Below are 288,358 nucleotides of genomic sequence, written 5' to 3' on the forward strand. Positions count from 1 at the left end.
AAATTATGTCTTTTATTTCCAAATTCCACTGTCAAACACAATGTAGAGAGAATATAGCAGACATTCAGTACTGAACTAATCCTAAAATCTTTTTGTCACAGTTTCCTTTGTATTCTCTTGGATACATATTCTATTTTTCAATGTCCTTTCATGAGGACAAAGATAGTAGCTATGAAGCCACATTGAAAAGTCAAGATAATTTGTTATTATGCAATTTTCTTTTAAAAAAATTAGCTTTTGAAAGTAGTATATTCGTCTTCTAAAACTCAATATTTGACTCCTCATTTTTTTGGTAATATGTAAGAAAGTAATTTGGTTCAAAATCCTGTGATTTACCTTGGCATAATAAAATTATCTTGATTGTTTCAATAGAGTTAAGTGAAAAATTAAGAAAAAATAACTTTTCAGTTATGGAAAAGTCACACACAGGGGATTCGGGGAGAAGCCTATATGCAGGGGAGATTCTTGCAGAACCCAGGGGATTATTATGTTGGAAGGTTGACTTTTATGTCTCTATTTGTTTTTTTTCTCTATAAGCCTCATTCTTTCATCTTCAATCCTGAAAAGCCTTTAAGCCTTTTTGTTGTAATGGACTCTTTGTCAATCTGAAGACGTTTATAAGTCCTTTCTTAGAACAACATATTTAAATATTTAAATGAATAACATATAATAACATAGAATACATAAAATTACAAAGAAAATCAATTTAGAGAAACAGGCAACTAAACATTAAAAAACAAATTTGCAAATATATACATAATACATATATTTATATTTAAAATACATTTAATTTTTAAATAGGTAAAAAGTTGATATGTTCAATTACTGTCATAATGTCAAGATGAGTGTAAACTACATTTCAAGATACCCACAACTCTACTGTAATGGGAAACTTCCTGTCACTTCTCTTCATGCTAAAGTTACAGATATCACTAATACTACAATTGTTTGCCACCCACATTTACTATAAAAGAAAACACTAAATTTGAACTACAAGTCAGTGAAACAGAGATACGTTTTATTTGTCTGTTTGTTTTGTTTGTTTCCCCGTGTTTGGTCCCTATAAAACCAGAGACCTTAGGATTACATTTTACCACACACTGTACCTGTAACTGGTCACTATTATGTGCAAATGGACTATCCATGATTTTATATACAAAGTGCCTATGTTTCATCTATAGTGTTTTTGTTTAATGCTTAAGTATCATTTTTGACTTGAAAAACATGATACTATCAGTAGATACAGACATATTTAAAATGCTGACAGATTCAGCATTGCTAAAGCAGATAGTTTGCCAGTTAATTCTGATAACTTGACTTGTTGATGAGTAAAATCTCACATTCTGTGAAAATAGAGTCCATGCGTTTAGTTAACTGGAAGAACTTAAGAAAAAATATTTTTTTTAACAATGTTTGCTAAAGTTTCAGGGGAAATCTGAGTTTGACCCCCCCGCTCCCACACACACACATCCCTGAAAACACAAAAAGGCAGAAGTGAATGCCAGGTGAGGGGCCCAGGTGTGTGGGGAAGGGGGTTAGCCCAAGTGCCACTAGTTTATAAATTGATGAGTGAAGCTGATTAGAAAACTAGCAATTTCTTTAGAAGTAGAAAATGAAGTGCGATCCTACAAATGAACCATAAGCCAAATACCATGGGTTTCAGTCAACTAGCCTCTGACCTGAGAAATCATGATTATGAGGAGGAGACCTGACTTAAAGAGGAGTTGGAATCAACTGGGTATAGCTTCTCATTGGTATTGTTTTCGTGGGACAGATGGATGTAGATCCACAGGGCTGACATGGAAGCAATAGTCAAAAGTTGTCAAGTGGCGCTCGACTGTAATCCCAGTGGCTCTGGAGGCTGAGGCAGGAGGATTTCGAGTTCAAAGCCAGCCTTAACAAAAGTGAGCCACTAAGCAACTCAGTGAGACCCTCCTATCTCTAAATAAAAATACAAAATATAGCTGGGGATGCGGCACAGTGGTCAAGTGCCCCTGAGTTCAATCCTTGGCACTGCCCCCTCAAAAACAAAACAAAACAAGAAAACAAAAAAGGTAGCAACCCTCTTTGAAAAAAAGCATCTTGAAGTTCTTGTGCTGCATTTACCAAAAATAAAGCAATGGAATCTTAGATGTAAAATGGTCATTTCTGAAGTTGGCTACCTTGATGGGATTTGGCAAAAGAATCTGGTAGGAGCTCTTTTTATTCATTTATTTTTGTCGTATGGGGATCCTGAGTCATCAGTTTTCTTTTATTCAGCAGACAGAGGATTAAATAGGCAACTCTGAATTAAGTCTAAGGACTGTGCAATGAGCTGAGCATAGTAACAGACCCATAACCACCTGACATGGAATGGCTGAGTTGAGTGGAACCCTTACAAAAGTGGTACTTGCTGTCAGTTTTCCAAAGACAGCCTAAACTACAGACTCCTCACTAGAGGAATAAGGTCAGGGTGTCCTAGTGCCCTTCTTGGAGAGGCTGGATTACCTTTGTCAATTACCACCCACACAGTTGCTCCCAACATACCAGCCTTACCTTTGTAGCAGTGACTGATATTCTTCTCTCTTACTTCCATGTCAACCTGTCTAGCTGGTCATGCTTTTAAACTTTGCATACGAGAGGCACATTTGTCAAACTTGTGTCCTTTCTTATCCTTCTCCACCAGAATTACTAAAGGTGTTCAGTTTAGACCCCACAGAGTAGCAAACTACTCTTGTTTCACAGACTCTTTTAAAAATGTAATAAAAGATGTGGACACACCCTTGTCCAAACAGGAGTCTGTATGTGTGCACATAATTACACACTAAATACGAAATATACATTTGCAGGAGTTCATGAACCCATTCCCTAAAGCCCATTTAAGGAAACACATTTTTTTTTTTTTTTTTGAAAAGCCCTTACCTTGAAGGATTGTTTCACCCTGTTTTGGGGTTGCCAAGAACTTTAAAAAGAGAGAGAGTGCAATGATGCATATGTTTTATTCTGTCAAAGATAGCTTGGATCTCTGTGAGCTGTTGACTAGTCAAAAAGCAAATAAATGTCAACAGTTCTGAATCCCAACATTGTTTAATGACAACCTTCCATGTTTGCCAACTTGCTGCTTAACAACAATCCTGTTGACACTGTGTAAAAAGCTTTCCAGGTCCTCCCAGGTAAATAACCCACTTCTCCTGATCACCTGGCCACCCAGCTGAACTATTTCATGAATACACCCAGAATTCATGAAGATGAGTCATTCTTTTTGCCAAATGTCCCTTGACATATTAAGACTTCACTTCTTCATGTTATCTTTTCATATACTAGTCTCAACAAAGACAGTTACAAGAAAGTTACACAAATTTTAAATGAAAGTCTAGGACTACAATGAAATAAAGAATTAAATTTCCATATTTCTGAAAATCATAAATGCTTTACTGAATCATCGTGGTTTGTGTATCTTTAATACATTTAGCACATGCACATGGTTTTTTATTTAGATGAAAAAAGATCTTTTCAGGGTTGGGGGAGCATTTCCTTCACTTGGTCCTGAAGTTAAATCACATCACATAATGTGAAATTCAGTAATGTGTGCCCAGGAACAAGAAGGTAAAGTAGTTTTATTTCATTAAAAATTACTACAAAATCATGAATTCATCATGAGCAAATTGGAGAAGTGACAGGTTTCCTTAGGGAGAAAAGAATGACTCAGGGTTAAACGAAGCAGAACTTTTGATGAAGAAAAAGACAATTGTCGGGTGGAAGGTAGATAAACAGCATTGTACTGGTGGCTGGCTGGGCTGGACAGGTAATTTGATCCCTTGCTGAGCAGCCTGGCAGGAAGCCTTGCAGGAGCTGAAAGCTAACCCTTGGAAGGCAGGGGTGGGGAGTGGAATTTGTTGGATTGGCTAATTAGGCCCTTCCCTAACAGCCAAGAAGGAAATGGATTACCTGTGGCTGTGACTAAGAGACCTATGGCCAACAAGCCAAGTTGCCTGCACAAAATCCTGCCAAGTAGTATAAAAATAATTCCAGCTTTCATGGTGGTTTTTACTCAAGTTTGGAAACTGGTAGGAATATCTGCAAAAAGTCAAGCAAGAGTTTTAATTTCGAAGGGCAAATGAAAATAACAGAAAAGATTTTCCAAAGTCAAAAGTGACTTAAGCTGCTAGAATAAACTTTAAACTCCAGAAGACAGACTGGAGGTAGGCAGATCCACTAGAAGAGGGTCCTGCTATGAGAGGAACCTGAGTTGGGATTGTGGCATAATGATGTTTCAGAGGACACAGGCATACAGGATGTAATTTCAGTCCCCTCATTCTTACAAGTTATGGATGAGGAAACTCAGGTTCACATAAATGTCACTATAGGACATTCCTGAGATCCTGTAGTTAATGAAACATCTACTAAGCTCTGGAGTCTCTGAGGTCTAGTTGGAGAAGCCTGAAAGTAGAGAAATAAATACATGAGGTACCGCATTGGAAAACCACTTGTACACTAACAACAACTGAAGAAGTTCAAATTAGCAGAAAAGGCACCAAATTTTGATTAAGTTTCTACCTGACGATTTGCATGATTGAGGACTAAGTGCTTTTCCCCCCAAGATTCTTTTCAGTTTTCACTTGGAGAAAATGCTTATTTTTTTAAGTACATCCTAATCACTCCTTCTGTAGCCATGCATTCAGAAAGCCTGAAACAGACGCTGGAGAGGGCTTTACCACTACACAGTCAAGAAAATAGCAATCTAGACTGTTCCTCTTATTTAAATAGAAAGTTCTTAGAAATGTTATTCAATATATTCAATGATTTAAAATGAAGGTTTCTGATATTGCTAGTTACAAAATTAGAGCAAATTATAAACTAGACAGTATTACTAGATTCTAATAGTCTCACAAGTTTATTTAAGGGGCTGAAGGTCTAAAGACCTGGAGTAAAAGAAAAGAACATCTTGACTTTGCCTTTCAGAATGAATCCTTCCCAAATGTTTTTAATGTACCACACAAAAGCAGGGGAAATAGTTCTGGGAAGTTTACTGCTGTTTAATAAGTAATATTATCTACTGGACTTTGTCATTAATTATCATTGAATAAGGAAAAATTGGCCTTTTTTGGGATAGATAAAAGGTCTCTCTGTTCTGTATATTTAAAATTCACTTTAAATCATTATCTCAGATTTACTTTCACGAAATCTGCAGTAATAAAAGTACTTCATGGCTATTATTATTAGGGTTTCATTCTTAAGGATACAGAAAGAATGCTTAAGATAAACTTTTTAAAAATATGGATCCTAATCCAAGGAAGAGCTAAAAAGAAGCTTAAAATTAGTTTTAAATTATGCTAATATATGATTATAATTTGTGGGTTTTTCCACTAATTTGTGATTTCTTTAATTATTTATCTAGCATTGATTTTTCATAGTACTGGATTAAAATACAATATTTATTTGGTCATCCAATATAATACTGCAAGACCATGACAAAATTTACTGCAATCCATAATTTAAACATTGTGCTAAATTAATCTGAAGACTATGTAAAAGTTAGCCTTATTTTTCTTAATCTTCATAATTTCTTTTTAAAAGAAATTTATTCTGTGAGTATATAGGTATTTCAGAAATGAAAACAAATCGGTTGAAAATAAGCCAGTGGTGGTACTAAAAGCATTTGGACATAAAAAAGGAAATGTCAATGTACTTTGAACTCTGAAGGGGAATGTGATAAATATTAAGTGTTTCAACAATAGACTTTGTTTAGCTCTTAATCACCAAAGCCCACAGGATGAGATCTCATCGAAACATTGACTTCTAAAGAGATGGGACATATAGAAATGAAATCTTTATATCCTATTTTTAAAAATCTTTATATCCTATTAAAAGAATATATTTCAAAGAAAAGTACATTCTATCACTTATCTTCTTGAAACATCATAACTGGAACATTCTGTGGAGTTTGAAATGGGAAGCACTAAGGAAGAAGGAGTGTTGTGTTGTGGTGTGAAAGATGTTGACAGTGGGTATTTAAGGACGAGGACTTGTTTCTGAAATACAAAAAGGCCGGAGCAATGACCAAGCAAGCCTTGAATTAATTCTGCCAGGATTGAGGAATAAACTGATGACGATCCAAGCAGAGTGACTGTGCATATCACTCCCATTTCCAAGAAACTGCAGCAGCAAAGTTTCTAAGTTATGTTTCCAGCTGAATTATCAGAAAGTAAGTGTTAATCAGAGCACAGACGTAGCCTTCAGAGAACTTCCATGTTACTCACGGTATTTACAATTCTAATCCCAAACAATGCAGAGAAGCCAGGAAAGAATCTGTTCATGCCATTGGCACTTGGAACTTACCCAGGTCAACCTGCAAATGCCCAAATCTATTTTTTGTTATTGTTGTCATTCTCCTTTTTTTTTTTTAATTTTATATTAACTTGCACTAATCATTTGATCAGACACAGACTGAATCTTTTAAAGCAAAAATCACACAAAAAAATCTAGAATTTTTGTTAAATTCAGTTAATGAAATCATCAATTTCCAACCTATCTATCTATATTTGTACACATTATAATGCTACTTCTTTGCATCTTCGTGTTTGTGTGTGCAGGCCAGCTGCAGCTCTACACTTCTCTGCTGTTACATACCTAAATCGTAAATAACCTAATTGCAGGTATTTCCATTATACCAGTAGTGAAAGAAAATGGCAAAGTCACTTAGGGATGATAGTATGCACCTTAGAAATCTTAGTAATTTAGGTATTAATAAACTATGCTTTTATTCAGGTAATGCAATGAATATTGTCTGTTATAATTCCATTAGTGTTATACATAGGATTTTCCTATTTATTAAAAAAAGAAATCTTACAAATTCATAGCAAAATGTGAATTCCACATTTGGATGTAGCGATGTCATTGTTTAATCACAAACATACATACCCATGAAGAAAGTTTGCTGAAAGAGAAGGAAGGAGAAAGGAAGAGGGAATCTCTACTTGATCTTAAATTGTTGCATAAATAAAATATCAGTTCTGTGAAAACACAATGTAGTTAAACATATGCCTTTTTCAAAATAAATCTCTATTTTATGTCATTTGTAAAATCCTCAGGGTAATTAAGAGGACTCAAATGAAAGTATTAATGGTCTGAATTGAGACCAGAAGGCACTTGAGAGAGAGTTCCTTTCCCTTCCCTAGACTTTAACCTTCTGCCTAGACCTTCAAAAGTCTCGTGTGTCCACTTCCCTAGCCTGGTATTTCTATAAGCACACCGGTGCCACTGTGTGTGCCGTTGCTAGGGATGTTGACAGGCAGGTGGTACAAAGCATAAGCAGAAAGTAGAACTCTTCCTTTCATAAGCTGAGGGCATTTGGCAATTTCCTTTGCAATGTGGTCAACTCTTGTTAGTTTGTTCATTCATTGATGTCTATAATCTTTATTTTCGAAGCATTTACTGAGAACCTCCAATATTGCAAGCACTGCCCTTCATGCAGCTATTCTTTCAGAGTTAACTAGCAAGTTGAGTTTCCATAATTCAACAGAGGAAATAATTCAAATACACCTGAGTTTGCTTCACTGGCATCAAAATGATTGTAACGGAAAAAAAACACTGAGGAGCAAAACAAAAATACTATTCTAACTACAGATATCCATCTGTGGGTCTATTAGTTTTAACAATGCTAAAATCGTAGCATAGAAACAAGCTTCTAGGCCTTAAAAAAAAAAAAAAGCAAACGGAATACAATGAATAAGGGTAACTTATCTACATGTACATGTAAGCTGTATCTAAAAGCAAGCCTGTCTCTTTGTACACCTTTTCTCTGTCATCGAGAAATAAGTCAGGGCCTTTAATGAAGTTATGAATCTGTTTCTATTCAAAGTAAAACCTGAGTATGAGATACACATTTTAGCAGCTGACAAGCTCTCTGAAAGGAAATTTTGATGAATTTTCTCTTGTGAAGTCAGATCCCTTTAAGAAACTAGAAGACTGTTTTATGTGTAAATACATAAAAAAAAAATTAATAAAAACAGAAGAAAATAAATCTTTTCTCCAGAAATGACTAGAGTCTTCCTTCATAAGAAATATATTGTGGAGCATATCCCTGCTTTGCTGCCCTGAGTTGAGCTCAGGGCAGTACAGCAGTAGCAGAGCAGAGTTGCTAGGGCTTGGCTGAGGTGCCCTGTATTTTTCTATTCAATGGGATGGATTTGAACCTTAGCCCACAGATGGCAGGAACCCTGCATGCTTTAGTCTTTCCACAAACTTCGGCAGTGAAGAGGGAGGTGGGGTGGGTGTCTGTCTCCTGGTCAACTCTGGCTCTGAATTGCTTCTCCTTCGTTGCGGATTATGATGCTTCCCCACAAGAGCTGTCACATCACTCTTAAAGCTGGGCACAATGGCTCCTGCCTGCAATCCCAGCAGCTCAGGAGACTGAGGCAGGAGGATTGCAAGTTCAAAACCAGCCTCAGCAATTTAGCAAGACCCTGAGAAACTTAGGGAGACCCTGTCTCAAAGTAAAACATAAAAAGTCTGGGGATGTGGCTTAGTGGTAAAATGCCCCTGGGTTCAATCCCTAGTACCAAAAAAAAAAAAAAATCGTTTACACTAGTAATGCTAGCATGTAGCGCCTTTTATTAAAGACTTGGAGATAACAAGGGAATTTGCATAGTTAACTTGACTATATAAATATATAGTGCACTTGTTCAAAGTTTTCCTCAATCTCTATTCTCCTCATCTTATAAATAGAGAAAGTAATTGCTCTCCACCCTCCCAAAATCAATGGCATGTATCTGGTAGCCTAGGCAGTGGACTATCTATTTCTGCTTTTTTCCGCTTTGCAGTACCAAAGAGATCCATTGAAATTAAGGTTTTTGCTTGACTCTGCCCCCCACCCCCCCATTACTTTAGACTCTTCAGGGAAGGGAACAGTCTGCTACTGATCTGAGGAGTTTGTCACTCCTCATGCAAGTTGAAGAGTTCCTTTGGGTTTTAAACCATTTGACTTCTCCCCATTTTACTAGATGGTTCTCAATGTCATATTTTACCCTTTTCTCTCATGGGATCACAGGCAAAGTCCTTTACATCTATATGGAGACCAGTTTTGTGTGGCCAACACTTAAAAATCCCTAAGTCTAAACTCTTATTGGTCATATCAGGATACCTAAATTAGGGAAATAAAAGAAATCCTCAACTTCTTGATTTTCTACTTTGTGCTAAGCATGGTAGATCTATATTTACAACTGAGCAAAATCTGTATAAGATTAGTATCTTATTAGTACCTAAGGAGAAAGATCTGAAAATTACCTTGCATAAGATCACATGGAAAATGGAAGCAGGGCCAGGGACTGAACTAAGAACTGCCAGTCAGCAAAGGTATGTGAATTTTCTATCATATCCTAGTTTTTTTTTTTTTTGGGCAAAGGAAATGGATAGACACTTTATTTTATTTTATTTTTTTTTTACATTTACATAGGGTAATGATGTTTATTTTATTTTTCCCCTCCCCCCCACCCCTCCCACCCCTCCCACCCCTCTTTTCCCTCTACACAGTCCTTCTTTCCTTCATTCTTACCGCTCTCCTTAGCCTAACTCTAAACCTAACCCTAAACCTAATGCTAGCCCGTCCCACCCCCCATTATATGTCCTCATCCGCTTATCAGCGAGATCATTCGTCCTTTAGTTTTTTGAGATTGGCTTATCTCACTTAGCATGATATTCTCCAATTTCGACCATTTGCCTACAAATGCCATAATTTTATCATTCTTCATTGCGGAGTAATATTCCATTGTATAAATATGCCACAGTTTCTTTATCCATTCATCAACTGAAGGGCATCTAGGTTGGTTCCACAATCTGGCTATGGTGAATTGAGCAGCAATGAACATTGATGTGGCTGTATCTCTGTAGTATGCTGATTGTAAGTCCTTTGGGTATAGGCCAAGGAGTGGGATAGCTGGGTCAAATGGTGTTTCCATTCCAAGCTTTCTGAGGAATCTCCACACTGCTTTCCAGAGTGGCTGCACTAATTTGCAACCCCACCAGCAATGTATGAGTGTTCCTTTTTCACCACATCCTCGCCAACACCTATTGTTGCTTGTATTCTTGATAATCGCCATTCTAATTGGGGTGAGATGAAATCTTAGGGTAGTTTTGATTTGCATTTCCCTTATTACTAGGGATGTTGAACATTTTTTCATATATCTGGTGATTACTTGTACATCTTCTTCTGTGAAGTGTCTGTTCATTTCCTTAGCCCATTTGTTGATTGGATTATTTGTATTCTTCGTGTAGAGTTTTTTGAGTTCTTTATAGATTCTGGAAATTAGCGCTCTATCTGAGGTATGGTTGGCAAAGATATTCTCCCACTCTGTAGGCTCTCTCTTCACATTTCTGATAGTTTCCTTTGCTGAGAGAAAGCTTTTTAGTTTGAATCTATCCCAGTTGTTGATTCTTGCTTTTATTTCTTGTGCTATGGGAGTCCTGTTAAGGAAATCTGATCCTAAGCCAACAAGTTGAAGATTTGGACCTACTTTTTCTTCTATAAGATGCAGGGTCTCTGGTCTGATTCCGAGGTCCTTGATCCATTTTGAGTTGAGTTTTGTGTAGGGTGAGAGATAGGGGTTTAATTTCATTCTATTGCATATAGTTTTCCAGTTTTCCCAGCACCATTTGTTGAAGAGGCTATCTTTTCTCCATTGCATATTGTTGGAACCTTTGTCTAGTATGAGAAAATTGTATTTATTTGGGTTTGTGTCCATGTCCTCTATTCTGTACCATTGATCTACCTGTCTATTTTGGTACCAATACCATGCCGTTTTTGTTACTATTGCTTTGTAGTAGAGTTGAAGATCTGGTATTGCAATACCCCCTGCTTCGCTCTTGCTACTGAGGATTGCTTTAGCTATTCTAGGTTTTTTATTCTTCCAGATGAATTTCATAATTGCTTGCTCTATTTCTGCAAGGTACATCATTGGGATTTTAATTGGAATTGCATTGAATCTGTATAGCACTTTAGGTAGTATAGCCATTTTGACGATATTAATTCTGCCTATCCAGGAACATGGGAGATCTTTCCATCTTCTAAGGTTTTCTTGAATTTCTTTCTTTAGTGTTCTGTAGTTCTCATTGTAGAGGTCTTTCACCTCTTTTGTGAGATTGATTCCCAAGTATTTTATTTTTTTCGATGCTATTGTGAATGGGGTAGTTTTCCTAATTTCTCTTTCTGAAGATTCATCACTTATGTATAAAAATGCATTGGATTTATGAGCATTGATCTTGTAACCTGCTACTTTACTGAATTCACTTATGAGTTCTAAAAGTTTTCTGGTGGAATTTCCAGGTTCCTCTAAATATATAATCATGTCGTCAGCGAACAGGGATAGTTTGAGTTCTTCTTTTCCTATTCGTATCCCTTTAATTTCTTTGGTTTGTCTGATTGCTCTGGCTAGAGTCTCAAGGACGATGTTGAATAGAAGCGGTGAAAGAGGGCATCCCTGCCTTGTTCCCGTTTTTAGGGGGAACGCTTTCAGTTTTTCACCATTTAGAATGATATTAGCCATGGGCTTAGCGTAGATGGCCTTTATAATGTTTAGGAATGTTCCCACTACCCCAATTTTTTCTAGTGTTTTGAGCATGAAGGGATGCTGTATTTTATCAAGTGCTTTTTCTGCATCTATTGAAATAATCATGTGATTCTTAACTTTAAGTCTGTTGATATGGTGAATGACATTTATTGACTTCCGAATGTTGAACCAACCTTGCATCCCTGGGATAAAACCCACTTGATCGTGGTGCACTATCTTTTTAATATATATTTGTATGCGATTTGCTAAAATTTTCTTGAGAATTTTTGCATCGATGTTCATTAAGGATATTGGTCTGAAATTTTCTTTCCTTGATGTGTCTCTGTCTGGTTTAGGTATCAGGGTGATATTGGCTTCATAGAACAAGTTTGGTAGGGTTCCCTCCTCTTCTATTTCATGGAATAGTTTGAGGAGTATTGGAATGAGCTCTTCTTTAAAGGTTTTGTAGAACTCGGCTGAGAACCCATCTGGTCCTGGACTTTTCTTTGTTGGTAGGCTTTTGATGACCTCTTCTATTTCATTGCTTGAAATTGGTTTATTTAAGTTGTGTATGTCCTCCTCGTTCAGTTTAGGTAGTTCATATGTCTCTAGAAATTTGTTGATGTCTTCGAGGTTTTCTGTTTTGTTGGAGTATAGATTTTCGAAATAGCTTCTAATTATGTTTTGTATTTCAGTCGTGTCTGTTGTGATGTTTCCTTGTTCATTCCGAATTTTAGTAATTTGAGTTTTCTCCCTCTTTCTCTTTGTTAGTGTGGCTAAGGGTTTATCAATTTTAATTATTTTTTCAAAGAACCAACTATTTATTTTGTTAATTTTTCCGATTGTTTCTTTTGTTTCGATTTCGTTGATTTCGGCTCTGATTTTAACTATTTCCTGTCTTCTACTACTTTTGGTATTGGTCTGCTCTTCTTTTTCTAGCGCTTTGAGCTGTAGTGTTAAGTCGTTTATTTGTTGATTTCTACTTCTTTTTTTGAATGCACCCCATGAAATAAATCTTCCTCTAAGTACTGCTTTCATACTGTCCCAGAGATTTTGATATGATGTGTCTTTGTTCTCGTTTACTTCTAAGAATTTTTTTATTTCCCTCCTGATGTCTTCTGTTATCCATTCATCATATAATAGTGTATTATTTAGTCTCCAGGTATTGGAGAAGTTTCTGTTTTTTATTCTGTCATTTATTTCTAATTTCAATCCATTATGATCTGATAGAGTACAAGGTAGTAACTCTATCTTCTTGTATTTACTAACAGTAGCTTTGTGGCATAAAATATGGTCTATTTTAGAGAAGGATCCATGTGCTGCTGAGAAGAAAGTGTATTCATTCTTTGTTGGATGGTATATTCTATATATGTCCGTTAAGTCTAAATTGCTGATTGTGTTGTTGAGATCTATAGTTTCTTTATTCAATTTTTGTTTGGACGATCTATCCAGTGGTGAGAGAGGTGTGTTAAAATCGCCTAGTATTATTGTGTTGTGGTCTATTTGATTTCTGGAATTGAGAAGGATTTGTTTGACGTACGTGGATGAGCCAATGTTCGGGGCATAGATATTTATGATTGTTATGTCTTGCTGATTTATGCTTCCCTTAAGCAGCATGTAATGTCCTTCTTTATCCCTTCTGACTAGTTTTGGTTTGAAGTCCACATTATCTGAGATGAGGATGGATACTCCAGCTTTTTTGCTGTGTCCGTGTGCATGGTATGTTTTTCCCCATCCTTTCACCTTTAGTCTATGGGTGTCTCTTTCTATGAGATGAGTCTCTTGCAGGCAGCATATTGTTGGATTTTTCTTTTTAATCCAATCTGCCAGTCTGTGTCTTTTGATTGATGAATTCAGGCCATTAACATTCAGGGTTATTATTGTGATATGATTTGTATTCCCAGTCAATTGACTCATATTTGTTTTTGACATGATTTGGTTTCTCCTTTATTTGGCTATTCCTTTAGGCTAGCGCCTCCTGTTGCTGATTTGCATCGTTGTTTTTCATCTCTTCCTCATGGAATATTTTGCTGAGAATGATCTGTAATGCTGGCTTTCTTTTTGTAAATTCCTTTAGCTTTTGTTTATCATGGAAGGATCTTATTTCATCGTCAAATTTGAAGGTAAGTTTTGCTGGGTATAAGATTCTTGGTTGGCATCCATTTTCTTTCAGGGCTTGGTATATGTTGTTCCAGGCCCTTCTAGCTTTTAGGGTCTGGATTGAAAAATCTGCTGATATTCTTATTGGTTTCCCTCTGAATGTAATTTGATTCTTTTCTCTCGCGGCCTTTAAAATTCTGTCTTTATTTGGTATGTTAGGTATTTTCATAATAATGTGCCTTGGTGTGGGTCTGTTGTAATTTTGTATGTTTGGAGTTCTATAAGCCTCTTGTACTTGGTTTTCCATTTCATTCTTCAGATTTGGGAAATTTTCTGTTATTATTTCATTGAATAGATTGTTCATTCCTTTGGTTTGTTTCTCTAAGCCTTCCTCAATCCCAATAATTCTCAAATTTGGCCTTTTCATGATATCCCATAGTTCTTGGAGATTCTGTTCATGATTTCTTACCATCTTCTCTGTTTGTTCCACTTTGTTTTCAAGGTTAAATATTTTGTCTTCAATGTCTGAGGTTCTGTCTTCCAGGTGTTCTATCCTATTGGTTATGCTTTCTATGGAGTTTTTAACTTGGTTTATTGTTTCCTTCATTTCAAGGATTTCAGTTTGGTTTTTTTTCAGTATTTCTAACTCTTTATTGAAATGATCTCTTGCTTCCCGTATTTGGTCTTTTAACTGTTGATTGGTGCGATCATTTAATGCCTGCATTTGCTCTTTCATCTCCTCCTTCAATGCCTGCATTTGCTCTTTCATCTCCTCATTAGCTTCCCTGATCGTTTTAATTACGTACATTCTGAACTCCCTTTCTGACATTTCTTCTGCTGTGCTGTCATTGGGTTTTATTGATGTAGTATCTAGGTTTGTTTGGGACATTTTCTTCCCTTGTTTTCTCATAATGGTCAGTTGTCAGTGGGACCCTGAGATATTGCAGTTTTCCACTATTGGCTTATAGTGTCCCAGTAGATTTCCAGTGTATCATCTCCCAGCCTTCAGTAGCCTGATGTCTTGGAGGAATCTGATAAAGCAGCTCATTCGAAGAATACTGCCCCTAGCCCCCTACTGGTTCCACGTTTTGGAACTGGCTCTGTGCGGAAATGCTCTCACTATGGGCCTGCACCGTGCAGCTGGCCGTGTGGGAAGAGCCCACTGCCGGAGTGTGGAAAACTACCTTGGGAAGACTCAAGCTGCCCTGCCCGGCTCCGCTAAGCCACCTCTATCTGGGCCTGCCACCCGGGCTGAGCTTTACCCAGTGGGCAGACTCACCCGTGGCTCTATTTCAGTCCGAGTCTCTCTATGCCTCCCCCTCTTAGCTCCTGGGTTCTGGAGCGACCGGGGGTGCAGTCTCCCTCTAGGCCGCCATCTTGGATCTCCCCGTGAAGAGAGCCCGCAGCCGGAGTGGGCAGAGCCGCCTGAAGAGGTCTCCGGCTGCCCTGCCCTTATCCCTGAGGCTGCTTGCAGATCGAGGCTCTCCGCTGGTTCTTTGCAGGAGTACACTGCGCTGCAGCGGCTCTGGGACTCGGAGCCTGCTCTGTTCAGAAAGGCTCTCACTAGCGGGCCAGTTCCATTCCGAGAACCTGGAGAAGCTGGCTGTGTGGGCGGGGCCCACCGCCGGAGTGCGCAGGACTGCCTGTGGATGACTCTAGCTGCCCTGCCTGGCTCCGATAAGCCACCTCTATCTGGGCCTGCCACCCGGGCCGAGCTTTACCCAGTGGGCAGACTCACCCGTGGCTCCACTTCAGTCCGAGTCTCTCAATGCCTCCCCTTCTTAACTCCTGGGTTCTGGAGCGAATGGGGGTGCAGTCTCCCTCTAGGCCGCCATCTTGGATCTCCTCATATCCTAGTTCTAAGTAGGGAAAGAGAGAGAGAGAATGAGAGAGAGAGAGAGAGAGAATGAGAGAGAGAGAAAATGAGAGAGAGAAAGAAGATGAGAGAGAAAGAGAGAATGAGAGAGAGAGAGAGAGAGAAGATGAGAGAGAGAGAGAGAGAATGAGAGAGAGAGAAAATGAGAGTGAGAGAGAGAGAAGATGAGAAAGAGAATGAGAGAGAAAGAGAGAGAGAGAGAGAGAGAGAAGAAGATGAGAGAGAGAGAGAGAGAGAGAGAGAGAGAGAGAGAGATATTTTGATTGATTGATTTAGCTGTGTTTTCCAAAGTATGTGACTTCCCAAACCTGGAGGACTCTGTTGCTAAACCTTCTTAAATATCATCTCAGACTCTTCCAGCATCTGAAGGGGTCACTATAAGTTATCCTTGGACACATGGTTAATGAATCCAAACAAACCCTTCTTTATCCCAGCCTAGGGAAACTTCAGGCCTTCATTTTAGGGGTCTATAAGTTTCCAGCTAAGAAGTACCCTAAACTCAATTGGTAAAGTGCATACTTGAAATAAACTGAAAACTGGATTTCTGAATTGAAGACAGGTTGGGTAAAGGTGGAGATCCATTTGATTGAAGATAAGGCATGAGCTACAGGTAGATGTATGTGCACAGGTTTCTATCTAGAAGTGAGTACAGACATCTGGCTTTGCTGTAACATCTTTAAAAAGCCACTGAAATAAGCATGGAGAAATGAGAGATGTAGCACTGTGACTGACCTACTGTGTGTGCCTATTTTGTTTATTATGGTAATATATCATAAAATTAACCAATTTCATGTATTCACATTGTTGTACAAGCATCTCTCCAGAACCTTCTCATTATCCCAAATTCTCTAGTCATTAAACAACAACTTCCCATTCCTCTGTCCCTCTAGCCCCTGGTAACCACTAGTCTCCTGTCTCTCCTCTGAGTGTGTGTTCTGTGTGTGTAATCATACCACATTTGTCCCTTTGTGTCAACTTATTTCACTTAGCAGAACTTTCTTAAGGCTTGCCCTACCGTCTTGATGAAGCATTCACCTCTTTGCCGCTCTTCACCACCACTGGGTAATGACCACAACTTCTCTAGAGTGGCATGCTCAGTGTGGTCCTATCCAGACCTACCTGAGATGGAGAAACTTGAGAAATATGCAGATTAACCAAGCTAGTATACAATGATTATTTTCATAAATATTAGCACTTGAGCACATCAGCAAAACTCAGAGTGACAGAAGGTGAGCATTTTATGTACATATATGGTGACATTTTCATGCCAGAAATGATGACTTTCAATGTCTTTCTATTTAGGAAAGATTTACTGAGCTCATGCTTTATTGGAGATCGCAAGGGAATGAGATAAAGTTTCTTCCCTCAAAAATGTGAGAATTATTTGTTGCTTATACCATCATCAACCACCGTAATGAGCATCACTCTAAACGAGCTATTGTGTATAGCAAAATAATGAAAGGGTTAAAATAAGGGTGTTATTGGTGCCCACAATGAATATTATTTCTAGAAAAGAAAGTCATTCTTATTATAGAGGCGGCATTGTGGTCTAGTATAATGGAGAGTATATTAAGAACAATACATTCCTGGTGAAATAATGCTTACAGACCAGTCAACAAAGCAAGCCAGGCTTTGGAAAAAAGTTAAAATATATTTCATCAATTCTAAGACATTTTCTCTGTCCTTTTAGATTTCTCAAATTGAAAGATATCTTGCAATCTATAGATGAGATCAGAAAAATAGAATAAGATAAAACGCATCATTGTTTCTTTCCTCGGGTTGCTTGGCTTTCTTTTAAGAAAAGGTTTGTTTGATTTTTGTGTTTTGTTTCAAACCACTTGTTTATGAACCTTCTCTCTCCTCCTGTTAATGATTGTTTGAACATAGAATTTAAATGGTGCAAAACTCTGACCTTCATTCTTATTCTTTTTGTTCCCTGACTCTTCATGGGGAGAACCGGGCATGGAAGCAGGAATAGTCTGAAAGTGGTGGTGAGGAGCCTGCATCTTCTCTGGATAGATCTGTGTAGAATCTGGCCTCTTCCACTTGTCTAGTTTTATGATCTGGAACAGATTACAATTACTTCTCTGTGCCTCAGTTTCCTCCAGTAATGAGTAAGGCTATCAATCCCATCACTATGAGGCTTGAGTTGAATAGAAGGGCTTAAGTAAAGCCTGTCACATACTAAACATTTTCTCAACTCTTAGCTGCTGGCATTGCACCTCACATCCACAGTGCTCTCTCTAGGCCCATATCCAAATTACTTCTTCATTATGATCTTTCCCCCAAACCCCAAGGGTCTATATCCAACTATTTCTCCACTTGACCATCTAAAGTTATCTCAAAATTAACAACTCTTGGTACTGAGTCCTCATTCAATTGTTTCTCCGCTAATCGCCCCAAACATTCTAAGTGACTCTGTATCATCCTGAAATACCCTTAGTCTTTCATACCCCATATCTAAGCAATCCACAGTCTGCTAGCTCTACCTTCAAAATCTATCCAGATCTGATCATTTCTCAGGATGAACACAACATTTACTTTGGGTCAAACTATCAAGTCTTTCCCAAACAACTGGAATAGCTCCCTACTGATTTCTCAGCTTCCATTTGCCATGTTCATGCTTCTATCCAGAGCAATCCCTTTAAATTATGAGCCCCCATTATGTTATCCCTTTTCTCAAGACTCTACAATCATTTTCAGCACATTGAAAGCTGAAATCCAAGTCCAGCCTACAAAGAGTTGCCTGCCCAGTCCCACACCAGCCCTGGCTCCCATCTTCCCTATCTTCATGCTGCTCCGGACACTGATTTCTTTATTGGTCCATGCACCATGTCGCTCTTGCAATTCTTTCTACCAATATCAGATGGCTTGTCCCTTTCTTCCTTCAGCTCTGTCATCAAATAGGCTTCCTTCCCTGACTGTGTGGAAATCGCATCCATCTCCCTCCTCACAGTACACCCTGTTCCCTCCTTCACCTTATTTTTCTCCCTTGCACTTATCATCAGCTGACATATTAGCGATTTGTCTTCCTCCTTGACATCAGGTTGTATCCTTGAGGCCTAGGACAGTATCTGGCACTAAAAGGGGATCAATAAATATCCAGTAAATGAATGAACAAAGTAACTGATATTTTACTAAAGATGATTTGGGACCCTCATTCATGTGTCTGAATTTCCTGCTGTAAATAAATTTGCATTTGTTTTATGGACTTGTGAAAATATTTAACACTGGGTTAAAAGGAGATTTTAAAAATCTGCAGAATGTCCCCCTCCCTCCAGAGATTTGGATACTGTTTCTCTTACTCACTTGTTCAGAGCCAATCATTGTCACCCTTTAGTCTGCCAAAGTGGTTGCTGAGTGATGAGGCTTTTCATCCCTCTGGGAGCTTAAAGTACCACCTGCACAGCATGTAGAGTTGCTGCTGGCTATGAGCAAAACTCTGGGATTGATCAAGCCAGAATCTCCCACTAGGAAGCACAGGCAAGGAGCTCTCCGACTCTGGGTCAGCTCACAGGGCCTTTCAAGTCTGCTTTCAATCCTTGTGTGGGTTTTTAGTGCTCATAAAAGTGAGGCACCCAGGAGAGTCTGCTGCAGCCTAATACACTGAGGGATTCCCGCAGAACTCCAACTGCTCTGCAGAGATGTCGGTCTCGCTGGAGATGGAGCTCATGAGATATTTACATGACTTAATTTCTAATAAAATATTATTTGAACCAGAACAAAAATCTCACTTGTGGGTTTTACTGTTACAGCTGGAGCAAGGGAAAAAAAAAAAAAAAACCCTCATCTTTCTTCCATTAAGGTGACTTACCTTTTCATGCTGTCAAACCAAGGAAATGATTGCCTACCTTTGAAGAGGAAAGAGCTTGGAAGTTAGTGATCTAGGTTCAAATTTTGACTGAGATGATTACTAGCAGAGTGAATTTAAGCACTTAACTTTTTTAAGCTCCAGTTTTTAAAAATCTGTCAAATGGACAATTTGCCACTGTACTGAAATTCTACTGGTTAAAGTACTTAGTAAATCACCTGGTTTAGATGGTAGCTGTCATTTCACTTTTTAAATGCCTTCCTTTATCTTATGTAACCACGACAAATATTCAGGGAAGTAGTCAACTTTTAATGAAATAGTGCATAATTTAATTCCCGATTTATAATGTATTAAATTTAAAATACATTGTATTACAATGGAAAATAGCTTTATAGGTTCCTAAATTTTCTTACTTTGAGAGGTCATAATCCACATTATTTTGACATTAAGTATCTTTTAAGCAAACAGGGAATAAATTATTTGTGGAAGTTCTATTTTATACTTTACGTAAGTATCAGTTTAAGCTCATCAATTTAATATAAAGATAGAACAAACATATTACAAAATACATTTTTTTACAATATGAACAGTCTATTTGAACTCCAGGCACATAATAAATATTTAGGAAATATTAACTTCTCCTCACCCAAATATCTATGTAAACTTTTAACATAAGCTAAACAATACAACAGTTAATGATGAGATGTTACCATTTTAATTTTTTAATATTATACTACTTTCTGTTTTTAACATTTTAAACATTTTGTTCATTCCCTAACCATACATAGCTCATAAGTGGCAGATGTGGGATTCAAATCAAAATTATCTCAATCCAGACTCTATTTTCTTAACTAGGACCTGATATTGCCTCTCTGATGTCAGTGGTGGTTTTTGATAATTTTTCTATCTACTTTAAAAATATGCACTGAGACACACAATAGCAGGAAGTACCCACTGAATTAATAATACAGAGGTTGGCAGTTGGTGACTTTGCTAATCATTTTTTCAATGAAGCATTGGTGATACAGTGAGGTATGTTTTTGGGGCTACTGGGAATCCACATACTACACAAGCACTCCCCACTGAGCTACAACCCCAGCCCTATCATGGGTAATATAACACAAGACAGACAGCTGGCAATTAGCAAGTGGGCGTGGAAAAGGAAGTGGAACTACAGCTCTCATTAGAAGTTTTATTGGAGAGCGGAAAAATAAATAGGGCCACAGCTAGAAAGAGATTTGGAATGCAAGGAAGGTAGGCTGTTAGGTCCTCTGGGAAGCAGTCCCCAAGATAGAGGCAGAAGTACAAAGATTTACTGGGGTGTTGCTTTTGAAAGATAATGGAGACAGAGGGCAGGAGTAGGCAGGGAAACCCTTTAGGTCGTGACGCAGGTCTGACACTAAGAAAGACAGTGAGGATTAGATAGGAAGAGATTTGGACTCTAGTGCAGCTCTGAGAAAGTCTCATCAGTCAAGACAGGAGCAGAATTCAGAAGTGGGGCCTGTCCACCAACTTAACTTTGTCACATCTCAAAAGAGTGGCCAAGCCAGCATTATTCATAACAGCCAAGATTTAAGACAACCTAAATGTCCATCAGCAAGTGGATAAAGAAACTGTGGTATGTATATACAGTGGAATATTATCCAGACTTAAAGAAGGAAATCCTGACATTTGCAACAATATAAATAAACTGTAAGGACATTGCGCTAAGCCAATCACAGAAGAAGATACACTGCATGACTCTTCTGGGGCACCGTATCTAACAGTGAAAACCACAGAAGCAGAATATAACAGTGGTTGCCAGGGACTGGGGGAGGAGGAAATGGGGAATTAATTTGTTCAACAGGTATAAAGTTTGCTAGTTAAGATGAAAACAACCTAGAGATCTGCTGTACAACTTTGTGCCTAGAGTTAGCATTTTAAAATTTGTAAAGAAGGAAAAATCTCATGATGGCCTATAATCAATTGTGAAAAAAAAATCTTTCAATCCTTTCAAATTTAAGCAAAGTGAAGGTTCCTAAATTGAGATTCTTCAGTCTGGAGTCACTTGAATTCACATGACCTAACATAGGCTATGAGGAATAAAATTCTAAAGAGGGATGTGCCCACCAACTTAACTCTGCCACATCTCAAAAGTTTGGCCACATCACATAACTAAATACTGGCTTGAAGTCATTGCTTGTAGGTATTTAATTTTATCTAAGGAGCTGAAAATACTTGGTAAAGAAGTAAATATCATTAAAGCTGTTTTTTTCTTCTTACAAGGTCCCAGAGATGGTGGTATAAAAAAGATATAACTAAAAAGCTTGAGTGATCAGACATCAAGGTAAATTGTATAAGATTACAGAACTAAACTATTTTTTAAAAAATAATCTGGAAACACCCTTTGAGTACTGAAATGACTGAAAAGCAACCAACAGACATAAGTCAAACTCTTGAGAAATACTATGTAAAACACTATGCTTGTTGGTGCCTAACTGGATATAAGATCAATTGTACAGGTTGCATAAAAGTTTAGGGATTCATGACGTGTATGTTTCACTTGGGTCAAAAGACTAACTAAATGCTTCAGGTTGGTTGTTATCCAGAAAAACCCATATAACTCACCCCTGCAAATTAAAGAACCCTCACAAATTATCATAATATCATAGACTGAATTTATCTATAGTAGATTAAAATGTTTGCACATTTTTGAGTCAATATACTGCTTGTGAAACAATAATATATTCCTCCTCCGAATTAATGGGCTTCCCATTATAAGTGGAATAATTCCTGAGATGTCAATTGCATGGGGGATTCTTGGCAAAATTACTCTAGTAATCTGAGGCATCATTAACACAGTAATATTGAGGCATACAAATATATTCACAGCTACTCTCTGTTCCCTGGGAATTTGGACGGGTAATCCCATATGGTTAATAGTACTTGTTATGTATGGTAGAGAATGATTCCAAAACAATAGAAATCACCAAGGGATAGTAAGAGGAGTGAAAAGGGAAAGGAACTTTGCTTTTCTGATGAAAATACAGCTGCTGGCAACTTTGGTCAGTAGTTGCCAATAACATGTCCTCTTCAAATCAACTTAGACGCTAGTTTTGTTCATGAAACTGACTATGGAAGAATTTTCCTTATTCACCCATTTGTTTCATAACAACACAATAATGATCTCAGTCCAAACTTACTAGGATGCTACCAAGAGTTCAACTACTACAAACTTATCTGCTTAGGAATTAAGAGTAGTTTTGGTGAGGAAAAGAGTGAAACTTCAAAACTCTTGAGAGTTATGGGTGTGGGCATAGAATTGCTGACTTGGCATCCCTCCGAGGAAAAGCAACATTATACATACCAGGAAGAGCAATCTGCCACACAACTACATATGTTTGAGGGGATTTTCTTCTGGGAAATGCAGGAGGCTGGGTGTTATGTCATGCTCTAAGTTAATACCATGGGTACATCATTTTCTCCAAGATCCAAGGAATCAGAGACAATAGTTCTCATACTTGCCAATTAGGAAAGATAACTCTGCAGAGCAAAACTGATTTTGTGCACTCAGGCAATGGGATTAAGTTAATGCCACAAGCTCTTTTCTTTGTGAAACGCAAATTTCTCCTGGCTGAAGAGAACTGCAATAATTATTCAAAATTCCTGAAGTAGGCTAACCATTTGTCCAGAGGGCAAAGAAATCCTGCTTGACTGGCTTCCTCCACTCGAAACCAGTGTCAAGTTCCTGACCTTATGAACTCTGCAGAACAATATTCAGAGGAAAAGGAGGAGCTGTTCTCTTTAGCTTCTTTTCTATTTCTTTTTTGAATTGAGGGCAGGTGATGTGGTTATGTTTGTGTTGGCATTCAACATTACCTCTGAGAAAGAATTGCTGTATTTGATCATGGATTTCCATCCTTTATAAGTTGGGTGATATTTTTCTTAGTTTCCCTTTCTTAAAAAGATAGTGTTCACTAAGTGCCTCCTTTCTTAGCGGGTGGTGCTAGCACATAAGACAACCATTAATTGTGCTTGCATTTTAAGGTCTTACTTTCATGAAATGTTATTCTAGACATCAAGTACATTATACACATGTCATTTCAAAAAGAGAGCGCAAGAGAGAAAACCCTCAAATTCAAATATTAAGAGCATATTTGGCAAATAAGGAAACAACCCAAATGAGAAAGGAATCAAGCTCTTGAAAGCGAGAAATCAAATGTTGTTCATCTACTGACCTTTACCTCTGTTTTCTGAATGGGATGGTTAACATCTTTGAGAACTTGGAGTGAGGAAAGAGACTTGACTACCTAAAGTGGTGGCTCTCAAACTGCAGGCTGTCACAGATCTTGGAAATTAGATAAAAGCTAGGAAGGCACACCTTGGGAGAGAGAAAAAAGTGAATAAGCTCACAACCAAATTCACACAGAATTTCAGACCCTCCCCCATGAAATGCATCAGGGAATTCCTGTTCCAAAGTGTCTAAATATTAGGTAAGGTAAGTCTTCTGTAAAAAGGGGGGCAGTTTTAGCTCTCTTCTGTTTTGAGGAACTTTGGCTGCCCACTATCCCCAACCTATCCCCATAGTCCAAGTTCCTTCTTGTCAGTCAACTGCTCTGAGCTTTGCTGTTACCAAGAACTAGAGGTGGATCAGCCTTAGCAATGACTGGTGCTACCTGAATTCTGGTTATGAAGCAAATGTTGTACCCCATCTTCCACAGAAGACTGAGTCCTTAAAACTTCAGCTGCACACAATGCACTACAAAACTCACTTGCAGAGCTTTGGAGGTTGCTTGTGGGAAGAGATGCTTGATTTCAAAACTGGGTCTAGCTGGGTGGCTCTGCACTTGCCTGTATAAAATGATCTGTCAATTTGAGCTTTGATCTGAGGGGAAACAGCCCCATCTTGAAATATTCTTCATAATCAGCTTGGAAAATATGCCTATTCCCAAATTCAAAGACTTAAAGTACTTGGAGAAAGAACTACTCACTCTCTTCTTGAGACATTCCCTCCAGGGCAGGCCAAAGGTATACTGGGAAAAACGGGGAGAGAAAGTCTATCATCCTTCTATCCATAGTATCCTCAGCTGTCAACTCAGCAGCTTTCACAAGAACTAAACCTACTTTTAAAAAAGGAGAGCTTGAAAGCGTTGTACCATTAGCTATTCTGATTCTAGTCCGTGGCAGGAAGCAAAGGTTCTTATTATACCATGTTCTATTTTTGATCTCATCTGTATCAACAGCCTGAAGTCTCAGCATAGTTATGGTGGGGAAATTCTTTGATGATAATTGGAAACTGCACTGCCTTGCCCCTTATGTGATACAATCTGACTGTCACTAGGAGTGTCACTTGGGCTGCAAAGAGCCATAGGTAAGAATAGTGGGTATCTGTCTAAGTGGAAGGTGCAGAAACAAGTCAGAGCCTCTTGTGAAAGTTCTGGTGGTGAGGTTGGGACACAGAAAGAAGAGGATGGCTGTCCCTACCCTGACGTTGTCAAGTCGCAAAACACTCAGTATGCCATCACTCAAATTCTTGGACAGCATTAGGTTTACTTTTATGTGCAGACAACACCGTGTGGGGAGAAAAATCATATCACAACCAGTTATTGAAAACAGTTAAATATAACACCAGGCGTTAAAACCTGGTGTACCCTCTTGTCACGATGAAGATTGTAACAAGAACAGGAAATGGCACAGCACAAATCCGTTTTAATGATAATGATCTCATGAATGTAAAGGGCATAGGAAATGGAACAAGTGTAACCATCCCATTGCCACCTTGAAACGGTAACCTTCCTGATCTGACACGTGCCCTACTTATGGTCCTGATTAAAGTGCAAAGGAAATCAGAAGGCTGGCTGCCACACCAGGGTGGGTGGGGGACAAAACAGCTCCCATGTATTTGCATGCCCGTGTGAGCACATGTCTCTCCTTCCTCGGACTCTGTTCACTTGAGGATTTCTCACTGCTGATTCTTCAGCTTTGACTTGAACAAAAGCAGGTCAGATATGGGAAGAACAAAGAACGGTAAAAACTAGAGTCATCTGGAAAAAGACAGTCTGTGCCATCCTTTCTTGGGATGAGGAAACCCCAACCTTCTCCCAGAAAGAAGCAGTAAAAAGAGAGAATGACTGAATGTTGTTCTTCTCTCTAGCCCTCAGAGCTCCTCAGCATATTGAGGGGAAACAAGATGGAGCGTCTATCTCATGTTTTCCCTCTCCTCTATCTAAAGGGGTTGCAACTGGATCTGGCTCATCTATGAGTGCAGAGGAAGATCTCAGGAACACAAGGAAGCCACAGATGCTTGAGGTCAGTTAGGCCAGGTCAGGAGTGGTGCAGCCACACACTGGATTCCTCTTTGACCTGGGACTCTTCTCTAGGAGGTCTGTTTCCCTTGGAAAGCTCTTTAAGTAACATTATGTGCAATTTATAATAAATCATCTCACCCCAAGATGACTGCTTCAGATATGAGGGGGAGTAGTGAGGAACGATGTCTGAGTTTGCCAAATAAATACTGGGGAAGATGAAAGCCAGATTGCCTGGAGTAGTGTGCCCACACCCCGCCTCAACCAAATGTCACTCACTCGGCCCAGCTGGCTAATAACTCCTCACATGGCATCCAAGTAGCTGCACTATACATTTTCTTCTGGGGATTTGTCCAGGCAAGCAAGCCTGAGCATACTTCATGTTTTAGGCATCTTGGATATCTGTTCCTCCAGATATATCCCAGTTTGATTGGATAATGAGGGATGCAAAGTGTTCCTTGCCCTGGTTATTTGTCTCTCATTAAGTGATCTTAGGAGATTTCCAGGTGATTTCACATCTCAAGACTGCAACTGGTGCTCTCCTTATCAGATGCCATGCAAAATGTCTTCAGTGAGGCACATCAGTTTCCCAAGCATCCCGTCTTGATTCCCAAGACAGATTACACCGGAATTATCTTTTCAAAAAGAGAAAGGAAGCCCTACATTTCAAATGGTCTAAAATGGAAGCAGGTTATAGGACTAAAAAATAATCATTTGGAGACAATCCTACATAAGAAAAAGAATACACTCAAAAGCTGGCTTAGTCATTTCTCATGTCTAAAATTTTTTAGAGGCTTTAACTGTTTATAATTATGATGAATCAGAACAACAAGTCTGTTTTACTTATTTCAAGACATTCCATAATGCTATTTTAAAAAAAAATATTATTGGGATAATTAGAATAGGTCTGATTATTAAATAAATCTCCATCTTCTATTATTATTATTACTATTGTTTTACTCTCTTTAGCCTTTGTTTTCATTCCCAAATGACTTGCTTATATGTGTACATACCTTTGCAGTATGACTGTTTCCCTTCATTTCTTTCACTATTCTAGGGGAGACATGGTGGTAGATTAGAAAGGGAACTAAAACAAGAACAGGACAGGGTTGCAGATCTCACTGGCTGTGTGACCGGGGTTAGTCCTTTGGTATCTCTGATTCTAAATTTTCTCATTTTTAAAATGGAGAGAGTTATCTACTTGATGTTGAAGAACCTCCCAGCTCTGAAATATAAGACACTGGGTTTTTATGGAATCTAAACCTCCGACAAAAATACCACCCATATTTACTGTTGTAGATGTTGTTCTGTGGATTTTTGATGAATGAGATGCTGAAATGTCCAGGAGGGTTTTGTCTCTGTCTCTGGGGAGAATGAAGCTGTATGTCTCCTATTTCTTGCCTAAAGGTTTTACTTTTTACAATTAAGAGGTACTTTCCTTTCTCAATGTTTTCTTACTGTCTACTTTTAAGGAATAAAATTACTAGAATAGGAAAGTAAGTTATGGAGTTACGGAATGAGTTAGATGTAAAGGTTTTAAAGCAAAAAAAAAAAGAGGGGGGGGGTTAGAGTAAAGACCAGGAGGAAGGGGTGTTCCCTCTATAATGCTGCAAGTGTAAACTTCAAGGAAGGGAAATATATATTTTAAGAACAGATTTTGACTAAATGAGAGAATTAAAAGTTTGCATATACAAAGTTCTGAATGATATTTGGTGAGGAGACTTTAACTTCTAAGCTGTCAGATCCCATTTTTAAAAGAAATAAGCTATAAGACACAGAAGTTTGGAAATAGTTTTCAGAAACATGAGGCAGAAAAGGCAGAATCAGCATTCCTATTCTAAGTCAGTACCATCCATCCCTAATACTGAAATACCCCACCTAGACTGACCAACTGGCATGGCTGCCACTACCCTCTGCTATCTGCACTGCTCCAGCACTCTCTTGGGTAACACAAGTCTGTTTCAGAGGCTTAACCACTGTGGCACCACAGATAAGGAATGTCTCAGGCTTATGCAGACAATAAATACTGACCACAGTAAAGGGCCAATTCCCACCCTTGCAGTGGTGCAAACTGAAAAGGGAACTTTCTTTGATCTTATCCAGAGACTTCATTGCATTTTAAATTACTCCATTCTGGTACCTCGTTTCCCAATTCCATAGTTATCTTATTTGTTTATTCATTTGAGCACTTGAGTTCACCTTATTTGAAATTATTTCCCACCTAAAAACATAAAATAGAGATTCAAAGCACTCATCTGTGGTCTGTGGAGGATATAGAGACTTAATTGTGTGCAAAGACAAACTGGTAACAACAATGTTGTCATCCCTATTATCAGCTTGTGACTAGTATGCTTCTCTGTGAACCAAGTGATATCTTCTAAAAAGACTTCAGACTTGTGGTTTTATTCCAAGCTGGTCTCTGGTGCCAAGATACCTTTGGCTAAACTAATAAACTGGTGATCAAGGAGATGTGACTTTGTTATCAAAGATTAGGAGGACTATGGAAAAAAGTAAACCAAACTCTGCAAGCTATAACGCCACCATCTAGTATACAAATAATATCCAAAGGACACAAGATAACATAAAAAAGTCTTTTTCCAAACACTATTTTCACTGCCTCATTTGTGAATGTGGAGTATCAGATTTCTACACATGTGGTAATCCTTACAAGGCCTTTAGAAAGAACAGAATTTTTGTGATTCTTGGTGGTGATTAGAAAGTTATAGAAATAGGTGAAGGTTAACATTTGCCATCTCGGCTATATATCTCAGTACCTAGTCATAGATCAACATGTGTTTTATTGAGATTTAACTGTTCATGGGAAGACCAGGAGAAATAGAGCAAGAGGTAGATTCAGCAATAGGAATGGTGATTGATAACTCAGAACCCAATGCAGGCATGTGAGGGATTTTCAGAAAAGAATTATGCCATCTCAGAAATAGAAACCAGTTGGTATTTAGGTGAATTTCCTTGCAGAGAAGAGGGTCTTGAATAGGAATGGTGAATCAAGAAATAGTAGGTAGCTAAGACCAAAGATAATCAGAGCCCAGAGAAGGAGTGTAACTAAACAATTGGATGCACAAAACTCTGGCATTACTGGGGAGTAGAGTTTGCTGGAGCCTGACTATCTTAAATTTTCTGGGAACAGGAAAGAATGCTGCAAGGGAAGAAAAAGTCTGTCTTTGGTATATAGTAAACTAAATGATATGTTCTTCTCTTTTACTTCTCCTCCCTTACACTCCTGCAAATAGATGGACTTTTTAACTAACATACGAAATTAAATGGTATGGAACAAATATGATCCTCTCTTCTGACTAAAAAGGAACTTGTATTTCTTTCTTAAATATTATATATGTCCACAAGGATTGAGTGGGAAAGTATAGAAGAATAACATTTAAAAATTATTGGGTACCTTCCATGTGGGTATTACACTAGGAATTTTACTTTGTTTTTCTTACATATTAACTTATTAACATTCTCTATAGAATTCCAATTAATCTTTCATATTAAATAATGAACTTTACTGCATATTATATATAATATTTTTCATCAACCTAATTGTGTAAAATAAGGAAAAATTAGGATAAAAATCAGTGTGAATGACAGTCACATAAATATGGGGGTGTTAAGAAAATTTATTTATAGGGGTTTGACATGCTTAACATTAAGATATGTAGGTAGAGAACTAGATGGTGACTTTATTTAAAAGAAAAAGATTCAGCAAAGGTGAAGCCTCATATTGTTGAAGCTAGAAAGTTCTACAGATATACATGGCTGGGTTTCTGGAGAATATGAGGAGAGAAAAGTTATTATTTTAAGCCATTTGCTGAAGTTGTGAGGCATTGCAATGACTTTACTCCTGGTTTCATGGGGCTGATGAACAAATTTTGTGAAAGATTAGGAATCTTGAGCAATATTAGCATAGATGCAAGAGAATCTTAGGCAACACTCATATTTCTGAATATGACTGGCAAAGCTAGGCCTTTATCTCAAGATAGTCTGTTTGGAAGATTCATTAGTTATAAAGGGAATTTCATTTTGAGTCTACAAATACTTACAAGTATTTACAGTGTGTAGGTCACCGTGTACATTCCCAAAGGAGAAGAAAAATGGAAAGCCCTGAAAATGCATTCTCTTAATGCTTCACATTAAGTTTGAAGATGATTGTTCCAGAAAAGATGGACCAATGTATTAATTACTCCATGCATGATAGCCCTTTCTGTAGGTTCTCTCTATGTAATACACAGGATCAGATAAGACAGTAATTTCAAGTTAGGTTAAGGAAGAAATATTTGCTGTCTTTCAAATTAAATAATGGAACCACAGTTGCCAAGCACTGACAGGTGTTGTAGCTAAACAAAGTATAAAATATCTCAGTATCTGCCCCATATTATAATTTATTGTGCCTTAAGTAATAAGATAAATTAATTGGAATTCTAAAATTGGTAAGTATAATTATTTTAAAAAATCAAATTTAAATATGATATTCTAAAATTGCCATTTGTAGACCCAGTTGTGTATGCTGCCCATTCTATATAGCAGAATAAATAACATGGTACTTTGTGTTTAGGAAATTCCTTTAAGGGAAGCTATAGAAAGAAACATTTACCAAAGTATTCCACATTGTGTACTGAAATTAATGGAATCAAAATACAAGAAAATTTTGTAGTTGTTTCTTATTGTAACATCAAATGATATGTTAAGGACTATAGGGCACATTTATAATCAATATAATTCAGAAAAAATAAAACCCCAGCTCAGGATGCTCAAAACTGCACATGACATCCTCAACAGGAGTGACAGAAAAAACTTTTCCCGAAAAAGTTGATCTAGCACAGTGAAGGCTTAGTAGTTGGATGAAAATTCTTCTAAGTTTTTCTTTAATGCATCTCATTATATTTTCAATGATATTTCCTATAATGCCTTCAAGTTTAATGGAGCTTAATATACAATGTGCAAGAATTTAATTCATGACTTGGAAAAATGTGAACAAGCAGTAGATGATTGGAATTCTAAATAAATTGTGGAGAAAATATTTACTTGGCATTTGGATGAAATGTTTTACCTCAATGTTCTTTCAAGTCCATGTCCCTTTGTTTTGATTTAGTTCCTAGGATGTAGGTAAATTTGGCGTTCAGAATCATTCACATATTACTTAAGAAATGAGCTTATTACCAGCCCAAGAAAGTAGATATGGAATTTGCATTCAAGTTACACCTCTATTACCATGATATTCTTTTTGAGAAAGTTTTGTTGCTTTTCAGAAGCAGCAGGACAGACTTTGATAGCAAGTTGAAAAATAACCCTGGACAGGGTTTGGGGGAAGAAATTAAAAAGAAAGAGAAAAACAGGGAAAGAGGAACAGCGAGAGAGAGCTGGAGAGAGAGACAAGTGACTTGGCAGATGAAGATGATACATCAGTGTATTTGTCAATATTTGTAACTTTAAGTCTTATGTTTTGGAGAAATAATATTTTCTCTTACAATTATTTTTACACCCATTTTTTGTGCTTTCAAAAGTATTCTGTGACATATCTGAAAATATAAAAACATCTAAACTGTCATGATCCACCTTTAGATCACTTCCTACCTGGAAGCGTGTAGCATTTGACAAATGAAATGACTATATTTGCAACATGTTTTAGGTCCATATTAGAAATACTGTCCATAGATGATATGATTTCCCTGTGGCTGCACAATGAAATTTGTACCACCCTTTCTTAAAAATCGATGGTCCTTTGCTATGTTCATATACAATTATACCACAACAAATCCTGCTTTTATATATAATTATAATGTACAAATTAAAATATTAATAATAACAATAAAAGGGAGACCAGTACAGTAGATCAAGCAGATCATGGAGGGAAAGAAAAGGTTCTTTTGTGTTAGGTGCATGCACAAATACAGCACAATGAATTCACTACTATGTATAATTATAATGGACCAATAAAAAAATTGATGGTCTTTATGCCAGTGAAAACAGTTACTACACTGTTAAGTACTAGTAGGAATTTTGCTGAAGGTCTTACAAGTTTGTTTCTCTAGAGGAAAAAGAATGACCTTCACATTAAAGATGATGAGACAGTGGTATATCAGTAATTTCTAAGAGATGTGTTGTATTTTTTTGTACAGGTGCATAAGTTCCTCTAGAGAGAGGCAGAATAAAATTTCCATTGGCAACACCTATTTGTTTCAAAAATTTCAATTTAATGTTTGAAGTTCTAGCAATGATTGTTATTTTCATCACTGACAAAGACTTCTATCACCAGCTACTAACTTCCTGAATTTAACCCAAGTTTTAAAGTCATGTATAGTAAAACTCACCTAAGCCAAAAGCGAACTTTATAGTTTGCTCCTCTCAAAAGTGTTTCACATTACAAGATTGTAAGAACTTTTTGGGTCAGGAGTAATGATTGCTTTAATTTCTGTCACCCCTCCAACATTACCTATTGCAATTCTGGACAACTAATAAATAAGGTCTAATAATCTTAACACAAACAGCTCCTATCATCAACCTCTCCCTTGCCCTCTTAATGATTTAATTTTGCCAAGACACATTGATGGGAGGTTATTTCACTGTTTGTCAATTAGAACACTTAGCGGTTAAAGGTTAAGTTCAACAGGGAAGGAGGCGGCAAGGCCTGGCCAATGGGAGGGAGTGATTAATTCTGAAATAATGAAAGGAGCCTCGGCAGCAGCAAAAGACAGTTCAGGCCTGCAAAGGAAATGATGAGTGGGAAATTTGTGACACTTGACTTAAAATCAATGCTCCTGGAAGGTGATATAATAGCTCTAAGATGGAAAAAAAAAAAATAAGTACAGGGGGAAATCAAAGCTGACACAGTGAAACTGCATAGAGGGAAGTGGGCAGAATAATGACAAAGTCGAGCAACTAATGGAGCTAATGAGGCAGAACGTGCTGGCAGGACAGACTCGAATCTTCTAAAGCCACTAGTTAATTTAGCTGACTAATTTGCTTACTCACCTTTTCTTCCTAATCTCTTAGGGAGCCCCTGGTGGTCCCCTTCTAGCACACGTTATGGCATTTCTCAGAATCTTCAAAATAACACCTAATGGAAAAAGAACACATTTTGAGGAAGTCAATGGTAAAAATTTATTTCTTAACTCCTCTCATAAAAGGATGATCGTCTAACTCTAAAACAAACCCCAAGGTTATTTCTCTCAATGAGAAAATATGAAGGAAAGAAAAAAACTGGAAGTAAAATGTGTGCTACTATTTTTTTTTCTGGAAGCAAGAAAAAAAATCAAAATAATTTGCACTTTGTTAAGTCAAGAAAACTTAATACTTGAGATCTAAAATGATCTGTACCCATGCTATATTTTTGTTATGTTAAATTATTCCTGAACTCTCCTTTGGGTTGTAAAAAGACTTGTCAATGGTTTCCTTCACATTCTTCTGACTTAAAAATAGTTGGAGATGGGTGTATAAGTAGCTAAATGAGAACACAAATGAAAGGGCTTCCAAAAATGTGTGAACCATGCCAAGCAAACTCCTTAAAGTTGCAGCAGAGTTTATTTAGAAGGTAGCAATTGGCGTCCTACTCTGAAAGCTAGTTTATCGGTGGCTAGGTGATAGCTATCTCTGTTGGGGAGATGAAGGGTCACAAAGAATCAGAGATGTTTTATCTTGGTTAAGTTGATAATTTGTCCTACTTAAGTAATGCAAATTTCCTTGTAAAACTCTGAGCTCATTAACTCATAATTAGGGCAATAAATCTGTGAAAACTCAAAGTACTGTAAATGTAGGAGTGAGGTTATCTTATCCTGTAGGAACCAGTAGAGTTCGTAGCAATCTGTCCAAATTCTGAATGTGACTCTATATGGAATTATTATAAATTTAACAAGCAGGAAGAAGAGAAAAGAAAGGCTGAGGATCGTGAACATACTTTTAACAGTGTGGTGAAAACTGAAAGAAGACATTTTTGAAGGTTTTTCTTAATATGAAGAATATTGATAATAGAAAATACAAATATGTTTATGAATTAACTTTGGCTCTTTCAATACTAATTTTCATGCATGAATATTTTTGCAAGTTCTTCCTATGCTGCGGGGGGGGGGGAAATGGGGACCTGAATGTACTGAGCAATTAGTCAGAATTAACACAGTGAGTCAAAAAACCATGTCAGGAAGAAAACCCTGAAGTGGGCTTTACAAAGTACAAAACCTGCCCTTCTGCCTCAGTAGACCCTCAGCAGACAGAAGTCTGGTGTGGACAGATACCTTGAACTACACTGCAGACTCAGGCAAATCTTCAGTCTCGTGAGGAATCAAACAATTCTACTTTCTTTTACTTTTAACACAAACAAATTAATTATACTCAGCTTACTGGTATCCTTTACATCTTTCGTTCTGCTTGCAAATTGTTTACAAATATGCCCATTCCTCCCTTAAAATTCATATTAACTGATAGCAGTCTAAGCCATGCCCAGACATGCCACGTGTTTTCTGTTCATTTCTGAGCTCCACCCAACTTGCTCATTTCCCTCACCACTCAAGATGCAGAAAAGGTCGATTCACATCAGCACCATGCTTTGCACCTCAACTACCACTAACCTCAAGAGTAGGGTAGACGAGTCCTCACTATAGAAGAGTCTGGAATTGGCTTTAGACTCCATGTGTTCATCCTAATTCCTGTGATGCCTGAAGGAGATGGAAACTAACAACCCCCAAGACAGCCCCCAGGGAGAAAGGACAATGTGGCCTGGGAGGAGGGAGCGGGGAAGAAGCAAACATTCATCCCTTCCCAGTGAAGATGGGTCCTGGAGGCAGAAGGCGAATACCGAACACTGGGCCCTGGACTTTGACCCTTTTCCATTGCTGATGAGTCCTGGAAGGAGAAAAGCAAATAGTTAAGCTCTGCGTAACAGTGGGTCCAGGAGGAAAAAGATAAGCAATGAGCACCAGGCTCTGGGCTTTCATCCTATCCCAGTAACACTGAGTCCTGGAGGGCAAGGCAAACAAATGGGCTCAGGGCTCTAGATTTTTATCCCAGTAACAATGAGTTTCAAACTTTTATAGCTGTTTTCCTGAGTTAGATTTTTAACCTGCACAACTAGTTTTCCTGACCACCCAGCTGGCACGTACCAAGTCTCTAATGATTAAGTCACACTAAACATTCTATGATTAACTCTCATTAAGACCTATAAAAGGCAGACCCCTCTTGTATCCAGGGGCCCTTTTCTCCCCTGAAAATATGTCATGTGTCATTCTGCCGATGCTTAATAAAGACAGCTTGCTGATCCATTTGAGGGCTGCTCCCGTCTGGTTATTTGTGCTTACAATACCTAAGTAACAGACCTGGATTTCTTTGTAGTTTTTATCACTAGTGGGAATGTTCCTTCTTGCTCAAACAGTGATAGGTTGAGATCCTAAATCTTTATAGTCTAGGCAGAGGAGACAGTGGGCTCTCCAGTGATCCTATTCACTCCGATGATGTTGTTAACATTAAGTAGAAGTTTTTCTTCAATTATTAGTTTGGGGGTTTCATTTAGGTCTTAAAATGAAGATTTTTAGCTATGGTGGAACTCTTAGAAATTCAGAAAATTAGAACTGGAAGTGTCCTTTATGTGAAAAGCAAAGACAACAAAAAGGGTTAAATAAAAATCAAACATGACATCCATTCATTCACATTTAACCCACAGAAGGTAATCTTCTAGAGACAAGACCATGGTGTGATCTTAGTGTATAAATATCTTCAGTAATCAGTTGAAATTCAAACTATTTAGTATAAATACACACACACACAACACACACACACACACACACACACATAAAACAATCCAATAATTATTGATTCACCTAGGACTTGAATCTTAAAAAAATTGATTTAAATAGTTCTTTGCTTCTTTCCCCTTTTTTTAAATTTACTAAATAAATATGTCACAGCTACCTATCCATTCCCTTGTGGAGTATTGAGTACAAATTTACATTTTACTAACATATTTGTATTTTGTTTCTTGGCCTTTCAGTGAAGCCAAAAAGTCCCATAAAATGTAATAATTATGTTCATCCACAACCTAGAAGTCTCCTCAAAAAACTTCCTAATTTAATAACCACCAGTGTTTTCCAACTATGGCTGATGTATCCTGCCATATTCCAAAAAAAAAAAAAAAAAAAAAAAAAAAACAGTTGCAAGTAACCCTTTCTGGGAAGGGTCATAGGCACCATTCAGGGGAAGAGGACTCAAATATAGCTTTGACATTTCACTGAACTGGAATAGAGGGCAAAAGATGATAACCAACATGTTTTCTAGAGCTAATACAACCTAAGTCAGAAATTGCCTTCACATGGGTTGAAAAAACTGAAGGCTGTACCATAACACATGAGAGAAATCAAAGTATAAAGGTGATGGAAATGGTTAAGAAATTTTTATAGCTTGCTAGCAGAAAAGGAATTAAAATAGGAAGAAGAGGCAAATACAGAAAATATCAAGATATTCTTAAGCTTCTAACTTGAGGGGTTCATCACCGATTCATATTTATTGAGGAAAACACGGACAATGAAATAAAGAACAATCTATAGGCTTCTTACAGATTCAGTCCGTGGTTCAATTGGCTGCTTCTCTATTGCTGTTTATGACAGAAAATACTTAATGCATGGACACTTTTTAGTTTAGTAAAGAAATATCATTAAGTGTACAAAGTTTGTCTTTAGACCTCAACCCCAATTCAGTCCTCTGTCCTCCTTTTGGGATTTCAGCTAGAAAACTCCCTCTGCTGTCCTCTCATTCATACTTTTCTCTGAGTGTCCCATCAGGACGCTGCTTTCTTTGGTGGGACTTTGGTGGGACTTTTCATTTGGTGGGACCCTTGCATCTGATTCTGGAGCTAATACTTTGTCCCTGAGACAGATCTGTTGTTACACCATGTTTACTCATGAGACAGTTTCTGAAAGGAAGTGTCCTTCCTTCAGTTGGAGGAAGTAGTGGTGGTGGGTGACACTGACCTCTGCCCCATTTCCCATGCCCTCTTCTGTGCACCAGGCAGGGCAAGAGGTTGCACTAATAGCAGCTGACACACACTTGTGTCCAGAAGGTACCAATAATAATAGCGTTTGGAGCTTGTTTAAAAAATTCTATGAGTCAAAATTCTGAGACATGGAACTTGTGATGGGCAAGTGGGGTTTCTTCTGTCTCTAAACCAGGTCTCACCTCTCTCCTTTCCTTGTCATGGTACCTTTCTTCCCTCAGATCTTCAAGCAGCTGGGGAGGATCTGGAATATTCATGTGTCCTGTGAAGCTGGGCATGAGTTAGTGCAAGGGAGAGCAATTTTTGTTTTCATTTAGATCAGCTGGGGATAAAAAGCTTACAGATTTAAAAAAATTGACTCAAACTAGATTATCCATTTAATCTGCGTGAAAAAATTGGAGCCACTTTTTAGTCACTGACATAAGTGACTAAAAACCTTGTATTAAGGTTTGCCATAATACAAGATAATTTTCTAATTGCACCATGAAAATAGGTTCTCTATCACATGGAAGTAAATCTGAAACAGGAGTTGCTCATCACTGACCTGGAATCTTATGCTCTTTAAGTTATTCATAACACAGGACAGTTGGTGTCAGTTTCTGTGAAGAGAATATTCCACTGGGAGAACTGAGAGATCTAAAGAGGAGCCGTGTGAGTAGAGTAGGAATTGAGGATGTGAATCTAGCACTTAATTTTTAACATGAGGGTAAATGTCAAGGTGCATATATGAGAGAGATAAATACATCACAGAAGAGGGGATCTGAGGGCTGCATGGAATCCTTAGTAGTTAAACAGATTTTACAGACAAAGGAACAGAAAATTTATATAGATTCTCAAGGCATGTGGTAGCAAAAGCTTGGCAGTCAGACTACCTCAGTTTGACCACTGGTCCAGCATTTGCCAGTTTTGGGGCATTAAATTAGTTGCTTTATCTCTCTTTGCCAGTTTCCTCATCTATGAAGTTAGGATGATTTTGTAGTATTGCCTCATATGGTCATTGCAGGGAATAAATGAATCTACTCATGCATACAAACCACTCAAGTCAGTATTTGCAATTCATGCACTGAAAAAATAAGCTTCTTTCATAATTCTCTACTCTGGGGCATTTAAATTTTTCCTAATGATTTTTAGACCAATTTAAATAGTATGTACGTTCCACTTAATTACCACTCCTGGAAGAAAGAGCATCCCTACGAATTTTAGAATCAAAATTCATTAAAGTTTAGTTCTTGTGTAATATTTAAGTGGGTCCTTAGTGTGAACTTAGGCCAGACTTAAAAACATGCAGTACTTCAACATGTTGGACAAGCATTTCAGGTCCCACTAAACCTTGAGCTATGGGAAATAAAAGGAAGTGGGATGGCCTCCCCTAGCAGAGATAGCATCTCTCCACCCCACTCATAACTTAGATGGCTTTGCACCTTGAAGGGAAGAGAGGGACGTACAAGGAAAGGACAAAAAAACACAAGACTTTTCTGCAACGCTGCTTTCTTAGAATTTCTCTTACCATGAAGTTATCCTCTCTCTTTCTAGATGTCTGCCTGGCTATTAAGATCAAGCTTATCACAAAAGCTTCCCAAAGTTAGCAGCCCACAGCCACCTTGTAGTTTCATACACTGCTGGCACCTGTTGTCTCTACCATTCACTTGGGTATCAATCCCAGGTCACATTCTGACTCCTCAACTGCTTTGCTATTTTGCTGTTAATTTTCCTGTGTATGTATTTTGTTTACCAATTTGATTGCAACTAAACAAACATTTCTGTAAGTTGCTGCTGTTGTTGTTATTATTATTATTATTGTCATTATCATTATTATTATTTGGTAATTAATTGGTTGCCCCAGAAAAGAGACAGAAAAGGTAATGTAGAAAAAGAAAATAAACTCAGAAGAATTTGTCAGAACAACTCAAAAACTAGCTTTGCTCCAAAGTCTCACCCCCAAATTAAGCAGGACTTCAACAGTCAAAGCAAGACTTCAACAGTCAAAGCAACACTACAACAAAGCTCAGTAAATATTTAGTTTGTCTTGAACTGTGGCAATAGATTCCTAAGTAATCTCTGCCTCCAGTCACTCCTTTCCAATCCATTCTCTACACAACCCATCAAATGATCTTACTGATTGCTCAATAATCAGTCATTCAACTGAATTTATTAAACGTATATTTTCTACAAGGGAAAACAGTTACCATGGTGAATCAAACAATTCTATCAGGCTATGATGTGAATTAAAATGCAAAATGATGGCAATGTAAAGACTAAGAAACTCTAAAAATAAAGTTTTGGTCCAGTGTAGGCAGGTGGTTTCTAAATTCATACGGGTGACTTGCAAATTAGAGTGTGTTCTCTATTCATTGCTTTGTCAATAGCTTGGAATCATAATTCTTTATGCACAATTTATGATTTAATCATCAAGTGTCTCACTGGAATATACTGATGTTAGAAAATGTAACGCAGGGAATGTTAGACATTACACAGATTCATTCATTAACTCAAGCAGATATTCAGTGCCTACTACATTCCACAAACCAAGACAGAAAAAACAGCACAAGTAAAACAAGAAATACCAGGATGTTATGATAACCTTGCTTTTTGTTTATCATGAAAAGATACATAAATCATAAAAATACATGAAATCTTTACTTTTTAATTAGTCAGGGTCCAAGCAGGAATCTGGTGGCATATTCATATTTAGAAAGTATAAGAATTTAAAGGCCCCTTTAGGAAGTAGATAGAAGAAGACTTCAGGTCCCTGCAATGCACCCAGTGTGACAGCAGAGTCTGGCACAAGCCTTGGATCTGAAGGAGCAATGAGGAGGGATGGTTCCTGGAACCTGCAGACAGGAAATAGTACCAGAGAAGTTACCAGGAAAGAGCTGAAACCTCTGGAACCCCAGAGGATACAGCTTGAGAAATGCATACTCCCTATATTTTCTGTGCTCCCTTCTCTTCCTGCAAGTCAAAGAATGAGAAAGCTCAGTCACAGAAACTTCAGTCACCCATGCTGCAGGGCCATGCGGGGAGTGGAGCAGAAATTCAGATTTCTTAGTAACTTTATTCAGTATCTCTTTAAAACTGGGTGATAAGTATTGATGCCTGCATGGTTTAGTTAAACAGCACACACCCATGGTGGGGAAGGGATTTCAAGTACATTTCTAATTTATTTTTTAATTGACACATAAAATTATACCTGCTTCTGGAGGACCATACCACATTTTGATACATGTCTATACATTATAGTATTCAAATCAGGGTAAGCTTATCTCTTTCTTCAGACATCAAATACATTTTTAAAACAGTACAATAATTTTCTACTGAGTTTCTTAAGGCCAGGTGTCAGAAAGCTGTCAATGTTGATGCTGTTTATAGAAAATAGAAAATTAATGAAGCGAGTAGAAAAAAGATCAATTTGAATTGGTTTGGCTGTGTAAAACTTCTAATTTCAGCCATATATATTAATTGCTTGCCATTAATGCCTAATTACCATGTAGTACAATAATAATGTGTATCATTAAACATGTGCCAAATTAACTTTACAATACTAGCTTTGCCAAGTTAACTTTACATTATTAGCTTAGTTCAACTTTAAACAGTTTGTGTAGGTTTTGACCCATGGAGCATGCTCTTCCTTCTTTCAAAGCAAAGAAAATATTTGCTTCAATGATATTCTGCCTAATCCCATATTCTCCAAAAACCCAAGAAATGGAAAAAAAAAAAAAAAAAAGGGTTTTCCATCATCAAGAGTAATAATACTTAATTTAGTAGTGCTTGGAGCTAAACCTAAGCCCAGGATTGGGTTATCAACTAATTCCAGCCATGTTATAAAGCAGGGAAAAGCTCATGCCAGACCCTTTATAGCTCTGAAGTCATAGGACTCAGTATGCAGTCAACTGCCACCAGGAGGATCTAATGGGTGAGGGGTGTGCTATCTTTAGCAGATGTATCCTGATCACTAAGACCACATTCCATTTTGCACTTGAACAAATTCTTGATTGTAGTGTGAAACTTGAGGCAAGTTGATCTACCATCAAATTACCAATGATTATCAGGATGTGTTCAGACTGATATTTGAATTCCCAGTCTATGATAAAAGAGATCTAAATACTGAGTTTATGCCTTCATTCTGAGAATTAATCATAAAACTTTCTTTTGCCTTTATAAATGGGTAAGAGATGTAATCCACAAATTCTAGGACCTTTAAATTTCTGGGCAGCAAATGCCTGAAATATACAACAAGTTGTTCTGAAAAAAGTTCATTTCAATTGTGTCAAAAGCTATACTTCAACAGCAGGCTTGCTGGTAGAATTAAAGTAGGTTAAGGGTACTATGTGGCATGCATGTAAGGGATTAATTTACTTTATAGATATGTTCCATTTGATCCTAGAATGCTTTAGTCATTCTGTCTCAGTTTAGGATATGGATCTACACTCAGAAATTTTAAAGTATATGCATATATTGGAACATGGGCCAATATATACATATACACAAAACACCCAGCACTGAAGGGGTTTCATTGAGAATTCCCCCTTGGGGATTCATCTTCTAGTTATTGTTTCCTCATTGCAGGCCTCTACTGTGACAAGAAGGGAGAATGGAATTAGTCCCAGTATGAACCAAAAGAGAAAAGAACATTCAAACATGGAGAAAGGCCAGTTGTTTGCACTTTCAATTCATCCTTGCATGCAGATGTGTTCTCTGACCTTTGGTCAACTTTCCATTGTTTTACACAGAGGACCTCTTAATTAATCACTGAAATATTAACAGTGTTAATGGAATAGCTATGGTAAACAAATAATAGAATTAAGACACATTGAGGGTATTTTTTCATGAGTTAAAAACATCTACTGTACGACATGAATATAATAAGCATAGCTACCTATATTGCTTGCCCATGCGCAACTATCTACTTAAATCCATCAGGTTATTTAATTCTTCAAATGGCCAGGTAAGGTAAACAGTATACCCTCAACTTGGATGGAACAAGATGAATGAAATTCAGCTTAAGTAGGAAGAGGAGATTGAATTTGAGACCAAGTCCAATTCTAAGGCTCATATCTTTTTCAATATTTTGTGAACCTTAGCAATGCCTTCTGCCCTTGAGTTATATTTGCCCCCCACCATGGAGGTTTTTTTATCCCTTATACATATAAACCCACACTTATCCCTGACTCTCCTCCTGCCCTCTTGTCATCTTATTCAGGATAATCTTCCTGAAGCAGAAAGAAACTGAGATCAAGGAAACAGAAATACTATTATATATTAGGACTTAGGACATTAGATGACACCAGAGAAGAGTCACATTTGGGGGACTGGAGATGATGATTAATATGTCTTCTTTGATCAGAGATCAGTTATCCACCCCCTCTACAAAGGGTTAAAAATTACTGAACCCACCAACTAGTGCAGGCATAGAACCAAAAAGAAGAGCCAGATTCCCAATAAAACATGTCCTACTGTTCAACGGTGCTGACATTTTCAGCTTAATAAGGCAAGATGACAATGACCTTGATATAGCATAAACATATGAGCCATCTCATGGGCAGCTCCTATAGACCCACCTTGGTTCTTCTTCAGTGACTCCTCTTTGAGTTATACCTTCCATCGAAGTCACTGGGAATTGGAACATTTTGCTTTTGTTTTTTGGTTAGGAATCACTTAATCCCAATCGTGTCATGAGAAGACATGGTGAAAAGAATGGAGTCAAGGATGCACCCATGGAGGCAAAGAGTGAAAACAGACATCAGTGTTAAGAAATGTCAGAATGTCTGGTTAGCTAGGGTTTCCAAGAATTCTGTGGGCAAAAGAATTATAGTTTTTAGCTTGTTTGTTTGTTTGTTTTGTTTTCATTAGAGTTCAATCCACTTGTAACCCATCCTGTCTGGGGAAATGTGAGGAGTTAACAGTTAGGATTTCTCCTTGCCAGGCGCACACTGGCAGCTGTGCCTCAGGGTGCAACCCTTCCCGATTCCTCAAAAATCTTGGTCCCACACCTTTGATTTTCATCTTAGAACCTTCAGTTTCTTCTTCACCCCTCTTTAATTTTTTCTACCTCCAAACTTCAACAAAAACCTTTTCACTTTATCTCCTCTAGCTACCATCTCATCTCTCCTGTTTTCATTCTGCAGCTTTTTAAACTAGCGGTTTATGCTTGCAGCAGCAACTCTTTCCTTCTGCTTCCCTCGGCCTCTGACATTCTGGCTCATGCCTCACGGCTCTTAAAGGGATGTTTAGCAGCTTTCTTTTTACCAAGTACATGAGACTTAGTCCTTATTCTTGATATGTCTGTTATGTTTTTGTTGTTGGTTTGTTTTTGGTACTATGGATTGAACCTAGGGGTGCACTACCACTAAGCTATGCACCCAGTTCTTTTTAATTTTTATTTTGGGGTAGGGTCTCTTTAAGCCTCAACCTCCTGAGTAGCTGGGATTATAGGGGAGCACTACTACACCTGGCTTATGTCATGTTTTTTAAGTGCACATTCCTTGAAACAACTGGCTTTGTTCTTGGTTTCTTTATATCTCTTCTTACAGCATTTGGTAGGCTCTCTTCCTTTTTTGCTTTTTAATTTTCGTTTATCTTAGGGCCTTGTTTTAGCTAGCTTTTTTGTCACTGTATCCAAAAGCCCTGACAGAATTTAAAGGATGAGAAGGTTATATGGTTCATAGTTTTAGAGGTTCAATCCATAGTTGGCCAATGTCATATTTCTAGACCCAAAGTTGGGGAGAACATCATGGTGGAAAAGCAGGGCAGAGGAAAGTAGCTCAAGACAAAGCAATCAGGAAGCAGAGAAAGAGAACTCCGCTCATCAACGATAAAATATAAACCCCAAAGGCACACCCCCAGTGACCTACTTCTTCCAGCCACCCATCTACCTACAGTTACCACCCAGTTAATCCATATCAGTAGATTAGTCCATTAATTAGGTATACCTCTCATGGCCTAATCACTTCACCTTCATGAATTCTTGCATTATCTCACACATGAACTTTTAGGGCACACCTCATGTCCAAACCATGGCATTTCACCCCTGGTCCCCAAAAGCTCATGCCCATATCACAAGACAAAATAAATTTAGTCCACTTGCAAGAGTTCCCATATTGTTAGGAGTTCCAAAATTACCCAAAGTCCAAGTTTGAAATCTCATCTGAGACTCAATACAAACTCTTGGCTTATTATAAGAGTAAGGATCAAAAGCAAGTTATATATATTCAATATATAAAGGCACAGTGTAAACATTTCCATGCCAAAAAGGAGAAAGAGGGGCACAAAAAATAGAGAGAGAGAAAGAGAGAACCAAAGTAATACTGAATCAAAGTAATACTGAAATTGTGCTGGTCAATCAAGTCCTTTACATTCATGTCCACCATCTAGAGCAGATGGAATCCTGGTGTTCTCTCCAAAGAGCTTGTGTTGTGCCACCTGTATGGCCTTGCTAGTTGCACATGGCCTCCCTCTTAGCTTGTTTCTGCTCATTCCTTCAGCTTTCCTCAGTGGACATTCCACATTATTGGCATCTCTTGATCTTGGGAGCTCTCTACTATAGCTGCAGCCTCCTTCTCTCTTATTCAGGCATCACCTTCTCAGGGTAACCTGCAGGGAGTCCAAAACTGCTACATGTTGCCTGGCCTCCAAGAATTTTCTTTGTAACCTTGGTGGAAGCCTATATACCCCCTAACTCCAGCATCCTAATTTCCTGTAGAACTAGCACCATATAGTTGATGCCAAGGTCTATTATCATCTCAAGAGGGAGCCAAGTCACCTGAGACCACGGCTGCAGCAGCCTCTAAGTCTGGTCATCTAAGCTTGGTGAAACAACTTTCTAAGCTGTCCTGTGCAAGGTGGGCACCCCCATGGTCTCTTCTCAAAGGAAATTTTGCTTTCACACCCTTCAGCCTGAGATAAGTAAGGTCTTGCCAATTCGTGAGATGTCTTAAAGCCATCTTGCCTCTTGTTTCTGGGTAAAATACTTAGTATCTCTTTAATGGCTCTAATATTCTTTAACAATCACAACTTCTTTAGCCCTAGTTTTATTCACACATTTCTGGTCACATTGCAAGTTTTTCAAATCTTTCTGCTCTGACTTCTGCTCCTCATTATCACAGTAACCTTGGCTAAAAGTCATCAGAAATATTCATACCATCTCCTGAATGCTGCACTTCCTTCAAATTTCCTCCACCAGATTAATTAGTACATTACCTTTAAATTCAGCCTCATAAAAAGTCTCAGGACTTGTGTAAAATGTAGGAAACCTCTTTGCCAGAACATAACAGGAATGGCCTCTAGTCCGTTTTCCAATGAAGTCCTTCTCCTCTGAAACCTTATGAGCCCACTCTTTACTGTCCACAGTCCTTTTGGTATTTTGGTCTTCTGAACTCTTGCCAGAATTGCCCATTAAGCTCTGTTTACAACATTTAAAGCTTTTCCAGTTTGCATCTCTAAACCTTTCGAAGTTCTGTTCCCCAACCCCCTGCATCAAATCATCTCCAAAGGTTTCTGAACCACATGGTCAAGTTAGTCACAGCAATAACCTTCTTAGTATCAATAGCTGCTTTAGTCAGCTTTGCACTGCTGTGACCCAAAAATCTGAAGAGAAATTCAAAAGGGTGAAATTTTGTTTTGGCTCATAGTTTCAGAGGTTGAATCCATGGTTGGCTGACTCTATAACTATGAGCTCAAGGTGAAGGAGAGAACAACATGACAGAAGGGTGTGGCAGAGGAAAGCAGCTCAGGACATGGCAACCAAGAAGCATAGAGAGAGAGTTCTGCTCACCAAGAACGAAATATAAACCCAAGAGACACACCCCCCACTGACCTACTTCATCTAACTACACCCTATTTGCCTAAAGTTACCACCCAGTTAATTCCTATCAGAGGATTAATAATTTTATTCCTCATACTCTAATATTTTATCTCTGAAAATTCTTGCATTGCCTTACATGAGTTTTAGAGGGATACCACATATCTAAACCATAACAGGCTATGGGGGTAGTGACTAAATGAGCTTATTAATCCTTTTTTTTTTTTTTTTTTTGCAGTGCTGGGGATCGAACCCAGGGCTTTGCACTTGTAAGGCAAGCACTCTAACAACTGAGCTATCTCCCCAGCCCTATTATTCCTTTTTAATAGGATGCAATAAACAGAATATATTTAATGTGTACAATTTAAGGTTTTGATATATTTATACATCCATCCCTCCAATAATGAACATATATCACCTTCAAAAAATTTCACATGACCCTTTGTAATTACCCTGTCCTCTGTCTCAACCCCCAGTGTTTGTCCCTAAGCAATCACTAATATGGTTTCTGTTCCTATAGGTGAGTTATAATTTTCTAGAGTTTTATAAATGCAATGATATGGTAATCATTTTTTTTACTCAGCATATGATTTTGAGATCATCATGCTGTTTCATGTACAAATTGTTCATTCTTTTTATTACATACGATTTCTTTATAGAAATATAGTACACTTTGTCAACACTTTCGGTTTTATTCACTCTTTGGACACTGGGGTTATTTCAAGGTTTTGGCTATTGCATATAAAATTTCTCTGAACATTCATATGCAAGTTTTTCTATGAAGATATACTTTCATTTCTGTTGGGCAGAAAGCATAGATAACGTGATGATATATTTGCCTTTTAAAAACCAATAGACTAATTTCCAAAGTGTTTTATATTTTACATTCCTACCAGAAAATGTATGAGAGTTCCAGTTTCTCCAAAGTCTTGCTAACACTAGTTATAATCAGTACAATTTTAGCCACTTGAAAAGATAAGGAATAGTATTTCCCTGTGTTTTATTTTGCATTTCTCTAATGACTAATGATGTTGGCATTTAGACCTTCTTTGGTAAAGTATCTTCAAATATTTTGCTAGTTTTTTTTTTTATTTGGATTTTTTTCATAAATAATTTGAGACTTTTTCTCTGAATACAAATCCATTTTGTCAAAAATATGATTTTCCAAATATTTGCTCCCAGTCTGTTACTTTCTATTTAAAAATATCTTTGAAAGAGGAGTTTCTAATTTTGAGGAAATCTAATTTTTTTCTTTGATGGGTCATGTTTTTGGTGTTGGATCTAAAAAATCTCGATCTAATTCGTGATTTTAAAATGCTGCCATTTTAATTTTAGGCCTGTGATCCATTTTCATTTAATTTCTATGTATGATATGAGTTATAAATCATAATTCATTTCATGGCCTATGGCTATCCAATTGTTCTACCATAATGTTTAAAAGTTTATCTTTTATACATTGCATTGCCCTTGTAATTATTTCAAACATTCATTGTCTGTATGTGTATGTTTTCTCCCCTAATCTGCTCCATTATTTTATTTGTCTACCAATACACAATTCTCACACTATCTTGACCATAGCCTTTCTTTTTTTTTTTTTTTTTTCTTGAAATCGTCTAGTATAAGTCTTCTAACTTTGTTCTCCTGTCTCTTCCTTTATAAATCTCCCAGCTGGGGCTACTTTACCTGTGGATACTGCTGTTTACTTGAGATGTTCTCTCTAAATATGAGTGACTTCAGTGAACTCTGGAAACTTTTTTTTACAGTTTTCATAAAAGCATTCATGCAAATGGCTCTAAAAAGTCAGAACCATGAGCCCCAACTTCCCCTTCAAATTCCAGGCTGATAGCCCTGTTAATACACAGGAAGCTATACTGGAAATCTCATTTTTTTCAAGCTCTGAACTTTTCTGAATGTCTCTTGTGATGTGCTCCATCAGTTTTTCCTCCCAACCTCATCATACTAGCCCCACTACCATTCTTCTCTCCACTGCCCAGACTTGAATCAACTTTTTGATTTATCTCTGTCCTTCTCATGATCCAATAAATCACTATATCTTTGTCACTTTTTTTTCATTAAAAACATCTTTCATGAATGTTTTCTCCCATCTCCCATCCTCTCTGTTTCTAAATTTGTATTGTCATTTTATCATGCCTGAATGGTTGACTAAAAGCTCAACTGACCATTCATCCCATTTCTAGACTCTTCCCTCCCCCAAACCACTTGTCAGATTTATCCTCAAACTCTGACCCCAAAACTTTGTTTTCCCTTTGCTCTCCTCTTATAACTTGTTCCAGTTAAGCTGGCTTACATGTGCACTTGAATTTGGCCAATTGTGTGTGTGTGTGTGTGTGTGTGTGTGTGTGTGCTTGTGTGCATGCTGGGGATGAACCCAGGGCCTCTCTTAGACTAGGCAAACACTCTACCACTAATTTCTACCACCAGCCTAGACTAGTTTTTAAGAACATATTTTCCAAGCTCAGAAGAATTTTTAAGTAATACTTACTTAAAGATTTTGTAGAAAGACTGTGAACTGAATCCACGCACCATCATATAATTTGATTTCTAGTTCCATTTTTAAGTTGTACTTTCAGTTTTCAGTGGACTTGAAAGACATTCACACATTTGACAGTGAATAATTTTATTTTATTTAAACCTGTCCCTTTCTATATAAGTCGTATAGGTTTAAAAAATACACAAACAAAACAGGAAAACAATGTCTAATAATTCTTTTAATGTCACTAAGACATGAAATCTTGCCCACAGTAACATGCCTTTTAGTGGACTATAAAAAGGAAAAATTCTCATGACTCTCATGAACTAAAGGAGATTTTTTCAGCAATAACAGGTCACTAAAGATCCCTCTTCTTCAATCAGAAGTGCAAGAAGCTTAATTATCCTTAGACTTCCCATCTCTAATTGAGGGTCATGGAGAAAGTTATATTTATTATAAAAGAAATAAGCTTTAAAAGTTTACGGGCTGGTTAGTTTGTCTGGCATGCATGAGGTCCTGGGTTCAATCCCAGCAAACCTCCCCTTCCCCCACAAAATTAAGATATTTTGTAAAAGAGATGAGAAATAAAACAACATATTTGCTAGTATGAGTTTCCATTAAGGGAAATAATACTTGAAGAGCAAGTACTTTGATAATAATTTTTTAAAAACTTTAGAACCTTGCTTATGGTGCAGGGGGACATGAACTATGAAATGTGTTTTCTTCTAGTTTTCAAGAATGTGTTTATCCTGAACATAATAATAATTACTTCTGTGAGAATGCTATAGTTAGGGGAAAACAGCACAGTCATTATCCTGGAATAAAATTATTTCTTTAAAGACAGATTTTTATCTTTCTTTCCTTATTAGTAACAAAGGAAATACTTTATACATGATAAGCATATAATAGGTTTCTACAAACTGAATTTAGTGATACTATTGCTCCAATAGTGATAATACTGGCACAGTTAAACAACTGCCTTCAGAGTATCAACTGGACTCCTAATTTCCAAGAAAAAATGAGAAATGAAAATAAGCAGCATAATTCTAGGATTCATTTTTTTCTAAGCTAAAAAAACAAACTGGAAGACTTGAATCAGAACAGTGCACCTGTGATATAATTTTTTGATGTGTCATGTAGGCCTACCTTTAAGTGCTAAATGGTAGAATAAAAACAAAACATATCTTGCATTAGGAGAATAGTTTCCTTCCAAGGAGCTCAAGTTCTTTTGGAAAGACTCCCATATTTTCAAGGACATGCAGGTTCAGGTACATGAGTCTGTGTGGGGTAAAGGTGTCATAAAGTAGAACACAGTGTTTACAACATCAAGGTCCTGTGCAATCTCACACATTTCAACTTAATAGTTGTTTCAAAATATAGGAGAATTGAGTTTTCTAGGATCCTCGAAAACATGAGACTAGCTTACATTTTGTTTTCCACTTCAAGTGTAAGAATGAGGGTCAAAGAAGGATAGTGCCACAGTTAACCTCACACGGTTAGCGAGCCTGCACCTAGCACTATACGTGGCCTGACTGCTCAAGATCTATATTGCATTAACTTTCACCTGCTCAGGAAAGTGCAATGCTTTGTTTGTATGAAAACATAAGAATTCAGGTAAGCCAAACCAAACAGCCCAAATGAGAACATGATTCAGCTTATTAGGATCTAGGCCGACAATGGGGGAAAAATGGAGGAAAAAAAAAACCAAACCTAAAATCCACTATTACTCAGGCAACCAGACACACTTCCCCTGGTGTGTGTTGCGGGCAGGAGAACCAACATGAAAAGTTTAATATTTAAGAAATGATACATACAGTTAAATAGAGTAGGAAGAATAAAAATTGGAAAAGAGAAAATTAGAACTCTATCAAATCGCAAGTTGTGCATGCATGCAAGATGGTTTCTGATCATTTTAGAAAGACATTTTGAACATGGAGAGGTTTGAACAGACTTTAAAAGGAATGGAGAGGGACTTGAGAGAGTGAACTTGTCCACTGAAGCATGTTTTGCCCCCCGTCGTTGCTGCTCATCTGAAAACAAGAAGTAGAGCAGGTCAGGAAAGGGGTATGGTTAACACTGCAAGATGAAAGATAAGCAGCCAGGCAGTTAGAAGCCAAAGCACTTTATCTAGAAGAGCAGGTCTGGCCTTGTTTCCATCTTGATAAGAATTAGATTGGAGAGCTTGTTTGTCTATAGATGAGGATGGGGAGGAGGGATGGGCAGAAGAGAGGGGACGGGGAAGTCAGGGGCTTAGTTATGGAGTTGTGGCAAACCACTAATGTAGCTGTAATTCCCTCTTTTGTATTCTGCGTCGACTTGAACTTTGAAATTACAAGACTTGTCTATTTAGATAACGTGGCTATGCTTCTTTCAAATGTGGAAACTTCAACAACTAGAAAAGTTTAGATGACCCGAACAGGCTGATTATCCCTGTCTAATGTTTTAAGACAATGGCTGAGCGGTCAGGCTATTGACTCAGGGCTTGGAAATGGCATCTAAATTTAAAGTCCTCTTTAAAAGTTGTGCTGATCATTATTCTAAAGCATGTGCATGATAGACTCAGTTGTTCTCATTTTAAGTATTTTTTTTAATTATAGGAATTTCCACATTCATACTGCTCTGATTTAGTGTTATAACTTGTTCAGAAGGGTCTTTGATATGCTTATTAAACCATCAAAATTCTAAGGTCACCAAGTTTTGTTCTGATAAGAATTGTGGTTGTAACAATAACACGTTTTTCTGGGAATTTTTTTTTTCTTTTTGCTATTGCTTTTAGAATTTTAGTCAACAGAATAAAGAAATCCAGAGATCCAAAATGAAATGCCGTCTTATTTTAAAAAAACGATAGGCCTTTAAGATGACTCGTGTGGCTAGCTGAAATGACTTTTCTTTGTGGTGGGTTTATGCTGCTCATGCCATCAGTTGCTCAAGTAGAGTTTATTGAATATTTAACATGATTAGTACAGGCGGAAGCATTATAGGATGGATACAATCCACAAACTTGCTGGGATTTATAATCTATACTAAAGAAGAGAGAAACTAAGTGTGTTTTTAGATGAGATACTAAAACAAATTTGTATAAATGACAAGTGGGAAGGAAGCATCTTAAAATAATATATCCTTACCTATCTTGGTGGCTTTAGATTGTCTGGCACCTGAGTCTACTCCCTGGTCCAGAGGCAATCCCTATGGATAATTAGTTCTGGACACTGTCCTCACCAACAGGAGCAGTACCCAGAATGCTCTACTAGGACAGTTCTCCTTCTAGAATCCTCCTCATTTTAAAAGTTTTCCTTTCATGCCTCCTGCTCTTGCTACTGTGCTGGTGCTGAAAGTCTGTGAGGTGAAGAAATTTTAATGATAATGAGAGCAGACCTCATTTAATGGTAGCCTCCAGGTAGCCGATGCTTTCTATACCTGTTCCTCCATCAGCAAGGAAAGTATTCTAGCTCTCAGGCCTTCTCTCCATTTCTTTTCAGAAGTGTTGGGTTGTTTTGTTTTGGTACCAGAGATTGAACCCAGGGACATTTAACTACTGAGCCACATCTCCAGCCTGTTTTTCTGGTTTTTTTTTTTTTTTTTAATTTTTATTTTTTTTATTTTTATTTTTTTACTTTGAGACAGAGTCTTGTTTAGTTGCTTAAGGTCTCACTAAGTTGCTGAGACTGGCTTTGAACTTGTAATTCTCCTGCTTTAACCTTCCAAGTTGCTGGGATTACAGGCATGCACAACCATGTCCAGCTCATTTTAGAAGTTTTGCCAAAGAATAATTATCACTTGTTAGTCCTGATCTCCAGAATATTTTAAAAGTTCTTTCTTAACACAAAAATGTTATATATATATATATATATATATATATATACACACACACACACACACATATATGTTTTCATATATATATATATATACATATATATTTAACTTAGGATTTATAAATATTAAAAAGTAAAATAAAATACATTTCTTATCCAACCACCTAAATATAAGCACCATGGTATATGTGTCTAAAAGCATCATGTCTATCTAATACCTATAGACATACTGTTTATTCACCTGAGGAATCACTGTTTGGTCTATAAATTTTCAAATTCAACCCATTAATAGCTTTCCATATTATTTAACAGCTATATAATTTTTCACAGTTGCTTGGTATCATGATGCACAAATATATGTTTTTTTCTAATCAACAGTATTGATTTATTTGATTACTTTTTCTATTAATCTAACAAACATTCAGTTTGTTCTCAGGCACTGTTATGAACACTTTGCATTTAACTCTTGCAAAACTCAATTAGCCTGCAATAACTTATAATGGTAATTCTTTTCTGTCCCTGGTTTGCAGATAAAATGGAACACAGAGAAGTTAAGTAACTTGCCCGGATTCACACATCTAGGAAGTGGCAGAACTGAAACTAACTGCCGTGAGATGGTTGCTATCCTGACAGTGCGGCTAGGAATGTCCAGTTACCTTTCTGCTTCCTTACATCACGTAGAATGAATATGCTGGTCTTCTTAAAGCATCAGCCATCACCCTTCAAAAGGCTTATACTTGTTTTCCCCACACATTAAAAATTCCTGGATCTTAGAAAATCATGGGTGTTATAATTTTAAATTTCTCGTTCACAACTCTCGTAATCTCTTAGACTTTTTTTCAGTCCTCATCTTTCTTGACCATTCCAGAGCAGCTGATGATACCTTATCACTTGGTTCTCTTATAACTTTCTCCAGCTTGGGGGTGAGACTCTCCCCTCTACTGCTTCCCTCTAACTTATAGTAACATTCCTTCTATCTTCCTCACGGATTCTTCTCTCTGATCTCCTTTTCAATTTTCATGTTTCTTAGCTCTCCTCTTGATTCTTTTCTCATGGGTGCAGTCTCCCTGGGAAATTGCAGCCATTCCCGTGACTTTAACCACAATTTAAATTCTAATGCCTCATAAGTCTCTATCTCCTCCCAGACATCTGTCCTTAATTCTAGACTCATCTGTGTAACTATCTATTAGACATCTTTACCAGGGATATTCTCCAGGCTCTAAAACCAGAAGATGTTTAGAACTGAACTCAACACTTCTCCCCCAATCCTGATCTTTATTTTGTATTTACAATCTGAAATTGATGCTACAATCAATTCAAGGGCACAATATATGAGTCATTCTAGATTTGGGCAAAGATGAATAGTATTGTGCTGAATCTGATAAATCTGAATTTGGACCTTAGTTATGTGACTTAAAATCTTAAAATTGGGATGAACTTGGGAAATTTGCTTAACTCTTGTAACTCTAATGTTATTAAACTATAAACAGATAAAAATATCTATATTGAAGCCCGTTGAAAAGAGATTGAATGATATATGTTCCATTTGGCGAGCTCACCATAACAAAAGTATTCAATAGAGTATTGGGAGATGATGTCTCACTTGTCACATCTAATCAGTTATGAATCTAATTTGTTTCTAATCCTGAAATTCACACAACAGTCCTTCAAGTATCATTCCAGTTGATCGTACCTAATTAGGCGCCTGTCATCTCTGCTTCAAAGTCTGAGATATTCTCTAACTTAATGGTCCTCAAACTTTTTCCGGATACTGATATACAGGACGGATGATGGTCACATGTCTATCTCATACACACTCAGTGTTAAGCACAATTCTAGAAGTTCAGGCTATAACTCCACCTCTTTCTTTCCCATTCCACTAAAGGATAAACCACATTCAAAGGGCAAGAATGGGGGAAGGAAGGACTGTATAGAGGGAAAAGAGGGATGGGAGGGGTGGGGGGAAGGGGAAAAATAACAGAATGAATCAACCAACATCACCCTATGTAAATTTATGTGTAAATTACACAAATGGTATGCCTTTACTCTATGTACAAACAGAGAAACAACATGTATCCCATTTGTTTACAATAAAAAAAATAAAAAGAAAAAAAAACAAAAACAAAGTAAGGATGGCATTAGTAAAGAGGTAAAGTGAATCTCTTTCAGCTTTGTACATCCTGTGCAATTTGGGTACTGTTATTTTCTGTAGCAAACTACTTGCAACATACCTCTATGCCACTACACTAATGGGTAGGAAGCTGCTTTGTTACTAGTTACCTTTATTAATTTTCTCAGGTATGCTGATTTCATCCTCCACACTATTGTCCAAGTGAGCTAGTTTCTATTACAAACAGTAGTGTCCTGCATTTCCTCTGGGACAAAATTCTACCCCCTCTAGCTTGGATTACAAGGCCTTCCAGACCTGCCCTTTTCTCAGGCTTTTCTCTTTCTATTCCACCTTGCAAGTGACTCTTGAAAGAGAAAAATGATGGCATCTTCTTTCTCCATTTCCTCACCTCCTCTGCATTCATCTCCCTATAGTCTTTAGTGCCTAAACTCCAAGCACTCCTGACTAGGACCTCAGTTACAGGCACCTGGAACCTGTATACTGTAAAATCCACTGAGAATTTTCATTTAGGAGCAATGAATATTTTGAACATTCATTCTCCTTTTAATTTTTTGGCTGTTCCTTTATTAATCTCATTTTTAGTTTTGTTTCCTTTCAGTCCATACTCTAATCCTATCCTCTAGGACTATTTCTTCCTCCTCCTGTTACTAGGGATTGAGCCCAGGGATCCTTTACCACTGAGTGGTACTGCTGGCCCTTTTAATTTTTTTTTATTTTGAAATGGGGTCTCACTAAGTTGCTTAGGGCCTTGCTAAAAGGCTGAGGCTGGCTTTGAACTTGGGATCCTCCTGCCTCAGCTTCCTGAGTCACTGATCCTCCTCACCCAGCCTCCTACTCAGTTTTCTTGTATGGTTTTCTCTATATTCTACTGGCTTTCTTTGGGAGATCTGCTCTACTCTTTGTGGTTTCAATTACTATATAGGTACAGATGTCAAACACTCCTCTATCTCTGCAGCTTTCTTCTTTCCCAAAACCGATATGCATAGTTGCTCAGAGACTCTTCTACTTACTGGTCTTGTGGCATATGCACTGTGCTTCCAGATTCATTATTCTTCCCATACTTTCCAACAAATCCCTCTTTCATCAAAGTTGTGCACTTGTACAAATGACACCATCCACCAAATTTCTTAGCCAGAAATTAGAAGATATATTTGACCTCTCCCACTACTTGCTGACTATAGCCACATTTGATTATATTTCAACCACAGTCATATCTCATGATTACATCACACATGCCTTCCAAGTTCTCACAAATATAATCCATCATAAATTTCCAATTCTATTGCTCTCACATTAATCCAGGCTGCCAACTTCTCTTACCTAGATTAATTAATCTCCTGCTTTCAATTCTGCTCCTCAAAAGCCTGTCCTCCTCCGCACTCAATAGTTTTCTTACTTAAATCTGATAATATGACCCCTTAACTTAAACCCCTCAAGATAAAGTTCAAAGACCTATGATTCATCAGACTTTCCAAGATCTGCATCTGGCCCTATCTATAGCCCCCACAGCTCACTGTGAGCGCTCCCATACTGTCTGCTCCAGCCCTTGATTTGCTTATATTGAATGTTCTTCTCTCCCTACTCCTTGCCTTTGCCTGGTTCACGCCCACTTCAGAGTTCTTATTCTTTAGGATTGATCATTTCTTCCCCCTATCCATGGCTAACATCCCAATACTTTCTGTAAAATACACAGTCTTTCACCAATTTTTTGATGTAGGGCAATGAATCTTAATTTGGATACAGGTCCACTGACTGACAATCCTTGCACCATTTCTAATTTCTAGTCTCATATTCCTTAAACTGCAGTGAAAACTTGGAAAAAAATTCCACATTCAGACTGGTTTGCAAATGTTTGAGTCTTTTCACATTGTTTCTCTGGTACCTAATTTGATAGAGAAGTTTTTTGCAACTGTATTTTATTGAATCTTTCCAAAATAGTCATCTTAATTTTCAAAGAAACAACTCTTCCGTTTTACACTCTGTTTCATTGAATTATGTAAGCAATGTTTAATTATATTACATGGTTACAATAATAAGTCAACTGGCGTGAATAGTTTGGGAGTAAACACAGCTACTTCTTGGCAGGCTTGCAACTAAACCAATGAGAGAAGTGTGTAGGCTTACTGGAGCGTGGCCTACTGGCTATGAGCTTTCACTGAGCCCTGAATATTAATCAGCTTGTTTTGCAAAGGAAATTGATTAGTATTGGTTAATTTGCCAAGTCAGTTAAATGGGAGTTCTGTTAAGAGCACTTTGGTTAACGTAAGTTGTCTCATATCTGCGTTGACTGTAAGCATGGTGAAGACAGGGAAATATGAATGACTTAGGACAAAGAAATGAGTGAATCGAGACATTAATAAATATCTAGAATACCTACCTCTCATACCCTGTCCTATTTCCATGTTAGCTCAAGTATCCACAGCTTAAAACAACCTGGTTTTCCCAAATGATTTCCCCATTTTCCAAAGTAAAATAATTCTCCCTTTTCTGCCTCTACCTGGACCTTGTACTTACTTCCAACATACCACTTTCAAGTACTTTTACTGACATTTGATTTTGTTTCTATTTCCCCTTAACCTACTACACATTACTTAAAGGCAAGACATTTTTAAAAAATTTTTATTTGTTGTGTTTAATATATAAGTGGCACATGCTATTTCCTGCTTTCCCAAATTAACTGGTAAATAAGTAAATATACAAAATAGCTGACTCATAAGTATTCTTGTCACCACTTTAGATGAGGAAATTGAGGCTAGAAAGATTAAATACCATAACTAGTATTAACAAAGTGGACAACTCTTAGAGTATCTGTGGTCTGTGTAGTTCGAAGCTCAGACTCTTTCAACTATTATGTCTCTAGCTCAGCTGGTAAGAGAAGACCTGTTATAAGAATGGAAGTAAAGTACTTCCTGGTCCACATTAATTCTTTTTACTTTCCAGCTGCTCTGAATATTAATATTTTGTTTGCCTTTTCTCTCTTTCTCTCTCTCTCTCTCTCTCTCTCTTTCTTTTTTAAATAGACTTAGAGCAGAAAAGCAAGCAAGAGGGGCAGGGGAAGAATGCTTAGGGAAAAGGATATAAACCTAAGCAGTGAGGAAGATTGTGTGGTCTGAACCAGAGTTATATGGAGGTTGAGGTGGGAAAGAGGTTAGAAGGTAAACCAGACCCCAGTTTACAGATTCACCCCATGGCATTACTTAACCTGTATGATGAGAGCATTTGTATAAATTATCCATGGCATTGTTCCCCACCATAGAGGATGCTGTATTTCCCATATGTGGTTTGGGAAGACTTCCTGGAGTAGAATTGATTCCAAGTGGTATCTTGAATGGTGGAGAAAATATAGCTTGCCATGTGGAAAAAGAGATCTAATTTTCAGGCTGAAAGGATAGTAAGACTGAAGAAACATGCAAATAAAAAAATAAGCAAATTTCAATGTTGGAGAGAGGGAAGAAAGCACCATTACAAAGTTATGGTGAACAGTTGAGGAACTCCACAGAATCACTAGAAGGATGGGACACCATTTTTATTAATTATTTTCCTGGACCTCTGATTTTCCACTGATTTTCACATTCATTTTTTATTTCATCCAAATCAGATTTTCTTAATACTTATTTTAGGTCTTCAGACACCATATCTTGAGATAAATTTCTCAGTTCTAAAGCTAGTATGACTACATATTTTAGAAAATTTAGACCAAAATTAATTCTCCAATTTTCTGAATAATTCTTTCAGTATACTCAATAATATAGAAGTTCAGTGTTTTGTGATCCACCACAAATTAATTCTCTTTCATATCACTTCATTAAAACACATCCAGAATCTATTATCTTTCCTGCCTGTACTCATATTTTTGTTTTATTTAGCACAGACATAAGACCTGTGGCTACACTATCTCTACAATGTCATCTCTTTTGGGTTGTTTTGTTTTGTTTTACTACTTATTAATTCTCTTATCCCACAAGTGAGATGAGGGTGTGGTGTCTCAATTTTCCACTGTGAAATCACTTTAATCACTTTTCCACAAATTTACTTTCCTCTAAAATGAAATTGGCTATCCTTACTGGAAATTATAAATACAAAATCATATACATAAATACAAAATTCTTTTAAGTCTCTTTTTTACTCCCTGTAGAAAATTGGATTGACAACAGTATCTATGAATTGTTTTCAGGATGAAATATGAAAAATCAGTGATTGCCACATAAATAAGGATTCAACAGGAAGCCCGGTCATTATCATAACCCAGGAGTATTTACATTCTTGTGTTTAATTATTAGGAATAGATCATGCATCTGTTATTGAGCCCTTGAAGTATAACTAGTGCTGAGATGAGCTGTACATGTAAAGTACACACTGTATTTCAAGGACTCTGTATGAACAACAGAGAAAGTAAAGTATCTGGTTGATAGGCTTTTATATATTTATTGTTGAAATGATATTTTAAGTATAATGGAATAAAAAATACATTAAATTTAATTTGTTTTAAAATATTTTAGCATGGCTTCTAGAAAAAATTTCATTATAAGTGGCTTGTATTTGTGGCGCAGGTTACATTTCTACCGCACAGCTCTGCTCCAAAAATGACAATCATCAGCTTGTGAGTGGATTTAGTTTTACTTAGAAGTCTTACCAAAAACTATTTCTCATGTGAAATGTCACCTATAATAAACTTTTGTTAATTAGTATGTAGACATTTAAAATATTTTGAAAGCTTATTATAGGACTGAGGTTATAGTGCAGTGGTAGAGCACTTGTATGTGTGAGGAAGCACTGGGTTCAATCCGCAGCACCACATAAAAATAAATAAATAAAATAAAGGTATTGTGTCCCTCTACAAATAAAAAAAATTTTTTAAAAATCTTATTATGTGATATATAGAACATTTCTCTTAGGATTATAGAATATTTTTTAAATTGTTAGATCTTTAAAATGATCTATCACTATATTACAATTTGATATTAAAACACATGCTATTTTTATATATCCTTATGTAGGCTATGAAAATAATAAGATTTACCTGAGTATCATATATATATCTAGTTAATTTGAATGTGTATGGGTGACTGAAGATGTTTCTGATAATAAATAGAAAAAAAATTAGTTAACTTTACTACAAAGCATTTAGGTTACCAGAAGATCAGTATTATATTCTGGTTAAGAAGAGGTCCAAGAGAAGACTATGTAAATTAAAAAAAAAGTACAAAAAACTGTGTGAAAATATAGGGTCATTCTATATCCATATATTCTGCTGCTTCATGTGACCTTGAACATCATCTGACTATGACACAACCCAGTCTCCAGTCATGTGATTAACTAGTTGTGAAGAAAAAAAGTTTGTACAAGTAAGCTTACCAAAAGGCTCATGATGAGCACCTTGGTTTCTATCTTTGAAAATTGAAATTGTCTCTAATAACTTCTAGCTCAAAAGCAAATGATCAAGCATGACACAAAGAAGTTCAAACACATGTCTCCATTATATATTTACATGTGCCACACTTACAAAGAGAATAAACACTACCCACCTTTTACATCACAAAGGAAAACAAGAAACCACTCAAGCATTCATGACAGAAGAGACCTGTGTGACTAGTTCCCCAGCCTTGAGGTTTGTGGGACCCTCTGGACCAAGCAGTGCTCTGTTTGGACGCTTGAACTCTCTGGGTCTACTTTTTGTTTCCTTTTCATGCACACATTAAAGTTCAAAGGAACTGAAAATCAAGGTACATTTCACTTGAAATAACTTGGTAACCTAACTTTCTAGTTGTGTTTTTGAAAACTTTCCAATAAAACTTCAAACTCTCTCTTGAATAGCATCCCCTCCACACGGTTATTCATCACTTTAACCTTCTCACATTCTGAGTCCCCAGGTAATTTGTACCTCTCTTTTGACCCTGAACAAGGTTTTTCTTTATAGTCATTTTTTAATACAAATATTAATCCTTCTCTTGTATCTTATATTTTTAATAGAATTCTTATACTTTAACTGCATGAATTGGACTTTAACCTTTTCTCTCTTATGGTACAATCTTCCTAGATGACCTCATCAAATCTGTGGCTTTAATTACATGTTACACACATACACACACACACACACACACACACACACACACACATGCATACATCACTTAAGTCCAGATCTCTCTCCAGATATTAAACTGGTATCACTAATTTCCAACTATATATCCACATTTGGATGTCATACTGGCATTCTGCACACCTGTTCAACATGTTAATATCTTTGTGCCCCTTAAATCTGCAGCTCTCCCTGTGTTTTTGGTGCAGCAGCACCACGTACCTAGCCTTCCCAGCCAGAAACTAGGGTATTAGCCCTAATTAACCCCATTCCCTCACTACCTACAGGAGATCTAGCTCAAACCAGTCTGGCACATTCTACCTTTAAATATCTTTCCACACCACTCCCATAGCATAAGCCACCATTATCTTTTCCAGGTGGTATCCCAGCAGCTTTAACTTCCAGTCTGGCATTCCCTCCAATTCTGTCTCATGTGAAAACTCAAGCAATTATGCAAATCTAATAATGTCACTCCTAAAGAGACCTTTCATTGGTCCTTGTTTCCTCTGGTATAAATTCAAGTCTTAAACAAAACCCTGATATCTACTCGTCTCTTCCATTCCGTCTCTTGCTCCGTCATCCTTCTTCTCACTCTGTCCCCAAGCCACAGTGAACACACAACTCCCTAAATGTAATCATTCATATTTATTCTCCATTTCTGGGTTATCTTTCTCTGATTTTCCTTCATTCTCTTATTGGTTCACTGTCTCTCCTCCAGGACTTTGTAAATGTTTCTCCTCTGTTTTCCACTTCCCTCTTTCACCTTTCCCTCTTTGCCAAACTTATTTATCTTTTGTACTCAGCTTAGACATCATTCTACTAAATTATATTTTCTTACTACAAGGTCAAATTAGGTTTCCCTCTCATTTGCTTTCATAACACACTATTTTTACATTTTAAATAACAGCTATCATGTTTTGTTATGCGTAAGCATTTGTTTGCCTCCCCACCAAAAGTTTTCAATTTCCTTGAAGATAGGAATTGTGTCTTGTTCAACATTATGTCCTAAGTACCTAGACTGACACACATGAAGTACTAAATAAATGAATGAGCTCCCCATAGCGCTTAGACAAATGGCTTGCATATCATATGGTCCCTGGACCTTAAACTTCAGGTGATTTTTTTTTCTAGTGAACCTGGAACAGGAACCAATCATGTTGAAAGGAAGAGCTAGCATAGAAAAAAAAGAGAGTTTTACGATCTTCTTGGCTTTCCAAGTGGACTTAAATTTAATATTGGGGACTACCTGCACATTCTATCCTCTTAAAGTCTCGTTGTACAACCCAAAGAATTAGAAGAACTGAAGTAGCCATTTGCCTAAATTTCTCCAAGGACACAAAGTGACCTTGCCAAAAATCACAGAATAAATAATGTTCACAGGTCCAGAATCCCGGAATGAAAGTGTAAATATGTGTTGCTTTCTACTCATTTTTTATTCCCTTAGAACTATTTACCAAGTAACTTATTCAGGGCTCTCAAAAGAAAATGAGGAAAACCCTCACATCTTCAAAGGGTAAGATTTTATTCCCTTCATTCTGAATTTAGGTTTAAATTTAAGTTTGAAGACGAGTACATTCTTTTGTAACTTCTAGATACACTGTATTTAATAATCAATGATCAAGGATGTTTTTTACACTTAAACCCATTATGGGCTTACTTTACTTACAGTAAAATATCAAAAGGCCTTGCTTTGTCATGAATCAAGTGTTGCCATGGATTAATCAGGCCTGTTTGCACATAGTGATAAATGAGGTGGGGTAAGTCATTCAGTCTTACTGTCATTCACATGGCCAATGATGTAGCTGTCCTTGTTCTTACAAATTAGTTTTATTATGGAGTTCTGCCAAAACAGTTTAGCCCAATGAAATGAATTCAGATCTCACAGACCAAGGCAATTTTATGAGTAAAAGAAGTACTAAGACAGTTTTACCAAACTATTGCATTGGTGATTTACATAGTCCCTAAATAGTAAAAATAAGTCTTATTTACAAATAAGAAAAATAGTGGTAGAGCACTTACCTACCATGCATGAGGCCCTGGTAGACTTCGCTTCTGAAAAACGCAAGAGTTATTTATAATAGCATTCAGAGACCTAAAGAACAAAGAGCAAATAAAAAGAAATAAGTGAATGTACAGACTTAATGTCATAAAATGTAAATAAATTATACTAGTTGTACCTTAGCCCTGTGCTGTCTTACTATGGGTGATACTCGCTGTCCAGTAGCAGGTTGACAGGCTGCCATTGTTGATAATGTGATGCTCGAATATGCCAAATTACCATGGGGCATTAGAATTGCCCAAAGCAACTCATAAACTTCCTCCGTGGTAACTAATAATTGCACTTGTATTGGAAATGTGGCTGGCAAGGCCTATGGATATAAATATGAGCCACATGATCACAGAAAGGAAAACTTGCATCCCTTGTCATCTTGTTTATTTTCAGGGATTCATAAGAGCTTTTTTTTTTTTTCAAACTGGACTATGTCATGTTGTCTATGACTCAGATACAGGAATATAATATAACTAACACATGCATATACAGTATCCTAACATACTTATGACAGATGGCTTATTTAAAACAAAGAAAGAAAAACCACGTCATTAAGATAATCTACATTGGCAGAATGGTATGTTAGTAAATTTCTGTATAGTCCCCAAGTCATCACATCATATCAAGCTCTTTACTGTTTTCTATAAATTAGAATTATGAACCAAGATAAATTACTCTGAGAAGAGTTCAAAACATGTTAGCACAAATGAACATTCATTGAAGCTGAGAGACATTAAATAGAATGTAGTAACTGGTCTCTCAAGATAAGGGTTAATTTTTAAAAAGACAAAAAATAGCTATTTTATAATAAGGCAGAGAATGTATTCTTCAGCATATTATAGTTTAAATTGATGATATTATGTATGCATTTTAGAGTTACAAATAAAAATAAAGAAAAAAGCATAATGGATATATTTCTATGGAGTTCATCTCTATTTCAAACCAATTAGGAAATTATCTACTTTCTATCTTAAAGATCCAGGAAAGCTACTTGAATTCTTCTAGAGAAATAAAGTGCTCATTTGTCTTTACCCATGCCTGCAGCAGTTTTTTCCCATGCTTGTTATATGAACAAGTGATCACTTTCTTAGCTATAATCAGACTGATCAAAACACTGAAGAAGAAAGCAGAAGACTCTGGCCTTCTACTTATAGGTTGGAAGATGTATTGGTTTTATGGTGTAGCCAAACTGTCATTTGTTAGGATGATTAGAAAGTAATTTGGCTGAGAGTTTGGAAAAACATGAGTCATTTGCTGTCCCAGTTTTTCTTTTTCCCTTCCCTTCAGGTATTATCAAATGATACTAATATGTATGTATGCTATAATCTGATATAAATAAATAAATAAAGAGTAAAGGGAGGTGGGATTGGGTGGAGAGATGAAGAATAGATTGTTTGAAGACCAAAAAATGAAGTTACTTACTTATATTATAGAAGCAAGAGAAGGAGAACATGGTAACTGTAGCAACCATCCCTGAGGGCTGGATACAATTTTAGATGAAAGCCAAGGAATTCCAGGAGGAAGTACATGTCTCATTTCTAAGGGTAGACAACAGAAGGTCAGACTTCATGGTGAATACATCACTCACTTCACAGTGCATACAGTTGGAACTGGGGTGAGCCTTGTTTTTGCTTTATATTATGCAATTAAGAGTAAATAGATAAATTTGAGTTTTACTAACTGAGAGAAATAAGCACAATGCCCAGACTGCTCATTAAATTTGGAATATATAATGAAATTACAACTTGAACAGACACTTGGATATCATGACTACAGCTTCTAGTACTGATAAGTTCATATGTAAAGTTTTTAAATGGAGAGGAATCAGAAAATAAAGTATAAACACCGAAATTTATATTCTGCAACGAAAAAAGTTTTAAAAAAAGGAGTAAGGAGATATGGATAGAATGATTTGGAGAAGGATAGAGAATTCCATTAACCATGAAGGAAATGTAATAAACAATCAAAACCCCACACTTACTTAAAAGGCATTAAGAGATGTCTTTAAAAGATTGAACAAGAATAATTTACCCACTCTAAAAAAATTTCTGCAACAAAATTTTAATTTCAGGTTATTTTTGTCCTGCTACTTAATGCTGTCTTTCTCAGCTCTCCTCTCTATGCCAATGACTTCATTTAGAATCATTTTGTTTAAAAATTAGAATAAATAAAACTTTAAGGTATGTCTGATGAATTGTATTTTGTTAGCCACTACTTTGTAATATTTGCTCTTTCCCTTTAGTAATGTGGTCTATCAATCAAAATCTGAATAAACTGGTTTAGAAAATATTGGGCTAAGTTTATCTGGAATTAGAGTCCAGTTTTAGATTTTTCACTGATTTGGGGTGTTTATAAATAAAATCACAACCTGAACCTGTTTCCTTGACAATAAAATGAAGATAAAATACCAGATTCCCTACAGTTCCCATGAGTATTTTGAGAGGGAATCATATAAATTAGTAATGATTGTGCTTATTTTTAAAGTGTTTGTAAAAAAGAACATGGTTAAAACTCATATACATTCTGGTTGCATGAAAGCACTCATATCGCAAGAGTTTGTATTTTAGAGCAGTTAATGGGAGTTGTGACTGCATCAAGGAGAACGGGTTATGTAGAGAACACAGAACAAAGGTTGTTGCAGAGAAACAAAGATGAGAAAGAAGCAGAAAGGAAATAAAGAGGCCCTGGGTGACATAATGGAAAACCAGGGAAAGAAGGAAAAAAAAGAAAAAGAAAGAAAGAAAGAAAGAAAGAAAGAAAGAAAGAAAGAAAGAAAGAAAAAAAAACAGAATTATTAATTTCCTGGACTGGAATATTCCATTTTCAAAGTTTGCATCCACTTTTACTACTCTAATAGCCAAATTCCTGGGTCACCTCATCTGTACTTTATAATATAATAGGAAATGTTAAGAGTTGGAGACTCTGCCATCTTTTGCAAAGGCTTCATTGTCACAATCTTTCAAGCTTTTATGTCACCAAACCAGAATATTTGGACCCAGGGTATTGATATTAAAGGAACTCTGCCTTTGTTCCCTCTTCAATTCCCCTACTTCCAGATTAAGGGATTTCACTAGGCACTCTGGGTGGAGACAGCTGATTGTGATCCCAGCTCCACCTGTTACATTAAAATGGCAACCTAGAACGGTTCCTCCCTTTTAGTCATAGGCTTACCTAAGGCACAGTGGAACCTAACACAAACATCCTTACCTTATTTCCTTTTTACCTTTGGTTCTTCCTGAAGCACCTAAAAATTCTGCTTCTTCTCAGACATTCCAACTGGTCTGATGGCCAGGTTCATACACTCTTCTAAGGGTTTCTAGAACAAAACAACTCAACACCAATTTGGGCAGAATCTGTTTTTACTGTTTTGAGGGACTTGTCTCTTGCCTGACAAATTTGAAGTTAGAAGTGGCTTATCTAATGGAAAACATATCTGGGGTTAGAAAGCAGCAGGAAGGATATAGAAAGAAAAGGCTCACATGTGGATTTTTCTCAGACTAAGCGTATCTGGATTTCTCTCTACTTTGATCCATTTTTATGAGGAATTATGGATGTCCAAATCACTATATCTTCCTTGTCAGTTTCTCCCATTGGAGTAGTTGATGAAAACACCTCCCTTAGGTATCATGCCAAAGAGGAGAAAAGTGGCAAAATTTATATTTGCCAATTGGTATCCCAGTTGGAACTCTTATTGAGGTTTAAAAAAAATCACACTGGGTGCTTTCAGTAGGGTCAATAACAAAATCAACAACAAAAATGCAATTTAGTTAGAATTTCCTAATAAAAGGAGGTAGAGTTGCTAAAATGTAACTAAATGTTCAAAGCCAGACTCGGCAAAAGCAAGGTGCTAAGCAATTCAATGAGACCCTATCTCTAAATAAAATACAAAAAATAGGGCTGGGGATGGGTTGGAGTTGAGTGCTCCTGAGTTTAGTCCTTGGTACCAAACCAAACCAAACCAAACCATTGAAATTCCTTCACCATGTGGCCTGTACCTGAAGATCAGTCCTTGGGCTTGAGTACACCAATAAAATGTCTTACAATCATATCAAGATCTCTTTATTTCATTTTTGAATCTATTGCAATGGAGTCAAGAACAGATGGCATGGCTTTCAAAAGAATCTTTTTCATTTCGCTCTTGTTGATACCATAAAGCAGAATTTGATAATTTTTGCTGATTATGAAGGGGCCCTTCATATAGAATAATTTACAATGTTCATCCTCTTGGCTTGGGTAGGGCTAGTTCCCTCATCTGCAAACCCTCCTCCCCATCAGGTTAGTATTTATTATCAAGGAAGTATAATTTCATTTGAATTTGTAGTAGTTTTCATTCAGTGTGACATTTGGAAGTGAAATTATTGGGGATTGTGATAAATATCCATGAAACGCTAAAAATATTTATTGACAAAGAAAAATTGCTATCTCAAATGTGGTGGTAGACTTTAGAAAAGCAGATAGCTAAAACTAAAAAAAAAAATGAGTTTGCAATCATATGTCCATCTACATTTCTGGTTCTGAAGATGTTTGTTACAGAACAAGCCTCATGGCAAAAGATGAACTACATTTGTAAAATGTGAGAGATGTAGTTTGTATTCACATAGTGGTAGTATAATGTGAAACAGAACTAGCAACCAAATTTATGCCAAAGAGATTGAGTAATTCTGATAATTAATTTTTACTTTTATCTTGGTCTGACTCCTAAGAAGTACTCTTTCTAATTACTGGCCATTGTTTGGATCACTTGTGAAATTCACTGTGCATTTTGGAGCAGCCACTACTTTCTATCCTTAGGCCTTGCTCCTTCTAGAAAAAGGGGTTAGGGTATGACATAAACACCTCTTAGATTTGTTTTAAAGGTAAAACAAGATTTATATGAAAACTGTCAGAAGGGTAGAGATGTCTTCCTTCAAAATCCACAGAATATGTTGTTTGCTGCCCCGGTAGACTACATACAATGTTGGCGATCAACTAATGATTGAGATGAGGATCGCTGGAATCATATGTATCTGATTCTCTGGGACAGAATGTATGACCCATAATTTGGAAGATGCGTTTGTGTACACAGAATTTTCACCAGAAAGTTTTTGTGGCAAACTTTTTTTTATGTCAGAAGTTTATTTTATTGGTAAAATATTAAATAATATACAGAATTAAAAACTGCACTTACACTTCTGAGAAGAAATAAATCTTGGACAAATTATATGCTTGTTCCTGAGATTCCCTAAATTTTCCAGTAGCTGTGCACTCAGACAGTACAAACCTTTATAATATAATCCTTTTCACAAAGTATTACAAAGTTTCTGCAGCTTCTTTAGTTGTACACACATACAGACACACACTCACACATGCATATACAACACTCATACACATATACACAGTACCACATACATGCAAAAAGCATGTACGTGTGTGCATTAAAAACAAAGAAAATACAAGTCCCACATTTTAGTCTGCAGTGATAAACCTGTTTAGCAGAGGTCTCCGAATCATTATATAGCAGAGTGACCTGTCACACAGCTGCAAAGACTGTCTCAGTATTTCCATAGTAAACCCCATTTTCTGAGGTATGGTATTTGAGCCTTAAAAAAACTACATTACACTGAGCAAACCTGACATACAAGGTCTGGAATTTTAATTTTACATATATTTATATATATATTTCTTTTTTAAACAATAGTTTTTCTTTTCCCAAATTATTAGTTTGAAAAAAAAAATGAGGTTTACTGGTTTGACCTTTTTTTATTTTTTGCTTTTTTTTTTTTTTTTAGTTTTTTTTTTTTTGCTTCTAAAACTCAAAATATCCTAGAAACTGTCAAGCAATTAGTCTTTAAAATAGTCTAATTACCTTTGGTATTGTTAAAGAAAAAAATTTTAAATGGCCAAGACACATACTGTACAAATGCAGTAACTGCCTTTAAAAGAAATGCCAAAGAAATGTCATTTTTTAACAAAACATATATTTACATTACAGCAGTTTTACTACAGGAACACAGGTATTAAAAAAAAAAAAAGAAAACCAGCACACTACATATAAATATGAACAATATGAAAAATACTTCTTAAATTTTGTATGAAAACAGGGCTGCTCCATACATTTCTTAAAAATTTTCCCCAATAGGTAATGATGTTTAAAATTGACCTAAGTGCTTTCATAATTCATTTCCAAAAGATGAGAAATGAAATAAGAAACATTAAATATTAGTTTCTTAACCTAGAGCATTGGGCAGGGTCCAAGAAGAAAATTCAGTCTGTCAGAATTTTGACTTTAGGACACATTTCTCAGGCAGATAACTAAGTTCAGTGAAAATTTAGCCTAAATAAAGATACCATGTGATCGAACCAGGGGTTTCTATGTTATCTAACCTTCTGATTGTGGTGTTTTTCTCTTTGCCTGCTGTGTCCTTTAACATACTATGATTTCCACAGGTTTCTTTTTACCATTAGCTAAAGATAGAACAGTTAAGAAAAAAAAAAAAAAAATCACCATAGTTTTTAAGACTTCAAGAGGAGTATTGCACTTGTACAGAAGGAAAGTAGAGAATCTTTTTAAACCAAATAGCCGAAGCAATCATTCTAGGATTGCAAATAACACATGGTCTATAAGGTCCAACTGTTATGAACAAAAACGGGGCCTGAGGACCCCCCACACCTGGAATATTATTATAGTAATGTTAAAGCATTCTTCTCCCAAACTGGGAGAAAATTTAAGACTCTTTGCTTTACATTTTTAACATCTTTCTAAATACTTGCAAAAAACTGTCCAATCTCTCATGATTTACATTTCTAGAGGAAAGCCAAATCAGAAGGTAAAATCTAATGAAAAGGCAGGCATACGCACCATAATTGGATCACATAATCTCTGGCGTCATATTTTAGGTACCCAATATTTGAAAGTGAAAGTTAACAAAGGTCATAAAGCTTACTTTTTAAATCCAACCACTCTTCTTTTTTAATATAAAACTACACTTGAGTATAAAAATATGCCAGCAGATTATATAGCCAACAAAAATCACACACAAAAAATTAAGACTTAAGGGAACAATGAATTTGAAGTAAGAGTTGACCTAATCTTCAAACGTAGGAGGAAAGAGAGGCAAAGACATTCAGATACAGTGATGGGAGATGAACAGAAGAGAGAGAGGCCGGGAGAGTGGGAAGAATTTAAGAGAATTTAGTCACAAAAAGGGGAAGTGATTTATGTTCAAAATCTGAGAGTTCTTGACAGGCAATTCTTTTTTCTTTTTCTGTTTTTTTTTTTTTTTTTTTTTTGAAATCACAGTTTCAGAATTTGAACTACCTAAAAAAAAAAAAAAAAAAAAATGAAAACAGCAACAAAAAAAAATCCAGAGTCCTTCTCTTGTTACAGTGTATTCTTTTTTTTTTTTTTTTTAAATCCATTTCCAGTAAATTAAATTAAGTGAAATCCTGGCAAGTGCATAGTAGGGATTCAGTGACCTCTACCTGTTCAAGAAGCATTTCTTTCTGTATGTCACTTGAGGTAATCCGAAGGCCCAATTCACTGCAAACTGGCTTATTTGTACCTATATGAAGTTATACACTGCATTTTATGTGGTGTGGCAGAGGGCCTCTAAATTTTATGTTTTATTCACAATAAAAAGGACATCTTAGAAAACTAGCATTCATGTACCATTTTGTATGGAATAAAGGTTAATTCATAACAAATTTATACAGAAAATATACAAATATCATGTTATAGGGAAAAAACCCCATGAACAGAATTATGAACTTATTTCTGAGAGTGCATGTGAAAAATATCCACAAACTTACAGTACAGCGAGATTAAACAAAAAGCTAGAAAGAAGATGTTACAGGAAACCTTATGGGAATTCCAAAATTTTCAGTTTCTGAGATAAATGTAAAAATATTCAAGGTGTAATTATTTGGCCTAGCAATACACTATGATAAAAAGAAACACTAGCATATCACAGCTTCTTGGTCATATGACATTTGCTTTATATAACCAGCAGCTCATTTTTTAAAAAGCTGTCATATCCTAACACATCCACTGCAGGTAATAACACAACCATGGTTTGAAACCATTTGAGATTAGGCTTTGGAAAATAGCAATGTGATTTGACTGTTCAGTTTTGCTTTGTTCAAGGAGAATTAATTATCTGCTTTTTTACATTATTCCATAAAACATTAACAGATTAGAAGATAGAGAGGTTCCAAGACTAGAATAACACTAGTCTGGGGATAAAAATTCAAAACAACACTGTATTTTTTTGACTTGAAATTCTACTATTAAATCCTGGTGTGACACAGAACTTACTTTCTTAAAAACAAAAGCACATACCAATTCAATTCACAGTTAAAATGACACCCCACATTCCATTTTACCTACAAAATCTTGGGATGGGATTCAGAAACACTATCAAACTAAGAAATTAAATTTGGTTTCAAAGTTTCCGTTTGCTTTTAGCAGCTGAGCTTAAAATTTCTGTATTGAAAATTGCTTTAGCAGTTTTGCCCTAAGAACATAAAGATGAATTATATAGTATTCAATTTTAAGCAATTTTTAAAACTACACAATAAAAGTGTTGTAGGGCTAAAATAGCTAACTAACACTCTCAAAGCATTTTAAAAAGGCACCAATATAAAAATGTTTATAAGTATTTAATACATTAAATTCAGGATTTTCAGAAACCAGTTACTGTATATTTTAATTATTTTGCAGAAACTGGAGAATTAAAAAATATTTCTAAAATAACTTTTGTATATACAAACTTCAATTTCACCCCCACCTTTTTTTTTTTTTTTCTTTTGGATTTGGAGAATTTTCTGCTATAGAATAATCAAAACAGACAGTACTTACTAAAATAATATATAAAACAAAACTGCAGAGGACCACAAATGTAAAATTTTTTTTTTTTTTTAACAAAGTGATCAATCCAAAGTTTTTAAAAAAATGTAGCTAGCACCTCTCTTATAGTCTAAATTCTATCTGGAAATGAGGGGCATACAGTTTTTGTTTAGATTTCTGCAGCCTCTTCTGCTTTTTTTCTACCTGAACAAACCATTTGGAGATAGGATGAAACAAGATTTGGAAAATATTCAAAACATAAATTTTTAATCTGGATACCTTCTCTAAGTTTTAATAAAAGACTGTGGTTTGAGGAGGTGTGTAACTGGGACACAAAAACTATAAATAAGTTTTTAAAAGCTCATGAAAATATTCTTGTCTTTCTCTATTTACCAACAAGTAAAAGTTACTATTTTTTCTCTATTTTCTTCCTATTCAAAAATGAATTTATATTTCTTTAAATTTTTATCAATCACCATAAATTTATATTTTCATTGTTTCACTTTGTTCTGGAAGTAGATAATAAAGACCTGAAGATTTAAGTTTCATAATTTTCACTAGTCCTAAAGACACACCAGTAAGGTCTTATTATTTCTTAATACAATCAGGTATTAACTATAATTTTAAATGTCTATGTTCTTGTAACATCTGATAACTTTAATTGCTTCTTGAATTTTCTTTTAAAGAATGCGTGTGGTACACACACACACACACACACACACACACACACTGCCTGTATGCAGGACAGACGCTTCATACTTTGTCCCAAATCCGAACTCTAGGCTCTTATTCTTCCATTTTGTCCTTCCAGAAAATTCTTTTTTTTTTTTTTTTTTTTTTTTTGCAGTACTGGGGATCGAACTCAGGGCCTTGTGCTTGCAAGGCAAGCACTCTACCAGCTGAGCTATCTCCCCAGCCCCCAGAAAATTCTTAAAGGAATGTTTCAACATCTTCAAATCTCTTTCTTCCTATCTACCTACTGGTCACTTTCACTGTTTTAAAAAGCCTGCTTAGTATGGCTTTTAAAAAGTGATTATCACTATTCCAAAGAGGCAGCATGCTTCTCCAAAAAGAGCTGGAGATAAAAAAAATCTGGGCAAAATTAGGGCAAAGTGATGTGATGAATTTCTGAATTTTTGCCAAAATGGAAAATACAGAGGATAACCCATTTTCATGCCCCTCAAATACTTTCTGCACTGTGAAATCTCACCTAAATAAACTGGGCATACAATTGTTATGTAAAACTTTGATTTATTTTGTGTCTGACCCTCATATTTATTTTTAGGTGCTACCACATTGCATATTTCCCTTTTTGATGAAGGGGCACGCAAATACAGCCATTCAGAGTTTCTCAGAAAGCACTATGTTCACAAAAATTCTTTCCAACCTACAAATGTGAATTGACCTTGTCCTCATTTGTCCCTACCATACCTTGATCCATCACCTCTTTCTGTTCATCATACCAAGAAGCTAAGAAAATGCAAGTACACACTTGTAGCAAATATACATTCACAACTATTAGCTCCTTTCAGTAAATAGTTCTTCATAAAAAATGAAATCAGAAAAGGAGAGTGCATTAGTACTGTCTTCATAGGGGAACTACAGAATTCTTTAGGTTCACCTAAATTTAGTTTCATCCAAGGGCAGGTAGGTAGGTATATGATTATTCAAGAAAAAACAAAAACAAACAAACAAAAAAACCCAGAAAGAAAATTCATAGATGATACCAGCAGAAAATCACATACAAGCAAAATTGTGAACATAGTGACTGGCATCCAAATGTTTCCCTAAATTACAGTAAAACACGAAATCATGAGCCTTAAAATTACTTAAACCTCATCCAAAAGGAAAACAGAAATGTCATTTCAATTATGATTTGGGAGGAGTTAGGACAGGTGGAGGTGAGAAAGTCTCAAAGATATGCTTTCTCTTTGAATAAAGTTCAAAATGTACCAAGGCATGCAGGAAAAAAAAAAAAATATATATATATATATATAGTTGACATTTTATACATCTCTGTTTTGGTGCATTCTCTCAGATTTAAAGGAACAGTTTGGACATTTCTCCAAAAATAATTATGATAGGAGTTAGTAAAAGAGAGCCGAATTATAACCATTTTTATCCAGTTCTAGCTGTGTTAGTGCTTAGCAGTTGCTTAAATAAGCAAACGGTAAACTAGAAAATGAATTAAAAGCAGCAACTGGGGCTGGATTTGCTAATCTGACCACAGTTTTCTAGTCTCGATACCTCTCACATCACATTGTCGCATTCTATTCAATGATCTTTTAGAGTAGCGATTCGTTACTGCTTAATAGAAAGTTTGGTATTCAAAAATGTTTATCCAATAATCCAGTCATGGTCAGGCCTGTTTTCCCAAACACAAGCAGCAAGTTCTGCCTTCCCTTTGTGTCCCCCCAAATGACTCGAGAATCAACATCACTTGGTTCCTCCCCTCTAAAGCTGCTGAATGGAAAGAAAAAACAGAACACCCACATAAGTGAAATTAAAATCTTCACATGAAATATGGCAACATATGTTATGTATGAATTAAAAGATGAAAAATTCTCAACTAACGGATTTACAGAGCTGAATGTATATATAAAAAAAAGCAACAACAGAAAAGCATGCAGGACCTTTGCTCAAAGGTTCTGTCATATTCTACACTCTAAGGGTAAGAGAAAACTTCACTGCTTCTTTGTTTGATCTGTAGTTCAGTGAACAGATTACAAAAAAGTTCCCCTTTCTCTGCAGCAAAAGTAGTGAATATTGTTACTGAAGAATTAAATACTAGATTAGCCCTAGTTCAATAACCTTATAAGGTTCAAGTTACCACATTCAGGTCAAATTAGCAATTGCTCCAAGGAGATTTTGAAAGAAGTAGCCTATAGCATGAGTTTTCAGACCTTCTACTCCAAGAGTAAAAGAGGAATGGACTATGGACAGAACACTGAGTGGTCACAGCTTGAGAAAACCAGGAAGAGAGAAATACCAGAAAAGGGATTTCTAGTGGGTTTTCCTCCTACTGTTAGCCTAATTATATTTTTCTGCTGACTGGTTAACACTGATTAAATGTGATAAAGTGACAATCGTAAGCATACTTTTAGAAACAAATACATATACTATGCTGCCATCACATTACAACTTAAAAAAAAACAAACAAACAAATCCCAAATGAATTTATGGAAAGTGGAGTCCCACCTGGAAATTACTGACTGCCTCTTATCCATTCTTGTAGACCATATGTTATTCTGAAAACTACATAAAAATACTATTAAAGGTGTTAAAAGTAAGGCTGCCAGGGTGTCTATAAAATGCCAGTCATCAAAACTATGGAAAAACAGTGCTTAAGTTTAGAAAAATAAGATCAAAGGACCTCAGATGTATTATAGTGGTCCTTAACTACCTGTAGTTTAAAAGTTTTGCTATATGGTACAGTGTAAAACATACTGAATTATAAATTCCATAGGGGAAGTAAACATAGAACCCACGACGACTCAACTCATCCCAGGCGTTTTCACTGAAAATAACAATGTGTTTGTGTTCCATGATCTCTAAAGAACAAAAAACCAGTTTACATTTTGAAACAAGTTCTTTGAAGAGTAAAATTACTTATACCATTTTAAATCGCCAAAGTCTTACCCAGAAAACCCTAAACTTTCCTGCCTTCAATCATAATCCTGAACATCAATGGCAAATTAGAATATCTTAGGTGAATCTATATGAATCAAGTGATTTTTCAAAGCACAGTATGCCTTATATCTATATGTGGCAGAAATGAACTGCTTTAAGTTCCCACAAAATAAACAAGCCAAGTTATCAGGAAACAATATCCCCGTCCCTTCTCTCTTCTGCTTCTTCCTTATTGTAATTAGGCAGAGCAAATGACACTGCGTCCACAAAATAAGAATTATTGACAGTAATAATTTTTTTTTAAAAAAAGGTATGTCAACATCTGAGGGAAGGTGGGATTGTAAGTGCAGTATTTCTTCATGTGCAGTCCTTTACTTCATAGGGGTCCCCTTTGGAATGAAAAGGCCTAGTGGAATGTGTGCTCCCCTCGAACAATGTGTGATGAAAACTCGTAACGGTCCTGGCTTCGATAGCCACAGATGTTGCATTCCAGTGGGTCCCGGTAGCCATGGCAGCCCATGTGAATGGTATACATGACATGGTCTAGGAAAAGGACTCGGCAGTGCTCACACTTGAAGGCCCTTATCTGTTCTCCTTCTCCATTGAAAACCTTATAGATGTCCTTCAGGGAGCCCTTGGAAGCCTTGGTGGTATCCAAAGCCTTGACATCCTCCTTCATGTAAGCTGGGCTTTGTTTCCTCTTGGGATTTAAGGCAGGGTTTCCTTGGTAGGACTGGTGGTCATCATGGCTGCTTTCTGAGTCAGTTGAATCCAAGCAGCTATTGCTGGGAGAGGCCTCTCTTTCCTGGGGTCGACTCTTTGGTCTGATGAGAGAGATAGGGCCATCCATGTTGTTTTCATGACTATCAGAGGTTTCCCTGCTAATGGGTCTTTCTATCCTGTTTGGATGATAGACCTGAGAATAAGCTGAGCTTATAACTGGGGCCACCTCAGCGATTGTGCTTGGCGGGTGCTGCATCAGAGGGTGAAGGGCCTCAGCTCCAAGGTAGGTGATTGCATTGTTGATGGCTTGGTCCATCATGTGAGACTGCATCAGCTCAGCCTCCTTCTCATATGTTAAGTTCATATCAAAGTGAATATCTGGGTAGCTGAATCGCATGAGCTTTTCCCCTGGAAGGAGGAGAAAGAGAAAAGAAGGAAAAATGAGAAAAGAAAAAAAAAAAAAGAAATCAATTATCAGATTAAAAGCTATAAAAAGGAATAAAGTTAAGTAATCACTTCCATTTTCCATAAAATGGAATATATTTATTCTTTAGAGCAAGTGTTTGGGCTCCTTACTTATACTGAGACTGAGACACTCTTACCATGAAAAGAGAATCAGTCACAAAAAGTCATGTGAACTTGTTCTAATGCCATCACAGACTACATTTAGCCTGGAAGGTATGTTTGAGTTTATTCTATTTTCACTTTCTATTAAAATTCTCACTTGCATGAAGCTTAGGGACTAGGAAAAAGAATAAATGTCAGGTGAAAATAAGTCAGGTACTATATTTTTTGCATATTTCAAACTACTAAGCTATTAAGATCATGAAAGAAAGTTATTTGGTTATAATGTGTCACCATACTCTTGTGTAGGATCAATTTGGTTATTTTACTGCTATTTGAGAAAAACATCAGTCAGTCATTGTATGTCATTCTGGAGGATTCAAAAAAGTCTTTATTAGAGTACTTTTAAAAGTTGTATCAACTAATAAAATGAAGTTAAAGGCTACTTAAAAATAAGTTAGGGGTTATTTCCAAATATAGTTGCTCATAATCTTGGAAGATCTCATATTTTATTACTTTGTTTCTAGAAATCAATAGTTACTTACTTTTACATCATCACTTTCTTATTCAGATATGTGCAATGATCCTGTTATGTACATACATTGTTAGTTTTCTGTGCTTTTTCTTGACTAAAGTATGTTTGTGGTTTTTCTTTAATATTTACTTCAATGAGTATAATTTTACTCTAATATGCAACATAATATTTGAAAATATACAACAGTTTTGGTGTTTAAAACAGGAATGGCAACTTCAATTTTTCTCAAAATATTGCAGATGACAGAAGTTGTCTTGTAAAAATTCTATCATTAAAACAGTGTGGTATTTGCTTATTTTCATAGGTGAATCACAGATAAATATTTCTTAAAAATATATGCAGAATTCCTATATTTCTATGATAAATATAATTTATAATTCTGATAGCAGAAGTAGATTCAGAAAACTGAATTCTGGAAAAGGACATTCAGGTAGTTAGTATTATTTCAGATTTGAAGAAATAGTCCCAAAGATAGATCAGGGTAATGACTGGAGTAATAAAAAACTGAAGAAAAATGATGAGAAATTATCTCATGGCAACCAATTTAAGATATTGCAATGTCAAGAGTTTCAAAGTTACGTTAGACAAACCTGATCTATATTCTAAAAGAGCTTACACTTTTGAGGGAATGAGAGCAATTTAAGGATCATTTATAATACAGCTCAGTGTATGCTATAGGGTCAAATAAGATACATATTTAACTCGTTTACTCATAGGGGAGTAAAGAAATACTTCTTGAAGGAGGTGGTGTCAGGAATAAGAATGTGGTGGTCAACACTAGTCAAGCAAAGAAACGGGGTGGAGCCTTTGGTGGGAAGGCTCAGGCAAAAGTGTGTGACTTATAAATAAGGAAGTACTTACATTTTAACAGGCCCGAGAGGAAATAGATGAGAAAGATCAATCAGATAATATAAACAGGGTCCATTCAAAGCAAAGGAATTAGAATTTTATCCTGAGAGCAATAGGAACTGAAGGGGTTAAACAAAGAAGTAACCTGATTATTAACAAGAAGATTTAGGAAGTTGCTGTAGTGATCATGGTGGCTTGAATTAGTGTAATGTCAGTTCAAATGGAGAAGAATCAACAGAATGGATTTTAAAATTAAATTTAAAATTACAGTAGTCAGGGTTTGGCGATTATCTAGATGTAGACAATGAGAACGAGAAAGGAAGGATGACGCCCAGTTTTCTGGCTTGGGAAACTTAGTGGATGGCAGTGAGATAAAAAAGATGACAAATTCAGTTTGGGGGCACTATGAGTAATAGTCATGTCCAGTAAGTCCTTAGATAAAGTATCAAACTTGGGAGAGAGATCTGGGTTTAAGATGTAGAAAGAGAGTCATCAGTTGATAGAAGGCAACTTCTGAAGCAAGAGAACACACTATATCACTCAGCAACAGGTTAACTGTGAAGAGTCAGAAACAGAACCTGGGAAACAATTTTAAGTCAACTAGTAGACAAAGCCAAATGGTATTTACCATCATGTTTAGAAAGCCCTGGAATGAGGAGTTTCTAGGGCTACAAGAATGTTCCTACCAGGCTCACTGCCCAGACCATAGTCTGGGAACTTTCAGACCCCAAAATTCCTTTACCAAATGCTTCTGAGTGTGCTTCCAGTCTCTACAGTCTTGTTCATGGGTTCCAGTCCCCTGAATACCAACTGTGCCACTGAAGAGCATTCACCTAAGCTTGAGGCATAGCCATGATACTACTCTTTTTGTGCTATGTGTACAATAAAAAGAATTTGGAAAGGCAAGGCAGCAGTGTCTAAATGGGTGCTTGAAGCACCATTCTGATAACAGAACCAGGAATGGGTCTAAGGGAGGGGTCTGGCTGCAGGCCAGGAGGTGGTTCTGCTCATGCTGCCAAGGTCTGGCGTGGAGCACTAAGGAATCTGAGAATCCTATATTTATTTGAACTTAGTCTTCTAAGTTAGGAGGGTAGAACATCTGTTTTTCAGCTTTATTTAAAATAGTAAACTATTAGGCATATGAATGGGGGTCTCCACTTACTCTTTTTCTTCATAGTTGAAAAGGATAAGTCCATAAAGAGGAATGAGAAGCAGCAGTCAGGGAAGTTGGAGGAAATGCAGGAGAGATCAGTGTTATAGAACCAAGGAAAGTTTATGTTCAGAAGGAACTGACTATTCAAAAGTGGAAAATGTTTTCCAGGAGTTGGGTGAGAGATACAGTCTACAAGGGTCCACTGGGCTTGGCACTGAGAAAGAAAGCTGCAACATCCATGAGAATGATTTCAGTGGAGCATGGGGAAGAAAGCCAGGTTGCATGAACCCAAGTAAAAAGAAAGAAATCATGGAAAGTAGGCACATAATTCTTCCGACAATTACATCTTTGAAGAGAAATAAAAAGTAGGTGGTAGTAACTAGAAGGAGACTTGAGCTCGAAGACTTTTTTTTATAAATTATGATATCTTATCACATAAATGCTGACAGGCAAGTGAGAAAGAGGAAAAATAAAAGTGTGAGGTATCTGGGGGGCCATGACAGAAAAATTCCAGAGCACAAAAGGAGGAATCAGAGGGACAGTGCTTTTATGAAATAAGGAAATGAAGACTAAAGTATTAATGAAGACACACATGATCCTGTAGGATTGGTGACATATTGAAATCATTTCAACTCATTCTCTAGTCATCACCAAGATGTAAGACACCAAACAGAGGGCAAAAGGCTCAAAATGGCTACGATGGAGAGCAGGAGAGAAGTTTGGGGAGATATTAAAGGAACGCCCCTACATAGTGTGGATCCAGCTGATATCGAGATCAGAACATCATTTATCCATAGACTATGAGATTTTCTCCAAAAGTACTTGCAGCTGAGGTATAAACATGGAAAAGATGCTCAGTCAGTTTCATGAGAGAGAGTGAGGTTTTACCAGGAGAAAGTGGCAGGACAAGCCAGGAGGAGTCAAGCATGCCAGCAGGAGAGTGGCAAAACTGATGGAAGAGACAGAGACATCTGCATAAAGTTCAGAGATCACTGGCCTGGAGCTCTTGATGAGGTCAAGAACAAAATTTAACTGAAGAATATGGTGAAAAGAAATTTAAGGCAAGTGTGGAATGATGAAAAAATTCATTTCAAGAACAAGCACAGCAATAGTCACTGTAGCTATTCTTTGCTGTATCTTCTTAGGATAGAATCCAAATAAAGAAAAAAATTCTCATTCTTCATAAAAACATCTAATGTCATTACTTTAGAATCATACTGTAATTTTCTAAAAATCTGTCTCTTCTCTAAGGAATATAATTAAGAGTAGCATCTCTGTCATAAGAAACATGACAAAAATGTTACAAAGAATAGACTATAAATTCAGAAGTCAAAAAGAATACTAATAAATTTCCTATTTTTCCAACTATACTTAGTGTCTAGTTGGATATAAACAATTAATGTCCTTCAATAAATTAATTTTAAAAATAAATATAATGGTTTGTGACCCCCACTCCCTGCGTTTTTTTTTTTTTTTTTTTTTTTTTTCCTCCTCAAAGATACCTATTAAAAAGGATGACAGAGGAACAGAAAGAAATATTACCAAGCAGGGCTCTGGGTATAGTCTTGAACTGACCTAACAGAAATGATGAGCCCTAGAATCACTCATTAGGCTTCTTTCAGTGAGTTCTCTCTAAATCACTCCAGCTGATCACAAAGCAATATTTTGTTGATTTGTTAGTTCTTCGATTTAAATCACAAGGAAATCTTCTCAAAATGTTATTATGGGAACAGAATTTTAGTGCCCCTTTCTTTCTGAAATAACCAAAGAAAAGGTTTTCTCCCAATCACCCCTCAATCAGGATGTCCTACAATGCTGACTTTAGAATGTGAGAATGTTTTAGTATTTTTTATCTCTTCTTATTTTTACCTACACATGTCTTCAAAATATATATATTACATATACAGTGAATGACATTTCTTTAACAATTCTTCCCATTGAATATAATTTTTACATTCTAAACAAAAGATTTTTTTTTTTCCTTTAGAGACACCCTACGACTTACAACATACATTGAGAATGATGCCAATGCTGGGCGTATCAAAGAATATCTAAGGGTTTGGAAATGAAAAAGGCAAGTTTAAATATATGATACCTAATCTTTTCAGTTCAAAATCATAGGCTGGATGAAAAACAAGGATCAAAATATACAGTATAGAGCCACATATGAAATATCTTGAATGTAGGTTGCTACATTATTTTTCTATTATAGAATTCTGGAAAAAAATAAAATATCTCTTAATTCTAGATCAAATACTAAAAGAATTAATACCATGTTTTAAAAAGTAGTATAAAACCTGGTATTACTGCAAAATTAAAAAGTTATAAAACTGGTTAAAAGGCTAGACCACATAGCCCTTATAATGGATGATTATTATTATATGCTATTTTACTTTATATATCATTACATTTTGAGGTTGAGACTGATGACTAGCAGTCTTTATTTCTCTTTCTTATGCTCACATACCTAAGGTCGTGTGTGCGCGCGCGTGTGTGTGTGTGAGATGCAGATGGAGTACTATGGATAGAAAAGAATAATGGAGAAGAGATGAGTATTTTTTTCATGATCTGAAATGTACCATATATATTTCTAATACATGGGAACTTCCCTTTCCAACTGAAGCCACCTGGTAAAGAAACAAAAGCGTTTGTATTGCTTACCCACAAACTTTTGTGGAGTGGAGCTTTTACGTTTTCCCATATTCCCCGTGAGCTTCTCTATGACAGCAGGTCTCTCAAAAGGCACCAGAGAAATATTGTTGTCCATAATAGGCTCTTGTTCCTTACAATCTTCCATAGGAGGTACTATATAAAACCATACAAAAAGGCAATCTGATAATTTCTTCAACAATTTGAAATATACAGACATGAATTTGCCATCCCAATACGTTATAAAAAATATAAGCTAGTATGTTTGAATGAAAGCAAGTAGAAAGAATAACCTCTAGTATGAAAGATTACTCTTTAATTTTACACACACACACACACACACACACACACACACACACACACACACCAATCAGCGGAATTCATTTTTATTTGAGTTTCTCTCAAATCAGTGACATAAACTGTTGGCACTATTGGTGGCAAACATGTTCATTTGGTTTCTCGTCTTATGCTTAAAAGTCTTTTTAACATCGATTAAAATCAATACTAATTCAAGACTGCATTATTTTAAATGCTTTTGGAGATTATTTTTATAAAACAACTTAAGAAAGTCAGCTTGTTTCAGAGAAAACCTTAACTAGATACTCAGAATAACAGCAAAATATTTGACTACTTCTCTGCCACCCCCATCCCCGTGTATTTTCCTGCAGCAGATTTTCTGTTTGATGAGTTGTTAGCCTTATTGGCAGTAGCTTACATACCTGCACAAAGTAGCTTTCATAAAGGAGATCCAATTCTGAACATGTCTATGCATAGTAAACTGTGGCAGCTTTATGATTGTAATTTATTTTAAAAAGAGCTCTTTAGCAAGATAAAACAATCCATTTCCAAATTGGCACATTGGCTCACTAAACTACTGCTCTAATTCATTTGACATAAACTTTCCAATGCTGCTCTCTACTTATCCCATTTGACTAAGTTGCTATGGGCTATTATGTCAGCCCTTAGATATTGACATTAGATACTGATATTCACAGTATGGAAAATAAAGGTTGTTTTTAATAGAAATACTGGCCAAGGATTTTTAATTAAGGATAGGGTAACATTTCAGATCAGATTAGTTGATTAAAACTAATGTTCACAGGAAAGACCTAAGGTTCCATATCTTTAGCTATCTTTACTTGTTCAACATGTACTAAAAAATTATTTACTTTGATCCTTTAATTTGTACAGGACTGTCCCACTGTATGAAATATAATGCCTTCTTATTCATAAGGGGATCCTGGTGTTAGATACTAAAAGTAAGAAAGCAAAGACAAAAGGGAAGAAAAATGAGTATAGAATTCAGGTAACTCATTTGATAGTCACTACAGGTTGCTAATTTTGAAAGCATAAGAGATACCATCAAGAAAGGTTTCCTTAGTTTGGACAATTTAAGGAAATTAACGTTCATTCTAACCAAAACATAGATTGGATGGGCCAGAAAAAGTTAATCTTCAATCTGCACTAAAGATTAAAATTCTCTGGCTATGAATAGCAAGAAATTTTGCAACTATTAAATGTTAATACGGAAAAACAAATTCCAAGATGAGATTCAGTAAGAAGGAAACATAGGTAATTTTCTACACTGAAATTATTCATGATATTGTCAAGCAGAAAATGTATATCCCACGACATTACATAAAACTTCATTTATTTATTTACTTTGTGGTACGGAAGGTAGAACCCAGGGCCTCACACATGATAAGCAAGTGCTCTACCAGTGAGCTGTATCCCCAGCCTTTTAAAAAATTATGTGACAGCGTCTTGTTAGCCTCAGGCTTTGAGTAGCTGGGATTACAGGTGTGTACCACCATGTCTGGTATTTTGAAATCTTTCAACAACTACATGAAAAAAGATTACTTCAGAGAAAAATCAAGAGATTCTAAAAAGAAAGCAAAGAATTTTTAAAAACAATCAAGAATGACCACAGAATTCATATGAAAGGGTCAGAAGAATGGGATGGTGGTGGCGATGTGGTGAAGAGTCAGGTAATATGAAAGACAGATTATGGTCAAAATCTTAACCTTTTGGGGAAGGAGTAGCAGATTCACAGGTATTTACTGCATTATTAAAAATAACTCGAAAACTAAAGCAGTTCATGGGTGAAACAAAGATGAAAATATATCACAGACCTAGATCCAAAATGAAAAAAATTTGCAAGAAAAAAAAATGTTGTAAACTTTGCTAAAAAAACAGCAAAAGTGGTTAAAGGGGTTTGCCCCCAAATTAAATATGCTAAGTAGTTGTGAAATGAGTAGTTTAAAACTTGGCAGTTCTGGTCTAAGTCTTACCCCGAATTTTCATATTTGCACATATTTAACACTCAAAACGAAACCTGGGTGTGGGAACTGTCCCATACCACATCCACCTCAATTCAGATGATTTGTCCCAAGTTCAATGAAGCTCATGTGAACTGAACACAATGACTCTGGCAGAGCTCTGGTCTAATCTCTTCTTTATAACAGTCCTTAAAGTCCAAACTGATCTTCTTTTACCATACTGGGAATAATAATAACTGATATATACTAGGTGCTAAGTACTATTTTAAGGCTTCACACTTAATAATCCATTTAATTCTTTAAACAACCCCAAGAAAGTGGTGTTCTTACTATTTTATTTTACAGAAGAGGAAACAAAAATCTGGCTATCTTAAGTAATTTCTTCTGTGTATACTTCTAGTTAGGAGGGAATGTTACTACTAGGAGGTCTGAATCTGGAACTTGAGCTCTTAACCACTATGCTGTCCTGTTCTTCGTAGATGTGTCTTAAGCATCTTATAAACCAGTTGACATATTTGTAACATCTGTCAATGGAAAAGAACTCTTTTCCTCAATTATGCAATCATGTAATCTGATTTTTTTGCTTTCATGAATCTGGGAGCAAATCGATAGAATGTTTCTGTATATATACTGCTTAAAACACAAATTCTCTTAGGTTTCAGATATTTCAATTGCATCTATCACACTGTAAGACATTTAGCTAGGCTAAAAACATACCAATATCTTAACTTTACTTTTTGAGCAGACTTCATAATCAAATATCTTCTTTGACCTTGTTTATTGTTATGCTAGAATTGTATCATTATTTCATCACACTGATAAACCATAAAGGTAGAACCATAATAGTACTCCCAATATAGCTTTTACTTTCCCTTCTCCCTCCCACCCCCCTTCCTCCCTTCTGTATCCCTTCTGTACTGGGGATGGAAACCAGGAGCATGTGCATGCTAGACAGACACTCTATCACAGATCAACATTGCTGGCCCTTTTAAAAAGTTTATTTTGATATAGGGTTTTGTTAACTTGCCCTGGCTGGCCTCAAACTTGTGATCCTCCTACCTCAGCCTCCCAAGTAGCTGGGATTATAGGCATGCACCACCACAATGGCCCTAACACACATTTTTTTGTTTGTTTTGTTTTGTTTTAACTTAAAATTCAAATTCCAAGAAGAAACAGACTGAAGGACCTAGATTACGTCACAGGTCTACCCCTGGATAGGTGAGGGCTGCGAACTGCACCAACTGCCCCCACAGATGCATGCAATGGGAGAGAGTTCTCTAAAGGAACATGGAACTCTTAGCAAGAGAATGAGGGGATGTCAGGCAGGCAAAAAAAGATGTCTTGTATCTTGTCACAAACTTTCTCCATGTTGCTGAATCTAAAACCAAAACTTCTCATTTGTGTGTTATTTTCTTGACAGCATTCAACAGTGCTGATATTGATCCTGTCCTGTTTTTACTCACATTCATTGCTCTTTTATTCCTCCTGGTGTGTTCTTGGTCTTCTAGATGTCTCAATATATTTATCTGCATTCCCTTACACTATGGTTTGGATATGTACATGTGTTAGAAACTCGGTCTACAATGTAATAGTACTGAAAGGTGGTGGGACCTAGTGGAAGCTGATTAGGTCACTGGGGCACAGCCCTTGTGAAGGGATTAAAGCTGGTCTCACAGAGTGGCTTAGGTCTCCCAGGAGTGGATTAGTTCCCAGGAGACCAGGCTCTCTTGCTTCCTCCCTCACCATGAGACTTCTCTCTTATACATGACTCCAACATGTGATGTTTTATACCATGAGGCCCTCACTAGAAGCTGATGTCAGTGCTCTGCTCTTAAGCCTCCAAAACCATGACTCAGAATAAACATCTTTTCCTTATAAAATACCTAGCCGTAGGTGTTTTGTTATAGCAACTCAAAATAAATTAAAATACTTTATTAAAACCTATTAGTTCACACTACTACCTATATAATGATGGCTACCATATCTTCATTTCCTAGCCAGATCTCTCTCAAAAGCTCAAGATATATATGTATATATGTGTATGTATATATTTCTCCTAGGCAGTTTTACTTGACTATCAAAGATGTGTTCAAAAACTGAGATTTCCCTTTTGTGCCCAAACCTATTTTTCTAACTTCCATCCCAAAGAATGGCACTATGACCATCCTGTCCTCCATGCTATACACCTGTGGTAAATCCCAAATTTCTTCCTCTCATCCAGTTGTATGCCTCACCTTCTCCTCACCACATCTCATTACAAACATACACAGAGGTACATCTGTAGTTGCTCTCGATTACCTAATCTTTCTATATATTCCAGGCCACGGAGTCCACCTCAACCACAGCAACAATCTCCTGGTTGGTCTACGTGCTTCTTGACTCCTCTGATCTGTGTCCCACATTTTTAGCAATAAAATATAAATGCAATCCTATTTTTTAGGTTAAAGTAAAAAATTCTTTGTCTAGTACTACAGGCCCTTCAGGTTTGGTCCAGAACATATATCTTTACTCTCACTACCTTCTCTTGTCTTTACAAACTGGACTCCAAACATACAAAGTTCCTAGTAGGTCCCTAGACTTCTGTGGTCTTTTAGACTTCTGTTTCTTCACATATGCTGTTCACTCTGAATAAAATGCCCCTCTCCACTCATTAGCTTGTTATTTTTAACTTTCAAAACTAACTCAACATAACTTCCCCCTGGAAATTCCTCTTAGAAATCAGTCTGATTTAGGTACCTGTCTTCTATGCCCCATGACACTTGCCACACAGTGCTCTAACTGTTGGTTTACCGATTTGTTTCTTCCAATACCCGGGAAAAGCCTTAGAGATTGCATTTTATTTCACTTTCTTTGTGAGACAATATTCAATGAATCTTTACAATATGACTTACCAAAGGAAATGATGTCGCACAATGGAAATAAGAGAAAAAAGCTTACTAGAAAGTTTGTAGATTCTCAATTATACCTCCAGGGTTGGGAAAAAGAACCTCCCTTCCCAAAATAATTGAAAGCACAAATCTATGAATTCATAGCTTTCAAGCTGGCTGACTTTCTGGTTCACACTTTGATTTTTGTCTTCTGGCAAGAAGGCAATTAATTACACAGTTTGCTTTTTAAAGCTTTGTCTTCAAGCTGAACGGTCTTGAAAAATGAGCATAAAGATAACATAGAAATAAGATAAATAATCTGCCACAAAACCAATTCATTGTTATCTTTATTTCCTAAAGTAAAAGTCATGAAATTCTTCCCCTTTCCTCAAAATCAATCAACATTTATAAAAACTTTTTATTCAACTTCCTAAATATGTTTTCAATGTTCCTCTGGTTCTCTTGTCCTGCCACTGCCTCTTCATCTCTTCCTTGGCACTACCACTTTCAGTCTCTCCTCACTCCCACCCCCTACTACTCCAGGCAGATTTCAGTCTTATATTCTGCATTGGTGACATCTGTCTTTAAAAGACACACATTTGATTAGCCAGTGGTTTTCCATCACTATGAAATATAGATACTTGATTAGTACAAAAGGCTCTGCTTTTGTATCACGGCCTCCTACCTCAGTCTCATTTCCTACCACTCCTTTAGCTCCAATCATACCCAGTGTCAAGGAATCTGCTAATGATCTTGTATTCCTTCAAGCCTCTTGCCTCTTCTCTGCATGGAATGTACAGCCTGTGTCCTGTCAGACACATGCAATTCTAACCATCTCTCATTCTCAGATCAAACACTGTGTCATGTAAGAAGTTTTCCTGTATTCTCCATCAGGCTACCCCTACATCCATGTTCCCAAACTGTAAACACATCTTCATTAACAGTTTTGCTTCATGTCATTTTATTATTTTTAAAATGTATGTATTTCCTAGCAGAATGTAAGTATACAAAGGATATTGTGCTCATTTATCTTTAAATCCCCGAAATGTTTCACAGAACTTGGCAAACAGCAAGCAGACCCTCAATAAATGTTTTCTGAATGAAGTAGAAGAATGCCTCTTCATCTTCAGACACTTCCTTAATAGAAGAGCCAATATGGGGATGAACTTGTTTTAGAAGAGAGAGGTCAGATATGAACAAAAATTCCCTTTATAGACCTAATGGCAACCACACCAACTGGCAACCCTAACTCCTACCACTAAAAGGAAAAGAAAAGAGGTAGATACCCCCTGCTTCACTCTTTCTACTGAGGATTGCTTTAGATATTCTGGGTTTTTTATTCTTCCAGATGAATTTCATAATTTCTTGCTCTATTTCTGTAAGGTACATCATTGGGATTTTAATTGGAATTGCATTGAATCTGTATAGCACTTTTGGTAGTATGGCCATTTTGACAATATTAATTCTTCCTATCCAAGAACATGGGAGATCTTTCCATCTTCTGAGGTTTTCTTTAATTTCTTTCTTTAGTGTTCTGTAGTTCTCACTGTAGAGGTCTTTCACCTCTTTTGTGAGATTGATTCCCAAGTATTTTATTTTTTTCGATGCTTTTGTGAATGGGGTAGTTTTCCTAATTTCTCTTTCTGAAGATTCATCACTTATGTATAAAAATGCCTTAGATTTATGTGCATTGATCTTATATCCTTCTACTTTACTGAATTCACTTATGAGATCTAAAAGTTTTCTGGTGGAATTTCCTGGTTCCTCTAAGTATATAATCATATCATCAGCAAACAGGGATAGTTTGAGTTCTTCTTTTCCTATTGGTATCCCTTTAATTTCTTTGGTCTGTCTAATTGCTCTGGCTAGAGTTTCAAGGACGATATTGAAAAGAAGTGGTGAAAGAGGGCATCCCTGCCTTGTTCCAGTTTTACTACTAAGCAATAGTAACAAAAACGGCATGGTATTGGTACCAAAATAGAAAGGTGGATCAGTGGTACAGAATAGAGGACACGGACACAAACCCAAATAAATACAATTTTCTCATACTAGACAAAGGGGCCAAAAATATGCAATGGAGGAAAGATAGCCTCTTCAACAAATGGTGCTGGGAGAATTGGAAATCCATATGCAACAGAATGAAACTAAACCCATATCTCTCACCATGCACGAAACTAAACTCAAAATGGATTAAGGACCTCGGAATCAGACCAGAGACCGTGCATCTTATAGAAGAAAAAGTAGGTCCAGAGCTTCAACATGTTGGCTTAGGACCAGACTTCCTCAACAGGACTCCCATAGCACAAGAAATAAAAGCAAGAATCAATAATTGGGATAGATTCAAACTAAAAAGCTTTCTCTCAGCAAAGGAAACTACCAGTAATGCAAAGAAAGAGCCTACAGAGTGGGAGAAAATCTTTGCCAATCATACTTCAGATAGAGCACTAAACTCCAGAATCTATAAAGAACTCATAAAACTCTACACCAAGAATGCAAATAATCCAATCGACAAATGGGCTAAGGAAATGAATAGACACTTCACAGAAGAAGATCTACAAAGCAATCAACAAACATATGGAAAAATGTTCAACATCTCTAGTAGTAAGAGAAATGCAAATCAAAACTACCCTAAGATTCCATCTCACCCCAATTAGAATGGCGATTATCAAGAATACAAGCAACAACAGGTGTTGGCGAGGATGTGGGGAAAAAGGTACACTCTTATATTGCTGGTGGGGCTGCAAATTAGTGCAGCCACTCTGGAAAGCAGTGTGGAGACTCCTTAGAAAACTTGGAATGGAACCACCATTTGACCCAGCTATCCCACTCCTTGGCCTATACCCAAAGGACTTAAAATCAGCATATTACAGAGATACAGCCACATCAATGTTCATAGCTGCTCAGTTCACAATAGCCAGATTGTGGAACCAACCTAGATGTCCTTCAATGGATGAATGGATAAAGAAACTGTGGTATATATATACAATGGAATATTACTCAGTCATAAAGAATGATAAAATTATGGCATTTGCAGGCAAATGGATGAAATTGGAGAATATCATGCTAAGTGAGATAAGCCAATCTCAAAAAACCAAAGGATGAATGATATCACTAATAAGTGGATGATGACACATAATGGGGGGTGGGAGGGGTTAGTGTTAGGGTTAGAGTTAGGGTTAGGGAGGGGGGCAAGAATGGAGGAAGGAAGAACTGTATAGAGGGAAAAGAGGGGTGGGAGGGGTGGGGGGAAGGGAAAAAATAGCAAAATGAATCAAACAGCATTACCCTATGTAAATTTATGATTACACAAATGGTATGCCTTTACGCCATGTACAAACAGAGAAACAACATGTATACCATTTGTTTACAATAAAATAATAAAAAAAAATAAAAATAGAAAAATTTAAAAAATTTAAAAAAAGCTTTCTAAGAAAAACAAAAAAAAACAAACAAAAAACAAAAAAAAAGAAAAGAGGTAGATAATATATAGCAGGAAAGGAGGAGAGGGAAGAGGATAAATATGAATTTTATTGTGGCTGTTTAACAGAAGACCTTTGCCAAGCTATGTGTGTGAGTGTGACAAGATTAATGGGTAAACTCCTGTGGTATCTTACCTACAGTTTTCTCTCTTACAGATTTCTCAACTCCTGCCTCATAAAGTCAATTTTCTATTAAGCACAGTAATAAAAGAAAAAGGAGATAACGATGACTCCAAAGTACTGTTACAACAAACCTAGAAAAAGTATGGTATAAAATGGCATTAATACTATGGCTAATGTGGTTAAAATGGTATTTAGTATTTAAGAACAAATATTCAAGTTTATACATGACATCAAGAATTACCCTCCTCCTCTACTTCTCCTTTGGCTTTCCCTCCATCTCTGTCCCACTTGTCCCCCTCTGTTCCAGCTCCGGCAACACCTATAAAGGACCTGTGCCTGACAAGGATCGAGAAATCTGGGACATAAAGGGCAATACTGAAGCCCCAGCTGTTTATAAGTTGTCTTTTTTTCTTCCCAAAATATACTTATTTAACTTTTTGTCACTACTAATTCTATGACAGTTTAATGTGCTAAAATGTCGCTTATAATTATTTATTTATACCTTACTTTCCTCAATAATATAAAGTTTCTTAGGAGAAACTATGTTGATTATTTGGGTATGCGTGCCATGTGGAGTTTCATAAATAACTGAATGGAAAAAGTTAATTAATAGAATTTACATGTTATTCCAATCAAATGTTATAACTATAGTAGAAAACATAGAAAAAGTAGTAGTGATGCCATACGGGATTTCTGGGAAGCTCTGGAATGCTCCCAGTCTCCATCAGCTCCTTGACTTAAGCAACCCTAAAAACAAAAACAGTGTTCTAAGGAGGCCAAGGACACCTACACTACTTAACAGTGGTAAGTTAACAACTTTATAGGGGAGGACACATTTCTGTTTCTTAGTATTGAATGCCCTAAAATGTATGAATTATTTGGGGGATATTTACTGTACATCTGATCCCATTTAGTTCTTACACCAAGCCTATGAATCACACACTCAAGACACCACAACACCAGACCAGGCTGAGTGAATTTCAAGGCCTACCATTTTATAACCTCTGTGCTGTGGGCCCTATGTCATGTTCACACTCTCAGGCAATAAAGCTTGCAATACCAAATTTACTAAGCATTGAAATACAAACAAAAATGTTAGTTAATAATGATAATATAAAAATAAGTAGACTCAATCATAACAATGAATGGAATTAAATCAGATTCTTTAGATTATAAAACCTATTCTTAATATAAGGAAATAGTTAAATTATTTAAAATAACAACGAACATTTAAAGTTTTAATTCCCAATTCAACAACAAATAATTACTATCTAATAATTACAACCCCATAACACACATAAACACGTAAACCCAAAAAACCCCATAAATGATCCTCGAGGTACTATATATCAAAGTCAATAAATGAATATTTGTACTTTAAATGTGACTGAAGAAAACTATACCATTCAATATCAGTCAACCATTCTTAAATACAGGATATAAATACACCAAAAAGTTAAGATTTTTGAATTCATATGAATAATAAAATCAGTCAGCATAAAAATATAATTAGTAAGACAAGGCAGAAAATAGAAATCCAAAGAATAGAAATCCATTACTTCCCTTTGTAAAACTGACATTAAAATTGAATTTTTGGGAATTTAATTATGAATTGATCAGTCTTAGGAACTACTTTCCTGCCACTGTGTATTGTGGAGATAATTATGTTTTGCTTAGAGAATGTTTTTCAGGAGGTGAGGGTATCTAAGTTGAGTCTAAATAATTTTTCACACACATGAAAGCAAAATTAGTAATTTCTCAGATTAATTGTAAGATAGATCGGAGAAATTTCAAATTATATCACTAAACATTTACCCAACAGAAGAAGTAATGCAAATAACCAATTCATTCTTTCTGGAGACCTACAGACTTATATGGAATCATCACTAACATTTGGCTAGAGAAGTTCAAGAGAAAACCATAGCTTCCTTTGGTGTATTAAAGACTGGCTGCCATTGTTACATGAATTCAAACATTATCAGCCATAATTTGGGTGTAGTCTAAAAAGTAAGTATAGCTTGTTTGCACTGTATCAATGTATCCCAAAGCTCAGCTCATTTCAGGGGTTTAAAAAGATAATCCTATAAAAGGTAATATGATCTAAAATTGAAACAGAGCAAGAGTCTATCTTCATGTTCAAGGGTACACAAGGAGTAGAGGAGGGAATGAAATCGTGACCCTGTTCTACCCACCATGGTGACTCATGACCTGCCCAGCAGCCTCCATGCTGACATTCTGGAGATAGTTGTGGCAGCGTTCCTTGTGCTCCTCCAGTGAACTGCGTTGCTTGTAGCTCCGTCCACAGTAGTTGCACTTGTGAGGTTTACCCACTGCGAAGAGAACGAGGTTAGGGTGCTGTCAGTCTCATCCACATCCAAAGCGAAATTAACAGCTAACTTTTGACAGTTTGGAGGGAGCATTTATATGCTTTTCAGACATATCTCTTTCTCCTCCCACATTCCAATTTAGGCAAGAAAAGATAATAAATTTCTACTAAGACTAAAATACATTAAGAAGACAGGCGGCTGGTACCTTCAGCAATAGGGGAAATACTGAATCAAACTCACGTTCTGACTGTATTCCCGACTCTGTGGGACTGATGATCAATTTTCATGTTATCTGACTCTAAACACATTTATGCTTACACAATTATGTCAGCTTTGACTCATTCAAAATACAAATCAGGAGTATCCTAGACAGATTCTTTTTTTTTTTTGCAAGAGTAGGAAATTTTTCTGAAGAAAAACTAAAAGGCAACAACTTAAAATGTCATGGTTTATATAAAAAGATTATTCATGGGTACCAAGAAGATTAAAAAGATTCAAATGGTGAGAAAAAAGTACAGCTAAAAGTAGTTTCTTTTTTCTTTCCACCTTAGTAATGACAATTCACACATGTAAAACTTTAAAGTAGATAAGTATATTCTTCCCCATTAGCACTGCTTTTATAATACCAAGAATTACGCAGTAGGTGCTGGGGTCAGGATTATTAACAGTAACTATGGAAGACCTAAATATTTAATTACAATGACAGTGATATTTTCTAAAACATTTCACATTTGGGAAATGAATTCTCCCCTAATAGCCAGGGAGCCACTGTCTCAGTACAGCTATTAAAATATGTATGGTGACATTCCTGTACAAAACTTTATAAAATTGATTAAAAACAACCTCTATAGAAAGAGGCAAGCTATAATGTATGATTATTCATGAGGATTTCACAGAGCGCTCTGATTCCTAGTATTCTTAGTTTTAAATGAATACAGAGCAACAAAAACGCCAGGTGGTCTGTGCCAAAGCCCTCAGACATAAAACACAATGTTAATCAGGCCTCATCTCTCATTGGACTCCCATAGGAATCTGAGTTTTGCCAAGAGAATAGACAGGCAACTCTTTCATGACAGAAGATAGCATCCTTAACTCCAGTCACCTTACAAACCTGGGTGATGAAACTGGTCACAAGAGAAACTAAGATAGTGGAACAAGGCAAAGTACTCAAGACTACCTGAAGGTTTCACTGCACTGATTATTAAAAACCAAACCAAATCCTTGGGTTGTATCTGAGATATGCACAAAATAAGTTATTTCATAATCATATAATTTTTGGTAAATTGTCTTAAACAAAAGCTATTTAAGGCATGTTAGTCATTTTAAAAAATACGAGGCAAAGTATTTTTCAGAACCAATCATTTCTGTTAGGTAGGTGTGACTATTGTGCAGAATTTATAGCACTACATATGAGAATATTCAAAAACACAAGAAAATATTTTTGGTCAAAACAGTGTAATAATATAAATATATTTATGTGTAATTGTAGTCCAAGACATGAAACTATTAACAAAAAGCTCCTGTTTGCTAGTAGCATTATTCATTATTTTCTAGAAAGAGTGATGAATTTACACCTAATATGTCTATTAATCGATTAATAATAAGCACTTATATTGTGGCTAATAGTGGTTAGTCCTGTCACCTCATCTTAACTCTGCCTCTGTTGTGCTGTGAGCATGTCCTCCTATACTTTTCCTCCTCTTATTTCAGTCAGAACCTTTATGGCTTCTCAGTTGAATTAAAACATGGCTCCATTGTTTCTCTTGCTTCCTAACAGGGCAGACTCATGACTCACCTGACAAGGAGGAAAAGACACTACACTCTTCACTGCTCTCAACGCATTTTCTACCTACCCATCTACTTTACTACTTCTTCCATTTGGTCACGGATGTGTTTTGAAACAGCACTTCTTTCTCTTCATCCTCTCTAAGTTCTTAGTGAGTTCAATAGGGACCTGAGCAAATGTTCTAAAGATATGACCTCAATTTTCTCACCTCTTCATTTTTGTGTTACTCAAACAACTCAAATATGAGGTGACATGTTGAACTTTGACAAGCCTTATAATATTCAATCTCCAAGAAATCTGCTTTGGGAACATTCTACCTTTTCTTCCTACCTCTCGTTCATTCACTACATATTTGAATTGTAGTAACATTCTGGTGAGGCTTTAAAATGCAAGGTGGAGAACAAATTCTCAAGACGCCTAATCTTATGTAAATGACAATCTGGTGAGGAAGACAGACAATAAATACACAAACAATGTACTACAGATTACCATCGGTTCTCAGTTCTATGGAACAAATGAATGATGTGCTAGTGAGATATGGGGAACCTATTTAGTTTGAAAAGTTTGAACAGGAAACTGTCAGAGATAGGGGCATTTAGGGTAAAAAAATGAAGGAAAAGTAGTAGTCAGAAAATTGGCGTGGGGGTGGGTGGAGCAGCAGCATTTCAGAATTTCTAAGAACTTCTATCATCTATTTTCCCTTAAAGTCCACATTCTGCCTGACTACTCTTTTGAAATTTTCAAACGTCATCTACAATCCCTGCCAAATGCAATGGCGCAACTATCCTCACAAGATCATTTCCTATCAGTTCCTTGATATTATTTCTTAAAAATCATGTCCATGGAGATACTCTCTCTATATGATGGGTTTATCTGCAAATTAGGATTTCATCTGTAATTTGTAAGGAAATACATGTAAATTTTTCAACAAATATAACATTTATATTCATAGGGGAGGACTGTGCTGTAATTTGTTTTTTTTTTTTTTTAACTTCTGTTTTTATAATGGTTATTGTAAAACACTGTCATTCTGATATTATTGAAATGTTTTGGAAAAGTCAATAGCTTCTTAATTACTAAATCCAGTGGACTTTTAGCAATTCTAAACCTTCCTAATCTCTCAGTTGCTATCAAACCAACTTGTGCCTTGAATCTCCTCTTTGTTTCTAGGATTGAATTCTGTGCTGGCCTTCACGGGCTTCTCAACCTCTTCCCAACTTGTAGACAAACATGTTCTTCCAGATTTTGTTCTTGGTATAATATTCTTCCTCTTTGCTCTCTAGATTAAGTCTTCATTTCTATGAAATATCCACATCATACCTGGAATAATTTCCTGTGTCTGTGAACTCCTGCTAGCCATTTAAACTGTTCATGATCTTGAGAATCCCTTCCACATAACACAGACATCTGTTTTGATACACGGCATGACTGGTGCATTGTAATTATCCAGTTGATATCTATTTTTTTCGTAGTACAAATGAGGAGTTACATAAGAACAAAGATGATATTTTACTTAAGAACTGATAATGTTTATCATAGTTATTATTAATTGTAGGACACAATACTTATTTGCTGAATGACTAACTGAAGTTCAAATCTATATTACCAATTGCCTTTGAAGCATCACCTCATGGATATTCCCCTGAAATCAAATCTAACATACAGATATCTACAGTTATCTTTCTTTGAAAAACTCCCTCATTCTCATAGCCTTTCGTGTTAGCGTAATCACTGGTCAAATAATCCAGATTCATAATAATATGATCACTTTTGTTGCCTTCTATTTTCTCACTTCCAAATAATTGCTAATTCTTTGTACTCAACGCTTCTGTGTTTTTCAAGGTTATCCCTTCCTTTAATTTCTATTACCTAATCTGGCCTAGTATAGGATGTTTCACATAGGGTTTCCTCTTCCTGTGTGTATTATTTTAACCCCTCTTGAACAACATTGAGGTAAACTTCTATTGAACAGCTTTATATAGTTTTCAGCATCTTACACAATTTGGTCTTGCACTTAACACTTCTGAGTCTTGTGGTTTTTTTTGGTGTTGTTTGTTTTTGAATTTCTGCCTCTTCAAGTCTTATCCTTCCTTCCACAACAATCTCTTGAATACACTTCTATTCAAAACTGATCTTTCTTACTAGAACTGTGATTGTTTTGGCCCCTCACACTTAGGATACTTTTAATCTTCCTTATATTATTTGTGTCTTTTATGCATTGCATTTATATGGTCATTTTTATCTCCTATACAAAACTGTGAGCTTCTTGAGAAATTAAAAACTCTTGTATACCTTTGTAGCCTCCAAAGAGTTTAGTATGGTGCCTTGTTCATAGAAAGAACTAATAAATGGACTTTTCAAGGATGACATTATTTGGTAACTCTTTAGTTTTATCTCATCATTTTTTCTTACATCATTTTCCAATTTCAAAAGCAATACACTCATATAAAGTTTTAAAAAATTTATCAAGAAATCATTCATAATCATATCATTCAGAAATAACCATTTGGCATTTCTGGTTATCCTCTTGAATTTTTTTAAAAGACTTACTGGTTGATGACATTTATTTATTTATTGTGGTTCTAGGGATTGAAACCAAGGACTCACGCATACCAATCAAGTGCTTTACACTGAACTACATCCCTAGCCCTCTTGAATTTTTCTATACATGCAAAGATAAATTTTATTACAAAACTGGGTTATCTTATATACTCTATTTTATAATTTGCTTATTTTGTTGAACAATATATCTTGAACCTTTTCCTATTATGAAATGATATGTTTTTCTTGCTATGAGGTAACAATTTTCTTCCAGATTATAGAATTATGGTAATGTGGAATTACTTACTTTGGTTAGTATTCTCAGTCATTTTCTTTTTTAATCTAATGATTATTTTTCTTTTTTTTTTTTTAAATCACAGTTATATATGTCCATATTTGGAAAAAACCCAATGAAATGCATACTCTCCTTCCTGTATGGCTTCCAACAATCTAATTATCCCCCAAAGCAACCATTTCAACTCCTTGTAGTGATTATATTTCTAACTAATATATAAGTGTTTCTTTATTCATCAGGTTTTGAGATAATATATTGCCTTTCTGTCCTGGTAATTAAGGATTCAGCTCTCTTACAAACATCCTCTCAATTCTCCTTTTCCTTCAGCAGTTATATAACAATTTCTGATTAATAGGACAAAAATGGACATTTCCATTATTAATAGAAATATTAATCATAATATACTACTTGACTTAACAGTTATTACATTTCCTTTTTGGTGCAACTTTCAATTTTTCCTTGTTAATAATTGTCTCATTTTTTACTTTTGCTTGTGTTTCTGTACCTAGTGCTACTTTTCCCTCCCCAAAATGTTCTCGCATTTATTAATAACTGTTCTAAGCACTCAAAGGTCTCACTGCCTCAGGTCTGTGCCACCTCTACTCCCTTCTTGCCTTGTCACAGCCATCTGCTCTACCTGCTCCTATTGGAAGTGATGGTACTTATGATTTATTACACAATTTTTGTCCTGAGACTGCCCTTTACTCCCCCATGACTGGTTTCCTTGATTGCCTGAATCCCATATTTTAATCTCTTTCTTGGGCATAGAATTTCTTGGCTGGAAATCAATTTCTCTTAACATTCTGAAAGCTTTGTTCTGCTGAGCTACTAATGTACCATTTCTTTTATAAAATCTGATGCAAATGTAGCTTAATATGTGGGCTGCTCATCTGAAAGCTGTCAGCATCTTCTCTTTGTCCTTGATGTTCTTAAATTTCTGAAACATGTGTGCTGTGTGTTTAGTCTAGGGTCTGTAATTTAGATGCTTGTCCTTTACCTCTCAAGAAATGACAACATGTGTACATACATTTATATATTGACGGTATTGCAAAATATGTGGTACACAGAGAACATAAATATACACACAATGTACAAATTATTGTAGTCACAGTCTGTGACTATTTCAACTTACATGGTATATGGTATAGGAGCCTTAACATTATTCTTTTAAAAAGTTGGGATATTTAGTTTTTGCACTGTTTGTAGAATTTTAAATTGTTCATTCTTATCTAGAAATACACTCAATTTCTTCTCAATATGTAGAACAGATATCTGTACATCTGTTTTTGTATTTTCCTTGCATTTTGAAGCCTTAATGAAATGTTTTGGTAAACTCCTTGGTACTTCCATATAGTTGAACTTATCTAGAATTAAAGACTGCTTTACGTATTTCTTTCCATCTGTATGTCTTCCTCCTCTTGTGTTACTACATAGTACCTAAGACTCTCAGTATGATGCTAACAGAAGCGGAGACATTCTTGCCTTGTTCCTGGTCTTAAGGGTAAATTTTATCACTTTATTACTAGCATGATATCAGATAGAAGTTTTTCATACATCTTAACCTTAATCATGTTGAGGAAGCTCCTTTCTATTCTATCACTGAGAATTTTTATTGTACATAAATGCTGAATTAAGTCAAATGCTCTTTCTGCAACTATGAAGATGATTATACTTTTTTTGGTTTTTGTCTTTGTTAATACAAATAATTAATTACATTGAATGATTATTGTCAGTGTTAAACCAACTGGGATAAATTACTTGGTTATGATATATTTTCCTCTTTATATATTTATAGGCTCAATTTGTAAATGTTTATTAAGGATTTTTACATCTATGTCCAATAGGGTTACTGTGATACAGTTTTCATTTTTTGGTAATGTCTTCAATTTGTTATCAGGGTAACATCAAACTCATGAAACTCATTTGGAAGCACTCTTCCCTCTTCTATTCTCTGGAAGAATTTGTTTCTTAAGTGTTTTCCCTAAATTATGTTTTTCACTAAATGTTTGACAGAATTTACCAGTGTACTCATCTGGACTTTACTGTGTTGAAAGGTGTTAAATTTCAATTTCAATTCCTGGAATAAATATGTCTACTTAAATTATCTATTTCTTCATGAGTAAGCTTTGATAATTTCTATCTTTTAAGAAATTTACTCAGTGGATCTACATGAATGTAATGACATAAAATTGTTCATAATATTTCTGCAATATGCTTCCAATGCCCTTAGGATTTAAAATGATGTTCTATTTCCATCTTGGATTTTGGTAAATCATATATTCGTACATTCAGTTAGGTACTAGGGATTGAATCCAGTGGTGCTCTACTGCTGGGCTACATCCCCATCCCTTTTTATTTTGAGACAGGGTCTTGCTAACTTGCCAAAGCTAGGTCAAGAATTTCTGATCCACCTACCTCAGTCTCCAGAGTATCTGAGATTAGAGGCATGCACAGTGTGCTGGCTGTGTTCTCTCTTTTTATTGATCTTTTCTTAGAATCAATCTTTGTTTTCATTGACTTTTTACCATTATTTGCCTAATGATCTCTGTCTTTACCATTATTTCTTCCTTTAGACGCTTTGGCTTTCACTTGTTCCTCTTTTTGTAATTTTTTAAGAATGAAGTATAGGTCATTAGTTTCAGTTTTTTCTTCATTCCAAATACAGGCACTTAATGCTATACATTTGTCTCTCAACCCTACTTCTACTCTTACCATGTTGATATTTTCCTTATCTCTGTGAACACAGAGGCCATATTTATAATGGCTATTTTACCAAATTTGCTAATTCCATCGTTATGGTAATTTCTGGATCTATTTCTATTGAAGAATTATTCTCCTAATTATTTTCTGTCTTTTTACATGTCTTTAATTTTAATGAAATGTTGGATATTATGAATGCTGCATTAGTGGGTTTTAAATTTTGTTGTATTTCTTTAAAATGTGGTTGACCTGTTCCAGTATGCAGTTACATTGCTGCAATCAATTTGATCCTTTTGAAGTTTGCTTTTATGCTTTAACACAGGTCCAGAGCATACTCTAAAGAGCTACTTTAGCCCCTCTAAGGACTTTACTCAATGCCCTGAATATTATAAGGTCTTTCTACTTTGGTGAGAAATAACTATTCCTAAACTTGCATTATCTCCAGGAAGTGTATGATCTTCTGCTTCCTAGCTTTTCTCCTCCCCTGCTTTGGATAGTTACCTTATACACGTAAGTAGATCCCTCTTCAGCTAGAGTCAAGGGGAGCCATTAGAAAAACTGAAAGCTGTTTCTGTGCAGCTCAGTTCTATGTTATACTCTGCTTACTCTAAGCACGTTGGTCTCCCTGGACTCTGATCTCTGTCTGCTCAATTCAGCTAGACTATCTGACTTGGGTTTGTTCTCTCTGAGCTGTCACCTGAAAACTGCATCCATGAAGTGAGGTAAGGCAATCCTAGGACTCATCACCTTTGTTTTTTCTCTTGCAAGGATCAAAGCCTGCACTGCCTACTGTTATTATCTAAAGTTCACTTACTATATTTTGTTCAATATTCTAGTTGTTTAAAGTGGATGGGTATATTCTGGTCCCCAATATTTCATCACTGTTGGAAGCAAAAGTTGTTTTTAATTGATTTAAATACCAAGAAATCAAGCTGTGTCACTATTGCTCAGGTAACTGAAATAAGGTTTCTTATGAATATAATTCTAAGAAGCTATGTTATGATACCAAAGATTCTAAGACACGGAAAATGGCAAGGTCAGTGTTCTCCCTCTCTTAAAAATTAATGTGCAGTCTTTTCTTTGACATACTACCCCTAGCAAAAATCTTACATTAACAAAAATTGAAATGCAGTCTACAGTCAGGTATAACTAATTAGAACAAATCTAAAAAATGAAGATATGATCTGTCAGAAACGTAGATACAAACTATTGACCTGAGGAATAAGGTACACATTGACATTTTAGAAAACAAAACAAAACAAAAACACTTCATGATCCTGACAACTATTCAATTAGGAAAAAAAAAATGCTAGCATTTACTATTATTTTTCCTGTCTTTAGAAGGAATTAGAATTAGAAATAAGAAATAGCTATCCCTGTACTCCAAGAGTGCCCACATAACTACCCAGAAGAGAAAGTCAAATGACCATAAAGAATACTGAAACAGGAAGTGTTTACCATAAGTTCATAAGGTGTTATGAAGATATATAGCACAACCAAGTCATGTCAGCCTTGTTCACTTATATTTTCTTGAAATAGGTCACTTCAAGAGTTTTCCTAGTGAACCTATAAAACAAATTACAATAGTACTAATATATTTGGTAAATATTTTATTCTTTATATAGATGTATGTATGTTTACACACATATAGAAACATACAAAGAAACATCCATATACAGAAAATGTATTTACCATTTTTCATGACACAAAAAAATCAGTACCAGAGCACTATGCATATATTATATTTCTTTTCCTTTAATAAAATTAAGTGTACCTACTTTCTAAAAATGGGCTTTTAATATTTCATTTTACTTCATAATTGCTTATAGAATTATAAATTAATCTGAAGAAAGATGAGCATTAACATATGGCACAACCAACATTTAATTTTTTGTTTTTAACCATAAGTTATACTGTTTGAGTTAGTGATCTGTTTTATGGTATGGATTTTGTGGTAAGAAAAATATAAAGATACATTTTTTTTTTTTTGTGCCAGGGATTGAATGCAGGGGCACTTAACCACTGAGTCACATCCCCAGCCCTTCTTTTTGTTTCTTATTTTGAGACAGGGTCTCCCTAAGTTGCTGAGGGCCTCACCAAGTTGTCATCCTTCTGCTTCAGCCTCCTGAGCCACTGGGATTACACTCCCAGCAAATTTGAAGCTTTTAATCTCTATTGCTATACTGCTGACTCGAAAAGGTCTTGCAAATTAATATTCACACGAGAGGTATATGAGAGAACCATTTTACCATACTGTCATTAACAGAATACTCCCACTAAAATAGTAAATTCTCTGCTAACATGCTAAGTCTATGTCAAAACAAGGAACTTCGGGTGCTAAAACAAATTCCTAGGTAGAGAACATAAGATACTTTCCATACTTGAGGGAAATAATAATAATAAACACCTTTCAGATATCGAAAAGCTACTTGCTCAGTTTCAACACCACAGCATACTACATTCTTTATAATGATGTATTTTTGTGAAGATAGGTTTTAACTGTTGCTATAGTACAATGCAAGTACTATGTAAAAATCAACATGGAATAAGAAATAAGTGGCAATGTACAAACTATTTCCAAGGTTTGGGGCGTTGTACAGTGCCCAAGGAATATGGTCTCACTTTTAAGTAATCTTGGCTATTTAAGAATGAAATAAAAATATCATTTTGTTTTTCAATTTTTTTTTTTAAAAAATGGCAAAAGGCTGTTAGAATACAAATACCTAGTAAGTTGTTAGGACTTGACTACTTATTAAATGAAACTGTTAGGTATTTCTTTTAAGCCTAAAAAACACCTGAAAGATTATTAAGATATTAAGGTCACAGTGAACCAAGGAAGTCTGGGAACCTCAGTGCTAGGCAACCCAATATAATTTGTGTTTCTTTTTAATTTGCATTAGTGAAACTGAACAATAAACAAAAACTTTATTAGCCATTTGTATGCCATCCTTTCAAATTATCTATTCAATAACTTCATCTACTTATTAATTATGGTCTTAATGCTAATTGTCTTATTAATTTGTTCGATCACTAAAATGACTTTTTGACTTATTTTGAATAAATATTTTAACTCCAGCATTTTTTGAAGTTTAGAGATTTTTAATTTTCAAGTAGTAAAAAACTTGGTATTTTCCCCCATTGTAATTTATTTTACCATTGTAAGTTTTGATATTCTCCTGATAGAGAATTTTTTAGAGAATTTTTGAGAAACACTCACATAACTTTTTTTTTTTTTTTTCTAAATCTTTAGAAGTTTTAATGACTCTAAAAAAAATTTTTTTTGGAGGGGAACCAGGGATTGAACCCGAAGGATATGGAAAATGTCCTGGTTCCACAGGACAGGGAAATGACAATCCCCGCAAACTGACCCGGAGGAGAATGCGAAGGTGGGGAAGGAAGGCAATCATTAATCCTCTCCCAGTAAATCCTTTCCCAGTAACAATTGGTTCCCAGGGAAAGGGAAAAAAAGCAAACATCTCTTCCTGGGTTCCATCCCCAGCATCTCCACCAAAAGCAAACATTAATCCTTCCCAGTAACAATGAGTCCTGAAGGGACTGAGTTCTGGACTGTCGCCCTTTCCCATTGTGTATGAGTCTTGGAAAGAGAAACACAAATAGTGAAGGTCTGGGTAACAGTGGGTCCCAGAGGAAGAAGAAAAACAGTGAACTCCTAAGTTTTCATCTCTTCCCAGTAACAATGAATTTTGAACTTTTAACAACTTCTTTCCTGACTGCCCAAACCTACACGTCCTGCTTCAGTCTCCAATAATTAAGCCACCCTCATTGTAAACTATAAAACTCAGACTCCTATAACTGGGAGCCATTTTCCACCTCAAAAATGAGCCCCTCCAATGCCTGACTGATTCACTCTGCAGCTGAATAAAGGAAAGCTTGCTGATCTGTTTGAGATCCGCTCCTGTTTGTGGTTATCTGTGCTTACAGAATCCAAAGGCATTCAACAACTAACCAATGCCCAGCCCCACATCCCCTTTTTTAAAATTTTGAGACAGGGTCTCACAAGGTTGCTTATAGCCTTATAGACTCACTAAATTGCTGAGCCTGGCTTCAAACCTGCGATCCTCAGTCGCCAACCTGCTGGGGATTACAGGTGTGTGCCACCACACCTGACTCTAAATTTTTTTAAATAAAGCTGTTAAGTGGGAAGAGAACATTCTGGAAAGGAAACAGATCCATATAGTGAGCCATTTTTCAAAGACAATCCGTGTTATATTAAATCATATCAGTATAATTGTCAATCAAAAGTTATCATAATCAAATATCATCTAAGAGTTTATCAGTGCAGTTTGGGGTTACGGGAAGAACATTAAATGTTTAAGCAAGTCTGTGAAAGTTATATTTAATGGAAATTTCTTAAGAGATTCACAATGTACATGAACATATCAAAGGTTCTTCTGGAAGTTTAGAATCCTTGTAATAATACAAGGAGGCAGCAAACAAACTTATTGAACCCAATGTTTCCCAAAATTATTATAAATGAAGTATTTTTTCTATTTTAATAACTATTAATTTCCCAAGTAAGCAATTTTTCTGTGAACGTACTTTGAGAGACTGTGCTCTATGATGGTAAAACAGGCACATAGTGCCAACATTAATGCATTTTTTTTTAACAGTATTTGCCAAGTATTGAATAAGGACTAGAGTTCCTTCAGCACTCTTTTAAAGTGTGTTTACTGAATGTCTTCAGTGTGCCATAGGTACTATGGATTCAGGAGTAAACAAGGCAGGTGCTGCCTCTGTGTTCAAAAAGCTAACTTATCACCCATTCCAACATTTCCATTATACTATAATAAAATAACACTGATTTTTAAAATTAAATTAAAAACCTTATAAAGGTCATAAATACCATGGGAAATTGTATATAAAAGTATGAGCAATGCTTTTAAATTAAAAAAAAAAATCACAGATATTTTAAAGCTAAAGAACCTACTTTTTATTTTTAGCTCCCTATGGAAAAAATAGGCACAATTCAGAAACGAAAACCGTCCAGGTAAGATTGTTGGCATGTGATACTTTTCTATCACTTTAAGTAACAGGTTTCCTCAGATTTCTTGAACTGAATGCCTAAAGCAAGAAAGCAAATGGAATGAACAAAATATACACTGTAAGATAACTTAGCAGGGCAAGTTATGCTTCTCAGGCTCTTCTTAATCACATAAAATGTCATTTTATTCTTTATTTTTATATTTCCTAATAAAATAATTACTTAAAACAATTAATAGAGATATATGCTTAAATATCTCAAAAATTTTGCCTGTTTACAATGTATACATGCCAATTGTTTAGTCATACAATGGATATTTACTAGTTGCCTAAAATGTGGTCTATACAATCACAATGACTAAAATCACAAACTACTGAATTCAGAGGGATGCTCACTTCTTTCATGGTTACTATAATATTAATTATTTAACTGGTGAAAGTAGGAAAAAGAGCTAGAGAAATTATAAAGGTGCAAAAAGTTATAAAGGGGCAAGAATAAGGCAGGGTAAAATCTAAGACACAGACAAATATGTTTTTATGTGGCTTCATTATCACAAATATGCAAGATATTATAAATCAGGGTAATAAAAATATATTGAAAGGCTAGTAAGAACTTCCTAGGTATATAAAATAAAATAATCCAGCCACATAATCTCTTCCTTTTGACATAATTTCTATTTGTTAAACTATTTTTCCTCATATGACTTCACAATATTATGATAATCTAGCCTGTTAGTAAGCGAAAACAGTTGAGTAGCACATAATCTATTTGGAAGCAGAAAATTAATGGGGTATTCATACAGTGTAAAGAATATATATGTGTGTATACAGAATGTGCTTTCTTTCTTGGATTTCAAATTCTAGCCCTAATGCCAGCTGCAATTAAGTCCTAGGTTAAGTTGAATGAGGAAGTAATTGTACCTAACAGAGTATTTTTGTGAAAAAAGATTTAAAAATGCATGTGGGAGACTTAAGGCACAGAACATAGAATCAGTAAAAGAAAATTGTTTTTTCCCCTGTAATAGTCATCACCTTCTAATGTACAATATAGATTAATGATTTATTATATTTACTGACTATAGCCCATCTCCCTTCATTAGAATGTAAGTTTCACAAAAGCAAGACCTTTTTCTTCCCAGTTATATCTCAAGTGTCTAGAAAAATGTGTACTACTGAGATACTCGGGGAACATGTGTTCAATGAATAAATGTCATTTCCTAGTTAGAATTGTTTGGGGGATTTTCAACTGGGAGAGAGGCTCTTAACCATACCTGCTGTGTTTATTATGCTAGAGTGAGTAAAAAGAACAACATTGAGCTACATCTAATTTCACAAGATAAAATATCTGCAAATCTATTTGTTTTTGTGGTAAACAAACTTGAAAAAATATGCATTAGCTGACCCTAAAAAAAAAAAAAGTTAGAACAGTTTAATATTTCTGTTCTTTTTCCCTTTGGGGGAATTTGTTAGAATAAGTAGATTATACCTGAGAGTCCTCCCCATTCAATATTCAACTTTTTTTGGGGGGTGGGTACTGAAAATTTAACCTAGGGGCGCTTTACCATCCCCAGTCACTGCCTCCCTACCACTTCTTTTTTAAATGTTGAGACAGGATCTCACTAAGTTACTTAGGGCCTTGGCTAAGTTGCTGAAGATGGTCTTGAACTGGTGATCCTACTATCTCAGCTTCCTGAGTTGCTGGGACTACCAGTGTACACCACCATGCCCAGCAAGATTTTTTGATTATTATGTTACAAACACAATTTCCAGAGCTGAGGATACATTAATAGATAAGACAGAGGAGCTCCCTGATCTGATATAGCTTATGTTTGAGAAGGGGGAGAAAGAGATGACTGTATAAACAAAAACCCAAGATAACTGCAGGTGCTGATTCAAGTTTTCGAAGACACTGAGATATGGACAGCAAAAGGGAGGGTAACCAGGAAGATGCTTTAGGTGGAGAGTTTATGGGAGCCACTGTTTACAAGGATATAACACTGGAGCCAAGGACTGGGAAGAGACATCTAGGCTCATCTATCAGGGTAAAATCCCAAGGGTAGGAAAGAATAGAGGAATCTCCAGTGGCAAAGAACTCAAAGGTGAGGGACAGAGTGACATACAATCAGATAAGAAAGTTGGGTAGAACTTCCGATGGCCATGATAAGTAGTTTGATTTTTTGCAAGGACAATGAAAAGCCACTAAAAGATTTTAAGCAGAGAAGTGACATAATTTAAATTGGGTTTTAAAATAACATTCTGGTGGTTATGTAGAGAATAGATTGGAAAGCAGGCGTATAGCAGCTGAATGCATGTGCTTTGGAGTCAGGGAGAAAAGAGTTTATAACCCAACTTTTCATAAGTTCACTGGGTTTGTATAAAATATGCTCCTCTCATTAAAATGGCAAATTTTTAAAATAATATCAGAGCATAATTTGTTAAAAGTATTCTCATAAAGATAATTCATACTTTTACAGATTTATTTATTTTGTTCAAAACTTCTGTATGTCCTTGAACATAATGAATTGTTTTTTTCTATAAGGGCATGATCAATTATGAAGGTTTACTATGTTGTATGTGTGTATATGTGCCTAAAGTCCAATTGAATAACCACTGTTGGCAAGCAGGAAAGAAAAGAAAAAGAAGGTAAAAATGTATATTCTTAATAACATGGGGCAACTGGTGTATAATATGTAAGATTATAAGGATTATGGGCACATTAGATAATCTTTCTCTTGAAACTTGACTTCCTTATCTATAAAATAAGGTCCTTGAAAGGATGCTTGTTTGGGTTTGGGTGCAGCTCAGTGTCACAGCACTTGCCAAGCATGCGTGAGGCCCTGGGTTTGATCCCCAGAACTGACAAAAAAAAAAAAAAAAAAAAAAAAAAAAAAAGCTTGTTACAAAGCAAGAACCCATTAAATATTAGTTACAACTGAAAACTTTATAATGGACTAACATTTATTATCTATTAGAAAAAAACACCTAACTACTACTCATCTCCATCGATCTCAAACTTTCTAGTCAATGTAAGAATATTCAGCTGAAAGCATCTACCCAGCCATCCATTCAAATCATCCATCCATCAGTTAATACAGTATGTAAGGGACAGAGATAGAAAACAGAACATAATATCTCTTCATGTGAGATGCTGAATTAAGGATCCTTCATTTGTATCTACATGCTTATTATCAGCATACTTCTGTATATGGTTTAAAGGGATACCACTGACAGATGATTTATTACACCTTAAATAAAATGTTTATAATATTCTAATACATAGTACATGCTGATAAATGAACGATACTTTTTTTTTTTTTTAATTTGTCTGGTTTCCCACCATTTGAGTGTCTTACTAGATTTTGGCAAGGTAATACAGGTTACGGATGAATAGGTTTTAGACTCACATGCATGGATCAAATTAGAAAAATAAAGAGAAGGTGCAGGTTAGCTTACAAAACAAACAGAATGCTTTGTGATACAACAAAACCTTCCCCACAACAGTGGTTGTGTCCTTCTGGACACGAGAAGAGGAAATCAAGTTGGTGTGCAACCCCTTTAATTCTACCATGGAGTTCCAGACACACCAGATCTGCACTCAGTGTGAAAGAGAAAATATGAAGACTACCCACACCAACATCTCTGTAGGTGAAAAACTGCTGACAAACTCTGGAATCAGAACAATGTCTATAGAGCATTTAGAATAATGAGAAAGAGGCCCAAGAATCTTGCCCTCTTCTCTAGAACCAAAAATAGACACAGATAGAACTGATCTAATAAATGTCTTTATACTAAAGTGGCAAGAGCTACATGAAACATATATGCATTATAGAAAAAATTACGTAAAAAAATTCCTTTTAGAAAGAGGTATCTAAAAGTTAAAGAACCATGACTAATACTCTGTATATAAGAGGTTGTATATGCTATTAATTTTTATGTGTTTATAAAAAATATATGAGACTAGATATGCAATGATTATTTGTCTGGGGTAAACAAACAAACAAACAAACAAAAAACAGTATTCTACAGGGTGGAAATCACATGGATTGTCTTACTAGCTTGCCTGACTCAAAGTGGCTTTCATATTGTGGTCAAATTTTAAGGAGCAAGGCCTTAAGTGTATATTTTCAGAGTCATAAATAAAGATACTAGTCCCATCTCTTTTCTTCAGTGTTCACCACAAAGTATACAGAGAGGGCATCACTATCACAACTTGATGGATAAAATCAGCATAGGTCCGTTATGTAAATCACATGTGCAACTGACACTTTTGTGTAATTATCAATGTAACCCATTTCCATCAACCACCTCCAGGAAGGAAAGAACGGGCTGAGGGTGGGGAAAGTTCACACTTGGGAGATCACCCAGAAAGCTGGCCAGGTGCCAGGTCTAAAATCAGTTTAAAACAGTTCCTTCTCACAGTAAGCCTGCAAGACAAATTATACTATGCCTAGTGCACCATCACCGTTAGGACTGAGCAGTGCTAGCTTCAGTTTCTGAGCCAGCATAATTTGGTCCAATGTACCTATCGTTATATTGGTTCAGGGAATGGTATTTTTAAAAAGGTCTCCTTAACAACTCTGGTACAAAAGTCATGGCAGTCCAGTTTTAAAATAATGTTAATATGAAAATACCTGATTATAAGAATTTTTGACCAAATATATAATTTTCATTTTACAAAATAATAAATGCTATTAATAGCTAAATGTCTGTAACCTGCAGCAATCCATGTTACACAAACTATTTTGCCTATTTTATAAACTGATGGACACTATGTACTTTTGTGGTAGTCACCATAAAAAACAAAATGAAGGAATGCTGAAGCAAATGGTTAAAGGATTAAAGGACTTATGAAGAAGACAAAAGAGCAGCCCATGAAACCAAAGAGAAGTGGGGAAGATAATTTGAACAGAACAAGATGGAAACTTGGCCTATTAGAAAAGAGTGAGTGACTACAAATGCCACATGTACATTAGAAAGCACTTTAGTTTATGGAATTTCTGATCAGTCATACTTATGGAAATGACATGTTTGTGGTAATAATATCTTTAGTAAGAAATTACAAGGTTTATGTTTGAGAGCACATCACTCTCAGGATAAATTAACAGACTGTTTTGTGAAATTTAATACTATCAAAGTAAGAGATCTGCATGTAGAATATGCCACCATCCATTATTCTGTATAATTAAAATAAACTAATATTAAAAAACAAAACTAGAAAACAATTGACATTGTTTCATTAATAAGGTGGACAAAGGTTAGCTCCATCTCACTCTGAGTCACAGAGTGCTTTGTGAATTTTAAGAAATTTGAAGATGTGGAAAAAGCTGCCTTGTCTTATCAATTACTCTTTAAAAATATCTTACAGATGCCTCTTGGTTCATGTAACCTTATATTAACAGTAACTGTGCCAATATATAGAAAAGTAGAAGAGGTCATTGTATTTAGTTCTATAAGGATTGTCTCATGATAGGCAAAGGCATAAATGAACAAAAAATATAAACTAGGGATTAAAAAAGGCAAACAAAACAGATAATATCTGTACTGTTTCATAGGTGTGTTTTTAAAAATCAATATTAAGAATAAGCATTTACTAACTCTGAGCTATTTTTATTGATAAAATATAGGACTTGGAATAATAGGGACATGAAGAATCAAGACAGTACTTATTTTAAAAATTTTAAAAATGTATAATAGGGAGGAAGCTGTGTTGTTTTAACAGATTGGTATTTTTATGGTACATCTGGTCCAATTCCTTTTTATAGGACAAAATAGTTTTTAATTAACAATTAGAAACAATAAACATCTTAAGTTGCAAATTGTCAAACACTGAATAGGTTGCAAAGTACTGTTGTAGAAAAATTAACATTTCCTGAGTTAAGTGAAAACAAATTATTCTATTCAGAATAAATTAGGCTTATTGATGCTAAATCAAAAGAACTCTGACAGTGGAGGGTTCCTCAAAGTGTTCTTATTCCAGGGTTACATGATAAAAATATGTCACATAAAGTAACTGTACCAAGTATTTTCAAGCTCCACATATAAATTACTAAATATGATTTAATTGAAAGCTAAGGTAACAAGTATGTGAGGTATTAGTTTGATTAATAGGCATTCAGGGCTTAATTAAAATATGATTTCCTTTGAGTATTGAGTATAATAAAGACATATAAAAGGAGCAAAATATAATGTACAAAGCTCACTAATCAATTTCTAGGAATGAAAGGATTAATCACTTTTTAAAATGAAAATCTAAGAGGGAAAGCTAATCAAAATCATTTTTGTAGCAGAAGCACTGATTCACTCATTTGTTACTAATAAGTCACATAAACACTGTTATATACATATAAACCAAATTAGATGGTTATCTTAAGGGTAGTGAGTAGCAAGAGTATAAATATGGACCAGTACTTCTTGATTTTCCTAAAAGTTTATACAATATTTAAAAGAGCAGTTCATTTTGATGTTGGGATGAAAGCTTGACTGCGATCTTCAACTCATACACTGTTGACAATACATTTTGATTTTTCATTCTTTCTCCTTTTTTCTTTTTTCCCCTATTCTTTTTCATTTAATATTGACATAAATTTTTTTTATTTCTTAGACACATCACAGCTCTTAATGGAAATGCAGAGAGTAGCAAAGTAGAAATATTGGTGCTGTGAAGATTCCATGAAAACATTAAAATGATCCATGCAAATCTACTGGGAGGGAAGGGCAAGGAAGGGAAAGCCAGGAGCAGGGAGGAGGAGGGAGAAGGTAATAGTTTCTTCCTCCTTCTCCTTAATCTACTGTTTAAGTTTTGGCAGTAGTGGTTAATCAGTAGAAAAGTCCAGGCAGGGAAAGCAAACCACATTGTATTTGGCATCATATAAGCATCAGAGGGACATTTAAAGAGCAAATCAAATAACCTGACAGAGTCTCACAGTTGACTTGGCAATGAGCCCATTCTCAACCCAGACATTCTGAGCCTTTGCTTTTCAGACAGCACTGTTTTTCTTCCTTTCTTTTTTTTCTTTTTTTTTTTTCTTCTTTACCCTCAGGAGTTACTTTAAGACAAATTTTTATAGAATAAACATAGAGGGTTGTTTCACATATCCCTAACAGTGATAAAGGGCACAGAATCCGGACTTCAATAGCCTTGGTTTGAATCCAGGCTCTGTGCAACTTCTCTCTGCCTTAGTCTCCTCACCTGTACAAAAGGGATATTGACAGCAAGAACCTCTCCTAGCCAACCTCCCCTTGACTGACTGCTTCTCCATCCCCTTGATAAGACTCAGGAATGTATAACGTGGAACTGAATTCCTGGAACCTGCAGGACTCTCTGGTATGTCCAAATACTCTCCCAGGAGGTAGACTGTATATATATTCACTGTCAGATATGACAGGTGGTCAAACCTGTTGATGTCAGCTATTACTTGTTAATATAACTTTATAAAAGTACTTAAATATTCAATTCCAATGAAACAATCACAAAAGGTCTATTTCTATTAAAATGAATTTTACCAGTTTGGAACAATTCAATAAAGATGAATTGATAAAAACATTGCTAAAGAATTGATGGTGGGCAAAGACAATCATAAAATTACTGAAAAAAATCGTAAATACTTAAAAAAGTCTGGTTGCTTCACAAAGGTTTTTTATGTTTTAGACTGCAAATATAATTAGAGATGATACATTATGCATGATTTAGATTAATTTTACTTTCTGACTAATTTATTCCTTCAGTACTGGATATTCAACCTACAGGTGCTTTACTATGGAGCAACATCGCCAGTCCTTTTATTTTTTGAGTCATGATTTCATTTAGTCACTGAGGCTGGTCTTGAACTTGTGCTCATCATGCTTCAGCCTCCTAAGTAGCTGAGATTATAGGTATGTGCCACAGCACCAGGTTATGGTTTAGATATGATATTATGAATTCCTAGTGAAGGAATTTGCTTTATATCAAAATATAAATGATTAAATGTATGTATCGTATTTATATTTTTTAATGCAAGAACTTTCTACTGAAAGCATTTTCCTGGTTATGAGAGTTGCTATTAATCTATAAATTTCCTCCTTTTGCTTGTGTCAGACAAAGGGGTTCCAACTAACTAATCCATGTAAGGTGCTTAGTACAGTAAATATGGTCTACAGGGAGCAAAAATGCCAGCAATTGTCTGTCCCGTACTATTAATTTTAAATACTAGTTCTTAAATTTTAGTTAATCTGGCAATTCCGTTCAGCTACCATAGTTATTTTCTACCCTTCTTTGCTCTGCTTTGTTACGCAGAAAGCTAATTTCTATTGGCCTCTTCAGTAGGCTCCCCTGTCCTCTGGCTTCAGTTTGTTTAGTCAAGGTGAGTACCAGCAAGAGACTAGAGGGTGGAAAGACTGAAGTCAGTGTGTATGCCTCCCAAGGGTGGCAGGGGCTACATGCCTCCACTGAAGGTCAGGGCTTAAGCCCCTCTCCTATCTTTCTCTATTCCAGTGACCACTTACTCCTTTTCCTATTCAGGGCTAGTCATGGTTTCTTGCTATTATTAGCCTAAGAGTGCTTCAGTTCTTCTTTGATCATTTCCCTTGGGCCTGGAAATTCTCTTGGGAACGTCCGTCTTTTCATGGATGTTCCCAAATTTTCCCCATTTGAGTGTCTCATGGCTTTACTGTCAGATTCCTGACTAATAAGAGTCATAGGAAGTTCACATGGAAGGAGATCAGGATAGCCTTCTTACTAGGTAGTTAACGAAACTCTTAAGCCTTGACAAGTGCTGGCAAGAGAACTAATTACTCAAATTGTCCCTGCTGATGCATGGAATGATGTGTGACATATGGTAAGGTTTGGAAGGTGTGGCGTTTACATACTAAAGTAGCAACAGCAGTACGTAGAGTGAAGCTGGTAGAGTGACAAGGCAAGCTTTCATGACCCTAAGAGACATGCAAATGTGAAAGAACAAACTGAAGGCCTTGAATGCGTAAAACAGGTGAAATATCAAGAAGTTTCTCTTGATATTCAGCTTTAAAAAATTCCTTATTGACCTAAGCCTCAGAGTAAACGAAGTTGAAAACCAACTCCAAAATCTGATTTGAAGTGATATGGAACTGCACTGCTGAGTAAAATGGGCAATATCAAAACTACTATTTCTTGGCCCAATGACAGGGAAGAAAAAAAAAATGCATCTCTGGGTGAATTACAGATGTTAGTAAGACCATCAGAAAACTGAAAGATGTGGGGATGGTAATTCATATTATATACCCATTTAAACTGCTTGGCTAATGCACTAGCTAGATGGATCTGTGGATGAATGCAGACTTAATCACAATTTAATTCCCACTGCAAATGCAGTTCTAACTGGAGAATCTTTACTGGAGTATATTTTAACATTGCCCCTGATCTCAGGTATGAAACTATTAACCTGATTTCTTTTTAAAATAATTCCTATCAACAAAGATAATCAGAAGCAGTTTGCCTTCACAATGCAGGGACACCATGCTTTCATTATCTTATCTTAGGGCTAGGCCAGCTCTCCTCTCCTTGTTACAATACAGTCTAGAGAAATCTTGTTCATCTTAACATACCACAAAACATCAAGCTGGACTATTACATTCATGACATTATACTGATTGGACTTGATGAGCAGGAAGTAGTATTCTCAAGATGCCGCCAGAAGATAACCAATAGAGGATGGGATAAACTCAATGAAAGTTCAGGGATTTTGCAAATGTATGAAATGTTATGGATCCAGTGGTCTAGGAGTGTTGAAATAGATCTTCTATAGAAAGTGATAAATTGCTTTATCTTGAATCTTCAATTATGAAGATTGAGGAACAAGATATCATGGCCTTTTGGGATTTTGGAAGCAGCAGAGAGCACATGTTGGTATGCCATATGCATGCAATTCCAAGGCTGTCAGGTTTGAGAAAAGCCCAGGTGAGTATGTCTGGCCATATTGAAAATTACCTTATACCTTTGGCTGTAGGTCAATGTCAGTGGCAAGCAGAGAGGCTATATGACATCTCTGTCAACGGAAGCCTCAGAGTGCAGATCCCTAATAGTTTTAGAGTAAAGAAATGTGATCTTCTACCAATAACCATCCTCCACTTGAAAAGCAGCTCCTAACTTGTTTCTGGATGTCAGTTAAGACACAGAAATAGGATACAGAATTCCACATAACTAGGTGACCCAAACTACACATCGTGAACTCAGTGTTAATCTGATTCAACATATCATAAAATAAGAGGTATACAACATTCATCGTTAAAAGAAGCTAGGACCAAGCAGGTTTGGGAAGGTCAAACATACTGCTTGAGCAAGTGACTATGATAACTGCCACTTCTATTACTTAATCTGTCCCCTTCAGATCCTACCTGTCTATCAACTTATGAGGTATTCTCCATGACCAGTTAATGGAGAATGAAACAGTCGGAGTCTAGTTCAGAAATGAATTGCATGGTATTTGATACCAGTTGTGACTACTCTGTTTTCAGGTTCACTTTAGGGATAAGCCCCGAGATACAGTGAGGAAAGGAGATCCCCCAGCAGCGAGGATTTTCACAAGTACATTTGACTGTACACTGGGTGGAAGAAGAGAGGGCTGAGGCAATGATACATGGCATGGAAATATGCCCAAAGACTTCAAGGAACCAAAGTGGAAAATTGGTGATAGAGGTTGTAGGGGAGGGTTATGTGGGTATATCTTTCAGAATTGGTATAAAATGTGATAATATTGTGTTGTAGTTTGAATCTGAGATGTTCTCCAAAATGCTCATGTGTTGAAAGCATGGTTCCAATGAAGTAAGGTTCAGAGGTAGGGATTTTAGGCAATAATTGGAAAAGTCTGACCTCATCAGTGATTAATCCATTTGATGAATTAATGCACTGATAGAAGAATGGACTACTGGGTGGTAACTATATGAAGGTGGGGCATGACTGGAGGAAGTATGTTGCTAGGGGTGTGGCCTAGGGACCCAACCTCACTCTCTGCTTCCTGGTTGCCATGAACTGAATAGTATTCCTCTGGTATATCTTTCTGCCATGATGTTCTGTCTCACCTTGGTCCTGAGGCGTGCAGTCAGCCATGGACTGAGACCTCTAACTATGAGCCAAAATAAACTTTTCCTCCTCTCACATGGTCTTCTCCATAGCAAAGGAAAGCAGACTAACACACATGGTGTTCTATATTAACTCCCTCTTGAGTGCATCCACTGAAAAGGGCTTTAGTAATCTGGACCAAATAACTTAAGTATGTCAGTCCAACTGTTTACCTTACCACCCTAATCCTTGGTTAATGGGCCCATGCACAAAGTGATAATGGGAGGAGGGATGGAAATAGTGAACTGATTCAACTACATGGACTTTCCATTCTCTATAACTGATTAAACTAGTATCACTGCTGACCTCACAATATTCCAATACTGAGACTCTAAAATGGCACCATTCCCCAGGAAGATCAGGGACAGGAAGGTTAAATTTGATTCCTTCCAAAATGGAAGAAGCAGAAATTTATACTTATAGGAACTGACAGGTATTTAGGATATGGATTTTCATTTCCTTCCTCTTCATACTTTTGCAAGCTCCTCCATGTATGGATTTAAAAGAATGCCTTAACAATTACCACAGTACTCCTTGCAACATTGCCTAAAGTCAAGAAATTAATTTTAATGATAAGGAAAATACAGTGAACTCAAACTTATTGAATTCACCTCTCATGCCTCATGCTCCATCACCCAGAATTAACTGGCTAAATGGAGTGATGAAATGACCTACCAATGGAGTACTTCATGTATGGTTGCCAGGTAGGAGAAGTTTGGGTGTGTTCTACAGGATATATGTCCAAAGTAATTTCTTCCATAGCTAGAAATGAATGAGTCAGAACAAAGAGATTGAGGTAGAAGACGTCACATTAATACATAAAATATAAATTTTAAAGGATTTTTTGCTCTGTCCTGAAGCTTTGGAATTACGGCTTTTGAAGATGTTAGTTCCCAAGGGAAGCATGCTCTCACCAGGGTTCCAAGTTCTGGTACTGTTGCACTTGAAGCTGAGAATACTTGCTGGCTTTTGGGGCATTTCAAGTTGCTGAAGTAGATCCCTGGTTGGTACTTTTTTTTCCAGGTTACCTAGTTGATTTTAATTTCTTGATGCACAATGGGGTCAAGGTCTGGAACTCAAGGGATTCACTAGGGGGTTTTCTAAAAAGAACTTAGCTAATAATTCTGGTATTAAACAACCACAGTAAACCAATAAAGATGGAACCACCAAAGACTCAGGACTTACAGGAATGAAGGTTTGGTTATTAACCATATAATGAACCTTATCTACACAGATGTTCAAAAAAAGAATAAGGGGAAGACTGGAGTGAGTGGAAACAGAGAGCAATAATGATCAATCTTGAGCTTTCCCACTAATTAGAGAAGAATGAACTTCAGCAGCTATGCCTTACATTCTAGTTATTATGAAGGACACTGGTGAAGGCTGATATTTTAGGTTCTAGTTTAAGCAAGACTGAATTTCTAGCATCCCTAATGATGCAGTAGCTGGGTACCTTCTCCCAGTAGTCATTCCATTAAACTTCCTTTAATTTCCCAGTTTGAATATGCTGTGTATAAATCTGCAGAAATTATAACTTGGTATACTATGCTGAAAAATCAGTACAATAGCTGATATCAAGACCATGTCTTTACCTATCAAGACAGGAAAAGTAATATGTATACACTAAATGTTAAAAGCAACACAATTTTCTAAAGAATAAAACAGATGATTAAAATTATCTGTTGTGTAAAAACAGATACAAAAGCAAAAATTTATGCATGAAAATCTACCTGCTATATAATTCTTGAACAATTCAGTAAACTTAATAAGCCAGAATACATGGCTAACGAAAGGAAATACCTATCATGTCTTAAAAATATCTTTAAACATAGAATATTTTTCATAACAAAATGATATCACCTAAAGAGATAACTGTCATATCATAATGTTAAAATAAAACGGAAATAAGCAAATTACTTTTAAGTCAAGAAGAAAAGTAAAATATATAGTTAAAATATTTTGCTTGCAATAATTTCTTTTAGAGCTTTCCCAAATTTAAGAGTTAATGTTTAACAATAGTTTTACATAATTCATATTCATGTTAAAAAATTAAGTATAGCCTCAAGTGTAACTGGAAAATATAAAGAAAAATAATGCAAGCATTAACTCACAATCCTCACACTCTAATACAATCTGTCAACGTAGATAAAAATATAATTTCTCTTATGTCCATATTAAAATTAAAATTTAATGTCATTATAGACAGAAAAAGCATATAAAACTGGCTTGAGGGTATTTTATGTTAATTTTCCACCTTCAACTTCTTAGTTATGGCAATTCATGCTAAAAGTCAAATGAGATTCATTCAGATTTCTGATAATTCTCTTTTATGTACTTACATTCTGGCTCTATTTTTTTTAAATCAAACATTCTAGAGTTTTAAATCATTTATGAAAAGTTTCAGATAGAGTACAATGACTATAGTTTGGAAGTTAAAGAAATAATATTACTATAACAGTTCATTTTCTAATGAGTATAATGTTTTCCATTTCAAAAATAACAAGAAGCCTAAGCACTTTATCAGTCAAAGAAAAAAAAAAATCACAGCTTTTACCTACTGTACAGGAACTTCAGAATGTAGCTGATAATTTATCATATCTTTAATTATCTGGGACTAGCCATAATTTCTGCATTAATAATTATAAAATTAAAAATCAGAAAAATGATGACAGTTATTTATTAATATAATATTCTGAAATTAAGAAACTCTTCAGTTGACAGTGCTCCTTTCTACTAAGTCTGTTAAGCCTAAAGAAGAAGGGCCATATGTGTCCTGAAAGCTATTAGTTGTTAAATGTACACAGATACACTGTTTAGATGGACCGTTCCTAAATACACACTGAAGTTGAATGTTACTTTGGATTTATTCTGTAGTACGCTATTGAAATTTCATATTTTAGCATTCTTCTCAAACACTTGGAGACACTTACCAGAGTGGGTCCTGAGGTGTCCTGTGAGGGCGTCCCTTCTTCTACAAGCATAGCTACAGAAAGGACATTTGAACGGCTTCTCTCCAGAGTGTAACTTTATGTGTCTCAGAAGGTTGCCCTTCTGAGTAAAAGAAGCTCCACACTGGTTACAGTGGAAGGGACGTTCACCTGAAGAAAGAAGAGGGAAAAGTCAAGTAAGTAATGTGCAAGTTACTGATTTGCCATCCACTGTTAACACAGCCAATTCTCTCTGATCATGATATTCATCTTCCTCTTAAGCCTTCTAAACACTTATCTTCTAGAATTTGCTTTGCACATACCAAAGTCTCAGGCTTTAGGTCAAGTGGTCATTTCCCCTCTTCATATAAATCTGACTAGATTCTCTTATTGACTTCAAAAGAGTAACAAATAACAGTATTTACCAACAGTTGAACTAAGTGCCATCAATTTACTGCCTTACTGGTTGCTTTACATATAGTATTTCAATATTCACAATGACATTTATAATTAGGTATCATTAATTTCAATTTATAAATGAAGAAATTGAAATGCATGAATCAAATTATAGGAGTATACTCAGAGAGCGAATTAAGTATTCATGCTGAGAACAGAACCTGGTCAATTTGAATACAAAATCTTGTTCTCTTTATTTTACCCTGCTATCTCTTTAAAACTCACAGGAAGGTTGGGTTGGAAAGTACTGTGAGTCTCACTCCCTCATTCAGCAGATAAGGAAATGGGGGCAAAAAGCCATAATGAATGAAACAGATTATGAAATTCATTACTACAACATCTGCAAATACAGCTCAAGTCTCTTGATTCTGTTGGTAACAGTGAAATCATTCAATTTTCTGACATACCAGGGAAAATCCAAAAAAATGAAAATTATTCATCTAGACATTTCTGTGTATTCCCTTAATTTTATGAAAATTCTGTATTTGACAGGTATCTTCTCTCACTTTTTCTGTTATTGATATTGCTATAAAATTATTTAAGCCTAAATTATTAGTTTACTCTATTGTCATCAAATGACTGTCACCAGTGTCATCAAACATAAAAACATGAAGGTAATGGAGCAGTAAAATTGGCAAGTAGGATCAAACTAACATTATCAAATTACAAAAAAAAATACTATAATTTTGTATGCTTATCCCTAAAGATAGATAAATAAATTATAAATTAACACACAAGTAAATAGTAAAAAGTTATCTCCTAAAGCTTGAAGCTTTGAAAAACAATTAAAAACAATTCTCTTTTGGTTGAACTGAACTGACAATAATTTCAGCAGTTTTTTAAAAAAATTACATTGAATGGCATGTTTCATATATCTTTAACTGAAATATCCATAATAATAGTGATGTGAAGTGACTAACTCCTGCAATACCAGCTACTGCAGAGGCTGAGGCAGGAAGATCACAAGTTCAAGGACAACCTGGGCAACTTAGCGAGATCCTATATCAAGACTTTTAAAAAAGGACTGGGAATATTACTCAGTGGTAGACTATCTTGCCTAGCATGCACAAGCCCTGGGTTTAATTCCCAGTACAGGGCACATATATACAAAAAGGTAAAAATAATATGGAGTCATAAAACCTCAATCTATATTTTTGGTCCTTGAACATATATTGGTAAACTCAGTGATTTTTTTTTTTTTTTTTTTTTAAAGAAAACTAGGACATACGAAGAAGATAAATTGTGGTTATGTTCTGGCAGCAGCCTCTGCAAATTCTACAATATAGTTTTGTTAAAAAACCCAAAGAAATAAAAAATTGATAGGTGAAGCATATCTTATAATCCATCATACTTATTACTTGTGAATAATAATGAGGTACATGTGTGGTGGGGGTTAAAGTTTTCTCTTTAAAAATTAGGAGCTTTTGGAGCTAAGTTTCAAAAAAATTCCTGTTAAAATTACCTTAAATTTTATGGTATTTAACTAAATAAAATTTTGGTAAAATCTAAAACCTCTCATATGAAGTCTTATGAAACAGTTGAAATTTTTAAATCTCATTTTTTTGCAACTCTTTTTTATTTTTATACACATAATACAACTTAACTTGATTCTTTTATTATTTTTCCTCCAATGAAATAATGGGGCACAACTTTTAAAAACCATACTTATTTACTCCCCACCTCTGTCATGGAATTCATAAAAAGGATAGACTAAGGTCCTGCTTTCACAAATTAACTTTTTGAAAAAAGAAGAAAAATTATACTTTTCACTTCAAATGTTTGATGTTACTATTGGAATCTATCTACAGACGATTTCCCAAGAAAGTAACAAATTACTATGCAATAACTCTGAAAAGGAATTAAATTAGTAGGGACAGGGAACAAAAAAAAATTAAATCCTGTTTGTCCTTGGAAAATACTACAGTAGCCATGTTGACTTAGATCTTCCCTAAACCACCTATGTTATTTGAATTAAAATATTTAAAAGTCTTTAATTTAGTTAATTCACTATTCAAAGCAATGCTAATCTAAAAAAGAAACAGTAAGGATGACCCTTTTTTAAAACAATTTTTAAATTTACCTAATTTTTATGAGACTAATGACAGGAAAGCTTAGTTTTTACAGTTACAAATACTCCAGATGCCTTTGAAATTTTTAAAATTACAAAACTATTTCCGAATTTATATAACCACCCTCAGAAAGGGTAGGAGAAACATAAGTGGTTCTGGGTACTTCTCAGAATACTGCCATCTTGTCAAGTTGTGGAGACCTTTGGTAAATTCCATGGTCATGAGATGTAAAGAACAAGCACCATGAAGGTAACCAGTCAGGCCCTTTTTTTTTTTTGGATAGAAGATAAGGCACTGACAACAATGTACCAAAGTTTGATTCTACCAAAGTTGTCAACCAGTTATTTGAGAAATAATTGATTTGAATTATGAATAAGTCTTGATTGATCCTTTTTACTTTTGGATATCACTCATAGAGCTTTCCTTATTTTAGGATAAAATCTGCTTAACTACACTTAATGTCTTAATTATATGAAAAATATCAATTTACTGGTCCATTTTCAGTTATTCACTGAAATATGTAAAAACCAACAAAAGGGTGAATTTTTAACTTTGTTATGGAATAAATTATACTTTAATAGATTATATGCTTTCATAAATATATATTGTAAAATTACTGTTTACATATTTAGTCAAAATGCAAATATAATCCAAATACATTAATTTGCTTTGGCAAATCAGAGACAAAGGATATTCTTGTGTTGCAAAGAACCACCACCTGCAAATATGTGAAATCCTAAGCACCCTGTGAGAATGCCTTGGAGCAAGAAACTGGTTCCTCAGTGCTGCAGTGTATGATGTTGAGTGCTGAAAATATACTGACAATGATGGGAGGACTCTAACCCAAAAAGGGAAGAACAATCTTCTATATAACGTTCTCACTGATTCACATTCATGCATGAATTGATTACTACCCCTACTTGTTTTCTTCTTTCTATATTCCCAGTGAAGAGTGCCTGGAGTATCCGATGACAATATTACCTGATTAGATACTAAAGTAGCAATGCCAAAAAATTACACCGTAATTAATAAAACAATGGAATTGGCACTTTAGTAGAATATGAAGAGAAAGAAGAAGTGAATTAGATCTGATACTCCATGTCATTGTAATAAATTGGGAGGTTGCATACCTTCTTTCACTGTTGGTTTTATATTAGATATTCTATGACCTAAATGACACTCAAAAATTTGTTTAACAAGGGCTTTATAAGGGTTTAAGACAGTGCCTTTTATATTAATTACAAATAATTGTTAAGAGTGGTACATTCTAAAATGAAGACACTACTTCACAATATTACAGAGAAAAGAAGGTTAGCGACTAGATTCTTATTTTATGTTTCTCAATTTAAATTAAAAAAACAAAAACCACAAATAGACCTTCTGTCTTTAAACAGTACTAAAATGGAACTGAAATGTCAGGACCCACTCATAGAAGTAAACTGGGTCATTAGAAATAGGTATTAAAAGAGCTAATTTAAGATCCCACATCTAAAATTTCAAAGTCAACAAAGTATGGTTAAGTATCCCAAGCTCCTCCACGAATGGCTATTAATCTTCCAGATCTGAAGAAAGTGTCATAATTTGGACAATACTCAAATCTGCATTTGTTAATTAAAAAGTTCACAGTGTTGCAAGTATACTTTCCTTATGAAGTCATTCTTGTCTTTACTAGGTAAGGGAGTCTCACATTCCTAGAACTTGTGGAAGTGTGTAACTACAAACATGTTCCACGCCAATTAGATCATTTTCAGTATTGAAATAATCTGACCTGACTCCACTACAGGACTAAATAGCAAATGGATAGTAGAGTAGGAATGTAACAATTGTTATTTTAAAAACTTATGAATATTTCTACAAATATGGTGAAAAATGATCTAAAATTTCAAGAAAGTATATTCTGGTTCTTTGAATTTTCTTAATGAAGAACATAAAATGTTTATTCAAAATGTTACAAATATTGTTTTTAGTATGCACTTCGGCCTTAAAATTAATACTATATGCAATCCAACTGCAAGTCATTAGATTGATTTGTAGTTTGTATATTACTGGATAGGAGAAGGTAAACATTTGAATGAGTTGACTGTCGTCTTCTTCCATAATACTCGTTTTGATGTCATGAATATATTATAACATTGTGAGGCTCATTTTATGAACCACAGAATTACTTTATGTGAACTGACAAGAATTAGGTTCACTATTTTATAATTTTTTCTTTTTTTCTTATATACCAAGTTTGATCTCTTAATTTTTCCTAAGATATTTTAAACAATGGAAAAAATTATACTAGTGCTATATAAAAAAGAGAATGAAAAACAAAACATAAAGCAAAAATATAACTGGATGCATGGTTGTGAAAAGTGTAATGTTCTAAAGCTGGTGATTTTGATTATAATACTTATTTTAATGTATAATTTCTTACTGTTATTTAAAACACATCTGCTTTAGTTTATAGTCATACCTCATAATCAATTGTTGGTATATGAATATATCAAAGTATAGTAAATTCAAACAAAACTAGTCTGGGAATCTGGGAACCTTGGTTCTAGGCTCAGCAATGCCCTTACCTACCTAAGGGATAATGAACAAATCACTGGACTTCATGTGTGAGATGAGAGGTTTATTAAAAGCACTTGAGTAACTTATATACCTCATGATTTCAGAACCTAATTATAAAATTATTTAGAGATAATGTTTTTAATACATTTTATTGTGATTTATTACTCCCCCCAAACTACTGCATTTTATAACTGAGAATATTAGTTATTAATATTCTATTGTAGAATACCACTTTGCATTATAGTGAAAGCTATATTACTGTCAAACCAATTTTTATTTAAACCTGAAACTTCCTATCTTACCCCAATGTCATTCCTGTGTTTTGTTTGGTTGTTTGTTTTTAAATTTTGGCAAAGAATTTGAAGAGACTGAAATATGGCCTTCTCATTTGGTTGGTTCATGAAGACTTTCTCATATCTCAAAGTCCTAAACATATATATTAAATTAATCTGAGACCTTTTTCCTTACCCAATTCCAAGATTATGCATTTCTACTTCCATACCTGCCACCCTTTGTCACATCTGAATCTACGTATCTCCTTTAGGAGTTATAACCAAAAATTATGGGAAGATGGTAACATTCCTGAAGTAGGGAAAGTAATTGCTTACTACAGAGACCTGTGGTAGGAAAGGACTGACTGGAAATCATATTTAAAGGAGCTAAGTAGATAAAGTGAAAATGATTCACCCCTTTATAAATGCATGACTGCCATTTTGTAGTATAAAATCCTAGCTAGCAAACTATATTACCTGCCCATGGGTATGGTAAAATATGTATAGAAATACAAAAAGATTAAATTACACAATGAAATTCTCCTATACCTTTTGAACCCTTATCATATTATTGCTATATTAAGAACTGTGGAAACTGAATCCCAAACTTCTTTTCTGATATGCTATTCAGATTTGAAGGCTGGAAGTCAAGACCCAGGCTACTCTCTGCTTTTCAGCAATCCAATACTAGCAGAATTCTGAAAAGGTAGTTTCACCATTGCCACCCCTGAATAAAAAGGAAAGAGAATAGATGTCAGGTAATATCAACATCAGATGTCACAGGCAGTCATCAGGTTATTCTTTCAGCTGCTTACCAGTGTGACTCCTTTTATGTACCATAAGCACATTGGGCCCAATGCAAACCATGCCACAGACGTCACATTTCAGTTTACCATTCGGAAGCCGGATTCCTCCCTCGCCTTGAAGCTCCTGGACTTTCCTGTTGTCGGCCAGCTCGTTGCTCTCAATTAGGGGTTCTTCTAGGCTGCTACCCTCATCGTGGCCCCTGATCTCATCTTCACGGCTCAGGGGTTTCCTGTCACACTCTTCATCACTCTGCATTTCTAGTTTTACTGAATTTGCTGCAATTTAAAAAGAAGAAATTTTAAATAATGCTGTGTGCTTTCAGCAGTCTTCTTTCTAGCCATTGTCATTCTATTAAGTGGATACACATGCTATATTAAGTAGAATACTGCCCATCAGCAAAAACGCTCTGAATACATACTATATTCTATGATATTTTAATGAAACTGTGTCATAAAAGTAAAGATGGCTCAGGAAAGCTTTAAATAGAGACTATCCCTTTATTTTTGCACACATTCATTTAACTCAATTATTTACATTTTAAGCAAGTCATTACATAATTCTAACTCTGGTTTTGAGTTTGTCACTAAGGCTACTTAGAGTGAGATATATTTATGGAAGACACAAGATTAAATATTGCCAAACTCACTGAGCCATGCCTCCTCTTAATTTAACAATCATCATATTCATATGTTCTACTTCACCTCTGAAACTTGTATAAACCCGACTCTGAACAGAGCAAGAGAAACAACTTAAGATCTTAATCCAGCAAATGTCTTTCATATATGCAGGTACACCATCAAAGCCAATGGCCTAAAATCAGACTAAACACAGTCAGTTAAGAGCTGTGTAAATGTAGGTAAGGTTAAATGCACAGATCTCATATGCTCTGAAATTACTCTGCCTTTATTTCCTGTATGAAAAAAATTCTCTATGGAACATACTAGTCTGGAAATCAGCTGTTCTAACTCTAATGTATGCATGCAAAGAAACAGCTAGTGACAGGGGTGGCATAATGCACATGTACACACTTGTGACTGTTATGAAATTCAATGCCCTCTGTTTGCTGTTTTTGGATCATCCCACAGAAAAGTTGGAATTCTGTTGGCACAGCCCTCATTCTGGACTGCTGACAGAGTCTTTTCAAAAAGCAGAAGCAAGTTTTAAATTAATATTAGTTTTTTTTTTTTTTAAATCCAGTGATCTTGAAAATTTCTTAAGAAATCATATCAAAGTTACTCAATGAAATGAGTTATCTAGTACTACTTGAATGGAGGAAATATTTCCATAAAAAGAAAGGAAGTTCTTTTTACTCCAAGTGTTTTCTTGGAGAAACCACAATGTTTATTTATCATATTTGTCACTGCTCATTGGAACAGGGAGTGTGATCAACATGGCTCTTTTCCTGTTGTTCTCTTTAGAGTACCCCTATTAACAAGAGGCAATGTGGCACAAGAGTACGAGCGGAATATTTTGAACTAATTACTTAACCTCTGAATTAGACTTTAATTTCAAAGAGGAAATAAATTCAGATTACTAAAGTTTGACCAGAATATTTTATCTAGTGAGAGTGATGGTGAAAGACTTGGGGCACTAGAACAGAGAAACTGCAACTACTAGAAGAAAAAGTAGGCCCAAATCTTCACCATGTTGGCCTAGGACCTAACTTCCTTAACAAGACCCCTAAAGCACAAAAAGTTAAATCAAGAATCAATAAATGGGATGGACTCAAACTAAAAAGCTTCTTCTCAGCAAAAGCAACAATCAGTAATGTGAAAAGAGAGTCTACAGATTGGGAGAGAATCTTTACCACATGTGCCTCAGATACAACATTAATCTCTAGGATATACAAAGAACTAAAAAAACTTAGCACCAAAATAAAAAACAAATAACACAATCAATAATTGGACTAGGGAACTGAACAGACACTTCACAGAAGATATACAATTGATCAACAAATATATGAAAAACTGTTCAACATCTCTAGTGATTAGAGAAATGCAAATCAAAACTGCTGTAAGATTTCATCTCACTGCAATCGCAATGGCAATTATCAAGAATACAAGCAACAATAAGGTACACTCATACATTGCTGGTGGGACTGCAAATTGGTGCGACCATTATGGAAAGCAATACAGAGATTCCTCAGAAATGTTGGAATGGAACCACCATTTGACCCAGTCATTCCCCTCCTCGGTTTATACCCAAAGGACTTAGAAATCAACATACTACAATGACACAATCACATCAATGTTTATAGCAGCTTAATTCACAATAGCTAAACTATGAAACCAACCTAGACATCCTTCAACAGATGAATGGATAAAGAAAATGTGATATATATATATATATATATATATGACAATTATGATCATATCTGCTTTTGAGACAGGAACTGAGAAATTGTGAGAGCCTTGTGTAGTAAATTACTTAATTTTCATTTTTAATTCTTTATATTATTTCATTTTTCTTTATTACATCATGAATTCCTTAAACATATAAAACAAGTAAGCTTATTTTGTATCATATATATATGATATATATGATGGAATATTATTTGGTTTTAAAGAAGAATGAAATTCTGGCATCTCCTGGTAAAAGGATGGAGTTAGAGAATATCATGCTAAGTCAAATAAGTCAAATTCAAAAAACCAAAGGTCTAATGTTTTCTCTGATATGCGGAAGCTGCTTCATAACAACGTGGGGGGTGAGGGTGGATAGGGAAGAATAGAGTTACTTGACGTAAGGTAGAGGGGAGTGAATGGAGGGGGAGGGGGATGAGGGAAGGAAAGATAGTGAAACAGACATTATTACCTCATGTACATGCATGACTGCATAACTGATGTGATCCTGCAATATGTATAATCAGAAAAATGAGGGATTATACTCTTACACTCTATTTATGTATGATCTATCAAAATGTATAAATGCATTCTTGTCATGCACAACTAATTAGAACAAATAAAATAAAATAATTTAAAAAAGAGAGATGATGATCCTTAAATTCTTAAGGAACTCAAGTTCTCTGTACTCCATAAAATGGGAATGATAACTGTCTCACTTGCTTAGGTTGATATGAGAATTAAATGAGTAAATATAGCAAACATGCGTATCTATTATTTTTCTCTGGACATAAAACACTGTATTAATTTCATAAGATTTTTGTGAAGATTAATCAACTTCAAGTCTGTAAATTACAATCTCCAAAGGGATACACATCCTTACTAGACACATGTCTTTTTTGAGGAGGTGGGCACTGGGGATTGAACCCAGGGATGCTTAACCACTGAGCCATATCCCTAGTCCTTTTTATATTTTATTTTGAGACAGTGTCTCACTACGTTGCTTAGGGCCTCACTAAGTTGCTGGGGCTGGCTTTGAACTTGTGATCCTCCTGCCTCAGTTTCCCAAGCTGCTGTGATTACAAGTGTGTGCCACCACCCCTGGCCCTTTCTGGGTACATCTCTAATACAGTAGTTACTATGTTGAATTTTACTTTATTTGGAAATCAATATGACATTACTGTTTTTCTAGCATAGTAGGGACAATATTTCATCTACTTCATATCCCCACCATGCTTAAGAACTTTGTAGTAAATGGGAGATTTTCAAGCAGAATTCACTGACTTGTTTTACTAAATTTATGATGAATTTTATTGCTTTAAGCTTACTTGTTTTATGTTTATGGAATCCATGATGTAATAAAGAAAAATGAAATAATATAAAGAATTAAAAATGAAAATTAAGTAATTTATTATGCAAGGCTCACAATTTCTCAGTTCCTGTCTCAAAAGCAGATATGATCATAATTGTCACACTGAGAAGACTGTCCATTTTTAAATGTAATATAATTAATTCATCTAAGCTATCTTTAGAAATTTAAGAGTATTTGTTGTTATTACTGACATTATAATGCCTCAATGAACTGTCAATGTGAAAACTAGTATTTTACTTCTTTTTAAATTTTTTTTAAAGTTGAGTGAAGTTGGCCTTCTTTATGTACAATTTAACTGTTCTTTATTTTTCCCAAAAACTTTTTATGAAACATTCTGCCCATTTTTCTACCAGGTTATCAGTTTTTACTCACTGAATTTAAATATTCTTTATATTCAAGTTGAGCATCCCTTAATGTGAAAATCCAAAATCCAAAATACTCTAAAATCCAAAACTTTCTGAACACTGACATGATGCCACAAGTAGAAAATTCCACAACTGACCTCACGTGATGGGTCACTGTCAAAAGCAAACACACTAAAAAGAAATGGATAAAATTACCTTCAGGCTATGTGTAAAGTTGTATGTGAAACATAAATGAATTTCAGGTTTAGACTTGAGTTTCATCCCCCAAATATCTGATTATGCATACAAAAGTATTCTAAAATTTAAAGTTTTAATATCAAGAACATGTCTGGTCCCAAGCATTTTGGATAAGGATTATCAAATCTGTAGTAAAGATTTTATCCTCATGTTTATGATATGTTTTACAAATATTTTATCCTTTTACTCATGAGTATTTTTATGGCATATATGCTAATTTCACATGCTTAATTTTTAAAGTTTTCAATTATGGCATCTGGGTTCTATATCTTGCTACAGTAGGCTTTTCTACATTCAAAGAAATTTTTCTATATTTCTTCTGATCAGGAAGACTTTACTAATCAATGCAAAATGCTATTGGTTATACTTCGTCACTATATTTCATGCATAATTGTCATTTAAAAAAAGAACTGAGAAGAAATGAAAACATGACTTTATTCAGCATGACTTAATACCAAAAACTACCTTACACATTGTTTCAGGTGATATACTGAAGAGTAGAAGCTTCACAGCAATGCCATCAGTTTTATTCCTGAACTAGCCAGAGTTTGATAAGGTACAATTAATAAGCATAAAGTTTACCAGAATTCCCTTTCAGAACTGAAGAAATAAATACCTAAGGGTTTTTAAGTTTAAAACTACAGGCCTCTCAAATTTCAAAACAGCACAGAATTATGAGACTGTGACTTGACCTTATAACATTCTCTATTCCTATTGAGAATATTATAAGAACATGAAACATAGACATGGATTAAAATGTCCTTTAAAAAATTAACACATATAACAAATACAGTTAGAATCTGCTATTTCTAGAGGAATATACTGGATATAACCACTGGATTTAAAAGTGTATTTGTTTCTTGCTAGAACTTTTCTCTATACTTTAAGGAATTATATATTTATCTAATATTATATTTTATCTTGTTATTAAATATGTATCTTCTATGAATGTATTTCCTGTCCTGATATAGTAAATCAATGAAGTACCACACATTTCAATATACATGTCATAGATTACATTTTTCAAAAACTGGCAGTTGATGTACAAACAAAATCTCATAGTAATTAATTTTTAACCCAGCTCTCTGAAATTAGGTTGAAATGCTAGGATAAAAAACAACCAATTAAATAAATTAGTCTTTGAATCTTAACTATTAAAGTTTACTCAAAGAAACTCTCTTTAAGATTTTTTTCACTCTTGAGAAGCACCTAATTTAAAATCATTACTGTTTAAATTCAAGCATGTGGCATACTTAAGCATACCTTATATTATAATTTATATATTAATAAGAATGTATTGGGACTATTTTTAGCTATAATATGTGAAGCTATTACAGCTCTTAATCATCACACAATAATATTCATAGTACTCTAGTTTTCAAGTCTTTGAAATTATATTTTTGACCTTTATTATATGGAATTTTGTTTATAATTTGGTAGTAGGAAAACATTTTCATAAATGAGTGATTTCATTCTCTAATATGAGTGAAATAAAATCTTGACATTAGACATTCCAAAACAAAGAACAAGTTTACAAGCTGTTCCTCTAATATGAAATGAAGGACATAAAACTCAATCATATCTGTGGGGATTTATATACATTAATATATACTGACAAGCAATAATGCCTTGACAAAAATAGCATTTTGTCAGAACAAATTATTAGCAACAGTCAAGTGTATAAATAAGAAGCTCTGACTATATTTCATCATTAAGTTCCACATGTATTTTTGAAAAACAATAGCATCACAATGTAAAAATTTCAGTTAACTGATCCATTTGCTTTATTATTCAACACTGTAGTCATCAATAAGTAAACTTTAAAGATATCTGAATATTTTCAATGACGAAAACAAAGATTTTTCTTATAAAGGAGATGATGTGGTCTGCATTTAAAAACAGTTCAATTTTAAGTCATTATTAATCAAGAAAAATTATTTGGTACACAGGCAATCAGTAATTGATGGTAAAGATGTTTCTTACACTTTCATTGTAAAAGCACTACTGTTAAGAACTGATAACTAGCTGTTAAGGCAAATTTCTTAGCAGATTCTGAGTTTTGTGAATATATGAAATGGAAGATCATCATTAATAAGAAAGATTTTTATGATCAAGTTTGCACATAAAAAAAACTTTGTATATATTTCAGGATAAAAAGTTCCACATGTACATTTAGAAAAACAGCATCATAATAAAAAATGTAGTTATGCCTATAAATCTCCCCACTCTTCTTTATTACTTTCAAAATATTATTCATGAATATTAGAATTTAAACTTATAGCTCCCATATAAATACATAATAATTTCCATTTTAATTATCACAACAATGACAAGAAGACTTATATGGGAGTGCTTTTAACTTTCAGGCCAAACAATCTTTAGCTATGAAGTTTCTTCAGTAACTGCATTCCAAGGCTTCATAATTATCATTTCTAGATATATAATAGCAGGTGGATGGTTAAGCTAGACTTCCCTCTTATTCAGTGGCACAACATCAAATAAGGAAATAACAGAAGCACTTACACAGATAGACATTTATATATCATTGAAAAACTGGTACAACCCAAAACCAAATAGGGCGAAATTACATTATTTTGTGACACTGTTAAAAAAAATTCATTTCATTCAACCTGTGTTATAATGGCAATTTTATGTGCCACCACTATCAAACTAAAGAAAAAGTTGAAAACCTTATAAAGACCATATATGAATGAAATGGAAAGTAAAATGTACAATGTTGTTACATACACTTTTGGATCTCACACTTACAGAATTCATCCTCCCCAACCACTAAGAAACAAAGACAACATTGAATTCTCTTTAAAAATCAAAGACCCAGGACTGTGATACAACTCAGTGGTAGAGCACTTGCCTGGCATGCAGAAGGCCCTGGGTTTGATCCCCAGCACTCCCCAAAGTCATAAAACCAGCAAATATTTATTCAAATTCTCTTGCTTGCCTATGCTTTGCTTAAAATTTTAGGTTTAAGACTAAAAGAATATTACTAACTTAAATAAGAAAACCATATTAACAGTACAGTATGTACATAGAAATAGGTCATGAAAGAGTTCATGAGTAAGAGTACTAAACATTTCACTACGGTATACAATGTGGATACATAATAAACTTACCGAACTGAAATGTGAAGAAGCTTAAAAATTGGACATTTTACTTTACTATTTTTGACTAATTTTACCTAGAAAGATAGCATATGATTTTGGCAATATCTGGCAAGTGAATTTTTCAAATAATACAAAATAACTCGATTTAAATTTTTGACAAAAACATTTTATATGCATGGTAAAATATTAATTTTGAATTGTCAAATACAGAGAATAAACTTTATTTGCAATATTAGAACTGGGTTTTCAAAATAATCCTATTCATTTTTTGTCAGCACATTCTGGAAATATCATAGTAACCAGACTGAAAATATAATTACTAATATTTTTTGATTTTATATATTCATCTTACTACAATTTAAAACTCATGACCTGACTCTACTAACCCACACATTAGCCAAGTTTCCTAGCCAGGAAAACAGTGCAATGGGATTATGATTTACTTGTTCTATTTAAAAGGATATAAAATATATTTATCATATATAATATAAACGTTTTATATTACTTCAAATTAGTGATTTACTTCTGTTGTTTCCTAACTATATTTTTAAAAACTTAATTTTTAATTTTTAAAGGAAGTTAATATTAAGAGAGTTCAAGAAATATTTATTTCACAGTACTGCATAAAAGGCAGTTGAAAAAACATTCAGAGCAAATTGGGAAAAAAAGCTATTTAGGTGTGACGTGTAAGTGGAATTTTATATGCTTGGTTTCTGTTACATGAGAATTCAAGTGGGCACTTAAGGGATTTTATAACTTATAAGCATCACTTTCTCCCAGTCTGTCAGATACTTGAAATGGTGTTATACACACTAATTGAATCAATACATCCATCTAATAATCTGTTGAAGTTGTATGTGCACTAATGTTTATTAGTGCAGATTAGTGCTTATTTAAACTTTAAAAACGGAAACACCAAACATGATTAAATCTGTGTTAATAGCCCAGCAGCTGTTTAAATAATGTGTTAGAAAAACAAACTGCCTTCAAAACTCTGATGTAAAGTACAGTTATTTATTTAAAATCTACCAACAGTCTAAACAAACTCAGCACAGCCAAAAATATTTTAAGGTATATGCAAATAATTTTTTATATTTTCTTCAACAAAATTTCACGCAATATCAAACCTTTGTTCCTTTTAACTGTGGATAAATAAAAGCGTAAGTCTTGCAAAACAGCTCCCTCACAACACGCTAAAACCATTGGTTTCCTAAGGGCTGGACAAGCTCGGACACTGGTGTCAGGGAAGCGCACCTGGGCCGCTGGCAGCAGCACTCTTAAGCCCGCTCATGGCACCACCTCCTATTCTCTCCCCATTCCTTCTCCTCTCCCTCCATTGTGGCTAGACTGTGTGTTTTTCATACCCACTGGAGTGCTTCAGATTAGGCAGTACTAATTCTGAAATACTACTATTATTCCAAGAACAGCAGTAAAATTTACTCTGCACCTGAAGGCAGAAACCACAGTCTCTACCTCTCCCTCTACCATGTAACTAGTCAAGAGACTTTAGGAACTCTGTTTATCCTGACTCGGCCACCTGACCATCTAAAATATGGGGAAAAGTAACATTTGATGTCATGGACACAAGCAGGCTAGACAGGATGATTGCCTGTAGACTAAGGACTTAGGATCCTTCGACTAATAATGCTAATAATAACAGTAAGAGAAAAATAACAAGTTATAGCTTTTATGACTCATATAATATGTATTCTGCCTCATTTGACACTCTGAATGATTAAATCATAGGTAAAGCAGTCACAGGTAAACACATGGAAGCATGATTAAGTGACTTTCCAAAGAATAGAAAGTAAATGTCAGCTTGATATCAACTCAAGCTGCTCACCTCTTAGTCTACCAATCTCTCCATGAAACCATATGTTCCCCAATTAGGCTAGTAACTGACATTAATGTTATAGTTAGGACAAAAGTCAGTCATGAACTTATCTATCAGTTGAAGAGGATACCAGGAATTTAAGTCCAAAATGTTTAGACAAAAGAAAACTACTTTAAGTTTTTGTAAACTTAAACTTTCATAACTACCAAGTTAATATTTCTTATCAATGGATTGTATATCCCATCTTTAAAAATCAACCTACTAATTTTTAAATTTGCTTTGGTCTTAAGACAGAAGTAAGAACAAGTACTATACCTAGTTAGTGAAGAATCGATGTTCAATATTTTCCATCCTTCCTCCCTCCCATTTTCACATTAATTTTTGTATTCCTTGTTATTCTATGACTTATCATTGTACATAAAAACAGCATTTTAAGGACTAAGTCAATATTGTCAATTTTAATCTCTAAACCAACAGTTTACAGAGGATGGCATTTCAAGACTTCTTTTGTGGCCAGGTTTTGAGTCTAGTGTCAATTATTGGTATAGAAGTAAGTCACACATGTGAGCAGCTCACACAGCACTTCCTTTACGTTTAGATATACCTTAAAAACAAAAACAAAGTGTCTTCCCTCCTTCCTTGAAGAAAATGTAAAATTTAAAGAAATGTAAAACACCTAACTCCCTAATGCTATCCCATGAAGCATGAAACCTTACATGGCATGTCCATCATCAAAACACACACCTAGTTATACAGTACAGTAGAACCACTGTAGCCCAAGGATGAAGATCTGTTTTTTGGCAGACAACTAGTTCATGAGAATTATACAATGTGGTGAAAATAAGCCTAGTTAAATAGAAATACCACAGGCAAACAATAGCCTATTCCTTTATCCAGACTTTAAATGAATGTATGATTTCATTTGCCAAGTCTTAAAGATTCATTATCAGTATGCCTTGTACAACTCCATTTTTTCACCTATTTTTGCATGTTCTTGATTTCCCATCACCTCTCATCTGAAGCAATTTCAAGAGCCTTCTAATTGGTCTCTTCTATCTTTTGCCATACTCTACCCTCCCAATTCATTCTATATTCAGTTGTTAGAATAATGTTCTTAAAGCAGAGCTCACATTAGTATTCTTGACATTTTCAATGACTATCCACTGCCTACAAATTACATACTGCTGTGTTATACTGAGAAATACTGATGTGTGATTCAGGATGTCCACAGAATTGTCCCATCATATCTCTCAACCATAGGTCCTCTTAGTCCTTCAGTTATACATATTTTCTAGTCAAATTGCTTTTCTTACTCTTCCAGGAACATATACTACATATCTTTATTTTTCCTTGTTCCTCTTATTATTTTCTGAAATTCTTCCTGTATTTCTATCAAAATAAACATATCATTCAAGGTTTTCTTTTGTTACCCTTCTCAAAATGTTTTTAGACCAAAACCTTTTTTTCCTTGGAACTTACGTTACCTTATGTTACTGTGATTTCATTAGTGTATGCACTTAAGTTCCACTCTACCTATAAAGTAAGATCCTTGAAAGTCAATATGGTCTTTATTCAGTCATAAAATCATCCTATCCTTGCATATATTTACATACACTATGTACCAGTACACATTTGTTGAACTATTGCTGCTGATTGACATATTAGACATCTCTAAGTTACTGAGAACTTGCATCAATTAGCTAGTTGACAAATAAAACAAAGCAGTTATACTTTAAATACAAAACATCAATATCATGTTAATTAAAGGACCACTGTATGACAGGAAACACTATATACACTATGCATATTGACTGATTTAATCATGACAGGCCACTCTGAAGTATGTAATTTCATCTTCATTTTACAGATGAGTAAACTGAAGCTCAGAATGGATGAAGTAACATGTCTAAGTGACACAACTATTCAGTCAGCTGAGACTGAATCCAAAACTAACTGGTGATCAAATCTTGCTATGTCCCCTGTCATCAAAAGGAAAGTAGTTACTAGCTATCAATAAAGAAAAAAAACTCAATATATTAAAGAATGATAACTTTGCATTAATATATACTATCTATACCTCATATATAACGTAGGGGTAGTTAGTTTGGCAGTTTGGGTAAAGAGAAATGTGTCTAAGAGTCTGTTTTGGAAGAAGACCAGCTTACACTGCCAAATTTTCTGAGCATGGATTTTATTTCATATAAGAGCAATTGACTTTGAATTGGTGTTTGGCAACCATCTGCTTAACATAACTGTGGGAAGCTTGGGAAGCACACTGCATTGTGAAATTATCTATTTAATAAGAGGACTACAGTTCTTAAACCAACTTCTCTAAGAAGTAAAATCATTATACTAAATGTAGCTGAGTGGCATGTTCCCGAAAGGAACCACAACACAGGATTGCCAGAGGTCACTAAGGACAGTTAAACCAGGTCAGAAGGCAGTGCTGCACACTAAAGGGAAAGAGATAAGGAATGGAGCAGGGTTTCTATTACGAGGCAACAGCAACACAGGGAGGATCCAAAGCCCCGTGACTTACTTCAGTGACTCTATTGAGTCTCTGAAGTGAACTGACAGGGGAACCCAACAGCTCTTTGAACCCTGGGTTCAAATATCCACAGGTCATACATACTGAGATCAAGCCTACAGAGGTTCTTTTCCTAGTGTTCTTCCATAAACACTTTTCTAGTTGAGAATTAAAAAAAAAAAAAAAAAAAAAAAAGAATCCACACTTGGCCCTGAGATGCAGGATTGGTCAATTAGAAAAGTCTAACAATAAAACATACCAGGTAGCAACAAAGAGAAAACCTGTGGTGATTAAGGGAACCTAATTTGTACAATTGCCAAGACAATTTTAATAGATCTGTGCCAGAGAGTTTTATTACATAATGTAGCAGAACTTTTCTTTTTCTAACAATGTTCATAAATAGTTTCCTGTCCCTAAAGAATGAACACCTTATGTAGGCATATAGAACATATATATTAAAAGATAAAAAATAATTACAAAGTAACATATGAGATACTAAGTAATAATGGAAAAGTTGGATTAGAATACCTGTGTTTAAACTCTTAATGTGTGAATCTTAAGTCACTTAATATCTCCCATATCCTACTGTATGAAGTGGGAATAAGATACTCTATGTGAAAAATCATGCAGTCAGTTAAAGCAAGCAACACAGTCCTGTGGGCTAGGAACATGGGGTCTACATCCAGTTTATAGGGTTTGAAGCCACATTTTGTCACCTTAGTAGTCACAAAACCTTCAGAAACCTAATTCTCAAATTTTCTCATCTATAAAATCAAGATAATAAGTTCTTAGTATTAATACTTAAGACATAACAGTTCTTATTAAAAGATCAATATGAAGCTATTCCATAAGTGTAAAACATCAAACAAACCTAACTCTTCTGCTATAGGGAAGTACAGAGAAGAGAAGGCTTCCTGAAAGAAGTGGCATTTAAGACATTACTTTCAGACTGGTGTATAATAAAAGCCATATATAATAAGCCAATGGCTAACATAATACCTAATGGAGGAAAAGGTGAAAGGTTCTTCTCTAAGATCTAGAACTAGACAAGACTGCTAACTTTCACCATTTTTAGTCAACATAGTATGGAAGTGCCAGTCAGAGCACTCAGGCAAGAGAAGGAAAGGACTCCAAACTGGAAAAGAGAAAGTCAAACTGTCACTACTGGCAGATGACATATCTTATATCTTATCTATAGAAAACTCAAGGATTTCATCAAAAGAAATACTAGAACTAATAAATGAATTCAATGAGGATGCAGGACACAAAATCAACATGCAAAAATCTGTAGCACTGGCCATATGACTAAAGTCAATTGTTTGAAATGGAATTCAAGAACTCAATCCCACTTACAATAGCTAAAAAAATGCTTAAGAATAAATTTAAACAAAGAGGTAAAAGATTTCCACAATGAGAATATAAAACACTGATGAAAGAAACTGAAGAGGATGTGCAAAAAATGGAAAGATATTCTGTTTCAGGGATTGGAAGAATCAATATTGTTAAAATGTCCACACTACCCAAAGTGATCTACAGGTTTAATGCAACCTGTGGACAGTCGTCAAAACCTAGAAAAAAATATAACCCTAAAATTTGGGAACTACTAAAAAAACCCTGAATTATCAAAGCCATCTTGAGCAACAAAAGAAAGCAGGATGTATTATATTGCCTGACTTCAAAATATACTACAAAGCTGTAGAACTTAAAACAGAATGGTACTATCACAAAAAGACGCATAGACCAGTGAAACATAAAGAGAGCTTACAAATATAGTCAACTGATTTTCAACAAAAGTCTAAAGAAGACATAGTGTAAAAAGAACAGTCATTTATAAATGGTGCTGGGAAAACAGGATATTCACAAGCAGAATAACAAAACTAGACTCCCATCTCCTATCTATTACAAAAGAAAACTCAAAATGGATTAAAGAATTAAACGTAAGACATGAAACTATGAGACTGCTAGAAGAAAACATAAGGCAAGACCAGGAGTGGTGGCGCAGACCTGTAATTCCAGCAACTTGGGAGATTGAGGCAGGATAGCAAGTTCAAGGCCAGCCTCAGCAAAGCCCTGAGCAACTGATCAAGACCCTGTCTCAAAAGAAAAAATAAAATAAAATAAAATAAAAATGCCTGGGAATGTAGCTCAGTGGTAAAAAACCCCTGGGTTCAATCCCCAGTACAAAATAAAACAAAACGTAAGGGAAGTGCTTTAGGACACTGGAATGGGCAAGATCCCAAGCACAGGAAATAAAAGCAAAAACAGTTGAATAGCATATCAAACTAAAAAGCTGCTGCACAGTAAAGGAAACAATCAAAGTGAAGAGACAACTTAGAGAATGGAGGAAAATATTTGCAAACTACACATCTGATCGTGGGTTAATATTGAGACCATATAAGGAACTCAAAGAACGCAATAGCAAAGGCAAAAATAACACAATTAAAAAATGGACAATTGACCTAAAATAGACATTTTATCAAAAGAAAGTATTCGAATGGCCAACTAGTATGTTAAAAAATGTTCAATGTGACTAAACATCATATGATGCATAACAAAATCATGAGATATCACCTCATTCCAGTAAGAATGGCTTTTACCAAAGCAGAACAGGGAGTGGTTGATCACTGGGTATACCAAGTTATGATCAGATAGGAGTAAGAAGTTCTGTATGCTGTTGCACAGGAGGGTGACTATCGATAATAATAATGTACTATATATTTCAAAAAGCTATAAAAGAAAGGATTTTGAATGTTTTCACCAAGAAGAAAAGATACATGTTTGAGGCAATAGATGTGTTTACTCTGGCTTGAATATTATACAATATGTATGTGTACTGAAACATCAAATAGTTCTCCATAAATACATGTCATTTTCACGTTTTCATTTATCAGTGAAAAAAGTTTTAAAGATTGTACTTAAAGGTTGAATAATATTTATATAAAGGGAGAAGCCAGATGACACGTCAGACAAGAATCAAGCATGAAGAGGGGAAAAGGTGTGAATATATGCTGGAATTGAATGACACTTTTTGGGGGAATACATACACACAATGGATAACATACACGGAGAATATATGCCAACGTCAAAGAGGGTTTAAAATACAGTAAAAAAGAGTTAATGCTTCCATGGCAGTAATTTCAAAAGAGAAGTACTATCAGCTTATGGGAAGGCTTATGTTTCAACCATCAAAGTATGAAGGAGAAAACTGTTTAAAAATCATTCACTCAAAATTACTCACTGAGCACTCTATATCAGGCAAAGTGATACAGTGTGAACAAGACAGACACGGTCCCTGCTGTGGCACAGGTGAAATGTGTGCATATAGATAAATATATAGAGTATTTTTTCACTTTTACAAGGGCAACATGCACTACAAAATACCATGGTGAAAATATGACTCAGAACACGACCCCCACAGCCCGAAACCAGAATATGCAACTGCTATGAAGTCTTAGTGCAAAATGTAGGGCATAAATACTCAAGAAATGTTCTCATAAGGTCACTAATTCAAAAAGATAACTTGCTCTAAATTGTAATTGCCTGAAGCATGCCATCCTTCTATTTGTGAACTGAAGTTTTGATTATTCCATGTGTTGTCTATCTGCAGTTCTAAATCACCCCTTAACCTGCTTTCTAAAGCTCATAACTAAAGTACATGAAACATTAAAGTGATGACAGTTCTGTGAAACAGAGAAAGCAAAGTAGACCTGATAGAGTTAAAGCACATATAAAAGGCTTTTTTAAGCTTCTAAAGGTAAAACAGTACATTTTTCAGATATGAAGAGTACCTTATCCATTTAAAATAAACCCCTCTTAAAACGCTTGATGCTTTGGATATGAAAAATTTTATTATTTCTTCCATTAACTCGTGATATAACGCTGAGGCTCTCATCTATGCCACCTAAAATTGTACAGGTTGCCTTCCAAGAAGCTTGGCTTCCTTCTCTGTGAAATGGAGTGCTGCTATTTATTTATGCAAGCAAAATAATTAAAAGCTTACCTATGACAGGCCAAGGCCTTTGTCCCTTTGGTATACCACTCCAGGACACAACCAGAATATGCTTGAAATTTTATATAAGTAAAATTTGTGTAATTCCAGAATTCCTACTTCTTGATCTCTCTGTGTTCTCAAAGTCGTGAGTACCAGCACAGTTAAGTGTGAACGTACACCTATACACACGCATAGTATATAAACACACTGAAAACCTCGCTGGTACGTGTGCAGGACAGTCTCTGGGAAGCAGTTCATGTTCTCTACGTAAGCAGAAGACGGTGCAGTGTGATGAAGGTGCCATCCCCAGTGTTTCCTTCAACTGCCTGCTGGCCGGCATCCAGGAGAGGAAAAAGCAGCAAAACAGACGGAACAGACTCAAAACTTTAAAGCGTGCTACAACCTTCACAGAAAGCATAAAATCTTTGACTCGGATAATGTTATGAAGACTCTTGAATTTTTCCTTTCTTCTACTTTGTCCCTGTCAGGATGTGAACCCTGCCATTATGTATGGCTTGCAGCTGTTTGCGAGCTTCCTCCCCATCTGGGACTAAGAGGCAAATTGCAGGTTTCCAAGGCGGGGAATGCTGCTACAGTGGGGATCGCCGCCTCAGCACTTCACATGGACGGTGCCAGGCCCAGTCATGCTGGCTACCTTGCTCCCTGTGACGATCTGGCCACCAGGTTTGATATCTTTTAGTTACTGAAAATATACAGAGAGTTAGTTTCAGAAGTCTAGAGTCTTTCTTTGCTTAAAGACCATAAACACATGAACAACCGTTAAAAGTCATTTTATTTCATCTCCACTTTCAAAATGTATGCAATTATTTGAGGGATGCAAAACTGCCCAAACCTACATTTTTGTCACTCTCGTCTTACAAGGCCCACTGTTCTCTTTCATGTTCCTAATAGGTTGTCTTTTTTTCAAAGCAACACAAGCTTCCTAAAAGCACCTCTCATTCAATGGAAGCTGTCAGCAATTACTGCAATGAACTTTAAATCTTTTCCCTCTAAGTACTACAGTAGTCTAGAATAATGACACAACTTCTCACTGCTTCAAAATGTCAAGCTAACCACTCAGAAACTCAAGCTAGGTTTGCCCAAGAAGGTCCAAATGATAAGATATCTCATGAGCCTGTTCCATTACTGCACTTCTTACACCTTCACAGTATAGCAACACCTTCAGGGACAAGTTGAAACCTAAATAAACCACAAAAGCTGCCATCAGAACAAAGTTAACAATATGTGCCTGGCAAGAGGGAGCTACTTTGTCTTCTTTCCTTGACCTGACACTACCATTTGAACCAATTTTATTTTCTTCCTCATAGTATTATTTCTAAGTAGTTTAAACCTGTTACATGACTAATGTACCTCATGGCAATGTAGCCTTCCTTGAATTGAGCAATAGTATTTTAAAAATATAAACCAAAAAAAAAAAAAAAATATATATATATATATATAAACCAGTAAAATATTATTTTCATGCATTTCAGGACCGGATTTATTTTCAAGTGCCTGGTTCAATCTTTATACTAAGAGAAAGGAAAAACTTACCTCTCTAAAATTTAAACTAACTTCCTACTACTCATTTAACTTTACAGTTCCAGCTCACATCAGAATTATAGGTTTATACAGTTAACAAGAATACAGTGAAATACTATTAAGTTTTTCTCAAATAACATAGAAATCCCTAGATTTATATTTTTAACTATGTACAATAATGAGAGTTTTGAGTATGTTATTACAAAGACATCAGTAGGTTTAAACAGCATAGTTTTTGCCACAAGAAAACCAAACAAAACAAAACAATCTATGGCAGCATACACAATCCTGAAGGTAGTTTTTACAGACAGAAATTTAGCTTCTTTCTTCATTTGTTAACATCCTTACACCTGTTTACATTAAGTATATAGAAAAAAATGCCCTTGGGAAGATTGTACTCTGGATCAGAGAATTCACTGTCTCTCATCATGTCCCCTTCACATCATCTCTTTCCCAGAAAAACTACAAATAATCAAATCCATTCAACCATTCAATACATGTTCAAAGTGCAATCCATACACTAGACACTGCCAAATGCTGGAGACACAGGGGTGATATGTAAGGGGTGAGCAAGGCAGACAAGACTTAGAGTCTACCAACAAAGGAGGTAGTTCTCCGAAAGGAGCAATACAGGACACCAGGGGAACACAGATATCAATGACAAAAAGTCTGAAAGGAGGAAAAAGAATATTCGAGAGTCAAAGATAGTGTCTAGGTCTCTTGAAATAGTATTGCTGGAAAAGAAAGATTTAAGTTTCCTAAAGGTTAAATCCAGTATCATTGTGGCCATGGGAAATGACTAATTAGGTGAGACAGTTTTGTGAAATGGCTAGCAATGGAAGGTGAAAATGGACAGACAGGAAGAGTACTAACCTTGAGTAAAGGCCCATTTAGTTGAGAGTTCTTCAATGTTAGCCATTTTAAATTCCCAAACAAATCTTTCTGGTAGGGATTAGCTTCACTTGCTAGAAGAGGAAGCTGACGATCAGGACCACATCATAAAGCTGAATGATACTGTGCTTCTGAACCAGTCAAACAACCCCATAATGCCTATCTGGGCTCCAAGGGAACCATGTGGGGGGAAACTATACAAACATAGAAACTGAAAGTTCATTCCCCTTCATGCTGCCATTCACATCTTACCAGGAACTACACACATATTTATTAACAGATAGTGGAATATTATAAAATAAATGAAGACACACAACATTAAACAAAACACAACTAAATACTAAGCCACATGCAAATGACTGAAATGCAGCATAACAAATTCAAAAGTGCAAAGAATCTGCAGAGCGAAGGAACCAAATGCAATGAGTACATCTAAGAATTGGACTTTACACCTGGATTCAAGATGGTAAAGTGTGAGTGTTCATTCCCTCCACAAACACTCATGGCATACAACTTTTATACCAGACAAACCATTAAAGCACCAAAGATATAGTAACAACCAAACTAGACATAGTCCTGTCTTTAGGTTTGGTTTCTACCAGATGGAGACAAGGGGAAACCACTATTCTGCATGAGTCTGTATATTGAGAGGCAATTAGAATAAAGGCATGGAATTAAGAAGGGCTCAAAGAAATTCAGTTAGATTCCTGGAACTAAGAACTTGTATCTCTATCATGTGTCAGAAATACCTTCATTTCATTACTGTTTTACTGATATGGAGTTTTGCTTTTATTATACTGAAAAAAATAAAGCAGAATATTTACCGTTGAAAATACGTATGTCAGTATCAATTGACAGTTTTCAGTAATAATTCCTAGACTCTATCCATCACAAATAAATGAAATAATCTAATAACTACCCTTTTTCACTATAAAGGTAGGAGCACAGTGTGGGCAAAACCTTGAAGAAAAACTAAATGAAATACACACACACAAAGTTAGAACAGACACCTGAAGTGAAACCTCACCAACCTATTCTACTCACCATCATTAAATACAAGATGGCTATGACATGCAATAGAACTTTGGTCAAAAAGTAATAGCTTGGTTAAAATTTCTATGTGCTGATAAAAGTTGCAAGCTTTCACTGTGCTGCCATATTATCAGTCTTAATGAAATTCACTTGTCAGTTCCATTTTGAAACAGTGAATTCTTGCACTGCATGACAAGGGTAAAATTAAAATCTCTTTTCCTTTCCCAATCAAATCAGCTAATGATGAAAAATAAAAAAGCAGTAACTCAGAAATTTTTGTCACTAATTAGTCAAATAAAGATTCATTTTCAGATTCCTTTCCTTTGCTTTTTTCCTATTTCCACTGGTGATCTTCCCATGTATTACAGGTCAATTACGTCTTTTCTTTTAAACTCACTTTTTCACCAGCACTATATGAAGTAAAACTAGCCAAAATATATAGTATTATAAGATAGTAAGGAATTATGCAGTAGATAGTCTAAACTCTGCATATCTTATTATTATCTTCATTGGGTATTAAAGACATCCCATGGTTGAATATGTCATCAAGTAGTTCATTCTAAAACAGAGAAGGCAAAAGACCTCACAACTTTAATTATGGCTTCTATAAGCCTTAGTGAGTTTCAGTACTTTCGAAAATAAGCCTGACAAGAGAATCATGTTTATTTACGTTTGTTTCTCCACTGATAGGGTACCTTTTCAAGCCCAGGCATATCAGACTTTATTTATATTTACTAGTGCTCTTATTTTAAGCTTCCATAGAAACCTATTAAAAAATGACAACTTGATAAAAATTTAGTGGAAGAAATATGAAAATTAAATTCATATTTACATGAGTATGAGGTCTAATGTACTGAAACCCATTCATTTGAAGCCTCAAATTGAGCTCTATTCTATACATTTTATTCTGTTTAACCTTATTCTATTTCTCCAATTTTGCCCAACTAACTTTTCATTTTTTAAAATCTCTGAATAATGCCTAAATCAGTAAGTATCATACTAGAATACTTATCACCTAGTACAGACAGTGTTGTTCTGAATGTAACAAGGCAGAAAGTGTAAAGAAATAGATGCAAATGCTAAAAACATTCAATTCTTCCACTTGGGCATATTCTTCATTTTTGGGGGGTAGGGAGAAAATGAGAATTGTTTTCCATTGCTGGAGAAATACCATAAGTAAAAGTTAATAAAGGAAACTAACATAGTTCATAAACCAAACACAGAGCTAGGTATAAGATTCTTAAATTTGCTGGTTAGTGATGGTCAGTGATTAACAAAGGAGATAAAATAATAGTATCTCAATTTCCCACTGAGTAAATGGAAATGAACTAAATATATATTTATTACAGAAGAACTTACGAAAGTGGAAATGAACTAAATACATATTTATTACAGAAAAACTTACGAAAGCTTAACAGAAAATTCTTCCTGGGAAATATGATGTATATGGTCACTACCCATTACTGACATCATCCATTTTCTCAAAATCATGAAAACATTCTACAGCAAGACATAGAACTATTCAAATGTTTAATGGGCAATTGATCACATGTTACACTCTTGAAGGATATAACTTTTATACACAAGAAAAGTAGCAGAAAACCAATGTACACTTTATATTTCCAAAAAAGCTCACATTAAACATATAAAATACAAATCAGGAAAGTGAAAGCCTTATTAACATCCAAAGAACTATATGAATTTATTAAAAAAACTACAGATATTCAGAATGATATGAAAATTATCTCTTAAAATACAGAAACTAGGGGGGAAAAAGTGAAATTTAACAACCTGTGGAGTCAAGAAAATTGTACCTATCTGACCCCATTTCCATAATCATATTTCCCTGATCCCATGAATATATTCTAATATCCTCTCAAATTAAAAAAGTTATAATAGTCTTCATTATTTTGTTGTAAACATCCAGAGCATGGATCTAAAGATCATACCAATGAACAACAAAAAGTAAGAAATTTTAAAGAGACACATGCATTCTTTTTTTTTTTTTTTTTGGGGGGGGGGGTACTGGGGATCGAACCCAGGGCCTTGTGCTTCCAAGGCAAGCACTCTACCGACTGAGCTATCTCCCCAGCCCCGGACACATACATTCTTAATTGAAAGGGATGCAACACCAGGAAGTATTTATTCATCATTATGCTTTTCACTAGTAACACAATATAAAACTAAGTCAAAGAAGTTATTCTGACATGCTTGAAACTGTTACATACAAATATTTATATCAAAGATTAAAATGCAGACTGAACATTGGTTAGAATTTACAAAAGTTCAACAGAACTCTTTAATCAGATGTATTGGTTGTGCTTATATTACATGTATGTTAAGACTGACATAGCATTACTTATGACATAGAAGCTAGGATTTATTTTCTGTTATCTACTAATAACAGATATTATTTTAAACTAGAAGTAACCAATTCTGGTATAAAGAGGAATATTTTAAAAATTTCTAGTAACTTAATTTTCTGCTATCAGAATTCTAACAAAAGATGACTATCATAAGGGACAATAGGTGTACTCATTTGTCAGACATGCATATTAGTGGTTCTTATAATGTAACCCAGAGGGCTGGGGTTATGGCTCAGTGGTAGAGCACTTGCCTAGCATATGTGAGGCACTGATTCTAAGCACCACATAAAAAAATAAATAAATAAAATAAAGATGTGTCCATCTACAGCTTAAAAAAAAAATGCATCCCTGAAAAGCATGCATATACCATGAATTAAATTTTAGTATTCTGTAGCCCCAGATAAATTATTATTTAATATTTGAGACTTTTCTTATCACAGAAATATTAATTTCTTCAACTTCCTAAATTGAAATTTTTTCTACAAATTTATATTAAACTATGAAAAATATTTTATATATGTTTTCATATTAACTGCTCCAATCAAAATTCACATATCATTTCTCCTATTACCTGAAACCCGGCTGAAAGCTTTTCAAGAAACTCAACTGTGTGTGGTGATACATGCCTGTAATCCCAACTGCTTGGGAGGTTGAGGCAAGGAGAATTGTGAGTTCAAGGTCAGTCTGGGCAACTTAATGAGATCCTGTCACAAATTCAATTTTAACAAAGGGCTAGGTGGTTGGGAATGAGCTTGACAGTAGGATGCTTACCTAGCACGCATGAGGCCCTGAGGAGGTGGAGGGAGGGAGGGAGGGAAGGAAGGAGGGAAGGAGGGAAGGAAGGAAGGAAGGAAGGAAGGAAGGAAGGAAGGAAGGAAGGAAGGAAACCAATTCAAAACCAATTGATGAATTTGATAAGCTGATGGGGCAATTTCTAGCAAAGAATTTGGCTGACACTTTAAAACCATGTATTTTGAGCAGGGAATGCAGCATGATGGCACATACCTAATCTTATTCCCAGAACACAGTACCCATGTATATTCCAATGCTATCTCCTAAAATCTTCAACTAGAAAATTAGAACAGAAGAAATAAAAGCACTATCTTAAGAACAAAGATATAAGCACCCATTCTGAGCTTTCTATGTAGCATGAAGTAGCTATAAGGAGATATATAGATAGAAAAGAAAGATCTTGTAATGTTCTGTTCTGATATCAGGAGGAATTTATAAACATTTTATTGTGAAATTTCAAAGAAGTTGGGGATTTGCCTTAAATATAATGTTGTGTTTGGGGCGGCGGTAGTTGCTTTAAGATAAGAAAAAAAAAAAAAAAGAATTTGCCTATTAATTGATAACTCTGAAGCTAAGCAATAGATGAATATAGGAAGGTTTACTAAATGTCTACTTCTCTATATATTCAAATTTTCCACATTAAAAGAAAAATAAAAAGAACAAACAAACTGACCAGTCCAGGGCAATAGTTTTAAAGATATAATTATTATAATTTAGAAAGAACTTTGAAAATTGTTGAAATATAAAAAAGTAATCAGTAAGAAAAAAAAAAAAAAAAAGAAGAAGGTCCAAACAATGAAAATTAGCCAGGCACAATGGCACATGCCTGTAATCCCAGTAATTCTGGAGGCTGAGGCAGGAGGATGAAAAAATTCAAGATCACCCTCAGCAATTTAGTAAGACTATCTCAAAATAAAAATAAAAAGGACAAGGGATGTAGCTTAGTGGTAAAGCACCCGTGCATTTAATCCCCAATCAAAACAACAACAACAAAACAATGACAATAAGTGATGAAGACTGTGTAAAATAAATTAAAACTAAATGTTTAAAAAGCACCTTCAAATAATTTATTACATCTAGTAAATTTTCATATATTTGGTGAATATTTTAAACATTAATTTTCAAATTTATAACAAATTTAAGATAAAGTATACAGTTAGCCACAGCAAGAAATGCTTTAATTGTCATTAAACTATATAGTACCACTTATCATTGACTCAAAATCATAACTAATTCTAACAACTTTGACAACTACAACACACATGTCGGGTGAGAGGGAAAAGACAACTTATTAAATTCTCTCTATAAACCATTTAATAAAATATGGGCTGTTTAGCACAGTCTTAACCTATTCTTAAATTAGTCCTAATAATTAAATATCCCTTTATAGAGGTATGTGCGTGTGTGTGCGTGTTTGTGTGTGTGTGTGTTTGTTGAGTTCAGATTTTTTTTTTAGTGTAAATCTATTAAAACTGACAAAAAAAAAGTAATTAGAATTTTTATTCATATGTCCAAGATAGATTGAGTCAGGTAGAATCAAAAGCTTATAGGCTAGAATAATAATAATGAGCTCTCACCCAGGAAGCCCAGTAGAGGCATACCAGGCCCAGGAAGAGCAATTGACACAGGTCAAGAAGACTTAAGAGCATACAGAGATAGCCAGAGGTTATCAAAGCAATCAGCAACTGGAGCATGGCCCAAACATACAATGAAATCAGGATAACAGAGTAAGAAATAAAAGAGTAGGTATGAATGTCATTAGAAGATTCAGTTAAATGCCAGTATCTAACATCCTCAAAGTAGATGCATAACATGTGATTGGCAATGATCAAAGTAGCAGAAATTATTCACTCTTTTAAACATTTATTGAACTACAAGAAGTTCAGACAGTAGTCCACAGACAGAAAGTCAACAAATGATGAGAATATAGCATGGTGAGTACATTAATGGATGTGTGCACTTAGTATAGGAAGAGATAAACAAAGAAATGTGGGTGGTTAAGGGAGGCTTCTCCAAGAAGGTGACTAAATTCCATCTTGAAACTTGAAGAGACTTGCCAGTCAAACTGGGCAGAAGGATATGCGGACAGACAGAACAACAGTTTAAATGCAACAGAGTAAAAACAGTTGGTAGTCAGGAATTAGGCATGAGGAAAGTGGAATTTAAGGGCAAGAAACTCAAAAACCCTAGGAGCAAACCACAAACTCAGACCCTGAGGAAGTGAGGTACCAGGGTCAGGCCAGGACTAATATCAAATATCGTCTGTACCAAATCAGTGAGTCAATACACAGCTCCTACCATCCTCCCTGTTTAGGGCTCTGAATTTGAATCCATTAAGGATATTCAACAGTAAAAGTCACAGGTCAGGCTGTGAAGTCCGGCAGATTATTAAATACATTTTTTAAAAGACCCAGTAATATTTAAATAAGAACTCTATAACCTGATAGGTCTGTAAAAAACTAGAAGAATGCATGATTAAGTTAATAGCAAGTGAATCTGACTACAAGTATCTAACATAATTATTAAAAATCTAGAATTTTTGGAAACATGTCAAATGGGAATTTGTTTTCCTAGATTTTTGTTCTACTGAGTGTCATGTACTATAAGGTGAAACAACTGATCATGAAATACAATAGCAATGAATATATAGGGAAACTTCGATATATAAAATTGTGATTACGTTTGGAATAGAAGGAATGATCATTAATGAGCATTACCTCATTTACAGTCCAATTAAGGAAATAAAATAGCTATCTAAAAATATGAACATATATACAAGGTAAAGCAAATGTCATATAAGGGCTTTCTTTTATTTACCAATGTACCTGTCATAAGCTTATCCTATGGTAGTATATTCATACCAGTAGCAATGACACTTACAATAAGGGAGTATATATATATATATATATATATATATATATATATATATATGCCTATGGAATCTTTGCTAATAATGTAAATAAAGCAAATCCTCTGAGAAAGATTATTTTAAAACTATACTTGTATAAAGTCTGGATCTTAACACATATGTAGTCACTATCCTATGTCACTCAAGTGACTCCAAGTTCTAACTAAATGAGATATGAAGGAATATTTAGACCATCAGAATTTATCTATTATGAAGCAGTAGTTAAAAATATCCTTTTTCAAAGTTTGATGAATATGTGAATAAAAAACATCCACTCTTAACTCTCCATGAATACCAAAAAGACTCATAAATTTTAGTGACAATTGTTTTGATGGGTTTTCAACTAATTAACTTATCACACCCATTAAAAACCAGGGACATTTTTACCACCTTTGACAGTTCAAGTTTTTCTTTTTATTATGAAATGTACTTGCAAGGACAGATCTTACTTTATTTTACAGGTTATCAGCAATTCATTTAGATCCCCAGAAAAACATTTTATATTTATTTTATACCTCTGATAGAAAAACATGACTTCTTGAAATCTTCACTTGAATTAAACCATAGGGTGGGAAAAAAAAAAAAACTATAAAAATTATAACCAGAAAATAAGGCATTAAAACCAAACACCACCTTAAAGAAAAAAATGTTGCTTTTACAATATTTATTTGAAGTTTAAATAACCTATTTAACAGATTTTGGAGTAAATCAGGCCTTGTTTTAAATATCCAAACTGACACTTAGGGCTAAACAATTTTTTAAGCACACCTGTGTAAGCTACATAAAATGAGCACACTTGATGCAATCCAACCATCTTGATCTCAAATCCCAAAGCTGATGCTTGTCAGCTGTGAGTTGAAGGAATATGCTAGTAGCCTCGGTTTCCCAATCTTGGAAGTTTTCCCTTATTTTTAAAAACTGAGATAAGGGCAGGCCAAGATGGCGGACTAGAGGGCGGCTGCATTTCACGCTGCTCCAGGACGCAAGATTCAAAAGAGGAGATAGTGAGAGACTTGGGACCAACTCAAAGCTGCCGGGTGAGTCTCCCCTGTTGGGGAGGCGTCCCGGATGGGGCGGTAGCCCCGGAACGCAGGGAATTTGTGAAGTGGAGTTACTCGGCGAGACGCCCCTCCCCCCACTGGAGCGGTAAACACGGACAACTGGGATCATCGTAGAGGAGGCGGCTCAGCATAGCGCTTGGACTCGAGCAGCCGCTGGGGCTCCGGGCGGCTGCCTGGGGAGGAGCTGCGTGGTGAGCTGTTTGGACCCAGAGTGACCGCTTCCGAACACCGGGGGGGTTGCCCGGAGGAGGAGGAGAGGCCCGGCGGGTCGCTTGGGTCTAGGAGTGACTGCATCAGAGCCACGGGCGGTTGCCAGAGGAGGAGCTGCGTGGCGAGCTGTTTGAACTCAGAGTGGGCACTCCTGAGCGCCGGGGGACTGCCCGGAGGAAGAGGAGGAGCACGGCGGGACGCTTGGTCTGGGAATGACTGCATCAGAACCACAGGCGGTTGCCAGAGGAGGAGTTGTGTGGTGAACTGTGTGAACTCAGAGCTAGCGCTCCTGAGTGCCAGGAGGTTGCCCGGAGGAGGAGGAGGAGCGTGGCTTGTTGTTTGACCTGGGAGTGACTGCATCAGAGCTGCGGGCGGTTGCCGAAGGAGGAGCTGCGTGACGAGCTGTTTGAACTCGGAGCAGCTGCTCCAGAACACTGGTGGCCTGCCTGGAGGAGGAGAGCGGTGGGACGCTTAGTCTGGGAGTGACTGCATCAGAACCACAGGCGGTTGCCAGAGGAGGAGGCGAGTGGTGAGTTGATTGGACTAAAAGCAACCGCTCCTGAACACCGGTGGCCTGCCTGGAGAAGGAGCGTGGTGAGTCACCTGGTCTCGGAGCCACCGCTCCTGAACACCCGGGCGGCTACCCCAAGGAGGAGGAGGAGGAACAGGGCGGGTCACTTGGACTTGGAGTGACTGCCTAGGGCTACGGGTGGTTGGTGGGAGGAGGAGACCCAAAGTGAGTTGTTTGGATTCCTAGTGACTGCGTCGGAAACCGGGCGGCTGTCCGGAGGAGGAGGTGTGTGGCGGGTCTCTGTGTCTCGGAGCTATTGTACGGGGCTCCAGGTGGTGGCTCAGGGGAGGGGCTGCATAGCCAGGCGATTGGTGCAGAGCAGGGTCCCAGGAGCTAGGTGGCTTCTTGCTGGAAGAGCCGCGCAGACACACGCCTAGGGGCGGAGCGAAGTTTCCAGGGCGGCGGGCAGATTCTCTGGGAGAGGCAGCCTAAGGAGACTCGCCTGCGATGGGTGAGGCTCCCAGGCCCAGGACGTAGGTCCGGGCCCCTGGGATCGTTGCAGAAGAAGACAGCCCAGCCCAGGGGGTAGTTGTAGATTGAGGGGAACCTCTAGGAGGGCAACTGACTAGCGAGACGTCCCCACCGAGTGACTCTTCCTGGCCGGGGGAGGTTTTCCCACAGGGACAGTAAAGTCAGAGACATAGGCACAAACAGGCCTTGCCTCAGCCCGCAGCCTACTTCCCCGTTGGATGACCATTGGTCAACAAGTGGAGACACCTCTGCCCACTAGCAGGGAATATACGCCACCTGAGGGTCACCACCCTAGAGAGGCAGCTTCTTCGTGGAGCTCTGCATTATCAACCTCCTCCAAGACTTCAGGCTACTGAAGGATAAGAGGGGATATACTAACAATCTTCAGGGACATTATAAGTTGATAGAGGAAATCTGCAATATCTTAACGACCCACTGATCCCTGAACAATATGAGAAAACAAGGGAAGAAAATGCCCCAAACAAATCTAGATGTTACATCAATAAAATCCAACGACAGCATGGCAGAAGAAATGACAGAAAGGGAGTTCAGAATGTACATAATTAAAATGATTAGGGAGGCAAACGATGAGATGAAAGAGCAAATGCAGGCATTGAACGATCGCACCAATCGACAGTTAACAGAGCAAATTCAGGAAGCAAAAGATCATTTCAATAAAGAGTTAGAGATATTGAAAAAAAACCAAACAGAAATCCTTGAAATGAAGGAAACAATAAACCAAATTAAGAACTCCATAGAAAGCACAACCAATAGGATAGAACAGCTGGAAGACAGAACTTCAGATATTGAAGACAAAATATTTAACCTCGAAAACAAAGTTGAACAAACAGAGAAGATGGTGAGAAATCATGAACAGAATCTCCAAGAACTATGGGATATCATGAAAAGGCCAAATTTGAGAATTATTGGGATTGAGGAAGGCTTAGAGAAACAAACGAAAGGAATGAACAATCTATTTGAAGAAATAATATCAGAAAATTTCCCAAATCTGAAGAATGAAATGGAAAATCAAGTCCAAGAGGCTTATAGGACTCCAAATACACAAAATTACAACAGACCCACACCAAGGCACATTATAATGAAAATACCTAACATACAAAATAAAGACAGAATTTTAAAGGCTGTGAGAGAAAAGAACCAAATTACATTCAGGGGGAAGCCAATACGGATATCAGCAGATTTTTCAATCCAGACCCTAAAAGCTAGAAGGGCCTGGAACAACATTTTTCAAGCTCTGAAAGAAAATGGATGCCAACCAAGAATCTTATACCCAGTAAAACTTACCTTCAAATTTGACGATGAAATAAGATCATTCCATGATAAACAAAAGCTAAAAGAATTTACAAAAAGAAAGCCAGCATTACAGAACATTCTCAGCAAAATATTTCATGAGGAAGAGATAAAAAACAAAGAAGCAAATCAGCAAAGGGAGGAATTATCCTAAAGGAACTGTCAAATAAAGGAGGAACCAAGATGTGTCAAAAATTTTAAATATGAACCAAATGACTGGGAATACAAATCATATCTCAATAATAACCCTGAATGTTAATGGCCTGAATTCATCAATCAAAAGACATAGACTGGCAGATTGGATTAAAAAGAAAGATCCAACAATATGTTGCCTGCAAGAGACTCACCTCATAGAAAGAGATACCCATAGACTGAAGGTGAAAGGATGGGGAAAAACATACCATGCACATGGGCTCAGCAAAAAAGCTGGAGTATCCATCCTCATTTCAGATAAAGTGGACTTCAAGCCAATGTTAGTTAGAAGGGATAAAGAAGGACATTTCATACTGCTTAAGGGAAGCATAAATCAGCAAGATATAACAATCATAAACATCTATGCCCCAAACAGTGGCTCATCCATATATGTTAAACAAATCCTTCTCAATTTTAGAAACCAAATAGACCATAACACAATAATTCTAGGTGATTTTAACACGCCTCTCTCACCACTGGACAGATCTTCCAAACAAAAATTGAACAAAGAAACCATAGATCTCAATAACACAATCAATAATTTAGACTTAACAGACATTTATAGAATATACCATCCAACCAAGAGCGAATACACTTTCTTCTCAGCAGCACATGGATCCTTCTCTAAATAGACCATATATTATGCCACAAAGCTAATGTCAGCAAATACAAGAAGATAGAGACACTACCTTGTATTCTATCAGATCATAATGGATTGAAGTTACAAATTAATGAAAGAGTAAAAAACAGAAACTACTCCAACACCTGGAGATTAAACAATATGCTACTATATGATGAATGGATAACAGAAGATATTAGGAAGGAAATTAAAAAATTCTTAGAGGTAAACGAGAACAAAGAAACAACATATCAAAATCTCTGGGACACTATGAAAGCGGTACTTAGAGGAAGATTTATTTCATGGAGCGCATTTAATAAAAGAAGTAAAACTCAAAAAATAAATGACCTAACACTACAGCTCAAAGCCCTAGAAAAAGAAGAACAGACCAACACCAAAAGTAGTAGAAGACAGGAAATAGTTAAACTCAGAGCTGAAATCAACGAAATTGAAACGAAAGAAACAATACAAAAAATTGACAAAATAAATAGTTGGTTCTTCGAAAAAATAAACAAAATTGATAAACCTTTAGCCACACTAACAAAGAGAAGACGAGAGAAAACCCAAATCACTAAAATTCGGAATGAACAAGGAAATATCACAACAGACACGACCGAAATACAAAACATAATTAGAAGCTATTTTGAAAATCTATACTCCAACAAAATAGAAAATTTCGAAGACATCAACAGGTTTCTAGAGACATATGAATTGCCTAAACTGAACGAGGAGGACATACACAATTTAAATAGACCAATTTCAAGTAATGAAATAGAAGAAGTCATCAAAAGTCTTCCAACAAAGAAAAGTCCAGGACCAGATGGGTTCTCAGCCGAGTTCTACAAAACTTTTAAAGAAGAACTCATTCCAATACTTCTCAAAGTATTCCAGAAAATAGAAGAGGAGGGAACTCTCCCAAACTCGTTCTATGAAGCCAATATTACCCTGATTCCTAAACCAGACAGAGACACATCGAGGAAAGAAAATTTCAGACCAATATCCTTAATGAACATCGACGCAAAAATTCTCAACAAAATTTTAGCAAATCGCATACAAAAACATATTAAAAAGATAGTGCACCATGATCAAGTGGGTTTCATCCCAGGGATGCAAGGTTGGTTCAACATCAGGAAATCAATAAATGTCATTCACCATATCAATAGACTTAAAGTCAAGAATCACATGATTATCTCGATAGATGCAGAAAAAGCATTTGATAAAATACAGCACCCCTTCATGCTCAAAACACTAGAAAAAATAGGGATAGTGGGAACATTCCTTAACATTGTAAAGGCCATCTATGCTAAACCCATGGCTAATATCATTCTTAATGGTGAAAAACTGAAAGCATTCCCTCTAAAAACTGGAACAAGGCAGGGATGCCCTCTTTCACCACTTCTATTCAATATCGTCCTTGAAACTCTAGCCAGAGCAATTAGACAGACCAAAGAAATTAAAGGGATACGAATAGGAAAAGAAGAACTCAAACTATCCCTATTTGCTGATGATATGATTGTATACTTAGAGGAACCAGGAAATTCCACCAGAAAACTTTTAGATCTCATAAGTGAATTCAGTAAAGTAGCGGGATATAAGATCAATGCACATAAATCGAAGGCATTTTTATATATAAGCGATGAATCTTCAGAAAGAGAAATTAGGAAAACTACCCCATTCACAATAGCTTGGAAAAAAATAAAGTATTTGGGAATCAATCTCACAAAAGAGGTGAAAGACCTCTACAATGAGAACTACAGAACACTAAAGAAAGAAATTCAAGAAAACCTTAGAAGATGGAAAGATCTCCCATGTTCTTGGATAGGAAGAATTAATATTGTCAAAATGGCCATACTACCAAAAGTGCTATACAGATTCAATGCAATTCCAATTAAAATCCCAATGATGTACCTTACAGAAATAGAGCAAGCAATTATGAAATTCATCTGGAAGAATAAAAAACCCAGAATAGCTAAAGCAATCCTTGGCAGAAAGAGTGAAGCAGGGGGTATCGCAATACCAGATCTTCAACTCTACTACAAAGCAATAGTAACAAAAACGGCATGGTATTGGTACCAAATAGAAAGGTGGATCAATGGTACAGAATAGAGGACACGGACACAAACCCAAATAAATACAATTTTCTCATACTAGACAAAGGGGCCAAAAATATGCAATGGAGAAAAGATAGCCTCTTCAACAAATGGTGCTGGGAGAATTGGAAATCCATATGCAACAGAATGAAACTAAACCCATATCTCTCACCATGCACAAAACTAAACTCAAAATGGATTAAGGATCTCGGAATCAGACCAGAGACCTTGCATCTTATAGAAGAAAAAAGTAGGTCCAGAGCTTCAACATGTTGGCTTAGGACCAGACTTCCTCAACAGGACTCCCATAGCACAAGAAATAAAAGCAAGAATTAATAACTGGGATAGATTCAAACTAAAAAGCTTTCTCTCAGCAAAGGAAACTATCAGCAATGCAAAGAAAGAGCCTACAGAGTGGGAGAAAATCTTTGCCAATCATACTTCAGATAGAGCGCTAATCTCCAGAATCTATAAAGAACTCAAAAAACTCTACACCAAGAATGTAAATAATCCAATTGACAAATGGGCTAAGGAAATGAATAGACACTTCACAGAAGAAGATGTACAAGCAATCAACAAACATATGGAAAAATGTTCAACATCTCTAGTAATAAGAGAAATGCAAATCAAAACCACCCTAAGATTCCATCTCACCCCAATTAGAATGGCAATTATCAAGAATACAACCAACAACAGGTGTTGGCGAGGATGTGGGGAGAAAGGTACACTCTTATATTGCTGGTGGGGCTGCAAATTAGTGCAGCCACTCTGGAAAGCAGTGTGGAGATTCCTTAGAAAACTTGGAATGGAAACACCATTTGACCCAGCTATCCCACTCCTTGGCCTATACCCAAAGGACTTAAAATCAGCATATTACAGAGATACAGCCACATCAATGTTCATAGCTGCTCAGTTCACAATAGCCAGATTGTGGAACCAACCTAGATGTCCTTCAATTGATGAATGGATAAAGAAAATGTGGTATATATATACAATGGAATATTACTCAGCCATAAAGAATGATAAAATTATGGCATTTGCAGGCAAATGGATGAAACTGGAGAATATCATGCTAAGTGAGATAAGCCAATCTCAAAAAACCAAAGGAAGAATGATATCGCTAATAAGTGGATGATGACACATAATGGGGGTGGGAAAGGTTAGTGTTGGGGTTGGAGTTGGGTTTAGGGAGGGGGCAGGAATGGAGGAAGGAAGGACTGTATAGATGGAGGGGAAGGGTGGGAGGGGAGGGGGGGAAGGGAAAAAAATGGCAGAATGAATCAAACAACATTACCCTATGTAAATTTATGATTACACAAATGGTATGCCTTTACGCCATGTACAAATAGAGAAACAACATGTATCCCATTTGTTTACAATAAAAAGAAAAAAAAAATAAAATAAAATAAAAAAAAAAACTGAGATAATACCCAGAAACATTTTAAAGAATAAATGTATAAAATACATGAAATCTCTTCACACAGTGTCTACCACATAGAAGTAACAATAAATCCTAGTTCTATTCCTTGTTCTCTGTCCAAGGAATTCTCCCAAACTATTGTTTGTGCTCAGCAACATTAACTCAGTTCCTAAAGTCAGTGTTAGAAGACTGTTTAGTAATTATTTTATTATAGCATGGGACAAGGAAATGAAAATGTAAGAGATCTTAGAGACAGTCTACAAAACTATTTTTGAAACAATCATAAAATGATAAAACACATGGATTGAAGATGATCTATGTCACTCTAAAACAGGAATACACTTACAAAGAGAAAAAGCATGTCTTTGTCCTAATCTTAAAGTTCTTTGATGGCAGGCACCATGTCTACCTTGATCACCTGATGTCTTCCTAACACTAAGTGGAAGGTGGATAATTAATATTGTTTTATGTATAGATGAATATACCAGTGATAAAGCAATACATTTTCCCCATCAAAAACTAAGAAAATGCTCTGTGCTACTAATTTAAGCACATCTGGAGTTTATATCATTCAAAGAAAAAGGTTCCTGCTACTATATCTTCCTTCAGAATTTTCTAAGTTGCTACAAAGTACTAAAATCTTGAAGGCTTATTTGAAGGCTTTTATACACATGCAAAAAAATATTATTTGGTTTTCTCTGATCTAAAAAAAAAAAAAACAGAATAACAATAACCTTTGTTGAAGTCATACTCTGCAACCTTTGCAGCACTCTCCTGACTTCACACCACACACTTGCTTATTACACTCTTTGCTCATGAGGTATCCCTTTTCATTGGATGTCCTAGTTTGTCCTCATTTTCAGCTTTCATCATTCAACATCCAATCCCAATGTGATTTTCAGAGAGAATTTCCCTTTCTCACCTAATTTGCCAAAACTAATAGCCCCTAAGAGAACAGCGACTCTACATTCAAGTTGTAAGGGCAGTAATATGACTTAACTGTCTATTCTATTACACTGTACACCGTGACCCAGGAACAAACTTATTCATCTCTGCGTTCCAGACACAACACAGTGACTGGCTCAAAAATGCTCAGAAGTGCTCAGAAAATGTTTACTGAATCAAACCAAATCCTCCCCAAGTCATCTTTCTTTTGTGTCATAAAAACACTTGGATGACAGTAAAGGCAATTTTTAGTAAGCATTTTGAAAATCAAAAGGTAAACTCCTTCTTTTATTAAAAGGTGCTCCAGAGAGGAACTATATTCAGTTTACTTCTGTTATTAAATAGATTGGACAGTTTTTCCTGTTTGCCAATAAGATAATTGAGGCCAGTGACATGTCAAGCATATGAAGGGTATATATTATTAACATTAAGTATTAATATATTTCAATGTGATTCCATTTACATGAGGCTATGTTAAAAAACCTGATTTAGGATTTTATTTACCATATGTTTATTATAGAAACAATTTTAAAGTTTTATTTTCAAAAGCAGTAAAACTGGAGCTTATTTATCAACTCCTGAGAGTCAACAGTGCTGGTTACACTGGGGTGTAATAAAAGAATGAGAGAATGGATATCTATTCAGCGGAGGTGTTGCAGCATTAATGATAGGGAAACTGACCTGAGAAAAACACCTGAAACCCACAACATAATCTGTAGAATGCAGGAGGCTACATGATGGTGGGTCAGTCTGCCAGACAATACAATGCATTCTATTTAAGAGCGATCTTATCCTGGTGTATAACCTCTTTATGCTTTACTAAATATACAGAAGAACAGGTCTCCTTTCTCAATTATCTTTAAGGAGGTTGCAGCCTTGTTAATGATAGGTGTCAAGATCTCCAAAAGAGATGGACTTTACTCACTGGAAAATGTTGAGACTTTCCGGGATCACTCTGGCCAAGTTCTTAAACTTGAGAAGGTAGTGATTAAAAGTTAGCAAGTTGCTCTGTGGTGGTGAGATGTAGGTTAAAGAATAATTGCTAACCCAAACTGCAGGCAATACAAAATATTAACTTCAACAAATTACAAAACGAAAGACTACTTCGAGTATCAGAATCATTATCCCACTAAGAAGAAGAATTACTTGGACACAGGAAATACTTTTGAATTTTCACCTGATCACTATAGCAGTGAATCTTACATTCAACAATATTCAGTAATACTTCTTAGTATTTAAATATAACTCCAAATGTAAGCATGCAGAATCCAGGGAAAGAATCTCTGGAATGCTGTAACTATTTGAATAGCTCATATTCTGCAAATACCTGCATCCCCAAAAAAAGTTGGAAGAAAGTGGCAAATGTCACTAATTTACTGGTACTAAGTTCCCCAACAAATATTGTTTAATATAGTTTTAACAATGCAAAATAATATATGCCATGAGATATGAATCATAAAAGACCTACTAAAATCAACCTAAATTTCTGTCAACAAGAATGTCATATGTGGCTAAAGGAAAGCAGAAGTGATCCTAATTACTTGCTACTAAGTTTGTTCAGGTGAGTGACAGGAATTCAGCTATTTTTCCAATAAATACACTAGCAGGGAAAACTCATGTTTCTTCCACATCCCTAAAGTTATTTGGATACGACTGAGCTACCTCATCAGTAACTTCAGGGATTCACAACTCTTTCAGAGAGATCTCTCTACCTCCCTATGAATTGTTGGGCACAAGTCCAGCAGCCCCTGGCTGTGCTTAAGCAAAGAATTTTAGGAATGGGGAAAGGAATGGCATATTCCCTAGAGAGGTTAGCCTGGAATGGGAGTGGAGGGGGGGGAAGAAAAGAGGGTACTCTTCACATCCCTGTCAATCAACTATTATTAACTATTATGCTGATGGAATGGAATCTAACTTTACACCAGCTACATCTGGCTTTCCTCCAGGTTCAACACTATTGCCAAAGAAGAGACTGTGGTTTTCTTAAGTGATCTGGCCTTTGCTCCTTCAAGATCTCTCTGTTAATGGCATGTGTAGAGTCCCAATATAATATTCTCAAGTATACATTGAATGTGCAATACCAGTACACTTAAAATGGTAATGTTAAATGTTAAGACAAAGAGTAGAATAAAGTCAAATCAATGGAAAAACTGAGCAAATCAAAGGTATTGATATGAACCTTTGATTAAACCATGTAGAGCAGAGAAAAATGCTGATCTAAATAGTGTCTACTGCTGCATTTTGACTCCTTACTGCTGAGGGAACTTTGATTTGCACGAAGGTATAGACAGATCTTATGAGGCAGAAATATTAACTCACATTGCTAATCACACTTATAAGTCAGAAAGTCTCCCCACATGCTTATAAAATTCAAATTACTGGTTTTAATACTTTGTAGTTCTTTCTATAAGGTACAAAAATGTAACCCAAAAAAGAAAGTCATATACATAATATACATACTAAGTATGTATATTATGTATGCATGTATATGTAAAATAAATTTTCATTATTATTTATTGCATAAATCTTTCTCATTCCAAAATATTTAAAGTTAGCTTTAAAAATAGCATTCCTTTTGCCAAAAATAACAATAGCAACACTAATTTTGACATTTACTAGGTGTTAATTGCATGTTAGGCACTGTGTTTGTGTTTCACAAACATTATCTAATGTAATCTTCAAAACAATGTAGTGAAATAAGTAATAAATGCCCATGTACAGATGAGGACACCAAGTCTTAAAAAGGACCTGGCAGCTCTGGTCCTCTGCCGTGCTGTTCGGGGTTTCATAACTGCACTACACAGAAAGAATATTCTGGCTTTCTAATCCTTTGAGGAAGGCACCTTGAGAAGTCTCATTTATCTGTGTGTTTTTACAACACAGTTCTTCACTTCAGTCCCCAAGTCCACTGTTCCCCCCACCCCCACCATATGAGTAAATGCCATCACTTAGGCCAAAACTAGCAGTCATTTCTTACACTTCTTTTTTCCCTCATGTGCCACTTCCAGTCCATCAGCATGTCCAATAGGCTCTAGCCCATTTCTTACACTCCCCACTGCCCCCACTCTAGCTGAATCCTGGATATCATGTACACCAAGGCCTCCTCGACATCACCTTGCCTATCACTGCTTCCTCTGTCCATTCTCCAGAGTACACAGGGTGGCCTTTTGAAATACGTATCACCCTTTATTACTCTTCCCTTGGTTTATACCGCTATAATCACATAAGGGTCTTACCTGTTCCTCAAACACATTATACAAAGTTTTACAATTCCAAGGAATTATTCTAATTTGTAAATTTAACGCTTTATGTAATAAGACATTTTTGTCTGAGAGATCAGACAAAAATTAATCTCTACTCTACAGCCCTAATTCTATTTATGATCCTTTATGGACATGATAACCCTTATTCTGTAAAGGGGAGAAAGAAGAGGAAACTGAACCCAGGGTTAGTAACACGTAAGTATAGAGAAGAAAACACAGCCTAGGGAGTCCTTCCTTAAGAGTAAATACTTATAGCAGAGGAATGGGGGCCAAAACATGATGGAACTGAATTTCATAAGAAACAAAATTCTGGAGTATAGTCAGAAACCTGTTAAGGGGTACTTCCTGATATTCTGAGCACTAGCAAAATTTCTTTAAGGCCCAGATGACAAGATATAATAGCACCGAAGAGAGGGTTCCTACAAAGAAACCTAGAAGACACACGTGGCATCCTTGATGTGAACACCAGCTTTCTCTTGACAGGTAATGACAACAAAGGACCTTTGCCAATGAATTTCCTGGTCCATAGATGCAGATGAGAATGATTTCTGGACATGGGTGAAGTAACGGTGGGGTCCCACAGGTAACGAGGAACACTAAGGCTAACACCCATGAATCAGTGGAGCTGGTAGTGGGGAATAAAGGCTACCAAAACCTAATCACTAGAGTATATGTGTCTTAAATGGAAATCCCAGGCTGGTGGGGTTTCTATAGTCTGGGTTGAGCTTCTGGTGAAGTCCATTGTTTTTTTTTTTTTTTTTTTTTTTTTTCTTCTAAGCTTTCTAATTGAGATTAAACAAATAAGATCTTTGTGTCACTAGCCCTAAGCTGATTTACTTTGGCATTCACACTTTTATTTGATGCTCTGGTCATGCATGGAAACAAATTATACAATGAAATGATTTTGTATCATAATCTATTTTTGCCAAAAAAAAGGCAATTTAAAATGAGAGCTGTGAAAAAATTGCAGATGTAATTAATGAAGGTAAAATGAGGCACAATGGAGTAGGTGGGCATTTAACTTACAATGGCTAATGAATGTCCTTATAAAAAAAGGAACCTGGGGCAGAAAGAAGCATACAGAGTGAATGCTTCATGAATGTGAAGGCAAAAATCAGAGTAATGTGTCCACTAGCCAAGGAGCATCAGCGACTGTGAGCAGACATCAGAAGCTAGAGGAGAGACAGATCCCCCTCACATTCCACAAAAGCAACCAAAAATAGTGATGTCTTACTCTCAGATTTCTAGTTTCCAGAACTGTGAGATAATATATTTTTTCTGTGAGATAATATATTTTCCAATCTAGACTTTGTTACAGCAGCCTCAGGAAATTAATACAGGCCCAGATGAGATATATTTCAGAAACTTCGAAGAACATGCAGGAATTTTCAAGAAAATAAACCAGGAACTTTTGAAAAATGCTTTAGAAAAGAGGGAAGGCACCAGAACACCCAGAGATGGGCTAATTTTACAATTTTTAAAGACAATTATGTGAATTCCACAAACCGCAGATAAGTAAGCTGTCAATGAAGCCATTAAAATTGTTAGGCAAAAGATTATATCACTAATGTATGAACCAAAATGTATTCACTAAAATATTGTTGATGAAATAATTAAACTGGTAGTTTAAAAAACTGTGGGCTTTGTTCATCCTGAACTTAATTGTACATCTGGAGAAAACTCTTAAAATATTCTCAAGGTCAAATGACGGAATACGTAGAAAATAATATAGAGGTACATTCATAACAGACTGAACTACCACATCCAAAGAGTACTGATTAATGAAAAGATGTTAAATTGAAAAAACGTCTCCATGGTTGTATGCCACAGGGTTACTTTAACAAAACTGAAGAGACACATGCACAGCATGGTTAGTAAACCTGTGGGTGACTCCCAGCTGTGATCTTCTAAATGACTGAGTCTAAAATCCAGAAATCATCTATCTGAAGAATCATTGTAGGAATCAGAGGTGTTTATTCTAAGTATATTTTACTTAGCCAATGCTGGCCTCACATCCATTAACTTCCCCACTCCTTCTCTTAACGTTTTCCCTGTTCATTTTCTAAAATATAAAATATAATCCATCTGAAACAACTATAACCTTAATGATCTCCTTTATAATTTCACATACAATTATGGTCATACGTAAATTTTTACTTTATATAGAGCTAGCCTGCACTCTTACTAGACCCCAGAAGTGCAATCTGTATACCATACTGCAGGGAGAGAGATGGTAAATAGTGTTAAGTCTGCTACTCCCAAGGCTATTGATCCTTTATCACCCAACAATGCCATTCCCCTGAGATGGGTCACAGTGGTTTGATGACCCAGTTTCCCTTGGTACCCAGCTCAGTCAAAAGTTCTCTACCTCTGTGGTTTACACCAATATCAGTTACTACTACTTAGGGTACCATCTACACTGACAATGATAATATCTACACAACTTTCTGGTGTAGGCCCCAGGGGCTCAAAAGCTCTTCTCTTGAATATTGTTCCCAGTCTGGATTTTCCCTTTCAGTCCTAAAGATAATTTTATTTCAAGAATCTCGTTACCCTTTCACTGAGACTGGGATTTAGTCAGTGCTGCACTCTATGCTAACAGTGACCAGGTATTAGACCCTTCTCTCCCAGAAGGTCCTGAGCATCTTATGTAGACTGATCTCCTCCTGAGGAATGACTTTTTATAGTACACTATACAACTGCATTTCCAGGAATAGCACATTTTATTAATTAAGTCAGAAAACTTTCCGCCCTCAGAAAATGGCTATTTATCTGTTGTACTTTTGCTTTATCTAAGAAAGTTACTGAAGTGATATAGAAATAAGCCTTCCTATATTTAAAAACCTGCTCTCCCTTCCTATTCCACCCCCAAATAAATCAAATTCTACCAAAGCAGTGTTTGAAAATCTTTCAATAATTGTTCATTGCATTTATGATAAACATCCAAAGTTATTTCCATGATCTACAAGAAAATGTTTACTACAAGGTCTCTGTTCTACCTCTCCAGTCACTTATTGTGTAAGCCTTCATCTCCCTCATGTACTAGGTCCATTTTCCTTCTTTAGCTTCTTTAATGAACACAACGAAATTCGACTTTCTCCCTTAGGGCCTCCCACATATTATGCTTTGTCTTCCGTACTCTGGGTTGCCCCTCCTTGCCCACTCTTCAGCTTAAATTTCATCTCCTTTAAAGATTCAATAAAAACTAAGACCCTAATGTTCTGTATAATGTTCTATTCTTTTTCTTTATATTCCCTATTGCAAATTATTACATGTTTATATATTCCTACATTTTTAATGTCTTCTCCCACACAAGTCTGTAAACTCTGTAATGACAGCCATGTCTGCTTTGTACATTGCTACTGGGCAAGCTTAGTATCTAACACTTAATTATCCTCAAGATATATCTTATCAAATAACTGAAGGAATAAACCAGAAGTACCCAAAAACAAGAACCACCACCTTATTTTCTTGGAAGAAATTGTCATTGTACATCACATGTTTTGCAGAAAGAATTCCTAAGTTAGAAAGAAACATCAGGTACATGACCTTAAACTTTCTAGTTTTGAAACTAATACTTCATAAGACATAAATGTTATATGGATTCTAAGAAGAGAAGGCCATAATAATCTGGGAAGCTACTAAAAGTTCCAAGGAGGGCTTACCTGAAATAGAACTCAGTTAGAACTTAAAGAAAATGTTTGACTTGAAATAGCTCAAGATAGAGAGTTCAGAGATGTGAAAATGAACAAAGGGAAACAAAAAGATAAATGAGAACATCTTCCAGGGGAAGATCAAGCTGACTTCATATGACAGAAGGATGGCTTACTAGGTTAAGCAGTCATAGTAAGGTCAATTGCAAAAAGGTTTGATCTCTGTTGTAATTCCCATCTCTTAGAGGAGTAATAAAATTTGAGCAATTCATCTGGAAGTGCTGAATATATTAGAGTGAGAAGTAACTCGAGGTAAAGGGCCAATAAAGGGCTACAAACCTACTATAACAATTATGAAGCTGAAGTAAATAAAGGGGTGATAGTGTACATATTTAAAAATTATATAAATTGGCCCACTGCAGAGAAGCTACAGTTCCCAAAAGCAATAGCAGAAGAGAGCTGGTAAAGGACTACCATAGCTTCAGGGGCACAGATGGACATTCAGCAAATGCTGATGCTGAATGCTGGCACTGCCACCAGGGTACCAGAGCCCCCCACTAGCCTGAGAGTAAAGCTCCCTGGGAAAATGAGAGCTGAGATGCATGAGCTGAGACAAAGATGTTAGGATGGATGGAATACAGGTACAGTTTCAAGTATTAGTAACAATTATTTGTAAATAACCTAATGCAGCTAGAAATACAAATCTTGAGTTCAGAACTAAAGTCAAAGTTGTAGACTTTGGGAAAAACTAAGGAAATATCAGTATAAATGTTAAGAGCTCTCAGTAAGACCTTTCAATCATGAACATTAAAATGAATGCTGGATGGATGGATAAATAGCTTTTTTTTTTTTTTTTAGAAAAAGTAAGTTAAATTGACCAAAACATATCATTAAGTTGAAAATCAGGTTGATATATAATATAGCACTGGATAAATCATAAAAAAAAACCCAAAATACATTTTTAAGTTACCCTCAATCTCATGATGCATACTAGTCATTTGGGTAACTTTTTAAAATACACTTAAAATTCACCAATTAAGTAAGAATAACTGAATTAAAAGATATGATAAAATGATCATATGGGAAAACATACACAGTCAAATTTTGTAAGTTGAAAAAAATAAAACTTGAATAATCTTCAGTGAGAAGGTATATGATAATAAAGATTTATTTAGAAAATGAAAACAGTTTAAACTTAGAAGAATCAAAAATTGAAACTATTCACATATTATTTTGATTATAAATTAACTTTTTTTCCGTATTTGTTATTGGTGCATTGTACACCAGTTGTACATAATGATAGGATTTAGTGTTACATATCCTTATATATAACAATATAATTTGACTAATATCACTTCCCAGCACTTTCTCTTTCCCTCCTCACCTTCTACCCCTTGGTCCCTTTCCTCTACTGATATTCCTTTGATTTTCATAAATTAACTCTTTAATTGTTCCAGGGAATACTATAACTATTTTAAAGAATAACTTTTATATATGTTTCTAGAGAAAATAACCTATCTTTGAGTTTTTTTTATCTAATTTTACTGAAATTTCTTATGGTAAAAATATATGTTAATGAAAGATCAAAGGGCAAAGAGATATCTTGGTTTATACTAAAAGGCACACTGTACTACATTAAATCTAAAGAAAAATAAGTTATTGCATATATTTCAGCATAAGCAAAACACAGGAAAAATTCCTAATTTAATAATTCTACCTCATCTAAGAATATTGTTTTCATTTAACAAAGAGATAATTACAGATAACTGAAACAAAATTTTAATAATATGACTTAGAATTTAAAAAATGCACTTCGAATATCCTTAATAGTAGCTGATATTCATAAGTACCTCAACTCCTGGTTAGTTACCTATAAATACTGCACAGCCTATGAGAAGATAAACCCGGAAGAGTAGTAGAAAAGAAGGTATCACTGAAATCTCAAAAAGCAGCACAGATGTGCTGAGGACATGTTTCTTGATCATGAGAATACCATACTATAAATCTGATATAAATTTCATAATACAGACTTAATTGCCAAAGAACTGATATAAAAGATTGACTCAAAATGCCTTAGTTTGCTAAAAATTATCTAAAAACATGAAATCAAGCCTGCCCCCCCCAAATAAGGTGCTAATCATTAGTAAACTTTAGGTTTTTAAATTTTTCTGATTATCAGAGCAATAATATCTCACTATATAACATTGGTACAATCAGAGATACAAAAAAATAACACCAAACGTACCTCTAATTTTACGCTTTAGTGTGTCTCTCTGTTGCTTAATACATACAAGTTGAGACTATATGTATTAAGGGATACATATATCCATTATCCAAATTATGGATACATATATATTATATATATACAACTTACCCCTCTATGATAACCTAAAAAATAACCTAAATCATTTCCCATGTAATTAAGAAATGTTTCATCAACATAATTTTAATACTACATAAAACTTCCCTTTATGAAATAACCATAATTTATTTATGAATTGTTTCCCAAAATAATTTCTGCTAATAATGCCTTAGTTTACTGCATAAACCTCTGTCTGTGTTTCTGATTCATTTCTTAAGACCAGAGTTTTAAAAGAGGCATTATTAGGTCAAGCAGTATATACATTATAAGGTCCTGATACATGAAATTTTCTTCCAAATGAGTTCCAGGAGTACTATGTAAGAGCACCAAAGCTATGAATGTAATGTTATCAATAAACCCAATACAATGTTACACTGTAAAATAAACTCAGCAGTTTTACTTTTTTAAATATCATGGGTGAAACATGGTATTATGTTCTTAACTCACATTTGCCTGATCACAGAGATCAACATTCTTTTTTCTTATCTTTTAGCATTATAAAGATGAGGGTTTTGTGTAAGCTATTAACTCCTGATATTAAAAAGTTTTTTTTTAAATGCTTGTTTATAATGTCACTGGAGACTGAACTATTATTGTCTTTATATTTAAAAATTAAGGATAATGTCAAATATGCGTAAAATCAAAACTAAAGGCTGGCTACATCATACGAAAATTAACTTCTTGTGCTAATTCAATACCACTGAAGAATCTAGGTGTTCAACTACATAGGTTCTAAAAAGTATGCCCTAATTGGAAATAGTCAGATTTATCATACAAACTGATAGTACCCCTCCCCATCTGGGGTTTTACTTTCCGTGGTTTAGTTACCTGCGGTTAGTCAACCTCAGTCTGAAAATATTAAATGGAAAACTCCATAAGTAAACAATTCATACGTTTTAAATTGCACTCTGTTCTGAGTAATGTGATGAAATCTCATAACATCCTGCTCCATCCACCCAGGTTGCCAATCATTCCTTTTCCAGTGTATTCACACCACACATGCTACCTGCCCGACAGGTGTACAGGAGCCATCTTGGTCATCAAATCAACTGTTATACTGCAGTGCTTGTGTTCAAATAGTCTTTACTTAATAATCCCCACAGATCAAGGAAAGTAACACTGGCAAGTTGGATATGCCAAAGATAACTACAAAATTATTCCATTGAGTAAAACTGTAAAAGTGCAACAAGATTTTGAGAGAGACTGACAGATGACATTCATATAACTCTCATTACAGTTAATTGTTATAATTATTTGTTATCGTTAATATCTTACTCTGCCTAATTTAGAAATTAAACTTTATCATAGATATGTATATATAGGAAAAAGAAGTATGTGTATAGGGTTCAGTGTTACCTGTGGTTTCATACCACTGGGATTTAGAAACATATATCCCTTTGTATAATGGGGGCTACTGTTCAATATTTTAAATCATTTTATTAGTGGCCAATCATATCCAAAAATTTGGTAGTTGCCCCAGCTACCAAATAAATAAAATAAAAATGAAACTTAATTTTAAACCAAGAATTACTCCTGTATAACTTGTAAGATATATTAAAAAATGTATTCCTCCGGACTACTTTTTCTTATGTTCATATTTTGCCAACAGACATTTTAAATACAAAGATCCATTCCAACTTGACACTTCTAAAGCATTTAGAAACCTCCACACTTAGCCTTTATGTGCAGATGACTTTTTTATATGACTTAAGAGTATATACCCTTGCAATTCTGTAATTTAGTAAAATGCAACTACACTTAATTACTTAAATCTTTAGGTCCTGATTCCTTCAATTGTGTGGGGAGACCCATGACTCCTCTACTAGGGGGCACTGTGAGTTTATAGAATATTTCTGGGTAGCACCACAGTACACCATGCTGTTCAATAAATAGCATTTCCTGTCCCTTTATTTTCAATCCCTCCATTGGTATGTACTTGTTGACAAATCAAATATTTATTTGTAATCAAATCTTAATAAAATATGATATAATCACATATTTACAATATCTTCAAACATCTTAATACTATATTCATGGTTGAACGTAACTGAAGTACAGGATCATATCAAAGGACACTTTCCCATCTCAATACTGAGAAAGAAAAAATCTTACAGAGTATTTGTTTTGCAGGCAAGATTAAAATAGTGTGTATTAATAAACCTCTGAAAAGCACAGAAGTTAGTTCAGTTATATCATTACATTTCTGTGGTTGTTGACTTTCATTGTGCATCAGAATTATCTGAGGAAATTATAAAATCATTATAGATGCCCAAATATCACCCCCAAAGATATTGATTAAATCAGGATAGGTTGGAGCTGAAGTAGCAGTATTTTTAAACATCCCTAGATGATTCTAATATACATCTCTATATTAGAGAATCACTGATCTATATATTAAGGAGAAACAAGTTACAGAGAAGAATATTGACTTGTAACAATTTACAAAAGAAGCTGATAGTAGAATCCAAATCTCCAGTTTTAAGAATTTTATGAAATCTCACTCTAGCATAAAAAAGATTTGAGTATCTGATATTACATAACCTAGAAATAATTAAACACATCTTTGAGGCAGCTACTGCATTTCATTTGCATTTAACCTTATATAAAATGCTGATAGTCAAAACATTACTGCCCCTTAACTACTGCCATGATTGGTTCTTCTGTCACATTGCCTTAATTTCAAAACTACAATTTCCTTTCTTTCTTACTCTGAAGAAAACAAAACAAAAATCCCTTAAAGTATAACATCAAAATTAGCAATTATAGTTTGCCATACAGATAAATGTCTTCATAAACAATCTACCAAAAAAAAAAAAAAAAAAAAAGAACAGACAGCAGGAAAACAAATATGAACAGAATCACTGCCTTAGGTGATGGGCAAAGAGTTTCCAAAGCAAAGCACTCTCACTCTTGTCCTGGTTAAAACCTGTTTGTCTGGGGATTGGCTCAGCTGCTCTAGTTCCAGCTTCCCAGCCTTCCAAGGTGCTGACGTGACCTTGGTTGTCTCTTTGCTGGAGCTGGATCCAACTAACAAAATCCAACACATGCAGGCACTTGTTTCTCCATCATCCAGTGCCTTCAAGGGCAGCAGAGAACGGGAGTTAGTTACTTCTTCTACTTTTGCCCTTGATGATTTTTATCCTTGATCCTTAAACACTGACCAAAGATAATCAGGCACATGGACACAATGTTCAGCACATGAACCGACCAAATGAGGGTAAACAAAACATATATGTAATGAAATATTAGCTAGTTAAATTACAGAACTTTACAAAAGGAAGGGATCTAGCAAACCAACTGAGTTAGAGATTCTACATGAAAAAAGTCAGGTAGGCTGCCTGCCTGCCACCATCTGTCGGTCCCTCCTTCTTTCTGCTCCTACCCTCCGTCCTTTCATTGCTTCCCTTCTTTCCTCCCTTCACTGGCAAAGATAACTCAAGAGGTCAGAGGAAAATGTACCTTAAATATTACTACTAGAGGCAAGTATCAAATGCATATTTCCTGAAAATTAATTACCTACATCCACAGAAAGAATGGGAACACTATTCAAAACTTACATTTCTTCTCCTTTTTGGAAAAATGATTCCACTTTATAAGCTGTATCAACTATAACTTGAACATATTATCCTTAAAATTTTTTATTTATCAATCATTTGTAGTAACAGACATGACGAGATCAATATATGTGATGAAGATGACTCATCTTAATCTCTTGTACCAACTTAACACTGTGGATTTGCAAATACCTGAGCTTTCCTCTTCTACTTGTAACTAGTTACTGATTTAACTACATCATGATAAATATAAAAATATTAAAATGTACACAGACAATAAAACACTGCATAATTCCTTTCCTCTTATTACTGAAAAAAGTTAATAGATTTAAAAATACCATTTCCTATTCTAATATACAAAAGTTAACAACCACTATCATCCTTCACTAAAAAAAAAACCACAAAGAACACAAACCAGAGTGATATGCAAAATTCCATGAGACAACTAGTTCCTGACTTGTTCATTTACCTAAAACAAGTCACTTCATCTCTGAACTCTCCAGTTTTCCCATTTGAAAAAATAAAGATGCTATCTATCAGAATGGCTGTAAAAAAGTATTAAAACTAATCACAAATGTTCAGACAGTGTTGAAATATACTAGACACTCAACTGGCTTCTTTCTATAACCTGAAAAGGAAACAGGCTACCCTGTCATTCTCCCTTTCAAGAACATATTCTTATAAACTACAAACCACCATGGAACATTTTACATTTTAAAATCATAAAATTTCTAAGATCCTATATTGTGACTAAATAGAATAAAAATAACAATTAGTGTGAGTGTGGGAAAACAGGCAATCACTTACATATTCATGGTAAGACTATAAGTTGGTACAAATACTCTGAAGAACAATTTGGAAATACTTAGCAAAATCTTTAAAATTATTTAACAAAGAATTTTTACTATGTTGAACTTATCATGAGGAAGTAATCTGATTAAGACATTAAAAGGTAGAAGCAAAAATATTTAAAATGGTAAGTAATTGGAAATTCCCTAAATGCATATCGAAAGAAGATTAAATAAATAAAATACAGTATAAACATTGAACAGAATGTTATACACAATAGTTAAGAATGTAGACTCTAAAGTCAAACCACATAAGTTTATATTTTGGCTCCACCATTTAATAATTAAATAATTGTGACCATTAATCTGTTTGAACTTATGTCTCGCCCAAAACCATGGTGATGATAACAGTAATTACCTTCCAAACTATAATCAGAAAATGCAGGTAAAACAGAAGTTACTAAGAGCCTAATGTATAGTAAGCACATGGTATTGGTTAGGATTATGAATATATAAACATTATAATAAGGCTATAGATCATTATGTACCAGGAAGTTATGAATGAGAAACATAAAACACTATAAAAGGTATATTTCATCCCATTTTGGTAAAAATCTGCACACATGTTACTAAGTTTGGCTAGTGGCTGTTACTTCCAAGAGGTGGGGAATATGGATGCCTTGTACTCTTTTCTATATCTTTCCCAAATTAACTATTTTTTAATGGGTAGGTATTTCTTTATAACCAGCAAAAATTTATTTTAAAATGAAAAGGTCTGTAATACTCTACTTTGAAACTTCATTTTACCTTCTGAGAAAATTTAAATGACCAATTTACAGCTTTCGAGGTAATCTGTAAAATACCCACAAGGCTATGTTACTACTAACTGCATGATTAATTTGCTAATTTAGCCTTTAATACTAGTGTAACTGAACCTAGCTATGCTATGTTTTCTATCTAAAATAACTAATTAAGAATATATATCAGAATTTATACAGGGCAGTTCAATCACATTTTAAAAGTGAAATAAATATTTTTATTTTCTTTAAACAAGAAAAGCTTTACCTACAAGCACAAAACAACATTCTTCACCCAGTACATGTTACTACTTCCTCTTTGAAAAGAAAAAATGTTAAGAGGCCTAAGCATATTATGAACACAAGTACATGTTAATGTCAGTTTTGCTAGTAAGCTAAGTGACCATCAATGTACATTTTTTTAACTTCTCTGACCCTTAGTTCCATATTTTCAGTACAAAAAGAATATGGAGCCTACCCCATTGTGCTTTTACATAATTAACTGAGATTAAAACAAGTAAATCTTTTGTACATTATAAGCAGTGTAAATGATAACCACATTTTAGGAGTATGAGTAAAAGCTCTGCTGCTTTAGATTCAGTGAAGCACTGGCTTATATTACACTTCAGTTTTCTTTATAAAACTTATATTGTTATGTACACAAGATTAGTTACATAAACTGGCTTGGATATATTTATTTTTTAATGTGTAGCATTTAAGCTAATTGGTACTGAGCACATAATTACTCTTATATCTTCTAAAGCAGTGTACCTCAAATGATCTATGGGGGAAAGGCTTGGTTTTTTTTTGCTTTTTTAATTTCCAATTCCTCACAGACAAATACCTTTGTATAATATAAGTAAAATTTGACAAATACGAAGTATAGACCTCCAATTTTTATTACTCTGGCAACTTTCTATAAAAGTTTTATATTCACTCAATTTCTATATTTATCTCTAGGCAGGCTGGAAACACTTTATTTTGGCGGGGGTGCTGGGAACTGAACTTGGGGGCACTCAACCACCGAGCCACATCCCCAGCCCTATTTTGTATTTTATTTAGAGAAAGAGTCTCACTGAGTTCCTTAGCTTCCTGCTTTTGCTCAGGCTCTGGATCCTCCTGCCTCAGTCTCTGGAGCCACTGGGATTACAGGAGTGCTCCACCACACTCAGTTTGGGAACAAACACTTTCTAGTCTACAGACAGCACATTAAGTAGGACTGTTCTAGAGCATATCTGATTTTAGGAATAATGGACACCATGATAAACTATAAAAATATACTTATGATGTTTCACTTTCATAGATCTCCACCCAAACTAGATAGCAATAAACAACAAATAATTAGCAAAACAACCACCTTAAAAAGTTATTTTACAACACTACTAGATTGCAATTTAATACTGAATTAATACAGAGTAGTACCAAATGGCTTCCACATTTTAGTCACTAAATAAATTATAAAACACAACTCATAAAATAACCTCCCAGGTTCACATTTAAATTATTAGATGACGTTCCTTACACTAATCTAATTACAATAAATTTAGGAACACTTAGTAACTTTACTGCTAGTCCAGGTAGTACTAAAAGTGTATGTAGAGTAAGGGGAGTACCAATAGAGTTAAAGTCCCAGTAAAGTCAACAATATATTTAAAACATATTTAAATGTTTAGTTTCAAGTGATTCTTAACTAAAACAAAGTACTCATTAGGTATTTTCTCCTGCATGATGGTTTCAACACACCTCTTGCATTAATGCAAATTAATATAAAGACTCTACCTACACAACTGAACCCCATTAGTGCCAATTTTTCTATACATATATACATTGTATTATATATAATATATTCTATATTACAATAATATAGTGTGTATAATATAGTGTACATAATATATTCCACATAATATACAATATAAAATATATATTACATATAAAAATATATACAGTTACATGTAATATGACATATGTAATATATACATATGTGCAGCACACATCCCTCTAGTGATGAGACCAAATTTTGTGTATTTCTTATCGCTACGAGAAAAATAATACAACAAATAAAGATAAACAGAACATATTCTTCCTTCTATAATGACAGTTTAGTTTGTAAATGTCACTTCACATCTTCAAGCTTGCCTCAAAAGAAACTCAGAAATCATAAAAGTGTTTTGTTTGTTATTTAAAACACTATGAAGTAACTGGAATTGAAAAGAAAGGTAAGAGAGAGTCTCTAAACCAGCATTACTCATTATTTCTCCAACTTGGAAGAATCTTTCTTCTTTCTGATGTCAAACTAAAAGTATCTTTGCCTAAGGTAGTGCAGAAAATGCATCAGAATTTAAATGATACCTTAATTCCAATCTACCTTAACAATATACCAAGAAAAAGAATTATGGTATATAAATTAACTTTATATGGAGGTTTTTCTGGCCATTGACACTACCTACTATTAAATGATTCTGAGATTACAAAACAAAATAGTTCAGAGAAAATCCTTCCTTGGGCTCCAAATTAAATTTATATTGAATTTTAGAAGGCAATGATTTAAAATGTTTAACATCCACAAATGGAAATAACTTTACGTTCCCAAAGACATAGGCCATAATCAGTTATCAAATGAATAATCCAGCAACTTTCAGGGTATTTTTAATCAGTCTCTGTACTCCATCATACATGAAATACAGTACAGCTTGTTCCATTTTTGGTCCAAGATGCTAATGATAGTAGCTGTGGCAATCAAATCAGTAGCACAAATGATAGTACGTTCACACCTAAAGTGCAAAGGAACACTCCTTCTTACCACTTTATTCTTTGGTTCTGTCAAAAGGACAGGAAATAATGTGATTCCTCCCTTAACAAATAAGCCTGCCATTTCAGATAACTGATCCATGACGGGTTACTAGTATTCAAAACTGACACTTAAAACAGTGTCACCATGTAAGCCAACAGGAAGTTATCTGCAGGCTATAGACCTCAATTTGCAACAATACATTTTTTTTTTCACTTTTTTTGTAAAACCAGGAAGAAGCACATATGATACTTATTTTAACACATATTTTAAAGTTAAAGAATAAAAATTTCATTCTTTTCAACTGTAGTATAATTTAAGTAGAATCTGTGAGTGGTATCTTTCATATAGAACCCATATATATTCCCAGAAACACTAACTACTTTCTGCACCCAGGAAAGTCAAGGTGTGGTGCTATTGACAATTGTCAGGGTATCTGTTTGCTTAACTTTTATCCAGTTGGAGCAAAGGTAATAAGTTCTTAAAGCATAAAGAGAAAGTAGAAAAAGTAAAAAATTACAGAATAAATTTTCAATATTGAATTAAAATGCATAGCACAATACAGTCCATAATTATTAAATTCAGTACAAACAAAAAAAGACCAGAGTAGTTCACAATTCACCCAGACAAGTTTGGAGGGTATTTTTTTTTTTCAGTACTCCTCTTTGTTTGCTCACAATGTAAAAGTAATATAAAAACTGTCAAAGAAATAAGATATCCATTTCATAAGATTTTAGTAACTTATCATCAGAAACTTTAAAAATGCATTAAAATCCCCAGCACAGAACAAAGTGAGTAAAAATAAGACTAAATGTAATCCTTAAATGAAAAGGGGGTCAGGCTGGGGTTGTGGCTCAGTGGCAGAGTGCTTGCCTAGCACGTGTGAGGCACCGGGTTTAATTCTTAGCACCACATAAAAATAAACAAACAAAATAAAGGCATTCTGTCCATCTACGACTACAAAAAAATTTTTTAAATGAAAAGGGGTATTAATTGTATTGAATCTATAGAAAAATAAACTGTTGATTCCGCTAAAAATTAAATATTCCATTCTTCCTGTCACATTCCCAACTATACCAGAAAAAGGGAAAAAATAAAGGAGTGTTTCCTCAGCAGTATTCAGATGCTCTACAAGAGCAAGCAAATCAGCACGCACAAGGCATCAAGAAGGAAGCATGTGTGAAGAACAGGGCAGCCAAAACGTTCTTTTAAACTCTAGAATATAAGGTGTAAGTAGTAATGGAAAAATAAGAGGCAAGATTGCATGGAGTCAAGGAACTAACTGGAGACTCAAGTCCATATAGTAGTTGGGATTATGATAATATAAATAAGAAACAGAGGATTGGGATTGTGGCTCAGTGGTAGAGGCTTGCCTTGCATGTGTGGGGCACTGGGTTCAATCCTTAGCACCACATAAAATCAATAAGTAAAATAAAGGTATTTTTGTCCATCTATAACTGAAAAAAAATTTTTTTTAAAAAGAAAGCTCCTGTGATGTTCTAAATACTATATAGAAGTTTAAATAATAACTAAGCTAATAAAAAATCTTAGCAAATATAAGTATTCTCACTTTGTATAGGTAAGCCAACTATGGCTCAGACATTAATTTATTCATACAAGGTCACTCAGTAGCTAGTTATTACTTTTGGTAAACAAAGAGGACTGAAAAACGACAACAGACACACACACACACACCCCTACCTGTATGCCACAGTTAATGGCAATACTTTAAGCACATTTTCTAAAAGCCTGGACTGATAGCTTACTATTCATAAAAGGCTAATAAAAAATATTTATTAATGCTTGCAAAAATAACCTTCTGATTTATCAAATCAACAGACTGAAAAAAGAAAGAAATTTAGTGAGCACTTATAAATGCATGCTGAATTAAATGATGAGTGAATGAGAAAAGATGGTAAGTGATAAAGTAACAGGATTATTTTTAAAGGAAAGGATGAGAAATTTCTTTAACTTTTCTAATTTCTACTTCCACTTCCTGAAACAAAATACCTTCTTCATAATAAAACTACATACACGATCTTCAATAAATTTTTGTTTTATAAACTCTGGGTAATTAGGAGAAATAATAATGTAATACAACATTTGAAGGTACTTTACATTATAAGGTGCATATAAATATGCTAAAGATGTAAATTTTAAGAACTGTTATTAAAGACATACAAAGATTACATAATAATCTCACTATAAAATTCCTTCTTAGTTATAAATGCTGTGATAAGATTTATAAGGAAGTGTTAAAATTACTTTGATTTTGCTAATAATAGTGTATTCTGAAATGTACTAAGAATGATGCTAATTATATAAACAAAATATTCAGGAGAATTTTAGTATTCAAAGATCTAATTTTCTGGAGAAAATAGTGCTTCGTTTCCTTTATTTCAGTGCTCACACACCTCAGATCCTATTTACAACATGATAAAGTAGAAAGGGTTAAAGAGTTAACTATTCCATGCCAAGAGGTATTGCAAACCCTCAGAAACACATTACTACTGGAGCTGACACAGAACCTCTTAACCTTTCTTCTTAGGCTACCCAACATATGTTTTAAGAGTTTCATATTGCCATGGTTTTAAAGATTAGTATAATCTCTCTACCACTGCTTCCAAGAGACAAAAAACAAAGAGTTAAACTCAAATACAAACAGTAAACCACAGGGCAGAGACAAGGCGTTCTCAGCCCATTCCTTAACAAACTTGTTGCTAGTCCTGTCTGCACCATCCCAACTCTCCTGTTTCTCTGGCCTCCAGCCAAGAGTATCATTTTACTAAGTGAAGAAAAAGACTTTCATTCTTCCAATCTTGTACTACTTTCACTCCGACCTTGTATTCTTGTTTTTCCACATTTTCTAACTATGGAAACAAAAGCCTCCCCAAAAAAATATTCACAAAGGAAGAAAAAAAGAAGAGAATAAGGAGATGTTCTCTTATAGATAATACTCAAATTTTTAACTAGTCATATTTTATTTTTATTGATTGAGTTTTTAAGACAGGGTTTCACTTATGTTGCCAAGGTTCACAAACTGTGGATCCTCCTGCCTCAGCCTCCAGAGTAGCTGGAATGACAGGCATGTACCACAGCACCTTGCTCTGGGAACTATTAAACACCTACAAGGCATGCACAGAAGAGGGGCTCTGCTTGCACCCAGTGAATTCAGGTACTACATCCATTGTTCCACATTAGTATGGTCTGGTAACAGGAACCCCAACTAGAACAAGCTTGCCCTGCATTTTGCTTTGCATTGAGATGTCAACTTTGATAAGGTCACGCCTTAAAAGATCCACATAGCGTGCAACACACAGATAGTAAAAGCCTTCAGCCATTCCCATACTCAGATAAGACCATAAAAAGAAGAGGAAATCAGAACCACATTCACATACACAAACAGATTTACACAGCTAGCCCATTTATAACTATACCTATCTACACCTATCTAGATCCTTACATGCACTGGGACCTAAATGGAGTCAATGACAAAGGTAAAACACAGCCCCCTCTGTTTCTATCTCAAAATTTTCTCAAGGAACTCATTGCTTTCCTTCCCTGGTTTCCTTTGAGGAGCATCCAAAAGACTTCCTTCATCGCTCTGATTGCTTGTTTCAATTCTGGTGACTCCCTGAAATGTCCAATTCCTGAGCCTTTATTCCCCTGAACCTCCCAAAAGATTTGACTTCTACTGCAAAGTTCTCTCCCATGAGCTCCCCATAGAAACCAATTCCCTAGATTGCCTTCCCTCCCAAACATTTCCCCATGATCCAGTCTTCTCCCTGGATGTTTTCCTTTCACACTGCTCCCAAAGGAACTTAATCTGACATCACTATGAGTGAAAATATGTAAAGTTTGGGAGGGATAGAAGAATACTACTAGAGCAAGGGAAACCCCCATAACTACATATTTTCTCTTATGTTTTCCTACACACAATACATTGTATCTCCTCTGATACATCTGAACCTTCCCAAATAACTTGATCAAATGATTTTATCTGAAAAATTGAAAGAAGTATAGACTATCTATGGGTGTGAAGGTATATGCATGCATATGTACATATATGTGTATATACTTTTTCCTAACAAAAAACTACAAATTTATTAACTTACAAAATTGTCACCAAAATAAAAAACAAATACAAAGATTCTTTTAGACTTCTTGACTATCAAACACTGGAAATCATAACCCTGGAAGAAACAAAAACAAAACAAAACAGAACTTCCTCAACTAAAACTATTGATAGGCTGGCATCTTGTTGAAAATTTCTCTTTCAAGAATGTTATGCTCCAGAGCTCACTGTTTAACCAAGCTGCCTCAGAAAACTCTATTTCATTGTAATGTTTGCACCAAAATTTAAGAGTTTTCAAACAACTTCTATACTATTTTAATTGTTTGCCTACTTTTAGGTAACAATAAGATCTCTGGGGCAAAAGATGAACATATAATATGTTATAAAATATTTTCTTTAATCAATAAATTTTATAGCCAGAAATAAGGGAGATGATTTGACTCCCCCTTTTTTGCTTTTAAGATATATATTTAACTGTCTTTATATAAATTAAAAACTTCAAAATTGGCTGTTAAAAGAACAAAAAGGCCCTACCATAATGACTGACAATAATGAACTAAAAAATTAGCATTGAAATACTAAATAATAAATGAATTCTATGTGGTTAATACATAGAATACAAGAACTAAAAAGCAACTCTCTAGAGCTAAAAGACAAAAAAAAGTAATTTTTATTTAAATTATCATAATTTAAATTTTTATTTCAATTATGTATAATTTAAAGCAAGACATGGTAAAGAACAGATATATCATGATACTGATTAATTATAATTAAGAAAATTATTAATTTGGAAATTAACTACATCACACATAGGAGGCTGAGATGAAGAGAATGTGCCATTTCTCAACAGGTCTATTTATCTATTGTGGCCAAATTAGCCTGTTCTGAATCAGATATAACACTTTGGGTTCCCTCAGACATACACTCAAAGAGGACCATCAACAAAGTACTTGGACAGTTAATAAAGCATAATCCAATAATGGTCCTTAGAAGATAACAGAATTTCTCATCACTTGCTCATGACAACTTTAAGGCTTAGTAAGAAAAATGAATTATTTCTTACACGGGCAATTTATTACATTTATGAGCAAGAAAGATAATAATTCTAAGGTCTCATAGTTTGGCAATGTGGTTTTTGAAAGGTGGCATCTTTGCAATTTTAACCAACTATATGGCTCATTTTAAGTATGTGTATATACGTACATTTTTCCATTTTCCATCAGAATCTCAAAGTTCTAATTGCACAATTCTCTCTAAATGTTTCTCTCACTATGGAAAGAACAGATTTGCTCATCTATAGTGAGAACCTAAATGGAACTTAACAGGCAAGTTATGTAAATGATGGCTCAAGTTTACTCATTGCTAGAACTACTTACCTACCTTCATGTATCAGAGTTTGGGGTAATATTCTAGACAACTGGTCCCCCAAACAAACTAATACGCAACACATACACATACTTCTGAACTCCTCAGAAGATATTACAAAAATACTAGAGCCTTCTTGATAACATTTTAGAAAATCATCAAAAATAGCGGAATGTGACAGAGCAAAATATATGCTAAACTGAAAGTCAAAAGACCTGAAATGGGTTGGGGTTGGGGTTCAGTGGAAGAGTACTTTGCCTAGCATATGTGAGGCACTGGGTTCGATCCTCAGCACCACATAAAAATAAGTAAATAAAATAAATGTATTGTGTCCATCTACAACTTAAAAAAAAGGTGGTCTTGGACAGTTCATTACCTTTCCTGGTCTTAGTTTTCATGTCTCTAAAACAAAGACCACTGTGTTACATCTCAAAAGCTATGATTAAATGAAATATAAATAATCAGGGGTACGATGCTAAATTAGTCCAAAAGGTAACATTAAAATAACAGTGACACCATGCTGAATTATCAGGAGGACAGGGTAAATCGTGGAAAATTTACTGAAAATATTTCATAGCAACCAACAAGGTATTGTCCTGTTCAGTACTTAGTCAGATTCCCTAAAGTATTCAAAATGGGTGCTTTGTTCTAATGTCAACTAGGATAACACCAACAGCTAACAAATGGAATAATGAGAACTACAGAAGATGCAGAATTATTCATTGGGAAGTAGGTGAGTTTTATTGATCAGAACTACGGCAGAGTTTAATAAATTTTTGAACTTTTTTTTTTGCACTTACATAGTATAAAATTCTTGCACTTACGTAGTATAAAATAACTTTGCTTAATGTGGTACTTGTGTCACCCCAATGCCCTGTGGTTCTGATAAGCAGATTTATATGCATGAAAAGACATAGGGATCAACTTCGAAAAAACCTTCTTCATGTGGCCCACAATTTCAGAGCGCTGAGCTACAAGCTGAGCTACTGAACTGATGTGACCTGAGATCTGATTCCACTGCAATCGCCATCAGGCTATAGTGGTAGTGTTACTTTACCAAAATAAACCCCTCCTCAATAGGAAAACGTTCCAAGAGTGCTTCCAGGTGCCAACTTCTACTCTTCTGGAATAAGATTCCACTAAGTTAATATGGCTTTAACTGTTTTTTTTTTTTTTTAAAGAAGGAAGTACATATATTTAGATTTTACTCATCCTGAAATCCAATCTTGAAGAATATACACAAACACAATGCCTTTCTATTCTTGATATAAAAAGTAATACATGTTCGTTGAAAAAAAGTTAAGATCTAAAGAATACTACAGATAAAAAAATCACAAAGTTCCATAGTACTAAAAAATGACCACTATTAATACATAGAATATATTGACATATTCTTCCATTTTTTTCTATGAAATATATATATATATATATATGGCATGTTTTTATCTACAAATTTGATATCCTATAATGTAAACTTGTGCAAACTTTGTAATTTATGTATTTTGAAAAATTCCTATTCCATAATTATCTTTAAGGATATAGTTAATAGCTACATCTTACTCTACTCAACTTATATGCCATTTTTAAACAATCAGGTATTATTTAAAATATTCCAAAGCAACAGTTAATTCTCTATATGAAATGCACTGGGGAGGTTATTTTAAAGGATTTCTTTTTTGTTGTTGTTGTTGTGCTGGGGATTGAACCCAGGGTCTTGTGCTTGCAAGGCAAGCACTCTACCAACTGAGCTATATCCCCAACTCCTATTTTAAAGGATTTTTAACAGATGACTTTATCAGACTCTCAGTATGTGAAAAATGCAAGCAGAAACAAACTACAGCAGTGAAACTTTTATAATCAAATTATTTTATTCAAATAAATAAAATGTAGCTAGTGGAAAAGACTGCATATTTTCATGTTAATACCAATCTTGGAATTTTAGAGGTGTACATCCTGGTTAACGTAACTATCAAATTAATAAATGCTTGTATTGTTTCTAAAATGTCCATGATACTATGTGCGGTATTTTGAACACATTCACTCTGATCCTTATAAAAGGTGATATTATACCCTTTTTTACAGATTAAGAAACCCATTTTCTGAAAAGTTGAATAATTTGCACAACTATTAAATGAATCCTACCCAAATTTAAGATGTAGCTCTTGAATCCTATATCTCAACATATATTGTATTCTCATTTTTATTAGTAACTATATCATATAGTGAAAATCAACTCCTAAAACCACTGCTATTACCATCACGTTACAGCATGGCAACCGGATAATGTTATATTTCAAGGGGATAAACATAAGCAAAGTAAAATATATACAGAGAAGTTTACATAATTTCCAAAGTTGCATTTTATATAAAAAACATCAATAATTTCTAAAACGAATACAAGTCTTGACTTCACACAACTGGTGTCTTAAAACTGCCACTTATACACAAATGACAACTGTCTGATGCTACTAAAGCATAATAAACCAAGAAATAAAATGCAATTACAATTATTAAATGCACACAAGAAATAAAACTACCAATAAATGGTTCCAGTGAAAGGAATCAACATCTAAAATAGGGCATGGGGGAAGCAAATTAATACACTACCCTAGCTTCTCACAGTTCCACTGGCAAGGAATTTAGGGGTTGGCACATTTAGTTCCACTTTATAGAAATCTTATGTTCTCAACAAACTAACATTTAATGTGGTCTTTTTGTTATTTTTCTTGTCTTTCTTGACACTGTTATCAAATAGGTATATATTTGCATGGTTCAAAAATCAAAAAAGTTAAAAAGACATCTAATGAAGAGTTTTGCTTCCATACCAGTCCCTGAGTCACTGAGCTCTTATACCTCTGCCAAAAAACACATCCCCAAACAAGTATTCACTTTATTTCTTGTATAGCCTTCCACTTATTTTCCATAATTACCAGCAAGTTTCCTTTACTTTTTTACAAATATAACTGATTTTATTCTGTCCTTTCCTTTTTGTTTTGTTTTGTTTACTTAGCAATATATTTTGAAAATCTTTCCATGTTCCTAAGTTTCCTCATTTTATGTATATTAACACAGCACGTTGCACTGCATAATCACTGTCATAATATTAAAGTATATTCACAAGCATTCCAGGGATCCTAATCTTACACCAAAGATAGTTTAGTAACAAATAATTTTTAAGTATTAACAACACAAGTTTTTAAAAGCTTCTTATAATGGTCTCACCCCATTTTTTTTTTAAAAAAGGCATACAATGGGCAATGATTATGTGGAAATACAGTAATATTCCATTATTGAATTACCTAATTTATTTAACCAGTCCCCTTTTGATGAACATTTTTTGCAAAATGTTTGCCACCTTTTGACATTAAAAAAATGCTACAATGAATAAATTACATTCAACATTTTATGAACATATTTTAAAATAAATTTATATAAACAGGAGTAGTCAAAACTTGAACGTATTTGCTCCAGTTTACATCAACTTATACTCTCATTAACAATGTATGAAAACCTCTATCTCCTTGCAGTCTTGCCAATAGAGCATGCCATAAAATGTCTGGGTTTTACTAATAAAATGGATTAAAATGGTACTGTAGTTTTATATTTCTCCTATTTTGAATGAAGTTGAGTAACTTTACATATGTAAGGCAACTGCATTTTTCTTTGAACTATTGGGATAATTTGACCAAACTCCTATTACATAGTTACTCTTATTGTCAATTATTAGGAGCTGATATTTATTAGGGAAATTCATTTGTATTCATTAAATAAGTTGCAGGGTTTTTTAAAATATCTTTGTTCCAATTCACACTTATGCTGAGGTGCAGTATGAGATACGAATGATGTTACATTACCTGTCAAATAATATAGCATGCCCTCCCATTCTTAAGAATTCTTTAGCATATTCTTTAATATAGGTATCATACAATTACATGAAATTTGTACATTAATTTTGAATTTCCTATTCTTTAATTATTTTATGGTTTATACATTACTATTCAACTGATTCTCTGAAGTTTATGGATATAAAATCCTGTCATGGGTAAAAAGTGATTTTTTTTACACCTACCTTTCAAATTTTTATGCTTCCACTTTCATTCTTTTACCTAACCACATTAGCAATTTCTTCTAGCACAATATTAAAAAACAGTAAAGAAAATGAACAAAGCTGACTTGTTTTTGACATTAGGGAGCATATGAGTCTTCCAAAAAGTCATAATAGCTTTTGGACCAACATAAACATATTTTTATCACATGAAGAAGTCTCCCTTTATTTCTATTTGCTGAGTATAGAGGATGGCTGTTAACTTTTGTCGTGTCTTTTCAGTGCTCATAGACATAATGATATGACATATCAGTTTAGTGTGACAAACGTTAGCTAATTCCCTATAACAGAACCATCATCCTCACATTGCTGAAATAACCCTCACATCTTGATAACATATTATTATCTGCAGGAATCTGTATTGTCAATTTTTTTTGTTTTTGTTTTAGAAATTGCCACATTTTTAAACAATGATTATATGGTAACTATGATGTAAAAAAAAAAAAAAAAAAAAAAAAAAAAGCCACACCTTAAAGCAATAAAAATCATCAACCAGAAAGATTTAGGGAAGAAGCCTTGAACTGAGGTTGGGAAGTGGATAGAAATTAATTGATTATGTTTGCTTGTTACAATTCTACTGGTTAGGTACTATGTGAATAACATTTTAATATCCATCTCTCAGATTTTGAAGGTAATTAGGTGAATTAATACTTAAAAATACATGTTTAAAAAATAAATTTGATAGGCTTAGTAAAACATTTTTCTTGCCTCTACAGTTGCTAAAAGAAAAACAGCATGCTCAAAATTAAAAAGAAAAACTGAAGAAAAAATAATTAGACATATAGACTCCCTATCATGCAATAAAAATAAGTATAAGCATGCCAATATGATCTAAATGACTCTATTTTTAAAACTAGATCTATCACTTTCCTTCTAAGTCCTTAGCAAATAACCAATAAATACAATACATGCTGGAATAAACATTAAATCTTCCTTTTTCTCCCTTTTATACACAAATACACTTAACTCCTTTTAAGGTCTTCATGAAATCACTAATCATGCTAAGAAATTATAAGTTACCAGCATATTCTGAAGATGTTACCATATATAACAACACTAAAAGAGGTACTTGTTAGCAATTTCACAAAACATATTTATATGTTACTTTGGTATATGTAAATGTACATCCCAGATTTTCAAATCTATAAACTCAATGGGCACTGTTATGCTGTGCTTCTTTAAGATACCTTTGAAAACCCTGGAGTTCATTACCTATCTCCTACCCCTTACTGTTTCTGACTGAGTAGTGGAAGAGTTATGGAACCATTAATATAACTATAGGAAAGTCATAAGGAACTCGGTATCCAGTTCCTGGAATCCATAAGCTCAATGTCCCTTACTTAACCAGAACATCTACTAGAGAAACTGGCGACACTAAGCATGTTGGAATGAAGAAATATCCTTTTAGGGAATAGAAGCAACCTTTCCTTTTCCAGATTTCAGGCTAATATAGTACTTAAGGGGTTCAAAATGAAGGGGGTTAAAAGTACGTGGTGAAGATATGTACAAAAGAGTACCAACAGCCTATGGTCATTTCCACAATAGAAAACTGAGTTTTTCTATTATATACACCAACACTAATGCACACCCACACATGCTCCTGGTCAACCTATGACAAGATGCTCTCCAGATTAGTGATGGTTCACCTCTAATTCAGTCTGAAATGGTAGGCAGTATCCTAATCTTCATGGAATTCAGAGGTCCAAATTTTTTTTAACTTTTTTTTTTTTTTTTTGGTACCAGGAATTGAACCCAGTGGTGCTTGACCACTGAGTCTCACCCCAGTCCTTTTTATTTACTGATTGATTGATTTAGTTAGTTAGTTTTTGGTTTTTTGTTTGTCTTATTTTTTATAGCATCTTGATAAGTTGCTGAGGCTAGTCTTGAACTTGCAATTCTCTTGCCTCAGCCTCCTGAGTTGCTGGGATTATAGGCATATAACCATACCCAGCTAGGGGTCCAAACATTGTAAATCCAGCCTGAAAGAAAGAGTAATTGTATTTCCTCTTTAAGTCTAATATGAACTTGAGAGCCAACAGAGAATAGGATTTTATTACACATAATTTCACTATTACATCAATTTGCTGGGATTCATATATTGTGTATGGCAAATAGTATTAACATCTAGGCCATCTTTGGTAAATATACTGCCTGAATTTCAGGGACAACTCAAGAAAACCTTTATACACATCTCTCTAGACAATAAAGAGCCATGTTCAAAAATAAATTTATTTTGGAAATGATATGTTTTTAAAAATCTATTTTTTTCGATTGGACTTATTGATATTTGGCGCATTTTTTTCCCCTAATTGTGGTGTGGGTGGAGTGCAGGCGGGGGTTTGTTTTGTTTTGTTTTGTTTCAGTATGTTCCTAAACCTGACTGGAATTATATTCTTAAAGTTGGCATGTATTCAGCAAGGAGAGGCAAGGGTACACAAGTTTGACAGAAATAAAGGTAAATGGATATTTTTATGCTTATCACAAGAACAGCAAGTGGCAGCAAGCTGGCAGAACACCTATCTCCTACTGCAACTGGAATTCCACCCTCCTAATACACCTAGAACAATCAGCCCTGTCTGATACATCTGCTTTAGCCTTGTTCTCCGCCATTGAGTGTCTCCCTGAATTCCTCCAATACTGACAACCAACCCCAAATTTGAAGTTCAAGTAACAGCCAACTTCATATTTTCGGTGCTCCTATTTGTTAATAAAAACAATACGGTTCATTAAGGGAAATGTGTTTTCTTCCTCCGAGAAATTTAAATTTACTCTTCCCCTAAAATAAAAAAGGGGCAAAGGCTCTTTATTAAGTTTGTCAAGTACTCTGACAGCTTTATTTCAATAGATCCTAAATGTAAACATACCACAGAAAAATCTAAAAGGGCATTTTGAATTAAACAAAAAATTAAGATACACCAGTTTTGTTTTGTTTTGTTTTCCTATCATGTTTCACCCATCTATTTACTGTTGGGTGGACTTTAGAAAGGAAATTAATAGTGACCATATTAATTGACTACGTGATGTACGACATTGCATGAATCCAGTACCTTCCCAAAATAAAGTGTATAAAAGCCAATATGAAACTAAGGTAAGGGTGAGAGGTTCTTCTGAAAGTCCCCTGAACCAGGCACAGTGGCACAGGCCTGTCTGTAATCCCAGCAACTAGGAAGGATGAGGAGGATCACAAGTTCAAAGCCAGCCTTTGCAATTTAGTGAGGCCCTAATCAATTTAATGAGACCCTGTCTCAAAATTTTGAAAACTAAGTAAACAAAGGGCTCAGCAATAAAGCACCCTGGGGTTAACTCCCCAGTGCCCCCCCCAAAAAAAACCCTAAAAAATAGTGAAGATATGACCCTCCACAGCATCAGATTCAGTATGACTTTGATTAATGCATGAACCTCTTAAGAAACAAAAGCATACATCTATTCAGGGGAAGTTTTCTAGAATTTAGGCAAACGCACGTTAACCTTCAAAGTTGCAAAATAGCAGTTTTACTTCTGGTTCAAAGAAGGCAAAACCACAGCTAAATTAGTTGATGTTGGGGCATGATAGCTATGAAAAAGATGGATAATCATGCACATTGTGATAAGTCATTTTCATGTAGCTATATAAGCCTTAACCTAATTTCATTCATGTACTACTCAATAAATTTCTGAGCTTTTAGCCAACATGAGGCATTGGCCTAAGAAATAAAATGAATATTTTAATGCCTTAAATATGAAATGGTCCTAACTTCAGGTAGGTGGAAAGGGAATGGTGTCTGTCGAGGAAAAATGACTCCTAGTCTCCTTCTGAATAAATATAGTATACTCTTAGACAAAATTCTGCAGGTTTGAAACAACAGAAGAATTAAACCTCAACCTCCTACAGAATATTTTTTTATTTCTTTGCCACCCTGGGAAAAGACCTGTTTTCATAGTGAGGTCTCTCAAACCGATAGCAGACTAATCAGCACCAGTTCTTGAGATAATGGAGCTTGCCTGGCTAACCAGGCAGCTTGCCCATCAACTTCAGATCCACATATCTCCCAAATTATAATCAGACACTGGTTCACACCCTGAAACCAATCCATCACCATGATCTCCTGCCTTAGAAATAAGTTAAAGGAACAGGCAAAGGCGCTGCATGACTCAAACCACCTGGATCTTGACAAATTTGTCCCCTTTACTGTCATGAAATGGGATCAACCTTTTCAGTAAACCAAGAAAGTCAAATTATTTATACAGCCTAGATCTTATTTTATTTTAAAACATTTTAGCAAAGAAACCATTTTCTTACTACCACATTGTAAGAGCTTATGACAGAAAAAAAAGCAGCCACGCAAATCAGAGCTTTTCAAACATTGCATTAAAAACAGGGTAAAACTCTTAGAAATACCAATGCACTGCCTAAACCTTATTTAACATGAAGGAAAACAGATTATACTTTACTGACTTTCTAGTTAATGACACTATATATGGAGAAACAAAGCCATATTATCAACATCGTAAGTGTTAAACTCTTCCTTAGTTCCAGAAACAAAAATGATGTACCACAGAATGAAATACTCTACAGCTGTTAACATCACGTTTTGTACATGCTTAGTAATACAAAACAGTATTCTGGATGACTAATGTTAAGGGGAAATTAATCACATGGTAAACAATCTCTACTATGTATTTCCATCCATTCCAATGTCTACATGGGAATAAAAAATAAACTAAACAGAGTTTGAGTAGTTGAGTGAATTATACGTAAAGCACTTAGAACAGTGCCTAATACACAGTGAATGCGATATATGAGTTTCTGCTGTTATCATTTTGCATGGTGATTGACTGGGGGATTATGAGTCACTTATCCTTGACTTTTTAAATATATATTTTCTTGCCCCCTTAATTAACCTGCATTCATTCTAGTGAAAATGTTAGTAATATCTATACCACTAAAATATAATTCATTAAAAGCATCCCATATCTAATAATCACAATCCAGGAAAATTAACCCATATTATAAATCCCTCTTGTAACTGATATGCCTAATAATTTTTACTCAATGGTATTTAAAGTAAAATTCCAAAGGAAGATGTCTCAGAATTGAAGGTACACATGGGAGAGAAGAAATAAATACTAAAATTTTAAACATCTGGGTGTTCAGAGCTGTAATTTGAAAGAAATTAATTCATAAAAGTTCCTGACCTCAACAAACAAGGCAAGTGTAAACAAGCTGCTGCCACTCAATACTGCCTCCCAACGCAGTGAGCCACAGAAGATGCTGCCACCCAACCAGCACATACTGAATAAAATCACCCCTGACGTTTACAGCAACACTTCACTCTGTGAACTACTATGTGTCCCATACTCTGCTAACAGCTTTACATACTTAATCCTCCCAACAGCCTTATGAGAGAAGTGCTTTTCATACTCCGGAGGGCTGAGGAAAACCAGGCATAGAGAGGTTAAGCAACTTATCCAAGATCACAAAGCTGGTATATAGAGCCAGAATTTAAACAGAGGCAGAATCTAAGCCCCAGCTTCTAGTGGACAATTATTGAGCACCTACTAGGGATAGAATGCTAGACACCTCATAGAGTTTAAGGTTGCTATGGTTCGGTTGTGGTTCATCCCCAAGGATTCATGTGTGGAAAGCATGAGCCTAGATGTGGCAATATGGAAGGTGACAGAACTTCCCAGAGGTAGGGCCTAGTGGGAAGTAATTAGTCACTGAGGGTGATGCCCTTCAAAGAAATTAAGGTAGTCATCATGGGACAGTGGTTAGTCCTCATGAGAGGATTATTACAAAAGAACAAAAATGGGCTCTTCCTGGTCTTTGGCTTCCTATATCACCATGTGATCTCTCTCTGTGATCTCGTCCCCTCACACACACTCCCACCATGATATTATCCACCATGAGATTGTAGTAAAGAGGGCCATCATCAGAGCTGAGATGAGGCCAGTGCCATCTGCCAAAACCTCCAAAACTATGAGCTAAATAAACCTCTTTTCTTCATATACTACCTGGACTCAGGTATTTCACTACAGCAATGGAAAATGGACTAATACAAATACTCAACAGTGAAGACTTCTGCCTTGCTAAGACCAGAGTCTCCAACAATTTACTCTCCATCTATCCTCTTGTTTCATATTGTTATTATTATAGTATTATTATATTATTATTCATTTTAACTAGTAAATAAAAACATATTAATGAAGTAATGTGATGTTTTGATACATTTATATATTATGTAATGTTTAAGTCAGGTTAAACATACCTATCTCCTCAAACATTTATCATTTCTTTACAGTGAAAACTTTCAAAATCCTTTCTTCCAGCTTTTTGAAATGTACAATACAGTATATTGTTATCTAGTCACTCTACTGTGCAATAGCACACCAGAACTTCTCACTCCTACCTAACTTGGTACCTATCGATCAGCATTTCCCTATACCACCTTCCCTCCTACTCTAACCACCAATCTTCTTCCAATTCAGAATCTAAGCCCCTACATCAATCATTGCAGTCACTGTCAGTTGCATTATCACCACTATCATCAGAAACCTAGCTACCATATTGCTGGTTCACCACTTCTGAGAATGGGAAAAGCTATATCTCAAGTTCTGATTTGTGATTTGAAGCACAGGTCTATTAAGTGATTTGAGTTTGCATAACACTATGAATACTACCAATCAGATACACATCACATTGGTTATTCTGGGAATTTAACCACCATTTTTACACTATTTCAAATGAAAATGCATCCTTTTATTGTGTTGTTTTATTTTTCAAATTGAGTTTTTAATTCTTCCCTTTAGAATGTATTTTGTCTTAGTTCATTTTGTGTTGCTAAAACAGAATACCTGAGGCTGGGTAAACTTGAAAGAAAAGAATTTTATTTCTCCCACTTCTGGTGGTTGGGAAGTCTAATATAAAGAGGTCACAGCTGGGGAAAGCCTTCTTGTTGCATCACACGTGGAAGTCATTACAAGGCCAGAAAGTGGAGCAGAACTTGCAAACTCAGGTCTCTCTTCCTTTTTTTATATGGCCACTAATCCTATCATAGGGCCCATCCTCATGACCTTATGTAACCCTTACCTCTCAGAAGGCTTCACCTTCAAATAGCATCACATTTAAATTTAGGGATTAAATTTACAACACAAGAACTTTCGGGAGATGTGTTCAAACCATAGCACAGTTCTATAACATACAAAAATTTGTGTACCCACCACCATAATTAGGACCAAAACAAAAATGCATTCCCAATAAAATAGAAAAATGGCTTTTAAATGAGCTTAAAAGACAATCTCAGTTATATTAAGAACTTTGTACCCTATGTTTTCTAACCAACCAAGTTTTCCTTCCTTCCTAGGACAGGTATGCTAGACACGAACATAGAAAGGTTTGTGCAAGTATATTTTTTGCAAAATATACTTTTTATACTTGTGGCATTTTCATCTTTGGGATATTTAGAAGTTGTGGTTTTGGGGGTCTTTACCAAAATTGCTGAAATTCTTTTTCCTGGCAGTTTCAACTACTATGTCAATAATAAACGAGCACACATTAACATTACCCGTGTGAGTACTGCTTACCAAGAAGAGATGGCTGGGGAAGGTCTCCTAATTGAAATTTTCAAGTACACATATATGCAGTATTCAGAGACATATTTATGAAGTATTTAAAGAACTTTTTCTGTATTTATGAAACTATAACTAGAAGGTCCTTAAAAGTAAAAAACACTTAACTCTTAACAAACTAAGAAGGTAGTTGCTAACCTGACTTTTAGCTCAAAGCTCTTTTTTGGCCAGGATGCCAAACAGACGGCACCTAAAACTTTTCTTTCCACAAAATCATTTGGAACAGGGTCAATGAATGCCAAGGAGTCAACTTTAGATCCTAATATTCTTTAATACTTTTGTAATCATAAAGTTAAGTGATGAATGTGGATATTTTATACTCATGAAAAAAAGCTTCAATTCAGGTATGGAACTGTCTTTGAGTTGAGAAAACAGTAACTTTAATGCTATTATTCCACATAAAATAGAATAATGATCATTGCCACAAACTTCTTGAGTTTTCCAATGTGATCTAGTGTCTAAAATTTCACTACAGATTTATTATTATGACTTGAAACAAAGTTTCTAGAGATAACTCTATGGAAGCATATACACTACCCTAAGACAGCAGTACTCTAGTAAATTATGCCACTGTCTAAAAACCTCAACTTGGATTAATTTACTGAAATTGTTCCATGAGAAGATGGAAAGCTAAGAAAAAGGTTCTGAAGGCCTCCTGACAGGTTTTGGTTTGTATGAAGGACTGTGAAGACCTACCAGAATCATATACTCCTGAGAGGGAGGCAGGACTGAGGAGGACACTGGACATAAAAGCCACAGGGCAAGTAGGTCTATAAAGGAGAGTGAGGACAGACGCAAGCACAGCACAGGGACCCAAAGACAACACTGGAACCTGTACTAGCTACAGAGCCTTTGCTAGAGTATGGTGGCAGGCCCTTCCTGCTTTCGAAGTACTCAGCCCACCACAACCTCATTTTTAATGAAATAGGTCAGCCTGACAAAGGGTAAATGACTAAGCCCAAACAAATTTCCCTAAGTTTAGCTAGAGGAAGTTTCATTAGAAGTCTAAAGCCATGAGCCAGCACAAACAGGACAGATGAAAGTGTGGGAGAGAAGAAACATGAGAAGGACAAAGAAGAAAGGGTGTACCACTGTTATTATTCTGTTACAGATGACACATATAAGGAAGTTCATAGGAATTTTGCTTATTAATACTCTACCGTACTATGAAGCACAGCTACATACATATCCATCTTGGCTACCTCCAAATTACAAGAATAAGCAGGAAGCAAGGCTTAGTTGGATTTGAGCACCAAAGTGCAAAATATCTCTACAGATCTGGGTTCAGAGGTCACCATCTTATATAGATCCCTACTGTATCCAATTCCTACAGGGCAGGTGAAATCAGATCAGAAGTCACTTTCACTAGCAATCCTGAAGGAGAAAAAATAATAATGAATTAATCAATAACTACCATGCACTTAGAGGAAGGTACACATCAAAGGAAAGCACAGTCTCATTTGTGTGACCTTAGTGAGGTGCTAGATATTTGTTTAGAGAAAGGATTTGCTACTGAAAGCAGACTATGTATTAAATGAGCCTGGGTCTCTCCCTTGGTTATCCCTATTATAAGGAATCACATTCATCTCTCTTTCTTCAAGGGCAGTTCCTACTCCCATCCTATTCGTGAAAATTCACTCCCTTTCCCTTAGTCATTTGTTCAGACAGCGTTGAGTAGGGATACAGCTACTTTGTGCCAGGTACAAAGGTAAGAATAGTCCAGGGACAAAGATGAATAAGACATGGTCTCTGTTCTGGAGCATCTCAAAGTCTAATATGGGAGACAAAGTCATAAAACAACAAATATGCAGTAAATACTATCATAGAGCTATGTATATACTTAGTGCTACAGAACATGGGGAATGACTAAGGCTTCAAAGAAGCAATAACAATTGATCTTTAGGATTGGGAGTTTGCCTGATTGAGAAAATGGGCAGAAATCAGGAAAGGGGGGGATTTATGCAACAATAAGGAGATATGAAAGAACACATTACATGAAAGACATGGCTGAAAGCACAGTGTAAGGGAATTCAGGAGATAAAGACAAAAAGATGGATTGGGCTGTTTAATAAAGGGTATAGTATAAAATACTAAAGAGCTTATTAGACTTTATTTCATTGGTAAGGGAGTCATTAAGATTTTCAGGAAGAGGGATGGCAAACAGATTTTATTATAGAAAAAGGTGACAAAATTACAGAAAGAATACAATTAATTCTATGAATCTAACTAGAAGGCTGATGACCTACAATTCTTCCTAAGACAGCATTGTATACTGTGCTTTAATTACATGGATATAATTTGGAAAATATGTTTGCCTGACTGTCTCAAATTCACATTTAAAATACTTAGCTACCTAATTTTTTTAATCTTACGATTTCACTCTGCTAAATTTCCTTCTCTTTAAAGGAAGAATGCATTTTCTTCTCCACCCTATATACAATATCTTTCAAAACATATTCAAAAATACTTGCTAATTAGGTAAGATGCATAAAATTGTCCTACAGGATCTTTCTAAATATCTGTTGTATGCTTTCTATGTTAATATTATTCATCAAATTTATGCTGCTTGATGCTATTTCTAATCTATTTCTACAGCCTGTTGAAGAAATACAAGGTCAACCAGGTAAGTGTTGGTACATGTGCATTTAAAACGTGCAGCTCTTCTTTCCTTTTGGCTCCAGGTCATGGGGATATGGCTTCCTATCTTAGGCAAATCAGGACTTGGGTGCCATGCTGATACCATTAGCTATATTTCTTACATTCCTTAGTAATTCAATGTGGAAGCTGGAGTCCCTGAAACTGTTTAGCAGGTCATGTAGGATATTCCTGAAATTCTTTCAATATTCTTTTTAACATTTGTTCAGTTGCTAGAAATCAAGAGACCCTAACAAAATGTTTGTGATTACCAATGGAATTCATGACTGGCAGAATACAGGTCACTAAATGTTTTGACAGCATCTGTAAAGGACAACAAAGAACCTCAAATTTAGGCCTTTTATAAACACGGAATTGGTTTAAAATGTTTATTACCACATTCTTGTACAGAAAACATAGTGGAATACTATCTGTTAACATTCTTAAAAGTTCCTTCTCAGTTTGGTTACAACGGAGCACTAATCAGCTGTTGAAATCTAAACTGATTATTTCTGAAGTGTCAACAGATGCACAAGCTCTCTGGCTAAAACAGGAACATGTGTCTATTTTGCGTCAACAGGCTGAAGGAATACAACTGAGAGAGAAAAGGAGAGACAAAACACTCAGTCTTATAAAATGCAGTGGGAAAATATTATACATGATTTTATAAAATATCCCAAACAAAAAGACTTGGAGGCTAATAAAAAGAAAAAGAAGCTAAGGCATGTAGAAAAAAGAAAAGAGAGAAAAGTGAAGACCTGTTATATGCTACAAGTATGAAATATATCTTTGTAATTTTAGGTTTTTTTTTTTTTTTTTTTTGAGAAGAGCTGTAACCCCACACACAAACCCTAAAGATTCAGTTCAGTCTTTCCTTCTACTACCCATTACAAAAAGGGACATTTGAGTGATGGTGACATCTGTAATATCCAGCTCCGGGGGCAATCACTATCTGCAGTCCTTTCCCATTCCAGCACAGACACCATTTGATGTTTCTTAAACTGCCTGATCATCAGGATTAGAGAGTCACAGGCTTCCTGCTTTGAGGATTCTGATTCAGCATACCTGGGGTGAGTTCTGGGAATCTTTAGTTTTACAAGTGTCCTATACGATTCTTATGATCAAGCAGGTTTGGGAAACAGAGCTCTGTGATACGTCTATTTTAAAAATAGCTTGGTTGTAAGGATTATTCTTCCCCAAGAACTTCATAATTTCTTCATGATGGGAGACCTCTAGGGTACTACTATGAGACCTTGCTCAAGCACCTTAACCAAATCTACAGCGACATAATTAAATGGGCTAACATATCTCTTAAACTTACATCCAATCATTTCTCAGGCAGTGAGTCTCCTAATAAGATAATTCTCCAAACCAAAGCAAAGACATGCCTGACAAAATCTATCCTGGCTAATCAAGAGAGACTATAACCCTGTACATGGCTAGACTTGGACACGGGTGACCTGAAACACTGGTGATTTCCCTGCAGCCAGGGTCAACTCCTCCCCAAAGGTTCACAGAGACAAAGCCAGCTAATTTCCCTGTTAAATGTGAGTGAGTCACCATCCTAACGATTTAGATTGCTAAGGTACACATATTGAAATATATGCTTCCCGGCACAATTCCATATCCAATTACAACAGTAAACCCAATAAAGGCACAGTAAAACTGCCACTCACGTAAGAGAGAAATACGAAGTCATAAGCCAATTCAAATACTGCTAATATCCTCCGAGGGACAAATGTAAATGCCTAGAACTACTTTTAGAGACTCCAAATTATCTTTTTCACCTACGAATTTTTTTATAAGAAATGTCAGCTAGAAAATGGTAAATTTCCACATCCTAAGCTAAATAAAACCCTGAAGGATAATTCCATTTTCTCCTTAGGAGTTTTGTTACGTCTCTCTATATTTTCTCTCAGTTGGTTTTTAAGTTCCACTTTTAAGTATCAAAGTGTTGTTTTAGGGTAACATAGAAACTACTCAAACCCCTATGCATAAAGTCAAAATTTTGTATTGTTTTGAAATGGAAGTCTAATCAGTGGAATCTGTCTTCAAAATATGCATAGTTGCCAGTTAGGTGGTACATGCCTGTAATTCCAGAAATTTGGGAAGTTGAGGTAGGAGGATCACAAGTTTGAGTCCAGCCTGGGTATCTTAGCAAGACCTTGTCTGAAATTAAAAATTTTTAAGAAGTACGGAGGCTATACCTCAGTGGTACAGTGTCCCTAAGTTCAATCCCCAGTGTGGCAAGAAAAGAAAAGGGGGGGGGGGGGGAGTATGTAGCTTTCAATCAAAATATCATTTTAACTATAATTTAATCTGAATTTCCAACTAAAGATTGGAAGGTTTTAGGGGTAAAGTGACCAAGAGCAACATCAGTGAGAGGAAAACTTCAGAAAATAAATACAGGGTTTTCTTTTCTTTTCTTTTTACTTTTTATTATTTATTTACTTATTTACTTACTTACTATTTATCATATTTACATGGTTTACCTGCAGCTATGTGGGCAAAGATGAAAAGAGACAGAATATGTTCCCTAAGCTTTACACCTGTGTTATTATTCCTCAGAAGAAATTATGACAGTCTTTTAAACAGAAGAGCCAACACACAATCCTTTAAAAATCTACAGGAAAACCTAACCCACAAGTACTAACACAGAACGAAACATCTAAAACTATCCTTAGATATCTGGTTTTTGTCATAATAAAAAGGCAGTGACATTCTATAGGGGCAGATAAGGGCTCAATATAAGGAAGAACTTTCTAAGAATAAGAAACAACAGTGAGCTTCCTTCCTCTAGCACTAGAAGTCAAGGAAAATCCCAGAGACCACCTGTCACACATGCTGTCAAGGATATTCTTGTTTTGTTTAGGAAGTTGTTCAAAATGACCTTTGGGGTCACTTTCAAGTAAGTGTTTAATTCAAGGGTTATTTTCAGTGATGAGATGAATACTATGGGGACACACACACACACACACACACACACACACAATCTACCCCAGAACAGAACTTGGAAACTTGATGATGTAAAATGTGATTCTAGAGGCAAAAAACAAAGAAGGATCCATCAATACGTCTCCAAGCTGTCATTCTGGGGAAGGGAAAGGAGGGACAGGTTTTTCCTACTTGAGGATTTCCTACCTAAGGATTCACTTTGGGTCAAAGAACAAACCCAGGTCCTTGATGACCTCCAGCATATTCTTTAACAGTCTGCCAACAATCTGTTCTTGAGACACACCAGGAGCTACAAAACTACACAACACACTTGGATGCATAATTGCTCATGTAAAAACATGTCACGCAAAGAACTTTCTCTGCTCTCAACTATATATCAGTTTCCCACATGAGGAAAGCACAAGGCGAGTCCAAACCTGGTTTCCTTACGAACAAGTATATTTGAGAGAGACAGAGAATGAGAGAGACAGAACACCAGACTTCAGTTTTTCTCAGTAGCCTTAGCCTCTGAGTTTCTAGGCAATTTAACTTATAAATTAACTGACAGACTCAGAAATCTCCAGCATTCTTGAAATAGGAAAGAAAGAACCTGGGTCCTACTGTTCACACCCTATACAAGATATCAATTCCCTTACATCTCACCTAACAAATGTTAATTCATCAAATGTTTAAGTAAAGGGCTTATTTTTCTTTCTGAATTCTTTGCTGGTTACTTGGACTATTAGATACACATGTTTTTCTCCTAAAAGTATTATTATATGGATGACCAAATTTCTTAGAGTAACAATCTGAAATGTATTGAAGTGCTATGCTAAAAACCCTGAAAGGGTTTCTTATGTGTTTTACTAAGAAGAACCACTGAAATAAAAGCAGATATGGGATTAAGAGCTACAGCTTCTGTTCTAGCATGTGCAACAATTGGAAGATTTTAACTTAACATCAAATTAACATCAAACAACCAGTATCCTCCCATTATCCATAAAGATTGTCTCAAAACATGGATATCAAATAAAATCTGGTATTTTTCTCCTTCTACTTCTTCTTTTTTTTTTTTTTGTGAGTGGTGGGGAATACCAGGGATTGAACCTGAGGTACTTTACCACTGAGCTACACACACAGTATTTTTTTTTTTTTTTTTTTTTTAATTTTGAGACAGGGTCTTAAGTTGCTTGGGGCCTCATGCAATTTTACTCAGGCTGGTCTCAAATTTGCAATCCTCCTGCCTCAGCCTCCTGAGTCACTGGGATTACAGGTACACACCATCATGCACAGCCTTCTACTTCCTAACAGAGTTTTAAACTATAATTTCTCCTGGACAATGAAGCAGGGACAGAAATTAAATACAGACTCACCAGCCGACAGACATATGAAATGATATTTAAGTACCCATAAGAAATATCAAAAACACCCAGGTAACATTTTCCCCTACCAGATTAACCAAAATTAATAAAATGCACTGTAGTCAAGATATAAAAATAGGATCTCAAACACTATTGGTTTTATTGTAAAAATGGTAATCTTTTCAGAGGAAAATTTAGCCGTACTCTTGCCTACCAAAATGATCGCTGCATAGACTTTCTGACATAGCAAATCTACAGCTAACCTATACTATCCTAAGTATGCAAGCAAAGGTAAATAGACAAGGACATTCACTGTAACACTTTTTATATAAAAGTAAAAACCTAGAAACAACCTAAATGTTCATCAATGAAATACTAATTAAGTAACTAGTAAATTTACTAGTTAAGTAAGTCACTGTGTGTCCTCAGGATATAATGGAATTAACAAAGCCAACAACAAATTGTGGATATGAAAAACACCCTAAGTCAATATGCACAGTTTAATCCTGTTTTATTGTAAATAGAAAAGGGAAAAAAATATGTATACCTCTGAACGTGCTAGTATGTGCTGAAAAATATATGGAAGAATAATTAAGAAACTGCTAACACAAGAAACTAAGGGCCTTATTCCTAGATCATTTTTATTTACATTATCTATTTAGACTGCTCTTTACCCACACACCATGCAGAATTTTGTAATGCTGGCCACATCCCCTGTGGGATGAAGCTCACCACCCACACTCATCTTCCCCAACACTATCATGCTATAACACCAAAGTTCCAGTTCACAACTTTCGTAATGGATGGCTTTGTAGTTGCCATTTCCCCCATTTTCCCCTTTCTTCACATCCATGTGTTATTTGTGTTGAAGTCTGCCTCTCTCTCTTTTCTCTGTCTCTGTCTCTGTCTCTGTCTCTCTCTCTCAAATATAAAGTCTTTTAAGAGCAGGGTCAGTGTTGACCTTAAGCCTGGCTTCCACCAATGGTATATTGTATATTTCTCAACAGATACAGTTTAATAAATGTTTGGTTTATTTTTCAAGAAATTATGCCATTAAGGTTAAAATTTTATTTTAAAAAGGAAGACTCTTCTACTTTCCTACCTTGCAAATTTGGCAATAAATCACTTCCAGATTAGAGAAATGTTGAGGTAATTTAACTTATAAATAATTTTCCAATATTAAACAACTAAGTAAAAGATGAAGAAAAGAAGAAATATTAAAGCAGGTCTAAATAAATTTTCTAAAAGATTAGGAAAACATACAGACATTAAGTAGGTATGACATGTGAAAAAAGGAAACCAAGGCAAAGAAAAAGGAATTTAAGTGAAGGAAAAAAAAATGATATGAATTTCTTTATTTCTAGGAGTTAACTAATATTTCAAACTCAAAATCACACACACACACACACGCACACACACACACACACCAAACAAAACATTAGTTTCAGCTTCTGGTACACATTTATAAAAGTGAGTAAGAACTACACATCAGAATGGAATGATTATTGATTTCTTAATGGATTACTGCTGCACAAATTTACACTCACCAGAAAAACCATCAATCTTTGGGTAATAATTATAAACCTATCACAGTAATACAGGATTCTGACTGAATTGAAACTTACTGCTATCTGCCGGGAAATGACCAATTTTCTATTTCTCCAGTTCCAACCACAATACAGAATGGTAAGCAACGACTCACATCAAATGCTATTATAAGACATGGTTTGTAATAGCCACAGCATGCACCACTGTAAATTGCTATTAGAGAGGTAAACAATCAGGTCCTGGTGGACTTTTCCTTATTATTCATTAGCTATGAAAACTGTAAATAAATGGGTATAAGATAGTTACACTTATCAAAGACCTTTCATTACTGGCACATTGTGGAACAGGGGTCAACAGTACATTAGCTGAAGTCATTCTGCTCTGACTTCACATCCTTGTTTCAAACCTCTCCCCAAATCTGCATCAGAAGCTTTATAACAACCAACCTAAGCTAGGTCTCTTTTTAGACCCTAAGTGTATTCTCAGTAAATAGCATTTTTTACTAAATACCCAGTGGAACACCATTGCAATTAAGATACTATTTCCAAAAAGAAAACCCCATTATGTCAGTTCCACCTAACAGTTCTTAATCATTGGATAATGATGTGAAACAGTATTAATCAATTAAATTTTTAATTCTCATATTTTCCAGCTGTAGGGTTTAGATAACACTACTTCCTTCCAGATAGTTAATCCCATTCTGAACACTTTATTTGATCTATATTAAACACAAACACTCATAAAATGAAGACAGTTAATCCAATTCAAATAAAGGTAATTTGGAATCGATAGCATACTTGTTTTCATTTTCTCTTTAGGTCTCAATCTATCATCAATATTTAGGGTTAGATATATCAATTTTATTTTCTGAAGAATTATAATGTGCAACTTTTTCACCCAATTAACTATCTTTAAAACGTTTATTTCCAAAACATCCTAGGAACTAAATATCCATAGGAACTATAAAGCACTGCTTTTTCTAAGTACTAAGGACTATTAGATTAATATGATAATCAACCATAATAATTAAAATGTTATTAAGTATAATATAAAATCAAATAGAAAAGCTAAATAAAATTACCATTATAGAATAAATAAAATAGATTTGTGAAACACCATAAAAGATTTATGAGAGAGTAAATTTGAAGATGACAAATTTGGGGAGATTTTGGGTTGTTTAATTTGTTTTGTTTTTCTGTCATGGATAAGGACATTCTAAATCTTATAGCAATTAAGTCAGAAAAATAAATGTATTCTCTAGAACATAAGTGGTAACTTTAGATGAAGTTGGTATTATTTAATTTTCACATCTTAGGAACCCTACATAATAAGTGTAAAAAGCCACAGGCAAATGTTTAGTCTATAAACAATAATAGCAAATTGTGCCAATAAATGAGCTAAGTGTTTTATGCAAGTTGCTGCATTACTTTTTAAAATCTATAATAAGTATTAAATTATGTCCATATTACAGTTGAGGGAACTGAATTTGGAATAATCAAGGAACATCACAGGTTACATAGCTCTAAGTTGAAAAATAATGGACTATTAGCCCATTTCCTATAGTTTAACCTGAGTAAAGACTTGAACTCAGTTCTTCACAACCTGAAAGCTGGTATTCTTGACCACTTCTATAGAATTGCACCACAAAGCATAAGAACGGCTGCATTCACAGGGACTGCTATGGGGTGCTGAACATGCAAATACCCAATATTTATTATGAATGGAATAATTACACAAATAAAAGAAAAGAAGGAGTGAACATACATAAAGAAAGGAAATCCAGGCCAACAGCCTGAAGACAAGACTTCTAATCATTGAGTATGCTCTTCCTGTGTGATCTCGGGCCTCAGTACACAGATTTCTATAATACAGGCTTCGGAACGGATACTGTAGTGTAAAGCACTGCGTGTGTTACAGACACAGAGAATCCTATTTACAGAAAGGAAAAGACAGCAAGTCAGTTAGTCCATGAGTGCACATTTATTGTCTTCTATGTTACTGGCCCTATTCCATGTACTGAGGCCACATCAGTGAACATGACTAATAACATTCCTCAAGTATGTGCTAGGAAAAGAGACAAATAAATTAGATAATTTTAAACCCTTTTTAGTATAATAAAGACAAAGTAGGGTAATGGGGGGGAGGGCACTTACTTCCCTATGGTGTTTCAGGTAAAGACACTATAAGGAGGCAACAGGTAAATTGAGATAAGAAGAATTTTTCATGCAAAGTTGTAAACAAAAGTTGTTACAAAGAGAAGGAACAGCAGGTATAAAGGTCCTGAGATAGGACTGAACTTGTCATTGTAAAAAATTGCTTACATTCTAGATGTATTTTAGAAGTGGAGCCAATGATTTCTTTCTTAAATTTTATTTATTGATTTTTTTTTGATTTCTGATGAACTAGATACGTGGTTTGAGGCAAGTAAGAGTACTAGATACAAAGTTTAAAGTCATAAAGTGCCAATGGTAGCTAAAGAAATCAACTGAGAGAGAAAAAGACCTGAGGATGGAGATATAACAGCTGCCAAAAGATGGAGGCACGTACCAGATCTTTTCTCTTCCTGGAGTAATTGACAGCCATTGGTTACAACAGTGCTAATGAAGTCATTCCTCTATTTCTTTCCCTTAGATGTGGGGCAACAGATCTCACTTTTCAATCCAAAGCTTCTAGTTTTCTGATGTCAATTAACTAAATCATTTCCTTTATCTCAATAGTCAGTATACCAGAAAAATCAACACACACGGTAAAAATAGAAACTCTGAAACAAATACTAATCACCACGTTCAAGGGTCTCATAGACAGCAAAGATGTCGAAACACCAAATTCAAAGCATGACAGCATTTTCAAGCAATAAATGCTTTGCTATAAAGTGATAAATTAATAGTCATCCATCACCAGAGCTGTGACCATTCAGACGCATGATCCTAAAAACACATTAAAATCCAAAATATCTATAAACTCTCCACTTGAAAAGGAAGCATTTGGAAGAGTGCTGAGGTTCTCCACCATTCTTAAGAGCTACCCAAGTAGGTTAAAATGCACTTTGTGATTTAAAACAAATCTTGCCAGCAGCTGATAGTATTTTACAATAATTCAAGTGCAACCACTCACATAAAAAAGAAAAAATATGTCAAACAGAAAAGTAAAAATTGATTACCACAAAAAAGTTCTTTGCAGCATAAAAATGTATATGACCTACTATCATTAAAGTGCTGCTATAGATATACAGATCCAAACCTGCACCTTCAGTTCAGTTAGTATTAAATACATTGCTTTCTTATGTATAATATTTCAGATAAATATCATGGCCTTAATTCACAAAACCTTATACCAAGCAAATTATATTTCCAAATAACATATAATTTTGTTGTAACATTACAAAAAACAAAAGCAAGGGTAGAGAAACAATGAAAACATTACCTTGTAAAAAGATAATCTGTTACAATACAATGAGATGACTTGGTATTCACCAAGCTATTAATTACATTGCCTTATTTCTTGCAGCTAGAGGAATGATTATAAACAAACATTTACAACCCAGAATAAGGGGTGCTCATCCAACAAATTGCTTGGACATTGTTAGAATACCTGTAAAAAATACTTCAAGAAAGGATTAAAGGGTCAGGGGAAGGACTTTTTATAAAGATTGTGTATCTTATCCCAGGCACTGTTATAATAAATATACCATGAACTAATGAGATAATTATCACAATTGCCCTAAGAAAATTGAGGTCTGGTCTCACAATGTGGCATAAACAGAACTGTTTAACGGTTTGAAGGAAGAACCATTTGATTCATAGGTTTCTAAATGATCTTTCAGATCCAGCCACTGGATAAGAGTTAACTAAAAATGATAGTAGTATCACATGGCATTTTTATGTGTGCCTACTAAATGACCAACTTATGATTTAAGAGATCTTGGATCAGAGACTGGAAATATTCATTAGTCAAAATAATAGTAACAATAACTTACATTATAATTTTAAACTTTTCCAGCTCTTAATACATATGTCTTACCCATAAATCACAAAATTGTCTTGGAGTGAAATTCAACTATTTTAATTAGCGCAAGGATATGCTGACAAAAGTATGTCTCTACATATATCCTTTTAAAGTCTTTTATAAATTCATCTCTAAACTCTAGAGTGATACTGGCTAAAAGATGGATTTTTTGAAGACATGTGAAGCTTCCAAATACCTGAAGCTTTTAGACCAACCCAGTATTCTGCTTAAATGAATATTAAGAAGAGAGTTAAAAGTCTAAGCTAGAGCTAACTTTGGAGCACTTATTTTAAAACTGGGTGATTTGGTCTCTGGTATCCTCCACACAGATAGCACAACTGAAGTGACCAAAACTGTGGGTAATCTGAATAAATAACATCCGGAACAACTGAGATGGGTTTCTAATGATTCAGTTAGATAACTAACACGAATTAACTCACAACTTCTATGTAAGACAATATTTTTTTAAAATTATATCTTGAAATGTATTGGGAATTATAAGAAAACCCTTACTAAAGTTACTCATTAACCTGTACATCCCTAACAGCCAGCAATTAACTTCAGATTCTACAAATGAGGAAATAACCACTAACACAAAATTCAGTCAAGATACTAATCCAAGTCCCTTCAGCTCTGAAGCCCTGCTGGGTCTGCTAACCTCGGGCTACAGAGTTTATAGTCACTTTCCCTACCCTCAAGCAGTTTCCAGTTGCAGAAGGAAGATAAGCAGTACTCAAGTAATCAAGTAATGGGAAAACAAGATAGCAAGAGACAGATGCTTCCAAGATTTTAGAGAGGAAACTACTCCTGGGTCAGAAGGATCATGTAGTTATAGGGACTGTGTGGCTAAGACTCCCAGGAAGAGTGAAAGTTCAGACACGACAATGTCTGTTTACATGTACTCTGCTGTGCAAACTTTTGAAAAGATATTCCCTTTCCTCCTGGATTTTTTCAGAGGATAAAAGGAAAAAAAGACACCACTGGTGTCTAATAGTAAGTTCTAAGAATTCCAGATATGCAGCCAAGAGATGAGTTATGACATAGGACATATAGCACCATGAGTAAGAAAACTTGAGAAATTTCAGAGCCACACTGGAAATCCATCCACCAGCACAAGTAAACCATGATTTAAAAAAAAAAAAAATTACTCTGGGCAAGGTTGGTAGGGAGATACATGTACTATATAGTCACCACCTGCCAGGAAACATATCTTCTGAATTACCATCCTCAAATGAAATGCATTATTACTGCATAATTGCCATTTCAATTATCCCCCTCACAAACAGAGGTTTATTTGTGATTTGCTTTAATTAGGTAATTTTACTTTCATTTCTTCAGTAATTGATTTGAATACAACAGCATTAATAACTGCCTTATATCCACACTCACGATTCTTCTCAAAAGGATTATGAGTCTGTCTACCTGACAGCAAAATGTTCAATAAGTGATCCAAGAATCTTGTGCTTTTATGCAATGCTTTAGACTACTTTTTTTTCAATTGTTTTAATTGTTGTTATTGATAAAAAGCAGACTAGAAGACTATTTGATATAAATTTGATTTAACACATTTGTGGGATATTTCTTAGTTATTACTGGATTCAACTTCATAACATACTCTTTTACCTAATACAATAATAGCTATCATTCTGGTTAATTTACCATGTGTCAGTCACCATTCTGGAAGCTTTATATATATTGTCTTTAATGCTCATCACTACTCTGATGAGGCAGATATTAATGTTCCCATTTTACAAATAAAACTAAGATTCCCAGAGATGAAATATCTGTCTGGGGGATCCACATCTGATAGGTATCAGGGCTCACTTCTTTGTATGAGAGGGAGAGGAAGAAGAAAACCCATTCAATTCTGTAATTTAAAAAACTGTTCATTCTTTTCCAGTAACAAATAAATGTCAGCAAGTACCACCAGGAAGAATAGATTCTTCTGAGACTGTTCAAATAAGCATTAGCTAAAATTTAAATCTGAACAGTATAATGTATTTTACAAATAAAATGTTATTTTTAATAGGCTTAAAATTAGTTTGTTCTCTTAAGCAATTTAAGTATACACCCTGATTTTGTCTTATTATTTATGGGCTTACACCTTTCCTTTAACTATAATACTCATGTAAACTTCACCTCATGCCTGATAAATTTTTACTGATGTATTATCATCACAAGGCTAATTTTAGAAAAGTGTTTCAATAAATAAAAACCAACCTGGGGATTCTAAATCTCTGACAGAGTATAATCTCAAAAAAGTATTTTCAAGCTGGGTGTGGTAGCACACACCTGTAATCCCAACAACGCAGGCAGGGAGGCCGGCCTCAACACAGTCCCTGTTTCAAAATAAAATTTAAAAAGGACAGTGATTCTTTTCATAAAAATTAAAATTGACTACATTGACACTACTACCATGTATAAACTATCATCTGCCAGTTGCAGAAAATTTTAAATAAGATGAAAGTATCTCAAACAATAAAGTTTAACAGGAATAAAAAAAAAAAAATAAAAAAAAAAAAAAGCTCAGAGAGAGAACACCCTGGATTCAATCTCCAGTACTGAAACAGGAACAGAAAGAAAGAAAAGAAAGTCTATCAAACACTCAGGGTCTCTGTCAGAGACACCTGAGGAGGAAAATGGAAAGATAACAGATCAGAGACAAAAACTGGATGCAAACCCCATCTCATCTGCTCAATATCAATTTCCTTTTTCATTGCTACCTCCCAAAAAGGGGGTGGGGGGAGCATAGAAATATCTACTGTTTCTGTCAGGCTTATGGTCTCCCTAATTCCCCATTCCCCGGTCCCACTAAAGTGAAGTAAAATGGCAGCTGATGGGCAAGACCAATTTTTAAGGAATACATAATGATTTCAGAATACAACCAGCTGGGATTTCTTACACAGAAACACAACTTATCACACAGTCACTTGTGCAAAAAATAAAAGCAATAGATGAGTCCAAGGTGGCACTGGTAACAGCACTGGTTTATTAGAACAATCTATTTGAGGCACTACCCATTTCTGCCCTGCTTTAATCAGCTCAAACTCTAAGGACCCCAGTTCTCCTAACCAGCCTCTGGCCATCTCTGAGTCCCTGACTATCAGTTATTTCACGAAGTATACTTCTCTCTACTGAGTCTGAATGTTCAATCATTTCCCTTCCACCAGACACCATGCTCGTCGTCCTATTGCCATATTCTTCATACTCAAGTAGGAAGCTTCCTTGATTGACTTAGAAACTGATTTATTTGTTTACATTTTCTGAAAGAAGAGAGAAAGAAGGGAATGATCCAATTTTTCATTTGCCCTACTACTTTCCCTACTCGGTCTACTAACTGTGATTGGCTATTTTGATTCTTGAATTCTTATTGAGCCAGCAATCTTCTAAGTTCTCTACACTTCACACCTCTGCTCTTTTTTTTCATAGGCCTGTAGTTATTTTCACAGGTCCTACTCCCACTAACAACATACCATAGTTGTCTTGCTAAAAACAGTTTCTCTTTAAAAATTTTAAAGGAAAAAATTAGCAACACTCAAAGGAGTTTTAAATTGATGAACATGAAAAAGAGACTGAGGCTCTCTTTAAAGAGTAAACGTGTTTGTACTACATGTAAAAGAACAGAAAATCTAAGTTTTAACTCCTCAACTCAGACATCTTTGCCATCAAATGCTACAATGTCTCCTTACCATTGCAGGAATCATTTTAACATGTATTATGTGCAGTAGTTTACAGTATTTGAGTCTATGAATGCTCACTCATAAAATAATTCAGTGTATTACATTACCTGGAAATCCCACAACATTATAACAATTGAGAATATGCCACAGTCTAAATCTAAAATAGTAACCAATAAATATGAGGATAGCATGTATATATGAAAATATACAGACTTCAGTATTTATCATCAATGACAGTAGTTCATATTCATGAATCTATAATATCACTGAAATTTCAAAGTTAAACCCATGGGATCAGAGTTATCATTACCTTCCTTGTAGAACAGCATCATACTTTATTTCTTTGAAAACAGAGCTGAATGAATTTGCTTTTTTGTTTAATTACACAAGAAATATATGAATTCATTCTTGGTAAGAAATCCAAAGAATGCACAACTATTCAGGAAAAAAAAAAGATAAAAGCCTTATTTACCCTCACAGAGCACAAAGTAAATTATTTTATTAGTTAGATGTTTCTGTCTTGCCCTTATGTTTGCATATGTGCGTATACTGTGCTTTTAAAACATTAATACCATTGTCTTGTACCTAGAGTTACAAAAAGTCAATTTTCTAGTTAAGGAGAGCTTTTCTGATTTGCTAAAATGCAAAAATCTCTTCAAACTTGTTACTAACTATTGTGCTGTGAGACCAACTGAAAACTATTCAAATTCAACAAAATCTTTTATATAAAAAAGTTTCTCTATGATAACTTACATAAAAATAATTTATTTTAAATTTAATTTTGCTGGGAGATAGGGGTGTTTCTTTTTTGTTTGTTTTGTTACCCAAATCCCCTAATCAAAAACTGTCATTAGGTTATGAACTTGTCATAGTTCATGCAGATGCAGTATGGAATTCATGCTTTGAGAGTCTGAAAACAGGAGACTCACAGAAGATATATTTATTTTTCTAATTATCTGTTATGCCAAACAAAATGTATTGCTGGCTTTCAAATACTTGGCAAAATTAACATTATAATAGAATTCACCTTATATCTTAAAATTCTATATTAGAGTCAATATTTTTACTGTGTTTAAAACTTTAAAGCAATACCCAAAAATGATTAGGGACTACCTATCTTCAGTGCCTAAAAATCGACAACCCAATTTCCAAGTTTTAGAGAATATATGAATGACCCAAGCAACCATTTCTAATACAAGCAAACGGACCTTTTACAATCAAGTATTTAACACAAATACTCAGTGCAAAAATTATAGAATACCACTCTTCAATCTAAATAAAGCTATCTACATCAGATCATCTGGATAATATAAAGATATCCACGTAAGTCTGATTAAAAGATCTGGAAGACATATTTTATAAAAGAAAGATATTTCTCTATATAAATATTACTTGTTTAAATTGTATATGTTTTAAACAAAAATGTAAGTATCTTCATGAAAATGGCCATAACAGAAAATGTTTTGTATAACTGTAAAATAAATGGTGCCTCTTTAGAACTCAACCAGAAATTCTCAATGTTAATTCAACTGAAAGAGAGCAGTGTAGTACCTCAGCACTTCAAAATATTACCAAGCCCTGCGTTTGATGTCTTAGTAAGAAGTAGGTAGAGTTGATATAGTCAGGAGTGAGAAGAACTATAGCTCCAAAGATAATAAAAGAGCAATGACAAAAATGTCAAAGGTGTAGACACCCAGAATGCTAATTTATTAGAACGTGACTTTACACTGATTAATTATATGCTCCTCAAAATATCTGAAGTGCATAAGAATACTTAATTGAAGCATTTCATCTTGTACATGCTACTAAAAACAGTTTTAAATAAGTGATAGAGAACTGGTTTTAAAATTACAAGTATATGATGTTCAGTCAGTGAATTCTAAATGTGCCATATAAAGATAGTCGTAGTAATGAAGACGATGATGATGGCTTCATGGAAACATTTGTACTAATATTAACTTGGATTTCACTGAACGTGGTTATATAGCACCAGAACAGATATCATTCCTATGAAGTAACATGTAATATTATAATTTTGCTATGAAATCTCATAGGCTATGGTCAGATTACTTCAGTGACCCCAAGGAATCAGTGTGATGTTTTTTGCTTCTAACCTATAAACTGGATGTTCCTTCTCAACCTTCAGCTCATTTAAGGTGTCTTCCCCAGGTGGCAGTGCAACTTTTCATCTTTATCTAATGTAGACATAAGACCTCTTAAGGTGCTGACCACAACACCTGTCAACATATCACTGAAGCGAAGTTTGAATTTGTAGCAATAGTAGTTGAAGGATCCTTTATAGGCACTCATTCTAAGATTGCCTTCGTAGAATTAAGCTGTAAAATCAACATTTAACAAATTTAGAACAGAAATATAAAGCACGTTAAAGAAACTGAATGAATCCCAGGCCAGCAAGAATTGCTTATAACCTGATTATAAATATTAACATAGGCTAGAGGTTAAATCTGAGAGATTCAGTCAAGAAGGTAAGAGGAAAAAAACGCATCTCCAAAGTATTTTGGCTGAACCTAGATCTAGGGTGTCTAAATCCAGATCCATTCAAGGGAGAAGGAATTGGACAAAGGACTTCAACCCCAAGGGCAATGCTATCTCTATTGTGATGCTGAATATATTAGACCTCTGAATATTTGAATTATATAATCCCCTTTGTTCAAATTCTGCTCAGCAAATGACCTTCATTAATTACCCATATAGGTCAGTTCACAAGAACAAAATGATATGCTCAAGACAACTAGAGTAAGCCAGATTCCATGTTATCTGCTTGGGGGTTTTCTTTGTTTCTTTTATTTTAATGACGGTATAAACATAACCTGGCATCCTGACTTTAAATATTAATTCTGTAAACTTATTTAATGTGAGTTAACCCTGATATAGAGATATACTTTAGGTGTGCCACAATTCAAGTTTTGGAACTTGCAAGAATAAGAGCCAAATCCTGCATTATAAGTAATTTCATGGGGGAATGCTATCCTGTGGGAACCTTTCTATGCAACCGGTTGTCTCACTGTGTGTCTTCAAATTTGCACTTTTGAAAAAAATCATCCTAACATGATAAGCAATAAATTCATTTATAATGTATATAAATGATGGTGTGTACTTCACATCTATTTACTTCTAAGTGCAATAGGCAATATTACGATCTCAAATAATATCAATTCATTTGGACCCTTAAAAATAACATCCTTCTTTCCAAAACACCCCTAACAATTTTTAGTGCCCAAACACCAGCAGTGCTTCACACAAACTAAGTGCTCAATAAATATTTGCTGGGTCAGTAATTCAAAGATGAAAAGCATCTCTCTGGAGAATCTGAAATCTCCACACACAGGATATCTAAGAAGTAGTATTTCTATCATTAAATGCCTTTGGAATTCTATGGTATCTCAGGTGATGGGAGCTTAGATTTTTTAAGATGGCATTCTATAATACATATTTTAAGACACAAAAGTATGTTAATTAATTCCTCTCTAGGTAATTTACCCAAGGAACATATTATTATAAACTTTCGTAAAAAAAAATTAAGTACATTCCACATTATTTTAAAATAATATGTACAATGTGTGCAAATTTATCCCAAAGTTTTCAAAAAGTCTCTGAGTCATAGTATTAAATTCCTTGACAATCAATGTGGCAGAACTGACTGCTATTTAGCTTTAAAAAAATTATGTAATGTAAATTAAACATTTATTCATAAGGAAACAGGTTACAGAAAAAAGACACATCATTACAGTAGAGGCACTGGAATATATGGCATATATTAGCCTTATGACTTTTTAAAAAAATAAAACCATAAAAGTTATGATATTAAATACACTATAAAATTATAAAAAGAAGGACTAGTATACTTTATTTAAAAATCAGTGAGTCTATCGCATTAATTCAACTTCTGAAACTAGCAGAAAAGAAGTCCTTTGTCAGGTGCGATAGTGCACACCTGTAATCCCATCGGCTCAGGAGGCTGAGGCAGTAGATCATGAGTTCAAAGCCAGCCTCAGCAATTTAGCAAGGCCCTAAGCAACTCAGTGAGACCCTATCTCTAAATAAAATAGAAAAAAAAAAAAAAAAAAAAACGGGGCGGGGGTGGTGGCTGGGGATGTGACTCCGTGGTTGAGTGCACTTGGGTCCATTCCCCAGTACCAAAAAGAAAAAAGAATTCCTCTGAGCAAAGAGATTATTAAAGCATGTGTCTGTGTCTGTCCACTTCAATATATAATTTTTATTTAATGGGTCAATTGGGGAAATAAAACTAACAATTCCTAAAGGATTTTAAGAACTACCAAACTATTGCTGAATTCATACAGGAGCAAAGTAACCAAGTCACAAGCTACATTTCACTAATATGGAAAGTTCACACTCTCATCTATCCAGGTTCTTGATTACTGTCCCTTCCCAAATTCTACCCTATTGATGCTCCAAACTCTGTATCTAGAATTAAACTAAACGAATCTTTTCCTGGAAACTTGCTCCAGAATGTCTTCTTTGCTGATGGAACCTATCGCCATCTATCCAGTAATTTGGGGATCACCATCCTTAACTCCCTTTTCTCCTTAACTCTACTAACCAAGTCTATCCACTTTTAAGACATTACCCAAATTCTCTTTCTTTTTTTTTTTTTAACATTTTTTAAATGATGCATCTTAATTATACGTACAAGCAGGCCTCATTATGCCATAATCATACATGCACTTAAGATAATCTGATCGATCTCATTTCCCAGTACCTTCCTTTTCCCTCCTTTCCCCTGATCTGCTTGCTCTACTCTACTGATCATTCTTCTATTATTATGTTGTTATTATTAGTATTAACTTAATTAATATATTAAAATTACATATAAAAGCAGAATTCATTGTGGTATATCTAAACGTAGAGAGAGCATAATTTAATCAATCTCATCATGCTCTCCCCTCTTAAATCCGTCTGGATCCTCTTGTAGAAAAATGAAACCAGATCCCTATTTCTCATGCTTCTCTTTCTTTTTTATCCCCACCACTAGTTCTCATTCCTTCTCAATCACTGCAACGTCTTATCAAAGATGCCCCTACCTATAGACTGGTGCCCATCCACAAACATTTTCCCCACAGTACAGTCAGTGTGATTTACATCAATGAAAAGATTGGAATCACAAGCAGGGTGCAGTGGCTTGTGACTATGGTTCTAGCTTCTCAAGAGTTAAGGTGGGAGAACCAGCTAAACCTAGGAGTTTGAGACCAGTCTGAGCAACACAGTAAGACCCCATCTCATAAAACAAACATCCCTCTACCAAAAAAAAAAATCCTGAAGTCTGCTTTGTTAACAGTCTTGGCTCTCCTGAAAATGAAAACCATCCTCCTAAGATATTCCATCCTATTAATAATCCTATTCTGGTTAACTCTCCAGAGTAATCTCTGGCTTCAAACTTCCTAGAGGCCAATTTTATACTCTAGAAATCCCAACCTGCTTGCATTTCCCAGAATATCGCATGTTATCTCTCACCTCTCATTGTGGGTACATCATTTACTGAAAACGCCTTCCACTTCTCTCCTAAAACCTTTATATTTAATAAATCTCAGCTCATGCAACCTCTCCCTCTAGGAAGTCTTCCCAAACTAGTACTACCTCTCACACCCTATAATCATGAAGACATTCAGCTTCCTACAACACAATACCCAGTTTAGAAGTCTGTCTGTCCCCACAGAGCATGAGCTCCTGAAGGACAAGGAGTGTGTACGTATGGACTCACCTCACAGTGCCTGGCATATAGAAGACAGGCAACAAACTTGTTGAATCAATCAGCCAGAACCACATACATCAAAGTGTCAAATACCTATAACTAATAGTCATATTTAATAATCATATTTTAACTTACTCCAAATTTAAATCACCTAAACTATTACCCCCCAAACACACAGGTAGCAACAACTTGATTACAACTTAAATATGCATAATCAAATGAGAATTTATGGTATACTTAAGAGCATCAAATGAGATTAAATTTTTCAAGGGAATTCTCTATGAAAGAATTAATTCTCAACACAGACATATTACTCTATTTAGAGGATATTTTCTGCCCAAAATGATGACACACACCTGTAATCCTAGCAATTTAGGAGACTGAGGTAGGAGGATCGCAAGTTCAAGGCAAGCCTCGGCAATTTAACAAGGAACTTAAGCAACTCAGAGAGAACCTGTCTCAAAATAAAAAGGGCTGGGGATATAGCTGAATGGTAGAGTGACACTTGGTTCAGTCCCCAGTACCAAGAAAAAAAAAAAAAAAAAAAAAGTGGAGGGGGCTTTTTCTTTTCCCAGTCCTAATGACTGGTGTCCTTGGCACCCAAGGAAAAACAATGACTGTTTTTACATATGACCAAAACCACACAACTTTATCCAAGAACACTGAAACCCAATTAAAATAACTTCTGACAAACAGATAAACTCTACTTACTTCTTTAACAAAAATTTTCACAGAGCTTTAAATAGTAGAGGATATTTTTTCCTGAATTTTTACTCTAAATTACCAGAAATGCCTGTCTCTGTGCCATGGACCCATGCAGTAAACAGGCAAGGGCAAAAGATCCAGATTCCAAACAGATCTAGGTTTGAAACAAATCCTTTTTCTTATGAGTCACGGGTATAAAAACCAGTAACTTGACTGCTCTGAGTAACAGCAGCAGTGATAATTCATTGAGTCTTATTAAGTGCCAGGAGTTGTACTAAGCATTTTATATACACATTGCCTCATTTAAATCTAACAATAGCCCACTGGGGTAAGTACTGGTTACCCTCCATATTACAGCTGAGGAAACTGAAGCCCAGCGACACAACTTAAAATGCTCAAGTTCACCAAGCATGGTGGCCCACACCTGTAATCCCAATAACTTGGGAGGCTGTGGCAGGAGGATTACAAGTTAAAGGCCATCCATCCTCAGTAATTTAGCGAGGCCCTAAGCAACTCAGTGAGAACCTGTCTCAAAATAAAAAATACAAAGTGCTGGGGTGTTGGCTCAGTAGTAAAATGTCCCCGAGTTCAATCCCCTGTGCCACCAAAAAAAAAAAAAAAAAAAAAAAAAAAAAAAAAAAGCCCAAGTTCACATAGCAAGTCAGTGGCAAGTAAAGAATTCTAACACAGGCCACTGTAACTCCCATGCCCCTTCTGCCCCTCAGTTTATGTTAAGATGTGGAGAAATTAGTTACCTACCCTCAGGGAATTATTGCAAAGACTAATACTATGGAAAGCATTTAGAATAGTGCTGAGCATCCTATGTAACCTCAATAAATGAGGCTTCTCTACCTCTCTATCCAGTAGTGAACACATTTATAAGATGGGGAGAAATTCCTTAGTACTCCTTACTAATTGCAAGGCAGAGATGTTCTGAGTCCCAATTAATTAACAAAAGTATTACCATGTTAATATATGTATATATATTAAACAAAAAAAGCAAACAAAAGCAACATATTCTACCTCACTTCTGAACTGTGACACTGCTATATTGATCTCTCAGAAAATCATAGATCATAATATATCAATATTCAGAATACATCAATGTATCAAAAGTTGGGAGAGAAGAGCATGGAACCCAGAGATCTTAATTCATTATGGCTTCCTGGAAGACTCCCAACAGAACCTAATCAATCATGTTACATATTAACAAAAGCACTTCCAAAGAGAAAGACATATTTGAGCAAAGATAAAGGCAATAAGGATAACCCTTCTACAGTATTTTTATTTTTCAAACACAAACCTTAATCCTCAACTCTCAGCAGTCTAAAAATATGGAGTGGTCAGGGTGGAATGAGTCACAGAGAAAAAAATATAATATTGCAAAGCATATAATATTGCAAAGCAATATTATATACTTTTTCTGTTAATTACCTGCAAATATATATCTCTTTTTGTTTTCTTTTTTCTTTTGAAATGCAGTCATGATATTTATCTCTGATAGGTATGAAGGAATCAAATCAGATCTCTTTTTTGGTTTCTGTTAAATTTTCTAATAAATAAGAACTAAATGTAAAGTACATTATGTATATACACAAACTGAAGTACAACAATTCCGAACAGAGCTAGATTTTACATCAAGCCCAGCCGGTGTCATATTAGGGTGTGTCCTATGAAAATCCAACCAAGGGTGACTGCCAAACTAAGCTATAGAAGACAACTCAGAAAGCTGGTGAATCCCATAATATAAGCTATATTTTAAAAAGCGCATTAGAACACTGGCTTGACAAGATTATCTGATATTGCTCCACCCTCATAATAACACTCTTCTGTTTCTATAACACTGTTTTTGTCACTAAAACATGGTTCAGTATTGGACATGGCTGACCCCTGAGAGGATAACATGGTAGAGATAGACACCAGTTATCTACCCACAAAGTAATATCCCACTTCATGTCTAAACCCTGAGAATTTTATATTCCTGATAAGCAACTTAACAGGTCAATTGATTTCTTCAAGCCTCAATTTCCACATATGAAAAATAGAAATCATAATATGCCTCTGCTTCACTAGGTTCTAAAAATGGAAACTAAGAAAAAAATGAATGTGAAGCACTATGAAAAGAATAAACTAGATTCCCTGACCTGATTAATGGTCAGAGCCTTGTAATACTGGAATTTCTACTTCTTCCAATTCCATACATGCCACCTGGCCATCAAACTGACTGATAAATAGTAGTGACTATACAGTTGATCCACCTAAGGGTTTTTAAGTAATAGAAACAAATTAGGTGTCACAATATATTTTCATACATCATTTAAGTAATTATCTGCAAAAAATTTACTTACTGGCATTATAAAAAATTACAATTTTTGAGTCTTCCGTTTTTTTTTTCAACATAGTCAGCTGTTAAGTATAGAACAGTCTGAAACTGATAGTGAAGAAATTATGAAAGAATTAGAAATAAGCTAACCCAGAATCAGAAGGAATCACAAAGTCTCATCTGATGGGCCAAAACACAATATGGATTATTTTTATATTGTTCTGTCTGAATTGTCTATCTCAGATTCTTAACTTCCAGATTCTATTTTTAAAATCACTTAACACTGTGTATTTCCAGTAGCCATCAAGGCATATGCTGTCATCCCTGACACCGAAGATTGTCAGCAGACTCAGTATGTACACTAATGATCTCAGGCAACAATGCCCATCCTCTTATCAAAGAGATCCTTATTCCAGAATAAAAAGTCTAAAGTTCTCCATGAAAATTCAGCCTAAAACATAGGAAGTAGTCATTATAAAATGTTAGGATCACTAATACCTCTTAGTTCTTTTCAAGGTTATCTTATATGCTGAAATTTAAAACTGAAAAATGTCAAGCATTATAACATTTTTAGTTCTTTCCCAAGTCGCCAGTACTCTATTCTAGCACTGTCAAATAATGATAGCTGCTGTCATTATTTTTTATACAATAGCTGGCAGCAAGTTGTACAGATACCCTTTATCTTAGAATAGTCACCAAATACCCTAAACAAATGACTAGGACCCTATAGTAATACTGATCACTTTCTTAAAGCCAAATAAATTAGCTATCACATTTTACTAATACTTTATGGCCAAAATGTTAGTTGGTCTATAAAAGTCAAAGGTTTTACTTCTTTTATTTTTTTCTAAACCATTTAAAAATAACTTCATCTCCCCCGTTACACATAGACCTCCCCTTCTTGCTACTAAGGACTATCTTATTCTTTCACAAACGTTTCTGCATTTGCTTATTCTGTTTTAGGAAGCAGCAGTCCTCTATAAGTATATTTGAAGATATAAAAAATGAGGAAAATAAGTTATTCTCATTTAACAAATCAACGGTGTGTGTAAAGGGATAAAGAAAACTAGTGATGACAGATACAATGATTTGACAGGTCTCACACACAAAAAGTATTCTAAGTCACAGAAAAACAACTGAGTGACCCATTCTAGCTCTCTGTTCTAATTAATAGACAAGAGTTCCTCTTTACTTCTATTTGCTTTGGCAATCTAAAATGTTGATATTCTCCTAGATCTAACAGAGGAAAAATGGGTATCTTCTCCATCTAACACCTAAGTGGGTAACCTAGATACTGTAAATAGAGGCTACATAAAGGATGCAACAGACAGCTCTGAAGTGAAAGCCAAAATATTTAACCTGCAACTCTTTGGAAAAGAACCTGAAAACATGTGCAGCTCAGCCAAAAACTGTACTAACATGGAATTGCCACAGGCTAGTAAGTTAAAGAAAAAACACACAACACCACAAGAAACTCTTTACCAAACCTAAGTTTACTGTTGTTGGGTGAGAAAAGCTTGAATGTCAAAAGCACACTTATTTGTTCAAATTAATCATGCCTATACTCTGCACTGTTTATTTTAAAAGATGACTGAACTGCCTTTTTGAAACAAGTGCCTACAAAAGCAGAATCAAATTCACAAATAAAGGGGCCAATTAACTAATTAATCAACATTTTCCTGTAGACAGTCTGGTAGTGACTAGGGCATGACAGTCAAGTCTGATTAACAGTTACTCTCTACTCCATATACTCAATATTTCTAAATCCGATAGCTAAACACTTAACTAAGAGAAACTATATGCAAACCTGTCTTGACTCTTTAGGAAATCAAGTCGAAAAATTTCTGAGAAATAAAAACATATTCTGCCAAAGGACTAGTAACATTAAATATTAAAATGTAAAAACTCTTATTGCCTACATTGCTACAGGGAATAACCTTTATCAAATCAACACAGAAAAAAATAAATTAATGTTGCAAGACACAGTAAAAGAAATTAGCAGCATAATTTGGTATACATGCACTCAATAACTTTCTTAGTTCTTCCTTTCTATACAATAAAGGAATTTCAAGGGCTGCTAGAATAAATTTTTTTGAGTAAGCACCCCCATTATTAAGGAAGAAAACTTTTTAATACAGTAAACCCAGATATTTCAATCACAACTTCAAGTCAATAGCTAAAATCGCTTAAAGTTAATGAACTGCAAAATGTATTCAAGAGTAATCTATATATGTTTGCTTATAATTCAGCAAACTTCACTAGTTACAAAGCTTGTACTTTTAAAATAACTTAAGTTTTAAAGGCTATAAGAAGCAAATGGAAAGGAACATTTCTCTCAGATAATCAGAATTAAGTATATGCTTAATATTAAATAGATGATTCAGTTTTCTCAGTTGTTAAGTCTTTACAAAAGAAAGCAGGAAAAATGTCTTTCCTTCACATAGCATCAAAAGAAAACCTGCCAGATAAATTATATTTACATATAAATCAGATATCCTTTCCACATAAGAATAAAATAGAAATCAAAAAGTATAAACAAAACAAGATTTCAAATTACTTTTGAGTAGGAATAACAGAGCACTTGCAGTTGATTAGCTGATAAAACATTATAATTGAGAAGACAAACCACAGTCTTAATAACTACAAGTATTTTGTCTTGTGTCACTGACTGCATGTAAGTTGCTTTTTTTACTACACTAAAACATAGTATACTACATCAATGAATTACCCTTTATCAAAATAGTAGCCAAAACTGTCTATTACTACAAACTCAAAACATCCTTCCAAAATTGTCTTAGCTCTTCCCGGGACAATCTGAAACAAATGCTTTCAACTTTTTAGAGAAATGAATATAAATGAGTTCAATAAATTTCAATTACACTTTACTTCCAATGCTTTGGAAGAAAAACTTTAACATTTTCTTTTCTCTCTTTTTTTTTTAAAGCAAGTACCAATCCAATCCTACCAATAATGCTTTAGCTTTGTACCAAGGCAATATAAAATAATGTTATTTTTTAAATATGATGCAAGAGTCATTTTCCAGTGGAAAAGCCCTTTGAAAATGACATGTTTCCATAATTCTTTTTTATCCAACAACAACAACGACGACAAATCCAGTTATAAACTCACCAAGTCAAAATAATAATCAGCAGATCCTAACATTTCTTACCTGATACAGGTAAGCACCAGCTCCCAAATGCCACCTTGGGATAGTTCAGACTAGTAAGCAGGCTCATGTTTTATGATACTAGAATGAACAGGAATAAATCTATGTTGTTCTTTCTTTAGCAAAATCTACAGCAGTAGCAACACCACAATGTGAGCAGACCCCACAGACCTAACAAATTCAAATCTGTCGCCTGAGAAACAGAAAAAAAAAAAAAAAAAATCATAAAATGAAGACTTACTGCTTGTCATGTGACTTGGTGAGGCATGCTGTCCATTGGGTGTGCTTGAGGTGAGGTCAATTGCCATATTGGAGTGCTCCCTTTCAGGTGAAAGCTCATTGTCACCTGCTTTCACAAAATAAAACCTTTTGGTTTCTGTTCATTGTCACATAAAATCTAATTACTAACTTTGCTTCATACACACAGTGGCATGTATAGTCTTGAATTCTTAAGTAGTACATTTCTCCCTTAAAAGAAACTATAAGGAAATATCTTTCAGAAACTTAGTCAATGAATGAAATGACGAAAAGCCACAAGCAGTCCACAATAAAAAAATTAACAAAACTTTATTATCAGGATGCTCTTATTTATTAAATAAGGGGAAATGAAGTAGTTGATTTCTAAAGTATCTTTTCCTTGAAAAATGATGTTTTGTTTTAACAACTAATCTAATTATTAAATGTAAAGAATTTATTATAAGCATTTTCCAAAATGGTAGCTAATAGAAAAGTTAAATGTTTGAAAAAAAAATGTTGCTATAAAAAAGTCAACTTAAAAGAAGCTGATTCTTTCACATTATGTGTCCAGAAAAATTAGGCTAGCGTAGTAAATATTTAGTATATAGCATATTGGTAGATATGTATGTAACCTGACCCGTTTTGAACTTAAAAACAAATGAGGAAAAAAAAACAAATAGAAAAGTGTTGATCTGCTGAGCTGCGACTGATTTAAATACTATCCATAATTTAGTAAGTAGTAGATATACTTTATTTCCTATGTATCTCGCTTCTGTGCTATTTCTCAAACTCATTTAAAGGTGAACTTGTGAAAATAAGAGAATATAATTTTTAATTATATCCAAGTAATACAAAGGTAACTTTATGACCAATAACAAATTAATAAAAGTGAATACTCACACGTTATATAGCCATCAATAGCCTCTGTTTCCATAGTCAAAGTGCAGTGCTGCAAAACAAGAAATTACACCCTTAAACACAATGATTCCTCTCGATATATGCCATTGAATTCTTAACTTATTTGAAGCTCCAAGCAGTTAGACCATGTTGCTGCTGCAACCTGTGCCCAAGAAACATACTACAGTGTACTGTATGTGCTCATTTGCAAGTCACTGAACTCTTTCTGCAAATGATCTGATTCCTACTGGAGATAGGACAGGAAAGATAAGTGTGCTGTGAGATGGGCTGTAGCAAGAGAGGAATGACTCTTTTTAATAAAAATCTACTTGTTCAAAAAAAAAAAATGGGGAAAATACACCTCAAATTTGCCAGCTTTAACTGGGATTTAAGTACTTTGCCATTCACCACTTCCCACAATCACACTGCAGTTTGAGGACTTCCCCAGTATACAGATAGCTCTATTCACAATTGTTGCAAGTTGGTTCATCATGTTCTAATAGGGAGGGGGAGGACAAACAACCATAAGAAAACAAAACAAAACAAAAAACTTCGTGCCCAACAGTGTCTTCAAGACTTCTGCAGCACTTGGCCAACTCTCTGACTTGTATTGACATTTTAGCCTACCCCAAGTTCTGTGTAAGCACCTGTTCAATGTAACCTTAATTTCCTGCCAGACCATGGTTGAATACAAATGCCAAGTCTACTTAATACATTCTGATTTCGAAAATTTCAGAAACTTTTGGCTATGCAGAAGGGAATCACTTGTTTCAAGTTTGGGGAATTATTTTCATGCACCAATGACACAAGACAGAACTTAACTCACAGAAACAAAAGTAAATTATATGAGATGACACCCCCTAGCTTTGATTCACATAATGAAAAGATCAATAATCTAACTGCATTCTTTGAAGGAAAAAGTTTAAGAATTGACAAGTCCTGAAGAGATTTTTACTTTTTTTTTTTTTTTTTTTTTCCTTTGGCCCTGGTCCTTTTTGCCTTTAGTTTCAAAACTCTCACTGCACCAGCAGCTAAATTATTCACAATGAGCCATTTCTGTATTGATCGCCAAGTATATTTAGCCCTGGCTCCTGGAATTTCTCCATTACTTACTGGAAAACAGGCAGCTTCACTTCTTGTCTCCAAAACCACTTCCCTTCTCCCTCCCCTCCCCTGCTTCACCATCACCCTCCCTACCCCCCACCAAAAAAAACTTTTCTTCCTTTCTTTATGGAATAATCAGATCAAATTCCCAACTCTGTAACTACATAGCACTTAAATTTCAACCTGCTGTCCTGTTATCAAATTCTTTCAAATTATGATTACATAAGGCTCTAAAGAAAGGGATCCGGGAAGTTCAAAAGGGGAGCAGTTTCTTCGGATATTTTACAAATGAGTTTATCTCTTTAAAAACGTACACATTTAACATACACATATTAAAAAGAAAGAAACGTCAGGGAGAAGCGAAAGAAGTCTGCCCCATCAATGAAATGGTTATTAACCCTCAGAGAAGGAAATAAAGAAAAAGGAGAAAGAGAAACGAAATGTACATACAAAAGAAATTGTCCTTTGATTAAAAAAGATTCATCACCATTTCCAGCTCTGTCGGGAGATCTCAGCTTCTTCTAACCCCTCAAAGAGGAGGTGACAATGTCGGGCTGAAGATAAACGGAGAGAAAGAAAGAAGTTTTTTGTGTTTCCCCCTTCTCTCTTTCCCTCTCTGGCCCCCTCCAAGCCAAGCCCCCTGCAGAGTTCAAGGCGAGGAGGAAGGAAAAGCACTTTACAGGTGGGTCATTCCAAGCCCAAATCCAGCAAACAGATCGGCTGATAAACAAAACCAAGAAATGAGAGAGAAGGAACACCCCCCTTCTCCTCCTCCTCCTCCTCCTCCTTCCACCCCTCCCCCTCGTCCCTTTGGGATGGTCTAGTAGGAAAAGTCACTCAGGAATGGCACCACGTACTTTCAGGAAAGAGGAAAAAAAGAGAGAGAGAGAGAGAGAGGAGAGAGAGAGAGGTCAGTCAGTGCTACAGCAATGCGATTAACAAGAAGAGAAAAAACTTGATCCACCGGTTCCTTAAGAATCGACCAAAAGCTAAGACAAGAAAACTGAAAGAAAAAAGGGGAGGGGGGTAAGAGGGGAGGGACAGTCAGGCAGAACCCAGCAAGGAACCTAGGCCAACTTCACAGGACTGTTTTTGGCCTTTGGCAAAAAAAAAAAATAATAATAATAATAATAAATCTTAATTCCATCTCTTTCGCCCATACCAGAACCTGTCAAAGTGATTTAACTGCTGCCTTTTTACATGTGTCATACCAGTTTTTGTTTGTTTGTTTGTTGTTTAGTTTTTTAATCCCAACAGGATCTGGATATTACCTTCTATCTGGACAGCTGCAATTTATTCCAGTCTATTCAATCTTTCTTCTTAGAATTCAAGTTAAAACAAAGCAAAACAAGTCCAAATCCATGACAGCTATAGAGATGAGAACTGATTAATCAATTAACATCCCAGAAACAGATTACAGGGAGGGGGAGATAAATTAAGGCAGAGGACATCATCTTCAACCCGATTTCCTGAGCGTCCTTTACAGAAATCATTACCCTAATCATAACCACAATCCATCCCTCCCAGAGAAAAAAGCACCTATATTATTATTATCACTGGTTAACAGCAACAAGTCATTTGATCACAGTGCAAAACGAGATGCTATATAATTACACTTAACTTTGAAAACACTCCCCCCTTTGCAAATCATACACAAATTCATATATAATCTATGAATCAGAAGACAAATAAAACAAGAGCTCTTCTTCCCCACGCAAAAGCCAAGCGGAGATTTACCTCAGCAGTGCATGCAGTAAAATAATCCCATCACCCTTTTGTTTGTGTTTACTGTTAGTGTGTCCTCTCTCTTTCTTTCTTTCCTGTGCCTAACGTGTGTTTGTGCACTGCAGTTGGTGGTGGAAACTAAGGCAGTGGATCTGTAGCTAAGGGTAATCCTGTTTTTACTTCCTCCATCTTCAGCGAGGAGCAGGGTTAGCCCGGGACAGCTGGTCAAACCCCGAGAAACCGATCCGGCGGAGCCCGAGCACATCTCCCCCGCCGGCCGGGCTCGCGCAGACGCCCGCGGGCGGAGGGCGGGCTGGCAGCGGCGGCGGCGGCGGCGGCGGGCGGCTGGCGGCGGGCGGCGGGCGGCAGGGCCCCGGGCGCGGGCGTGCGTGCGCGCGCGCGGGCGTGCGTGTGTGCGGGGCCCGAGCGCCGGTGCGAGTGTGTGAGTGTGTGCGCGCGTGTGTGTGTGCTCGCCGGCTGGCGGGTGCGTGTGCGCGTGTCTGCGCGCTCAGCCGCTCGGCGCGCTCGGCAATCGATTACAGGACAAGTGCTGCCCCGGCGGCTCCGCGACGCGCGCACTCCTTCGCGCCCACCCGCGCGCCGGGCCGCGTCGCCCCCCGCCCGCCAACCCCGGCGGCGGACCCCGCCCCCGGTGGGGGGCGGGCAGGTAACCCGCTCCGGGTGTGCGAAGGCGACCCCCCCACACACGCACTCACACACCCCCGGGTCCTAATAAATCTCACGTTTTCGTCCCGCCGGGAAGGAAGGATTGGAACGGCGCAGGGAGGTTCATCTCGGCCGCGTGAAGTTTTCTTTCAAACTGGGATCCGTGGAGAGGCCGGGCGACAGAAGCGGGACGGCGGTCGCGGGGCCGGACGCGGAGCTCCGGGATCGGCGTGCTGGTCCGAGCGGGGTGTGCGGCTGGACCCACCCACCAGCTCGCCCGGGCTTCGCAGTAAACTCTGCGGTGCAGTTTCACAAAACGGCACCTGGTAGACCAGGACTCCGAGTAGAACAGAGGGTCCCCCGGGAATGGACCCAGGCAGAAATTCAGGTCTGAGATGAAGCTCAACTATGACTATTTTGAAAGTGCTTTACAGTGCAAGTTTAAAATTAGAGTGTTTACTTGCTTTTTTTCCCCCAGCAAGTGCCACATCCACCCAAGTCAGAGAAACGAATGAGGATCCAGAAAGTTGTAACCCTTCCAGTGTTGCCCAGCAAGAGCATCAATCATAGCCTCTTTATCTAGGAAGAATTTATAGAAATCGTCATGAGAATAACAAATGTATATTCTTTCTACAATAGTAGCATTTAGTATCTTTCTTAACCACATTTGCAAAAAGAGGGAATGGAGACTTCTATAATTAAAGGGAAAAGGAAAATGAAAGGAGCTGAAAATACTGAACTGTGTAGTCTGGGTGGGTTAAGTTTGAAAACACATGAAATTATCAGGACTGCCAAACAGCATTTCTGAGAAACCATATCACAGATTGTGAAGAAAATGCTGAAAGAGTAGGAGCAGGCACCGTACTCCTCCTACTCCTTTTAAGAATCCCAGAAATAGTTGCTGAGGGTTGTTTTGGTTTTTTTTCTCCTTCCTGAAGGAAAGAGAAATGACACATAGAAAATAAAGTTATCAACTTTATCTTAAGCACCACTGCGTATATCTGGGAAGTTTTGAATAATGTCTTTTCTTTAGATTTTTGTGTGAAGGAAGAATTCACAATGAAACTAAATAATGAATACTGAATAACTCGAGCAATACTGTAGTTAAGTTTTTTAATGAACTACTTTGTTAGAGGTTTAGTCCGTATGTTGTATTTATTGAACAACCGTGCCAATAGGATCACTTTTTTTTTTTTTTTTTTTGCAGTGGGAGGGGGGATGGGTTATGGAAAATGATGGTGCCATAGGCAAACAAGATTAGCCGATTTTCATTGGAGAGAAATCATTTGGGCTCAGACTTGCAACAACTTTCTGATGACTTTAAGATAGTTACTGTTCTTGTGAGATATGCATTGGTAAAGCAATTTTTAAAATCTATCTTCCAGTGATCAAAATAAAATTAATTTTTCTAAAGTCATATTTGGGAGAAACTAAACAGAACCCCCCAAATCATTCTAATCATCCTAATGGCTGGCAAAGATTTTAATCTTAAATTACCTGAGAAAATTGGAATTTTGTTCATAAATATAAATGGCCAGTTTATAAAGCTTCTCTATATTGTCATAAATTCCTCTGGGAAACTAAGTGTTTTAAGTATGTGCAAAGTTACAGAGGTGCTTAGAAACCATGAATTAAAACATTCAAAATTAAGGTGAAATATCTTGATAGTTTATCCAATTGAATTCTTTAGTAGAAGAGAATCCATTGTGAAGTCTTCATGGTGAAGTTCCCAAAGCTTCCATGGTTGATATAGGTCTTACCCCTGGCTGATTAGAGCTTAATTTAGCTCACTTGAAGCCTTTCCTTTTAATGAGTTACTTTCATTGGCTCCCTAGTCACCAGAGGCACACTTTCTCCCTCTAGTGGTTGAGCCTTCAGATAGTTTATATTCGGGTTACCCTGTGTCCTTTTGGATTTTTGGATACAGGGAGGTGATGGATCCCAGATTTGAAAGTGGCAGAAGTCTCATGGCTGCTGTGAGTTATATCACCCTGTACACATTTCCTGCCTTTAATATCACTTGCTCCTTTCTCATTTGCAGATCATAGTGTATTCGACTCATTCAGAGAAGTCAATATTATTTACAGGCTGGAATTGGGGGTTCTATTTCATACCTCTGGAGTGATAGTCCTGGCACTAAAACTCACTATGAAATCCGCTCACAGGAAGGAACCCTTGTATAAATTGTAGTAATTCAAAATTTTCTCCACAGTATTTTGGAAGTAGAGAATGCATATTTGTGTTCTTTGCCATAATTGCTCTGCACACATTTTGTTAACTGCATATGTAGTTATACGGTGCATGAAAATACACAACCAAGGAAATGGAGTACCCATATTCTTTTGTCACTGTATCCAGAGAGTTAAATTTCCACTTTGACAAGGGGGTGACAAGATAGGGAGAAAACATGTTCACCTCTAACACTTTTCACATAGCTTCACCCTCTAGAAACTTCTTCCCACCACCAAATCCTTTCTTGCAACTTGTGCATTTCCTTCATAACATAATTTGTAAAAATTTATTCATGTGTTAAGTTTTAAAATCAATCCCTGCCACCAGAGTGTGATCGTTTTAAGGGCAGGGATTATGTCTGTCCTGTTAATCACTGTTTTCTTAGAACTAGCATAGTGTTTGGCACAAGTTGGCACTCAAACATTTATTGAGTGAATGAATTTGGAGGAAATTACATACCTACCTTTAGAACGTTAAACTGTTTTCAAAGATATCAAAGATACATTTTTATTCCACAAAGAATTTGGTCAAATCTTCACTCATAAGTCATATTACATATATCCTTAACATGTCAGCTCTGGCTTGTAGTCCACAAGAAGGATGTCAACCTCTTGGAACGTATTATCAAATAAATGTGTAAGTATAAATTGCAAAGTGACTAAAATTGTATGTAAAATGCAATTTTGATTTATGTGACTTCTTTGTTTCATCAACAAATTATTTCATCTCACTACCTGACAGTTCAAGAGCCAGGGTGACTATCAAGGAGTGCAACAGATTTAAATTTATAAATATTAAGTGCAATTAATTAAAGAAAAATATAAGGTCGTAGTGCTAAAAGGTACATTATTGAGCATTTGTTTTTTTGGGATGGTTTGTATTATCTGTCTTAGATTTAAAGGAAATTCCTTTTTTGCCAGGCATGGGGGTACATTTCTATAAGCCCACTAATTCAGGGACTGAGGCAGGAGGATCACAAGTTCAAAGCCAGTTCAACAATTTAACTAGGCCCAAAGCAACTTAGCAAGACCCTGCCTTAAAATAAGAAATAAAAAGATGTGGCTCAGTGGTTAAGCTCCCTGGGACACAATCTCCCCAAAAAAGTTAAAAAGTAATTCCACTTCATTTAAACAACTTGGATAAAACCTAATTTTTCTTTGCTCAAGGAATTAACTCCATGTTTTTAATTTTTGGTATCATTTTAAGGAGGGGCAATTTAGGAAAATTAAATTATTTTGAAGAAGAAATTGTTGAAAACTATAAATGTATTTTTTTTTAATTTAGATGGTCTTATGGTGCTAGATCTAGAACAAAATCACACAGAGTAGGTGTCCCAAAATAACTTGAATCCCTGGAAAAGTTAAGATTAAGAAGCATACATAGGCACTGTGTTTTTAAACTGATAATTTGTTTGTTTTATGTTAGTCAGGTGTTACTGTTCTTGTCTTTGAAGTAGTGTTATCTTTTTAAGCAGAGCATGGAACAACAGTCTCACTTTTCTCCTGTCGACCTAGATCAACACTAAAGAAGTAAAGAAACCAGAAATGGAACCATAGTTTCAAAGAAAACATTCTAAGATGCCAGATCTCTTTCATAAGGAAGCATATTAATACCTCCATCTTCGCCTCCCTGAGGCATGGATGGCCTGAAGTCTGGCTGGCTGGCATGTGAATCCTACATGGCAAGGGTCTTCTTTGAAAAACAGTTTCTTTTAACAATTCTTAAGAGTGTCACTTTGCAATTAGAGATAGGCTTTTGTGCCAAATACCCCTGTCCCTAGAAAAGGTAACATTATGACTTAAATTCGCACTTTGGATAGAATAATACTGGATTTCTCTAAAGAGCACATTTTAATGAGGAGCAGATGATATGCAAACTCTATCCTAGATGAAAATTATAAATTGAGGGTGATAGACAAAGACAGTAAGAACCAGAGAGGTTTCTAAATAACAATGGAAGTATATATTTTAAAGATGTCATTAAAATCCATCAGTTGCTTTTAAAATACAGATATAGTCAACATATGAGGAAATTAGTGCCTTTCATGCAAAAATGGAACTCAAAGCTGGGTCAAGTGGTGATGCTCAAAAACCCTGTATAAAAGGCATTGGAAAGAACATCATAAGAAACCCTAAAATTTTAACACACAAGCAATTTGGTAGTTAAACCAGTGTCAACAGCAGTATGATCCTGTCTTTTTAATCCTGTGAAAAGCTCATGGAAGTACATGCCCAGTGTTTGTGAGGAGCTTCAACTCTTTGCAAACCAATATTCTTTCATAGGACAGCAAAATCTGGTTACTTGCTTAAACAATTCTACGTGGGCTGAAGAAAATAGAGGAATTAATTTGCAACAGAAAGTGAATCCAGGAACTCCACCTTCTTGCTTTTTATGGTCAGATGGTGGCAACCTAGGAAATTAAGAGTCCTAGAGGGACAGAACTGGGGAGCCATTTGCTGTTTGATAACTCTGAGAGTTTGTGCTATGGAAAAGGGATTTGAATTAAAGAAATGTCATTTACAGATAGTAAAGTCAAATGTCACCTCCCGCTACCACCTCTCTTTCATTCTCAAGACTTGTGGTTTAGAGAAAGGTTAGCTTAATATAGAAGTTATTGTGGCATTCTGAACTGTCACAAGACATGATATACGAAGAAAGATTACCAGTATCTGTCCTCCTAGCAGCTATGTTCAAAAAGGTAACTAAAACCTGACATCATGGTGAGCCACTAGACACCTGGGAAAGTCCCACCTGGTAGAGTAAGAATATCACTAAAGGTTCTACAAACTATATTCCATTTGGAAGACTTTTTTTTTTTAAGTATACCATTATTGAGAAATAAATCCATATACAGAATATAGTATTTTAGATTGATGATATACCTGATTTCAATGACACTGGAGTATCAGTGAGACTTGGAAACTATGTATATCATCATTATCATTATAGGCATTTATTTTATGCCAAGCACCTGGATAACCACATCACATGCCTTGTCTCATTTGACGCCTACTGTCATTTTAACAGAGGTAATGCTATCCTTATTTTCACTTGAAGAAATTGAAGCTTGGAGACTTACTTAACTGTTCCGAGTTCCACAGTGTCAATGATAGACTGTGCCAAAGACATTTTTAAGTTCTAGAAAGCCCACATTCATGACCATCATACTCTATTGTCTCCTACATAGCCAAATATCTTTGTCAATCATATAAGCCTGTTGCTGTAGTTAAATACTGAACTTTGGGTAACAGTATTAAATCTCTCGAAAGGAAACTGAGTGTCCAGAATGTCCTGAGAAGTTCAGTCAAATGTGGAATCAATGTAGAACTCTGCCAAACCTGATGCTTTCTATATATGATACATAACCTGATATTTAGTATTGTAATACCAGGTATTTTTTAACATCTACTTTGAGTGCTTCTGAATAAGTAAATGACATAAGAGAGACAATGGAAGTAAATTAAAATATAATCGCTCTATAAAGAACTGAGTAACAATTCATGACAAAGAGAGATAGATAAGAACATATTTGCACATTTTATTTCAAAAGAGAGCATTTCTTATTCATTGCTCCTGGAAACATGGATCATCCTTCTCCCTTTTATAGACTTACTTCACTTACTTGTGCAAAGAATGAATGACTTTCTGTGGTGAATGCTGTAATTGTAAATGGTTATGGTGTTGCTAAATGATATTTTGAATTTTTCAGGAAACATGTTTTCTAGTGGAAAGCAGCTCTCAGTTTAGAGTAAGTCACTTTGAACATTTTGCCACAGTCTGTTAAGTGAAACCTGTGAGATTAGGATTTTTCACCCATATTTAATTTAAAAATATAGTGACTAGAGGACTAAAGAAACAAAACTATATTATTTTAATTGGACTTTTCTATCCAAAACAGAAAGAACTAATGGTTTTATTTGATAGCAAACATTTATGAAGGAAGTTTATCAGTGACGTAGGGGAAACTTCGCCGTAGCACATTTTGAATTACCTGTTCTAATCTACAAGAGCTTCCCAAAACATCAGGAAGCAGTCAAGAAATAAATGAACGTAGTATCTGATATGCTCATAGTATAATCTTTTTTGAAAATTTAATTTCCCAATATTTATGTCAGAGGATGAATTGACATCACACCGGTTGAACAGTAAAACAGGAATTGCCTTTTTTCACAATATGATATGGATGACAGAGGGACACTACGTGTAAGTCTTTGAAAATACTGCCTTCAAAGGTCATTAACAAGGTGGAGCTGGATATTGCAGGATATATGATCTGTTACCATCAGAGACTGTATATATAAAACCCTTCGATCAATCCTAAACCCAATATTAGCAACTTCCTGATATTTTCACTTTCCATGTGATTCTCCTATGAAGAGAGAAAATATGTAATTATAATTTTTCTATAAGTAAATGTTGTTTCTGGGCTTGTACACCCAGTTATGAGTTGAGAAATGTATAGTTGTGCTTTCTGAGAACAGAACAGTAGTATACCTATAAACTAGAGTTTTTGCAGTTCCCCAAGCTAATGGTCAGACCCTGGACCTTGGAGCACACCAAGTTCATGTTATTTTGTGTTGTCCCTTGAGAATATCATGGACTCTTCCTTTGGCTGCTTGGGAACTTCAGTGAATCATTCACTGTCAATCAAGCTCTCCTACTTGAGGATATTCATAAGGGACCAGTAGTATTTTTTAACTAGACTGTCTAAATGGAGCCCCTTAGAGAAAAACCAGGAAATCTAAGAAGGAGAGGGAAGAAATTATTAGAATAAAATGCCTGTAATGATGTAGTAGACATGGTTAAAATTGTTGAGGAGAGAATAAGAAGTGAGAAAGTAGAAACTGTGAGTATAGACATTAAGTTTTAAAATTTTAACTAGAAGGAGAAAGGTAGAAGCTAGAAGATAGAGGATAATATAGGGTTGAGAGTGTTTGTTTTTAAGACTTAAGAATGTCCCAATGCTGATGTGAAAGGGTCAACTGCAAATAACAAATTAAATATAGAAGAAAATTGGAAAACAGAAAAATGATCTATCGTGCTGGTTGCATGATTAGCTTCAGATAGGACAGGAAATACCTCTTGAACTTGAGAAGTAAGACAGGGTGGGTACAATGAAAATAAATTTGTTAGATATCATGATGGGAAGTTGAGAAAGGGTTTGAAAAAGACATCAATGTATTTACTAAGGGCAAAGAGAAGAGTCACTATATAAGGATTGACATAGCTGCCTCAGGCAGCTATGAAGAAGCCTCAAGGAAGAGTTTTTTGTTTCATTTTGTTTTAGGAAATAAATATGCTTTTAAGGAAGTGGGATAATTCCTTAAAATTATAGGATGGATTTGAACTTTTGGGTGCCATAGCAAGAAGGAGATTATTGGGCAGGTTATGAGAGAGGCTAACTAAAAAGATCTAGAAAAATTGGTAAGAAGACCCCCTTGAGTCCAGTGATCACAAGTAATCCATTTATGTACTCAAATGCACAGCCCTGGCATAATCTGGAAAAGTATTGATACAATGTAAAAATTTTTGCCAGGTATGGAGGTAGAAGACATTGAATAAAAGAAGCTGAAGTTAATTAAAAGAAATAGAACTGGGGCTTAGGGGAAAAGCTCAGTGGTTAAGGCCAATAAATAACAGCAAAAATAAAGAGTCATGAGGAAGTAGCAGGAAAGAATAACAATCAGAGAAACTGGGTCTTAAACAGAAATGTAAATATTCTGAAAATGTCTTTGATTGTACTATCAAGGTGAATTGTAGGAAAATGAGTTGTCTTCACTTGAGAGGACCACATGAAGGATGACCTTAAGAACTGGTTTCCCAAGAACAGTCTCAGTTTACATCTGTGTCCTAATATAATTATCAATAGTTCCCCCCTTTAGTCTTTAAAAGTTGCCCTGGTCTCATTGTAAAATCATATATCCACCCTAACTAACAGGGAAGTAGTAGGTTCAAGGAAGAGTTTGGGGATCTGTTTTTGTTTAAGAAATAAATATGCTCTTAAGGAAGTGGGATGATATAGGATAGCTTTGGAATTTTGGGTGCCATAGCAAGAATAACGGGAGGTTATTGAGCAGTAATGTTGAATTGGGGGAGGAGAGGTACCCGGCAGTATTGTAATTGAGACGGCAAAAGGGTGAGCTGACCCCTGCTGGAGCTCCCATATTACATTTCAATCTCCCTATCAGCTTTCTTCCTCCCTCAATCTGGAGTCAGATGGACAACCAAGCCTCAGGGGTTAAATGTGCCCATTATTATTTATATCTTTACACAGTGGGCAGTGATTACAGCAGTTATTATACTACAAGAGGAAACATTCAGGCCAGAAACCTTTATAAATGTTCACTAGAGTTCAAGTTCCTGCATATCACTGCCATTGCTGTACAATGGCTCCTAATGGGGACAAAGGCCTCCTAACACTAGCTTTCCTTCTCACTTATGGTTTAAGAGTTCTTTATTCTGAGTCTTGACAGATTTGGCCTTCTCTGCCAACTCGACTCTGTTACTTCCTTCCAACTGGGGGTAAGAAAACAAGGCAGCTTAAGACCTCCCCTCTAGATCATATGAAGACTGGTTAATTCATCGAAGTCACTAGATTATGCCAAGCATTGTATACTGAAAACTGATGAAAAAGGATTATCATACTTAAGTCACATGACAATGTAAAAAGCAAGTAAAAATTACCACTTTGGTAATTTTTTTAAAAGCAAAATATTCTTGTGTTTAGTCACAGCCATAGGCTAAAATATAACTTCAAGATCAATATAACATGTACCCCTATTGGAATAGAAGATTACTTTTTAAAGAAGGTATGATTCCCTCCCACTAAACATAGAAATCTTCATTACATCATAGGAGACTAACTTTAAGTCAATGATTTCATTTGTACTTAAGTCTTCAAATAAAATAGGCTAATGCAACTGAGACAAAGCTTATCAATGTAGCATATGGAGAGGTAGGTAACTTTCTTCAATTACCATGACAAATAAAATATGAGTGAAAATGGGTCATTTTTCCTCACTTGTAAACATATTTCTAATTACAATTAGACTGTCCATAGAAATTCTTAAAGTACTAAGTTTGAAGCATCAATTCAAACTATGAATCCTGTACTTAAAAATCCATACACATTTTTTTTTAGAATTATCTCATGTTAAAAGCTCATCCAAGAAACCATTGTTCACAAATGTGTTTTTTGTAGCTAAGCAATCCATATTGTAATATATTACTATTAACATGCTTGTTATATACATATAACATATTAGTTACATCTTTCATTGCCTAAAAATTTCTAAGCCGAACTTTCCCTCTACCCAAACTATGCATTCCATCCTACAGAAAGTCTAGGGTATTTAAAATGTAGTGCTTTGAAAAATAACCCCCACAATAGTATTTTCAAACACCTGTTTATGACCCATCCTTGGGTTGTGTATTTAGTGAATAATAACCAGTATCTGAAAAGATTAAATAGAATCTTATACAGTATATCGCACATAGTAAAGATAAATAAAACTGGGCATAGTGGCGCACCCCTGTAATACCAGTGGCTCAGGAGACTGAGGCAAGAGGATCGTAAGTTCAAAGCCAGCCTCAGCAAAAGTGATGAGCAACTTGGTGAGACCCTGTCTCTAAATAAAATACAAAATAGGGCCAGGGATGCCCGGTATTCGTCCCCTCCCCCCAAAAAATGATAAATAAAAAGGTAAATTCATTTCAGAAATATACCTATCTACATAGTCACCATGTGTTTTACACTGTATGGATTGCATGATCAATAAATGAGTTGAAAGCCACTAGTCAAGAGAATGTATAAAATAAATTTAACTATCATTTCATTAAAACACTATATAACAGCTATAGTAACAGTATTTATCAATACATGTATATGTATGCTATATATCAATACATATGTATACTACTACATAGATCCCTAAAATGTTTTGTTAGGTGGAATAAACCCATTGTAGAAGGAGTGTTATATTAATTGTTAATTGACCATTAAAAACATGAAAAATATTATGTTTTGCTTATTTACATGTTTATATGTAATAAAAAATGATTAAATGGCAAAGAAGGGCATCACTTTCAGAATAGCAGTAAGCTTCGAGGTGAAAGACAGGAGGTTGGGATGTATTTGCGATGTTGGATTTCTTAACAAATGCTATTCTAGAAGTCAGTTTTATTCTGACCCCACTACTAACTGATTGTCTTACTCTGACTGGATCACTTCATTGCTCTTGTCCTGGCCTCTTCATATGTGAAATTAAGGAATAATACTAGACAGTGACCAAAGTTTCAAGTTGCAAGAAGTGAACTTCTATAATGAAAAAAAGGATTTATGAAATATGCAAATCAGAATTTAAATGATTTCTCAAAATTAGCCAGCTAGTTAGTAGCAGAACTCAGTCATGTAGAAACAGCTTTTAATTATCTACTCTTTGAAGAAACACACAGACATGGCATAATTTTATCTAGGCTTGCAAAACTAAGAGATCATTATAAGTTAGGTCCTATGGCACAGGCCTGTAATCCCCATAACTTGCAGGAAGATCACAAGTTTGAGGCCAGCCTCAGCAACTGAGCAAAATAAAAAATAAAATTGACTAGGGATGTAGCTCAGTGGTACAGCTTCCCTGGGTTCAATCTCCAGAACCAAAAAACAAAAACAAACAAACAAACAAAAAAACCCTACTACCTCACTATTATCCGCATCTTCACTATACCAAGTGGACCTAGCGATCATTGGTTCTTCCATTACTAGTGAAGGAAGGAAGGAAGGAATGCTTTGAAAAGGCCAAATATAATTAAATATGTGTATTGTTCTATTATTAAATATTATAAGAAGTTAAAATCACTGGTTTTGGATGAACTTTCAGTTTAGTTTAACCAAGACTTATTTTAAATGATTGATAGCAGTTCTTTGATTTATAAGTTTGAAAACAGGAAGGAATTCTGTTCAAGACTGATTTCTGGCTACTGTTAGAAGTTGTTTGATTTACCTACCAATACTTCCTAAAATAATTTGAATCATGATAAATACAGAGAACAATAAAAAATATATGCATATACATATTGTGTGTACACACACACACACACACACACACACACACACATGAAATTAAGAAGGAAAGCAGAAAGAAGAAAAACAACCAAGAAATTCTGATTATAAAAAAACCACAAATGGACACAAAACTTACTTCTGAAATCATAGTAACCAGGCAAAAGAGGAAACACACTGTAGGTTTCATAGCCCTAATTGTCTAGGAAATCTGTGAAATCATCAACCCAATCAATGATGACAAACTCTATGTGTGTGTGTGTACACATGTTGTTTTATATATGTATTGTTTTAGAATTTTGTTTTTGTTTTTTGTTCCCTGAGGGGCACTGACAGAAGTATCATTCACAGTACCATGATCAAGAGCTTTCAATCCAAACGGGCTAAATTCAAATCCCAGTTTACTGCTTACTGTTACTTCACAGTTGGACAACTTGTTAATATCTGTTTCCTCATCTGTTAAAAGTAGATAAAAATAACAGAACTTACTTCTTAATTTTTTAAAAAAATAAGGATGAAATCTGTTAATATTTGTAACTGATCAAATCAAAGCTGAGACCATCTGCCCCCTGATAAGAGTTAGATCCCTCATGTTTCTTTAATAAATCAAGCAAGCAAATATACTGAAAGGCAGTTTTACAAAGGACATTCTTGAATTAGAGCAATTGAAGTTATTATATTTAATTATGGCAGTGAAATAAAACTGACTATTGCTTTGAACCTTGTTTTCCTATTGATTTCCTTCTCAATATTTTAAAATTTTTATATATTTTTGTTTGTTCATTTGTTTTGCTTTGGAACTCAGGATTGAACCCAGGGGTGCTCTTCTACCACGACACATTCCCAGCCCTTTTTATTTATTTATCTTTATTCTGAAACATGGTCTAAGTTGCTAAGGCTGTCCTGGAACTTGGGATCCTCCTACCTCAGCCTCCTCAGTGACTGGGATTACAGGTATGCACCACCATGCTTGGCTACCAATATTTGTTTTAATCTGTTCTTAAATAGCTAGTAAATATTTTTAAAATAAAAATCAATAAAAACATTTTGTACCACACGGATTAGAGGACCCATTTCTCATACTTGCTCTTCAAAATGCAATACTCCCCATAAAATATACTACATTAAGATTTTTCTAAGCAGAGCTCAGCCAGCTACAAACCAGAGTATCTGTCCTCACCTAAGGAAAAACTCACAGGGCCGCAATCAGCTAAACTAACCTAGACTCCCGTAGGGAGCACGCAGTTTAGGGCTGTTTCGAAGTTGTCTCCTCCAAAGACTAAAAACTGTCCAGTTTTTGTTCATTTGCACTTCTTGGGAGTATTTAAAATGGCAAATTTTGGCTTAAGCGTTTTTTAATGAAAGCAAATCAAAGATAAAAAAAAAAAACTAGAGACAAAATCTCTGTATATGAAAAGCCAACAGGATCTTACATGTGCTTTCATTCTAAACATCACTACATCACATTTTTATTTGTCCCTGAACTGTGCTGAGAGCATGTACTTTACAAAAATGCTTTACAATTTTAAGTTAATTTATTTATCATCTCCTGTCTACATCAATAATATTATCACTTAGCTCACAATAAAATATATATTTCCTGCAATGTATGTCTTTTTCTGCCATACCATGTTACAGCAATTTTAGCAAAAGGCAGGGTCATCTTTTTTTAATAGTGTTCTTATTTCTTAACATAGTGCTTTACATAGATTGGGTGCTGCCTTTGTTAGTAAAACTTATCAGAGAGATGGAATCCTTCAGTTAATTATTGTAAAATATTTCAACACTATCTAGTCACTCATTCATTAAAAATAACTTTCAATGCATTTTCCTTTTTCTTTATGTACAAATACTTATGTAATTTTTTATTCAGGCCTTTGCACTTTGCCTAAATCAACTCAGCTATTATTGTCTTCTGTAGTTCTTAAAGAAACATCTCTTTGGTTTCTCCTTAATCTTTTCAGTGTTTGTAAATATCCTGCCAAGTGTTTTTAGACCTCTTTTTCAGAAGTTATATTGCCATGGTCTTTTCAGTTCTCAGCATGTACTTCAAACATTGGTGTCCATTTAAAGTACTGTATTCATATTATGTACCTTTAAAAAGTGAGCTTATATCTTAAAATAGGGTATGACTTCAATATGATCACAGAACTAAAACTAGGATCAAAGAGCACCTGTTAACTTATTCTCAATTTCTTTTAACTCAAGCTAGACAACATAGTGAACATGTACTTTTGATTCTTTGCCTATCTTTACTTGTTTTTCTTTTTTATGTAATTCATGTAGTATTTTCTATTTCTCAATGAAAAAGTTAATTTGAACATTAAATTGAAAGTTAAATGTATATACACTTAATAGTAATGCAGAACTCTAACCAATATATCTGAGTCTTTATCTTTTCTGTTTTCATGCAAAAGCATATTCTACAGTAGATTTTTTTAAGAGAACAGCTTAGAAATTGTCAAAACAGTTAATTTATATCCTTTTCACTGTTCATATCTCTCATTTAGTTATAAAAGAACTTAAAATTTTTATTGGCACATTCATGTTGCAAGTTGAATGTAGGTTTTTTATTGCAGGGAGTGAGAACTTTATTATAATTAACTTGCTTTTATTACATAAACTTTGATTAATTCTAAGAAATATTTGAGGTTACTGAGAGAGATATTTGAGAATATGAAGAATTAATTTAGGGGGATATCAATGGCCATGAGGTATATAGGATTAAATTCAAAGTGGCGTAATGAAAACATTGTAATATATTTTGACACAATCCATTCATTTGATATATTGTTTATCATATCTATTATATTTCAGGAGGTCGTAGTCATAAACTTTGAATATCCTTTTAAAAAATCTCTAATAATTGAAGTGAAATTAATTGTGATGTAAAATAATAAAATTGTAAAAAATTAGTATAGCTTGCAGATTAATTGTTACTCAACTTTGATTCTTAACTAAAAGCAGATATTTGCTACCTATCTCTATGAACAGAATGTGTGTTTTAGAGAGAGCATCCAATGTATTTTATAATAAGAGCTGAAAGATCTTTTCAATAGAATTAATAAATTATTGCTTAGGTTTATTTTTAACAAAGTGATTTTTATTAAGACTTACCCAGCTAAATACAATAACAACAATAGGGGGGAAATCAGAATCTCTCTCATTACCTGCTTCTATAATTGTGCATGCATAAAGTATGCATGAAGCCTTTGAAAGGAAAGATTCTGCAAGCTGAATACTAATTTTGTGAATGGTGTAATTTCACGTCTGCTATCCATGTTCAAGCTGGTTGTGCTTTGAGGAGCAGCTGAGGCTTTATGGAAAACTTTGTAAAACATTCTATTTAAAAGCAATTCTTCTTTGCATTATGTGCTCTGGGTATTTTTTCTTCCTTTGTGTTTTATTTTGAGAACATTTGTATGAAAACAAGATCTTTGTTTCTTACAAGCACATCTGCTCTGGCTGCTTATAGATTATGAGAAGTCATCATCCTCTGTGATGTCATAATCACTTCCATGGCAACCAGTGTGGCTTACTTTTTTGGAAAATATAATAAAAAGTTACAGGATGTCAGCAGCACCAAAGTGTTTATCTCAAAACTGATACATAGTAACTTCTCCATGATCTGTACCCATTACGTGTGGCCCACACCTTTCAAAGTACTAAAACTTTATCCCATTGCCTTTAATTCCCTTAAAGTTCATGTGAAGGTCAATTCTAATTATCCACAGTTTAGAGAAAAAATAGAATATTTGAGGAATGAAATTATGGGTTGACCAATTTTATTGTACTTCGCTGCTCTGTCACATAGTTTGGCTGGTGTTAGTTCAAGAAGGGAGAAAATATATGAGTCCTTGATGTTTTATGTTCTACAGTAAATAATGATCTAGATTTGAATAACAGCTGGAAGGATCTTGAAGCCCTTTACTTGAAATGATTTTATGAACAGGCAGTACGTTCACTCAGTCACTTCACGGCTGTCACTACTGTTATGAAATGTGGCTGGGAGGGACATCAGAACATAATCATTTGGATAGTGAACCAAGGCTGCTAAAGAGAACTGGAAATAGGAACAGACTTTGTTGCATGCTTTATCATATCAATATTTGTCAAAATTATGAATTCTGAGACACAATAAGCAAGCAATCCATCAGAGATATTTGTTGAGTCCTCGTTATGAGTGTAGCACTATACTGGGTATTGTGAATGAGCTGAAGTAGTAAAGATGCAATGCTTGACCTCCCAAGCCCTTCTTTGAGATTAAGGCCTAATTATTAGTACTACTTTTTGTCAGTACTACTGAAATATTTTTAATTAAATCACATCACTTTTACTTAGGCTGTTTCATTTTATTTTTTAAAATGTACATGTCTGATATGAACCACAATTAGTGTGGGAGTATTGATTAGTTGAGCCCCGTAAGCTGTTCTGTGTTGAATACTAAGAAAACATGACAAAGCAGAATTGAGAGGCAGCTGCTTACTGTGCACAGTTTGATTCAAAATGGCGGCAATTGGATATACAATCTTGGATCTGGATGTGAAGCCGGTGCCAGTTATACTGGTAACAAAAACTGGATTTTCAGTCTGAAGATAGGTCAGGAATTAGAGATGGGAACAAGTGCCAAGGGAAGAAAGCTCAGGGGTTATACCTAAGTGGAGGTGGGGCGGATTTGGGGCAAAGGTCAAAATGGCAGTCAAATGACAGAGGTCTATGTGATAGGGTGAGCAGTGTTGTTAAGGTGCCACTGCCTAGATCAGAGATCCAGTCAAGAAAGATTGAACGCAGAAGTAGGATATCCATTCACTGTGGTATCAGGGGACAAAGTAGGAACCAACCAAAAAGAGTCTAAGACACTAAATGTCACATGAGTGAGTATGGTTTATGTGTATACTTTTTCATTGATTCAGCATGAGCTACTCTATTAGACACGGGTTAATAAAACTGATAAAGTCAGTCTTATGAAGCACACAATACTTAATGAAACAGACAAGGAAGATTCAATTTAGAAAATAAATATGTAATCCAAATGTGCATCATGTGTCATGGAGGAAATAAACAAGGTGTCGCAATAAAGAATGAAGCCGTGGAGACAGAGGGATGCTACGAGGTGACACTGAAGACCTCTTGGAGAATATAACACTGATTTAAGACAAAATATTTACCTTAGCTGTGGAACACCATATTTTAAAACTATGGTTATTGAACATACTCTTCCAGAAGTAGCTTCATTATCAGGTTTTGTAATCAACCAGTGGTCTCCCTGCATCCAATGATCCCCCCACCACCAAAATTTCTTCCACACCTCTGAATTACCCCGTATATCTGTCCAGACTCCAAGGTCAAAGACAAATTCTTGACCTGATTTGTCATCTTGTCACTTGAGCACCCCTGATGATAAGTTCCTGAGTGGAAACTAGATTATTTTGACTACAGAATGTTCTATTCCAAAGACATGTCCCCCAAATCTCAGTGGCTTAACAATTACTCAGAACTTTTGGTGAGATTCCAGACCTTTCTAAACAATTGTTAAATCACTCCTTTGGGGAATTTAAGTCCTCTATTGACTTTTCTGCAAATGCCTGTCAGAAAAGGGAAGGAAGAGAGATGGTAGGCAAAGTTTCTATGGGTCATATATAAAACTACTAGACATCACTTTTGCTCAAATTCCACTGGATAGAACTCTGTTACATGGTATACATAACTATAAGAGCAGCTGGGGAATATAATTTAACTGTGCCCCAAAGGAAAAAAGAAATACTTGGTGAATCAATAGTCTAAATTTTTATAAATACACACAAACACATGCAAACACAAATCCATTAGAAAAATTCTTTCAACTTTTTTCCCATGCAAAGAATTTACTCATCAACCCAAATGAGATCAACCAATGCCCCACTCACCCCCTGAATCTAACTCAAACTCCAGGACTCCAATTCATGTTTCTTGTGGGTCTCTCGGGGCCACTTGGTACTGTTCTCATGTGTGCGTGAACTGTCCAGTTATATAAGGCCCAATACTCACATGGGCCCCTGTAATTTGTTTGATCCTCTGTTAACACTATTGAGAAATTACCAATAATTTTATTTTTGAATTTGCTTTGAAAGTCAAGTCAGATGGGATAATAGAGAAGCACATAAGAATAGGTATGTCTGACCTAGATTCTTTGCTGCCCTATTCATATTTAGCATTTATGACACCTCCAGGAGCACAGAATTCTGGTCCATCTATGATGCTGGAGAGTTTAGCAAGATGCAAAGTGACTAGAAGATAACTATGAGTGAGCAGGACACTGTCTGCCCTGAGAAACCACATTTTCCATTCCAACCAAACCCTGCTTTGAATACATGATGTTCTAAGAAGCACAAAATACCCAAGAACTTTTTATATCCCTTTTTCTTTTCCTGTATTAGTCAGTAACTTACACTAAAATAATGTCATAGGAAGAAAGAGATGGAGAGGGGAGAGCGCAACCATAATTCCTTCTTCTTTCAGTCCTTCTTTACTCATCAGTAAGCCAAAGGTAGAGAGTACTGTTGGAATGTGCACATACTGAGAAGCAAAATAAAAACAATTGAATTATTTGTGTGCAGCATTTCCATGTTTGGGAAGAACAAAATACATGTGCATGTACAAACCATGGAATCTGAATTATGTTAGTTTCAATTATTCTTCATATTAGTTCAACACTCTTGTATTTGCATTTAAAACTGGTGTTGCACAATATAAAGATGAAGAGTAAAATTAAACTTTTCTTTATTTAAAAGGGCATTCAGTGGCAAATATAAAACACCATGACAAGTCAAACATACTGTAGAAGAAAAAAGCTTTACGGTTTAGTACTTTTAGTGGCACATTTTCTCTGCTTTCATTTTAACTTTATATTGGGTCCTGCAAATTTTGTAGCCAGCCCTAGGTCTCATGATCTACGTTGTCTACCAAGTAGAACTGTATAAAAGCTTCCATTCAAAAAGGGGAGAACAGAATTCACATGGCAATGAGTGATCCATAGAAATTAAAATATATCCTTGTAGGTACTTTTGTTACCCAAAATTTGGGATAGATATTTGTTTGTTTGTTTATTTATTTATTTATTTATTTTGGTCTTTTTCTGATTCTTCTTTCTGTGACCCTTGGCTACTCTCTCTGAGTTTCTTCCTTAACCATTACCCTCCATGGCAATACCTGAAATGGTTGTTGAGGAATATCCTGTCTTTGAGGCTTGGGCAGCTTTCATATTTCTCTTCCTAAGGGTTGCTTTAAGGCTCCTTTTAGCCCTAGCTCATGGGGTTTTTTCTGTCCACTACAATTCCTTAAAAGATTTCTTCATAAGCTTTTGATCTATTTGCTTCTAGTAAGTTCCATGTGCCACGGTTTTTACTAGACACAGTTATTAAACTTGCCTTTGTTTCCCAGTCCCCATGTTTTTCCTTCAACTTAATGGCAGATACCTTGAGGCTATCTGAAAGAGTTTGCTATGGTAGAAAAGTATCTCTCTTAATCTGGTGTTTACTGAAGGGCTGAGTCGTTTGAGAAATCTCACTGGCCCTTTGTCACTCAGGGCCATTTTTTATTCTGAGTCCAAAAGGTATCAACTTTTCAACAGCATAGGCCCTTGATCCCTGAACTTTCTTTTCTCTAGTCTCTGCTTGGAAATTTGTACAAATTCACCTGAGTGCATCTCTATCTTGCTTAAGTTATGGGTAAGGCACTCTCTGACAGTTCCAGCTATTTACCTAGAGCTACAGACTGGGTAGATCTGTGGTTCGCCTTCCACATTCTCCCTTAACAGCTATACTGAAAATTTGCTGAGACACAGTAGAACTTTCCAGATATTTATTCTACTATATTTTATTCTCACTCTTAACTGGCCAGTTACCAAACTAAAGCCACTTATTTTGAAGTTTTGTTATAATAGTTGCTCATGTCTAAATATCAATTTCTATATGGATCAAGATGAAATAGTGCCATAATTAGACACTTAAATCTTAGTACCTTAATATACTGAATGTTTATTTTTACTCACATTACATATTACTACACGTTTATGATGAATAACATACCACTCAATGATTTAGACAACCAGGCTTCTTCTGTTTTAAATTATTTTATTTCATATTACAAAAACTTATATTTTTTAAAACTTTGGTTAAAACTCACTGTTAAAGCAATTAAAAGATCTGTTTGGAAGTTCAGTTTATTCTGATACTTAGATGTAATGATTGTGACAATTAAAGATCCTTAACAGAGATAGAACTAAATGAAAGAAATGTATATATAATTTTTCTGCACTAAAAAGCTTATGATACTTTTCAATCTTGCCAACAAAGTTATGCACAGATTTGTTTGAAATTTTACTTGTAAATTAAAATTTCCATCTTTCTTAATGTCAATTAGTAGTTCTCATAAGTAATCGAAGAACAAATGTCCTTCAAACACACTGAAATATCTTTAAGCCAGTCAGGAATTTCTGTTTTTTAAAAAATTACAAAAATACATTAACCCATTTTAAAAGATAATAAAAATATATTATAGTAGAAACAATTATAAAAATCCCTTCCAAAATGCACCTCCATGGCATGATATTCTATCAAAAAAGTAATTACTATTTCACTCATTGTTAAATTATTACCTCCACCATAAAGTGATGGACTATTTATCTTATTTCCAGTATCTATTCGAAGGTTACCATAGAAAATGTCACTGACTAGAAGCTGAGAGTCAAGGGAGCCATTGGGCATAGCTCATCAAGGTCAATCTCCAAGGGCAAAGAAGAAGGTGAAAAGGAGTGAAGAATAGATCTTCAAGAGCCAAAAAAATGGTATCTGGCACACCCAGAAAATGAATTAATCACACGCATGTGAACTATAAGTGACTGAAACTGTAAGAGACTGAAAGAATGAATGACTGAGGGTACTACTGTCAGTCTCTCCGATTATGAAACTCTTACATTTCTCTCAGAAAAGTTCATGTTTATCATATGAGATAAAATACTATTAGTCCCTAATTCTGTCTCTTCTCTAAACAAATTGAGAATGAAAAAACAGGAGACATATGAAGACAGGCTATCACTTTTATTACTAAGGTTAATGTGAGAGCCAGATACTCCTATGTCACCTTTCTATCACTATAACACTTGAGATAATTAACTAATTTATAAAAATAAAGGTTTATTTTGGCTCACAGTTTGGAAAGTTCTGATCTATGGTTGGTTGTTTCCATGACTTTGGATTTGTGGCAGGACAGCACATCATGGTAAGTGTATGTAGTACAGCAAAAGTACTACTTCATGGCCAGGAAGCAAAAGAAAGGAAGAGGACAGGATGAGAATCCCACAATCTCCTTTGAGGGCAGGCCCCTAATGACCTAAAGACTTCCCTGCTTGGATCCACCTCTCAAAGGTTCTACCAATAGCACCACCCTGAGTACTAAGTCTTCAATAGTGGATCTTTAGGGGACACTTATCCAAACCATAGTGGCCTGATAATGGGACCTCAGTATTAACACACTAACCCATTCTGTCCAGGTGTTGGTAGATGAGGGCAGGCATTACCTATATAGGTTGACAACATTGGGTTTAAGGAGTGGAAAGGTCAAGAATTTGCCTAGGAAAATCTCTTCTGTTAGATGTATAAATACCATCTTCCTCTCTACTGAAAATCACTTAAACAGATCTAGTGTGGGTTTTGGGATCAACTCGTATATTAAATAGAAGTTAAGTTTAATGTATTTACTTTTAGATAAAAATACATGTAAGTACAAATTCTAATGTCTGTCTGTTTGTTTGTTTTTCAACCCTGAGAGATTTTTCTATGGACCTCTTAGAGGGCACATCTACCTCTTATGAAACTATTGGAGTAAAGAGTATAATATTGGACCATGATTGGCAAGTGTAGCCTATGCTCTTAATCATCTCGGCCAAAGGAAGGAAGAATTTTATGCCTTGGGCAAAGTTTGCCCCTAGCACTGTTTTGACTCTTATTCAAGTGTACCAAAATCAGGTTTAACCCTATCCCACTTCCAGTCAAGCTTCAATGCATCTTCCACTGAACATGCTCTCCAGTTCTTTGTGAATAGCTCAGCTTCAACCTGTCATCACTGCTCAGCTCAAAACTGAGTGCTATTGACAGAATGTCAGCTTTATGATTATATATGAAGGACAACACATTATGTCAATGCACTTAAGTCTTTTCTTTATCTGGTATGAAGGTTAGAATGACTTTTAGTTTTTAATCTGATCGACTCTCAGCAAATCAAGCAAGAGATTTTAGAAAGAAAAAGGAGACACTTCTTAAATTCAGTTTACACAACGAATAGGATTTTATGTTCCTACCCAAAAACTTCATAGTAAGAAGACAATCTGAAACAATAGAAAGACTAACATGGGAGGAAAATAGCATGAATGTTCCTTTCCATTCTTTCTGTCAGAAACCATTTTGAAGATAAACTTTTTATTTTGGAATAGTTTTATATGTACAGGAAAATGTTGCAAAATCTTATAAAAAGTTGACCTTATAATTCAAATTCAGCTCCAAAACAATTTTTTGAAGTTTTTGTTTGGTTGGATTGCTTTGCTTTTTCTTTTTTGAAATTATGTGCATTTAATGTTACTCCAATAGGTAGGGACAGTAATTCCAAGTTTTTTGTAAAAAGATACCACTGCCATATCTAGGTATTTAGAATAACAAAAACACTCTGCTCAGTGAGAATAAGAATTCAGAGCCATGACCTCTGGCTTCCTTAAGTAAATATAAAAGAGTTTAAAGCTGCCCTCCGGGCAAATATTTGAGGGGCTGATGAGCATTCAGCTTCATTTAAGATACAGCTTGTCATCAATATACCTAAGAAACTGACAATTTCTATTTACTGTTTAATGAAAGTGAACCTGGAGTCCATTGAAGTTCCCTGTCAACCCTAGGACAAGGGAAAAGATACATCTTGAGGAGTAGACCAATATTTGAAAGGTTAAGAATGTCCTCCAGTCTTTGGATGAATTTGTAGGAGCTCACAGCTTGTTGCTTGATGGCTGAAAGAGGAGAATGCATGAACTCAAAACAAGGAAGTGTGACTGTCCCCGTGTTGTTTAAACCCAATGCCTTTATCATGTAAGTCTCTTGGGAGCAGAGGTTCTAATTCTACAGGTAGAGAGGTGCCTGACACATAATTAGCACTCAATAAATATTTGTTGAATGTAAAAAAAAACTGGGTCACTCCTACTCTGTGTAAAGAGTAAGAAGTATTGCCAATAGAGGAAAGAAGCCATAGGAGGGAGAAATTCATGATGTAGCATTATACAAGTCAGGGTTCTTCAAAGGATAGAACTGAGAGGATGTGTGTGTGTGTGTGTGAGTGTGTGTGTGTGTGTGTGTGTGTGTGTGTACACATCTATGTCTGTATATGTATTTATTTAGTATGGAAATTCTTTTCATGAGACTATGTCTGCTCATCTGCTGTCTGCAAGTTGTTGAACCAGGAAAACTGCGATGCAATTCAGTCTGAGTCTGAAGACCTGAGAACTAGGCAGCAGTGTGTGGAGGGAGAGGGTTGGAGTATGTCCCAGAGTCCAAAAGTGCAAGGACCAAGAGCACGAGAAGATAGCTGGTCTGAGTCGAAGGAGAAAAAGAGAGAAAGAGAGAGACAGAGAGAGAGAGGGAGGGGGGTGGATTCACTCTTCTGTCTTTTTTGTTCTGTTCAGACCTCAAAGGATTGGGGGAGTGATTTTCTTTACTTGGTTTACTGATTCAAATGCTAATCTCTTCTGGAAACACCCTCACAAATACACTCAGAAATAATGTTTTGCCAAGTATCTGGACATCCTTTAGCCCAGCCAAGTTGACAATATAAAATCTATCATCAAAAACATCTTATTTTTAAACTCGCAGGCTCTGGAAGAAAAATACATACATGATCCAAGAAATAATCAAATACCAAAAATCACGGCATAAAATAGGAGAAACCACTTCTGATGGGTATCTAAAGCATCCAAATGTTGGAGTATACTATGTAGTTGAGATTGGCCACTGGTTGAGGGGAGATTCAAGATAGAAAGGCGCTGATTAGATGTAGGGACAAGAGTAAGAAATTATCTCCACAAAGGATTTTCATTGCTTAGGACGGTTCTGGCAGCCACTTGTAATGGGGAGGGGACCTTGGCATAAAAAGATGCTTCTTGGTGGAGAATCTTAATTGCTTAACATCATCAGCCTTCAGGTCTTTGCGAGATCCCTGTTGCAAAACATGTATGTAATAACGTTAATATTCTTTGGGGTTAGTATTTTTCAGTTTTTGGGTGTCCAGCTAGTCTCATAGTGATCCCTTAAAATATCTGATGATAATAATATTGGATATTTCTTTAACCCTTCCTAAGTACTCAGGGAAGTGCTAAATACTTAAACACATATGAGTGGTAGTATTATAATCTCTCATTTCCTCATACTTAATGTGTGACAGTTTTATGAGTATTGTATTATCCACAATGTGCATAGCATGCCACTCACCAAATGGTCGCTTAAAAAATGGTAGCTACTATCATTTTTGGGTAAGGAAGAATCACTATGTACTAGTGATGAGTGTAAGCCAAAAATAACCAACACGGTTTGGGGACCACTGTGAAAAAACAACCAGGAGGAAAGCAGACCTCAAATGGATCAGCAAGCTTTGCTTTATTCCACAGTGGAGTCAATCAATCGGCACTGGATGGGGTTCATTTTCTGGGTAGAAAAATGACTGCCAGTTACAGAAGGAGTTTGAGTTTTATGGTTTACAATGAGGGTGGTTTAATTATTGGAGACTGAAGCAAGACATGTTGGTTTGGACAGTCAGGAAAGAAGTTGTAAAAAGCCCGAAACTCATTGTCACTGGGAAAAGTTCAGAACTCTGTGTTCATTGTTCATCTTCTTCCTCTGGGACCCATTGTTACCAGAGCTTCACTATTTGCTTTTCTTCTTCCAGAACTCATCTACAATGGGAAAAGTTAAAAGTCCAGGGCCCAGCATTTCAGTATTCACCTCCACCCTTCAGGACCTACTGTGGTTGGGAAGGGATAAATGTTTGCTTTTGGTGGAGATGATGGAATGAACTCAGGGAGAGATGAAAGCTTACTTTTCCCCCCTCAGGGCCCACTGTTACTGGGAAAGGATTTACTGGGAGAGGATTAATGATTGCCCCTCCTCCTCGGAGTCAGACAGTTTTGAGGGGTTGTCTTTTCCCGTCCTGGGGGTTGTCATTTTCTATATCCTTCAATGAGTAAAACAATAAACCAAGCAAGACTCTCCATGATGCTCTTTGGGGAATGTACAGGATATGGAACAAGAAAAGTGAGATAAATAAGAGAATGATAGAAATGAGTGCAAAATAGGAACTGGCACTGAGGAAACCTCATTTCTTAGAGAGTCTGCAATGAGGAGTAGTAATGTATTCCAGAATCAGAAGATTGTAGCAAGAAGCATCCACTGGACTGTTTGAAGTAGAAGGGATCAAATGATTGTAGCTCTGGATGGAGAGGAAGAGTAGGTGCAGTGGGAGAGAAACACATGGAAGGCAAGATTTTGGTCCAAGAGGGAAAGAATCAAGGCTGAAATCTTAGTGAGTCTGAACTTTGTGAGGATACCATTTGCAAAGTTGGTCACGATAGAAAACCATAATGGGGAAGACATGTAGCAGAGTGTATTTGGAAAAGGTCAAATATTTAAATTCATTATACCATATCAATATAGAAGAATTTGACATAGTTGAGGATACTTAAATTTTAAACACTAGGAGGAAAATATGAGTCAGAATCTGAAATTTTGAAAATAATAAGAATCAGGTGAGGTGATTCACACCTATAATTCTAGCAGCTTGGGAGGCTGAAGCAGGAGGATCCCAAGTTCCAAGCCAGCCTTAGCAACTTAGTGAGGCCCTAAGCAACTTAGCGAGACTGTGTCTCAAAATAAAACATAAGAAGAGTTGGGGATGTGACTCAGTGACTAAGCACCCCTGGGTTCAAAGAGAAGAAGAAAGAAGGAGGAGGAGGAAAAGAAGAGGAAGAAGAAGAAGTGGAAGAGGAGGAGAAGAATGAGGAGGGGAAAAAGAGGAGGAGGGAGAGGAGGAAGAAGGGGAATGGAAAAAGGAAGGGGAAGGAGAAGGTGATAAGAAAAAGAAAATAATAAGAAAGGGTCAAAGTTTCCTGAGGGGTGGAGGCAGAAAGAAAGAAGAAAGCACAAAAAGGGTAAAAAGTGGTACATCTGGAAGTCTAAACATCAAAGGAAGATGTCTCATTACTGCTGATAATGATGGGTTAAGGATCTGGAGACCTAAGAATTAATCATTTTCTCTTTTTTTCCCCTTAAGTAGATATGAGAATGACATTCAAAGATATGGTCTTTTCTAAAGATTAAATTACTTGCAGTGGTATTGTCTGAACAAATTTAGACTCACTTAAAGGAGTGAGAACTGAAAGAAAGTAAAAAAATGAGGGCTCGACATCATTTTTTTGTGATAATTATAAATAAGGTACTGTGCAAGAGGAGTTTATATAAGCGAAGTAGAAGTTTTCCACTATGTTATAGTAGAAAAAGTAGATTCACCATAGAAAATGGAAACAGAGAAGAATAGAATGAAATTTGAGAGTTGAGAAGCAAGTGTTGAGAAGGAGCATTTTAGGCCCAGGAAACTCATATTTTAATGTGAATTAGGGAAGAAGATGATTCAAAGATTTCTGAAGAACATCAAAAATATTTCCAGGCAGAGCATATCAGCAGAAGCCAATCTCTCCACAAACATGGACACACAAGCATCAGTTTCAACATCTAGAATACAATGTCTCATGATGCTTAAGCACCCAGCTTCACCCATGGAACTGATCATGAAACTGATCAATTCTGGAAGCTTGATTTTTAGAGGTTACTTGGGAAAGTGAAGAGAGAAGAGAAGACTCTTTACAGGATATAGGAACCAAAATAATGCTGCCCTTAGAATAGCTTTTTCTGTCTCTAACTGAATCACTATCTGGGTGATTAGAATAAGTAAGATTTCATAATTTCTTTACTTCAGTAAATTGAATATGGTGATGATGCCCTAACTTACTGAAAGATCTTTATGTGTCTCCTAAAATCTTCAAGAAAGGAAAGATGAATACACAACAATGAATAGTTGTGTAATTATTTCCTGTTCTTCAGTGGTGACCTCAAATGCTACCTCTTTCAAGAAGGCTTTTATAATGGGAAGGAGGGCATTATGGATGTATGGAGTGGACATAGCTGAGTACCACCTAGTGTTCTTCACACAATCTTTCTTGTCTAACAACCACATGTTAGTGGAGAAAATAGGCTTCCTGCTTCCCTAATGACGGGTGCTGACTAGCTGATGCCAATCCAAATGACAGTCATAGGTTCCCTTAGAGCAGAGGTTAGTTTGGAAGGGACGTGCAAATCAAAGCCTAAGCCAACTTAATACATGCAATTCCTCTGGTCAGAGAGACTAGCCCAGGGTAAGCACAAGACTTAAGTGGTTCAGTAGGAAGGAAGCCCAGGACTTTAGTTGATGCTTTGAGTATGAAATTCAATCAATCAATCATTCTCTCTCTTTCTCTCACTTCCACTCCTTTCTCACCCTTTTTTGGTAGGCATTTTGTAACTACAAGGGTAACCAGGCCTGGAATGAATTTTCCACATCAGAAAGAAGACTCAAGAAACAAACTGCTCCTTGGCGAACACCACAGAGCGTCTGGAATTCTTGCCTGCTACTTATACTACCTAGGAATCTTTTGAGTTTATAAGTCAATAAATTACCTTCTCTTGATCTAAAACTGGTTAAATATCATAACTGAAACACATTTCTGAATTATGTTATACTGATATACTAGATGTTTTACTTTTCCCACTTATTTTAGTCTTGCTACATGTTGCCTTGCACTGAATTTATCTTTTCTCACAGATTTCGAGCTCCTTAAGGGCAAGAAATTTACATATTTGCATTTTACATATTTCCATGTTTTATCTAGCTTTCAGAATACTTCCTTGCATAGAGCAATGCCTAATAAATGTTTGTAGAAAGAATAAATCAAACTTGTGAACTTGTGCATTTGATCTCATTAGCACCATGCTATAGTTAACACATAATAATTACAAAGCTGTTGAATAAACTGAATGTAAAACATCATTGTTTTACTGTTTGACTTTGCTTGTTCACTTATGTTTCTTTCTATTTATATGTACTACTGAAACAGTGATTTCTGTTTTATACTTTCTTCACCATGGACAACAGAAATTCCTAAGATGTCATGACAGTTTACCCAAAGTTCTAGACATTAACAAAAAATAATTGGTGTCATCATTCTGTGGATGTAATTCTAGCTAATGTTGAATATTTTGATATTTTAGTTAGTTAATGAGATCTTATCTTGTCTAAGAGAGGGATTTACAATAAAGTAGCCAGAGGTCAAAAAAAATCTGCTTTGCTTTTAATTCATGTATTAACACTATATTTGATCTTGATATATCTTACTGTATTTATTTTATATATAGCATATGTATCTTCATACTGTATTTGATCTTGGCAGAATTATTTTATTTTTCTTGGTCTCATTTTTCTCATCTGTAAAATGGGAATAATTATATAATTCTTTTAATATTGGTAGTATGTTTTGATGAATTAATAAAATCAAAAAACTTGTTTGATGGTGGATCTAATCAATACTTATTAATGCTAACTAGTGTCTGGCAGGGTGATGCACACCTGTATTTCAGTAACTCAGGAGACTGAGCTAGAAAGATTGCTATTTCTAGGCTGGTTTGGGCAATTTAGTGAAACTGTCTCAAAATACAAAATAAAAAGAGCTGGAGATGTAGATCAGTGGTAAAGTAACCCTGGTTTCAATCCCCAATACCAAAAACCAAACAAAGAAATCCTCGAAGTTATAAGTATATGATTATACAAAATAAGGTAGACACATTGGCCTTTAAAATGAATTTAATAAAGGAAAAACAGGATTTAAAAACTAATTTGATTTTTATTTTACTTCACTGTTTTAAAAAGATGATTTGGAATTATATAATTGGTTTTTATTGAAATTTTTGTTGAGATATTTGTATATTCATGTAATTGTGAGAAATAATGCAGAAAGATCTCTTGTGCATTTTGTTCTGTTTCTCCCAAAGATAACATTTTGCAAAACCATAATATATGATATTCCAATGAGATTATTGACATTGATACAGACGTTTCTGTTTTATTTGCGTTCATTTGGAAGTGCAGTGCATGTGTGAGTGTGTGTGCGTGTCCCTACGTGAGTGGAAAGTTCTTCAGAATTTTACAATTTTTTTCATTCCTTTCTCTCTCGCCAGTCAAGATACTGACTGAACAGTTCCAACACTACACCCACCTCCCTCCTGTACTCTCTGCACTTACTCTTTGAACTGAAAATTAGTTTTAAAATTGAAAAAATCATGCCCCCCCAGAAAAAAGACAGAAAAAAAACCCAACCTTTACGAATCAAGCACCTCTACTACCACATGCTCTTTTCACACAAAGGACCAGGTTCACTTGCTACTAATCACGACCTCTGATGTAAATTTCTCTGAGAAAGCACCCACTAACAGGCATATCCGTATTTTTTTTTTTTTTGGATGCACTGGATACTTTTCTCCAGCATCTCTCCAGCATCATTAATCTCTCGCTCTAGAATAGAAGAGAATACAAGATCTCAGTCACATTCAGGTTTCATTTATTTGAATTACAGGATCTATTTATTATTATTAAAATCAAACCAGTGACTTTGCTGTCTGTCTCAGGCACTCCAAGATCTAATTTCATCTTTGACATATAGCATTTTCCCCATGTTTATCAGATATACATGACTTTAAAATAGTTTATGAAAAATATTAAAGCATAAATGCACATAGTAGTTTAAATGTAAAATACATTTAAATTTATTGCAAATATCAAATACTAAAATATATAAAATATATAAAATATAAAATGTTAAAAATAAAAGTTGCATCTGTATTCTTAATGTCCTCTAAGAGTAAAATTATAGTCAGAAATGCCTACCAGTCCATAAACACATTGATGGTAGTATAAGAAATTACCAACAACTGAAAATTTAAGACAACGGAGGGGAAATAGAGCAAGAAGAACTTGGAAGACATGCTGTGCATGCTTTAAATAATCTCAGTGCAAAGAGAGTAAGCATTCAGAACTACTTTGGATTTACTTGTGCCCTTCACAGTCCTCCGTTCTGTCAGCTGATCTGCTCTCTGGAGGTTTTCTCACCAGGAAATGGAAATAAGCCCATTATTTGTAAGAGATTAAATATTGATCACAATTTTATATTTATTTCATATTAAAATCCATATGTAAGTGCTTCATTATTGAGTTTAGTTTCTATGCGATTGTTCAGAAAACAACACAATAGAATCTGCTTCTACTGTAAATATAAAAAAAAATAAATGCTGTATCATATAAAATGATGGAGATGACTCTCCACATGAGACTTAGCTCTAACCACAGAATAAATGTGGGTAAGTGAATGGGCAACATGATGAAATATTGGAGGCAAAGGGACTGAAAGGAAAGTGACTATGGGTGCTAGAATCAGACCATAAGAATTCCTGGCCCTGCCACTGAGCAAGCAAAGCACTCAAGTTTTCCGGGCTTGGGCTTCTCCGTTTGAAAAATGGCAACAATAATAGATAGACTCTATTCTCAAAGGTTATCGTGGGGGTTAAATTATTTGATACACGTAATATTTAAAAGATTTCTGAAGACATAAGAATTATTCAATAAATGTGATCTGTTACTAAATCAGATTTTTTGGTATTAATCACTTTTACATTGAGTATCCTATTATGTAAAATTTATTGAAAATTAATGGCATTTACAAATGTCCAAAAAGCAGTCTAAGAGATCTTGCAATATCACTCTGAAATAGCCATTGAAACTAGCTGATTTTGCCATTAGAATTACTGATTCTTTATCACAAGAGTTATCAGAAACATGACTGGCTGTGTACGATGGAATTACAATGAAACCCACATAAAAGTTTGCTAACTGAAGTGTTTTTATTTCCATATATATTGAGAAGGAGCAATCTCAAGAGATTTCAATGTGTTGCAAAATTTTACAAGTGTATGATGAGCATAGAAGGAAGATTGAGGTAAAATGGGTATATAGGCTGTTAGCCTTGTATGAGAATTCCTTTCCCTTTCTTTTATTTCTTCTGTCATCATTTCTCTACTCGACATTTCCCAGCACCTTGCTGTTATTGCTTATTTATCATATACCATATTTAATACCAATCATGACATTGTATTGATCAACCCATTATGTCTTTCCAGCTTGTCTATCTACTCTGTTCTGATGGCTTTACACATCAGCTCTTTTGAATGATGTTGTAATTTGATTCAGTCTCCTGGTGCACACTACTTCTTGAGAATATATTAGGCACTTCAGTAAGTTAGTTCTTTCTGGGCAAACAACAGAAGATTTTCCTTAAACCCACCAACCATTCCTCCTTATTTTCCTTTGCAAGCTTTTCTTCCTCTGCCTGTCTCTTAAATGATTTTCTTCATGATTCTATCCTAGGTTCTCTTTGATAACTTATCTTAATGGTCTGTTCAGCTGGTCCCTTCTTCAATTGCTCAAATAATGAACTATCTACTAAATGATTCCAAAGACTAAACCCCCAGGCTACATCTTTATGTCGAGTATATCTAACTGGCCTTAGGATATTACCACATGTGTGTCCTACTGATATCTAAACTCAGCATTTTCACTCTGAATGAATCATTTTCCCAAACCTGCAGAGAAAGTCACCTGTGAATTATCTTGAATTCCTAACCCCATTCTCCCCCACCTCTCCCAATTAATTAACCACCATTTCTATTGAATGTATCTTATAAATCATTTTCTAATTGGTTGTTTTCACTAGCCCCCAATGTCTCTTACTTAGATAATGTAAATATTTCTGAGTGGTTTCCCACCATTCCCAATATCCTTCAGGGTGCTGTCAAAGCAATCTTTCTTAAGTGTGAATCTAATTGTGTCACTTTTCCATGTAAAACCCCTTAATAATTTCTTACCCTTAAAAAGTTGAAACTCTTTTCTGTGACTCTTGCAGCCCTTCATGACTTGGGACTGTTCCAGAAGTCAACTGATTTAGTTGAAAAAAATCCATAAGTTTTGTGGTTATACGCCTAGATTTAAACTATAACTACATATCCATCTATTCATTTTTGAACAACTTCTCTGTGCCTGACATGGTTTTTCCAGTAGTGAAGAACAAAACGTGCCCTCTGGAGCATTAGTTTTAGAGAAATAAATGACAATTAATAAGACAGCAAGTATAATCTGTCAGATGACAATGAAATGCTCTAGAGTCAAGGTTGTGAAGAGATGAATATGCATTCAAGATATGGGGGCAGGAAAGCCCAGTAAATCTCCAATGTAGAGGAGTCCTGAAGAGCTGATTCACTAGGACAATCTTGGTGCTACAAGTTTCTAGGGCAGTCTATGCTTTCAAATTTTATTTTATTATCTAAAAAAATCTCTAGCTGCTATGTAGAGAAGAGTCTACAAAGAAACAAGAGTGGAAGTGTGGATAGAGATAAGAGGTTATTAGTAATCACCCAGGGTAGAGAAAAAACTAGAATTGTAATGGAGGGCATTGTAATGGAGTGGTCTCACACTGAACATACAGCATATTTTGAATGTGGGGTCCTCAGGTCTTGCTGATGGATCTGAGGACAGAAAGTGACAGCGTCAAGGACGACCTCAAAGTTTTAACTTGAAGAATTGTGAATAATGGAACCATTCAACTGGCATGGCAAAAAGGAGACACTAGTTTGGATTTCAGAGATGAGAATTATTAAGAATCTCTTATTTTTGAGATGCCCAGTACATATCCAAGTAGAAAAGTCAAATGGGAATCTGGGTAGGACACTGTGGGGTTCAGATGAGTAGTTAGGTTATAACATTTTCCATAATTTCTGTATAAGGTTTTTAAAGTCAGGGACTGGATGAGGGTACTTGAAGATGTATGCAGATCAGGGATATGAATGACTCTTCTCTCAAAAAAAGTAGGTATGTATGTATATGAATCAGCAATTAATCTATTTGTGGTTGAGAGTACACACTCTCTAATTTGCCACAGTTCCCTCTGCTCATTCAGTTTTCAGGCCCTATTCACTCATCTGTATTACCTGCCTTGCCCTTTGACATTGGACTTTGTTAGCTAGCAGTAGCCCCTTTTATCTGGGCCATTTCCCTTTCATTTATCCATTCCACACTGTATTTCATGCTATTTGTCTCAAATGCCACATTACTGGTGAAATCATATGTCACCAGTCTCAGCTTCCTTAAATCCAAGCCAGTGTCAGTTGTGGGAGCAAAAGGACAAGTTAGAAATACTCCACTTCTTAAATATGGTTCTCAGTGCAAGTGAAGATTATTCTTCATCAACTGGAAATTCCATACTTTCTTTTTGTTTAAATGAGAAACCAACACAGGGCATGTAGCTGCTGGGATGTGGATATCTCAGGAGTTGTTTTTAAGGAGAATTATCAGGTTTTCTTGGATAACAGTATGCAAGTTTGAGATATCTTTTTGGAGAAGGCAATATTGGTATATAAGGAATATCAAGATACTAGCTTTGATCTGTCCTCTAGTTAAGACTAATAGGCCAAAAGAGATTTTTAAAAATCTTTTCTCAAATATGGTAAATATGGCAATGAAGACTCATTCTCTTAATTTTTTAAAATGAAGCAATAATTCAGGTATAATAAAAAAAGAACCACAAAAGTAATTTATTACAGAAATGATTTAGTGTAGAAAAATTATCTACCAAATAGCCATGTACCGGATTTGTCATTAGGTGAATGTAGGATCATAGGGTTACATTTGGATAGTGAACACTGTCGGAGTTAATTGCCCTCTCACATAAGGTTAGCTTTCAACCATATGCCATAACATTTTAAGTGATATTTTTTCTTCCATGGAAGATGTATGAAGTAGAACTGAAAAGCAATGAAAAATATTTTACAATAAAAGCAGAATGTTTCTTTTATAGCCAAATAGCAGTAGTAATTTTCTCTCTTTTTAAAAATTTTTATGCCTTTCTCCGTTCTTTGTTCTCTTTCTGCTCCACCTCCCTTCCTTTTCATGGCTTTACAAGTTTTCTGATATTTTTCTTTTTCCTGCAGAGCACAGATAGAATTTCCTGTGTGGCATTCAATATGTCCAAGACCTAGGATGCTCCTTGAGAGGTGTGGTGCTATTTTGAGGTAAGTTATAGCATAAAACTGCATTAGCTGCCTCATTTGTGAAAATTATACCAGATTCCCAGATATGTGGTGAGCGGTTGCTGGTAAAAACATAATCCTAATGGTTTTCATAATTGATGTTTGCAAAACCAGAAATAATTCTGACCAAGTTGCATTCCCCTTATAGGACTCTAGTGGTAAGAAAGGATTCTGATTTTGTGAGGTTTAGTAGATATTATATTTAGTCTTTTTTACTGTATTTCTGTAGCTGAAAGAAAAAAGTTTTTTCTTATACCAGTTTGTGACACATTAATGAAACATATATATATATGTATGTATACATGTATATGTAAGCATTCCTATTTATTAATAGAATTCCAAGAAGGCTGTTGCAGATGATTCTACATAAGTATGAACATTTTTCAGTTAGCACTTAAATACCTTTAAAAGAAGAGTCATTGCAACTTTATGTTTGCCTTTTTTCAATAAAATGTAAGATTCGATGAGTTTTCTCTCAATTAATTTTTAAATTATTTTGTTCTACTTTGGCATAACTCCTGGAATTAAAGTTTCTGCAATGTTTATTGGCCCACACATTAATTATAAACTGCTTGACCTTAATCAATTTCTCTTCTATCTTTTAGTCCAAATTCATACTTAGTGTTTAAATAACTTAAGGAACATGATCTGACTCATGCAAAACTTCCATTGACTTTTACTGGGGTCAGTGAAATTTTGTCAGTCATCCAGTATTAATTCATTGCTACATCCCAGAATACAAACTACAAACGAGAAACTGGAGAACTTTGTGCCATAGAGCACGGTAATGTTCTTTTAATGTTTTTCCTGGTCTCAATGGAATTTTTTGGTAAATATGTACCATTTATAATGACATTTAGATTCCTGGTAGATATGTATTAACTTATAATGCATACACATACTTAATGATCTTGTTGTATAAAATATTAACATTATCATATATTATTATTGTCATTATGGTTTTCCTTCCAATTTACTGTTTTAGGAACTCTGGTTAGATGGAGTCTAGGTACAGAAACAGAGTTTGTTGGTTAGTCATCTCTAATGTATTCAGGCCTAGTTTTATGGTTTTAATGAATAGCTGAAATTTTTCCTCATGTAGATGGAATGAATAAAAATTACCTAATATGATGAATCAAAAGGAAGTTAACAATTCTAGAATGATGGCGGGATAAGGACACATGTTCTACCCCCAACCAAAAAAAATATCACTTTTGTCAAAGCAAAGCAAGGGCAGATACAGTGGAGTGGGCCAGTGGGTAGTGCTGAATTTGAGAATGATACCAAATAGATGACAAATGTCAAAGAACCTCTTTCAAATATAGTAGCATTTAGAACCAAATTAGAGAAAGATAGCATATTTTTAGAGGGTGTAGCAGTCTTCTGGGAAGTAGAGGAGATTCTGGCAACCTCTGCTGGGATTGGAGGAGCCAGGGTTGGAGCCTCTTTCCCACCATAGTTCAACAACATTCCAAGCTGTGCTGGCATCTCTGGAATGTAAAGCGAGCACCCAGCCCCTGTCCACTTTGTTTCTCTGATCTGGCTTTTCATAGTTACCGAGTTCCCTCAGGTGAAAGTGGGGATCGCTCTGATGTGAAAAGCAGAGATGGGAAATGGAGAGGAACAGGAATGAGGACCTCAGAGGAGGGAGAGAAGAGAATACTGACCCCAGGGCAATTAAAAATTGGGAAAACAGCATAAAGCATGGACACCGAAAGTCAGATGAGAGAACAAAGCTTGCCCTCCGTGGTCAACCTGGGTTCACTGGGCTCTAGTGAACACGCATCTATTACCAGGTGTGTGTTAGTGAGCAAAAATCTTAACTTATTTTTTGCCCTAATTTCCTCATTGATAGAATAGGAATAATAAACAATATGCATGTTAGGATTAACTGATAACATGTCATTTATATATAAAAGGATTATGACAGCATCTAGTATATTGCAAGTGTTTGTACATGTCAACTGCTTTTATTAAATCAAATAGTTTAATACATTTAGCTTAAATTACTAACTTAAATATTACTATTTTTAAGTCTAAATGAAAATGGGACTAAACACTTATTTAACAGATAAGCCCTATTAGGTCAGAAAGTCATCCACGTGGTGTGTGAAAGAAGCGACTGAAACAAATGACTCACAAATGAAGCAAAGGGCAGCCTGCTAGGAAAGCTCATCACTCTCACCCAATGGTATCCCAGGCACAGGAATAAAGGCCATATTCCTTATCATCTGAGAGTCGCCCACCTTTGATTACAGCTGACTTGTCAGGGACAGACACCTGACCAAGGACAACCTAGGGTCCTCTGCTTTGGATCCTGGCTGAAAAGCCTTTGGAGAGGATCAGATTTATTTTTCAAGCTTAGACAATGAAGTAAAGGAGCACAAAACAAGTGTAGCGGTGGAGTGAACTGGTGACTTCTGTAGCCTTAAATGAGGTGCAGCAGGAAAAGAGGCACGTGGATCCACAACTGGCCTCGGTTGTCAGGTGGGAAATGGGACTGCAAGAGCATTGTTTGTCTTTGTGGCAAGAAGAGGTCTCTGCTCCTGCTCCCTGCTCTGAAAGCACGGAATGACAGCAGCAGAGACTTCTACTAAGTTGTGTTTCTGTGGGTAAAGTTGGGATCCTGATAGGGTTATTCTGGAGAATGGGGGAGCTGGGAATTCTTGGCACCCAGGCTTCTCTGAAGCACTTCACAGTGCAAGCCCCCTTCCATGTGTGATGAGACATGCTTTTATAAATCCATCCTGTGACCAAAGCTTGGAATGCAGCACAGGGTTTTGGAAATAAGCAAAGGCAGATTAAGGAAGAAAGACTCTTTACTGCCAGTTCAAACTGATGTTTCCCTTCAGGGCCCTGAGGCTTAAGCCTTTATGTCTAGAAGAATGGGGAGGGGAGGAGCTAGTCCCATTTGTTGCTAAGCGACCAAAGCTTTCCCAGGTCACGTTTGCTGCTATTGAGAATCAGTGACAAGGTGGATGCAGGGAAGCAGGGAGAAGTCTCTCGTTTCAAGATTTCTGGTTCTGTATTTTAAACCACAAAGTTCTCAAGAACAAAATGTACAGGAGGCCGTCAAAGTTCTTTAAGGGTGGTGTTTTCAGAAATAAGCCAAGTCTGAGAAGCGGGGATAAGTTTCAGACTCAAACCAACACAGCAGGGCATCTTATGGTCCCCTGCAAAGTCCAGGCCCACTACAATGGATGCTAAGAATAAATTTAACAAGAAATATATAGAACCCGTATCAAGAAAAAACACACACCAACCACCATGTGAAGTACATAAAAGAATATGAGAATGAATGGAAAGACATTACCTGTCCTTGTTGGGAGTTCAGATGTTGTGAAGATGTGAATTTCCTACAAATTTATTTGCAAATATAATAGAAATGCCATTTTCTTGACATGACAACATTATATTCATTTATTTGGAAGACTAAATATGCAGGAATATCCAGAAACATTCTGAGAAACAAGAATAAGAAGTAGAAATTTGCCTCTGATGCAATAAACTGTGCCATTGAGGTGTGACAGTAGAAACAGTGTTTTAGTATGTGATCCCAGCCTGAGAATAAACAGAAGGCCAACGGAGGAGTTTGAGGAGTCCAGAAGCAAACATAAGTGTATAAACCATGGAAATTTAGCAAATACTAATGATCACAGTTAAAATCAATCTAATGAGTTGATTTTCCAAAAAAAAAAAAAAAGTATTAGAACATAGTATTTGCAAAAATATAATATTGGAACCCTACCTCCCACTTAACTGTATTTTGAAATTTGAAGTAAGAGATTTAAATGACAAAAAGTGAGATCACAAAGTATGAGATGATTTAGACAAATAATATTATAATCTTGAGGTGGAGAAGTCTATTAATCTGCTAGGGCCACTATGACAAAATTCCACCCAGAAATTTATTTATTTATTTTTAGTTCCAGATTCTGGGAGTCCAAGATCAAGGTGCTGGTAGTTTTGAGGCCTCTTTACTTGCTGTGTCCTTATATGAACTTTTTCCCTTTGAATGTGAACCTCTTGTGTTTATTTCTCATCCTTTAAAGATGTGGGTCATATTTGATTAGGGACATACCCCCATGAGCGCATTTAACTTTAATTGCCTCTTTATAGACTCTATCTCCAAATATAACCACACTGGGCTGGGCCTTCAACACAGGAATATATGATGATACAATTCAGTCTTTAACAGGAAGTGTTTTCTGAGCAGGAAATACTTTCAAAGGCAGAAAAATCATTAATTTCACTAGAAAATAAAGAAATTTGAATAAAATAATAAAAATATTATTTCTCAATGAGTTTTTTTTTAAAAAAATGATGTCACATGATTGGTGGGAGAGTACATGGATATGAATATTATACAGGGCAATTTGGCTATTTGTAACATATTGTAAGCATGTGCATTTCTTAGACTTTTATCAAAAATAAGAAGCTAAACAGGTGAACAAAAATGTATGTAGAGGGCTGCAGAGATAGCTCAGTTGGTAGAGTGCCTGCCTCATAAGCACAAGGCCCTGGGTTCGATCCCCAGCACCACAAAAAAAAAAAAAAAAAATGTATGTAGAAATGTAAGATCATTTCAGATGATGAAAACAATAAACAAATTTAACATTAATAAATAGGGGATTGAATGAGCCCATTAACATATCAGTTACACAATGGAATACTCTTTAGTCATTAAAAATATACAAAATAGTAGATATGCTTTCTGAATACAGAGATGGAATCTCTAAGATGAAAACTTAAGTGAGCAAAGTAGGTTATCATAAGATTCCATTTATGTACAAAGTAAAAATAGAAGTACATATGATGAACAGTGGTTAAAACTGGTCTAAATTATTTACATTGAGCATATGATATTTAGCTAATTAGAAAAGCAAGCTGTTTTCATTTTAAAAACAACCATTGCAGAAATGAAAAGCATATTTCACATACAGAAAAGTGTGTTTTTAAAACAACAAAAATCAGAAAATGAAAATAGAAAAATACTTTTGCTTGATGAGGAGTTTCCAAAAATAGAGGGAGAAAAGTCTTACAATGTTTATGGGTTTAAATATTTGGGAAACACAAAACTTAAAGCATTCCTGTGAAAATTTTACACTGTCTGAAAATAGAATGTTATAATGGAAGGCCCCCTTGACCCTTGATGAGGGAGTTTGAAAAACATAACCGGATAGTAGAAGAGAGCAGAATTGCCACCAGCCAAATTTACCTTCAATATATTTATCTCTTAAAGTGGAGGTCTGTCCCTTCTGTGAAAAGTGTGAATCAGATTTCCAGTATTGGTAGCACATCTGTTAAGATCATAGACAGTTGTTAAGTAATTTTACTTTCATAATACATGAAGTATTGGTTGCTTACAACATAAAGTATTGCATTTGATTTGTTCAATTTTTTAAACGCATGTATGATTTTTTAATGGACTTATTTTAAAAGATCAAATATGCATTCTCTAGCCATAAAGTGTAGGAGATTCTTTGTTGGCTATCTATACAAACCCAGATATTAGATGTCCTTTATCAATTTTATTTATTTTTTTGGTCTTTTAATTCTTCTTTTTCCTTCCGAACAAGTAAAGAGTGTACTTTAAAGTTTTATTTTTTTCAGACTCAATACTCAGTCTGTTGTACTGATCCCACAACATACTCATGATGCTAAAAATTCCATGCTGGCATTTCAAATGGAAGTGAAGCGGCATTCTAAACTATTTTCAACAAGCCTAGTGCCAAGTGATGAAAAAATTTGTTTTTATTGATCATGAGTCCATTTAAGTACTGACATGTAGGCCTTCCGATCAGTACTGAAAGGATTCAACAAGAAAGGAATGATGATTGGATTTTGATTATGTATCATACTCTCCACTATCCACCTTTTTTGTTTGTTTGTTTGTTTGTTTTTTACAAAATAGATATATGCACAGATGTGGCTATAATTCACGTTTGCTTTTGTAACTGTTGGAATAGGTGTTTGGCAGTAAGGACAGAGCAAGAAAGGGTCAGGAACTTCCAGAGAGGAAGTTAACAGTGCAAAGATAAATAGATCCTGGGGAAGGTTAGTGTCAAACCCCGAAAGCCAGAAAGATAGGTGAAAACAACAAACAAAAAGGCTTTAAGGGTAAGAATTGGTAAATGCAAGGAGAATTTCATTTTAGGACAACTGCTCCCTCCACCTCTCCCTAACACACACCCAACAGAGGTGTTTTTCCTCAGGAATGTGTTATCTTAATTCCTGATATTTTAAATCAAGCCCTGATATGAAAATTTCTATTATATGTATATAACTTTTAAGAAAGATAAAGATTGTTCCATCAAATATGTTTCAGATACATATTTAAAATTAGCAAAGACATTCAAAAGAGAGATCAAAGCAATGCTAGTTACTCATGCTACTAAGAAATTTAACTATTTCCTGTCTTCTACTACTTTTGGTATTGGTCTGTTCTTTTTCTAGGGCTTTGAGCTGTAGTGTTAAGTCGTTTATTTGTTGATTTTTACTTCTTTTGTTGAATGCACCCCATGAAATAAATCTTCCTCTAAGTACTGCTTTCATAGTGTCCCAGAGATTTTGATATGATGTGTCTTTGTTCTCGTTTACTTCTAAGAATTTTTTATTTCCCTCCTGATGTCTTCTGTTTTCCATTCATCATATAATAGTGTATTATTTAATCTCCAGGTATTGGAGAAGTTTCTGTTTTTTATTCTGTCATTTATTTCTACTAGCATTCCCCCTAAAAACTGGAACAAGGCAGGATGCCCTCTTTCAACATCGTCCTTGAATCTCTAGCCAGAGCAATTAGACAAACCAAAGAAATTAAAGGGATACCAATAGGAAAAGAAGAACTCAAACTATCCCTGTTCGCTGACGACATGATTATATATTTAGAGGAACCTGGAAACTCCACCAGAAAACTTTTAGAACTCATAAGTGAATTCAGTAAAGTAGCAGGTTACAAGATCAATGCTCATAAATCCAATGCATTTTTATACATAAGTGATGAATCTTCAGAAAGAGAAGTTAGGAAAACTACCCCATTCACAATAGCCTCGAAAAAATAAAATACTTGGGAATCAATCTCACAAAAGAGGTGAAAGACCTCTACAATGAGAACTACAGAACACTAAAGAAAGAAATTCAAGAAAACCTTAGAAGATGGAAAGATCTCCCATGTTCTTGGATAGGAAGAATTAATATTGTCAAAATGGCCATACTACCAAAAGTGCTATACAGATTCAATGCAATTCCAATTAAAATCCTGATGACGTACCTTACAGAAATAGAGCAAGAATTATGAAATTCATCTGGAAGAATAAGAAACCCTGAATAGCTAAAGCAATCCTTAGCAAAAAGAGCGAAGCAGGGAGTATCGCAATACCAGATCTTCAACTCTACTACAAAGCAATAGTAACAGAAACGGCATGGTATTGGTACCAAAATAGAAAGGTGGATCAATGGTACAGAATAGAGGACATGGACACAAACCCAAATAAATACAATTTTCTCATACTAGACAAAGGGGCCAAAAATATGCAATGGAGAAAAGATAGCCTCTTCAACAAATGGTGCTGGGAAAACTGGAAAATCATATGCAACAGAATGAAATTAAACCCCTATCTCTCACCCAGCACAAAACTCAACTCAAAATGGATCAAGGACCTCAGAATCAGACCAGAGACCCTGCATCTTGTAGAAGAAAAAGTAGGTCCAAATCTTCAACTTGTTGGCTTAGGATCAGACTTCCTTAACAGGACTCCCATAGCACAAGAAATAAAAGCAAGAATCAACAACTGGGATAGATTCAAACTAAAAAGCTTTCTCTCAGCAAAGGAAACTATGAATAATGTGAAGAGAGATCCTACAGAGTGGGAGAAAATTTTTGCCACTCATAATTTAGATAGAGCGCTAATTTCCAGAATCTATAAAGAACTCAAAAAACTCTACACCAAGAATACAAATAATTCAATCAACAAATGGGCTAAGGAAATGAACAGACACTTCAAAGAAGATGTACAAGCAATCAACAGATATATGAAAAAAATGTTCAACATCTCTAGTAATAAGAGAAATGCAAATCAAAACTACCCTAAGATTCCATCTCACCCCAATTAGAATGGCGATTATCAAGAACACAAACAACAATAGGTGTTGGCGAGGATGTGGGGAAAAAGGTACACTCATACATTGCTGGTGGGCTTGCAAATTAGTGCAGCCACTCTGGAAAGTAGTGTGGAGATTCCTCAGAAAGCTTGGAATGGAACCACCATTTGACCCAGCTATCCCACTCCTTGGTCTATACCCAAAGGACTTAAAATCAACATACTACAGAGATACAGTTACATCAGTGTTCATTGCTGCTCAATTCACCATAGCCAGATTGTGGAACCAACCTAGATGTCCTTCAGTTGATGAATGGATAAAGAAACTGTGGCATATATATACAATGGAATATTACTCCACCATAAAGAATGATAAAATTATGGCATTTGCAGGCAAATGGATGAAATTGGAGAACATCATGCTAAGTGAGATAAGCCAATCTCAAAAAACCAAAGGAGGAATGATCTCGCTGATAAGCGGAGGATGACATATAATGGGGGGTGGGAGGGGTTAGAGTTAGGATTAGGGTTAGGTTTAGGGTTAGGGTTAAGGAGGGTGGCAAGAATGGAGGAAGGAAGGACTGTATAGAGGGAAAAGAGGGGTGGGAGGGAAGGAAAAAAAATAACAGAATGAATCAAACATTACCCTATGTAAATTTATGACAACACAAATGGTATGCCTTTACTCCATGAACAAACAGAGAAACAACATGTATCCCATTTGTTTACAATAAAAAAAAATAAAATAAAATAAAAAAAGAAATTTAAAAAGCCACAAAAATATTGGAGTAATTAAGCATTCCAAAAGTGAAGTTTCATATGGGAAGTATACATTTTTAGATGATCATGACAATAGAACTGGAAGTGAGTTCTTATAAAAATTTTCTGTATGTTTTGGATGTATGTTTAGTCAATGAATTAAATAAGAGTTAAATAGGCACAGGATTCATTACTTCTCTTTCTTAAGTTATATGTTAGTGCTTAAACTGATCTTATAGTAAATTTATCACAACCAAATTGCATTAAAATAATTGATACAGAATTATATAATAAATTTTGTATTAAAACAAACATAAGAAACATTTTTAAAGAAAATATTTTAAAGCTTTCAGCAAGATTAAATGGTCTTTACAGATGAGTTTGATAATTTACTAACATATAAACTTGTCTTTATTTTTTTAAAGAAAATTATAGCATTTGAATTCATCTATATCCTACTTTTTAAATGAGTAGCGTAAAATGAGTAGCTTAAAAACTTTTTGGGCTGGGGATATAGCTCAGTTGGTAGAGTGGTTGCCTCACAAGCACTAAGGCCCTGGGTTCAATCCCAGCACCACACACACACAAAAAGTAAAACCCAAAACAAAGACACTTTTCATTGCATGCTCTTTTTTATGTGGTAGGATGTCAGCAACTTTAGACATTTATGATCAGTTTTTCTGACTTTATTCATTTAATAAATGTAACTTGTTATTTAGGATACATACTTGCCCTTTAAAAATATTCTCAAATTAATATAGATACCCACAGTTTTTAAATTATAAAAAATATTATTTCTTCTGCTGATATAATTTATGAAACTGCTTTGCATAAAAAGATGAAAAAGTCGAATGTAACCTTTAAACAAAAGGAAAGTTTCTAAACCTGAGAATGTCCCCAAATATAAAGGTTAGGTAGAAGCAACTGTGATTATGTATCATGAGCACATTTTTAAGTACTGATTTAAAAAATTCCCAAGTGAAATGTTAAAACTAAAAATTGAGACTCATTGGGTTAAACTGAATTCAATATGTAGCTAGCTACAATTTCTTCTTTAATCTATGAAGTCATGTTTACATCACTCTGAACATTTGGGATATAACTTTAAAGCTTTGGTTCTTGTCTGGTATTCTCTATCAATTTACAGTGTTCAAAGCTCTCTATGTTTTGAATTTGACCATCATATATATAATATTGTTCAGATGAAACGTTCTCTTTTATGGGGTGTGGAAACTGAAAGTTATTCATTCTATCTACCACCAAATGTTAACTGACTTTTATATTCCAGATACCGAACTAGACTTTAAGAATACAAAAATATTGGGCGCCAAATATTGGTTAACAATGATGGTCAAGTATGAGCTTTGTAAACATAGCAGTGTGCTTGGGATATGCTGGGACTACGTAGCAAAAAAAGCAAATTCAAAATTGTGTCAAGAAAGACATCTTAAGAAGATGAAGGCCAAGTTGAGTATCATGAGTGGACATCAGATAGGTCAAGATGAGCAGTAAGAGGATGAGAGTAGCCTAGGCAGAGGCACCAAGGACAGAGTTTATTGTCCATTCTGGGAACAACTAAAGACCCACTTTGGGTTAGGGTGGGAAAGGGCAGAGTAAGTGGTAAAGGATCAGGTAGGAGAGATACCAAAAGAATATATGAAGGACTTTATGTGACATGTTAAGTGAGTCTCATACTCAAGGATTTCTACCTGGAAAACTCATTGGATTTAATTATGTAAATAAAACCTTATTGGAATTGTTTGGAGAGGAGATGAGGTTGTAGGTATTGAGTCTTTTAGGGAGCCTATCATAATAAACCAGGTACAAAATGGTAGAGGTCCAAGGTTGCAGCAATAAGAATGGAAAAAGAGAGACCATGCTGATTTCATTTAAGGTATTTAAAAGTTGTTTAATTTTGGAACATATTGCTAAAATTTACAATGTAAATAAAAAATGAAAAAGCCATGTGAATACCTAGATCAGATGTTGGGGTCATTTGTTAAAATTCAATATCCCAAAAATAGTTTGGAAAGAATAACCAGATAAGAATAACCAAGAATATTTTTTAAATTGGACAAAGGAAATGAGAAGCTTGCATTGTATTAGAACAGCATAAAACTGTCATAGTAAAACAATGTGACTTAGAGCGAGCTTACTTAATGGCCTCCAAAACAACAACAAAAGTCAGCTTTTGTATGTCCCTAAACATCATAAGCAAAATTAAAAGGCAAACAATAAAATAGAAAGATACATTTAACTTGTAAGGAAGATAATGGGTTTATTCATAACTGTAAAGAGTAAAGATCTCTTGAAATCACATAAAAATCATTTATAACAACAGCGAAGCACATATACTTCTTCAAACACAAATAAGTAGGAAAAAATGTTATGCTCACTGAATAAAGTTCAAATTTATAAATTTATTTTTATATTGAAAAATAAAAATTAAAAATAGGACATATCATTTTTACATATTGAAGTATAGAGTAGTTAAAAAAACATGATGCCAGTCATTAATGAATATGTGGGGAAATGGCTACTTTATATATTCCTCATAATAATGAACACTTGAGAGTGAACTGCAAATGCCTCTGGAAAACAATTTTGGCAACATATACTAGCAATTCCAACTCCAGGAATTTATGCTAAGAAAACATAAATCTGTGGGAAAATATAGTATATGAGCCTGTTTTCCCTCAAAGCAGACCCTGAAACCAAGGTTTATGGATGAGTCCTCTATTGGAGGGTCATCTCAGGGAACAAAAGTCAGGATAGGGGAGCAAAGAGAGGGAGGAAGGAGGGTCAGAAAAAGGACATATTATCCATTCAGTCACCATTATGGGCAAGAGGTTGCTTGTTATTGCAGGATTTGGGGGGAATTCATATGAAAAATGTCTAACATTTTTGATCCAAGGGAGAAGGGGTGCATTTGTTTACCTGGTCCCTAACTTACTGAATAAGCATTCACCCCACAAGGTGTTAACTACCACATTTCCTGGTTACACATCAAGAGCTCTTCCTTCTCCCCCACTCTCACAGTATCCCAGCATGTGCCTGAGAGTCATTTTGTCTGGGTCTGACATGAGGTGCTGTTTGCACTTGTCTAAAGCTGATCAAGGCCCTGAAGTGCCTGAAATATGAAACTGAGTGGATCTGAAATGGTGCCTAGGAGATGTTCAGTGAAGTTCGTCCCTTGTAACACGTAGATCTGTTTGTGTCTCCTGCTGTGTGTATCTCCCTCTCTCCCTTCCTATATTATATTATGGGGCCTTCATTTTTTTTTTTTTTTGAGAACAAGTCATTCTTACTTCTTCCTTGAGAGATGTATAAATCAAATATGCCAGAGACTCCTTCAAGGTGGAAAATAGCCACAGTCCCTGCAAAGACAATATAAAATGGGTAAAAAACAAACACAAAACAAGAAAGCCTACAACGTTCATGGGTGCAACTGGTCCTTAGGTTGTAATTACTATTTATCATTGCTCTCCTTCACCACCAATTCAAGATTTCCCTCAACCTTGGCCAGCATTTGGTCCCCAGAGAGCAAGGAATCCAGTGTAATTAATGGACTCAAGCTTGGCTGGCTCATCTCCTGAAGGTCGCAGTATGGTCTTGATCTCCATTGCTGGTAGATTGGCTATTCAGCAGTGGTAGTAGGTAGAGAGGGAGGCCATACTACGGGGTTCGTGTATAGCCTACACACTGCCACTTAATCACTGTATTCTGCACTGAGAGCCAAGCTGAAGTCCACAGGATGTCATACTGTTCTTGGTGGTGGGCACAGATGTGAAACACAAAATTTGAAATACAGATTCTCATGCTTTGTGCCCAGTGTGACAGGTGCAATCACATGCCTCTTCCATAGATTTTCTCATCTTTAGTTTTCTGACTATTCTTTTCAGTTCACCTAAAAACCAACCTCACCACTTGCCACTGCCTGGGGCTCCATGTACATTTTACCCAGATCACTTTTCTTTTCATATGAATTGAATACCAAATGTACTGCTCAGTCTTTCCACTTGGAGGATTTTCCTTTGCTACTGTCATTTGGGTCATCCCTGATTTGTTCTATAATGTCGCACCAGCTCATTTTTAGCTAACACCAAAATATCTCATTGACCTATCTATGAAGCAATTACTTTCTTCTTCACAAGTTGGACAATAGGGAAAATCTTTATTCCTGTTGAATCCATGTTTGAAATGAAAAACTGGGAGCGTTGCAACAGAGTGGGTTCGCGTGGGGTGTCTGAGTCATGTGTTCATATCTTTACTTCAGGAGGATGCTCTATCCTGCCCAGACCAATGGGCCCATGCAAACTTTACAGATGATATAGGCCCTTAAATGTTTGTGGAGTTTACCATCTGACTTTTAACACCTATTGTTTTCAAACAAATACAGGACACTTGCCATCTGTTGTTCACCAGGTCCAATTAGTGTGATGTCATCTGTGTAGTAGATCAACTAGTAACCCTAACCTTGGAAAGCTTGTACAGTCAGTTCTGTTGCATTCTAGTCATAGAAATAGACTTAAGCCTTCCTAGATTCAGTGCAAGGGGAGACAGATTCTACCTCTTGGTAGAAGAGTGGAAAGTTTCAAGAAGCATGTGGAGTAAGAGGCTTTGTTGTGACCATCTTTGGAAAATAAAGTCATCCTGTGCATTCTCTGGTTTCACATATTGCATTTTTACATTCCCACCTTCGTAAACCTTTAGCATTTTCTCAATACTATTCCAAGAAAGTTCTGCTATCTACAACCATCTCACTGGTTATAGGTTAAGTTTTAAGAACTCGCCCCCTGGAGAATATTAAGTTCTAGCCACATGTTCCTGACAGGACATTGAATCCTAGGTTATGTTCACATTAAAAAAAAAAAAAAATCTCCCTTATCCAGACTTTTATTTTAACATCCTAATTATCTATGCCTATGATCCACTCCTACATGTTCTCTTGAATTCTGCTAATACATTTTAGCCAGGTCTTATAATTCATTGGTGTCTAAGCTATTTCTTCTAAGAATGGAGACTGCACATAGTAGCTACTTAAACATTTGACCCTGGTCCCTGCTTTGGAGGCAATAAGTCATTTCAAAGACAGGTCTTGCATTATTTTGCAATGCACCAACCTCAAGTAAGGTCATTGCAAATTCTTTATGCAAGGGAACATATCTATCTTTTGGCAAAGGTCTTCCTTCAGCAAAGTGGAGGGTTCAGAAGAAGGTGAGGGTTTGTGATTCTCAGGCTGGTCTCAGGCTGGCCAATCCAGATGTCCTCATGTCAGCCCTCCATCCAACCCTTTATCAATATGTATGGACTCTTACTGTGGTCTAGAAGATCTGTCAGAATGCTTCTTCATAATCTCATTTAGGCTCTGTTGAACTTGCAATTGTACACTGAGACTGATTTCCATTTGTGCCTACCCTTTTGCTGGATGAGATTAGAGTCTCCTTTCCAGAGACTCTCTGGGTTTCAGTTTGCTAGCTTTGACAATTAGCTGTTCTGAGACTTCATTTTCATTTTCACAACTTCTAACATAGTTAACAGAAGCTACCCTCCACCAAATGCATGATTATAGTAACTCTTAATTTTACCCCTATACCATTCAGATGTTTCACCTTCCACCTGTACCTCATCTCAAATCAACCAAAGAAGAAAGTTTGGTAGTTGTGATGCCATTCTATAACAGGTTTTACCACCAGTGTGTGCGTGTGTGTGTGTGTGTGTGTGTGTGTGTGTGTGTGTGTGTTTATCAATGTCTGACCATTAAGTTACCCAGTTTTTAAATCATATTCTGAAACTCTGTTTTCTACTTTTTGTTCTTGATTTCCAAGGTCATGCCTGATAACATCTTTCATGATCTGGTTTCCCCCACAAAGTAGAACCTAAAACAAAGGCTTATGTATTTGGTTTATTTGGAGAAGATGAACAAGAGAAACAGGCAAAGAAAGAGGGAAAGCACTACGAACAGCCGGTTGGTAAATCCTGTGGGACCATTTGAGAAACCAAATACAATTCATATTGGGTCTGTCCATCCAGGGAGAAAAAAGTGATAAGCATGCATCCAACAATTTTTGTCCTTATTGGTCAAGCTTTACCCAGCGGGTGAAGACCAAGTAATTCTCTAGAATCTAATGCAGTCTCTGGAGTCGATGGAGAACATCTGGGATGAAAGAGAGACTTATCACCAATGCCTGAACCAACAACATTCTGTTCACATGCATCATTGTAAACCTGATCAGAGTACGGATTGCCACAGATGTGTCTGAAATAAAGAGAGAGAAGAGCCAAGCATGCTGCCATATAACTATAATCCCAGTGCCTAGCAGGTTGAGGCAGAAGGATTTCAAGTTCAAGGTCAGCCTGGGCATTTTAGCAAGACTCAAATTTTTCAAGATCCTGTCTCAAATAAACAATGCAAAGAGCTGAGAATTTGAGAATTTAGTGGTACTGCCCTTGCATAGCTTGTTTAATCTCCAGTACTGGAAAAAAAAAAAAAAAAAGAAAGAAAGAAAGAAAAAAGGTAAATCTAAAGGGATCTGGAGGGGTTCTTAAGAATATTTTGGTTATAAGAATTTGTTACATCATGAAACAAGATAAATAAATTTCCATCACTTCAGGATGTGTTAACTAAATGGCAGTGTGTTCATTCAATAAAATACTGAATCCCTAATGAAAAAAAAAATAGAGGAATATGTAATGATATAAAATACAATAAATTTCAGATTAGAAAGTCTGGTTATATTGACTTGTTCTTGGGAGTGGCTAAATTTTATCTACTTGTTTTATCTTTTCTTTTTTTCTGTATAAGTTGCTAAATCCTCCTGTCCTGGGGATGGGATTTCCACTCAGGCTACAGATGTCCTTACTTTCTCTCCAGGAATTATTTCTCTTTTTTAAGATATATTTTTTAGTTGTAGATGAACACAATACCTTTATTTTATTTATTTATTTTTATGTGGTTCTAAGGATTGAACCCAGTGCCTCACACGTGCTAGGCAAGCACTCTATCACAGATCTACAGCTAAATTCTTATCAATGGAGAACTCCCATCATAATAAAGATTCTGCTCCTCCTTTCTTACCTTCCTGTTCTTAGTCCTCTTTCTCCTCCTCTTTTCCATATCTTTCTTTTTCATAGGTATAACATTAGCAGGATAGAAGATGAAGAATTTTTTTCTTCTGTATCAAAACCTCCATTTCTGAAATTCCTTATCTGGTACCATACCCACCAAAATTGTTTTTATAGAGTGTATGGAATCAACAACTCAGAGTTTAGAAGGAATTCAATTCTTCCTTTCACTCAGAAGATCCCAGTTTCTGGTATTCCTGAGAAATAATGGTGCTTTTTATTTTAATTCGTCTTTAGACATAGGAGGTTTACTGCTTTTTAAATGGTATGTTCGTCTTTTTTAGTGAGAACAGTTTTAATACAAAGTAATTTTAAAATCTTAATAGAAGACACGGTCTTGCTCTTACAATGTGTCAGGTGGTACTTTGCTAACTTATTTAATCTTCACTCTAACCCTATAATGCAGGTGCTGTTTGCATCTTCATTTTACAGAAGAAGAAACTGAGGCACAGAGAATTTAAGTAACTTGTCCAAGGTCACATCATTAGTAAGTGGAAGAACCAGGGTTTGAAATTTAGTCCGTACTCTTAAACATTACATAAAGAAAATAATTCTGAGAGCTTCCACTTTTATTTCCTTTTTTTTCTCATTTGCTGTTGCTCCTTTATTTTTCATAAGGTTTCTATGATCTCTAGGCCAAATGAGATTCCAAAAATAACAATTTTAATTTCCATATTGAGGGCATGATTTCTAAATGGACCAAGTTATTTTTGTGAACCCTACATAAAATTCAGGAACAGAACTTTGGGAAGGAACTTCCAGATGGCAGTAAATCTTCACAGTTCAGTAATTAAGCCTTTTGAGAATGTTACTCTGTGATGGAGCCACTGCCTGATTAACTGTACAATATCAATTATATCAAATGGCACTACTTTAATTCTGTCAAAATTTAGAGAAATCTGACATGCTGACACGAGATTCTGTGAAGTGTGATAATGAGCTGCCAAGTGTCATAAAGTGCCACAGGGGGGAAAACACCCTTGCTTTCAGACTAAAGGTGTTTTTGTCTTCTTTTCCCTTTATTCATGTTAGGGTATGCTTTATTAAATACCATGAACATCCCATATACACACTTGTCCTGTTTCAAATGTACAGCCTAATATTTTTTAGTTTTTATGAATGAAGTTTGATTGATATAAGCTAAACTTACAGAAGAAAATACATACAACACTTATTTTTGGTTGATAAAGATTGTATGTCAAGGAAATTAGGCCCTTAAACATTTTGTCCCCTCAACCCTGTGAAGCATGGTTCTCTGAAAGTTAACTTTAACTTTCTAGAAGTTAAGAAGTTCAACTTGCCTAATTTTACAGTGACAGAAACTTGTCTGGTCATTAAGGACAAATCCAGGTTGTTTAAATAGCAAAGCTGGTGTTATTAAGTGACAGGATCTTTCAACAAGTTTTGGCTTTCTTGAAAAGAAAGGCATGTCCTTTTCATAAAAAGTAGAATAGACTTCATTTTTAAATACAATACTACCATCAAATGTAAGAGTTTAATGTTTCATTAATAAAGTAATAAGAATAGCTAAGAGAACGACACAGGCCACTGTTTTTACTTTTTCATCATTACTTTAATGCAATATATGCATATTTTAATTTTCTATTATGTCCTAAGGAGACAAAAGGAACCCTGTCTTATGACTTAGTGAGGTGTCTGAGTGTCCTTAATGAGCACCCTGACATGGAGAATTCATTGGCTTTTACTAACAGTATTGGTGATCAACCCTCTGAGTGACTGCCATCTCTGTCCTTCTTGACCGTCCCTGTTTTTCTTTCATGCATTTCCAGTTACCTCCTGGATGCTTCCATTTGGAAATACCAGCATCCAATGAAACATAAATATCTAAAGCCCAGGTCATCAGCTTTTCCAGCACCCTCCCAACTAGTCCTCTCTGTCCTTTCCTATGTTTAAGAAAATCATCATTTTCTAATTTGTCCAAAGTTGACACCTCAGAGTCTTCCTTATTTCTTCTTTGGCCCATCCACTTTCAACATTCCACTGACTTGCAACCTATTAACTGAAAAATTCAAACTAAATATGAAACAAACAACCAAAAAAGTTTTTCTTTTTCTTGAATCACTGTTTCCTGCTAACAGTCAAAGCACTGCCATCCCATAATGGCATTCAGAGAAGATCCTACTCTGGCGTGCCCTGTACCGGCATTGGTCAGAGGTTGCCCCTTCAGCTCTCTTCAGGTGCTATGCTTCTCATCATGGCGTCTCTTTGCTGATGGTCTCCTCACCTGGCACCTAGACCAGTAAGAGCATTCAAGTCTGGCTACCTTTTATGTTTTAATGTTTTTCCTTGACATTTAGACACCCCTGCCATTACTGTCTTACATGGTAATAGAAGCAGACTGTTGCCTTGCCTTCTGGTCTTTGTCATTATTTTTCAATTATATTTTTCTGGGCTCCAGTAGGCTCAGGCAAAACATGAAATCCATTGGCTAAATTGGGCAAGATGTCACTCTACTTCTGGCAGGTACTTCCAGTGTGTGTGTATGTGTGTGTGTGTGTGTGTGTATGTACATATATATATTTATATATATATATATATATATATATATATTTTTTTTTTTTTTTTTTTTTTAATCACTGATTGAGTTTTTCTCTTATTGGTCTTTGGGAAGGGAAGTGCCCATTCCATCTGGTTGTCTCCTTCCAGCTATGGGGAGGAGGGCAAAAATAAAGTCAAAGTACTTCACCCCTCCTATGTTCTCTGTTTACATGGTCAGCGAGGCAGGGTGCAGCTGTGACGATACTGCCAGAGGAGAGAATCGTCTGTCCAGCTGCCTGTTTATCTTCAAAATGGGTATCTAGCTTCTCTGATTTACTCGATTACTTGCTACTATATTTAGAGTGAGGTTACTTAAGGCCTCAGTTTTGAAATTCAGGGCTTAGTTACCAGTTCTAGGTAATTAACAGAGGATGCTACCACTTAAGACCCTGCCACAAATCACCAAAATTATTGATATTTCCCTCAAAGTAATTTTCACACTCATATATGGTTGAGAACATTGTCTTAAGAGCTAATGTCAGATGTTTGTGCACATGTTTAAGACAATATTTCAGGTGTCTTAAAAGTAAAATGTAAGATGCAAATGTCTACTGTCGTCTAGCCAGTCTTGTGTAACTTTGCTGTGTTAGGTAATCATACCTACTTGGCTTTGGCACTTGAAGACCCCATCACACTCTTTGAAATCAGGAAGTGCAAGTCAGTGATGGCATTTCCCAGCATTTACCCCAGCCCAAGTAGATCAGATTTTACAGAGCTATTCAAAGATGCTAGAGATCCCCTCTTTTGCATTTCTCTTTATCTTATAGAAGGCAGTGTGCTTTGGCCACTCCTGTGAGATATGATGGGAAGGTGTGAAAGACACATACCATATATGCACCTTGACCTTCCTATCTTCCTGAACATTATTGTTTGTTCTACATTATGCAAGGGAAGTTCTGGAATCCCACATTCATTGACCATAGTCCATCAGTGCGTCTAGATTTTGGTGAAGCAAAAAAACAAACAAAAGCAAGAACAAAAACCCCCACTAAATACTGGAATCAGCTGTTGGAACTTATACATTAAATTCAGAATTTCTGACAAGTGTATCATATTGATAATTTTGACTTGGTCCAATGTTGTATTCCAACTCATTTGTCTAACATTGTTAGAATTCATACTCCTCAGAAATTTATCAATATAAATTAGAGAAATCTCAGAACGCATCGTGTGTGGTAAGACTTTGTACTTTCCCTGGGGGCATACTTAGATTTGACTCCAGGAATCAGATTTCTCTTGCAAGGTGACTGCCTTCATGAGGTTGTTTCTTAGTTGCCTTGCTTGGGTGTCTTCTCAGCTAGAGAGGAAGAACGACTACTTCTGCTGGCAAAGGATATTTAGGCAGATTTCACAGATTCTGAGATCTGTCGGAGGACACCTAGATGTTCTTAATTCATTTTCTAGGGTTCATTTGATTCCTAATTCTAACTGTTGCACAAAAGACTTGGCAGGGGTGTGAATTCAGTTATATTTTAATACTGTTAACTACCCACTTAATTATTAAATCTAAGTTCCAACTATTTCTGCTCTATAGCCAGGCAAGTTATCATTCAAGACACATTTCTAGGCAAAGAGAGTGAGAGTTTACTACTCAAGGACTCTTACTGCAGGAACTATGTACTAAAGTATTTATTTTACTAAGAGGAAAGTCGGACTAAGTAAAAAAGAATGGAATGCAAGAAGCAATGTTTGGCAAATAAATTGGTAAGGACTTTCGCAACTCAAAGTAAATACTAAATGTTAAAAAGAGACTAATTTGGGGACATTTCAAAGGAAAGAACTAACATACTGGGTGGATAGATTGGATTACTATTCAGCAAGTATTCATTCACTCTCTACCTTCCAGATCCATGGGGGAGCATACTTCACCACCTTATTGATATTAGACTTGAACTTGTAACTTGCTCATGTCAGGGGGAGATGACAGATATACTGAGAGAAAAGTTTTGAAATTGCATTCCTGTTTCATTTCCCCCTGCTCTCCTGCTTTTCACGATGAGAATTCTATGCTTCAGGTAGCTGCTGGTTCAAGGATGAGGAGAGACATCAGGAACAGATCTGGAACTGAGGCAGAGTTTGAACCCAATGTTCAGTCCTGGCACTTCTAGTCGATCCCAGCCACCCAGTTGGGAAATTACTGTTGATTGTTGAATGCTCCTGGGATTTTTTTTTTTTTTTTTTTTTTTTTTTTTGGTTGTCAGGTAAGTGTCAAACTTTGATACATTAAATACCAATCAGGCAAAAAGCAAGGAAATTTTGATTTAAAACATTCTAAGTTCCTCTGGTTATTTCGGAGAGGGGTTATTGCTTAATTTTTAGAACATTATTATTGCCTTTTTAATACATGTATGTATGTTATACAAAATTAAAAATGTACAAAAAGCATTCAGTGAAAAGTATTTTCCATCTCATATTTGTTCCACATCAGCCTGTTTCTTCTTTTTAGAGGCAACTACTGTTAATCAGTTTCATAGGTATACTTGCAGAGATATTTTGCATGTATTCCTTTATTAGCATATATAATTATATGTGTATGTGTATTTCTACAAAAATAGTAACATATTACACATTCATAAGTGTTCCTGGCATTTTCTTATTAAACTACATAATTGGAAATTGTTCTACATCAGTATATATAGGATTGCCTGTGTTTAGTACATATAGGACCACATAATAACCTACACTTTGAAACAATATAAATTATTTAAGAGACTCCTCTTATGAAGTATAATGATTAGCTTTAAATATTATAATCAAGGAGTCATGTTATATACTAAGGATAATTATTAAAAGTATAGAAATAAAATAAACTTCCAAATAAGTAGGGGGGAAAAGGAAGAAAGGAAAATGATCAGTCCATTAGAAGACAAGAAGGGTAGAAACAAGAAGTAAAGAAAATGCATGGTAAATAGAAAGTTCAAATAATATGGTAGAAAGAAATCCAAATATTGGGTATCATCATCATGAAGTATTTCAGTAATATTTTCCAGCTAAAGGACAAAGATTCTAAAACTAATGTTTTGAAAGCCCAAGTATATATATAGTATTCATAAGAAATTCATTTAAAACATGATCGAATGTATAGGGAGAGAAAAAGAAAAGACAGATATTAAGAAAAAAATCATTATGTTTGGTAGTGTATGCAATTATAACTTTAAACTAAACAGAAAGATGAAAAATTTCTCTGTGTATAGGCATGAAACAATATTGCCTCAAAATGTATGAAGTAAAAATGAACAGATACCCAAGAAGAAACAGAATTGGATAATTCAACATTTTCCTCAAAAGTAAATATCAAGATAAGCAAAAGTGATAATGGTAAAGAAAATTTGAATAAAACACTTAAAAACTCGGTCTATTCCTATTCAATATATGCTTTCAAAACATGTAGAAAGTAACATTCTTCCAAACACACATGGAGCATTTATAACTATAATCTCCCTATTAAGCTTACAAGAAATCTATCTATATAACAAGATATTGCCATCATCTAAAATGTGTTTTCTGACCAAAATGCAATTAATTCATAAAATAAAGAAAATAGCCCTCAGTCTTAGTAAACTAAAAAAGTCTAAATTCTAAACAAAGGAAGTAATGTAAATTATAATCATTAGAACAAAACTTCAGTGAATACACTACATTTGAAATTTGTGGGACCCCATTATATTATGTCTTAGACATTAACTTTTTATATGGTCTCTTTATATATATAACAGAAAACATGATAGAAAAATTAAAGTAGAAAATGATAAGAAAATGCACAAATTAATGAATCAAGCTATAAAATAATGAAGATCAACACCAAAAATCTAGGAACTGATTGAAACTGGAAAAATTTATTATAATAGGTAGAAAACTCAGTACAGATTTGTACAAAAACAGAAGGTGCAAAATAACCCAGTGTTAGTGGTGAAAATGGGGACATAACTAGAATAAATGAATGACCTGTTTGCTGCCTATGTGAAGGTAGAGTTAAAATGTAATCTTATGTCTTGGATTATTTGATGCTATTCATGCCAGATTCATGCCTGTTTTGAAGCTATGAAGAATTGTTGGTTTCTCTATAAATATCACTGCATCAATGCCAGTAACAAATCAGAAGAGAGACTTTTTGGACTCACAAATAAATGCTATATTTTTATATATCTTCAAGTAATTTCTATACTTCAAAACTTTAATGTGATGTAGCTGAAATTCTGTATTTTCTAGGGACAAACATTGCTATGAACTGAAAGTTTGCATCTTTTGCACTAGATTTATATGGTGAAACCCTAACCTCCAATATGATGGTGTTGGGAGGTGGAACCTTTGGAAGATAATTAGATCATGAGGGTGGAGCACTTACAAATGAAATTAGTGCCCTTATAAGAGACAGAAGAGCATGTTTTCTTTCTGATCTCCCCCATGTACAAAAAGTTCATCGGCAAATCAGAAAGTGAGTCTCACCATTCACTGAATCTGCTAGCCCTATGAACTTGAACTTCGCTAGCCTCCCAGACTATGAGAAATGAATGTCTGCTGTCTCTCATCTAATCTCTCGTATTCTGTATTCTATTATAGTAACCCTATCCTGACTAGGATGTTTGTTACAGGGTTGAAGTTTTTGTTTTCAGATGAGACTCTACATTTCCCTTCAGAGTTCACATAATCTTTCATAATGCCATTCTCTCTCTCTCTCTCTCTCTCTCTCTCTTTTTTAGCAACTAGTAGCAGAATTTATTGATAATGCCCTTCTTCCAGTATTGAAAGACCACTCCACTGACTGTCATTCTCAGAAAATTTTCTTTGCACTTAATCTGTTCCTCCATTGACCAAGGTCTTATCTCAACGAATTATACAATTGAAAAAACAATAAACTCAATTGTTCATAACTCATCATTGTTAATGCAATATCTTTTCAATGATTACTTGCATAGAATAATGAGTAAATCATTTATGTTTAAACAATTAGAAGCATAGTGGAATGGGCGAAAGATTTTTAAGTGAATTTTCTCAAAAACATCATGAGATTGTTTTAACTTGAGGCTGGCTCTACAAAACTGATTTGGTGACGTGCTAAAGGAGTGCTTATAACTCACCTGGGTTCAGGATGTATGACTTACAGATAAATACACAGAAGTTTTACTTGGGAAAATTATAGATGAATGAGGACAAATCCACCTAAATAATTTGAAGTGTAACAGGTTTAGGCCATATTAGAAATCGAGACCCACTTAGTTTGTATTTGGCAGGTTAATGCAGAGAAATGAAGATCATGAACCAGTTTGGGCAAGTCCAAGTGCTAAGTGAGTCACCAGAAGCTACAATGCTAATCTTTTTAAAAATAGCTGATTGTTTTCTATTCAGGTTTATCCGGGGTCAAATAGAGTTTCAGCATTCCAAGAAGCAAGAGGGACCTACTTCTTCTTGTAGAACATTCTGTCTTTATGTCACAAATACTGATGCATGTATGAAACCAACAGATATTTCCTGACAGGAATTTTTCTCAAGATTACCTTCTCTTTACATTTCATATGAAAAGAACAGTACTGTTCCTTGAAAAAGATATTTCTTCCTTAGGACAGATCTCATATCTGGTCATTATACTCTAAAGAGCCAAAAAAAAAAAAAAAAAAAAAGAAAAAGAGGGAGCAATTTTGGATAGTAAAATAGACTATCCACAATTTCATTAGGAATTCATGATAGAACTAAAATTAGGACTCTGGTATATATACTTACTTACCTATGAGGACGTAGTTTTCAGAAATATGAACAAACTTTTACAAAACCTAAGTGGAAGAGTTGTGGTTTGAAACCAGGCCTGTGAGTCGACAGACCTGTGCTTCTCCATAACTCCACGTGGCTTCTTGTGGCACCCTAAAAAAGACAATTTAATACTGTAATTTTTAATTTTTTTCCCTACAGCCAAGAAACATGTTTTAGTTACTTTGTCTAGCTATAGTGATGGGCTGTTCTTCATGCATGATCACATGCAATGTGTTTTGAGCTATTAGGCACTCAAAATACATTGCCTTGTCTTTTTTCGTGAGCTACTATTTGTTGAGAGCCCTCTGATTAGAATTTTAGCACCATCTCAGGCACAGACTTGTTTCTACAGAATCCAAGCAGGATGGATAAAAATGTATGTAAATAAGTTGGGTGTGGGACAAAAGGAAGTAATGTGGTGACAAAGAGAGCCAGCATTTGCATAATAGTCATTTTTCCTTTCCTTTTTAACAAAATAATCTAAAATTTTACTCTGAGTACATGATTCCATGTATACCATGTACTCCACAACTCCATGTAATGGCTTCATTTAGAAGCTTCCCTTGTAACTAGAGGTGGTCATTTATTAGGGTTCCGGACAGTATTATGCTGGAGCTGGCCAGGCTTGGGAGAGCTATTTGTGCACATTTGTCCCCATCTCTGTTCAGTGAGGTCAAGCTGGTAACTTAAGTCAGCCATATAAAGAAATTGTGGTATATAGACACAAGGGAGTATTACTCAGCCATAAAGAAGATGACTATTACATCTGCCAGTAATGGAGACAATCATGCTAAGTGAAATAAGCCAATTCCAAAACACAAAAGGTAGGATGTTTTTGCTGATCTGTGGAAGCTAATCCAGAATAAGGGGTGGGGAGGGGAGAATAGATGTTCAGTGGATTAGACAAAGGGGAATGAAGGGAAGGGTGGGGGATGGGAAAAGGAAAGATAGTGGCATGAATCTGATACAACTTTCCTGTGTACATATATGAATATACCCCAGTGAATCTCACCATCGTGTACATCCACAAGATTGGGATCCTAATTAGAATAATATATATTCCATGTTTGTATAATTATTTCAAAATGTTCTCTACTGTCATGTATAACTAAAAAGAACCAAAAGAAGAAAAAGAAGGAGGAGGAGAAGAAGGAGATCCAAACTATCTGTTGAGTGCCTGGCGATGGTGATGCAGCTGGTTTGGAGAATTATACTTGAAAACAACTGTTACTCTGGAATTTTTTTTATATATACAGTTGAATCAAATCCTAACTGATACTTTTAGGAGATTCTGGTGAACTAGAGAAAAAAGTATTCATATTTTAAAAATTCTAAGCTTGTGAAAAATAAAAATAAAACCACATTTACTGGCCTTATGAAGCTATGGAGTACGGTGGAGTGAAGGAATTGAACCCTGACTCATGAGGTGGCACTCTATGCCAGCAGTGGATTGTCCCTAACCCCACCCCCGAGGTACACTGAGGAATAAAGGAGAAGGAAATATATGAATGAATAAATGAAGAATAAAGACAAGCATGGGTAGTAAGTTTACATAATGGGAAAAGGAAAGACAGTGGAATGAATCTGACACAACTTTCCTATGTCCATATATGAACATATGTGTTAAGTATACACAGTGACCTGCATGAAGACCGGGTGGACAGAGTGTGCTCACAGAACTGCTCCCATCTTCTTACATTCCCAGGTACGCTGGCTCTCCACCTGTTTTTACTCTTTTTTTTTTTTTTTTTAATTAAAGGCATAATCTTTCTACTAAGATATGCCACTTTTTAATTTTTTTAGATGTTGATGGACCTTTATTTTATTCATTTCTTTATATGTGGTGCTGAGAATCGAACCCAGTGCCTTACACATGCTAGGCAAGCGCTTCTACCCCTGAGCCACAAACCCAGCCCCTGTTTTTACTCTTAAGTGACCAGTCTGCATCTCTTTGTCAGAGGCTTGGCCTCAGGCTGCTAGAACCTTCTTGGGTCCACTTTATTAGAAGGGCCTGGTGCCTTTGTATCCCTCCAGAGTCAGTTCTCAACCAATCACTGAGAGGTACAGGGATTAGCATATTCCAGGTGCTTCGGTTTGATCTGAATAAATCTGTCTTCAGATATCTCGTGTGGGATAGAACCATAGCTACCCTCCATGAGACGGCTTGGTCACATGCCTTTGCTTAGCCTCTCTTGTCCTGGGAAGAACTTCCCATTTGTCACATTCACATGAGTCCTTATCTCAGAGTCTATCTCTGGGGAACCCAACTTCAGGCAGAGAGATAACAAAACTTTTAATCTTCACCCCCACCCCTACCCCCAAATGAGCAGAAGCAAGGCAAGACCAGGCGTCCTCTTTTTTCCTCTTCAATTTGAGCTTTTTCTATGGACATGTCTCAAGTGTGCTTGGGAAAAAAAAAAAATTCAACTCATTTTGGACATCCAGGTTCATTTCAGAAGTTGGCAATGTATGTCTGGACTTCAGGGGAGAGGTCAGACCCAGAGACACATTAAATTAGAACAAGCAGGGTTGTAAACTCATAATGGTGAGTTATGCGGATTTACTTTTCTATGAGCTACTTGGCCATCTTCACCTAATTTTAAAATTCAGTACAGCTGTGAGTTTCATTAAATGTTTATGATCCTATTATAGGATATATTTTTAGCCTTAATAAAAGGAAGTTGATAAAGCTTCATTATCTGTCGTTTCAGAGGAAGAGTAAAAAAAAAATCTAACATCTACCAAGTGAGTCTATAATATGTCATCGTAAATCTTCTATTTCCCAAGCCTTTGTCTCTCTCTGACATCAAAGATAAATGACTATTACTAGAATTAATATCTCTTAAATATATCATGATTCTTCAACATTATTACCAAAAGGCTGCTATGAAAACTTCACTAAAATAGCATTTGATTTTCTTTCTATGAACTGTAACGGTGACTGATTTTTTAGTACCTGTAGTGGAAATGTCTCTTCTATATTAACTTAGCAGGTTTTCTTAAAGGAATAAAATTATTTTATATGTAAGAAAGGAAATTACAAAATATCACGGCAAAATTATCCTCACTTTTTATCTTTTGAAAACCACCATCATTTAAATCACTTTTCTAGAAGAAGTAGTATCACTTTCAGACTCTGAATCTTGCTTTAAAAAGACACAAGACTGGTTGCAAGATAATACAACTTAATTGACCCTGGGAGTGCTCTTAAGAAACTACCTCAAGATCTTTGAAGTATTCCTGCTTCTCCTAGCAGAAGCAAAAGATGATTTTACTGTGAGTCTCTTTGTATTATTGTCAGTAACAAACATAATTTCTCTAGAAACATGTGTCTATGTAAAATTTCCTGAAATAGTTGCTATGGAACTAGTCTCTAGCACTAACATGATTAATTCTCCTTTTAGGTTGGAAGGAAATTCATCTGAAAGACACTGAAAACTGTTTCCACAATTTGGAGTGTGGAAAAAAGGAAAGAAAATATTTGTAAGATTTAGTTATACGTGAAGGTTCTGTACATATTTAATAATAGTAATGCCAAAAAAGTAAATATTTTATCTTCTACATCAGTAGCAGTGAAAAGATCTATTTTCTGGAATGATATGATTTTTATTTTTAAAACAACATGATGATTTGAATATACAACCCAATCCATACAATGTTGGCCTACATTAAGTTTTAGAAATATGTTCCTTTCTTTTTAGGAATATATCATTGGAGGCAAAACTGTAAAATAATTAAAAAATGTTTACCTATCTTATGTTCCTGAGGGATTTAAGGATTTTTATGCTTTCTCTACTGTATCCCACTATCAAAGACTTGTTTCTGACAGCAAGGACATCAGATCACACAAGATGAGAGTCATTGGCTATAGGAAGCTCAAACTTAAGGTCATGCAAACTAGCAACCCTTCTCCTGATTTCATTTTATGTTTATACTCTTTTTATTCCCCTCTTCTTACTGTCTTACTTTTTTTTAATAACATAACCTCTATTTTTTGAAATTTGATTTTGAGATGAAATTGAAGTATGAATGAATACATAAAAAATTAAACAATAAATGAAGACCATGTAACAAATGGCATCATCTCAACTTCGTGGCTAAGAAAGTTAAAGAACACAGAGTAAGTGACTGTCCTCAATTTATTTAGCAATTTTTTAGGTGTAAGTTTGCACATAGGGCTCAAGCACTGGGGACCCTGTATTCATTTCAGAGTGACCCCTCCCCTTTCCCCCACTTTTCTGAGTGATGTTCATAAAGCCAGTTTGGTTGTCATGACCAGAACACTCTTTTCACTTGAAAGAGCAAAGTATTTGTTTTTTTGTTTTGTTTTGTTTTTGGCACCAGTAATTGAACTCAGGGGCACTTAACCACTGAGCCACATCCCCAGCCCCTTTCGGTATTTTGTTAGAGACAGTGTCTCCCTGAGTTTCTTATGACCTTGCTAAGTTGCTGAGGCTGGCTTTGAACTCTCAATCCTCTTGTTTCAGCCTCCTGAGTGACTGGGATTACAGACACTACAGCACCTGGCTCTAAGTATTGGGTTTTTGACAAACATCTCTATCCATGTTTGCAACCGAGGCCTTAAAAGCAGGTGGTGCATGTTAGTCTGCCGGCAGTCTCCTTCTTTCTGAGGATGAGTCGCAGGTGGAACGGGAGGACCCAGGTGAATCCCACCCCATTAGATGGAGACCCTTGTTAAAGAGGTCGATTGCTGCTGCGGGTGGGCAGGGCAGGGGAAAAACTGAAAAGAAACGGACTCCTTTGTGTTGAGATCTTTACTTTTCCATCATGTCATTGTC

General features: G+C 35.5%; 1 protein-coding gene and 1 non-coding gene across 13 annotated transcripts; both read right to left on the reverse strand.

Moving 5' to 3' along the window:
* Positions 1-71,576: 71,576 nt before the first annotated feature.
* On the reverse strand, positions 71,577-226,072 carry Ikzf2 (IKAROS family zinc finger 2). 12 transcript variants are annotated; one of them, XM_047545497.1, is made up of 10 exons: positions 225,049-225,344; positions 224,583-224,679; positions 223,799-223,865; positions 222,211-222,259; positions 221,315-221,419; positions 124,429-124,695; positions 118,264-118,431; positions 91,805-91,942; positions 80,877-81,020; positions 71,577-75,522 (listed from the first exon to the last, which is right to left on the reverse strand). In XM_047545497.1, the coding sequence occupies exons 3-10, from the start codon at positions 223,799-223,801 to the stop codon at positions 74,798-74,800; spliced, it is 1,599 nt and encodes a 532-aa protein (XP_047401453.1). In that variant the 5' UTR covers positions 223,802-223,865; positions 224,583-224,679; positions 225,049-225,344; the 3' UTR covers positions 71,577-74,797. The 12 variants fall into 12 exon arrangements, with proteins under 12 accessions (XP_047401453.1, XP_047401456.1, XP_047401458.1 ...); XM_047545500.1 differs by having other exon boundaries at positions 223,762-223,865; XM_047545502.1 differs by lacking the exons at positions 224,583-224,679; positions 225,049-225,344 and adding an exon at positions 225,780-226,071 and having other exon boundaries at positions 223,762-223,865.
* Trnap-ugg (transfer RNA proline (anticodon UGG)) lies at positions 145,689-145,762 on the reverse strand. The gene has a single exon. It is a non-coding gene; the product is annotated as a tRNA-Pro (tRNA).
* Positions 226,073-288,358: the final 62,286 nt, after the last annotated feature.

Source organism: Sciurus carolinensis, chromosome 3 (assembly GCF_902686445.1).
Source record: "Sciurus carolinensis chromosome 3, mSciCar1.2, whole genome shotgun sequence".
In the NCBI taxonomy this organism is placed as follows: domain Eukaryota; kingdom Metazoa; phylum Chordata; class Mammalia; order Rodentia; family Sciuridae; genus Sciurus; species Sciurus carolinensis.

Excerpts from the sequence above, each read along its gene's own strand:
- Ikzf2 (XM_047545496.1), bottom strand. Across the intron at positions 221,420-222,210 it reads TATTGATGGCTATATAACGT|GTGACAATGAGCTTTCACCT; the intron begins GTGAGTATTCAC and ends TTGTGAAAGCAG. Across the intron at positions 91,943-118,263 it reads ACACCTCAGGACCCACTCTG|TGGGTAAACCTCACAAGTGC; the intron begins GTAAGTGTCTCC and ends TTCTCTTCGCAG.